We start from the raw sequence: 236,048 nt of genomic DNA on the forward strand, positions 1-236,048 counted from the left end.
ATAAAAATTGCACCAGCTAGATAGCACCGCCAGAAGGGGCACACCCTTTGTTCACTGCTTGTGTTGAATATTTTCAACATGTACTCAACTCTTGGCTAGAATCATATTGAAATACCAGCTGAATCCTGGGTGTGCTTTTACAGCAGACTTGAGGATTCTAGTGAGAATTTGTTGAAAATCAACGTGTTCTCACTAGAAGCTTCAGACTTGTGCTGTTTCCATTTCACAAGGTAGGACGTTGAAGAAGAGAGAAGAGTTGGTTTTTTATATGCCGACTTTCTCTACCACTTAAGGCAGAATCAAACTGGCTTACGATCACCTTCCCCTGCCCTCCCCTCCCACAGCAGACACCCTGTAAGATAGGTGGGGCTGAGAGAGATCTTAATAGAACTGTGACTAGCCCAAGGTCACCCAGCTGGCTTTCTGTGGAGGAGGGGGGAAACCAACCTGGTTCACCAGATCAGCACCCACCACTCATGTGGAGGAGTGGGGAATTGAACCCGGTTCTCCAGATCAGAGTCCACCGCTCCAAACCACCACTCTTATCCACTACACCATGTAAGAGTTGTGTGTGTTTCTGGATATCTGTGGCTATGCTTTTTTTAAAATGTTTTTTTCCCGATCTATGGTACATCTTCATATCTGTTGTTTCCCCACCTCTCAGCACCATGTAATCCAACGGCATCCGCAACATTTCTGATACCTCTTTTCAAGATTCTGCAAACTGCAGGCTAGGGCGGTGGTTTTCAACCCACTGATTGGAGCCAAAGTTGCAAGCCCTCATATAGTCTCCACTTTTTTGGCAGCTTTGTATATTTAGAGGCTCACAATATCATTCTCCCTTCCTCCATTTTATCCTCACAGTCACTCTGTGAGGTTATGTACGTTAGGCTGAGTGCATGTGACTGGTCCGTGGCCAGCCAGGGGGAGCTTCCGTGGCAGAGTGGGGATTTGAACCTCGGACTCTGGGAGGCTTCAGGTCCTTGGTCGGCACATCTTACACAAAGCAGCAAGGTAAGGTCATTAAGCAATTGATTCCCCCAAGGTAATGGCCCTTGAGTTTGTTCCTCACCCGGTTCTCCAGATCAGACTTCACAGCTCCAAACCACCACTCTTATCCACTACACCACATTGGCTCTCTAGAGCAAAGATCATCAAGTTGGCAGTTGTAGGTGACAACCAGTGGGGACAAAAAGCTTCACAATATTCCCCCCAAAGGCTTGGGATTTCTTATTAATTACAGGTAGGCTTGCCAGCTCTGGGTTGGGAAATATCTGGAGATTTGGGGTGGCGCATGAGAATGGAAGGGTTTGGGGAGGCACTTCAATGGGATATAATGCCATAGAGTCCACCTTTCAAAGAAGCCATTTTCTTCAAGAAGAAGGGTTGGTTTTTATATGCTGATTTTCTCTACCACTTAAGGCAGAATCAAACCGGCTTACAATCCCCTTCCCCTCCAAACAACAGAAACCCTGTGAGGTAGGTGGGGCTGAAAGAGCTCTAAGAGAGCTGTGACTAGCCCAAGGTTACTCAGCTGGCTTCATGTGTCAGAGTGGGGAAACCAACTCAGTTCACCAGATTAGTGTCCACCACTCGTGGAGGAGTGGGGAATCAAACCCGGTTCTCCAGATTAGTCTATTGCTCTTAACCACTACACCATGCTTCAAGTGAACTGATCTGTCACCTAGAGATCAGGTGTAATTCATTAGATCTCCAGCCACCACCAGGATGTTGGTAACCCTAGAAGTGTTACTTTAGTAAAAACTGGGAATCTCCTCACCGTTTACAATGTTAATACAATTTCTTAATTAGATTTGAATTTTACACAATTGCATTTTACCCTGCGTTTGCTGCATTTCAGTTTCCCAACCAGTCTGCGTTTTTTTTATACTCCTACATGAAATGTATGTAAAAATCCACTCACTGCAACTGAGGGGGGAAGGCCCCAAGTTTAGTCAAGAAGGTCCACAAAAGCTTACACTGGAGAACAGTAGAAAAGAGCAAGAGTCCAGTAGCACCTTAAGGACTAACAAAATTTCTGGTAGGATAGGAGCTTTCGTGAGCCACAGCTCACTTCTTCAGATACGCTGGAGAACAATTTCGTTAATCTTTAAAGTGCCATAAGCGGTTTCTGTTCATTGCCCAAAAACGCATCCCTGCTCCTTCGGCTGCAGCAGGTGAGCTGCGCCTGGCACGAGCACCCCCGTTGTGCTGTTTACACCAGAGAGGTGGAGCCCAGCTTGGGCACAGGGGTAGGGAGATCATCTGCTTGACATGCAGAAGGTCCCAGGCTCAATCCTGGCATCTCCAGTTAACTAGGCGAGTAGGTGATGTGAAGGACCTCTACCTGAGACCCTGGAGTGCTGCTGCCAGTCTGAGTAGACAATACCGACTTGGATGGACCAAGGGTCTGATCTACGGTTGCCAGCTCCTGGTTGGGAAATACCTGGAGATTTTGGAGGGCGGAGCCTTAGGAGGGCGGGGTTTGGGGAGGGGAGAGACTTCCATGCTATAAAGTCCAATTGCCAAAGCCTTAGGAGGGTGGGGTTTGGGGAGGGGAGAGACTTCCATGCTATAAAGTCCAATTGCCAAAGCAGCCATTTTCTCCAGGGGAACTGATCTGTATCGGCTGGAGATCAGTTGTAATAGCAGGAGATCTCCAGTTACTACCTGGAGGTTAATAGATTAAACAAATGAGAGCATCACTATGCCTGTACCTAGTAGGTTTGGAAATCAGCACAGTCAAAGTACAAAATTACAAAATTATTATTAGCGATTAGGACAAATTACAACAAGTGTTATACAACAACCACAAATGCTATTGTATTATGATACACATATACAAAATTCTCTCTATGTCAACCACACAGGTGTACATATATTCTCGATACTAGATGCAAATCTGTATCGAGAATATATGTACACCTGTGTGGTTGACATAGAGATACTATAGATGCAAATCTATATCGAGAATATATGTACACCTGTGTGGTTGACATAGAGATACTATAGATGCAAATCTATATCGAGAATATATGTACACCTGTGTGGTTGACATAGAGATACTATAGATGCAAATCTATATCGAGAATATGTGTACACCTGTGTGGTTGACATAGAGATACTATAGATGCAAATCTATATCGAGAATATGTGTACACCTGTGTGGTTGACATAGAGATACTATAGATGCAAATCTATATCGAGAATATGTGTACACCCGTGTGGTTGACGTATACTATAGATGCAAATCTATATCGAGAATATGTGTACACCTGTGTGGTTGACACAGAGAATTTTGCATATATGTATCATAGTAGGATAGCATTTGTGGTGGTTGTATAACACTTGTTGTAATTTGTCCTAATCACTAATAATAATTTTTTACTTTGTGCTGATTTCCAAACCTACCTGGAGGCTGGCAACCTTCGTCTGGTCCACCGTAAGGCGGCTTCATGGGTTCAACTTCCGGGAATGTCAACATCGAAGGGATTATCTGATGGTCACAAACCTCTGCTCATCATGGCATACCTACGGCTAAAGCCTGGGACGTGGAAAACCCATTCCATTGCAGACCAGAAGTGTTGGTCCAGAGGGGCGCCTTATTTACCTATCTCTACGTCGTTCTAGCGGCTGTCGCGCTTCTTAAGACGTCATAGCGAAGCGACAGCCTCTGCCGCTGAGGGAGGAAGGAAGGAAGGCAGGCAGGCAGGCACTGTGGAGATGCCGCCAAAAGGGAAAAGCGGCGGCAAAGGGGGGAAAGGTGAGGGATGGAGGACCCGGGATGTCGGTACTGGAGTGACGGGTTGCAGCCGGGGGACCCAGGAGTCCTTCTCTTCCTCTCCCGTGCTTCGCTGAGAGCAGGGAACGCATCACTCTCTGGCCGCTGCATCTCTTCCCCCACTCCTTTCATAGAATCATAGACTTGGAAGGGACCACTCAGGGTCATCTAGTCCAACCCCCTGCACAATGCAGGGAATTCACAACTACCTCCCCCCCCCCACTCACACCCACACCCACCCCAGTGACCTCCATGCCCAGGAGATGGCCAAGATGCCCTCCTTCTCATCATCTGCTTAAGGTCATAGACTCAGCATTGCTGACAGATGGCCATCTAACCTCTGCTTAAAAACATCCAGGGAAGGAGAGCTCACCGCCTCTCGAGGTGGTTGCCAAGCGATCATAACAATCTACATTTTGACGGCTGTGGTTTCTGCCCAAAAATCCTGGAAGTGATCGTTCTGGGACGATGCCCCTATGTGGCTTGGCGGATGTCTCATGGCTTTACAGATCATGATGGGTAGCCATGTTAGTCTGTCACTAGCAGCAGAAAAGAGCAAGAGGCCAGGAGGACCTTAAAGACAAACAACATTTCTGGCAGGGTATGAGCTTTCTGAAGAAGTGAGCTATGGCTCACGAAAGCTCATACCTTGCCAGAAATTTTGTTTGTCTTTAAGGTGCTCCTGGCCTCTTGCTCTTTTCTGCTGCTTTACAGAACTATAGTTGAGCAGGATTTGTTAGACTGGAGCTGTAGAAATTCAATAGGCTTGAAACTGGCACTGATTCATTTCAGCGGCTGAGATGCATGCATGAAGCCGCGTGCAGAATCAGACCATAGGTCCATCTATTTATTCATTTATTATTCAATACTTTTGTTTCCCACTTGCCCTCTAAGTGGCTCATTTTCCTCTCCCCCGTTTTCTCACAACAGCCCTGGGATGTGGGTTAGGCTGAGAGAGAATGAATGACCCTAGGTCATCTGATGTGTTTTATGGCTTACTGGGGATTTGAACCTGGGCCTTGAAGACTGCAGACTGACATATTAACTGCTGCACCACAGCCGGCTTTTAACACTGCCTACTCTGATGGACAGCAGCTCTCTAAACTCTCAGTCAGAGGTAATCTCCAGCCCTGATCCTTTAACTGGAGATGCTGATTGAAGTGGGAATTGTCTTCATGCGAAGCCTGATTATGCTTTAATTTGTTGGGGCCTCAGCAAGTTTGCAGTTGTTCTTGCCTGTTCAGGGCATCTCACTGTTGCCTGTTTTTGTGTTTCCCAAGGAGGAGCAACATCTGGAGGTGATGCTGCTGATAAGAAAGCCCAAGGCCCCAAGGGGGGTGGCAGTAGTGTGAAGGTGGGTGCTAGCAATTTTCTTGGATGTTGTCTATAAGTGCCCAACTATAGTCAAGAAAAAAAAGGGGAGGGAAATAGTATGACATATTCTTTCCCCCACATTGCCAGAACTGCTCAGGGAGTAGAGAAGAAACAACAAAGCCCAGCAGAAGGCTGTCTTTGCACTCTTCAGCTCCACTGGGCCTGGCCCCGAAGTCTGATACACTCTGCAACGTTGGCAGAGAAGAAGCTATTCTGCAAATCAGGAGTATTCTGCAATGTAACTCATTTGAATTGGGAACAGGGTTTGCTTCATAATCTCTCACTGCTAACTTGCATAAGTAGGGTGGTAGGGAAGGTCACGAAAAGTGATAGGAAAAAGTCAGAACCACTCAAGGATTTGTTTCAGAGAATTTGAAAGATTGTATGAATCACAAAACTAATTTGTGAGATCTAAAAATCTGTTTACTAATGCAACCAATCAGTTCACACATAAATAGACTCTGAGTTTGTTATAGTCTGGAACGATAAATTCCAAGATAGAGTTCAGCCTTACATATCTTTTGACTGGCTATAATCTTTAGAGAGGTATGTTATCTCTTATTTTTTGTTGTTTATATACGAATGAAAGGTTTTGTAGGGAAAACCAGAAATGATTCTAGACTGCAAGTGTACTTCAAGAGCCCAGATGCAAGGAGATTAAATATATAGATAGATACATAAGGAACTTCTTTCATGTGCAGCAGTGTGGGTTCTAAACTTTATCTGCAAATCAAACCAAAGTAGCCTTGTGATGGACAAAATGAATATAGCTCATTAAAAAAATTGTGATGTTCATGCTAGGGCGCTGGAAGCTACATCAAGGAACAGGCAAAGGGTTGCTTGCAATGGGCGAGTAGGTTTAGACATGCAGTGTGTTTCCTACTGAGGGATGTGGCCGTAGTGTGTGTTTTTGAGCCATTGATGCGAGGGGTCTGTTGTCTTAATACGTCTTGTTTTTTCTAGGTGAGACACATTTTGTGTGAGAAACACAGCAGAGCCTTGGAGGCCCTGGAGAAGCTGAAGGCTGGTGTGCGCTTCAGTGAAGTAGCATCCCAGTACAGCGAAGACAAAGCCAGGCAGGGGGTATGTCCTATTTCTGTTTTCTGGATCCCTCACAGCGACTCGCTCTGCTGATCTAGAGTTTTATCACACTTTTCCCTGAGACACTGCTTGAGAAAATGGGCAGTACGGATACCATAGTCTTGTTTTGCCTTAGCAATAGAACTCTTTCCACATACTGCTTACAGACTGGGAGGCACTGAGCTGCTTGCGATTTGGAGTGGGCAGCAGAAGGACTAAACAAATGAAATTTATGGGAGTGGTGACGGAGTCTCCTTGTTGACGGCATTTGCTTTATACAGCTCCGTCAAAATACAGTGAATTGGACCCTGCCACTATTTCGGGTGGTTATAACCCCACCCTCCTTTTGGCCACTGAAAATATTATGCTGAAGATCATGGATGGGGCTGGAGTGAGGAAGGGCGAAGTTGAACAGAAAACCAGGTAGGATCCAACTCAGTGTGCTTTGCGGAATAACATGACGGAAAAAAGACCTGTCTCTGTACCCAAAGAGCAGACATTTTAAATTTCAATAATGGTAGATAGGTCAGTGGGGGAGGGAGAGTGAAAAGGGGAAATGGGGAAAGAAATGGTCTGATAGACTATCTCTCTTCCCATCGGCCAACTGTGGTCCTCTGTTTGCCACTTTCTGGTTTTCACCCCATTTAAAGTGGGCCAACTGGCATCTACTAGAGCCCCTTCCTTTCCTATACTGGCTCCCACCTTGTGGAATGGGCTCCCTGAAGAGGTGAGAGAGCACCATCTTTAGAATGTTTTAGGAGGCGGTGTAAGGCCATTTTATTTGTGTGGGCTTTTAATGGGGTTTAAGCTGCAGGTGTCTTCTTGGGGGGGTTTAATGGGGTGCAACTATGTTTTTAATTTTTGGCATTGTAAGCTGCCTTGAATCATAAGAGAAAGATATAGACATCTTAATAAATAACAAGGTAACAAGGGATGAATGTGAGCTGAACATTAGACTTGTCCTCTTGACCTAGGGTCCTGCAGAAAGCAAGACAGTGCTGTCAGGAGTGGGTGGGGGAAGCCAGTCAATTGCAGTGCCTCAGAATGGAGGCAGAGACAGAGGCCTGCAATCTGTGGATAGAAGGGCCTTGAGACCCATTCCCTTTCCCTTGCTTTTCCAGGGCGACTTGGGCTGGATGAGCAGAGGCTCCATGGTTGGCCCCTTCCAAGAGGCAGCTTTCGCCTTGCCCGTCAGCAGCATGGACAAACCTGTGTACACAGACCCTCCCGTCAAAACGAAGTTTGGCTACCACATCATCATGGTCGAAGGGCGAAAATAAAAATGTCCTGCTTGATCTTGGGAGTTTCTGGCCCTTTGCTTTCATTCTATGATGGATGTTGTGGGAACAGGATGCAGCCTCTTCCGAGGCTGGTGAGCCCATGCAACAGTCTCTGTGATAGGGGAAGAAGAGTTAGTTTTTATATGCCGACTTTCTCTACCACTTAAGGATCAAACCGGTTTACAATCCCCTTCCTCTCCCCACAACAGACACCCTGTGAGGTAGGTGAGGCTGAGAGAGTTCTAAGAGAGCTGTGACTAACCCAAAGTCACCCAGCTGGCTTCATGTGTAGGAGCGGGGAAACCAATCCAGTTCTCCAGATTAGCCTCCGCCACTTGTGGAGGAGTGGGGAATCAAACCCAATTCTTCAGATCAGAGTCCACTGCTCTTAACCACCACACCACTCTGGCTCTCCTGGAAAAGTGGATTTGGGCTTTTGGGAGCACCACAGTAGTCATTTAGAGACTTCTCTTATTGGTAGACTATCATCTGTAACTTCCAACCATGTGGAGGTATGATGCTGAGCTTAGATGTATGCGTGGAGACCACTGACAGCTCATGAGGTATGGACACTATCGAGGAAGGAAGTTATAGCAGAGGCTGGATATCTGTAAATAATCATTCTGAATGGCAATAACCACTGTACGTATGGGCATTGAGGTACAGGTAGTCCCTCTCTCCAGCCCCTGAAGAAGGAGCGGGGAAACAAATCCAGTTCACCAGATTAGACTCTTCATGTGGAGGAGTGGGGAATCAAACCCGGTTCTCCAGATTAGACTCCACTGCTCCAAACCACCGCTCTTAACCACTACACCATGCTGGCTCTCTTGATGGATGATAGGAGGGGAGGGTTGTGTGAGAAACTGGTGTGCTTCAGACACCCTCATTCTGGGCCAAGTGACGGCAGCAGAAGCAAGGCTATGAACTGGCCCTTGAGTCTGGAAAGGAAGAGTCGTGTTGTTGGAGGTTCAGTCGCAGGGGTGCAACTCCTGATATCTCTATCTGTGCCCCTTGGGCTCCAGAGGCGGCATCCTTTCCTTGAATCATATTCTGGTCTTCCAAAATGAACAGAAGGGTGTGCCTGAGCTGTGACTCCCCGTGTCTTGTTCTAGAAAGTCAGGGCCTTCTGGACCGAGATGATTGCACTGGAGAGAGAAGGCGGATGTTTGAGTCCCCTCCTGTGACATGTACAAAGCTGCCTTAAGTCAGACCACTGGTTCTTCTACTTCAGTGCTGTCTACTCTGGCTGGCAGCTGCTGTCTGGGATTGCAGTAGAAATATTTCCCAGTGCCTGCCCTGTCATCTGAGATTCTTTAACTGGAGATGCCAAGGAGCCTGGGACTCTTTGCAGTGCTTACAGTGTCTTACTGCTGAACCAGAGTCCCCTCCTGTATCGCCTTCCCATCCCCTAATGTAATATTCTTCCGTAATTGATGGAATTCATTTCCCAGGAAGCAGTGCTTTGACTCAAGCGAAAAACATTTTTAGGGGTTAAGCCTAAAGGGACAGGCTTTCTGTGTGACTGCCTGGCAGAGATTATTGGAAGTTGAAGTTCTCTTGGTGGCCTTTCAAAAGAAGCTCCTACACTCTCATTTTAGTATCTTAAATCCTGATGCTTCCCCTTCCTCCTGCACCTCCCCACCTTCATGTTTTTGAAGACATTAGGAAGTCTGCCAGAAATCTTTTTACCTGGAGATGCTGGGGATTGAGATTCAGTACCCCTGAGCTACAGCTCTCTCCTCTACCTGAAGAAGTGAGCTGTGACTCACCAAAGCTCATACCTTGTCAGAAATTTTGTTAGTCTTTAAGGTGCTACTGGACTTTTGCTCTTTTCTGCTGCTACAGACAGACTAACCCATTGTGATCTATCTTCTGCCGATAATTTACACGTGCTCCATACTTTTTATTGGAAAAGCTCCGTTTTGCTGCCTTCATTACAGTCATGATAAATGTGCTATTCAGAGGAATAGGGTTGCCAGGTCCCTCTTTGCCACCAGTGGGAGATTTTTGGGGTGGAGCCTGTGGAGGGCGTGGTTTGGGGAGGGATTTCGGTGCCATAGAGTCCAATTGCCAAAACGGCCATTTTCTCCAGGGCAACTGATCTCTATCGGCTGGAGATCAGTTGTAATAGCAGATCTCCAGGTAGTACCTGGGGGTTGGCAGCCCTACAGAAGAATGACAAGCTATAGGGGGAAACGTTTCCAGCATGCAAACAGAAGCTTACTTGCAAAAGCTCAAGAGAAAAGGTGCAGAGATGGATTGGCTGGAGATCAGTTGTAATAGCAGGTCTCCAGGTAGTACCTGGGCGTTGGCAGCACTACAGAAGAATGACAAGCTATAGGGGGAAACGTTTCCAGCATGCAAACAGAAGCTTACTTGCAAAAGCTCAAGAGAAAAGGTGCAGAGATGGATTGGCTGGAGATCAGTTGTAATAGCAGGTCTCCAGGTAGTACCTGGGGGTTGGCAGCACTACAGAAGAATGACAAGCTATAGGGGGAAACGTTTCCAGCATGCAAACAGAAGCTTACTTGCAAAAGCTCAAGAGAAAAGGTGCAGAGATGGATTGGCTGGAGATCAGTTGTAATAGCAGGTCTCCAGGTAGTACCTGGGCGTTGGCAGCCCTACAGAAGAATGACAAGCTATAGGGGGAAACGTTTCCAGCATGCAAACAGAAGCTTACTTGCAAAAGCTCAAGAGAAAAGGTGCAGAGATGGATTGGCTGGAGATCAGTTGTAATAGCAGGTCTCCAGGTAGTACCTGGGCGTTGGCAGCACTACAGAAGAATGACAAGCTATAGGGGGAAACGTTTCCAGCATGCAAACAGAAGCTTACTTGCAAAAGCTCAAGAGAAAAGGTGCAGAGATGGATTGGCTGGAGATCAGTTGTAATAGCAGGTCTCCAGGTAGTACCTGGGGGTTGGCAGCACTACAGAAGAATGACAAGCTATAGGGGGAAACGTTTCCAGCATGCAAACAGAAGCTTACTTGCAAAAGCTCAAGAGAAAAGGTGCAGAGATGGATTGGCTGGAGATCAGTTGTAATAGCAGGTCTCCAGGTAGTACCTGGGCGTTGGCAGCCCTACAGAAGAATGACAAGCTATAGGGGGAAACGTTTCCAGCATGCAAACAGAAGCTTACTTGCAAAAGCTCAAGAGAAAAGGTGCAGAGATGGATTGGCTGGAGATCAGTTGTAATAGCAGGCCTCCAGGTAGTACCTGGGGGTTGGCAGCCCTACAGAAGAATGACAAGCTATAGGGGGAAACGTTTCCAGCATGCAAACAGAAGCTTACTTGCAAAAGCTCAAGAGAAAAGGTGCAGAGATGGATTGGCTGGAGATCAGTTGTAATAGCAGGCCTCCAGGTAGTACCTGGGGGTTGGCAGCCCTACAGAAGAATGACAAGCTATAGGGGGAAACGTTTCCAGCATGCAAACAGAAGCTTACTTGCAAAAGCTCAAGAGAAAAGGTGCAGAGATGGATTGGCTGGAGATCAGTTGTAATAGCAGGCCTCCAGGTAGTACCTGGGGGTTGGCAGCCCTACAGAAGAATGACAAGCTATAGGGGGAAACGTTTCCAGCATGCAAACAGAAGCTTACTTGCAAAAGCTCAAGAGAAAAGGTGCAGAGATGGATTGGCTGGAGATCAGTTGTAATAGCAGGCCTCCAGGTAGTACCTGGGGGTTGGCAGCCCTACAGAAGAATGACAAGCTATAGGGGGAAACGTTTCCAGCATGCAAACAGAAGCTTACTTGCAAAAGCTCAAGAGAAAAGGTGCAGAGATGGATTGGCTGGAGATCAGTTGTAATAGCAGGCCTCCAGGTAGTACCTGGGGGTTGGCAGCCCTACAGAAGAATGACAAGCTATAGGGGGAAACGTTTCCAGCATGCAAACAGAAGCTTACTTGCAAAAGCTCAAGAGAAAAGGTGCAGAGATGGATTGGCTGGAGATCAGTTGTAATAGCAGGCCTCCAGGTAGTACCTGGGGGTTGGCAGCACTACAGAAGAATGACAAGCTATAGGGGGAAACGTTTCCAGCATGCAAACAGAAGCTTACTTGCAAAAGCTCAAGAGAGAAGGTGCGGCGATGGATTGCAAAAGCATTTGCTCGGCTGCCTGCCTCTTGTTAATCAATTCAGGGCAGTTCTTTGCTAGGAACGGAGCGCAACCACGAAAGAGTCCATACCGTTCTCTTCCCTATTGCCACACCGGTCCAGTCACGTGACAAAACTCCCCCCTTGGACCACAATTTCAGGTCTGTAGGAGGATCCCGTGCCCGCCGGAGAGGTTTGTGATTGGCTGATCCGGGAGAAGGCCGGGCCGCAGTGGGCGGCTGGTTGCACGGCGCTGTTTGCAGCCTGAGTCGTGGGGCGCGGCTGCCAGGAAGCCGCGCGGAGGATGGCTGTCGGGGACAGCCGGCGAGGGGCCCTGGGCCGAGGGGGGCTTCTGGCGCTGGTGGCGGCGGTGCTGGCGTGGGCGTGCCCGGCTGGCGCGCTGGAGAACGGGCTGGCGCGGACGCCGCCCATGGGGTGGCTGCATTGGGAGCGCTTCCTCTGCCAGACGGACTGCTCCCAAGACCCCCGCCGGTGCATCAGGTGGGCAGGCAGGCGGCGCGGCCGGGACAGGGAAGGCATGGGGGGCTTTGCAAACGTTTTGCGCTGCTGGGATGTCTGTGGCGCTCCGCACATGCTCCGGGGCGCCCTTGTATTTGTAACCTTGGGGGGGGGTATAGGAATAGCGGTCAGGGTGTCGGACTAAGACCTGGGATGCCTATGCTGAAAATCTCCCTCCGCCATAAAAATCACGGGGTGACCTCGGGCTGTTCGTGCGTGGTGCGTTTAATCGACCTCGCGGGGATGCGGTGAAATGAGGAAAGGGGAACCAGGTACTGAGCCCCTTGGAGAAAGGGTGGGATAAAAATGCAATCGATAAAGGCTCGCGGATGGGGAAGCCCTCCTGTCTGATTCTTGGAGAGTTGCGACAGTAGAGTAGACAGTACAAGGCTAGCTTAACCAACAGGTTGACTGCCCTTCCCAGGGAGGTATCCTATAACGTTAACTTGTAACAAGTATCATTTGAAAGACTCGGATGAGGCCAGTTTTTCTCTTTGCTCCTATTAAGGGGCCTAAGTGAGCGGAGTAAAGACGGGAAGATGGTGTTTTTGCCAATTACTGCTGTCGTGAATGGCCACTGAGCTTATTTTATTAATTTGTTTCTTTCTCCCCACTCGGAACCCAAAGTCTCTCCTCCGTTTTATCCGCACAACAACCCTGTGAGGCTGGTTCGGATGGGAGTGTGTGACTGGCCCAAGGTCGCCCAGCGAGTTTCCATGGCAGAGTGGAGATTCGAACTTGGGTCTCCCAGATCGTAGTCCAACACTGTAACCACTATGCCACGCTGAGTCTGCACATTGCACCGCACGTTTTGTACGTTGACATGTTACAGACTCTTGCATTTCATAATACTTTAGCTGTAGAGCATACTGTTTTTCTACCTCTGTACTGATGTGTATATATTTAACAAAACCTGTCAACAGTGATTACTTATGCATCTGTTGAAGTGGACTTGAGGTCATGAAAACTTTTGCTACAATAAATCTAAAATGCTACAAGGTCTTTTAAAGTCAAGAGCCAGCATGGCATAGTGGTTAAAAGCAGTGGACTCTAATCTGGAGAACCGGGTTCGATTCCCCACTTTTCCACGTAGTCTGCTGGGTGACCTTGGGCCAGTTACAGTCTTCACAGAACTCTCTCAGTCCCACCTACCTCACAAGGTGCCTATTGTGTGTGTGGGGTGGGTTGGTGGGAGGGAAGATTATTATGCTTTGAGACTTCTTACGGTAAAGCAGAGTATCAAACCAACTCTTCTTCTAAAAAGGACTTCTGATGGTTGCCATATTGGTGACATGCTGAGTCACTGGGCCACAAACAACAGTGTGGTATTTTTTCCACTTCTGCATTCTTATGCATTGTATCCAGTTCTCCCAAGGAACTTGAATCCCTTTGCATGATGATTCAGTGATGAGCAGAAGGTTATCCAGTGTAGGTTTTCCTATCATTCCCACTTTTATGCTGTGAAATACTGAAATCGCATATTGTGCTGCAGTTACGGCCTGTGGTGTGTTTGTCCATTTAAAAGAAAGGCAGGCACTCTCCTGTTGGAGGTGTGACATACAGATCTGTTCACCACTGTCTTATTGGTTACAGTTGGTTTTAGCAGCTGGGCAGTGGACAAAATTAAAGACCTGAAACTTTTCTTGGGTTGAAGAAGTAGTGTTAGGAAAGTTTCACCCGTTGATTATGCCCATTTTGTAGGCGTGAAGGCCTTTGTACTTTTTAAGGTTACTGGTATCCCTGGTATCTTTGTGACTCATCCTCTGAACCTCCAAAATAGGAGGTTGTCATCATGGACTGGCAAATGTCAACACGCAGTCTCTGATTTATTGGTGTCAGTTACTGTGAACATTTGTAGGATGCTATGGGTGTCTTTGACACTTGCTGGGTTCGGGCTTACGGGACTATCCTGGTGTGCTGATGTGGAAGTAGTTAGCTGAGGAACAGGTTCAGATTCCAACATGTCAGAAACAGAGTTTAGGAACAAGTACTGAAGTTTGAGTTAACATATCAGTTTACAGAAAGGAGGAGAAATACACCTCCGTTCCTAAGTACCTGAATGAAATTCCTGGGGATTTGGCCAATGGAGGATGAAGAATCTCTGCCTTTCTGGGTTTAGTGGCATGTCTGATCTAGAATCGTCTGATATGAATTACATACCTTGATTAGACTGTCTGAGTCAGACACTAATTTATCTTCCAGTTTTCTTTTTGTTTCGGGGTGGGGTGGCTTAGATACAAAGAACCATGTGCCTTGTGGGGCCTGACCTGGTTGGGGAATGCGGGTTTTGCCCTTATCGGTCTGTGTCACCTAAAATGAAACAGTTATTCCTCAGTCTGGCAGATGTGTATGGTTCAAGCAATTGGCTAAACCTTCCACGTCCCGGGATGGAACTTAATCATTTAGATAATGATGTCAGGAATGCAGAGAAGAGAGAGATGGGTATACTTAAGCTTATCTTCAACTTGGGAGGAGAACTAACGTGGATATGGCTAAGTCTGATGGTTTTTTTTGGAGGGATTCAAAACCTTCTCGCTGTGGAGTCTGGAATTTATTTATATCCTGCCTTTCTCCCCAGTGGGGACCCAAAGCAGCCTATGTTGTTCTCCTTGTCTCCATTTTATCCTCACAGCAACCCTGTGAAGTTGGCTGGTGTGTGTGTGTGTGTGTGTGTGTGACTGGCCCAAGGTCACCTGGCAGAGTGGGGATTTGAACCTAGTCTCTCCCAGATTCTAGTCTGACACCCAAGCCACTATATCACATTGGCTATTGTGAGTATTTTGTCAGGGGAGAAACATCTGGGTAGGACTCTCAGCACCCTTCAACTTGTGGGGAGTGGTTAAGAGCAGTGGTTTGGAGCGGTGGACTCTAATCTGGAGAACCAGGTTTGATTCCCCACTCCTCCACATGAGCAGCGGAGTGAACTGGGCTGGTTTCCCCACTTGTACACATGAAGCCAGCTGGGTGACCTTGGGCTAGTCACAGCTCTCTTAGAGCTCTCTCAGCCCCACCTACCTCACAAGGTGTCTGTTGTGGAGAGGGGAAGGGGATTGTAGGCCGGTTTGATTCTTCCTTAAGTGGTAGAGAAAGTCAGCATATAAAAACCAACTCTTCTTCCTCTTGTGTTAATTGAGTGGTGATCACTGTAAACAAGGCAAATCTAGTGCTGATGGAATGTAGTTATTCGTACAAGCTTTACCTTGGTAAGATCAAGGTCCAAGTGGTCTCCTTAGATAACCCCCCCCCCAAAAAAAATATTAGCCATAAATATTTAGATCCCACACAGTGCTTCAGTGCCAAAGTACAAATCTCCATGTTCTCCTTTTCCCCTTTCCAGTTCCCTTTAGTTTCTTGTGACTCTTCTCTTCTTCCAACCTCAGTGAAAAGTTGTTCATGCAGATGGCTGACCTGATGGTGTCTGAAGGCTGGAGAGATGTGGGGTACCAGTACCTGTGCATCGATGATTGCTGGATGGCTCCGAGCCGTGACGAGAAGGGCCGGCTGCAGCCAGACCCAAAACGTTTCCCCAGCGGGATCGCCAAATTAGCAGACTATGTGAGTGAATTCGTGCTAATTTGTCCCCTCTGTTTCTTCCAGTTCAAGCAATTAAGGAGTGCAGGAGGAGCTGCTGTTGACATCTTATTCCCTTTTGGGGAAGATGGGAGAGCTTTTGTGGCTTGTTCAGGTTTCTTACTCTGTCTTCTCTCTAAATGCGGACCCCTAGAACTGTAGGAGTGAAAGTGAACAAGGAGACCAGCCTCCTTGTGGAGATGCAACCATTTATAAGAATGGCTAAGAATTGCCGCCTTGGATCATTAGACCAAAGATCTGTCTGTTCCAGTGTTCCGTTACCAACAGAGAATAGCCAGAAACCTCTGGGAACTTGAAAGCAGATCATGAAGGAATCTGTACTTCTTTGTTATCTGTCCCCTAAGCATGAAGAAAACAGTAATTCTCTGTTATCTGTCCCCTAGTATCTAGTATTCGGAATTATAATGCCACTTAATATAGGTATTCCATTTCATTACAATAGCTGATAACCGTAGCTCAATCCCTGTTTGGTTTCATGTACTCTTAACTTCCTTAGTTAACCCCTGTCTTTAAAAAAAAATCTAGGATCAACCCTCAGTCTTCCCCCCCCCTCAACTAAACCAGCCACGTGCTTCTGATCTCTGTTCGTAAAGAAACCCCAACCTCTCCATTCCTTTGATCCTGCTGTGTTTGCCGTCTCTGATCCAGATCCACTCCAAAGGGCTGAAGCTGGGCATTTACGCAGATGTCGGGAACAAAACCTGTGCTGGCTTTCCTGGCAGTTATGGTTACTATGAGCTGGACGCACAAACCTTTGCCAGCTGGGGGGTGGACCTTCTCAAGTTCGACGGCTGCTATTGTGACACGGTAGACCTGCTGGCAGAAGGTGTGTACCAGACAGGGGCCAGGGCCGTGAGGTCACAAGGTAGCTTGGGCTGGGGCCTTAAGTGGAACATCTTAGGGGAGGGGCTGTGGCTCAGTGAGAGAGCATCTGCTTTGCAGGCAGAAGGTCCCAGGTTCAATCCCCGGCATCTCCAGTTAAAGGGACTGGGCAAGTAGGTGATGCGAAAGACCTCTGCCTGAGACCCTGGAGAGCCGCTGCCGGTCTCAGTAGACAGTACTGACTTTGATGGACCAAGGGTCTGATTCAGTATAAGGCAGCTTCATGCGTTTATGTGTTCATTTGTTTCATTCCTGGAGGTTTTCACCTGGCTGATTTGTCTAGAAATAGTTTAGGTTTATGTTGACACCCCCCCCCCCCAGTCTCTAGTAAATGCATTACAGGGAAAATGGAACAGGCCGTTTCACTCTTGGCCTTGCTCCAAAGGCCTTTTTTCCCCACAGGGCACTTTTTTGGCCTATAATTCCAGGGGGGTAGAGTTAGGCTGTTGCAGCAAAATTAACCAGAAGGCCCGTGGCGCCTTAAAGACTAACAAAAACATATTCCAGCATGAACTTTTGAGAGTCTGAGATCACTTCACTTCATCAGATGTATGAACTGTACATTCTCAGTAGGTATATTTAATGTTACAATCAACAGAAATGGGGGGACTGGGAGATGTTACAAAGACAGGCCAGGTTGAAACCATAAACATAATTCATTCAGAGTTGGGGGAGACCACTCCTACCTGCTTATAGATGAGCAGTCGAGACTTAATATAAATCCAGGTTTAATCAAGGAAGGTGCATTGTGAAAGATGATTAAGCAGAACTCATTAACATCTGTAAAATGTGGATCATGCTGAGCTGTCTGCTCTTATAATGAGTGATGAAATCCCTTATGGGGTTGGGAGAGCACATTGCATCCCTTGATGAATGCTAATTCATTACTTATGCTTGATCTTTTTTGGTAGGAGAAGAGTAACCTGTAACTGTAAATATCTAGGATCAACCCTTTTGGTAGGAGAAGAGTAACCTGTAACCTCGGCCTTTGATCTTGTTTGGTAGGAGAAGAGCAACCTATAGCTCTTCTGGCCTGTAAAAACATTCCCCCGGTGATTTCTGAACATTGCATTTTTCAACCACAGATCTACTGGGACTGCCCTGTTTGTCCAGTGTACAGAGTGAAAGGGTATTGTTGACACATGATGGCATGTGTTACATGGGAGGATGAGCACAGCATGGTACAGCTGATGTTGTTAGGTCTTGTAACAGCATTGCCTGAACATATATGGGGTTGGATCCTATGACTCCTTTCTGCTGAGCTGGATATGACGATGCTCTTCTGCTAAGACTTCCTTCAATAGACAGAGACATCCTCCAGTGAAGCCTTTCCCTGTTGAAGAGTTGGTGGAAGAGAGTCATAGTATCTAGCTCATGGGGACAAAATTGGCAACTTTCTTTGCTGCAGAATCTAGCCCCTGGTTTTGTGTCTCTGTTAGGTGGCCCAATGTTGCCGGTAAGAGGCTTCTTTCGGATAGTGGATTGTCTGTGAGGAAAGGCCTATGACCAGCTGAAAAGGGCTCTTCAGCCACGCGATCAGCCACAGAGACAAGTGCACTCATTTCCCCACCCCCGGCCTTCTCTTCTTTATCACTTCTGTTTGCCTGTGTTTAGGGCCCCCACAGGGAAATATATGGCTGTGGCGCATCAGGAAAGGAGGGCTCTGCAACCGCTTCTGTTGCAGTTCACACTGGGGTTGACAGATGTCAGGAGCCCTTTCTTGCACACGCGGAGGTGTGAACAATGAATTGGGCAGAGGCGACATTGCCAGGTCTCATTCAGTTAAAAATATGGCCTCCCTTTGGAGGTTACTTTGGCTGTTGCGGAATTTTTTTCTATACGTTATAGAAAACAATTTTAAGATGATTTTTTTGGCCTGGTTTATGCAGGTTCTTATGTGGCACTACTCAAAACCTATAGGTTAAATGTGTGTGTGTGTAAAGTGCCGTCAAGTCGCAGCCGACTTATGGCAACTCCTTTTTGGGGTGTTCATGGCAAGAGACTAACAGGTGGTTTGCCAGTGCCTTCCTCTGCACAGCAACCCTGGTGGTCTCCCATCCAAATACTAACCAGGACTGACCCTGTTTAGCTTCCTAGATCTGACAAGATCGGGTTGTACCATGCTGCCTTCCCTCCTATAGATTAAATGCATGGTATCATTTAAAGAAAAATATGGCCCCCTATTTAAAAAAAGATTTGCTGATGGTACGGGAAGGGTGTCTCTAAACTCCTCACAGTAATTGCAGAAAAGGCAACCTTTTGAGCCAGAATTAATGCAAAATAGAAATATCCCCTCATTTCCTATTGGTGGCACAGAAAGATTGAATGTTCTCTTCTTGCAGCCTTTTAATGTTTAATTCTAAGGATTCCGAGAGAGCTGAATTTTTCCCATTTACTGCCAGGTTATAAGACGATGTCCCGGGCGTTGAATAAAACCGGCAGAAGCATTGTGTACTCCTGCGAGTGGCCGCTCTACCAGAAGCTCATGCAGAAGGTAAGGAGGGCCACCTGGTGACTTTAGAAGAAGAAGAGTTGGTTTTTATATGCCGACTTTCTCTACCTTTTAAGGAGAATCAAACTGGCTTACAATCTCCTTCCCTTCCTCTCCCCACAACAGACACCTTGTAAGGAAGGTGGGGCTGAGAGAACTCTTAAGAGAACAGTGACTAGACCCAGGTCACCCAGCAGGCTTCATGTGTAGGAGTGGGGAAACCAACCCAGTTCACCAGATTAGAGTCCGCTGCTCTTAACCACTATACCACCCTGGCTCTTTAGTGCTTTTCCTCCCTGCTCTGGGAAATGCCTTGCCATGGAGGAAACCTGTTGTAAGTAGGCCTAATCAGGGAAGGCATCTGGAATTGAAAACCATGCTGCAGGGATGAGGATACATTGGGACAGATTGATGGGAAGGGTGGTGGTCACACTGACCCACTCTTCTCTGTCTTTCCTGCAAGGCAGTGACCAGAATTGAACCCTATTAATTAGCCATTTTTCATCAGAAAAACCCTTGAACGTTTTGTGATGGAATGGCTGTTAAAAGGCCAGGAAAGATTTTTGGGGAGGGATAGCCAAGTGGAGTCTTCTCATCCTTCCATTCTTTCAGACTGATGGGAGGAGTGGGCAACAGAAGAACGGGGACCCGCGTTGTCACATCAGACTTGCTTTTGCACCCTCAGGGAGTCTGTTTAGCTTTGGCTTTCTGGGGCTTAGACCCATTGATCAGAATGTCGGGCCCTGCCTTAAGACTGGGGCCTCCTCTTGCGCAATGGGACCATCCGCTGCTGCACCTCCCACGTCTGGAATGGATGAATTGGGTGGGGGGAATTGGGTGGGCAGGAGCCCCGTGGCGCAGAGTGGTAAAGCTGCAGTACTGCAGTCGAAGCTTTGCTCACGACCTGAGTTCGATCCCAGCGGAAATTGGTTTCAGGTAGCCGGCTCAAGGTTGACTCAGCCTTCCATCCTTCCGAGGTCGGTAAAATGAGTACCCAGCTTGCTGGGGGTAAAGGGAAGATGACTGGGGAAGGCACTGGCAAACCACCCCGCAAAACAAAGTCTGCCTAGAAAACGTCGGGATGTGACGTCGCCCCATGGGTCAGGAATGACCCGGTGCTTGCACAGGGGACCTTTACCTTTACCTTTAATTGGGTGGGGGGTATGGAGATTAACAAGGAGGGATAAATGGATGGAGATAGTGAGCCTTTGTTTATTTTATGTATTTACTTCATTTATTTTCCTAATTGGACGCTAAGTGGCTTACATTGTTCTCTCCTCCATTTTATCCTCACAACAACCCTGTGAGGCAGGTTAAAGCTGAGTGTGACAGGCCCAAGGTCACCCAGCAAGCTTCTACAACAGGGTAGGGATTCAAATGAGCGTCTCCCAGATCCTACAGCCTCTTGAGTTCTCTTATTTGGCCTGTGAGCCAGCCGAGGCGGCCCCCACCCCATTCTCAATCTGGGCCAGAGAGGCATGACCCAGCCTGAACAAGTGACATTTATGTCATATCCTGCCCTCGTAACACCCTCGACACCCCTGCTCTAACTGCTACACTACACCACACTGGTTCTCTGACTTAAGATGAACTTGTAAACAGTGAACGAGGCAAAGTCCAAGGTCAAAGGCAAGACTTCCAGGGTCTTTAGGGCTAAATACTAGAAAACCGACTTTTGGAATCTGCCCAGCAGAGGCTTCAGTGTAAAGTCCAGCTTTCCTGGCAGATTTCCCTTTTGCTCTTATTTGTGATAATGTAAGGGTAAGAGCACAAGCTATGGGCTAGCAAGCTCCTGCTTCTACTCTTATCTCACCACATTAATGTGCGCGGGGACTTTAGATAAATTGTTATGTCTGTTTCAGTCTTCTACCTGATAAGGTGGAGCCTGACATCCCAAACACTGAAGTTAGCAGTATTAAATCTGCTCAAAAGCCAGAATGTTGAGCTAGGAAGACCCGCTCAGCCATGTAATTCACTTGTAACCCTGCACAAGTCACTGTCTCTCAGGCTAACATACCTCATGGGGTTGTTGCAAGAATAAAATGAGAAAGAAAATAGTGCATACTACTTTAAACTCCTTGGAGGAAAGGTAGGGAAGAGTTGGATGGGTAGTAACCTTGGTGAGTCATTATAAGGGATTTCTGAACATGTCTGATGAAGCACTGAGGAAAATCATTTTGATAAGTTAGCGTCTATAATAGTCCTGGTTCCTGGAGTTCTTCGTAGTTGCACCCCAAAACCCAACCAGCCTATTCCATTCAAATAGTATCCTCTTCAGGTTCGATCATTTCTGCTTTTCCTTCCACCCTCTCCCCTTTGGCAGCCCAACTACACCGAGATAAAACAGTTCTGTAATTACTGGAGGAACTTTGCTGACATCTACGATGCCTGGAATAGCATCAGGAATGTTCTGGACTGGACCACTCTACATCAGGACAACCTCACCGACGTTGCTGGGCCCGGGGGCTGGAACGACCCAGACATGGTGAGAAGAGTCTGCTCTCTGCTCTGTTCTAGAGTCTGTTCCTGTGCGAAAGACACGGGGCTCTATTCAAGTATGATGATGAAAGAGAAACCTTTTCACCAGTGGCGGATCTACTGTGAAACTAATAAAGTTTAAGCTTCCGGGCCCCTAATCCAGAAGGGTCCCCAAAGCAACTTTTTTTTTAATAAGTGAATTTTGCAACAAAATTGATGGAGTTTTTAAAAGTGTTTGTTATTAAAATAAGTATTTTAGTGATTGAATCATAAGCCAGTGGGTTGAAGAACTTAATATTGACCTTAGAAAATACCCATTTCATATGGCTTGCCCTATTGTTGCTGGTTGTGAAAGGCCCCCCATAACCGTTCAAGCTTCAGGGTCCCAAAAATGTAGGTCTGCCACTGCTTTTCACCAATAAGTAGGTGTTAAAAAATGAGTGAAGCAATACAGGCTACAATCCTGCATAGACTTAGGCATTCTGGAGCCCACTGAGATGAGTATGCTAAGTGCACCAAGCCTTGACCTGGACGGCCCAGGCTAGCCTGATCTCAGAAGCTAAGCAGGATCGGCCCTGGTTAGGACTTGGATGGGAGACCACCAAGGAAGTTCAGAGTTGCTGCCCAGACAATGGCAAACCACCTCCGTGCATCTCTTACCTTGGAAACCCCTACAGGGTCGACTTGACAGCAATTTCCACCACCAAGTGTACCTAACTGTGTTAGATTGTGGCCATAAAAATATTTTACAGCCCAGACCCTTAGTCAGCTGGTTTAATGGCAGCATTATACGAACATAAGAAACGACATGCTGGATCAGACCAGGGCCCATCAAGTCCAGCAGTCTGTTCACACAGTGTCCAACCAGGTTCTTCTCTGGACAGAATATATATACATCATGACTAGTATCCATTTTGACTAGTAGCCACGGATAGCCCTCTCCTCCATGGACATGTCCACTCCCCTCTTAAAGCCTTCCAAGGTGGCAGCCATCACCACATCCTGGGGCAGGGAGTTCCACAATTAATGGCAGCATCACACCAAGATCGGACCATGGGCAGCTTACTGCCATGGCTGTCTTCATCCCACATGTTAATTTCTCATGGGCCATTGGACTGGCAGCTGTTGCTGCTCAAGGGTTGGGGGATTTGTTCATGGGGGTTTCCAGTGACTGAGCTTGAGCTTAAGCGTCGTTCTGTTTTGTAAACTGGACCTTGGTCTTTTCCACCTCCTAGCTGGTGATTGGAAACTTTGGACTGAGTTGGGATCAGCAGGTAACACAGATGGCACTCTGGGCCATGATGGCAGCTCCACTCCTCATGTCCAACGACTTGCGCCACATTAGTTCAGCATCCAAGGCCCTGCTCCAAAACAAGGAAGTGATCGCCATCAACCAGGATCCACTGGGCAAGCAGGGATACCAAATCACCAAGGTAAGACTATATGGGGGGGGGGGAGATAATTGGATGTACCCTAGACGTTTTACATATCCAAAAAGGGGGGGAATGTAGGAGCTCCTCCTTGTATGTACACGGTCCCCTCAGCACAGGTATCTGTCCTGGGCCCTGTGTTGTTCAACATCTTTATAAATGATTTGGATTGAAGGAATAAAGGGGATACTCATTAAATTTGCAGATGATACTAAATTGGGAGAGGGAGCAAATACGGCTAGATGGCCACCTGCAGCAGTGCTTATTCTGTGCTGCAACATACAAGATCCGTTAGACAAAGTGGGGGGCTTGGCAATCTAACCTAAAATGGAAAATGCTATATTAATCTGAGGTTTTTAGCTAATAGTAATTGGTTTAATTTATTTAAGAATTATATATCCCATAGTTTTAGATATTGTATCTTTTAATTATGTCTTGTAATTGATATGAATATTTTAATAGCTTTGCTGTATTAATAATAAACCTTAATCAGATCATGAGAGGGTGGGCAGGAAGGGCTGCATCCTGGTGGCCCTTTCTTACATGCCCAGGGTAATGCCGATCGCCAGTTCGGGGCCAGGAAGCAATTTTCCTCCAGGCCATGTTGGCCAGGGACCCTGGAGGGTTTTTTTACCATCTTCTGGGCATAGAGTATGGGTCACTGGGGCTGTGGAGGGGTAGCGTGAAGTTCCTGCTTTGTGCAGGGGGTTGAACTAGATGACCCTGGTGGTCCCTTCCAACTCTATGATTCTATCTTCCTAGCCTTTGTACTTGATCCAAAATGAAAATAGTAATACATCTATCTGATTAGATCCCAAGATTAATTCCAATATGCTATACTTTAAGGACGAGCGGAACTCTTCAGATCTCAGAAGCTAAGCATGGTTGGCCCTGATTAGTTCTTGGATGGGAGACCACCAAGGAATATCAGGGTCGCTCTGCAGAGGAGGGCAATGGCAAACCACCTCTATAAGTCTCGTCATGAAAACCCTATGGGTCACCCTACTGAGACGTAAAGATCCTGAGTTCTAATTTCACTCAAGGCTGAATTTATTAGGTAGCTGCTTCAGGCAAGCCATTGTTCTTTCTGTCTTGGTGCTCTTCTCAGTTCTTATCTGCAACTTTTAAGTTATTACAGAATTATTATAAATACTGGTATGTAAACCCTCCTAAAACTAGATAAACGCCAAGTTCTGATGTACAAATTCTGTGAAGTATCTGCAAGACATGGTAATAAAGCTCCAAGAGCCCAGATTTGGATTTTGATAGCTCCCATACCATCTGACTAGTCCTGTTTCCTATTGATGGTTAACCAAATTTAAGAGAAGTGTGCATACTTGTGGTATATGAAGGTTGCATACAGCGTGTTATTGCTGCTACTCATGGATCTGTCATGTCTTCTCTGCAGGACAACAACTTTGAATTGTGGGAGCGGCCTCTTTCAGGTGGGGCCTACGCCATAGCCATAGTGAACCGTCAGGAGATTGGTGGGCCTCAAACTTACAAGTTCTCTCTCACCTTTCTTGGGAACGGTTTGGCTTGCAACCCCGCTTGTTCTATTCAGCAGATCCTTCCCACCAGCAGAAATCTGGGGCTACACAACTGGGTATCATTCTTGAAAGTACTGGTGAACCCAACAGGGACTGTCTTGCTGAAGAGTGTGGTGATTGAGGAAAAACGGGTTGTCGGTGGCACCCACGCTCTGGGTATCTCATAATGTGGCTCTTTGAAAGAACCTTTCCTAAGATAACCTTCCAGCAGAACTGCAGGTGACCTTCTAAAGTCTCAGAAGATTGAACCACCTTTCCCTAAGCCTTGTGACTGCTCAACCTCAAGAGATTGTAAAGGAATGGTAGATCTTTGCATCATAAAATGTTTTCTTCCTGTGTTCTCCCAAAAAACAACACCCGGTGAAGAATGCAAGAGTGTTTTATGTTAAGAGGCCAGAGACACTTCTCAAAATCTGTGGTGTATGATGCTGAGAGGAAGAACAGGTATTGGAGAAGAGCGCTGACTTTTGCTGACTTAACCACTTGCAACGTGCCATCCTGCCAGCTGTGGCTTGCCTAAACTACACCCGTACCCTTGAGCACAGGGAGCTTTTTGTGAAATGTTTTAAGTAAACTGCCCAGTGGGCATGGCATTTCATATTCTTGGTTCCTCCCGAAGTTTAAAAAAAAGGGTATAGGCTTCATGTGCACAATCTGGATTCTTGTAAGCAGAGTATCTCCACCTGACTTATTATTCAATTAAGGGTTCGACCCATATTACCTATGTGGTAAAACAAGTCCTGTAGGTAGATACCTGTTTCAACCACAGGGATGTGGCACTTACTCAGCTGGCCCAGATCTCAAGCTGCTAGACCTTAATGAGGAATTCCATCTCAGCAAATGTAGGATTCCTTTTCACTGCCTCCATTAGGTTGTAAGTTAAAGGTGCATTTGCTTGGTAACCTGTCACCAGACCCTCTATTTCTCTCTTAAGAGTTCTCTCCAAATTATGAATCACTTGGTATATGGTTATTCACTCAGGTAAGTCTTTCCCTACTATCTTTTTGTAAACCTGAGCTCCACAAGGCTTTATATGTGAAGGCCTGAACCAAAAAGACGTATTTCAGGGGGGAAATTGATTTTATTTGAATAATGAACTGTACAAATGAAATAAATGAGCACTAACCATAATCTCTATATACATGATGTTGAAATCCTGACCTGAATAGCCTGATCTCATCAAATCTTGGAAGCGAAGCAGGGTCAGCCCTGGTTACTATTTGGATGGGTGACCACCAAGGAACACCAGGGTCACTATGCAAAGGCAGGCAATGGCAAACCACCTCTTGTCTTCAAAACTCTATGGGGTCTCTATAAGTCAGTTGTGACTTGATGGCAAAAAAATGCAGAGGTAGGCAGAATAATCTTTTAAAGTTTCCTTCCTTCCTTAGAAGCTCCTTGATCCATTGATCTTGAACAGCGCAATTTAAAATCTAATGTTTGAGTGATAGGACTGATAAATCTTGCCACTGACAATGTAGCCTTGGGATCCCTGTCACTTAATAAAAAAGGCATTGTCAGACACAGAGGCATTAGATTTATATATTAAAAGGGGAGAGAGAGAACGTGATCTAAGTTTTTTAAGTTTCCAGTTTTTTTCCAGGTTCTGTTCATTTTACCTTTCTCTGCCATCTTGTTGGCTGCTTTTTTTCCTCCTTGAGGTTGCACCCCCCATATCAGAGATCCCCACCATTTGCTGTGATTTCATCAGCAGTCTCTTTGTTTTGAACAAAGGACAGCAGTGCTCCAAAAGAAATCTACAGGCCAAACTCATTGCCTTAAATGCTTTTCTCCATGTTATCTTGCTTCCTGTAACTGCTGGCAGTGGAAGTGATGAGTTCCCCTTGCTAAGTAGGGTTTCTTAAACTGTTGCACTGCAATTGCTGCTGTCGTGAAGGAATGAAGTGCCTGAGCCTCTTGCGAGAGCAGGAAACCAAAGTTTAATTCGTTTCTTAAAAATAGGATTGTGGTTCTGGATCATGTTAACTAAATGTATATGTATATATATGCAGTCATTTTGTATATGATGAATGCAGGTCTCACGGATGCAGATGGGTTCAAAGAAAAACGCTGTGGAAACCATATGCAGCAGCTGTACTTTTTTGGGGGGTTTTCAAGTGAGTAGACTAGGGGGAGGGAGGCAGGCAATGGCAAACTACCTCTGAACATCTATTGCCTTGAAAACCCTACAGGGTCACCGTAAGTCAGCTGTAACTTGATGGCACTTTCTACCACCAGACTGGGGGGTGGAGTGGACAATGCAATGCTGTTTCTGCAACAAATCAGAATCTTTGAAGAGCTTTACTACTGCTGGTGTGGCTTCCTCAGGCAAGAGAAGAGTTGGTTTTTATATGCCAACTTTCTCTACCACTTAAGGAAGAATCAAACCAGCTTACAATCACCTTCCCTTCCTCACAATAGACACCCTGTGAGGTGGGTGGGGCCGTGAGAGTGTGACTTGCCCAAGGTCACCCAGCTGGCTTCATGTATAGGAGTGGGGAAAGAAATCCAGTTCATCAGATTAGCCTCTGCCACTCATGTGGTCAAGTGGGGAATCAAACCCGGTTCTCCAGATCAGAGTCCACAGCTCTTAACGACTACACCATGCTGGCTCTCAAGAGGGGTGTGGAATATACTGAATGAAAACCTGCTAGTTAAGAGTGCCCTTTACGGCCTAATCCACTTGCTCATTTGAGTTGTTCCAGTGTAATCTGTGCTTCCCCCAATAGTTTCCAGTTCTATTCATTAGCAAACACTATCAACTGACTTAACTGCTACAGACAATTCTCCAGGCGAGTGAGTGTAACTCAGCAGGGTTGTATTAAGTCTCTGCTCCAATCCCTACTATCTCCATTTAAACAGAGTGGATTGGTATGAAGCAGCGTTGTATGTTCACACATACCAGGGACCCTTCTGCCACCCTCCTTCATATATGGGTTGATTTAACTATATAGCCAGTCACATGTGAGCAAGGCAAAAACCAATCTTTGTAGTATGGAAGGAAGTCTTGGCTACTGCTTTGGGAGCCCTGCTTCTATGAGCGGGGCAATGGACTGCAATTACTCTCCTTTGGTTAACAGCAATTGACCCATTACTGTGTTTTAATGCAAAAGGTTAACACAAGAGAATGATTGGGGATGAAACTATGAGAAATAGGAAAAGACAAATAGATGGCTTGCGTCTAAAACTTGCCTTGGCAAGGTTACAAAGAAAGATAATGGAACTGGATGAGCGTGGCTTCTGTACTGATAAGCTCTCCTCAACAGCTAAAACAAAATCAATTAGCAACAGACAGGTGTGTTTCCATAGGATTTTAATGAATTCCATAGCGAAGTACAAGTTGAATGTCTAGAACTGGATGACTTGGCCCTGGGGAAAAATAAAACAAAAACACAGACTGTGAGCATGTGTCATTGTCACCAAAAAGTAAATTTTTTATCCCAATGTGTGTGAGTACAGGGAAAGGTCTTGGTCACAGAGCTGGAGACTTTAAACTAGGACCAGTGGCCTAAATCACCAAGTTTGGTGGCTCTCCCTCCCTTCCCTCTATGTGGCTCAGGATAGGGGCCCTTACCTTTCTCTTCTTGTCTCCTCCCAGTTCAAAGTGCTTGCACCTCTTAATGGCCAGCATCCTCTTTGACCTGCAGTTGGGCTCGACGCACTCCAGCCTCAGCACAATCTTCTTTGTGGTCTTGGCCTGGAACAGGAGGAAAAGGATGTCATCCATATGCAGGCAAACCTGCAATATTCTGGTCCTCTGCTCACGCCGTTAGGCTCTGCAGGAACCAGAGCGAGCTTGCAGGGAGTTAAAACACCTGCACTGTGATCCTTGATGCAAACAGCCAGCCGGTGAAAGGGAGGGAGATGGGGAGATGCTCAACAGAAGCTTTTTGAAAGGTGTTTAGCAACTTGAGCACATGGCCTACAATTACACTGCCTAGGCCTTTATCACCACGGTCTATTAATATTCTGCAAATGTATAATTAATTATGGAATTCACTGCCACAAAACGTAGCTTAAGATAGTTTTAAAACAAGCCAGGCAATTGATTACAGAAGTCACTATGATTAATGTCCAGAAACAACATGCCATTGAATCCCAGAAGGGCAACAGCAAGGGATATATCTCTTGGTTGGTTGGCCGCTGTTATCAGATGGCTTTGCCTAATCCAGCAAGGCTCTTAGGAGCCCCCGCAAAGAATGAGGATGAAGGTCCGCAGATTCTCATCCCTCAGCCAGATGCTCCACTTCGACACTGCCCGCCCACACACAGAGCTCAAACTGTACTGACTTTCTACAGCCCTTCAGCCAGGCTCACCTTCTTGCGGAAGATAGGCTTCGTCTGACCACCATAGCCACTCTGTTTGCGATCATATCGCCTCTTTCCTAAAGGGAAGAAGTTACATCAGTGAGACGAGGCAGAGATCAAACAAAGGGTTGAAAGGAATACTTTATATAGTCACTGCATTGCTATACAAAGAGGAAAAGTGCTGGCACCAAAGTGAGGCCACTCACAGACAAGATGGGATGACATACTTGGGACTCTCCAAGTATGCATAAAAATATGACTTTGTAAATTGCTCAAAGATACACTCTGGCTTCAATATGCTCCGGGATGGAATCATGAGAATTTGCTGAAGGTGTAGGAGAGGATAAAAATCAGCCTACCAAACTCCTTGAGTGCTTACAGAATCCTCGAGGTGGAGAGATTTAATGTGGGTGAGATCACCAAATTGTTCACCCCTCCTGTAATTCCTGGCTTATTTCATGTAATCAATGAAACTTGTGTTCAGGAAACCTTGTGCAGATAGCCATGCAAGTCTTCCAAGAATTATCCCAACCACTTGTTTCTCTGTTGTATTGCCGGGGGGTGGGGGGAGGATGTCTTAGTGATCTGCAGGGACTGAGAGACTTGGCCAGCACTTGCATAGCTCAGCAACTTACCCTGAGCATACAGAGATTCTTTGCCTTTCTTGTACTGAGTCACTTTGTGGGGCTGGTGCTTGCCGCACTTCTTGCAGTAAGTCCTACGGGTTTTCGGGACGTTCACCTAGCAAGAAAGCGTGTCATCTTTAGAACAGCAATCATGTTTTCCTGGCCCAGCAGGCAAAAATGGACAAAGACAACTTACATTGTATTTCATTGGTGAACAGATCCCTCCCTTCACAAACTCCATCAAAAGGAACAGGTCTGGTACCAAAACCATTCTGTTAAGAGCATCATATAGTTGCCCCCTTTCACTCTACAAATGCTGAAGCAATGAATACTCCTACTTAGTAGAATAAAATGTCAGTTTTCTGCAGAGTTAGAATGGTGAATTAAAGATGGAACTGCAATCTACACATCCCCAATTCAAATCTAACCTGTGCCATGGACTGATTAGACAAGCCATTTTTGGTCACTATCACACATGGCAGTGGTATAACCACATTGACATACTTCACAGTTCTGCCGTAAGCTTTACTGACAGTGTACATAAAGCACACTGAACATTCTGAAGTGCTGTATAATTTTTTCCAGACCATAGTATTTTGGGAAGAAATTAAGTGTCTATCTACATGCACAAATTCTCTAGGTGGGTAAACAAGAGAGCCCACCCAGGGCTTTCAGTGTTATTCTGGAGAAGAGGGCAAGGTTCAGCATCACAGGCACTGGGGCTAGAAGGCACCTTGATAAATTCATCACAACCAAGAAGCAAAGAACAGGTGCCTAATCCAGCTGCACTGAATTCAATAGAAACTAAGTCTAAGTGGCAAACATGTCTGAGAGTACAATCTGCAGCTGAGGTCTCACATTGTAGGCTAGTCCTCCATTTAAAAAAATCTAGAAAACTAACATGTCAAGGAAAAGATGTCCAGTTTTCTCCCCCACACCTAAGGTTTTTATGCACAATGAGCTGTTATGGAGAGAAGTCATTACAGAAAACAGCCAAAGAGATGCTGTCAAGAAGATCACCAGCAGGGTGTGAAAGCACAACCTCCCACCAAATATATTTTCTCTAACCATTATGGCGAATAACAAATTATTAATCTATGCTCCATGAATTTCTCTTGCCCCCTTTTCAAACTGTCAAAACTACTGGCAACTGCTTCCTATGGCAATAAATCCCACACACCTGTTATACGTATGGTGTGAAGAAATACTTTCCTTTGTCTGGCTTAAATCTACCATTACTTGGTGACATTAAGTTCTAGTATAACGGGAGAGGGAGGGGAAAAATGATGTCCCCTTTCTCCATACAATGCACAATTCTACAAATTCTATGTCCACTCCCCATCCATCCTTTTTTCCATCAAGCAACATGTGGTCTACCCGGTAGGTTCACACCCCAATAATAATAACGAGCATTTTGTGCACCACTTTTAACATGCAGCTGTGGCCGATTTATGTTAACCTTGTAGGGTAAGGAAGAGTTCAGAGGTGGCTTGCCATTGCCTGCCTCTGCATTATGACCCTGGACTTCCTTGGTGGTCTCCATCAAAATACTGACCAGGGCTGACCCTGCTTAGCTTCCAAGATCGGGCTAGCCTGGGCCATCCATGTCTGGACACGGTAGGACACTATTTCAATACTGCTAGCTGAGAGAGCACAGCAGGCACCTGGGTGTAGGGGAGGGGCTGTGGCTGCGTGGTAGAGCATCTGCTTGGCATGCAGAAGGTCCCAGGTTCAATCCCTGGCACCTCCACTTAAAAGGCAAGTAGGTGATGTGAAAGACCTCTGCCTGAGACCCTGGAGAACCGCTGCCGGTCTGAGTAGACAATACTGCCTTCGAAGGACCAAGGGTCTGATTCAGTATAAGGCAGCTGCATATGTTCACCTACTGAACATGTTGCTGGGATGAAATTCGAACTAGTGACTTCTCAGATCTCAGCACTGTGTTACAGCAGCACTATTCTACATCAAAGCGTTTATAGTGTGGGATGTTTAATCAATAGGAATGTGAGTCCCCACCTATGGTCCAAAGTGGTACGGCCCAGACGCCAGCTTGCCACGTTAGCGAAAACGAAGCCTAAACAGCCATAGGATTTGCATTTAGATGCCCTCTCCCTGGACGCAAGCAGGCAAGGGCCCGCCCGCACTTCCTCTAGTCTCGGGCCTAGGCATCATCAGAGCCCCTTGGTCACCAACCCCCGGTACTGACTCAACCCGACCCGCCAGGTCTGCGTCGGCTACCCCGGGCCGCATCCTTAGGCGGCATCCTCACTCCGCACCCACCGACCCCCGAGGCGGATGGCACCGGATTACACCCACTCACCATCTTCCCAACGTCAGCGGCACCCACCGAAAGGGCCTGACTTTCAAAGCGGAAGTGGCTAATACACAGGGACCAACGAAAGAGGGAAGTAGCAGGCTAGAGCGTCCCTCGCCAAAGAATTTCTGAGGAAACGTGAGCGCCACCTACCGGAAACGGGCGGTAGAGGTTTTACAGTTTCCAGAGACTTTGGAAGTCGTCTGTTTTTGAAGGCGACAGTCCTACGCGTACTTTTTCGTAGAGGTTGTCCCCTTAGACCCCCCCCTTAGAGTCCGCGAGGTTACTTCCGGGGGGGGGGAATTGTCAGCTACAGCTTTCCCCATCACAGCGTTGCATTGACGCCAGAAACGGCCACGCTTGAAATTTTCCCTTTACCTGACTCTTAAAGTAGTCGAAAAGGGCAAGAGTGCAGTAGCACCTTCAAGACTAACAAAAATGTTTTCTGGCAGGGTAGGAGCTTTTGTGAGCCACAGTTCACTTCTTCAGATACAGCTAGAATGTGAATCCACCTGTCTTTAAAGACAGATATGTATACTTTTTCTTTTCTTTTCCTTTGATGTAATTGTTGTGGCATGGCTTCTACTTTTCTCTTGTTTTTTTCTGTTCTGTTTATATTCATTTTTTTAAAATCTGAAAAAGAGGAACAAAGGGGGTCCAGTTCTCCTGAGGACATTAGTTGGAAAGAGGAAGCCGCTGTTGCTGTGCAAATCTGGGGACTTTTTTCAGAGATTGTATGCTGTAATGGCCCCCACACTTTCAAGGCCCCTGGGCTCCGATCTCCCCCCCCTTCCCCTCTACTTGAGCTTCATACTGAGAAAAGCATTATCAGCCTAAGCTGGTGGGCAGGAGGCCCTGCTTGGAAATCAATATGCCCGGCGACCACCCTCAGTTGTGAGGGGCAGGCTGTGGTCATTCCACAGACACACAGTTATTAAGTTTACAGGTTTACACGGCTAACACCTGGTCCTGCAGCCAGCTCCCTGTCAAATCACACCCTGCCTAAGTCAGCATGGTGTAGTGGTTAAGAGTGGTGGTTTGGAGCAGTGGACTGTGATCTGGAGAACTGGGTTTAATTCCCCACTCCTCCACATGAGCAGCGGACGCTAATCTGATGAACTGGATTTGTTTCCCCACTCCTCTACACGAAGCCAGCTGGGTGACATTGGGCTAGTCACACTCTCTCAGCCTCACCTACCTCAAAGGGTGTCTGTTGTGGGGAGGGGAAGGGAAGGGGATTGTAAGCCAGTTTGATTCTTCCTTAAGTGGTAGAGAAAGTCGGCATATAAAAACCAACTTCTTCTAAGCCTTCGACAAAACGTCTTCTAAGTTTGTCCCACGTTGGGGGGGATTATCTTGAATATACTCCTCTTTAGCCTATGTTTTTCCTGTGCATTGCTGTGTCCTTCCCCCACCCCCTTTTACTGAGTGAAATGAGGCTGGGGCAGAAGTAGTAAGCTTTTATCTTTCACAGGTCGTTTGGGCTGTCTGAACTGGCAACATGATGAAGAATCCTGTGAAATCCTTACACCGACTACAATGGTCAGCAAAAAGGGTTGTTTACTTACTTGGCATCTATTTCTGTCATCTGTCTGTCCTGCTGTGTCTCTGTCTGCCCCTAAAGTCAGTTCTGGTTCCCCCCCCTGCCCCTTCCCCTTCTCTGCAGACCCACACCATCTCTTACATCCCTGTACTAAACTGAGGAGCCCCTTTCTTGTACCAGAAGCGCAGGTGGCTTCATGGCAGAAAGGAAACCAAAGACGTTTGGCCAGAAACTAAGAAAAGGGGAACTGAAAGGGTGGGGTTAGCTCCGGATGACCGTCTTCCCTGCAGTTCAGCACAGCTCTTGCACCGAGCCTCTGGCTGCCGTCCTCGGCCGTTGGAACCAGCAATCCATGTGCTGATTGTTCCAAAGTCTGCATGCGCCTGGAGGTCGCTGCCAGTGAGGGAAGCCAACCGCAGGGCCTGTGTGCGGAAAAGGAGTGACAGCCACCTATCCAGTGAGTCTTTTGCTTTTGGGCAGCCAAAGATGAACAGGGGCATAATGAAAAAAAATATCTGTTGGGTGTGGAAGGGAAGGTGATGGTAATGGAAGTGGAGAGTGCACTGCTCCATTCTGGGCATGAACCTTGTGAATTCTTGGATGTGAGAGCGCTAATAGGGGCTAGATCAGAGACATTCTGTTTAATTGTATTCCTGGCTGGCCTGCCATCTGAACTTCTGCCCTCAGAAAGCCATTGACCCTGCCTACGCACCTGCTTGCATCCACATCATGTTTCCTTACAATTTTATATATGTGCACACTGTAGGGTTGCCAACTTGGGAGGGAAAGACCTGGAGGATTTGGGGGCGGAAGTACGGGGAGGGCGCAGTACGGGGGAGGGACTTCAGCAGGGTATATTGCCACCCTCCGAGTCCATCCTCTGAAGCAGCCATTTTCTCCAGGGGAATTGATCTTGGTTGTCTGGAGATCGGTTGTAATTCCAGGAGATCTCCAGGCCCCACCTGGAAGTTGGCAACCCTAGTGCACAGATTCACGTGTGTAGTATCCAAAGGAAAATGACTGAAGTGCAGTAACACTCTCCAACAGCTGTTTTGTGGAGGCCAGAATTCATTCATTCTTTCTTTCTCTCTTTCTCTCTCTCTCCTTCCCTCCCTCCCCAACTCCCCGGAGCATGTCCTTGGCCAATTGCTAACTACCCCTTCACTCATCCATCATGTAAAAATCTGGGCCAGGACTGGATTAAGACATGCTGAGGGCCAAAACAATGTCAAATTTAACAAGCCTTGTAGCATTATCCCCCCCTCCAAGGTAAATCAGTAATTTTTAGTTTTGGTTGTTTTTTTTAAAGAGGCCCCTCATAATCTGTGGCTCCAGACTGCAGTTTACTTAGCTTGTGCATAAATCTAGCTCTGATCTAGGAAGTACTTGTGTGGTATGCCATATGAAGTTGTCCAGTGGGTGGTAGAGTGCGCGGTGGGTGTGTAATCCATCAGCTCTTTAGAGGGTAGCAAAGCCCTCGATGTATCATCCCATGCAGTTGGGTACATTCTTTGAAAATGAACTGTACACAAAAGATGCAGTGCTGTCTAATAGCTAGCATTTATATTTTAAAAAGCGGATCTGTTGCTGCTTCCTACCTTCCCAGAATGCCAGTGAAGAAGTTGAGGCTTACCGCATGGCATAGCTTAGATATAATTAAATCAGCCCGAACTTCCTCCCTGGCATCCAAGACTGAATTTGAAAACAAAGTTAAACGAGGCTTAAAATCCTGCAACTTGCTTAAAAACATCCAATATTTTTAAAATGATTTTTTTATATAAGACACACACAATCCATACACATCACACACTCCTTAAACTCCATATCTATGACAAGATCCTCCTCAAACAACAAAAAAGAACGGGGCTAAAAACATGCATTCTTTCAAAAAGGGTTTCTTGGGCGCTCAGCCTGAGGAAGCGTTCTGTGCAACTCTAAAGCTTGCATATTGTATTGGCAACACTGGTGAGCCTGAGCGAAGGTATCCTTTTTCTCACCCCGTGAATTTTGCTCTAGTGTGCTGCCTGATTTTAATCAGTATCATGACTGTGCAATTTTTGGGGTTGAAGTGTCCCTTTTTATCTCACATTACGTGGTGATTAAGAGCAGTATCAAAAGCTAAAGAGATAAAGTGCTGTAATCTCCCAGCGTTTGAGATCCTCTTGAGCACGTCTTTCTCAAAACTGTAGCCAGCCCAAATGCTCAAGCAATACAAGCGGTGGCTTGAGGCACCAGTGTTTTTAGGGGTGCTGGTAAACCATGCATATTCTGAGATGATAACTCCCTAACCTTTTGCACCAAGCAAAGGATGCTGGGAGTCAAAATTGGTCCCCATCACAATCTTTTAAAAGTGCAAGGAAGCCTGGGCCATGCTGCTGTGATCATTCAGATATATAGGCTCCAACTGTCCCCATTTATCAAAGACAGTCCTGTTTTTTCAGACCTTCCCCTGCTAAATAGGGTTGCCTATCTCCAGGTGGTGGCAGGAGATCTCCTGCTATTGCAACTGATCTCCAGCTGATAGAGATCAGTTCACCTGGAGAACATGGCCACTTCGGCAATTGGACACTATGGCACTGAAGTCCCTCCCCTCCCCAAATCCCGCCCTCCTCAGGCTCCACCCCAAAAATCTCCCGTTGGTTGTGAAGAGGGACTTGGCAACCCTACTGCTAAATGTCTGGCCCTGTTTTGGAGTGGCAAACACTTTTTGAAAATGTCGGTGAGAATTTCTGTCCCTTGGGGCCCAGTCCAACTCCTTCCCTAGGGTCTCTAGAAGTTAAGCCTCTGAATTAGGGTTGCCAGCCTCCAGGTAGACGTAGAAAAAAACAGCAAGGAGCTCAAAGTATGAGTGCAAGAATTGTATTAAGTTAATAAAAATGACAAAACATTAATCACAGTGTGTAAGTGAAAAACACCACCAAAGTGCACAAACACAATACATACAACGATAAAGACTCATACAATCTAACACAATAATTATATACAAAGTTTCTGTGTAAATCATTCTTCTTCCATGCACTTGGCATTGCTAAAGTTCATGTGCCATACAAATGACACGGATAGTTGTTGCCTGATAGGCTAATGTTAGAAGCAATGGCTTGTGAGGAAATCTTCAACGCCAGAAAGGGAATTGGAACGCCTTCCGGATTGTTTTAGCACGTTTTTGCCCGTAGGGGGCTTCTTCAGCATCTAAAAGCACAGTCTGCCCCAAAGGGCTTTTGTGTCTTAACCTCGCCTCTCAGGACTGGTTATGATTGTAGTTCAAAGCTCGTAGTCTGTTGTTTCACTGGCTGGTGGGGCTCACTTTTGAGCTGCTGATAATTGTAGTAGAACAATGATACTTCCTTAGCGTATCTTTGCCTTTTTGGCATTCAAGGATGCTGTGGGGAGGGGGACGGAAGTAGACGTACGTCATTCTGGGGTCCCAGTTGCCCTGGGTTCCCAGGCAAAGCGTCACTGGTGTGCAGCTATAAACTCAGTGCCCCTTTATTGAAGTTCCGCTTCTCCCTGCAATTTTTCTTTCTTGACAGTTTAATTAGACACTTCCCGAGGATTCAGTATTTATAAAACAGTTGTTACATAGAGTACCTGCCCTATGAGGAGTGATTAAAACGCTTAGGGCTGTTTAGCTTGGAAAGAAGGCAGTTAAGAGGAGACATGATGGAGGTCTATAAAATTATGCATGGTATGGAGAGAATGGACAGGGAGAAGCTTTTCTCCCTCTCAATACTAGAACGTGGGGTCATCTGCTGAAGCGGGAGGGTATGAGATTCAAAACAGATAAAAGGAAGTATTTCTTCACACAACACATAGTTAAATTGTAGAACTCGCTGCCCCAGGATGTGGTGATGGCTGCTGCCAACTTGGAAGGCTTTAAGAGGGGAGTTGAAATGTTCATGGAGGAGAGGGCTATTCATGGCTACTAATCAAAATGGATACTAGTCATGATGCATACCTCTCCAAGATCAGAGGAGCATGCCTATCATATTAGGTGCTGTGGAACACAGGCAGGATAATGCTGCTGCAGTTGTCTTGTTTGTGGGCTTCCTAGAGAAACCTGGTTGGCCACTGTGTGAACAGACTGCTGGACTTGATGGATAGGGTTGCCAACCTCCAGGTAATAGCAGAAGATCTTCTGCTATTACATCTGATCTCCAGCCAATAGAGATCAGTTCACCTGTAGAAAATGGCTGCTTTGGCAATTGAACTCTGTGGCATTGAAGTCCCTCCCCTCCCCAATCTTTGCCCTCCTCAGGCTCTGCCCTAAAAACCTCCTGCCGATAATGAAGGGGGACCTGGCAACCCTATTGATGGATCTTGGTCCGATCCAGCATGGCCTTTCTTATATTCTTGTGTTCTTATGTACTTATAAGTACTTCTTTGGGTGGGTGGGGTGGGTGTGCCTTAAGTATCTTTTTTTCCTTTGAAGCAACTGCCATTTTTAAGGGTTTTCTATTATTGTAAAAGTGCAATTACAAAATTATGATAGCAAAACATAAAATTAAACACATAATGGTTGCACAGTGTAAAGCAGTACTCCCATCTCCAAACAATGACTTTAAATTAACGAACTAAGCTAAAAACAAAAGAAGAGGACATTTGAAAAGTCAACAGGTCTGAGAAACTGCAATAACACATTGGTACCGTAATTTTGTTTTAAGGTTTTGCTTTATGTTTTTACATCACCACAAGCCAGGTTGTAAAAAAAGATGGGAGGACAACATAGAAAAACTTGAATGCATTGGTTTGTGAGCAGTATCATCTGGATTCTCCATTAAAATCGAATGAATGGATGCATGCATGCATGCTCACAAACCATGTTTTCATGCATGCATGAAAACAATTCTAAATAGGTAGTGTTAAAAGCACTCTTCATGATTCCATAATTTTTTTTGAGCTGGGCACAAAATTTAGCAACCTGAAATTCTTAGCTGATTTTGGGTTGGGTTTTGGGGGAAGGTTAGAAAAAACAAACAGACAAATTTTTAGTCCTTAAATCTCATTTTGTTGGCAGCAGCAGTCCAACGAATACACTGCAGAAGAGAAGGTGGCAGAGGAAACTATGTCGAACGTTATCCTGGAGGGCATCTTTCTGAAACGCTCTCAGCAGAAGAAAAAGACTTCCCCTCTCAATTTCAAGAAGCGCCTCTTTCTGCTGACGGAGACCAAACTCTCCTACTATGAGTATGACTTTGAGCGTGGGGTGAGTCCCGGAGGAAAGAGAATCAAATGAAGGGACTGGCAGTAGCTAGGGGGTAACAAATTCATGAGGCAGTAGAAAAGAGCAAGACTCCAGTAGCCCCTTAAAGACTAGCAAAATTTCTGGCAGGGTATGAGCTTTTACCACCATGGTGCCTCTGTGTTGGGAAAAACACTTGGAAGGAGAAAAAAATGGGTGGCCACCTTGGGCAGATGCCCAAGTCCCAGATCTTTAAGTTCTTTTCTATTTCCTTGTGAATTCATACCTACAATTACAACCGTGTAAACCATGCAATGGGAGACTCGTGGCACAGAGGGGTCAGCTGCAGTCCTGCAGTCCAAGCTCTGCTCACGGCCTGAGTTCGATCCCGACAGAAGTCGGTTTCAGGTAGCCGGCTCAAGATTGACTCAGCCTTCCATCCTTCCGAGGTCGGTAAAACGAGTACCCAGCTTGCTGGGGGTAAAGTGTAGATGACTGGGGAAGGCGATGGCAAACCACCCCTAAACATAGTCTGCCTAGTAAACATGATGTGGCATCACCCCATGGGTCAGTAATGACTCGGTGCTTGCACAGGGGACTATACCTTTACCTAAACCATGCAAAGCCTGGAAGTGGCAAATGCTGGCTTGTGGCCTGCCTTTCAGTAGCAGCAGTCAAGGTAGTCAGATGTCCTGATCTTCCTAGAGGAGATGCATGCACAGAAGGCGGCGGCTGTGCACACAGCGCATGCGAATGTAGATGTGCATCACGACAGATCCCTTAAGCCCTGTCAAACTTGCCCAGGGTGACTATTGATGCAGGAGGGGATGTGATTTTCATCCTGGGATGCTCAAGACTAGTATTGGATCGAGGCCAGGGGATCTAAAGTGTTCCTGCTTCTCCCTCTTTTAGCGACGAGGAAGTAAGAAGGGGTCGGTGGACATTGAGAAAATCACCTGCGTGGAGACTGTGGTTCCAGAGAACAATCCTCCCCCAGAGCGGCAGGTCCCAGTGAGACATTTTGTGCATCTTTATGACAGCCACTCCGGACATCCCTGCTTAAGTCGATGCATTCTGTTCTTCAGGCCATTCTGTACTGCAGAGTTACCCAATTACATTTGGGGAAGAATAGCAGTCTTGAGGCATGCAGCAGCTGTTTCCACAGGAGTGCTTTGCTCTGTCCTGACTCTCCATCTGGAGCAGATTTTTGCAGAGTAGCCACACCACGTTGTCCTCCGATCGTTCTCCTGTCATCTTCAGTGGATTCTCCTGGTTTGCCCTGATGTTTCCCAGACTTGCTTGGCTCTGACCTCTCCCAAAAGTTTGTAGTTAAATCAGATTTTCCCACCATGTGGATGGGAAAGTGTGGATTTCCATACCTCCCCGTCCATTAGGAGCCATTTCCCTTCAATATGGCCATTTATGCATGGCTGTTACCTTGAGGTCACCCTGCTGAATACTTCCAGGCTTTGCCTTGATTGTGCATGCATTTTCCAACTGTCAAAGGTCACCTTGCTCTCCCCGTGCTTTTCTGCACATATTGTGCGGGTTTTCTGGATGCTGGCTAAACACGAATCCAGAAAACACGGGCAAAATGCACAAAAACTCGAGGGGAGAGCAAGGCAACCTCTGACTGACAGAAAATGTATGCATAATCAAGGCAAAGGTAGTTGGCAGGGTGACCTCGAGGAAAAAGCCATGCATAAATGGCCTATGTTTCACTCCAGTCCCACTGGGCAAACTTACAAGTTGTCATCAAGGTTGCCCTGCCTAGTTCTGAGTGAATTGTTCCCCTGTCTCAAACCCAAGATCTGGAAGAAGACTCTTCTTTAAAAATGTAGCAAAGATTACCCTGGGTTGGGACCAGTTAACTCACAGCATCAGACACCATAAAGTGAAATAAGCTTTATTATAAAGAACATGAAGAAAAAACCAGTATTTGAAAACCAGTATTGTTACAGTGAGGATTCAAAGTACATAAAGACAACAAAGCTAACTTCCTAGATTCACTTACGAAAAGGTTCTCACAGCATGGAAGTTAAATTCTTGAATTCGGCACCACAAAGGCTGAGCAGGAACAATATAAAAATGAATTTTAAAAAATCAATCAATTTACTATACAGTGCACTTAAAAGACTTAATTCATTTTTATATTGTTTCTGCTCAACCTTCGTGGGACCTAATTCGATTTTTGGGTTGGGTTTCCCCCCATTTTGTTTTGGTGTGTTAGGTTCTTGAAGCATTGGCAAATGAAGGCCTTTTATGCAGGGATGTTTCCTGCGGTCGCCCCCGCCAACTGCTTCAGGGCTTCCTTTTGATTATGCATGCCTTTTCCACCAGTCAGAGGTCACCTTGCTCTCCCCACACGTTTTGCCTACATTTTTCAGGTTCTGGCTAAAACAGCATCTGGAAAACTCGGACAACTCGGACAAAACATGAGGGGAGAGCAAGGTGACTTCTGAGGGGCAGAAAAGGCATGCATAATCAAAAGGAAGCCCCGAAGCCTTCAGCGGGGTTAACGCGGGGAAACGTCTCTGCATAAAAGGCCATAATTCAAAGTCAAAATAGATTCAAATGCAAGATAACACTGCAAAGTCAAAATATAGGTGCTGAAGGGAAAGGAAAGGTAAGGGGTGGTAAGGCCTATCAGGATAGTCTACATTTATAGGAAACTTAGGCTGCTGATCTGCTGACTTCCGACAACCTGTCCCCTCCAAACCTTTGCAGTAAGTTAATTAACAGGACTGTTTGGTGCCTGTAAGATGGCCTTGAGCTCCTAATGGTGAGTACTGGGAAGACTTGCTCACCAGTGGCTGACACTGGGAATTCACTGAGCTGAGAACGGGGGGGGGGGACTTTGCAGATGGGATTTTACTCAAAGAAAGCTCATTCACTTGACACATGTACACACAAGTTTCCCCAGAATTTCCCCAATGGGGTGTTCTAGGTTGGGAGGATAGCACTGGGGGATGAGGTTTAAGCCCCCTCTCCTCACAATCCTGATCCAGATTGGGCCCATGGAGTCTTGGGAATCCAGTTTCTACATGGCTTTCCCAGTGTGCATCCATTTTGACAGGCAGACTCACAAATAACGTAATGTAGAACTAGCCCCACAAAATCAACCCCACCATTAACCCCACTCAGAGATGATACGGAAACCATGGGTTTTGAACAATCGCCATCTCTAACTTCTGCCAGTAGGATTCTATGTATGTTCATTCTAGGTATGTTCATTCTGGGAAAAGGAGTGACCAGAATCTCCACATTCTTCTACAACTGTAGGGTTGCCAACCTCCAGGTACTAGCAGGAGATCTCCTGCTATTACAACTGATCTTTAGCCAATAGAGATCAGTCCACCTGGAGAAAATGGCCACTTTGACAATTGGACTCTATGGCACTGAAGCTCCTCCCCTCCCCAAACCCCACCCTCTTCAGGCTCCACCCCCAAAATCTCCTGCCGGTGGCGAAGTGGGACCGGGCAACCCTATATAACTGTGATGGGAATGAAAGTCCAGTGCACTAATTTTCCATCTCTCTTGCACACAGCGAAAAGGAGAAGATTTAAATGAGACGGAACAGATCTCCATCATAGAGCGGTTCCCTTACCCATTTCAGGTGAGCCATGCTTGCCATCAATGCTCCTGTCACTGACATCTGGGCCTTTGGGGCAAGGAGAGAGTGTGATTCCTTGGTTGTGGCCCTAAATGGCACCCCAAAGCCACTCCCTGAAGCACCCACCTCACCCTACTCTACTGTAAAACCAATTGTGTTTACATGTAAAACTTTCTGCTACATGGAACTGATTGAGTGGCCATTTATGCTTGGTAATTAGCAGGCTGAAGTGCCCTGCATATTTTTTTGAGTTTTTCACGCTGAACTGTCATTCAGGAAGTGACTGTGAAGCCGGCGCATACCTGCTTCGCATTTCTTAAGAGCCCCTTTAACGTGACCTTTTGTATTTGCTCCACCCCTGCACCGAAACATTTTCTGAAGGACCATGAAAAATTGCAAATGCGGCTTAGCTATGTAAAGGACCATTGCCAAATGCTATGCAAACGAAGAAGGGAAGGAGCAGGCAAGTGGGTGTGTGTGGAATTTCTCCTTTTGCATCCGGACTGTGACTGGCATTTTAAAGGTCGCATTTTTAAAAAGAGCTTTGATTGAACATCAAAATTGACCCTGCATAAATGGCCAGTGTCTTGAGACAGTAGGGGAAAGGTCTGATTCAGTATACAGTTTCATGTGTTGAGACAGTAGGGGAAAAGTCATGGTAAATGATAAGGGAACCTGGTGAAGTGCTGTGCTCCTGACACTGAGAAACTACCAGATAAGCTATATAGGCACCGAATGTTGAAGTGCCACTTCTTAACATGGAGCAAGGATAAAAGTTGATGCCCCAGTACAATCGGGGCTCAGTCTTTGTGCTTGTTAATGCGGGCTGAGCCGCAGCTGCAATAAAACTGTTTTCTCGACTAACGGTCTCGGGTCTCTCTCCTCCTCAAACCCCCGTTTTCCCGCAACAGTCTCCTGAGAAGGGCTGATCCAGTCCCCAATTACCTTTTCTGCTTAGCAAGGCACAGCTAGAACCCTGTCTGGAACTTCCTTGTACTTCAGACCTGAAATGGGGATCTGGATTGTTTTGTAGGTGATTTGCTTGTGTGACAGAGAGTAATAGTTGATGTAAGTTTTATGTTTTAATGCTAATGCCCTTTAAGACTGTACCATGTGGCATTCGGGGGGGGGATGGCAGTTAGAGATGGCAGGTAGCAGACTAAAAGGGGGAGGAGGGGTTCCTGTCCCCCTCCCACACTGACATCCCAACCCAAACTGGACCCAGTGGACTTGCAAAAATGCTTTCCCTGCAGCCCATGTTTCCCAGACCCAACATGCTAAAATTCATAATGTGTAATTTGGCCCTTATCTGAGGTGGTTTCAAGATAAACATTTCCTGCTGTTGCATCAAAGAACTGTGCCTGTTGTTTTAAGGCATCTGACCTTTTTTTTATAATTCTCAATTTATTAATGTTTTAGTCACAGACCTTAACAATGTTCAGATTAAAACCATACAAAATGTATAACCCACAACACCCAGGGTTACATGAATAAAAAATTTTAAATGTTGCAGACAGCCACATATATACATATTGATTGAATGTTATAGTTCTCCTAAATTATTCTTTCTTTGTCAACTTCGGAGTCTGATTTTCAACAAATTTCTTCCTTAGAAGCTAACATGATATAAAAGGCCACACTAAGCGTGATCTTTGCATTAACGTCTGCCATTAAAAATCTAACTCAGCCCTCAACTGTATCTAAAACAGCTGGGATATATTGGGTTAATTTAAAACGAATGGAGTTGTAAAATGGGCAACTAAACAATATGTGGGAGATCCTCTATTGTACCTGAGGAGCAGGGACATAGCCTTAGGTTATGAGGAATTTTTTTATATCTACCATGGGTGAGGCATCTGACCTTCCTGAACCATTATTGCCCTCTTTTCTGAAACACACACATTAAAAAAAAATTAGTTCCACCCATTTCCACTATTCACACTTTGGAAATCCAAGCATGATCAAAGAACGGTGCCGGTTGTTTGGATGGGAAGAATGAAAAGAACAAACAAACTTGACATAGCATGGGCAATATTCTATGTACAATGCATGTGAGGCATCTTTTTCTTTGTCTATCTGCCTCTTAGGTGTTGTATGATGAAGGACCCCTGTACATCTTCTCGCCAACCGAGGATTTACGGACCCGCTGGGTTCACCAGCTGAAGAAAGGTGAGTTCTAATTACACATTTTGTCTCTCCCTCCCACCCACCCCCCTGGCGCTGCTATTTGGATCCATCCAATCAAATGTGTATTGTGAGTTCTGTGCTGAGAACTTAATCCCAGACTTGTGTGGGAGATGATTCAAATCAGCACCACGGTACACAGGGAGAGGGGGTTTCAGTTTTTCCCCTGTGCCGTTTTTCCAACCTGAAATAGCTAGATTGCTTTGCATCATAAATTTTTACAGGCTAGAACGTTTTCCATAGGCTCTTGCTTCTAGTGAACTTGGATGCGGGTACATCCAGGGTCTCTATGTAGAGGAAGGCAATGGCAAACCACCTCTGTTAGTCTCTTGCCTTGAAAACCCTTCGGGGTCGCCATATGTCGTCTGGGACTTGAAGACACTTTACAGGCAGGGATGTATATGCTCCGTGCATCTGATGAAATGAGCTCTGACTCACAAAACCTCCATAGAGGCAGCAAACCTCTGAAACCCAGTGCTAGGAGGCCACAGGAGAGGGCCTTGATGACCCTCCAGGGTACTTGGTTGGCCACTGAATGAAACAGGATGCTAGGCTAGATGGACCATGGGTCTGAACAACCAGCAAAGCTCTTCTTATGTTCTTAAAGCTCATGTGTGTGTGTTTAAAATGCTGTCAAGTCACACAGCCTACTTTTAGCAACCCCTGGTGGGGTTTTCAAGGCAAGTGATTAAGCAGAGGTGGTTTGCCTGGGGCCGTTTATTCATGGCTGTTTCCTTGTTGTCACCCTGCCGACTACTTTGGGGCTTTGCCTTGATTATGCTTGCCTTTCCCGACCATCAGAGGTTGCTTTGCTCTCTGCACATTTTGCCTGGGATTTCTGGATGCTGGCTAAACACAAATCCAGAATACATGGGCAAAATGCGTGGAAACGTGAGGGGAGAGCCAAGCGACCTCTTGACAGTTGAAAAATGCATGCATAATCAAGGCAAAGCCCCAAAGGTAATTGGCAGGGTTACTTTGAGGAAATAGCCATGCATAAATGGATGCTGCCTTCCTCTGCAGAGTTTTCCTTGAAGGTCTCCCTTCCAAGTACTGACCCAGCTTAGCTTCCAAGATCTGACAAGATTGGCCTATACTATACCATTCCACTTCCCCTTAAAGCTCATACTGGAATGAATTTTATTAGTCTTTCAAGGTACTGTCGGGCTCCAGTGTTGCTGTAAGAGACTAAAGCAGCTGCCCCCTCTGGATTTATTCTGAAGGGTGAAAGCAACATGGGAGAAAGTTCTCAGAGGAGGGTTCTGCAAGAAGGAATTTAGGCCAGTTCCCCCCTGTTGCCTTTCAGTTGGCACAGGATTCTTAGCCATCAGGGCCAAGACTGAGCAAACTGGAGGTTGTAACATTGTTTCTGTCTGTTTAATCTGATTTTATTGAATGTTGTTGAATTATAATCAAATATTTGTTGTTTTTTTTAAGTATGTTGCTATCCTAGCTGAGGATACGTGGTGAATGATTCAGAATACTTGGGGTGAAGTAGGAAGAGAGAGAGAGAGGATTATTGATTCTTATTGTATCCAGTGATGTACAAAACACAACCCTTTGCTCCACTCTTTGCAGCAATCTGCTACAACAGCAACCTGGTGCAGAAATACCACCCTTGCTTCTGGACTGATGGCCTGTACCTCTGCTGCTCCCAGACGGCCAAGCTCGCCATGGGCTGCAAACTTGTGGAGAGCCGGACTGGAAGTAAGAGACCGATGTGATTTCTCTTCATTCTTCCCCCCTAATGCTGGCGATTGGAAGGATTACAACAGCAGCATCCAAAAACAACAGCCACGTTATGCTGTTTAGTGAGATTAATTAATGAATATTGAGAGTGAATAAGAATTATCATTATTGTTATTATTATTATTATGTGTGCTTCATTCATACCCTGCTTTTTCTCCCAATAAGAGCCCCATGGCGCAGAGTGGTAAAGCTGCAGTACTGCAGTCAAAGCTCTGCTCACGACCTGAGTTCGATCCCAACAGAAGTCAGTTTCAGGTAGCCGGCTCAAGGGTGACTCAGCCTTCCATCCTTCCGAGGTCGGTAAAACAAGTACCCAGCTTGCTGGGGGTAAAGTGTCGAGGACTGGGAAAGGCAATGGCAAACCACCCCATAAACATAGTCTGCCTAATCAAATGAGTACCCAGCTTGCTGGGGGTAAAGTGTCGAGGACTGGGGAAGGCAATGGCAAACCATCCCGTAAACATAGTCTGCCTAGTAAATGTCGTGACGTGACGTCACCCCATAGGTCAGTAATGACCAGGGACTTGCACAAGGGACTGCCTTTACCTTTTTCTTCCCAATGGGGACCCAAAATGGCACATCATTCTCCTCCATTTTATCCTCACAACAATCCTGTGAGGTAGGTTAGGTTGAGAGTGGGTGACTGGCCCAAGCTCACCCGGCAAGTTTCCATGGCAGAATGGGCGTTCTAACCTGGGGCTCACAGATCCTAGTCCAACACTCCAAACTGCTACACCATGCTGGCTTTCAATTGTTATATTACCTCTGTTGTGTTTTGTGTTGTGTGACAGAAATGCACAAATGTGCACAAAAGAAGCTGTAAGCTTTCTTAACAACTCTTATGAATGCACCTTGACCAAAAGGCTCTGTTCTCCTGTTACTGAAGGTTTCAGGAATGCCCGTTCTCACCACAAAGCAGAGAAGCCTCTACCACCGACTCCAGAGGAGGACCAGGTCTGGCAAATCTCTTGCAGTGGGTCTGACTGGGTGGGGAAAGCCACAGAGAAAGGGAACTCCCAATATTTGCTGTTTGTATCTTCCCAAAGATGATGAACAAGCCGTTGCCCCCCGAGCCAACCGCCAGCCCCCCATCCAAGATGAAGAAGGTTGTGGCACTCTATGACTACACTCCGATGAACGAACAGGACTTGCAGCTGCAGAAGGGCGAAGAGTACATTGTACTGGAGGAGAGCAATGACTTGTGGTGGAGAGCCCAAAGCCAGAACGGGTAAGAGCCCAGAGCAGAGGATCCCTTGTGCGTTGCTCAGTCATTCTTTTTCCGCATTCAGCTCTGGTTCCAAGCAGTACTAAATGTCGCGCTATATTCCCTGTACAAACCCAGTAGTATCTGTCCTCACAACTTTAAGGTCCTACTGTACACTCAGAAGTGAGGGTCAAAACAGACCGGATGGTGAGAGATCCGTGGCGAGAAGCTTCCCGGCATCTTTTAAAGCACAGCTACAGCTGAACTGGGGCCAGTGTGGATTGGGCCCTGCAGGAAGGGGAGAAGGGATTTAACCTTTCACACGCCATATGGTTTCACAAAACAAAATGGGGCTCCCCGTGTCTTTCAAAGAAAAAAAGATGAGCAAAAGATTTTGTTTATTTAAATGACTTTTAAAGAGGGTCTCTGGTTTCAATTAGTGAAATGGTGCGAGAGAAGAAGGTCAAACCCTCTCTCCACCATGTGGCAGTAATCCAGATTAGCCCTGCATGGCTGTAATTTCCCCCTAAAAGCTTGCTAGAAGTCATGTCTAATAATAATAATTGTCTGTCGTCAAGTCTCAACTCACTCATGGTGACCCCAGACCCATGGGGATTGCAAGGCAAGAGTTGACTGAGGTAGTTTCCATTGCCTTCTTCCCTGTAGCAGTCCTAGTCTCCCTGATGGTCTCCCATCCAAGTATTAACCTTGGCCAACCCTGGTTAGCTTCCAAGCTTTTACAAGATCAGGCTAGGGTGGGCTGTTAGGCTGCTAAGTCATGTCTACTAGTTGGAATAAATGTCTTGCTCTGCTAAGGTTATGTATCTCTCTACAATTTTGTTTTTGCTGTTTGATTTTACAGCTTGTTCTCTGGCCATGTCATTCCTAAACCAATTGTTAATTGTCAGTACTTAGGAATTTGGCAGGGGAAGGGGGAATTAAGTGGTAAGCTGCAGTACTGCAGTCCAAGCTCTGCTCACGACCTGAGTTCGATCCCGATGGAAGTTGGTTTCAGGTAGCCGGCTCAAGGTTGACTCAGCCTTCCATCCTTCCGAGGTCGGTGAAATGAGTACCCAGCTTGCTGGGGGTAAAGGGAAGATGACTGGGGAAGGCAATGGCAAACCACCCAGTAAAGAAAGTCTGCCTAGTAAACGTCGGGATATGACGTCACCCCATGGGTCAGGAATGACCCGGTGCTTGCACAGGGGACCTTTACCTTTTTTTTCACTTTGTAGGGAAAGTCACTCTCGTTTTTTTTAAATTTAATTTTTGTTTATTATTATTGCTGTATTACTACTACCACTAATCCTACTACTACTACATATTATGAAAATACAATGATTTTTTAAAAATGAGAGTGTCTTTGACTGCACAGCAAAAGCAGTTTTGATTCCCTCTCCAAAAATAAAAACGGATCATTCAGCAACTAAGCAGGGAATAATCAATTAAGCTAAAAGAAGCAGAGAATGGGGGAAAGATTAAAGGAACAGCTAAAAGAAAGGAAACCACAACAGAACTTTGTTGATCCACCTGTGGATGCTTACACTATAGCTGCATTATTGACAAAATGTTCATGTATCAGATCTGCAAAAAGACAGAAACATAGAAATCACTATAATGCAACAGGTTGCCAATACCATTGTCTGGATTCTCTGTTCGAACTGAGTGAATGTATCATGTCAGTTTCAGACTCAGCGGCTATCCTGGAAGTAGCCAGTGCCAGGAAGTCCCATTTCTCTCCCCACACTTCCTTTGTGCTTACAAGCACGTTATTTGCTCACACTTGCATGACAGTCACAGATGCCACTGTGATTTCCCTTCCTTGTAATCCCCCCACATACTTGTGCGAACCTCATCTTGAACCACTTCAGTGCTTTGGTATCCTGAGTCAGTTGACTTTCCGGTAAGCTGCATTTCCTTCTTCCCGTGGAGTTGGAACCACATTCAAGAGCTTCTTCAGATTTCTTGCCGTTGCTCCACTTCTCTTTCTCCTACCTAGCATCATCTCTGAACAGAGAGTGCTATGCATCCTAAACAGACTACAGTTCCCAGGATTCTTTGGGGGAAGCCATGCTAGTTTAACTGCTGTAATGTTGATATGTAGTGTAGATGTGCCAAGAGTTCTACAGTTGGTCAACTCTGCTTTACCTTCATCCTTCTTCTTGGGTTTCCGTCTGTTTCTCAGAGAGTGGCTTATAGTCTTTTCCTTCCTCTTCACAGGGAAGAAGGTTATATTCCTAGCAATTATGTCACCGAAGCAAGAGATTCCCTGGAGATGTTTGAGTGAGTGTTCTCAAAACTTCATTTCTAAGAACAGAACTATTGGCAACCATGTGTTTGTTTTTCTAGGAAGGGGGAATCACAGTCATATTATCAGTGGTGCATAATGCTTTCCCCATCTGCCAAATCTCACTTTCAAATGTGCCCCCAATCAGGTCATTTTAAATTGCCTTTTCCCTCTCAACCAGGATGTTTAACCAGAAGCTCAATGGGGGGAGGCATGATTTGGAGAGGAATTTGCAGGGGAGAATTGGTGGGGTTTGGAAGGATTAAGCATCCATCCCTTCCTCCCTTTCATTCTCTCCTACAGACGCCACTCCGTCCCCACATTTTCATTTCTTTGACAAATGTGCATTTGAGAACAAGGCTCCCAAGCATAATTTCTTCGGACCAAACCTGTAATGTGGATCCCCTCCCCACATATCCCTTAATAGTTTTGCCAACCTCCAAGTGGGTCCTGGAGTTCTCCTGGAATGACAACTGATCTCCAGACTATAGAGATCATCTCCCCCTGGAACAAATGGCAGCTTTGAAGAGCAGATATACCTTAGATTCTAGGTGAAAATCCCCACCTCCACAGGCACCAACCCCAAATTTCCAGGAGTTTCCCAGGCCAGAATTGGCAACTCTACATCCCATACAAGCCTCATCATGATAACTGGCTTGCACCATAGGTAGGGTTGGAAAATACCTGGGGATTTGGGGGCGGAGCCTGAGGAGGGCGGGGTTTGGAGAGGGGAGAGACTTCAATGCCACAGAGTCCAATTGCCAAAGTGGCCATTTTCTCCAAGGCAGCTGATCTCTCTCGCCTGGAGATCAGTTGTAATAGCGGGAGATCTCCAGCCACCACCTGGAGGTTGGCAACCCTAACCATAGGCCTGGCCTTTGGACACTGGTAAAGCGGGCCCATTTTCTTTCCCCTGCTTGTGTCCAGTTGGGAACACGTTTGCAGAAACTTATGTGTAATTGTGCCCTAGCTGACTGGGGGAAACATTTAGCTTCATTTAAACCCTCCATCCCAGTCTTTTAACTTCCAGTGTCTTAGCCCCCTCTTCCATAGCCTCTTTCATAGGGATTTTTCCTTGACATGCATGATGTCGTGTTCTAGGTGGTATTTGAAAAATATAACCCGAAGGCAGGCAGAGCAGCTGCTGAAGAAAGAGGTGAGTATATGATTCCTCATATTCATTCATTCCTTCATTCTTTTTTTCCTGAATGGTGATTTTTTTCCCTCCAAAATAGCGAGATGCATGTCTAGTTTCTACAGACCAACACGGCTACCCGCTCTGAAACTTTTTCCAAATCGATCTCTATTCAAAAGCCACTCATGCATGCTGATGGTTAAGTGCCACGATGGAACTTAACTACCATCACTGTTTGGGGAGGGGCAAATACTGACTTTGATGGACCTAGGGTCTGGTTCAGTATAAGGCAACTTCATGTGTTCATGTGGCTTAGTGGTAGAGCAGCTGCTTTGCAAGCAGAAAGTCCCAAGTTCAACCCCCGGCGTCTCCAGTTAAGAGGAAAAGATGGGGTGTGTGTAAGACCTCAACCTGAGACCCTGGAGAGCTGCTGCCAGTTGGGATAGACAGAACTGACCTTGATAAACCATTGGTCTGACTCAATAGAAGGAAACTATATGGAACAGGGCCTTTATAGCGGTACTCCCACTTGCCAGGGCCATTCCTTTCTGAGAGATCCACTTGACCGCTCCTCTCTTTCCTTGTGAAACTGGTGGGCACGATCCTGTGAGAAGTTCTATGACGTAAGCCCCTTTCACATCTGTTATCATGCATGACATGAATTCATTGTTGTGTGATGCTTGCCTAGAAGAACTTTAAGAGGAAGAGATGGAACCTCCTGTTGTTGATGACTTTAGTGAGCTTCAGAGTGTGAAATATCAAAGGGGATGTTTAATGGTTGGTGTGTGTGTGTGTGTGTTGCGGTCAACTCGCTTCCAACTCATGGTAACTCTATGAATTGGTGTCCTCCAAAACATCCTATCATTATCAGCCTTTCTCAGGTCTTGCAAACTGAATGCCACCGCTTCCTTTATAGAGTCAATCCATCTCATGTTGGGCCTTTCTCTTTTCCTGCTGACTTTTCCTGGCATTATTGTCTTGGTGTAGTGGTTAAGAGTAGTGGTTTGGAGCGGTGGACTCTGATCTGGAGGTTTGATTCCCCACTCCTCCACATGAGTGGCGGACTCTAATCTGGTGAACCGGGTTGGTTTCCCCACTCCTCCACATGAAGCCAGCTGGGTGATCTAGGGCTACTCACAGCTCTCTCTCACAATCTCTGGTGATTGTAAACCAGTTTGATTCTTCCTTAAGTGATAGAGAAAGTTGGCATATAAAAACCAACTCTTCTTCTTCTCCAGGGACTCTTGTCTCATAATGTGACCAAAAGTATGATAGCCTCAGTTTAGTCATTTTAGCTTCTAGGGACATTTCAGGCTTGCTTTGTTCTAGAACCTACTTCTTTGTGTTGGTGTGTACACTGGCATTCTTTGGATGTTTGATAGGTATTTTATTTATTGTGATGTTTGGATATGGTTTTATATGGAATCTTTTTGGAGCTGTAGGAGTGAATATTGAGGGTTTATATTTCATGTTGCCAGCTGGAAAAATATTTTCATGTCCCTTTAACAGACACTTAAGGGATGTTATTTACCAGGTGGTGCTATTTACCTCCACGCCATGAAAAGCTTCCTCTGCCCATTTCCACACACTAAGGGACAGGACATTTTTCTCTGGGCCAGCTGGGCAACCCTATCTATATGCAGTAATGAAATAAATTAATTCAGACCAAATGGCTTAGGGAAGGAACTGAGTTTGTTTTTTGAAATGTGATGCTTTGAATTTTTTTATTGCAATAAAATTTTGTCAGAAATTATACGAACACAACACCCCTCAGGACCTTTGGCACAGTCATAGGAAGGACTTGTATGCATGCATCACTGAAGGTTGGAAACACATTGCTTTTGCAGATCCTGGGCGCATAGGGCAATGTGATCTAGCTGGAGTTGGCACCAGCCACTCTGCAGTTTTCCCCAGCCTCCCGTGAACCTGCCTCGCCATTATTCTAGCTAGTTCAATACTGTCTGCTCCCGCAGACGCTCTCCTGGCAGAGAAAGCTCTTTTGCTATTCCCAATACTTGAGATTCCCTTAATTAGGAATGCCAAGAATTGAACCTGGGACCGTCTTCACGCAGAGCACAACACTGAGCTGTAACCCCTCCACACTTCATTGTATCTTCCAACGGGAATTTTTGAAGGCTAGTATATGGTATCGCATTCCCACCCTGGGTCTGTGTGTTCCCACACGTGTGCTGCATGTTCACCTGGATGTAAAAGCGTGTTTCCTCTTCGTGCCCCAAGATATGAAACCCAGCCTCTCAGTAACCAGCACCTTGGGGTACGCTGGTAAGGCTGCCTTTAAGCCAGTACAAAGGGCAGAGCTTCTAACTACCTTAGTCCCTCCCACCTTGGGTGCATTCCCTTAGCACGTATGAGTGGTCTTGGCATGTGGGTGGGATTTCAGACACAGTCCACTTTCTTAAACAGGAAAGAAGCTTTATTACTAAAGATTAATCTAGAGCACTTACATGGAAATAGCCATGACAGATAAGAGATATAGATCTAAGGAAATAAAAGGAAAACGTATATCTAACTTAAGTTAAATTATGTGAGTTATCTTCAGATGGAGCAAACACATTCCCCCAGTCACAGCATCTGGGCGTGTTTGAACCCAGAACAAAGGAAAGATTCACCTTTTAACACTTCTGTTGGTTTAGCTGAAAACCTCCCTCCCCCAATCCAGAGTTAGGAATCCTGCCCCACATGGGGGCTGCTCTGCTCTCTGCCAATGGGCCTCTTCGCATGTAGCTCTCTTCCTGGTTGCATTTTATCATGCACATCCATCAGATTCCCTTGGCAGGTAGGCCAAATGGCTGGGTTTCCTGCTGACCCAGGGCTCCTGTTTTTCCTCTGCCTCCTCCCCCATGGGAAAATAAACAGTTTGCCATGGGTTCAGGACCCCCCCCCCCCTAACATATGGGAATCTCACTCCTCATTTTTTTACAAAGCCACTCCCTGTGAAATGTTAGTGGTGTCCTCTGCTTTTACATTTCAGGGCAAAGATGGAGGTTTCATTGTCCGAGATTCCACTAGCAAGACCGGAAAATACACCGTCTCTGTTTTTGCGAAGTCAGCGGGGTAAGTGTGGCCTGTTGTGGGGGAAATGGATGAAACCCTACAGCATACTAGTCCTCAGTAAAAGTCCACCCCGAAGAGCAGCTCAGGGTCCCAGAATGGTTTTGAAAGTGAATCGTGTAGTTGTTGTAGCTTCAGTTGCTATCTTTTTCAGTTTACTGCTCCCCCCCCTTTTTTTTTGTAGGCTGGAAATATTGACAAGGTTTGCTTCAGTTATCAGTTTCTCTGCCTAAATTCCAGTTGTCCCAATCACTGGGCAGGTGGTGGTATTTGACTCTCCACTCAGTCCTTCTCCTGAGTGGGACCAGTGGTCCAATCCTGAGTGGGACCATTTAGTCCAATTTCCTGCCCCAAATGCCCCAGAAAGCCCATAGTACGTAGACAGAGTCCAAAGTACCCACCTGGCATTCAGACCTCTGAATGTAGAGGCCACAGTGACCTGTCATTGGCTAATAACTACTGATGGCCCTGCCATCTAGGCTAGCAGCCATTGCTACACCCTGTGGCAGTAAGTTCCACAAGCTAATTATGTATTGTGGCCATACAGCTCTGGCAGCCACCTTGAGACATCCCCAGTTTTCTGAGGTGTGACAGCTGCCCAAGGTGGTTGGTCTGATGCCATCTCCTCACACTGCTCCTGCACATGGCACACTATATCTTTATGCTTAGTGTTGCCAACCTCCAGGTGGTGGCTGGAGATCTCCTGCTGTTAAAATTGATCTCTGGGCGACAGAGATCAGTTCCCCTGGAGAAAATGGCCACTTTGGAATGTGAACTCTATGGTATTACACCCCATTGATGTCTCTCCCCTCCCCAAACCCTGCCCTCCTCAGGCTCCACCCCCAAAATCTCCAAGTATTTCCCAACCCAGAGCTGGCAACCCTACTTTGTGCAGAATCCTTAACCCTTAATCCTGTTAGGCACCCTTGCCTTCCCCTGCCCTCTCTTCTGTGTCACCAATCTTTGATTCCCTGGACAGGGAACCCCAGGGGACGATCCGCCATTACGTCGTGTGCTCCACGCCCCAGAACCAGTATTTCCTGGCAGAGAAGCACCTCTTCAACACCATCCCGGAGCTCATTAACTATCATCAACACAACTCGGCGGGTGAGGAAAAATAGGTTAATGGACAAAGATAATTGCAGAGTGCCGTAATGAAAAGGGGCGGGAAGCATATACAAACAGCTGCCAAAGACCCAAGGAGGTGCTCTACCCCAGAGGTGTAAAACATATAGCCCGCAGGCCGGATCCAGCCCTTAAGCCAGCTGAGCCCACCCACCCCTCCAGTCCTGATCTGGGCTGGCGAGGCATGGCCCGGCCAGACCAAGTGACACTTATGTCATATCCAGCCTTCGTAACAAATGAGTTTGACACCCCTGTTCTAACCAGCTGTGTCTTATTTTTAGCACCAGGTGGGACAGGAATTCCTGAAATCAGTATGACGGGATACATTCCGGTTGCAGTCAAAGGGCCTAGTTCATGCTGTTCAACTACAAATAGAAAACTGGTTTGGCAAAGTTAAAAGTGTGGCCGAATGAATGGTTGTTGTCCAGAACGAGACCAAGGGTGGCTTGAATCCAAAACCTTCAACGAGGCAGGGAGTTATGATCCACAGGCTCAAATGATAAAGCTTCTCCTGGGCTCACCACCTCAAGCTGCAAGAGAAAGTCGGCAACTGTGGATGCTCCCTCTGCCAAAAAGCACTGGCCCTTGCCTGTAGAAATCTAGCATGCCAGGGAGAAAAAAAATCAGCCTAGCTTTCTCTCTGGCATGCCATTTTTCTATATGCGTGGAGTATTTTAATGGAGCAATACTGAAATCTACAAAGTCCCCCCTGCAGCCTGGAGTTATATAGTCCAGGTAAAGTATTGCCCTTAGTTGGGCCATAGTCATACATCAGAACTGTCCGAATGCTGCAGTTTTGTGGGCACACAGAAACAAAGGACAGGATCACCAGGTATTGGGTGCTGTTTGCTGAGAACCTCAGCTGACCTTTTTAAAACTAAGTTTCTAGCCCTTATGGCTATGAAAATATACTTCGGTGTGTATGAGCAATGCCCACAGAAACTTCCAGACAGCTGATAGGTTTTTTTGGTGGGGGGGAGCTTAAGCGCCCTATGTAGCTCTTCCCTTGAACAGAAAAACCTGCATAATTATGCAAAGTTGTAAAAATTGCAGCATGCACTAGGTAAAAAACTGGGGGTTAATTATGCACGTTTTTCTCAATGTACTTTGTTTCAACTAGTCACAGGTTTGGCTATCTTGGCCCTGAATTCTGACATTGATGTTTTTAGTGTGGGGTATATGATAAGACCAGTAGATGTCTGCTTTGCATCAATATAAATGCATAGTATCAAAAAACCCCAATAAATATACTTTTGTTTTTGGTGCAAAACAGGGCTTATTTCCAGACTGAAGTACGCGGTTTCGTCCAAACAAAAAATGGCTCCTTCCACAGCAGGACTTGGATACGGTAATAGCACAGCTTCCTTCATTTTGGATAGATCCCCCAGTCTTCCTTCCCTGCAGTGGAAGCTGGGTATAGGACTGACGAGCTGCTCCCATGAGCAAAACTTGCCCCAGGACAGAAAAAGCTGTGAAGACCCTCCAGATTGCTGCCCCTTTCCCTGGATATGGTCTCCCCACCCCAAAACAGTGTGTCTGTGTTGGTCCTAGGTGCGTGGGAGATTGATCCGAAAGACCTGACATTCCTGAAGGAGCTGGGGGTGGGGCAGTTCGGAGTGGTGAAGCACGGAAAGTGGAAAGGCCGGTACGACGTGGCGATCAAGATGATCAAGGAAGGCTGCATGTCGGAGGATGCGTTCATCGATGAGGCCAAAGTCATGATGTGAGCGGTGCCTGATTCTCTTCCCCCTTTGGAATCTGCCCCTTATGGCAAGAGTAGGCTCCCAGCATGCATTGCTGCCAGCAGCACACCGGACCCTTTTGTGTGGCACCCAGGGCCGAATCTCCATCCAAGCAGGCCTTGGCACTAGCAGCGCTGCTGGGGCCAGAGTTGCAGCAGAAGGCCATTGGCATGTAGGGTTGCCAGCTCCGGGTTGGGAAATACCTGGAGATTTTGGGGGGGGGCGGAGCCTGAGGAGGGTGGGGTTTGGGGAGGGACTTCAATGCCATAGAATCCAGTTGCCAAAGCGGCCATTTTCTCCAGGAGAACTGATTTCTGTCGCCTGGAGATCAGTTGTAATAGCGGGAGATCTCCAGCCACCACCTGGAGGTTGACAACCCTATTGGCATGGCTTATGCCCATCAGCGCAACCCAAACCTGCGCAGCTGCCAGCTGAGTCCAATGTGAATCCTTTGAGATGCTGGCAGTGCCACTAGGGCTTGGCTCACTCCAACATGTGACGACAATCCTTGTAATCTCCCCCACATTTCCTTTGCTGGCACACCAGCATCTTCATAGAGAGATGCTGCATGTTTTTTTCAGCACTTGGACCAAAAAAGTTGTCTATCCTTGCCTTTGAGGGTTTTTTTCTGCTAGAGCAGTGGTTCCCAACCTTTTTTTGACCAGGAACCACTAGGACTTTTTTGTTCGGTGCAGGGACCCAAAGGTTCAAAATAAAAATTCCGAAAATTTGAAAATAAACTTTAATCATAACTGTTAGTTAAACATTAAACTTAGAATATTTGAATATATATTTTTATAATAGAGAACTTTTAATTGAAAATATTAATTTATTATGGGTTTATAACTTTGTTTCGTGGACCTTAATTTAGTTCTCGCGGACCCCTGGGGGTCCACGGACCCCTGGTTGGGAACCAGTGTGCTAGAGAGAAGCAAAAGGCCACCCTCTCTCCACTGCCCAGAGGCAGGATCAACCGCCCTTCAGAACCTCCTCAAACCCAATTATTAAATCCAGAGCAATCGCTACAGGTACTACCACTAGAACTACCACAGAGAGCCAGCGTGATGTAATGGTTAAGAGCAGTGGTTTGGAGCGGTGGACTCTGATCTGGAGAACCGGGTTTGATTCCCCACTCCTCCACATGAGCGGCGGAGGCTAATCTGGCGAACTGGATTTGTTCCCCCGCTCTTACACATGAAGCCAGCTGGGTGACCTTGGGCTAGTTACAGCTCTCTCAGCCTCACCTACCTCACAAGGTGTCTGTTGTGGGTAGGGGAAGGGAAGGTGATTGTAAGCCGGTTTGATTCTTCCTTAAGTGGTACATAGAAAAACCAACTCTTCTTCTTCTTCATGCAAAGAGGAAGGCGCTTGGGTCCCACTGTCAGAGGCCTCCATTTTGGAGCGCCAGTATTTGATGCTTACAGCTCCTCTGCTCTTTATAGTATAAAATTCTCATTTATGCTCTTCAGGAACCTTTCTCACGAGAAGCTAGTGCAGCTGTTTGGGGTGTGCACCAAGGAACGACCCATCATGATCGTCACAGAGTACTTGGCCTTAGGCTGCCTCTTGACCTACCTGCGGGACCCTCGTCGATCTTTCCAGAGCTCTGAGCTTCTAGAGATGTGCAAGGACGTCTGTGAAGCCATGGAGTACCTGGAATCCAAGCAGTTCCTGCACAGAGACCTGGTAAGCCCTTTGAGACAGATGCTTTCCCAACATGGCCTTGTTCTCAATGAAATAACAACGCTCTGGCTCATTCAACAAGTTAATTCTATTCACCAGTGTACACTTTCAAAACAAGCACCAGCACAATGACTGTCTGTAAGGCACAGCTCATACAATCTTAAAGCTGAACTCTCCCAATTATAATTTTTCTGCCTTATTTAGTAGGAGTTAGAAACTGTTGACGCAAGATTGTTGTATTTTGCAGATGAATGTGCAGACTTCTGCTTGTAGAAAAGTCACTATTAAATACTTTTATTTCTTTGAATAATGACACTGGGAGAAAACAGCCAAATTGGATCAGCGAGCTGTTTCCCAAGAAACCCACGGAGGGTTCATGCTTCATCAGTTCTCCACCAGCCACAATAGTTTAACAAAATATACCGGAGCGCATAGTAGCATACTCTCAGAGTTCCGTGCAGTGACGATTAATTAAAATCGACTCTGCCCTGTGGGGCTGTAATGTGGCTCCCCGGAAAGCCTCTTCTCGTTTTTTTTCTTCCCGTCAACAGGCTGCTCGCAACTGTTTGGTGCATCAACAAGGGTCTATCAAAGTATCTGATTTTGGCCTCTCCAGGTCAGTTTGCATTCATGCATCTCTCTCTCTCTCTCTCTCTCTCTCTCTCTCTCTCTCTCTCTCTGTGTGTGTGTGTGTGTGTGTGTGTGTGTCTGTGGGGGGGAATTGGGTTGTTTACAGATGCAGTCCTAAGCAGACGTTTAACCTAAGCCTGTTGATGGAGGCAGGCAATGGCAAAACCACCTCTGAAGGTCCCATGCCTTGAAAACCCTACGGGGCCTCCGGAAGTCAGCTGTGACTTGACAGCAAAAAACAAAAACAAAAAAAACCCCGTTGACATCAATGGACTTAGAAGGGAGTTTAGGGTTGTACTTGTCACTCTCTGCCCCCCCCCGCCTTTTCTTTCTCTCCCTGTTTTTGCTTTGTTCTTTTCCATCATTTCACTCGTCCTGCTTCCCTCTCGCTCCACCTCTGTTACTGCCATTTGTTTTCATACATTTGCAGCCTGTTATGTCTGAATGGCAGAGGATTACGGTAATCTCATCCTCAGATTTGGCTTCTTGAGTTTGAGAAGGATTCATTCGGTAATCAGGGATGCAGTTGAAAACCAGAGAGAGAGAAATCAGAAAGACCCATCTATCCATTTGGGATTGTTCTTGCAATTTTTAACAACTGGGGTTCATTTTGTGGCTGCGCCCACCACACTGTGACAGAATTCCAAAGGTGCTTGCAGACTCAAAAAGGATGAAGATCCCTACCTTAGCCACTCAGTTGAAACATATCTAATCTGAAAAAAAAATTGGGGTATGACTGCCCCTCCCTTTTTGATAATTGTTCTTCTTTCAGTTCCTTCCAGATTACCCCATCTGTCCTTCAATGGTTATGCAGTATTTTTTGGGGAAAGGGAGGCATGTTGCATCTGCTTTCTCGGTGACCCAAATGGTATTAAGTGAAACTTACATTGGAATATCCAGAGCTTTGCCTTGATAATATCTACCTCCCCTCCCCAATATTCCTAACAGCTGGACAGAGATTCACCAGGTGAAGCTGTCTCCATTACTGCCCTTGAGAGTTTCTGCCCATTTTACATTTGATACAGGCTCAGGAGCCCTGCTAGGCAAAAAGAGGCAACCCTACAGAAAGTGACCCCATTCTTACAGAGGAGGTGAACTGGTATCAGAACGGTAGCACTTATCTCCCTTCACAGAGAAAACCAGATGTGAGAAAGATTCCACACTAGCTTTTTCTATGGGAACTTTTTCATATGGAGCTGAATTTCATGATGAGAGTCCCTACTTCTAGACTGGTAGGTCCCACTCACAGGTTGTACCACCTCACTGAGAACTAGTCCAAAGTGACCAAGCATGACTCACATCTGTCCACAGATACGTCTTGGATGATGACTACATCAGCTCCATGGGCTCCAAATTTCCAGTCCGCTGGTCCCCTCCAGAGGTTCTTCTGTACAGCAAGTTCAGCAGCAAATCGGATGTCTGGGCTTTTGGTGAGTCACCTGTCTATAAAGGGGAAACTTTACCCCCCTTTGGAGGTCTTTGAACAGCTTGGGTAGACCCCAACCAGGCTTTGACCGCCCAATGGTTATCTCAGAGTGGCCCTCAGACTAAAACGTTTGGATGCTCTTGATCAAAATGTTACAGTTTACTCATTTTAAAAATCTGGGTTGGTTGTTGTTACCTTATTTTCCCTTGGAAATGTAATGATGATCCTGGTGATTGGTTCTGTCTCTAGTGTTACAGATTAATATGCTCTGTTTTGGCTTCACAATAAAATATTCATCTGAAATATGGCTGTGATCACTTTATGCCTGTCTGTGGTTCACTCACAGAATTTGCCTGCCTCACAGGGTTGTTGCGAGGATAAAATGGAGGAGAGGAGAATGATGTAAGCCACTTTAGGTTCCTCATTGGGGAGAAAGGGGGGTATAAATGAAGTAAATAAATAGAAGAAGAGTTGGTTTTTATATGCCAATTTTCTCTACCTTTTAAGGAAGAATCCAACCTGCTTACAATCTTCTTCCCTTCCTCTCCCCACAACAGACACCTTGTGAAGTAGGTGGGGCTGAGAGAGTTCGGAAAGAACTGTGACTAGCCCAAGGTCACCCAGCTGGCTTTATGTGTAGGAGTGGGGAAAACAACCCGGTTCACCAGATTAGAGCCCGCCATCAATGTGGAGGAGTGGGGAACAAACCCGGCTCTCCAGATTAGAGTCCACTACTCTTAACCACTACGCCATGCCGGCTCTCTTATAAATAAGAATGGGCACAATCCAGGACTGGGAAGAACCTGCTCCAGTAAGATATATATATTTTTTTTTACCAAGTCCTGTTACGCTGCTTCTCTCTGATTTCACAGGTGTTCTAATGTGGGAAGTTTATACTTTGGGGAAGATGCCCTACGAGAGGTTTACCAACAGTGAAACAACGGAACATGTGACCAAAGGGCTGCGTCTCTATCGCCCCCAGATGGCTTCTGACAGAGTCTACAGCATCATGTACAGCTGCTGGCATGAGGTAAGGCTTCCTGTCACCGCCACCATCCCAGCCTTCAGACTGACTAAACTGACTGTTCTGAATCTCTAGATTAAGCCAAATGGTGGTCCTGAATTAGAATTTCAGAAGTATGGTACGCTGTTAGAGCTTGTGTGCATGTACTGATAATATCACAGCTGACTTATGGTGACCCTGTAGGGTTTTCAAGGCAAGAGACATTCATACGTGGTTTGCTCACTTATGCCTGCCTCGCGCCATGACCCTGGTATTCCTTGGAGGTCTCCATCCAAATACTAATCGGGGCCAACCCTGCTTAGCTTCTAAGACCTGACAAGATCAGGCTAGCCTGGGCTATCCGTGTCAGGGCTAGAGCGATTAGGCCCAACATATTCTGGAAGTACCCAGTATTTTAGCGCTGCTGAACGAAAGGGGGATGATGACCATATCTGTGCCTGGATGGGAGGCTGTTGAGAGCCCCCTCTGGGCTTTCTAAAGGAAAAGTGGAACAGAAGTATCATCTCAGCCAGTCACAAAGAGCAAATTAATTCTGAATATTAAAAAAATATATATAAAACTCTTCCAAACACATCTCTCTGCCTCTCCTTCTGTGTCAGGATGCTGTCTCCATTTACATCAAGTTCAAGATTCTAGTCCTCACTTTTAAAGCTTTCGACTTTTCTGACTATATCTATATCCTCATCTCCTTTAACCTTCAATGGTAACAGTTGCAGTCTTCAGAGTTCTCTGGGCATTGCACTATAAGCCAGTGCCATCTGCCTTTGACCAATGGATATTCATTGAACAACTATAACTGCTCGGTACCAATGAGATGTCAATTGAAAACTCATGGCATGCAGGCAACCCTTTAACATTTAACAAATGTATCCCAATGACCCTAGAGTTCCTATTCTGATGTCTACACAGTTTCTTCTAAGCAACCAACCAACTACTTAGCCTAAGGCCATCGTGTGTGACAATAGAGCAGCTGAACCAATGACAGCTTGAGGGGCTGTAACATCTCAGAGCCCTGCTGTGACATCATAGTGGATTAACCAATGGAAGCAAGAGAGGCATGACAGCCAGAGAGGCCAGAGGGTATAGGGCAATTAGAAGAGAGGCAGTGCCTTATACAGAGGCAGACCATTGGTCTGCCTAGCCCAAGCTTGTCTGACCTACTTGGCAACAGTTCTTCAGAGCAATAAGCAGAAGGGTTTCCCAGCCCTGCTGCTATCTCTGATCCTTTAAGTGGAGCCCTTGGGGATGGAATCTGAGCCCTTATTACATGCAAAGCATGTGATCTGTTACTGAGTTATGAACTTCCCCACAAAAAATCATTGGCACTTGTAATACACTGGCAGAGTGCCAACATGACACAGGGCACAAGGTGTTGGTCTCATGCCAGGAAGCCCTAGTCAGCTATAAAGCTCGTTGAATGACCTTGGGCCAGTCACTTAAGTATCAACCTAGCCTACTTCCCAAGGTTATTGTTGGTGGGGAAAACCCTATATGCAGTTCTTCAGAGAGAAAAATGCAGAGATGGGGTGCCAGGTTAAAATCCGGAACATCTGGGCACCTCCCCCAATATGCCCTTCTATTCATCTGGTCCAGTCTGCAGTAACCCATTCCAATAAGTTCTGCTTATGGAGCCCTTATCTTTAAACAAGAGCTAGTGTAGTGGGGTGGTTATGGGATTGCCCTGATTCAACTCTTGTCTCTGCCATAAACTTGCTAGGTGGCCAGGCAAGCCCCTCTTTCAGTGTCCGCACCCCATCTGCAATATGGGGATAAAAATACTTGGCCTACCTTACAAGAGTCAAAAAGGGCAAGAGTCCAGTAGCACCTTAAAGACTAACAAAAATATTTTCTGGTAGGGTATGAGCTTTCGTGAGCCACAGCTCACTTCTTCAGATACAGCTAGAATGTGAATCCATCTGTCTTTAAGTAGAGGATATCACACCTAATCCCATCAAGCCTGCTATTCACATTTACATACTGTTCCTCTACTTAAAGACCGATGGATTCACATTCTAGCTGTATCTGAAGAAGTGAGCTGTGGCTCACGAAAGCTCATACCCTACCAGAAAATATTTTTGTTAGTCTTTAAGGTGCTACTGGACTCTTGCCCTTTTTGACTACTTCAAACAGACTAACACGGCTGCCCACTGTGAATTACCTTACAAGAAGGTTGGTTTTTATATGCCGACTTTCTCTACCACTTAAGGCAGAATCAAACCGGCTTACAATCACCTTCCCTTCCCCTCCCCACAACAGACACCCTGTGAGGTAGGTGAGGCTGAGAGAGCTGTGACTTGCCCAAGGCCGCCCAGGTGGCTTCGTGTGTAGGAGTGGGGAAACAAATCTAGTTCACCAGATTAGCGTCCACCACTCATGTGGAGGAGTGGGGTATCAAACCCGGTTCTCTGGATCAGACTCCACCGCTCCAAACCTCTGCTGTTAACCACTACACCATGCTGGCTCTCAAGGTAGGGATAACAGGGACAGCAGCAAGATAATGTATACGAAACACTTTGGTCAACTGAAAGTTGTATGAACATACTGTCATTATTATTAATGTCCTTGTTCCTCTTTTGAATGCTTGTTTTACACTCATCTATGCAAGCTTTTCTTGCATTCTTTTTCTCCAGAAAGCTGAGGAACGCCCCACCTTCCAAGTCATCCTGGGAAACATTTTGGATTTAGCAAACGAAGACCCCTGAACAGCCTCCAGCATCACAAGGGAGTGCATTATTGTTTGTTTGGGCCTGTCTGTTTGCTGACGAATTCCTGTACAGACACCGGATGGATGCATCTGTGGGAATGCATCATGCCCCCACTTGACCCCAAAGACAGAACCTAACTGGATCCACCAAACAATACAGATTCAATTTTTCTGCCTCTGTGTAATAATTGGATTGTTCCTGAAGCCACCAAATGCTAGAGGACAGATGAGTTATGGCAGCAAATGTTGGTCAGGAACCCCCCTTGGCGGAGGCAAATTCCTTTCAATCCAGTGTCAAAAAGAACGGATCTCTCCCTATAATCTCGAATGACATGGTGGATGGAAATATCTACTCAAGGACACAAATTTTCTGAAAACTGCTGTGCCATGCTGGAATAACAATAACAAGGAAGGATAGAGAAATGAAAGATGTTTCATGAAAAGGAATGATACCTGACTCTTAATTATCTTTTCTGGGTCACCTCTGCAAGAAGCCAAGGCAGTGTCTTGACCGACAGCATGGCAGCATTTCATCTGACATGTCCCTGTTCTAATTTTTCACATAGTTCCATTTACATGTACTATAGTCACTGTAATACTCATATACCTCCCGATCTCTGAATAAATTAGATATAGTAGCCTGAAAAAAGTGTCAGAAAAGGGAATCTAGTGGCAGGACTATGAATCCAGTTAATAAAATGGATGTGTTTTAATTTGTGCTCTTCAATCTCTGTGTAAAGCCCTTCGGTCAAATCATTTGTAGTTTTGGGGTTGGCTGTGATCGATATGCAGATGTTACCCAGTTCTATATATTGGGTTGCCAGGTTGGGAAATACCTGGATATTTTGGGGGTGGAGCCTGAGGGGGTGGAGCCTGGAGGGACTTCAATGCCATCGAGTCCAATTGCCAAAGCAGCCATTCTCTCCAGGGGAACTGATCTCTGTTGCCTGGAGTTAATATTATTATGTAGTAAAGCACAGTAATTATTCACTATTACTTGGATAAATTATTAGAGACTGTGCTCTATACTACTGTGTATAGTTTGCTGTACATTGGATTAGGGTTGCCAACCTACAGGGACTAGCAGGAGATCTCCTGCTATTACTACTGATCTCCAGATGGTAGAGATCAGTTCACCTGGAGAAAATGGCCGCTTTGGCCATTGGACTCTATGGCATTGAAGTCCCTCCACTCCCCAAACCCCGCCCTCCTCAGGCTCCACCCCAAAAACCTCCCACTGGTGGCGAAGAGGGACCTGGCAACCCTACGTTGGTTCCTGCTATGTAATTTTGCATCACTCAATGTGTCATGTCAACAATTTCCTTTGCTTCAGGTCTGTTTTTTTTGTTTGTTTTTTTATTCTGGTTGGTTCTACAACCCAGTTTCCATTTCATTGTTTATTGAATGTCACATCCCGTGAAATGTATTGACTGACTCCCTATAATCCGCCTTGAGTCCCAGTGAGAGAGGCAGATCATAAATAACGTAAATCAAATCAATAAAGCACAGGAGGTAAGACAAGAAAAGGGAAGGGCACCCAGTTCTGGTCAGACCAGACACAGCAAAGTTTGCATCACTTTAAAATGGGACAGGGTTTTCTGTGAAAGAATGCAGAAGTGAAGCAATAAACAGGAAGGAAGAGTGGCTTGTCACTGAGGAAGTGTTGTGAACTCTGCATTCAGTAGCAGGCGGTACGAACTAAGAGACATGCACACCTTATGGGTACACATGCTTGTTGGAAAGCATTGGTTAATGTGGGGTTCTGGGTGAATAGTGCAGGGTCTGTAGGCTGTGCTCTGTTTAGAGGCTGCCAATTTTAACCCTTTCCCCTCCCCCTCCCCATTTTTCTTTTGCATTTATCCTGGTTCCCCCCCCCCTATTTTTCTGTTTCCTTGTTGAGCTTCTTTTTATCTCTTTTATGTAGCTTCTATCATCCCTATGTAGCGTTCATCTTAATTTTTCTCCCTCTCTGTTATGTACTCAAGGGACAGTGTGGATGAGGGTGTGGCAGAAAACTCTTGAGGCTTCTTAGAGCTCCTGAAGCTTTTGTGTTGTTGTTTTTAAGTTTTAAGGTATCTGAAGGTTTATTTATTTATTTTTGGGGGTGAGGTTATTTTCTATAAACTGTTATTATTATAGTTTTCTTTCTTTCATTCTTTTTGTTGGTTTGCTCATATAAAGGTGATAAGCCTTAATTATTTAATTGCCTAAACAAGTAATTCAGGAGAGGTTATCAAGGATAAAGGAGTCTTTTATGAGGCCAATAAAAGAGCAGCGCGCGTGGATCTGTTCTCAAGAAAGTGTTAGAACAGTCCACCCAGAACAAAGAAAAGACTTCATGTTTTATAGCCATGAAGGTTGGCAGCACTAATTACAATTGCGTAGAATATTAGAGCCAATACAAACTAGATTTGTATACAGAACAATTAACATATCCTATGAAGGCGTTGACTTAGCTTGGCCATGAAGAAACGAAACCTAACATTCTTGGCTGACACTTCTGATCTCTTAAATCAAAGGTTTAGGTCTTGTTAGGGAGCATGGTCATACCAGCAGAGAGAGAGAGAATGATCTCACTAGCACTTGACTAGAAATGGTTCTGGGTCATGCTGACCCAAGTCTCACACTAGTGAATCTCTGAACCAAAGATTCATACTTTACCCATCATGCATAGTGCCTTTACATATGTGTGTAGAATATATGTGTCTGATGCTAAGTTCTTATATATGAGCATGGCATCTTATTAACTTGTGAATATGCATACATGTGAAAGAATATATGTTTTCCCCATAAATGAAGTTTTATAGTCACTTCAAAGGGAACCTGAGTTTTTAGTAAACTAAGGGAGTTTGAAGGCAGTTTGAAGTAGCATATTCTGCTGCAATTTATAACTTACATTCTATCAGTGCCTCTGTCGGTAGTAAATCTTTAAGTCTTGATTCGAGTTTCCTCTTTGCTTGTTGGTCTGCCAGATCTGCCAGCGACTGGTTGTTTTAAAATTCGCTGCTTTTTTCGCTGTTTTAGCGATGTTCTTCTTTTCTTTTTTTTTTGGTTAAAATTTTATTATTATTTTTAAACCACATAAAACAACCCATTCAACAAACACACCTTATGCATACATATCTGCAACAAGACTTTCAACAATTACTATTTGGAGTGGATCTGAATAATTCTATACATTTTTGCATTATTCTAAAAACTTCTCTTTGAATCTTTAAGGAAAATACGACTTTAACAAAGCAAGAAATATCTAAACGTATACGCCAACCTTCACACAAGCTAAATGGATTGCCATACTTCATTGTTATTATATAATACTAGTAATATACTATGCATCTCAGTTGGTATATTTAAACTATTGGCAGCACTGCAAATTTATTATAGTTAAAACTAATAATATATGTGTTTATGTTTTAGCAATGTTCTTGTAGTTTATCCTGAAGCCTAAATTTTATAATTCACCTATTTTATAATATCTACCCATTTTATTATTTTAAATTTTAAAAGTTTAAATAATTGTTCTTTTACATTTATTTTACTGATTACATCCATAGGTGTTTAGCATAGGTAGGAAGAGGGGTTGTCCTTTCAGTTCTATGGATAATTCTCCTACTCTGAAACAAGTAAGTTAGATACATTTTTTTAAACCTTTGGAGTTGATATCTCAGATAGATTTCATACTTTACAGGATGAATAGCCAGAAAACGATGTTATTGAGGGACAAGGTGGACCATGTATGCAGGAGAAGTCTATTTCAGATTCTATTTCTAGTGTTGACCTGATTTTATCAAAGAAATACTATTCTTTGGAAACAGAGGAGCAGAAATGATCAGTCAGATATTTTAGACCTTCTGCCCTCACTAGGGTTGCCAGCTCCAGGTTGGAAAATACCTGGATATTTTGGGGGTGGAGCCTGAGGAAGGCGGGGTTTGGAGAGAGGAGGGACTCCAATGCCACAGAACCTACTTGCCAAAGCAGCTATTTTCACCAGGTGAACCAATCTCTGTTGGCAGATCAGTTGTAACAGCAGATCTCCTGCCACCACTTGGCATTTGGCAACCCTAGGCCTCACAGATATTCCTAAAGCCTGAAAATCTTCAGAAAATTTATAAGGTTAATTCCCTCAGTGACCAATTAGCCTCCTTTCTTATGCTGGAAACTGGTGTAAAAAACAATTTGATGAAGGTCAAAATAACAACAACAACAACAAAGTCTCTTTACTAAGATCTTCTATTAAAAATGCACCCTTTTCTACTATGGAAAGCCAGCGTGGGGTAGTAGTTCAGAGTGGCAGACTCTAATCTGGAGAACCAGGTTGGATTCCCCTCTCCTCCACATGAAGCCTGCTGGGTAACCCTGGGCCAGTCACAGTTCTCTCCGAACACTCAGCCCCACCTACCTCACAAGGTGTCTGTTGTGGGGGCGGGGGGAAGGTGATTATAAGCCGCTTTGAGACTTCTTAAGGTAGAGGAAAGCGGGGTATAAACACCAACTCTTCTTCCCTGACATCTGTAAAAACTTGGTCTATTTTTCCCTTTGGGGAAGAGTGATATCTTGGCATAATAAATGGCATATTAAATAACATTCGGCGTATCTGTTGAACTATCACCCAAAGAAAGTTAATTCACAGTGGGTAGCCGTGTTATTCCGTCTGCAGTAGTAGAAAAGGGCAAGAGTCCAGGAGCACCTTCAAGACTAACAAAAATATTTTCTGGTAGGGTAGGAGCTTTCGTGAGCCACAGGCTCACTTCTTCAGATACAGCTAAAATGTGAATCCATCTGTCTTTAAGTAGAGGAGTGTTAAAGACAGATGGATTCACATTCTAGCTGTATCTGAAGAAGTGAGCTGTGGCTCACGAAAGCTCATACCCTGCCAGAAAATATTTTTGTTAATCTTTAAGGTGCTACCAAAGAAAGTTGACTGAAAACGTTTTGAAAATATGCCAGGTTTTGAAAATATGCCAGGTACACTCTAGCCTTCCCCGTCCATTTATTCATGGACGGTTTTGCATTGGATTTGTCTCTCTATAGATGCACATTTCCCCCATCTGAATTCTCAAAACTCTGCATGGCAACTTATTGTTGAGTTTTGGGAATATGAATGGGGGAAAAGTGCATCTAAAGGGTGGCAAATCCAATGCAAAACCTTCCATGAATAAATGGCCTATGAGTCTGGAGTCTTTCATTCCCCAGGTACACTCTAGCCTTCCCCGCCTCTATGAGTATATGAGTCTGGAGTCTTTCATTCCCCAGGTACACTCTAACCTCCCCCGCCTCTATGGTGCGCGCGCTAGGCTCGGAGGAAAAAGAAGAACGTTGAGTTCCGCACATGCGCAGTATCCCCGGAAGCGAGGGCTTGGCGAGCATGCGCGGTGTGCCGGCCTGGGGAGGCACGTGAAGGTCGCCTCGCCGCCCGCCTCGGTGCTTCTCGCCTTCATTCGCGCGTCTCTTCCGTAGGCGGGCTCGGTATGGACTCTTCGTCCGCCGCGGGGGACTTGGGAGCGGCCGTCAGTGACCCGCAGCTGCAGCACTTCATCGAGGTGGAGACGCAGAAGCAGCGCTTCCAGCAGCTCGTGCACCAGATGACAGAGCTCTGCTGGGTAAGGGCGGGAAGGGCCGCTTCTCCGGGCCGCGCGCCTCTTGGGCCTTGAAATAGCTGGCGGGCCGGCAGTGGGCCGGCGCGTGCAGCTTTTCCCTTTCAGAAGAACCGGGCGTGTTCCGTGCAGGGGTCGAAGGTCCTGGTTTGCGCGCAGAGCGTGCCAGGTTCAGGCCCCTAGCCGTTCAAGGATCTTCGGTGGCGGGGGGGGGGGGAAAGACCGTTAGAAAACTTTCTCTGACGGACTGTAGGCAGCTTTAGATATTCAGTGAGATCCCAGAGGAGGGTATGGGTTTATATTTTCAGGTAGCAAAGTATTTATTCCCACAAATGCATCATTCATTGTCTCGTAGGACTCACTGCCACAGGATGTAGCGATGGTCCCTAGTAGAGCTGGCTTTAAAAGGGAATTAGGTAAAGTCATAGAGGGATATTGTCGAAGGCTTTCACGGTTAGAGTTCATTGGTTTTCGTAGGTTATCCGGGCTGTGTAATACCAAGACCACAGTTACACAGCCCGGATAACCTACAAGAATCATAGAGGGATATTAGCTATGATGTGCTAAATGAATCCTCCATGTACAGAAGTAGTATATCTCTGAATGGCAGTTGTGGGGTGAGGCCGCAACAGAGGTCCCTATGCCCCTGTTTGTGGGCCTTCCAGGGCAGCCACAAACAAGCCACTATAGGAATCAGAATTCTGGATTACCTGGTTGGTCTGATCCATCAAGGTGCTTGTTACCTTTGTGCTGTGGCAGTGGGAAAGTGATGACGTACCTGTTGAATTTTATTTGAAGTCTTGCTATTGTAGTTGTTTGTTTGGTTTTATACTCCCAATTGAAAGAAGTTAACATTTTACCATTGCACAAAACAGTTAACACCAGTCAATTACAAATTGATTGTTTGTACCCTGGTCCTTATATGTATGTGTAAGAGTCCTGCTGGATCAGACCAAAGGTGCGTGTAGCCTACTATCCTGTTTCCTATTGTGGTCAGACAGATGCTTCTGATTAACCTGCAAACAACATAAGGGTAACAGAGGCCTCTGAACCTGGCAGTTCCATTTATCTGTTATGGCTAATAGTTATTAATAGATCTCCTCCTCGAATTGGTCTAACTCCCCTTTAAGATCAACAAAGCCACTGACCATCATCAGATCTGGTGGCTGCAAACTCTACAAGATGATGGAAACTCAAGACTATGCTATTCAACCGTTGCTTTGGCCACTATCAGTTAAAGGTCTTTCAGTGGCAGTGGTAGAAAAGATGACATGAAGAGGCCTGCTTCAGCTAGTCTTTTTTGTAGTGAGTTCATTTTTTAAGAAACACATATCCCCAATATGGAATCCAATTTGTGAAGTGCTAGCCATGTGTTTCTTTCCTGAAAGGTTTGGGTTGGAGCGCAGATACACTCCAGATATGACGAGAAATTGTCTTCATCTGAGTGTGTGTGGGGTCTTTCTAGCTCACACTCAGAGTGGCCAGGGTGATTGGGCTGGAGTCTTTCATTACTCTTCTCTCTGAGATCCTTTTACCTAGAAATGCCAGAGAGTAAACCTTGGACCTTCTGCATGCTAAGCAATCTGGGGACAGGCCGGAGACAAGTTGTGAACCTGGAGTCACAGAAGATGTTGCTTTGTGTTTTATGTAGCTCACGTTAATTCTCCTGCAGTAGTGGCACTGGGGAAGGGGCTAGTGATGGAGAACCTAAGGAGTAGGATGCATGTTTGGCTGCTGCCTTGTTTTGAGATGCAGGAAAGCTGTGTATGTCCCTGCTGAGTATTGCAAAAGAGGACTGTGTACTTTGTGTAGGTTCTGCTGATCAGAATGAGCTGCTGCTTTCTGTACCTAGGCTGACTCTTTCCCTTCTGTGACTCGCACAGGAGAAATGCATGGACAAACCTGGGCCCAAGCTGGACAGCCGAGCAGAGACCTGCTTTGTGAACTGTGTGGAACGCTTCATAGATACCAGCCAGTTTATCCTCAACCGGTTGGAGCAGACACAGAAATCAAAGTCGGCCTTCTCAGAGAACCTATCTGACTGAGCCAAGGGCATTTGCATCTCTGTTTCCTTAACTAAAGGAGAACAACCAACCACGTTGGGAGAAGAGGAAAGAGAAGGGAGAGCAGAGGAAAAGGACCGATAGCAAAAAGAGGCTGGGTGGGAGGTTGGCCTCCTCATTGGTGACAAATTGCGGGGCTTCCTACTACCTTAATCAGTTCTGATTTTCAGTACCCACCATGTGAACAAAAACAGACAGGCCAACGAGGCCGTGCAACATCACACATTTGCTGCTCATCGTGGGTTTGTGCCGCCCTGTGCTCTTTTAATAACGAGAGCATCACACCACAGTTGTGTGGCTTTGACTGTTTTACTTTCCCCAAAGGTTTGGTCGGGGAAGCACAATCTGTTCATACTTGAGAAAACGTCTTTCTTGAAAAAGGGAAGCTTGGACTGCTTCAGACACGAATGTGAATCTTGGAAAAGGCAGGGATAGAAATGTGCCTTTTACAAACGGTACTGCGCTTTAGCACTACTCTTTTTAAGCCAGGCAAGAAACTCACGTGTGACTCCATGGACTTCTGTGCACCAAATCTGGGCGCTGCGGTTAAACAAGGGGAGGTGGGCTTAGCTTGCAGAAGAACGCCAGTAGAACCCTGTTGTCCTTAATGAAGAGCTTATTCACACCCTCTTTAGAATGGCTAAGAATACCTCTCCCCCCACCCCAAATATGGCTCTTGGGGGTGATTGTCACTTGTTTGGTCATGTAAGCGTGTCACTTGAGAAATACAAGAGTTAATACTGACTTTTCCCATTTATCGCTTTCTCCCGATCAGTGGAATAAACATCAATTGGGTCCATTGAAAACTGTCTGTAGAGTTGGTGGCATTCATTACTTCAACTAGATTTGCTGGGAGTCAAGTACAGGGGGAATGCTGGGTAGTAGATCATGATGATCTGAGATACAGTGCATCCTGTATGAAGCTGCTGGCAAATAGTATCAGGCAACCCAGCTCACCATTTTCCTAAGAAATAGTCCACAAATTAGTTCAGCACATAGAAGAAGAGTTGGTTTTTATATGCTGACTTTCTCCACCACTTAAGGAAGACTCAAACCGGCTTACAATCGCCTTCCCTTCTCCACAACAGACACCCTGTGAGGTAGGTGGGGCTGAGATAAGCCCAAGGTCACCTATCTGGCTTCATGTGTAGGAGTGGGGAAACAAATCCAGTTTACCAGATTAGCCTCCAGCCGCTCATGTGGAGGAGTGGGGAATCAAACCCAGTTCTCCAGATCAGTCCACCGCTCCAAACCACTGCACTACACCACACTGCACCTTTGCCCTGCGAAACGTCCTCCAGAGTTATTTGCCAAACAATGTTTTTACTAGCTTGCCTGCACACACATGTATAGTAACCATTTGTGGCCCCCGAAGAGACAACTTGGCAAAGTTTCCTTGCCTGATCAGCTGAAAGGGGATCTTCAGCACAAGAGACCAAGTGAACTGTTACTTAGAGCCTGGACAGCCTTAAAATGACCATTCCTTAGAAAAAAAAATAGCTGGTATATAGGAATAAGTACTGCCTATGCCCTGACCTGGACAGCCCAGACTAGCCTGATCTCGTCAGATCTCAGGAGCTAAGCAGGGTCGACCCTGGCAAGTATTTGGATGGGACACCTCCAAATACCAGGGTCATGGCACAGAGGCAGGCACTGGCTCTTGCCTTGAAAATCCCACCTGAGGTTGCCATAAGTCAGATGTGACTTGACGGCAAAACAAATAAGTTAATTAATACATTCTTCAGTGTTCATTATTCTTCCAACTGCAGTCACTGAAATAATTATAGTAGTTGTGTTAACCTGTTGGGAGTATAAAGAAGTCTTTATGGCAAATTAAATACTGACAAATGTGTAATGGAATAAACGTTTGCAGTCTGAAGCCCACCATCAAGTACCTAAAGTGGTCACCTAAACAAGTAGACAGATTCTCAAGTACTGTGGTGGTGGGTGAGAAGTTTTAGTCATATTAATTGATCTTTAAGGTTCTCTGGTTTTATTTCCATATAGTATCTTGGTGGTTCTGCTGTACGGAAGCAGGCATAAGTGTACTGATGCTATGATAATCTTGTTGCCTGTTTCACTGAAAATCTGTGGCTAGAAAGGGAGGGGACTACTTGTGTGGGTTGCTTTTTCTCATCTGACTTGTTGCTTAAACTGGTGGAGTATACCAGTAGGTGAAAAAGAATTTGATTTGTACAGGCAACTACCCTTTTATTCTTTAGGTCAGGGCCCATGTTTTATGAACCTCCGACATGTTCCTAAACGTGTGCACCTGTTGCAGAACCTGTAACTTAAAAAAACACCCACTTATCTGTCTTGCTATGTGGGCGTAGCCGCCAGGAAACCAAACCTATAGTTTCTGCATTAGATTCAAGAGTTTAATTCTTGCTTCAGGGACTTGGGCACTGAGAAACATAAGAGGGCAGCCTTTCTCCTGCTTTATGTATTCAGTGGACTAGAGAATATTCAACAACGGGAAATGTAGCATAACTGGAGTAATCTTGGCTGCAGAGGGGACAACTGAATTTAAGACAATGTTCCGTGCATGTTGCTCTTTCTGTATTTTTTTATATATTAACCTTTGGATTAGCACTTGGGCAGTTTCCTTTACCACAATAACCCTGCGATGGGAGTTGCTTTTTATTATTTGATGAGTGGGACAGTCAAAGCTGACAGCAAGCCCCACAGCTGGATCCATGACCCAATACGGCTAGCCAGGAAATGACCAGTGTTCTTCTCTTTCCTGAAGTCCAAAGCAGCAGTAAATAAAAGCAAGATAAAATCATTTGATAGTAACACCCTGATCTTACGCATGTTTACTTGAAAATTACTCCCACTGCGCTGAATGGGCTTTACTCCCAAACAGGGCTCTCATCCCATGTGTCCATAATCTTTTACAAAGTGCCATACAATATTCTTGCAAACAACAGGACTCCTTCAGATCAATTCCTGGATCTGCACTGTCATGCATGGTGACTTGCAGTGAGAGTAAAAGCTGCTTGTTTGGATGTAATGGCAAATGTCAGCTTGCCCCCACAGTGGACGTACGTAAGCATTTTGCCTGGAGTGGAATAACAGGGAGGCAGGAGAAGGGAGCCACAGGGATTACACAGCTACCGAGGATGGAAAAGGAGCTTTACAGTTTTTATGGAAAATAAAGGCAGTAATACTTAAAATGCTGCTGCGATCAATCGTTATGGGCTACGGCAGTAATATGATTTGCTGAGAGCCTCCCTCCACCGTGAATGCATCATTGTTTTTATTGCACATTCATAGGCAATAAGTGTCCATCTAGGCTAGTTTTTTACCGAGGAAGGCCCATGCATTCCCCCCCCCCAGCCCTTAACCCACCCCAGGGTATGGTGTGCCACTAAAAGAGGATTGTCATAGTGGGAAGGCAAGCAGCTGCAAGTGACTGGCCACATTTTGTGTTGTTTTACAGGCAAGGATTTTTTTTGTGTGTATGGAAGGGAACTTGCAGATGTACTGATCCTATTTTTCCACTAGGAGAAATGCTAGATGGAAAATCCACAGTATGTGGACACTGGCAATACCTCAAGAGGGCTGAAACAACAAATGACTCCTAAACAGTGAGCCACAATAGTATCTTACAGGCAGCAAAAATACACAAATTAGTTTGAACTAAGATGCTGCATACACTGGTATTTTTTAAAAAAGCCATATATATTATGTATCTGCAACAACTGTTACCTTTGTAGGTGCTGCTATGTTGTACAAAAAAACATAACACATTCATTTTAAATACTTTGTAAACTGTTAACCCTTCAAATTTCAAAAGTTAATTAAGGCCACCCACGATGCATTGCCCTTATATTCAGAAAGTGGTAGGCCACTGTTATTGCCAAGGTTAGACACGCGTAGCCAGAGCAGCAGCTACATTCCCATAAGGGAATCTCGCTCTTCGGGCTTAAACACACTTGTGTAAATGCAAGTCACACAGATTTTGATTAAGCAGCCATGAACTGTGATTTTCAAAAGCACATGTATGCAACGGAGTTGAGACCATTCCTCGAAAGTTAAGCCCCCAGCTTAGCACCTAATTTTATCAGTGGTCCACTTTATGTGGTAGGGCCAAGCTGCCCGCTGTTCCTCCTTTCCCCGAGTCTTCACCTCTTTTCCCTAAATTGACCCAGAGGAGAAATGCAAGGAGAATCCCTTCTGCCCACATGCAAGTTGCCTCGGTCGCATGAGCCTCAATCCATCGCTCCAAGATCCTGAAAGGGCCTGGGAATCAGAGCCAAGAGAGAGGGAAAGCTAAACCCTCTTCCTTGTTCCCTCCTGCCTCTGGCTGGAAAGACTCTCAGGAATACTTTAGGTATGCCAAAAGGCTTAGTGTTGGCCTTCCTTCCCCACCTTTTGGGCAGTATCCACTCCCATCATCAAATGCTACAGGCAGTTTCAAAAGCTGTTTTCACTGTGCAGGAGGTTCATCCGCAAGAATTCTGCAAGAACCCATCCGGGTACGGAGGAAAAGCTGCACAGTTCTTTGGTGCCCCATCTGCCTGACTCCTTCCAATTCCCTCCAAGCTATCTGTGGAAGCACAGAGAAAAGGGAGAGGAGTGACAATGTTGCCGGAGGCCGGTTGAGATGACAGCCGGTAGCTCCAGCTTGAACCAACTGTATCTCTTATTTGGTTCAAGCAGGTTACCAAGTAAAGAGTTTGTGGGTGAGGAATCCACAAACTCTTCTCAAGTATTTCAGGGTTACCCATTAATGATTCAAGTGGAAAGCAGCAGTGGGCGAGTTCTTTGGAAGAGCACCAAGGCTGGTTTGTTGCCTGAGCCGACAGGCTGTGTCAGTTACTTTTCAGAAACTCTTGTCTCCCTCCACCTCTGCTTTTTCTCTCCCCTCTCTGAGCATGTCCTCTGATTCCAAAAGGGGCTGGTGAAGGCAGGATGGGTGCTTGTCCCTCTTTCTCCAAGAAGCTCCCTGCACATCCATTCGGCCATGCCTCAGGAACAGAGGCAGCAGGTTTTCAGGGAAGGGAACGTCTCTAAAACAGTGCAGGAGGAAGATGCCAAAGACGATGGTGAGGAAGCCGCTGATGGTGCCAATGATGTTCATGAGAACCATGTGCTGCCACTCCTTGAAGAGGATGGCCGAACAGGTCATCACGGCGGTGGTGAAGAGAACATAGTAGATCGGGGTGACCACAGAGGTGTTGAAGATGTCCAAGGCCTTGTTCAGGTAGTTGATTTGGATGCTGATGCAGATGACGAGACACACCAGGAGGATCCAACCCAAAGGCTCTTTCCAAACAGGCTGCCCAGCACACAGCTCTTTAATGGCGATGCCCAAACCTTTGACGGAAGACACGGAGAGCGAACCGATGGCGGAGCAGACCAGAACGTACACCAAGACGTTGCTCTGCCCACAGCGAGGCCCGGCCACAAAGATGAGAAGAATGGAGCTCACCAACACACACACGGCAAACACGATGAATCCTGGGAAGGCAGCGGGGCGGGGGGATCATTAAGGACATTTGGCATTGTAAGCACAGTTTACTGGTTTGGTTTTACTTGGTGTGGTAACACCAACTTCCCTGGGCTAGGGATTTACTCTGGTCCAAGTCCCCACACCACCAGACCTCAAGGAGATTTCCCCAGCCCTGGCTTATTCTTTCACCCAAAGTCAATCAAAACCTTTTTTCTGCTGGCCTCAATAAATAGGAGGGCCTGCCAAAGCAGCTAAACTTTAGACAACCGCTTAATATCTTGTAAAACCTCAGTCATTATGCACAACTAACGTGATCCTAATAATAAGACTCATCTCAAGTGGTATCCGTTATACAGCAATAGCCATAAATATAAAATCTGGAAATTCCCCAGCACCTGCACATTACGGTAATTTCACAGCTTTCCTGGGTTTGATGGAGAGAAGGCAGTAAGTGAATCTGGCCATGTTATATATGCGTGTGTGTACACAAGTATTCACTATTTTTTTCCTTTACAGCTGAGCATCATAATAGTAATACATATCCAGAACTGATGGGGAGGACAGTGGTAACACTTTTGATACACAGGTAGTGTGTGTGTGGGGGGTTGTCGTCAGGTCACAGCTGACTTATGGCAACCCCATAGGTTTTTCAAGGCAAGATACATTTGGAGGTGGTTCACCTTTGCCTGCCTCTGCCTCACGACCCTGGTATTCCTTGGAGGTCTCCCATTCAAATACTAGCCAGGGTCAGAGATATTACAAAAGGAAATAGTGCACATGCCTCATCCATGAAAAAGGATCCATACTCCCCAATACGCCAAAACATTATAGTTGTATAGGAGTTCATACAAAGATAATTTTGTAAGTGCGGTTCTAAAAAAATGTTTCATATAGGCCATCAACATTTCAGTCAAAAAATTGTCAATTTTGTCTTTGCATTAACTAAAAATTAACTTTAAAGTCATTTTAAAAGTCTGTATATATTTAAAAAGTTATGGATAAATCTCAGGATTGCTTTACCCCACGTTAAATGTAGGGCCAGCTCCCAGAAGCCAAAACCATACTGTTAATTGCACATCCTGGAAGATGATCTGTTTTCCCCCCAGTAATTCTCTTGTTAGCATGAACCAAATTAAGCCTGTGTAGATGTGCAGGCAGAATTTTAAAAAAATCACACATGGTAGGGGGAATGTTGCAGTTTTTACTTTGCGGACATATAATCATTCCCCCCCCCCCAAAAAAAAACCCTGCGGAAGCAAAATCTATTTATGGCATTTGTGATCAAAGGATGTGAAATGTATTCCTGTAAACCCTAAATCTAAATGTACACAAAGATGGAATTCAGGTAAAGAAAGTTACCAAATGAATTCAAGGTTACTTCATGGCTAAAATCTAGATATTTTCAATCTTTCATTTTCCATTTACCAGCCGCCCTATGACGTTCCCAATTCTTTTTCTTCCCCCACTCTCTAGCAGAGGGATTTCAGCTTTTATTTCTAGTGAGATCCACCTACTAGCCTCCTGATGGAATCTTTTCTGCCATCTTGTGGGTCCCATTGTTTTAGTCTCCCTAGCCCTGGCTAGCCTGATCTCATCAGAACCGGGAAGCTCAGCAGTGTTGGTCATGGTTAGTACTTGGACGGAAGACAACCGAGGAAGAATAGGGTTGATGTGTTGAGGCAGGCAATTGGCAAACCACATCTGTTCTTCTCTTGCCTTGAAAACTCTATGGTCCTGGGGTCCCCATGAGTGTGCTGCCACTTGACATCATACAATTACTAGTTCCGTTAGCCCACCAAGGGATAAATGGCCATCAGCATATCAAGGTGTTCTCTGCCTAAACAGGCTGACTCCCAGTTGAAAGCTAACTTGAGAAACCTGCTTTACAAGCTCTGTAGTACCCAGAAAGGCAAGTTTAGGCCAACCTCTGAACATCAGCAGAGTACGGATTAAACATTTGTTCCCCTTCCCCACAAAAGCTGCAAATTTTAGTCTGGTTACTTGTGGGGCAAGATCATACCTGGACAGTTGTGCAACCTAGAATACTCTGGGCAAAACCACAGTGCATTCCAAACCAGAGCTATACCCTTTTAAGTCAATTGAATTGGATTTAGACAGCTATAACTCTGTTTAGGATTGCACTGCCAGTGTCTCTAATGGCCTAAGAATAACTGTGTTGATGCAGCAGTTTATGGAAATATCCAGACAGGTCCCAACAATCAAGAAACAAATTCTTTTCCAGTTTGGCTTTGGTTCCACAGTTAAACTCTGTTGACAGAAGGGATTTCCACTGTGATTCCAAACAATCTCTGCAATACTTCTTTGGAGGGATGAGAGACCACAAAAAGCATGAGAGAGGAGTTGCGGGTCTACAGTGGGAAAATTAGTGAAAATACCGGGGGGGGGGGGGATTAAACAATACTTTCTATGGAACAACCCTCTGACCGAAATTAGTACTTTCCTCCAACTATCACTACCAATAATTTTTCACCAGCTAGAGGGCAGGATTTTCTCTTACTTCTTTGCTGTGCTACAAGAACTCAAATAAATGTCATCAATGGGGGACGGGAGGTAGGGAGAAAAATAACATGCACCAAAGAATTCTCCACTTGCAGGTTACCAATTTTGGATGAACAAGAAACATTCGCTTGAGTGGAATCAAGCAATGCCACTTGACTGCTGTACAGTTCTCCTGCCCAAACAAAACTATTTTCCTGCTGGATGAAGTCAAATAAGCCCTGACAGGATGGTCCAGGCTAGCCTGATCTCATCAGAACTCAGACGCTAAGCAGGGTTGGTCCTGCCTAGTACTTGGATGGGAGACCACCAAGGAATACCAGGGTCGCTATGCAGAGGAAGGCAATGGTAAACCACCTCTGTTAGTCTGTTACCTAGAAAACCCTCCTGGATTGCCATAAGTTCAGCTGTGACATGACAGCACTTCACACACACATTTTAAAGTCACATAAAGAGTGTGTATATGTGTTGTAGTACCTGGATCTTTCAGTTTCTCTGCCATTGACTCCAGACTGGAGACCTCTTCCTCCTGTGGGGCATGGATCACCATGACCGTAGAGCCCAGAATACTCAGAACACAGCCAATCTTCCCATGGACATTTAGTTGCTCATTCAGAAAGTAGGAGGCTAACACTGCACTGTAAGAAAATATGCAGAGGTTTAAGGAAGGCCAGAGGCTGGCTCACTTTGGGAGCCAGAAAGCACAAAGAAGTTCCCCTCTCAGTTAGAGGGCAGGAAGCGTCTGATCATGCTATGCTTACCTGACTAAGACACTAAGTGCTCCCAGAGGCGTTACCAGAGTTGCTGGGGCAAAAGCATATGCAGCAAAATTGGCAGCTTCCCCAATTCCCACTGAAAGAGACAAGCAATGTTATCACAAGGAGGAGAAAAGTTGACACAGAGTAAATGTTGCCTTGCTTTTAAGATTGGTTTATAAACAGCCACCTGCCTGCTCCCCTATGAAGAGCTAGACTCCACTCCAGATGATTAGGCAGAGAAGTTTTGTTTTTTTAACTAGGTGACAACTGATCCTTTCTTCCCTGTGGGCTGCTAATTTATCACAAATGACTGGCAACAGGTCTCTGTAGCCAGGCAGACTACTGAGATATTTTTTTTGGTGGGCTGGTAGTTTTGCACAGGAAGTACTTACTCGACAGCAGCCCTGCCCACCACAGCCACTCTCGCAGATATGCATGACCTCCAAGACCTGGGGAGAAAGCAAAAGGAACGGATGAAGCTCGAATGAAGCCACAAAACAGGCCTGCAAAAATGTTTCAAACTCCTAGGAGTCTGCACAATGTGACATCTGGCATTTTTTTCTCCGTTGTGACCTCCAGAACCTGTCAGCTGCAGTAATAAAGTCTGCCATTACCTGCTCGGACGGAGCCCCTTGCACTCAGCCTGAGAAGCCCCTTCTTCTTTAGGATGAAGCTCCCTCCAATGAACAGGCTGGAGCCGAGGGCCAGGCCCAGGCCGATGTAGAAGTCGTAACGTCCAGATGTGTCCTCCATCCCAGATACCTCAAGTTTCAAGAAAGAGATCAAATTTTAGAGGCTTGTTCTAGATTAGAGAAGCAAGAAGGTGTGTGAGATAACATTTGCAGGCTGGCCCTAAACCTCTCCTAGCATTCACACACTTTTATCGGGAAATCAGTCCCACTCATAGGTCACACTGGTGGGATTTCCAAGGCAGAAGGGACTTCTCTATGAAGTGGTCCCATGTCAGATGGCAAGCGTTCCTCGTCTATTCCTCTACAGAGGGATGGGATAAATTTGTCCCATCTTCCGTGTCCTTTAGTGCAACATTTTTAGCATTGTTATCGCATGGACTGGTAACTTCTTCTGTACTGTCAACACCACATTCACTTTAAAAATAACACTGGGGGCCAGGTGCTGGATAAATGTGGGGGTTTAAATCACGCATTCAGCCCTACAAGTGTAGAATGTAACACAGGAAATACTCAACAGGCATACAAAGAAAAATAACATGTACATGGATTATATGCGCAGTTACTGTAATTTCTATACTGTAATTCCTATACCTTGACATAGGGTTTACTATGGTGGTTTAATTAATCTGGACTGAAAGGATAGGCATGGCTTTGTTGCAATGCCTGGAAGACATTTTTCTGGGGAAACAAATGGGTTTTAGTGCCACAGACATAGTGTTAGGACCAGGCTATGAGTCACATTTAAATCATTGGGACTTATTTTAGGTAAATGTAGCTAGAAGGAAATCCGTGAGGCTTCCCTGGCTATAGAACAAACAAAGCTGCTTTAGTAATCAGGAGTAATTACTAGGTAGGGTTGCCAACCTCCAGTTGGGACATGAAGATCTCCCGGAATTACAACTGATTTCCAGATGACAGAGATCAGTTCCCTTGGATAAAACGGCTGCTTCATATGGCCATTTAGGCACGGGAGGTTTTGCCACTCTCTAGATGCACATTTTCCCCATCCTAATTCTCCAAACTCAATAATAAGCCCCCATGCAGAGTTTTGAGAATTCGGATGGGGAAAATGTGCATCCAGAGAGTGGCAAACCCAAGCCAAACCTCCCATGCATAAATGGCCTATGTGTGAAAGCGCCTGTAGAGTCCACCCTGCTGAATAATGCACTTTCAACCCACTTTGCTGCTGGATTTCACCATGTGAAATGGCAAAATCCACTTGTAAAAAGTTTGCCAAAAATAGACTGAAAAGTGTGCTATTCCGCATGTGTGAACGTGCTCTGCAGCCCGTTATCACATCCGTGTCCACCACCCCAGACTCTTCCCGCAAAACTGGAGTTGGCAGAACCCTACACAGAAATTTATTGATCTGGCTTTACTTTTATTGTTATGACGGTCATTGACCAGACAATACATATTTCTGCACGGGAGGTTTTGCCTTGGATCTGCCGCTCTCTAGAGGCACATTTTCCCCATCAGGGTTCTCAAAACTCTGCATGGCGGGCTTATTGTTGAGTTTTGAGAATTTGGATGGGAAAATGTGCATCTGGAGAGCGGCAGATCAAAGGCAAAACCTCCCGTGCAGAAATGGTTCACAAGTTCACACAAGGTTGGAAGAGACCACAAGGGCCATCCAGTCCAACTCCACCCCCGCCATGCAGGATCCCACAATCAAAGCGCTCCCCACAGATGGCCATCCAGCCTCTGCTTAAAGACCTCCAAAGACGGGGACTCCACCGCCGAACAGCCCTCACCGTCAGAAAGGGGTGATATTCTCATCTATAAATCCGGGGTTTCTCAGACTCTGGCAGGGCCGGATTTAGGTTTGATGAGGCTCTAAGCTACTGAAGGTAATGGGGCCCTTTATATGTCCAGCTGTCCTTTGTCAACAACAAATTGTTGCTGTTTTTTGTGTTCAATATATGCTATATGGTAATTTATAGACCTAATAGGTATCTCGCCCTGACCTGGATGGCCCAGGCTAGCCTGGTCTTGTCAGATCTCAGAAGCTAAGCAGGGTCAGCCCTGGTTAGTACTTGGATGGGAGACCACCAAGGAAGTCTAGGGTTGCTGTGCAGAGGAAGGCACTGGCAAACCACCTCTCTGTTAGCCTCTTGCCATGAAAACCCCCAAAGGGGTCACCATAAGTCGGCTGCGACTTGAAGGCACTTTACACACACACACACACACACACATATGCTATATGGTAATTTATGGACCTAATAAGTATCTTGCCCTGACCTGGATGGCCCAGGCTAGCCTGATCTGGTTAGATCTCAGAAGCTAAGCAGGGTCAGCCCTGGTTAGTATTTGGATGGGAGACCACCAAGGAAGTCTAGGGTTGCTGTGCAGAGGAAGGCACTGGCAAACCACCTCTCTGTTAGCCTCTTGCCATGAAAACCCCAAAAGGGGTCGCCATAAGTCGGCTGCGACTTGAAGGCACTTTACACACACACACACACACACACACACACACACTAGGTATCTAAAGCCATTTGCACATAACAAAATATGTCTTTTATCAAAGTGGGTAGCCGAGTTAGTCCGTCTGCAGTAGTAGAAAAGGGCAAGAGTCCAGTAGCACCTGCTGTATCTGAAGAAGGGAGCTGTGGCTCCCGAAAGCTCCTACCCTACCAGAAAATATTTTTGTTAGTCTTTAAGGTGCTACTGGACTCTTGCCCTTTTCTTTTATCAAAGTAATCGTTGAACTGAAATACAATTAAGAAGAAGCATATTAATAGTGAAATAATTATTTCCTTAAAAAAATTTTTTTGAGTGGGGCCCTAAGCTACAGCTTGTTGAGCCTATACGTGAATCCCCGGGTGTGTCTTTTTCTCTTCCCAGGCCCAGGCATGTGGGGGGGCGGGGGAAAGTCGTGGTCGCTGCCCCCTGGGCGCGGAGGGAGGGCGGGGGGCTCGGGTACCTGCTCCTGGCGTCCCGCGCGCGGCGGCCGTCGGCCTCTTCCTTCCCGCGCCGCCGCCCGTTCCGCTTCCGCCGCGTCACATCCGGCCGGCGCTTGGTTTCTGCCGGGCGGGCGGTGAGTCACGGGGCAGGAGGGTGGAGGTGAGTCGGACCCCGGATTAGGCCGCGCCTGGTCGAGGAGGAGGAGGAGGAGGAGGAGGAAGAGGAGGAGGAGGAGGAAGAGGAGGAGGAAGAGGAGGAGGAAGAGGAGGAGGAGGGGGGGGTCGCCGTAATCCTTCCTGCTCCCCTTAGGGCCCTCAAAACTAGGCCGCCCCCCCCGTACAAAATGGGGGTCCCGAGATGAGGCCCAAACCCAAACACGCCCCGAAGCTCCTCCCCCCTCTCCCCCAAACCCAGGAAGCACCCAAGGGCCTTTTCCCCAGTGATGCAGGGACCCTTTTTTTTTGCAACGCCCCCCTCCCCGGCTCAGGTCACCCCTTCTCCCGCCCCTGCATTTCTTTCTTTCTTTTTTAATATAATTTTTATTATATTGTCGAAGGCTTTCACGGTCAGAGTTCATTGGTTCTTGTAGGTTATCCGGGCGGTGTGACCGTGGTCTTGGTATTTTCTTTCCTGACGTTTCACCAGCAGCTGTGGCAGGCATCTTCAGAGGAGTCACACTGAAGGACAGGGTCTCTCAGTGTCAAGTGTGTAGGAAGAGTAATATATTCAGCTCAACCCAACCCCTTTCTGACTATATATTACTATATTCTATATATATATATATATATATATATATATATATATATATATATATATATATATATAATATTCAGCTCAACCCAACCCTTTCTGACTATATATTACTCTTCCTACACACTTGACACTGAGAGACACTGTCCTGCAGTGTGACTCCTCTGAAGATGCCTGCCACAGCTGCTGGCGAAACGTCAGGAAAGAAAATACCAAGACCATGGTTACACAGCCCGGATAACTTACAAGAACCCATATTTTTTTTATTTTTCTTCATTTAATATATCCATAAAAACAATATAATAATAATAACAAAGAGAAAAACAAATACCGTAGTATTCTAATTTAACAATCAAATGACTTCCCCCTCTCCCTCTTCAGTCTAAAATTAAATTGTATAATCTTTTGCTAACGGGACTAATCCCAATATTATTTTAATTAATCTGTTCTTGTTGTATCCAACATTATGAAGTCAATACCTAATATAAAAATTAATACAAAGTATGAATAAGGGATTAGATCAATGATTCCCTCCCCTGCATTTCATTGCCGCATCTCCCAAGAAATGTGGGGGGGTGGGGGGACCTCCCATTTCCGCGTCCCAGGAGGTGCCTTGTAGGATCAGACCAGTGGTCCAGCCAGTCCAGCACCCTGTTTCACACTCTGGCTCACAGCTTGTCCCTCAGGATCAGCAAATAGGGCACAGACAGGGTTGCCAGGTCGTGCAGGAATTGCTGGAATTACTGAGATATGACGGACAATACACTTGTGTGTTGTCCATTACATCTCAGTAATTCCAGCAATTCCTGCACTTTTCTTCCTTACCTGTGGTATCAGTGCAGTGGTTTTTTTTTTTGGTTGCTTAACCTCCAGGTAGTAGCTGGAGATCTCCAGCTATTACAGCTGACCTCCGGCCGATAGAGATCAGTTCACCTGGAGAAAATGGCCACTATGGCAATTGTTCTTGCCATCGTATTCCCTATTATGGGTGTGAAAGCTGGACAGTGAAGAAAGCTGATAGGAAGAAAATAGACTCCTTTGAAATGTGTTGGAGGAGAGTGTTACGGATTCCGTGGACTGCCAAAAAAACAAATCAGTGGGTTATAGATCAAATCAAGCCTGAACTGACCCTAGAAGCTAAAATGACTAAACTGAGGCTGTCGTACTTTGGTCACGTCATGAGATGACAAGAGTCACTGGAAAAGACAGTCATGCTAGGAAAAGTTGAGGGCAGCAGGAAAAGAGGAAGACCCAACAAGAGATGGACTGACTCAATAAAGGAAGCCACAGCCTTCAATTTGCAAGATCTGAGCAAGGTTGTCAAAGATAGGACATTTTTGAGGACTTTCATTCATAGGGACGCCATGAGTCGGAAGCGACTTGACGGCACTTAACACGCACACACACATGGCAATTGGACTCTGCGGTATTGAAGCCCCTCCCCAAACCCAGCCCTCCTCAGGCTCTGCCCCAGAAATCTCCAGGTATTTCCCGACCTGGTGCTGGCAACCCTAGACATAGAGGCCTTCTCCTGTTGCTCGCCTGATATCGGAAGCTAAGTAGGGTCGGCCCTGGTTAGTAGTTGGATGGGAGACCCTCAGGGAAGTCCAGGGTGTGGTGCCACACAGAGGCAGGCAATGGCAAACCACCTCTGTTAGTCTCTTGCCTAACATGGGGTTGCCATGAGTCAGCTGCGACTTGATGGGACTTTCCTCCACCACCACCACCAGTCCGATGTTGCCTCCTAGCCCTGGGTTTCAGAGGTGTATGGTCTCTGGGTGTGTGGAGATGGCCACTGAATCGGTTCTCAAGCCTTTGTGCTAGTGGCCATCATTATACCTGCTAATGAGGATTCTGATCAGTTTTAGGCATGGCGCTGGGAGGAGTTCAGCAGTACTCCACATTTTTTTTTCCTTACAGAAGGCCCTCTGTTCAAATCCTGCCTTGTCCTTAAAAGAATAGATGATAGTAGGGTTGGGAAAGTCCTTGCAACCTTGGAGAGCCACTGCCAGTCAGAGTGGACAATATGGGATTAGATAGGCTGGTTTTGTATAACGCAGCATCTATGGCAGTGCTAATTAAGGTGCTGTGAATGGGCGTGACAGGTGCTCGGTATCAGTTGCATTCCAGAAGGATTAGAAAGGGTTTGCTGGTTTCCTCTCAGATTCCTGCTTTGACTTAATTGGTATCTCGTGTAAGAATCAGCAGGCTAGTTATTTTCTTGTAGAAAATTCTTTACAAGAAAATAACTGGTGTACTGTAGTGGCTCAGAGACTGAGCAAAGAATTCCAAAAGTCCTCGGTTCGGATCGCTGCCACGAACGATTGCTGCTTTAGGCAAGACACTCTCTCAGCTTTCGCTTCATCCCTTAAAAGATGGAGGCAGTAATGAGTCACCTTGCAAGATTGATTGTATGAATGAAGGAGATACTATATGTGAAATCCTTGGAATAATATTTTGCATTGAAATTAGTGCTTTGAATACTTGAAAGTACTCCAATCAGGCGTGGTGGTTGTTTTGGAAAATTTTCGAAGACTGACCCTGAAGATGAGCGACATTAATTAGCTGAGGATTCTTCATTTTTTTTTAATAAAGAGCAAAGTTGGGAGGGGGTGATACAGAGGGGAAAGTACCATTACATTGTGTAATATAAAACTGGTCTCTTGTTCATATAGACAGAGAAACAGTTATTGGTGTATTTAATCTCCTTCGAGTAACAGAATGTTTAAAGTTACTTTTCTTTTTTTAACTGAATCTTTTTCTGCATTTATGTTTAGTTTTTTTGAATGGTACAAGGTTTTATAAACGTTTGCGTGAAGCAAAGAAGAGGAAAGATGGCGTCTACAAGTAATTCATTTGTTTCTTTTACGTTTCTCTGGTGCTGGGTCTGTGGCTGTCTCTAGAAGAAGGAATAGACTGGTCTGCAAAGATTACTCCTGCTTTTCTGAAATAACTGAAAGGAGAACTGCAAGCTTTTGGGTCAGGAGTGGGGTGGAGAAACCATAAAAAAATTGCTGAGGCTCTGTGATCTGAGACAATGGTGTTGCTGCATGTCACAAACATGGTATCCATGTAACAAAAGCCATTGAATCAGTGGGCTTAGAAGGCTGTAACTGCTTAGATCAAAAACTTACAAAAAACCCTGCTGGATCAGATCAGTGGTCCATCTACTCCCGCATCCTCGTTCGCACGTTGGCCATCCAGTTTCCCTGCAGGACCAACAAACAGGGCATAGAGGCTGAGACTCTTCCCTTGGTGGTGCCTTCCAGCACTGGGTTTCAGAGGTTTACTGCCTCTGGAAGTGGAGGTTCCCTTTACTTCCATGGCTAGCAGCCACTGATTGGCCTCTCCTCCATGCTCGTGGCCATCACTGCATCCACTGGCACCCTTTTATTTATTAAGACCAACCCAAGACCACCCAACCAGTTGGGCAAGCTTTCAGGTTCCCTTGTAGCCTTCCCTAAGGCCCATCAGGAGATGGACTGTTTATTGAAGGGTGCTTGTCTGCTAGGAGTTTGGCAGCACATCCAGGCTGCAATCCCAAGGGAGTAAGCCCCATGGAACAACATGAGACTTACCTTTGAGAAGACCTGCTTAGGATTGCTCCCTCGGTCTCCTGGCTTTTCTTGCTTAGCATACCTACACCGTGTGCTCCAATTACACCAGGCTCCCTGCCCCAAATGGCTGCATTCTCCTTATGCTTCCAACTGTGACGTTACACTGTACGGTTGGTATACCTTTTGTGATGCTCAAGCCTGTGATCGCACCTGAACCTTTAAGCTGCTGATCATACCTTATTTGAAAGAGCTAGGGATAACTTTTACAAAAGCAGGGAAGTCTTGAAGGGCTGAGTCTTGAAGCCATGAATGTTATATGCTTAAAATCATGAGAAATTATGGAGGCTGCATATGCAGGGTATGCTTTCCCTGTTGCTCTTTTATTTCTGATGCCTTCAAGTGTCTCTTAGTAAGCTTTGGGTCTAGAATGTGTAGTTGTGAGTGACTCACAGAAAGTTCTCTAGTTCTCTCAAATAAGGTGTTTGTTGGTGTGCGCGCCACTCTTCTGCAACTTCTGGCAAGGAGAATACCAGAGCCTGTATTGTTAGGCCAGTTCATAACTATGCCATTTTGCTTTTTTGTTTTCTGGACACAAGAACAAAAAATGAGCAAAAACAAGGATGACGCGCCCTATGAATTGGAGAGCCAGTTTGTACTCCGACTGCCACCGGTAAGAGGCCCTTTATAACAATTACCTTTTAAAGCCCTGCCTTATTCTGCAGCCAAAGATGGTCAGCTGGGCAGTGTGATGTAAGGGGAGGGGCAGAAGGTCCCAAGTTCAATCTCCAGTTGAAGGGACTAGGCAAGTTGGTGATGTGAAAGACCTCCGCCTGAGACCCTGGAGAGCCGCTGCTGGTCTGAGTAGACAATACTGACTCTGATGGACCAAGGGTCTGATTCAGTGTAAGGCAGCTTCATGTGTGTTCATACCTCTCCCACACCCCTGGTCCCTTTCTTCTAAGGAATATGCTTCTACTGTACGGAGGGCAGTCCAGTCCGGAAGCGTCAACCTGAAGGACAGGCTCACCATTGAGTTGCATGGTAAGTGAACAAGAGTTTTGATCTGTTGTCTGTTTGTCCTTGCATCTGCACTCAAGTGCTCAGGCTTAGGAAGACATTTCTGGGCCTCTTTGCCCCAAGTTCCAGGGAGCCCAGAAGGACTGTTCTACAGGTTGCTTCGCCACCTCTCTAAACTGGGGACAGGATAGAAGATGACATTGTAAAGATAAAATGATAATAACGTGTGTCAAGTCGCAGCAAACGTAGGCAATTGTATTGCCAAGAGGCAAAGAGGTTCTTTTCCATAAGGGCAATAAGCAAACCAGCAGTGGTAAAGGAAAACAGTTTTATTGAAATCTCTGTAATAATGGGATATCAACAAGTCACAATCATAAATAGAGAATATACTCATGTCCAGCTGCAGGAACCCTGAAAAATGACAGCGGGCAGGGTCCAGGTGTCATTCTTCCGGGTTCCTTCAGCTGAAGGAATGTGGGTATACTCTCTGTTCATGATTGTGACTTGTTGATATCTCATTATTGTAGAGATTTCAATAAAACTGTTTTCCTTCACCACTCTTGGTGTGATTATTGACCTCGAATCCCTTAGCGGAAAATAACCTCTTTGCCTCTTGGCATTACAGTGACTCCATAGGGCAGGGGTGTCAAACTCAATTGTTACGAGGGCCAGATTTTACATAAATGTAACCTGGTCGGGCCAGGCCATACCTCGCCAGCACAGTTTGAGAGTGGAGGTGGGTGGGTGGGTGGCTGCCTTGGTTGGCTCCCAGGCTGGATAAGAGCTCCCAAGGGGCTGGATCTGGCCTTCGGCCTTATGTTTGACACCCCTAGCCATAGGCTTTTCAAGGCAACAAACAAATAGAGGTGGTTTGCCATTGCTTGCCTCTGTGTAGCAACCCTGGACTTCCTTGGTGGTCTCCCACCCAAGTACTAAACAGGGCTGACCTTTCTTAGCATCCAAGACCTAACAAGATCGGGCTGGACCATCAATAATAATAACAATGATAAAAATTCCAGAGGGGTAGCTGTGTTCTGCAGTGGTAGCACAATTAAACAGGAGTCTGATAGCATTTAAAACACTAACAAAGCTAATTCCACTATAAACTTTCATGTCCTTGCTCACTTTATCAGATGTCCATCTGAGGCAGTGAAATTTACACTTAAAAGTTCAAGAAATAGAAAGGAGGGGGGAGTGTGGAGAAGTTACAAGGAGAGGCCAGTATTAAACAAAAATGAAAGTGGAATCAGCCCGTTCAGAGTGAGTGAGAATCACTCCCAGTTGCTGATTGGTAGGCAGGGTGGGATGAGAGCTAAACCTAATCATGGAAAAATACAAAAGTGAGTTACTTTAAACAGATTCAGCAGGGGAGTACCGAGGCCATATACAGGTACCACTGAATTAATTAGAATCTGACAAACAGAAAAAGAGTGGGTCATGCTGAGATATCAGCATCTGCAGTGAGTGAGGTAACCCAGGTCCTTGTTCAAGTTTGGTAGCAGTGCATCAGGAAGACCGTATTTCTTCCCGTACTTAGCTGGAGATGGAAGGAACATGGAGTTCTGACCTGGTGGCCCTCGTGTAAGTTTCCCACGGCTGTGCTGTAAAATTGTATAAATACCCAACAGGTCCAGATGGCATTGTAAGTGCCTTAAAAGATCCAACCGCTTTTCCTGTCTTTCCGTAGGGGACGGGCGCCATGGGATTGTGCGCGTCGACCGTGTCCCGTTAGCTGCCAAGCTGGTGGACTTGCCCTGCACCACAGAGAGCTTAAAAACCATCGATAAGAAAACTTTCTATAAGACTGCAGATATTTGTCAGGTGGGTGCTATCAGGGAGTCCGATTCCTGACTCACCCCACCTCCTGCTGCATTTGTAGGTGGACATTCTTTAGATGCTCTTCTCTAATGGCATTCTTTCCCCCATCTTATTCAATGGCCCTGGAAATCTTGTTGGAGAGCCAGCTTGGTGGTGCTTAAGAGTGGTGGTTTGGAGCGGTGGACTCAAATCTGGTTTGATTCCCCACTTCTTCACATGACTGGCGGATGCTAATCTGGTGAACCGGGTTGGTTTCCCCACTCCACATAAAGCCTGCTGGGTGACCTTGGGCTAGACACAGCTCTCTTAGAGCTCTCTCAGCCCCACTTACCTCACAGGATGCTTGTGGGGAGGGGAAGGGAAGGTGATTGTAAGCCAGTTTGATTCTTCCTTAAGTGGTAGAGAAAGTCAGCATATAAAAACCAACTCTTCTTCTTCAAGTCCATAATGTAACTTCTTACAGTTTAGCTGTCCTTTTATCCTATCCTTGAGCACTGAAAATTCCTTCTTGAAACTTGAACTTCTTGATCTTAGGAGGGACTGTGGCTGAATGGGAGAGCACCTGCTTTGCATGCTGAAGGTCCCAGGTTCTATTTCCTGGTCTCTCCAGTTAAAATAATTAGTTTGTAGGTGATGTGGAAGACCCTAGAGAGTCATTGCCATCCAGAGTCAACAAGGCTAACATTGTTAGATGAAGGTTCTGGCTCAGTATAAATCAGCTTCATACATCCTTTAGATGCTTGTCTGCTGATACCATTATTAATGAAGCATTGAGTCTGCCTGGAGGCTTTCCTATATCTGCAGTTATCTCTTTCATATTTGGGGGACTTCAGATGCTTGTGTGCACTGTGGATGGTGAGCTGTACCCCCCTTTGGAAGAGCCAGCAACAAGTACAGACCCCAGAGCCAACAAGAAGAAGGACAAGGATCGAGAGAAGAAGTTCATCTGGAACCATGGCAGTGAGTAGAGGAATTCTCACCCTGTTCCTCTTTCCCATTCAGTCTTTGTAGTGGTTAAGAGCGGTGGTTTGGAGCAGTGGACTGTGATCTGGAGAACCAGGTTTGATTTCCCGCACCTCCACATGAGTGGCAGAGGCTAACCTGATGAACTGGATTTGTTTCCCCACTCCTACACATGAAGCCAGCTTGGGCTAGTCACACTCTCTCAGCGCCATGTACCTCACAGGGTGTCTGTTGTGGGGAAGGGAAGGTGATTGTAAGCCAGTTTGATTCTCCCTTAAGTGGCAGAGAAAGGTGGCATATAAAAACCAACTCTTCTTCTGCTTCTTTTTCTTTCCACTGATCCTGAAAGAAGTGAGAGAATGCTTAGCAATGCTGCCCAAGGGACCACCCACTCACCTTCATTCATTTCTGCAGCAAAGAATACCGGCCTTTGTTCCACCTCTTCAGAGGGAGCCTGTGGCTGTTCTCTTCTGCCTCACTTGGCGACAAGGGCAGGAGAGGGAGGACAGTTTCTTTAGTCGTTCGCGTGCCCTTCGCGTCTCCTACTCTCCTTTCTGCTAACGGATTTGCTGCTTTCTTCCAGTCACTCTCCCATTGAAGAACGTTAGGAAGAGGCGGTTCAGAAAGACAGCCAAGAAGAAGGTGAGTTGCATCACCACCACCACCCCCCGTGTAGCAGGAGCTTTGTTGTACAAATCAAAGGATCAACACACACTCCTTCCACCATGGGAAAGAACAGGACAGTTCTCACAGAATCCCTTTGTGCATGACGAGCCTCAAAAACTCAGTTATTTATTAAATGATGTAATATTTGTTGCTTGGACATGCCAGGGCTAAAACTGCCATTTGTTCAGAGATCAGGGCGAAGGAGGAAAGGCATTTTCAAAACCAACTCAGAGCCATAAATTCTGCCCCGAGCATTGTTCAGCTTTAAAGGAACTTCTTGACAGTGCAGTCCTACACAGAGTTCAGCTTTAAAGGAGTTTCTTACAGCACAGTCCTATGCAGGATTTACTCCAATCTAGGTGCGTGGACTGGGGTAACTTTGCTTAGGATAGTTTCAGGAGTGTAGTTATGTTGATCTGCATTAGAACAGCAAGATTCTAGTCCATTAATACCTTCCAAGACCAAGATTATTTCCAGGGTATAATCTTTCGAGAGTCAAAACTCCTTTCCTCAGATCAAGGGAGCGTTGACTCTTAAATGCTTACACCCTGGAAATCTTGTTTTTTAAGGTGCTACTGGGCTCAAATCTTGCTGTACATGGGATTGCACTGTTAGTGAGAGACTGGGGGGATATTAGAATGTTACACAAGTTGGTGGCTGCCTGGTCAGTCCCCACATAAAATCCAAGAAACCCAGAACACAGTCCACTTAATGCCGTGTATTAGGATCAACCAAGTAACACGTAAGTGTGTGAGTTTTTGCATTCTCCAGAACTCTTCTTCAGCCTGGATGTTACCAAAACAAGGGGAATGGACAGTGTTTCAGGACATGGTGTGAAGTCCTAGTCCAGTGTGCATTAGATGTTAAATGCAGAGCTACAATCCTTAGAAAACACAAATTGCTACACCCTTTACGTCCGGACTTTCTCATGTCAAGGAGCTGGAGAAGAAGGGGGCAATAAGATGGACAGGAGGGGAGAGAAACAGTTATGAAAGTGAACAAATAAATCTTTTCTGCCTCTGCTAGTTTTTCCACTTGAGGCTCTGATCCCTCTCTGTGCAGCCTCCATTTCTACACAGCACTTGCATTCAAGAGGTCGTGCACCTGATGAAAGCTTTTGCCCTACAAAAACTGCCTCAGTCAATGTGTTAGCCTTTAAGGTTACCCAGGACATCATGTTCAGAGCCAGCATGGTGTAGAGGTGGTTAGGAGCGGTGCCCTCTAATCTGGAGAACTGGGTTTGATTCCCCACTCCTCCACATGAGCGGCGGATGCTAATCTGGTGAACCGGGTTGGTTTCCCCACTCCTCCACATGAAGCCAGCTGGGTGACCTTGGGCTAGTCACACTCTCTCAGCCCCACCTACCTCACAGGGTGTCTGTTGGGGGGGGAGGGAAGGTGATTGTAAGCCGGTTTGATTCTTCCTTAAGTAGTAGAAAAAGTCGGCATATAAAAACCAACTTCATTCAGAATTTCAGATAAGATATAGGCAGTATTCTTTGGCAACGTGCTGCTGAGCTCCATGTAATTACTCTGACCTGCAGAGAACTGAGGAGGGGGAAGTCTGCTCATTGTATTGAAAAATATAACATGAACAGGGAGCAGTGTTTCAAGAGACACCTCTTGCTTCAAGCATTTGTAGGAACAGTACCAGGCTGTCTTTATTTTTTTTTAAAAACAACAACACCCTTCCCATTTATGTGTGCTGTTTAATTTTTTACAGTTGTTTTAATGTTTTTGACTGGTTGCCGCCTTGGGGATCATAAGGTTGTTGGAAAGGTGGCATAAAATGTTTTAAACAAAATACTAGAGGACATTCTCAGGCTTCTTCAGATTGGGGGGAAACCTGTGCTGAGAAAATGAATGAATCCAGCCAACTGTTGCTTTCTAAGGCAGGAGTAGCCTTCTGCACAATAGAAAAGAGCAAAAGTCCAGTAGCACCTTAAAGACTAACAAAATTTCTGGCAGGATATATGAGCTTTCAGCTCACTTCTTCAGATAAGGCTAGAATGTGAGTTCATCTATCCTTAAGGAGAGAAGAGTGAATTAGACACACAATGGCAATAGTGTGTAAATGTCAAAAGCAAGTAAATGACATTAGCAGGTGTGATTGGATTAGGTGTGATATGCAGAGGGGGAATAGGCGTGGAGAAATCAGCATTAGTAATGAGACAGGAATCCCAGATCTCTACTCTCATCCCGATGTTTACTAAGCAGACTGTGTTTGGGGGGTGGTTTTGCCATTGCCTTCCCCAGTCTTCTTCCCTTTACCCCCAGAAAGCTGGGTACTCATTTTACCGACCTCGGAAGGATGGGAGGATGAGTCAACCTTGAGCCAGCTACCTGAAACCAACTTCCGTTGGGATCAAACTCAGGTCGTGAGCAGAGCTTGGACTGCAGTAATGTAGCTTACCACTCTGTGCCACGGGGCTCCTTTTTCTGATAGACATCCCCAAAAATGCCTTGTTGGCTGAGCTGGCCCAGCATTGGAAGAAACTCGGCACCCAGCAGGCATTAGACAGGCTGCCAGAAATTGCCCTGCAGTCCACTAGAGGGTTGCTTCCTACCCATTCCTGTCCTAAGGTTTTTAGTAGGGTTTTGGGGAGGGAGGTGAGGTTTGTTTGGCATACTCAAGAGACCATCAGGGCTAAGAAAAGGGGGCAGTGAGGGGTTTGGGAGTGCAATAAGAATGTCCTGGAAAGCAAAGAGGCAAAAAGGTTGCCAGTATTTTATAAAAAAATTTTTTTTTTGCATAAAACATTTCTATACTGCTTTTCCAGCCAACTCAGGGTCCCCAAGGCAGCAAAATATGTTTGAGGCATGGGCGGCAGCTGACAGGGCTGATTTTTTTGGCTGAGACAGCACCTGACTTGGGAGTGTTGAATATCTACCTTTTTTTTCTCTTTTCCCCCCTCTCTGGCCCAGTACATTGAGTCCCCAGACGTGGAGAAGGAGGTGAAACGCCTGCTGAGCACAGATGCTGAAGCTGTCAGCGTCCGTATCCTTTCTTAAAAACCCCAAATGGGATTTGCCTTGCGTGGACCCTCCTTGCATCTCCTGAATGGTAACCCACAAACACAACTCTCTGCAGGCACACGCTGCAAATACAAACACCCAGGTCTGCTGTAGGATCTAGTAATACAAGACCATCAAATGCACATAAAATACTCTTATTAATTTATCATAAAATAGTTGCCCACCTACCTTTCCACTGTTGAGGCAATTTCCTAAATTCATTGCAAGTGCAAAAATGTTGACAAGATCTAATACATTACATCTAATACATTATTTTGGTAATTATAACTTGAGTTTTGGCTGTGATTGGGAGTCGGAGGAGAAAGAACAAGAGGATATTGTGACAGCAGGTAGACTTCCCCTGACTATGGAAGATCCACTGATTTAGCAATTTGTAATAATCTCTTTTCCTTTCTGTAAAATGTATTAGGGCAGCCAGGGAATAGCTTGTTGCTGGGCAGAATATCTCTGTATGTCTGTGTGCTAAGGAAGTGGGTTAAGAGTCATGGAGAGTCAGAGTGAACTATAAACATTGATAGGAGAAACTGGATAGAACTGAACTGTACTGCGCCGCCTCTATGTCTGGAGTGCTATCAGCCTACCCTGAATGTTGATGAGTTGTCATATCTTGAATTTGGATAAATATCCCTTCCTCAGTATGATCGGGGCTCAGAGATTTTTACTCGATAGAGTGCTCTGGGTCGCAGCTGCCAGAATAAACTGTTTTCTTGAATAATGATCTGCAGGTCTCTCTCTCCCCCCACGAACCCCCGTTTGCCGTATCAATATTGAGACCAAGATATACGGACCTGGAGGAGTGGGGAATTCCAGAGGGAGCAAAAGATGTTATAGTGGCTCTGTGGGAGGGGCCGTGGCTCAGTGGAAGAGCCTCATGCAGAAGGTCCCAGGTTTAATCCCCGGCATCTGCAGTTAAAGGGACCAGGCAAGTAGGTGATGTGAAAGACCTCTACCTGAGACCCTGGAGAGCCGCTGCTAGTCTGAGTAGCCAATACTGACTTCAATGAACCAAGGGTCTGATTCAGTATGAGACAGCTTCATGGGTTCACCCCAAAACTCTGACTTCTGGGCTTTTGCCTCGCAGTTCCGGCATGCTTTTCATGGCAGCAAGAAGCCTGAAAAGACTAAAACAAAAACCTTCCTGATAGTCCAGATTCAACTGAAAAATAATCTTTTTTCATTCAGTGTCACAATCAAGGCCATGTTGATTTATTTTTTTGAGCATTCTGGCAGTAGGCTTATGCTAGAAAGAGTTGATGATGGGTTTGCTTAGCCTTAGCGTGAGGGGAGGCTGAGAGAGGGTTTGATCTGGCACCAGAAATACATTAGAAGATTAGCACGGTGGTAAGATTAGTAAGGTGATAGCAAGTAAGTATAGTTTCAGGTCATAGGTACAGGAGCACGTAAGACTTTATTTGTGTCAAATATGGTCAGTAAAGCAAAAGGCGTTAATTAGGCTGGAGAGAAAAATATGGGTGGAAGATCAGAACAGGTACAGACACTGATTTATATGGATGATGAGAATGGGAATTCTCACTTGCCAAAGGACGTTGCTCTAGAAACATGAGGCCTCTTCTCACTGAACTGGTTTTCCTTTGACTCTTCTGTGCCTGCTGTCAGGCTGGGAAATCATTGCAGAAGACGAAACGAAAGAAGCTGACCACCACGGGTCACTCACAGGCTTGGATATTTCTTCCCCTGGGATGTCTGGACACAAGCAGGGCCATGGCTCCTCAGGTAGGGCGGCTTTCTTCCCTCTGGTTGTCAGCCGGCAGCCCCCTGAAAGTCCATGTGATTGTTCTAGACGCTTCTATCGAGATGGCGGAACTCAAACCACAGGCCCTGGGTGAAAATGCTGGCTTGGCGGTCCCTCTCTGCCATAGCTTGCTCTTAAGCCCATCCCATTTTTTATCCCAGCCTTTTCCCAAGGAGCTCTGGGTGACATACATAAGGTTTCCTCCTCCCTTTTTATCCTATGGGATGGGGTGAGAAAGCGCAGCTGTCCAATGATCATCTGGCAAGCTTCATGAGTGAGTGGGGATTTGAACTCTGGTCTCCCCAGTCCTGCTCCAACTCTCTAGCCATATACCCCACCGACTTCTCTTAAATACATCTGTGGTTCATTTTGCCAGACTGACTTCGGAGTATAGAATAGTTTACTCTTGGAGCCCTGAAGCAGGGCTGGAATTTCTGGCAGCCTCTTTAAGGAAGAAGGATGCGTCTAAAACATGCCGGTAGAGGAGATGGATGGATGAAACTGCAATGTTGGCAGCATCTTTCAGGCTGAAATTTATCGTGACGTTAAGAATTTGTCAACTGTCTTCACCCATCCTCCCTTTTTCCCCTTTGCTGCTTTACCCAAGTCGAACATGATGAACTCAGGGAGATATTTAATGACATCAGTAGCAGCAGCGAAGATGAAGATGAGAGGGATCACCATGACGATGAAGACCTAAACATCATGGATACAGAAGAAGATCTGGAGAGAAGGTTGCAAGGCAAGCTGAACGAGTCGGACGGACCACAGCCAGAGAACGAAGGGACCAACCAGATAGGTGAGCACCCGGAGGGGGTGGGGCCCATGCTGATGGGTGACTTGAATTGGTGGTTTCTGCAAGGACATGCGGTGAAATACATATGGTTTATTTCACTGAGGATGCCAACTTCTGTGTTCTGTCTTCCAGCCCTGGGGATCCTGAAGCAGATTGACAACCTGAAAGACAGGCTGCAGGAGACCCAGGAGCGCCGGAAGCGCCAAGAAGATCTCATCATGAGAGTAGAGAACCTGGCCCTCAAGGTGAGTCCAGTCTCAGGGTCCCTGTTCCTCACTCTATTCAGCTGAGATTAAAAAAAGCTAAAGGTAGTCCCCTGTGCAAGCACCAGGTAATTCCTGACCCATGGGGTGATGTCACTTCCCGACGTTTACTAGGCAGACTATGCTTACGGGGTGGCTTGCCATTACCTTCCCCAGTTGTCTACACTTTACCCCCAGCAAGCTGGGTACTCATGTTACTGACCTCGGAAGGATGGAAGGCGGAGTCAACCTTGAGCTGGCTACCTGAAACTGACTTCTGTCGGGATCGAACTCAGGTCGTGAGCAGAGTTTTTGACGGTAGTACTCCAGTTTACCACTCTGCGCCACGAGACTCCTGGGATTAGGGAAGGTTTATAACCAGGAGCAGCCTAGTTAGGCAGATCGATGTCCCAGATAGCCAGGAAACCCTCCTTGAACAGTGGCTTTATAACCAGGAGGCATCTGATTCAGTAGAAAAAGATGTCCCAGATAGCCAGATGACTTGGACTCACTTCCTTGCTAGTCATCAGGGAAGTTCCAAAAATGAATAAGCAATTGTTTTGTAAGGGGAACAAGGCAACACTTTCTTGTTTCACCTTACTCTGTGGCCTGTTAGGCTTGTGGAAATCTTACATCAGTGTTACAAATCAGATTATGCAAACGCCACGGCTTGTACTTCCCTCTCTTTTTTTACTGCTGATTGTTGGCTTCACAGTTTGATTTTATTATGTTGCTTTTGATGCTTTGGCTTTTTAAATTTGGTTGGCATTTCATTGCTCCTTGGTGTTTTGGATTTTAGGCTGTTTCTACTACTGCTCAGGATTTCTAGTTTATGATGTGGTCTCCCCCCCCTTTTGGGTTTCTAGCTTCATGAGCTGCGCTGAGCGCTGTTTTTGTGGAAGGGTGGGATAGAAATGTTCTCAGTAAATGAACTGCCCTCCTTTGTAGGGTTGCCAACCTCCAGGTGGTGGCTGGAGATCTTTCGCTATTACAAATGATCTCCAGCCGATAAGAGATCAGCTCACCTGGAGGAAATGGCCACTTTGGCAATGGGACTCTATGGCATTGAAGTCCCTCCCCTCTCCAAACCCTGCTCTCCTTAGGCCCCAAATCTCCAAGTATTTCCCAACCTGGAGCTGGCAACCCTACTCCTTTGTGATATACCTAAGTGGGGGTCAGTGCAAGCAGGAGACCCTGGTGTACACCCTGTCCTCTCAAAAAAAAATATGAAGTTGTGTCTTCACATAGAGAATCTCAGCAACAATGGTCGTGTTTTCTTCTTTTTTCCAGACCCGTCTCCAAGCTGTGCTGGATGAGTTCAAGCAGCAGGAAGAGCGGGAGAAGCAGGAGGTAAGTCGTTTACATCTGCAGCGCCGCTGAGTGGAACAGGGGCCCGACCTGCTTGCAAACCACCAAGCGGCAGAAACCTGCAAACTTGTCAACAGTGTGTCAAACCGCCCCAGTGTGCTTTGAGTAGGAAAAGCTTTTCATCGGGAACGGATTTACCGTGCTCGGTAATCTTGAGCGTGAAGCTGAGCCACCAGCAAATGCTACGTACTGTAGCTGAGCATCTCTTAAGTGGAGATGTTCTTGGATCACCTGGCAGACACAGCCTTTCTTTCCTTTTGCATCACTGATGTCTCCTTTTTCAGTCTAGCGGTATTCAGTTATGGGAACTAGTCTTGGCATTTCTTGGACTCAGACGTTCCCTCCCTGCCTCCTCCTACGTTCCATCGCAGTTGTACTTTCTGTCTTGCAGCAAAACTATGGTTTTTAGAGACCAGGGGGTTAGCTACATTTCCCCTGTCAATAGTGTACACAAACCACATGACTATCCCTCAAGGGAAATCTTATTTCACTGGTCTCCGTAGTTCCACAGTTGTGTACACTATTGAAAGGGGAAATGTTGTAGCAGGCATCTTTGTCTCTAAAAACCATAGTTTTGCTGCACGTCAGAAAGTACTTTCTGACGTGCAGCAAACCATAGTTTGCCAATGTCAGAATCACAAACTTCAGCTTTTTTCCCTAGCCTCGAGCAGGATCACAGTTTGTTTCAAACCAGGAAGACTTCAGTAACAAGGAGCATTCAAACCCGAGGACTTTCTGAAGTCCTTATAATGACTAACCTCAGGTTGTCATGATGTCTGAATGTGGCTTGTGTACTAACCTTAAACTTCATTGTGGCCGCTCTAAAGGAGCCTTTTGCTGTCCCTTTCATTCATTCAAGGTGACTTCCCAAGGCTAGGACAGATTACACCCTAAATGGGGAGTTTACCCAGGCTCCCCTCCCATTGCCCAACAGTGTTTCATGGAGGCTCCATCTTCTGCTCTGGCTCCTTAAAGTGCAACCCCAACAGTATTATACCTCTCTAAGTCTGTTGACTCAGGATGTAACTTTGGAAGGGGCTGTGGCTCAGCGGTAGAGCTTCTGCTTGGCACGTAGAAGGTCCCAGGTTCAATCTCCGGCATCTCCAGTTAAAGGAACTAGGCTGGTAGGTGATGTGAAAGACCTCTGCCTGAGACCCTGGAGAGCTGCTACTGGTCTGAGTATTCAACACTGACTTGGCTGGACCAAGGGTCTGATTCAGTATAAGGCACCTTCATGTGTTCATGTGCTCCAGGCCGCCCTGCTAAATATTACCTACAGTTCTGAAGGCTCGTGGCTTACAGCCGTTGAGGGTTGGGTTGTTTGACCTGTTAGAGGGCGGCAGGGATTGAAAGTCTACTTTTTGTCTCTTGAAAGACAAGACTGTGCTGGTGGTGAGAGGACAATTGTGGGGAGAAAGGTAGAGAAAAGAATGGCGCTGTTGGGGGGAAAGCCACGGCTTCTCAGCGAATGAGAGAGTGGAGCATGAGAAGGGGAGAAAGGGCTGGCATTGCTTGGTGTGCGTGGGATGTATGTGTGGGTATATCCCTCGGGTTCAGCAGTGATGGTGGCCGGGAGGGAAAGGTCTCAGAGAAAGGTTTTAGATGTAGCCGGAACAGCTTCTGGATCTTGAATAATAAGGGCTAACAACGCCATCCCTTTTCTCTGCAGTTGGCCTCTCTTCAGGAGCAGCTGGAAGCCCTTATGGAGAAGTGAGGCTGAGCCTGAATCCCCTCGGAAGTACCGGAGGCTGTGCCATCCAGAGAGTTCCAGAACCTTCCTTTGGAACTTGAAAACGGAAAATTGCCAGTGGGAACTCATTATGTTCCAGGACTGACCAACAGGCTCCTGTTATGGTCTGGTTTCTTCCGGGAGCTGGTTGTTGTCTTCATAGACATAAACCAAAAAATGCGGACACCAGTGAAAATGAGATGACCCTTGAGACAGTCATATGGTTTGTGTACACTGTTGAAAGGGGAAGTGCCGTTGCAAGCATCCCAGTCTCTAAAAACACCGACTTTTTTAAACTTACAAATTAGCTAAAGTGCAACATTTATTGTTTATTGTTTTCAACTAGTTGCCCTTTGGGAGCAATGTGGAGCAACGTGGATTGAGTTGTTATCTGGAGGAGTGGCTCAAGGGGGTGCCTGGGCGGGGCACCTTCTTCCCCTTATCAATAAATACGCTTTTGCAAAAAAGGCGTGGGGTTTCATGCTAACCTTCCGCTGATATCATTCCATATTTATCCATACAAAATGAAAGTGAATAAAGTTGCATGTGTGTTCATGTTCCAGAGTGTTTTTTAAACACCTTTCCATTATCAACAGTACTGCAGAGCAATAGGAGAAACGCAGCTCTTTAACAGAGATCATATTCGAAAGGTCATACCCCCCCAAATCTTCTTGGGCTCTAAGTTGCTATTGGACTCACATCTAACTGTTCTGCAGACCACCATGGTCACCCTCCTGAAACTATCTTCAGCTCTTAAGAAAAGCTTTCTTGACCTCGTATGATTTCAAATGCTGACAGCAGTATGTTCTTAAGGCCCCAAAACTGAGGGGTGGAATGGCTTCTTAATTTTTATAATCTCTTCTTCGTTTCCCCTTTATGCTGTACTGTATTCTTTAACCATTAAGCAAAGGACCTTACAAAATGAATGCTGAATGGTGTTTGCGGCCACAATCTCAATTATCAGGTAAAATCATGCATGTATAAGTTGTTTGAATGTCTATTCTGCTTGTTCTTAGAACTGTTAGGTGGTGTGCTTTATAAAAACCTTTAAAAAAAGATGCATTCAGACCTCTAAATATACCTTATATACCTAGAGCCAGCGTGGTAAGAGCGGTGATTTGGAGTGGTGGACTCTAATCTGGAGAACCGGGTTTGATTCCCTACTCCTTCACACAAGCAGCGAACTCTAATCTGGTGAACTGAGGTGGCTTCCCCACTCCTACACATGAAGGCAGCTGGGTGACATTGGGCTAGTCACAGCTCTCTTAGAGCTCTCTCAGCTCCACCTACCTTACAGGGTGTCTGTGGTGGGGAGGGGAAGGGGATTTTAAACTGGTTTGATTCTTCCTTAAGTGGCAGAGAAAGTTGGCATATAAAAACCTCCTCCTCTTCTTTCCATTTTATTATTTATGAAAGCATCAAACATACAGGAATAAACTGTTGCAGCCGTGTAGTCTTTGGAGAGGGGGGCTTTCATGGTGAAAGAAGATATAATATTTTAACTCTCTCAATTTGTATGATATATGTGATGCCTGTTTTGGAAAAGCGGCCATTTCCTCCAGGAAAACTGATGTGTGGTGTCTAGAGATAATTTGTAATTCCAGGAGATGTCCAGGCCTCACCTGGAGGTTGGCAGCCCTAGCTACAACCCTCCTCCCTTGCCGTTTGTGCAGGGAATTTGTACATAGGAGCATATAGCAGAATTCCCTTCTGATCCCCAACTCTGGTCTTCAGTTGATACAGCCTGGCTAGGTTTACCATTTCCTCTAACAAGATCTAGGATGGGGATGTTCTCTGGCAACACCCAGAATGATGTCAGGATGGCACTCATTTATTAAGTAGCTTAATCTGCTTTCAAACATTAAACTGGCAAATCCTGGATTAACCTGGTAGGGCAGGGAGAGCATCAGAAAGGCAGAGTAGAATCCACCAGAGAAGGCGTTGGGGGACGGAGAGAGGTCACCCGCTGCTTCAGAAAGAGTTTCCCTTAGAGCAGGGATTGCTTCTGTCCCAGTGAGTTGTGACTGGCTTTAGGGCTTGGAGCCCCCCAACCGGAATCAAGGCCCGTCAAAACAGAGTTGGGGGGGGGGTTGCCGAGAAGGCATTTCAAAGAGTAGGGAACCAACCCCACATCACCTGGAGAACGAGAAGGACCTGCCGGCAATTCAGCCATGGAGGAAACGTACCTGCTTAATGTGGAAGGAGTAAAGAAAAAGATTTTACACGGAGGCCACGGGGAGCTGCCGGATTTCAAAGAGGGGAGCAAGGTAAACTTGCTAGCACTAAAGTGGTACACAGAGGTGTAGTGTAGATCTACTTTGAAGCAGCTGTGTTAAGGAACTGTGGTCCCGGATAATTCTTCCCTAGCACCCCAGGATCCTGGCTCTGTTTCCTTCCATCCTGTCTGTAATCCCTAGTGTCTGACAGTTTTTTTGGGTTCCAAAGCTCACTTTGAAAAAGGTAAACGTTTATAGCCTTCCTTTCTGTCAAGATTGGCCTTGAAGGCAATTTATAATATTTTTAAAAGATACAGAACTATACATTAACACCAACACAATACTTTAAATCCAGAACAGAATAGCAGTTAAAATAATGTTGGTTGGCTTCATTTGCTAGTGAAAGCTCAAGAGAATGGGATGGTACTTATCCTAGTGCCAGATGGTAACATGGGCGCCAGATGGATGTGCTTGGGAAGGTAGTTCCACAGTTAAGGTGCCACCACAGGGAAGGTCCTGCCTCAGGTAGCCATTTACTTAACATCTAATAATACTCAGACAGACAAGCAGATGGGAGGAGAAGGCTTGTTAGATAACATGGTCTAGATGTTAGAGCAGTAAAGGTTTATTCTTTGAGCTACTGTCTCATCTATCAGTGATCCAGTGCTTCTAGACCTTACCATCAGAAGAAAAGAGAATAATTTCAAATAATCTTCCAACTATGAACTGGAAGCTGACTCTCTCCTGCGTACTAGACATGAAAGTTGGGTGTTAAGCACAGTGGAAGGCCAGGACTTCCAGTTGTCTAGATTTGGACTACCTGGAGTCTAACACTTGTTAATTTTCATCCATCTTGGATGCAGATCGTTTTCCACTTCCAGACACTGAAGGATGACTTTGAGCGAATGGTCATAGATGACAGTCGTGAGTCTGGAATCCCCATGGAGATCATTGTAGGAAAGATGTTCAAAATCGAGGTATGGGAGATCTTGTTGACTTCCATGAGGATCGGCGAGGTGGCAGAGTTCTGGTGTGATCCTATTGTGAGTATGCAGCTGTGCCAGTCCTATAAAGGTAAAAGTATTCCTGACCCATGGGTGACGTCACATCCCAACGTTTACTAGGCAGACTATGTTTACGGGGTGGTTTGCCATTGCCTTCCCCAGTCATCTACACTTTACCCCCAGCAAGCCGGGTACTCATTTTACTGACCTCGGAAGGATGGAAGGCTGAGTCAGCCTGGAGCAGGCTACCTCAAACCGACTTCTGTTGGGATCGAACTCAGGTTGTGAACAGAGCCTTTGACTGTAGTACTGCAGCTTACCACTCTGCACCACGGGGCCTGACCTATAATGCACCCTTTAGGTAGAGAATACAATTTCTGGAATCTCAGCACTATAGCAGAGGTGCAGCAAAAGAGGATACTGGAAAAGAAACTTGGACTAGAAGGGTCTGGGTTCAAATATCTGCTCACCATAAACTCACTCTATGGCCTTGAAAGAATGGCCCACTCTTGGCCTGAGCTTTTCCATCCGTGAAATGGGCATGATAGTGAAAATCTCCGTTGGTTATTGGGACAGCATGGAAGAGAAAGAAAGGTTGTAATTTACTTGGAAAAAGAACCTAACAGTTGAACTGAAAATTATAACAAAATACTGACATTATTTATATATAAAAATAGTTGCTTATTTTCCAACATAGTTGATGATAAAAAATCAATGTAAATGACCAATAAGTAACCCAAACGCATTTCAGCATATGTGGCTTTCTTCAGTGGTCATATATATATTTAGTATGCAAAACACAAGCGCCCATCTGTTGAATAAAGCTATAAGGAGGTTCTGGCAGCAAGTTAATTCTATTAGCCAATAAACACTTTCAAAACAAGCCCCAGCAATTAGCAATTCAATGACCTTCTGTAAGGCACAGCCTATGCAGTCTTAAAGCTGAACACACACAATTATAATCTTTCTTCTGTATTTCGTAGGAGTTAGAAACTGTTGGCGCAAGATTGTTATAGTTTACAGATTTCTACTTGTTAGAAAAGTCTCTGTTAAATGCTTTGCAGTTCCTTTTCTTCCTTTAAATGATGACGCTAGGAGAAGAAAGCCAAAACTGGGTTAGTGAGCTGTTTCCCAAGAAACCCACTCAGGGCTCATGCTTCCATCAGTTCTCTATCAGCCAGGGTAATTTAACAAAATATACAGGAGCACATCAAAGCGTGCTCTCAGAATTCCATGCGGTGATGGTTAGTTATATACATATACACGTATTTTAGAAACATCCAGAAATACATACAAGGTATGCTGTAAAGTAATAACCTTCTATATTGTGTGGCCTGTTGTCACGTGTCGTTGTAAAACATGGAATTTTCACCATTTAAATTGGCTCACACAGAGGTCTTGTAATGTATTTCCAATGTCGTACAGCTGGGTATATCATCAATCAATGAAAAATCGTATTGGCCAATACATTCCATAGTCATTTACCTGGAGCTTGAGGGATGGGATAGGGCAGGCCATACAAATTTGGCACCTAGGTGATTCCAAAGTTAACAGTTTTCTGTAAGCACCACAGAATAAAATGGGATTTACTTCTGAATAGACCTGCTTAGGCTTGCTCCCTAAAACACTGTGTAAGCCAGGGGTGGGGAACCTTTTTTCTGCCAAGGGCCATTTGGATATTTATCACATCATTCGCGGGCCATTCAAAATTATCAACTTAAAAATTAGGCTGCTATATTCTTGGGCGGTCCTAGCAGCTCCATAGCTAACGACTCTTCTTCAAGGGGAAAAAAAAGGTTCCTCTTCTCAGCAAAACAAACTCACATCCACCTTGAATAGAGGCTATTCCTGTCCACGGGAGGGGGTGGATCACCAGTCTTAGATCCTTCTGAGCTAGAGATCTGCCAGGACCCATGAAGGGCCAGACCAAATGATTTCACGGGCCTTAAATGGCCCCTGGGCCTGACGTTCCCCACTCCTGGTGTAAGCTATATCAACAGAACCAGGCAAATTAAGTAAATTTATTTATATTTGCATCATGCCATCTCTGCCAATCATGGAATAGGGGGACAAAAAGCTTTTTAGGGCACCGAAGCCCCTGCTTTTGACTGATGAAAATCCTCCTTCTTCCTGGCTTCTGAAATTTTACCATTCCCCCCCCCCCCCACACACACACCATTTTTAGCCTTAAGGGCTAGATGTTTGGTTTCTTAAACAAAACAAATCACAGGTAAAGCTGAGATTCTCTGCATGCCAGGTTCTGCACCTGGAACTGTGCTGCTTATCAGAAATATTTCTATCCAGTGCTCTCAGTTTATTGCTCCTGAGGCAGCTTCCAATCTCAATTATTAAAATGGATGTGATTATAGACTACAATAGCCCCGCTTGCAGAAAGAAATTGTGCCACTTTCTAAAGCTGGCTTCGATGTCTACAGTGCTATGTGGTTGCCACGTTAAGTGGTGGTATAACAACTGCTCAATGCAACATACCATTTGCTCAGACCCCTACCCAACTACCTATCTGCTACTTCTCTGCTTTATTCTCTTTGTATGTGTATGGCTTGAGAGCCAGTGTGGTGTAGTGGTTAAGGTGTCAGACCTGGGAAATCCTGGTTCGAATCCCCACTCTGCCATGGAAACTTGCTGGGTGACCTTGGGCCAGTCACACACTCTCAGCCTCAACCCTGGCTAATATTTGGATGGGAGACCTCCAAGGAATACCAGGGCTGTGATGCGGAGGCAGGTAATGGCAAACCATCTCTGGATGTCTCTTGGATTGAAAACCCTATGGGGTCACCATAAGCGAGCTATGACTTGATGCCACAAAAATGTGTATGACTTGGGTTAAACTGGATAAAGCATTCTCTGTCTCCAAGGCCTTCCAATGGACATCAGAGACAGGCAGGAAAGGATTAAAATAAAATCCAGTTGAGGGGGGAAAGGGAGGAGGAGGGTTAAGCGCTTCCAACATATCAGAGATTTACTAGGTTGTGGGCAAAATGGACAGGATCTATTTATTTGGATCATAGTTTGTAATAAATGATATACATAGGGCTGCCAGGTCCCCGCCCCCCTCCGGCGGGAGGCTATGGGGCTGAGGTCGGGATTGCGGGATTTACAGCCGGAAGTGCTGCCTCGCGAGGGGACTTTTCCTCTTAGTTTGACTGATAAAGCGGCCCTTTACCACTAAGAGGAAAAGGCCCCTTGCGAGGCAGCACTTCCGGTTTACAACCGGATATGGAACATCAAGATCTACATGATCATCGATCCTTAAAATATGGTGTCACAGGCTCACACAAAAATTCTTTTATGTGCAACTGGCAAACAGGATATCAGACAACCGGGCAGATGTTCAAGTATGCCTACTATTAAATAGTACTCAGTAGACCAGGGGTTCTCTACATGATGCCCATGGGCACCATGACATCCGCTGACACCTTTTCTGGTGCCCACCAAGCATTTTTAGAAAGTGGGCAGAGCCAGATGGGCCTTTTGCCCAGCAAGGCTTCTGATTGGCCACTGGAGATTTCACTGGCTGTGCAGTTGTTGTTTTTTAGTTGCTTTGGCAGCAGCTGCCACCACTGCACAAAGATCTTTACTGTGTGACTGAAGGTAAGCCATTTTATGTTTGGCTCCGCCTTCTGGGGCAGCCATTTTGTGTCTGGGCCCACCATGCTTTGTTAGAATTCTAAAGGTGCTTGCAGGCTCAAAAAGGCTGAGGACTGCTGCAGCTGGCATTATTAAATTTAATCATGCAATGCAAAGGAGTTGATAATGATGAGTCTGTATCAGGCCATCTTCTGGTCTGGTTTTGAGTATCTCTTGGCCATTGCTGGTTGACTATCAAAATAGTAGACTTCAACTGTTTTAAAGAGTCTCCTCTTTAAAAAGCCAGGAGACTCTCCTTAATAGATCAGGAATCAGGGAGCTGTCGTGTCTGAATCTTACAGTTCTCTCTCTTTCCTTCCAGCACACCGGTATGTATGCCTTGGTTTCCAAAAGCATGAGGAAAATTGCTAAAGGCATGGACCCTCTGGAGGGGCAAAAGCATCGCTGTGGGATGGGAAACATGTTTGATTATCACAGCACAGGCTACGCCGACCTGGACGAACTGCAGAGGACGCCCCAGGCCCTTATCTTCATCATGGAGCTTTTCAAAGTGAGTGATAGAATCAGAGAGAAGTAGGGTTGCCAACCTCCAGGTGGTATGAAACAATAGTACTCGGCTCACACAATTATGCAAAAGTGCGACTATATTATTTACAAATACAAGAAGCCAACAGTGATGAAAATATATACAGTGTTATGTACATAGAAAGACTGTAGCTAAAGAGCTAACATGAAATAGGTAAATCTTGACAATTATTTTCGAAAGGTAAGTACAATGTCTTTTTCTTATATATCTTTTTTCAGGAATCAACAAATGAAGCATGGACTGAGCAGGAACGAGTTGGAAGCGTCCTCCGGATGATTTTTACGCTTTCACTGTCAAAAGACAGCTTCTTCAGTCATCAGCTTCAAAGACGTTGTTGTTCTAAGGTTAATATAATATACTTAAAACCATCTGGCTAATTCTAATTATTTTCTTATAAATTTCTTATATAACCTTAGAACAACAACGTCTTTGAAGCTGATTGCTGAAGAAGCTGTCTTTTGACAGTGAAAGCGTAAAAATCATCTGGAGGACGCTTCCAACTCGTTCCTGCTCGGTCCATGCTTCATTTGTTGATTCCTGAAAAAAGATATATAAGAAAAAGACATTGTACTTACCTTTGGAAAATAATTGTCAAGATTTACCTATTTCATGTTAGCTCTTTAGCTACAGTCTTTCTATGTACATAACACTGTATATATCTTTGCATTTTCATCACTGTTGGCTTCTTGTATTTGTAAATAATATAGTTGCACTTTTGCATAATTGTGTGAGCCGAGTACTATTGTTTCATACAGCCTGTCTATTTAGTATTTGTGCTTTGTTTTTGCCAAACCTCCAGTGGTGGGAGGAGATCTCCTGTCATTACAACTGACCTCCAGCTGATAGAGATCAGTCCACCAGGAGAAAATGGCCACTTTGGCCATTGAACTCTATGGCATTGAAGTCCCTCCCCAAACTCCGCTCTCCTCAGGCTCCGCCCCAAAAACCTCCCACTGGTAGCGAAGAGGGACCTGGCAACCCTAGAGGGAAGCCACAAGGCGCTAAAGTCAGCCATCTTGCCATTGGATTTTACACAGTCTAGTTTTAATGTGTCAGCCAGTGTGGTGTAGTGGTTAAGGTGTCAGACGAGGACCTGGGAAACTCAGGTTCAAATCCCCACTTGTGCCATGGAAGCATGCTGGGTGACCTTGGGGCAGTCAGTCACACACTCTCAGCCCTGACCCTGGCTAGTATTTGGATGGGAGACCTCCAAGGAATACCAGGGTTGTGACCCGGAGGCAGGCAATGGCAAACCATCTCCTAACATCTCTTGCCTTGAAACCCCTATGGGGTTGCCATAAGTCAGCTGTGACTCAACAGCAAAAAAAAAAAAGTTCCAATGTGGGCCAACTTATACTTTCAGCAGAATAAAGGGTTAAAACTTTCCTGGTCTGCATTATGTTAGACTGTGGGTAGGAGGAAGGGTTGGCTGGTCCCCCTTCTCTTCCGGTGGGATATTTTTTTGGGTGGGGATTGCACATGCGTGGCCACGATCTCATCATTTCCAGTTTGCTTCTGGAAGTGCCGCAACAAAAGGAGACGATCTACCGCTCAAGCCCCCATTTGAGTGGTAAATCATCCCGTCGCGCTGCGGTGCTTCCAGAAGTAAACTGGGATTGGTGTGCTTGCAGTCACGTGCATGATCCTTGCTGTCAGCTGTCAGCTGGATTGGCGGACAATTGCCCTCTATTCCAAGCCACCTGGCAACCCTAGTAGGAAGGGACGTATTTATGGCTCAATACTAATGGCTCAATACTAACAACAGCATGTCCTTCAGTGCCCCCCCCCCCCAGCAAGCTGATCTCCTGGTGCTCATGAACAAATAAACCTATCTTGGAGGGAACACAATTCTTTCATACTTCTACAAACCCTGTTTGTAACAACAAAAGTAAAAGAAGTGCAGGGTGGTGCCAACGTGGTGTAGTGGTTAAGAGCGGTGGTTTGGAGTGGTGGACTCTAATCTGGAGAACCGTGTTGGTTTCCTCACTCTTACACATAAAGCCAGCTGGGCAACCTTGGGCTAGTCACAGCTCTCTTAGAGCTCTCAGCCTACCTCACAGGGTGTCTGTTGTGGGGAGGGGAAGGGAAGGTGATTGTAAGCCGGTTTGATTCTTCCTTACGTGGTAGAGAAAGTCAGCAAATAAAAACCAACTCCTCCTCCTTCATTTCTACACACAGGAGAGTGGGGTGACCTCACAGATGATGATTTGCCATTTCTGTCCTTTCCAGGTGGAAGACCCTTCTGAGTACAAACGGGACACCTGGGCCATGAACAAAGAAGAGAAGCTGATGGCCATACCAAGGTTACACACAGAGGGAAACCGGCTGGTCCTTTCCCGGAATTTTGAGGAGGCAGCAGAGAAGTACCAGGAAGCTGTCATTTGCTTGCGCAACGTCCAGGCCAAGGTGAGAATTAACTGGGGAGTTTGTGAACAGAGGCACGGGATCTTCTAGATGGGAACCACATTGAAGAAGAGAAGAGCCATAGTTTCAGACACCTCCTTTGAATCCAGGTCAACAATGAATCCAAGTGTGTTCCCCCCACAGGATAATCTTAATGTATACATACAGTTTCATCTCCCAGGCTGATATGGATCTGCCCTGTGAATGGACAGGATGCCATCTAGGAACCTTAGTGAAACTGTTTAGAGTTGTTGGGCTGAAAGGGTAAATATAAAAAAATCATGGGTGGACCAACAGTAGACTGTGATCCACCAGTAGATCACTGGTCAGTTTTTGGTGGAACACCTGGTTGCTAGGATTCTAGCAAAGAATACTGGTTTAGGTGGGCTTTGGCCCTGATCCAGCAAGACTTGATGTTTTTAACTAGGAGTGCATACTTGGGATCACAACCTAGATTAGTTATGCCTTAGCTATTCAGAGATTCTGAGTATACCCTCTTGGCTTACAATCATATGACTCTTTAGCTAGGAGTAAGCCCCAATGATCACAGTGCACACCAGCGTGGTGTAGTGGTTAAGAGTGGTAGACTCTAATCGGGAGAACCGGGTTTGATTCCCCACTCCTCCACATGAGCGGCGGACGCTAATCTGGTGAACCGGGTTGGTTTCCCCACTCCTACACATGAAGCCAGCTGGGTGACCTTGGGCTAGTCACGGTTCTCTAAACTCTCTCAGCCCCACCTAACTCACAAGGTGTCTGTTGTGGGGAGAGGAGGGGAAGGAGATTGTAAACCAGTTTAATTCTCTTTAAAAAGGTAGAGAAAGTTGGCATGTAAAAACCAACTCTTCTTCTTCAGTGTGAACCTCAGATGAGTGTGAGTTTGTAAATTCAAAACCCTTCAGTGATTGATGTGGAGTCAACTTAAAACAAAAATAGACCATGATGTAAGACTGACACCTGTCAACCTAATTAGTCAGGTTTTCTTATCTGCCATCCACTATCTTTCCAACCCCAAGTCTCCAGCCCCAGGCCATTCTATCATGCTCTAAAATCTTCTTCAGAGCAGGGAATCTGTGGTTCTTCACATTGCTCAACTGGACAATTTTCCCCTTCATCCCAGACATAAGGAACTGTCCTACTGTCTTGGGCTAAGGCAGTGATGGCGAATCTTTTAGAGACCGAGTGCCCGCACTGCAACCCAAAACCCACTTATTTATTGCCAAGTGCCAATACGGCAATTTAACCTGAATACTGAGGTTTTAGTTTAGAAAAAACAACTCATACATTCACATATTTTGCGTTAAAAGAAAAACACAATAACAGAGCTTTCAATGATACAAACAACTTTTTATTGAAAGGTAAAAGTTTGCATTTGGCATGCATCTCTCCAGGACTCGTCCTCTGCTCAGCCACCGGACATTATTGTACATAAGTAAACAAACCTCCTCAAGAAGTGCTTGAAACTGTCGACAATTCAGAGCACGAGCCATGATGTAATTCACCATTTTTGTGACATCTTTGAGGACATCGTCAAATTTTTTGAGCAATTAATGTGATTTTTGCTGTTGTGTGCATGCTGATAATTTGTCTACCCTTGGCTCATACTTTGTAAGTCTGAGAGCAGCACATGCAGCACTTAGGTCATCTGTTAGCCTGGTTCTGGTGTCAGATTTGATATAATTCAAAGCTGAAAACAACTGCTCACGAGCATAAGATGATCCAAACAAAGTAAGGAAAACAATCCCAAGTGCTTTTATTGACTTAAAATTATTTGGCAGAGAATTCCACACTTTAAGGATTTCATTTTCAGAACTAACTGTGCTGTCCTTTGACATCCCTTCTATCTTCTCAAGAGTTTCACGCAGGTCATAGAGTTTATTTTTCCAGATAGAGCTTTCTTGAAATTCTATTAGCTCCATTTCCAGATTTTCTAAATCTAACCAGTGTAGGCAGGAAAGATCAAGTTCTTCAAATTTGGCTTTATCTGGAGAAGTAAGAAAACACAGGGTTGTCTCCATCTTATGGAACTGTAAAAATCTGTTACTAAAATTCACTTTTGCAGCTGCTACAATGCTAGAAAATTCCTTGTAGATTTCCTGATGTCTTGTAGGATTGTCTGCAAATGTTGTAGAATTTTCTAAATGCTTTTTTCGACGGGTGGGGCCCCGACAAACAGCTGAGCTGCCCCACAGCTCAGCTGAGGGGGGGCGTGGCAAGGTGCTCGGCCACAGCCTCCCGGTCCAAACTGAAGACGGGCGGGGGGCCCAGACAAACAGCTGAGCTGCGGCCACAGCTCAGCTGAGAGAGAGGGAGGGGCTTGCCCCGGGTGCAAGGAGAGGGAGGGCGCCAGCGCAGGCTTGGGGAGCATGGGCTTGGGGAGAAGGAGCACCGCCCTCAGCGCCCGCAACACGGCACAGCCCTAGGCAGACGCGACGGGTCCGCGCGTGCCCACAGAGAGGGCTCGATGTGCCGGCTGCGGCACGCATGCCATTGGTTCGCCAACACGGGGCTAAGGAAAACGTTTTTGTTTTTTTCTGAGCCTTTCAAAAGGAAGAGAGTATAAACGTAGTGAATATAATGGAAGTAAGGGCACAAAGAGTGGGTTTGTTCTCCACTGCTGGTCTTCCCACGGCCATTTTGCTTTTTTGGGTGACCCTGCCTCACATTAACCGCTAATCCAGGCCATATTGGTCTCTTGACAGGAGAAGCCACAGGAAGAGGAGTGGCTGCATCTGGAGAAACTCATTAACCCTCTTGTGCTGAACTATTGCCAATGCCAGCTGGAGCTGGGGGAGTATTATGAGGTGTTGGAACATACTACTGATCTCCTCCAGAAGGACAATGGTAAGCGACTTCTCCTGACAGCCACTTAAGGGTCACCCCGAAACTAGATCCAGACTTCTTGCTTCTCCACCAAATATCCGTAGTTTTTTAAACGAGTCCTCAATTGGCTGGCAAGTCACCCCAAAGGATTATTGTTGAGAGTTGGTACTTCTGATTACAGTTATTGGGTCTACCTCTATGGTTTTACCGAAAGTGATTGGAAGGCAGTCAGGAGTTTGATGTAAAAGAACCAGTATATGTCTCATGGCAGCAGATGCTTCATGAATGGGACACAGGGTTGTCAGCGTTGCTGCTGCAAATGCCAGGAGATTTGGAAGGCAGTGCCTGGGGAGAATGGAGCTGGAGGTTGTGATGTCTCTTCTGGGTGATGCTCTAGGTATTTCTCTTAAGCTCCATGGTAAAGATCATAGAGACATGGGGAAAATCTAGAATGTCACTGTGAAGAAATGACCTTCATTTGGAGCTTACACCCCTATATTTCAAGGGTTGAGGCTTGCAACCCCCTACATAGAGTTTTAAAAGATTTTTCCTGTCTGTAGGAGCCAAGCAGGAAGGGGAAAGTTAGCTTCTGTCAGAGCATCACCCCTGCCTAGACTCTCCCTGCTGAACACCCAGCCATCAACGCTTTACAAATGCAAAGGGATTTCCCAGAGAAAGACAATAAAATGACCAGTTCACACCTTGGCTGGAATTTGACATGTAGAAGGTGACAGAGACTTGGGATGGGGAAGGCTAGAGTATAACTTCCTGGGGACAGTCACTTTTGGAAGAGGAGATTTGACACTCATTAGAAGTGACAGACAGAATGGAGAAATTATCCTGGCACAAGGAAGAAAGCTGACAGTGCTTGCCAAATGACGTGTAATGATTCCATATCCTTGGACCAAAGATTTGGCTTAGAGTTCAGGGTTCAAATCCTGACTAAGTTATGACTGCTGTCAACTTTGTTGAGGTCAGTTAAGAGTTTGAGTTCTCACATACCCAAATCTGAAAAAGTAATAATGACCTATGAAATCAGAGCAGTGTGTGAGAAAGAGTGATGGTCTTCGTTCTTTTCTAGAAAATGTCAAGGCATATTTCAAACGGGCAAAGGCTCACGCTGCTGTCTGGAATGAAAAGGAAGCACGGAAAGACTTTATGAGGGTGACCCAGCTGGATCCCTCACTGGCAGCTGCTGTGAGGAAAGAGTTAAAGCTCTTGGGGGAGAAGATGAGGCGGAAACATGTGGAAGAGCTCAAGAGGTACCAGGGAATCTTTGACCAGCCTGTACCTAAAGGAGGAACTGAAGTGGGAGCTGGTGAGGAGACAAAATGGCTTTCTAAGGGGCATGAGGTGGTCCTGGACAATAGGGCAGTTGTGGAAGAAAGTAGGCCAGAAGCCCTGAATCCTAAGAGAGAGGCGGTCTGGCCAGGGGTAGGGGAAAAGGATGGAGAAACAGAGCAAGGAAATCGAGATGAGAAAGAGACAGGAGGACTCATAAGAAAGGAGGGGGAAATGGACAAGGCGGACTCTGCACCTCAGGCCGAGCAGGAAGAGATGGTGACTGAAACTGGAGATGAAGAGCAAGAAAGCCAAGCTCAACAAAAGGACCTTAGCTTTTCTGGGGAAGAAAAGGCAAGCTGTGAAACCTCTAGGCCCAACCAGCAGATGGGCTTTGGGGGATGGGAACCAGAGCACCATAGTTCACCTGGGGAAGAGAAGGCAAGCTGTGAAACCTCTAGGCCCAACCAGCAGTTGATGTTTTGGGAATGGGAACCAAAGGACCATAGATCTTCTGGGGAAGAGAAGGCAAGCTGTGAAACCTCTAGGCCCAACCAGCTGCTGGGCTTTGGGGAATGGGAACCAAAGGACCATAGTTCATCTGGGGAAGAGAAGGCAAGCTGTGAAACCTCTAGGCCCAACCAGCAGTTGATGTTTGGGGAATGGGAACCAAAGGACCATAGCTCTTCTGGGGAAGAGAAGGCAAGCTGTGAAACCTCTAGGCCCAACCAGCAGTTGATGTTTTGGGAATGGGAACCAAAGGACCATAGATCTTCTGGGGAAGAGAAGGCAAGCTGTGAAACCTCTAGGCCCAACCAGCTGCTGGGCTTTGGGGAATGGGAACCAAAGGACCATAGTTCATCTGGGGAAGAGAGGGCAAGCTGTGAAACCTCTAGGCCCAACCAGCAGTTGAAGTTTGGGGAATGGGGACCAAAGGACCATAGCTTTTCTGGGGAAGAGAAGGCAAGCTGTGAAACCTCTAGGCCCAACCAGCTGCTGGGCTTTGGGGAATGGGAACCAAAGGACCATAGTTCATCTGGGGAAGAGAAGGCAAGCTGTGAAACCTCTAGGCCCAACCAGCTGCTGGGCTTTGGGGAATGGGAACCAAAGGACCATAGTTCATCTGGGGAAGAGAAGGCAAGCTGTGAAACCTCTAGGCCCAACCAGCAGTTGAAGTTTGGGGAATGGGGACCAAAGGACCATAGCTCTTCTAGGGAAGCGAAGGCAAGCTGTGAAACCTCTAGGCCCAACCAGCAGTTGAAGTTTGGGGAATGGGAACCAAAGGACCATAGCTTTTCTGGGGAAGAGAAGGCAAGCTGTGAAACCTCTAGGCCCAACCAGCAGTTGAAGTTTGGGGAATGGGAACCAAAGGACCATAGCTCTTCTGGGGAAGAGAAGGCAAGCTGTGAAACCTCTAGGCCCAACCAGCAGTTGAAGTTTGGGGAATGGGAACCAAAGGACCATAGTTCATCTGGGGAAGAGAAGGCAAGCTGTGAAACCTCTAGGCTCAACCAGCTGCTGGGCTTTGGGGAATGTGAACCAAAGGTCCATAGCTTTTCTGGGGAAGAGATGGCAAGCTGTGAAACTTGTAGGCCCAACCAGCTGCTGGGCTTTGGGGAATGGGAACCAAACGACCATAGCTCTCCCGGGGAAGAGAAGGCAAGCTGTGAATCCTGTAGTCCCAACCAGCAGTTGTGGTTCAGGGATTGGGAACCAAAGGAAGAGCAAGAAAAGGCAGAAGAGACAATGACTTTGGGGGCACAGGAACTAAATGGAGTGCTCGGTTTCACAACACTGAAGGAAAAGCAAGGAAAACGAATTCACAGACATTCTGGGAAGGAAGTGGAGGGAGCTTCAGGGCACTTCTTGGCCAGCACAGAGGACATGCTTAACCAAGGATGCTCTGAGGCAAAGGGGAGCTTCCTGGGAGCAGAAAGGGAAGAAGATGCAAGGTGTGGGAATGGAGAAACCCAAGCTGGAGATTATTCTAGGCCCCCGGAAGAGACCGGCTGTGCAGCAGAGAATTTCAAAGAGTGGGGAAGAGTGGAGAGTTCTGAGGAAATCTTTGAAGAGGATTTCTTCGAAGCCTTGCAAGAAGGGTCAGAGAGAGAAGTAAGGGTGACAACAGACCTGAGTCTGAGAGAAGAGTCTTTCCCTGACTGGTGGGATTGTGGAGGGCAAAGAGAAGAGTCTTCCACTGCAGAGAAAGGAGAACACAGAATAAAAATGGCATGGGAAGGACAAGAAAGAGAAACCGATGATCGTTCCAGTCCAGTGCAGGGGATACATGGATATGAGAATGGCTGCTGCCCAGGGCTCCGTGGAGCAGGGACAGACCCAAAAGAGAGATTTACAGGAGCAGAAAACTGTAGGGAAGGAATACAAGATGAGAGCCCCAAGACAGAGCTAAACCTTGGAGCAGAGTTTTCATGGGAACAGAGGGATGAACGCAATGAAGAAGCAGCTAGATGGGTGAAAGAAAAAACAAAAGTTGAGGGCAGCTCTTGGGCACAGAAAGAGAGGCGGGAGGATGGAGCAGGCCTGGAATGTCTGGAGGATGAGATGTGCTTTAGGATTGAGAAATTCAAGGTAGGAATGGGAGAGGAGAGTTCTGACAGGAATCAAGACAAGGAAGATTTCCACTGGGAATGGCCAGAGAACACAGGAGGGATAACACACCTGGGCTTGAAGGAAGAATCTCTCTCTCCCTGGAGCAGCAGAGAGGCGACAAAAGGTGAAGGCGGAGACCCCCACAGTACACGAGGTAAAGACACAGGCCAAGCACGCTGTTCGGTGCAGATGGCTGAGCCTGGAGTGAAAAGTGTGCCGAATGTTTGGGCTGCAAAACAGCCCAGCCCAGCAGTGGAGGAAGCCCAGGGAAACAGGGAGTGAAGGATGACACATGTTGGGATGTATATTGGTTGCTGTGGCCAGCTGTGACTCTTGAGGGTGGACTCCAGTTGTTTTAGCTAGCCATCTTAGCTGAAGCCGGCTCAGCTTCAGGCATCCAAGTTCTAAGATCTGCACTTACTGATCACAGCTGGATTTAGTACAGTGATTTCATCTAGGAAATAATGGCCACCAATTACTAATAAAATATAACCATGTCGTCCTTTCTTTGACTGATTGTGTCCCTTTCCTCCCCTGTCTCCTGCTAAGTTTCCAGCAGCAAAATCCCCTATATGGCATCATCTGGCATCTTTACCAGATGTGCTCTGAAAAGTAAGCCTATAGGCTGAGTGCATTTGCTTATGTCATGAATATGAAAAGGAGGCTGCTGGAGATGGTCAATAACTTGTTTAGAGTTTTAGGTGATTTGAAAGAGGAATAGCTGCTCATGATGTATACTCACATCCCACTGCTGCTTTTGGGTAAACTGGTGGATTCTAATCTGGAGAACCATGTTTGATTCCCCACTCCTCCACATGAGGCCAGCTGGGTGACCTTGGGCTAGTCACAGTTCTCTCAGAGCTCTCTCAGCCCTACCTACCTCACAGGGTGTCTGATGTGGGGAGGGGAAGGGAAGGAAATGGTAAGCTGGTTTGAGTCTCCCTTAAGTGGTAGAGAAAGTCAGCATATAAAAACCAACTCTTCTTCTTCCTGTTCTTCCTCCTCTTCTTCCTCTCCTCCTCCTCCTTCTTCTTCCTCCTCCTCCTCCTCCTTCCAGAAGTGGCAAAAAAAAGCAGTTCTGAATGATGTCTTTTCTATACCCTCTATGCCCTTGTCAATTGGGCTGCTGTATAAAATGTTAGCTGGGGAGAAAAAAAGATTTGTGCTTAGAATTTGAAAAATTTAACTGCTTTGCCCCTAGAGTTGCCAGCCTCCAGGTGATGACTGGAGATCTCCAGCTATTAAACTGATCTCCAGGTGATAGAGATCAGCTCCCCTGGATAAAATGGCCACGTTGGCAATTGGACTCTATGGCATCAAAGACCTTCCCTTCTCCAAACCCCGCCCTCCTCAGGCTCCGTCCCCAAAATCTCCAGGCTGGAGCTGGCACCCCTAGTTGCCCGTCATGTTGTACTTCCAGTTTAGTGTTCAAAAGATGCACGATGCCCATTAAAATAGTTACTTAGATGCATCTTGGGCGTGACAGCACCTTTCTTTGAGAATCCTGATAATTTAAGGCACGGGTGGAAGAAAATAAACTGACTCCACAATTGTAAGCATGCAGAGGGAGAACAGACATGCAGAAGAACCCTGCCCAAGAGGATTCCTATGCTGGTGGATCGACTGCGAAGAAAATCAGGAGTCAGCTGAATGTGGGGAAAACCCTTAGTTTGAGGAGCCCGTGTTATGTTTTCTGACCTGGGACATATTCTGGAGAATTTATTCTGCAAGTTTGCTGCAAGTTCACTGCACTTTGAAAGGAAGGGGGGAATCCAGCTCAGGCAGCTGTTGAGTGACCAGCACGTGTGACATCACCAACATATCTCCTTCCAGACAAACATCAGAGAGTTCTGGGACCATTTTTAAAACTGATTGCTTCTTTTTTTAAAAAATAAATAAAGATAATACCAACAGACTAAGGCATGTGAGTCCCTGGGCAACCAGCTTCAAAAAGGAGAGAAAGGGCAGGACTGAAAGATGAGCCAGCATCTGATTTGGTGTTCTGTGTGGCTGTTGTACAGAGGGTTGCCAACAGGCCAGGAGAAAAATCCCCTGCCTCTTGGATAGAGTTTTAATGTATGGAAATGGGCAGTTGAAGTTTTTTCATGGCATAGAAACACAGAGCTGGAAGGTACCTCAAGGGTCATCTAGTCCAGCCCCTTGCACAATGCAGGAAATTCACAGCTACTCCTCCCCACTCCCCCAATTACCCCTGCTCTATGCCCAGAGGAGGTGGATAACTTCACCTGGAGGTGAAGAAGGTGAATAACGTCTAGTAAATAACATTCCTCTGTTAAAGGGACAGGGCATTTCCCTCCAGGACTGTTGGCAACCCTGGCTGTACACATTGTGAAGTCAGGAGTGCTTTGCCGCTAAAGAACCCATTAGGATTGTTGTTTGCTTCCAGCCAGGGACTTGTAGTCCTGTGAAAAGGCAATAATAATACAAAGCATCTGTGAGGGTGCCAAATATGTCAGGAAGGGAAAAAAACCCACATTTCTTCTTTCATATGGTGGCCTTTGAGCCAAGGGCTGAAAAAACCTCTTCATCAGCCATGGCCCTCTCCTAGATCCTAGATCCGCCAAGGAATCTTTGGCTTCTGGGTAGGTAGGGCTGAGAGAGCTGTTACTAGCTCTCCCCTCCCCTTCCTGTCGTTCCCTTTTCTACCCTTCCTTCCCCTTGTTTTCTTCCCTCCCTGTCTCCACCCTTTGGAGGTTTTTGTTGCTCTGAGTGGTGGTTGGCCATTATTGACCATCCCAATTCATCACTGAGATTATTGTTATATAGCAGGTACAAAAATTGCTGTTGGAAGCCGCCCTGAGCCCGGCATAGCTGGGAGAGGGCAGGGTATAAATTGAATAAAATAAATACAATAAATAAAGGCCATGTTTGATTGAACCTGGGACTGTCTGCATGCAAAGTCTACCATTGGGCCTTCCCCTTCTCACTGGTGAACTTGGATAAGCTTTTTAAAAATAATATTTATTTATTTAAGATATGGGATACAGAAGGAAAAGAGAGGGATAGCGGATCCGTCTGCAAATAAAATATATTGTAAGCTCTCGTCCTGCGGCAAACCCATAAACAGATTTCAGCAGACAGCAAATCCATGAAAGCAGTTTTATTGGGAAGAATCGACTGGTTTCAGAAGCCATATTCAAAAGGATACTACTAGTAAGGGTCAAAGGCAAGGCACATATATGGGAGAGCAAAAGGAGATAATTGGTTACCCAGGCAACCCCCCCCCCCCAACAGGCAGGAAGGAGCACTTGGCGATTCCCACACTATGGGAATCTATGAAGACTAAACTCGGGGCATAGACTGGCCTTGGACAGAATAGCACAACAGCACCTGGAAGCAGCACACCAGCACTACCGCATACCAACCTCGTGACCTGCTCCTGACATATATGTAAAAAAGAAATTACAGCATCTATATTTCTAATTAGTCAAGCAGAACTCCGATAAGCTTTAGAAGCACCCCAGAACATGGTTTGAACCAGACCCTTCAAAGAAATCACCTGTACACATCATCGGTGGTTTTGCCCCAGATGTGTTTTTCAAAGCATCATCCCTAAATAAGGCTAACTGCAATATCCCCTTGAAGGGCAGGATAATAATCTGTAATACGCTCATGAGAAATCCAGGGCATGGAGGGATTATGAGATCTTTCCAAGGTGACAAGAGAAGTCAGGAGGCCAACATGGGAGCAAAGATGTCTTAGCAGATGCATCGAGCTGGCAGCCTTTCGGGGCTCCAGCCGGACAGGAATCCTGCAGAGGCTGCTGTAAATGGCCATGTGGTGGTAGCTGGGGGAAAGAGAAGGGAGGGCAGGATGGCAAACCTTTATTGTTGGGATTGGATTCCTCCGCTTCTTCAAATGGGTGCTGAGTGAGGAAGGCCTGAGCCGATTCCAGGACAGAGTAAATGTACGGGCCGCGAGACTTCACTTCTTCCATGAATGCCTGTGGGGGAGAGAGAGGCGGAGAAGTGGCGGTGCCGACCTGAATTGCAGAAACCATCACACCAGCACATGATGTGTCAGATTTATGCATGCTACCTGCATGCATACAGTAAGATACCAGCACACAGTAGGGGAGATGATGCAGGACCCAACCCTTGGAAGAAAAGGGAGGTAGGTTGCAATGAGCACACATTTCACTGGAATAAACTCCATTACACTGAATGGGATTTAGGGTTGCCAACTCTGAGTTGGGAAATACCTGGAGATTTTGAAGGTGGAGCCAGGGGAGGGAGTGGTTTCAGGAGGGCATGACTCAGGGGGAGATACAATGCCATAGAGTCCACCCTTCAACGCAGCCATTTTCTCCAGGGGAACTAATCTCTGTCGCCTGGAAAGCAATTCTAATTCTATGGGATCTCCAGGCTCCACCTGGAGTTTGGCAACCCTAGTCTAACTATAAGATTGTGTTTTAAAATGCTAATAAAAGCTGCAAGCAGGGCTGCAAAGAGCCACCACGGGCCGCAAGACAAAGATTCCACCTACCCCCCCATGTGACCCTGATCCCAACCAAATATCATAACAAATCCCTTTGCTTGCTGTTACCGTGACTCTATAGTAGTAAAAGAATCAGCCTGTCTGTCGATCTGTCCATTTATGGCACTCATAACTCCTCAGATAATAAAGCCAGGAGACGCAAAATTGGCCAACAGCTTCAGGGAGCTGTTGGGAGTTTTAGGGGCAAAATCAAAAGGCATGGGAATATTCTGGCCCAGGTGAGACATTCCCCTCCCCCCCATGTTATTTGCCATGGAAGCTAAGGGTCTCTGTTTGTGGCAGGCATTAAAAAGATTACGCCCTTTGTCAAATAGCAAAGTAGCCTTTAGAAAGAGCTATTAGATATTCCACCCACACAATAATGGTAACAACCCAGTGCCTGGACTGGGAGATCTAACTTCTGTTTAGGCTTGCCAACTTCCAGGTGGGGCCTGGAGATCTCCCAGAATTACAACTGATCTCCAGACAACAGAGATCAGCTCCCATGGAGGAAATGGCTGCTTTGCAGGGTGCACTCCATAGCAGTAGACCCCACTGAGACTCCGCCCCTCCCTCGGCTCCTCCCCCAAATCTCCAGCAATGCCACAACCCTCACCTGGCACTCTGCTCCACACGAATAACCACTAAAACGGATTAATGATCCATTACCATGCATGTAAAGGGTGGGGAGGGGTGGGGGGAGAATCCTTTTGCTACTTTGTTAGACCAAGAAGAAATATTACCTCCCGCCCCCTTTTGTTCATAGTATGTCAAGGTTTGCTACCATACTACTAAGTATATTCTATTGCCAAACAGGAAAGGAGTTGAGACCTTGAAAATAAATGGGGAGGGGGGAATATAAACATTAGTTGGAGAGAGAAATGAATGAGAAAAGAGTGGGAAGGACGGAGAGAAACTAAGGAAAACAGAGAGAAAGGGAGTTTTATCTGGCTGCAACAGGCTGCGCTCCACTTCGCTTCAATCTTGCAGAAGGGCATGAATCTAGCCCATAGCCAGAGCGCCTTTTCCTGTGCTCAGACTTCCCTGCGCCTCTAGCGGCTGCAACCAGGCCCGTGAACGCACTAGCAACCTACCTCGCAATTTAAAGGTGTCCGGTACACAAGCATCCAACACGACTTAAAATTTCTGTTCCCACCACGATGCCTTCCTCCGCTGTATTAGATAAAATTTGTATGTTTGCCCATTGAACTCCCCGATTTAGAGCGTATTTTTTGGAAGAGAAAGGGGGGCAGCGCTTCCGCCATCACAGTAATGTCCGCCGTCAAATTCCCACGCATGCACGGCAGCATTCACGCGCCAGCTCGAAGGAGCATTGTGATTGGCTGAGGTGGTAGCCTGCTGCACTTTCCCACTCGGTGCTCGAAACAAGGATGGCGATTGGTCCAGCGTCAGCGCCTTGGGAAATTAAGGAAAATTCACGGGGCACTTCATAACGGTTGCGGGAAAACCAGTTTAAAAAATGGCAGCAAAAAGGGGACAAACAAAACCTGTGGTTGTAATGCAGGGAAGGAGTTTTACTTTGCCAAAGCGAAACTTGCCGCCATCCCACCCCTCACATCTGCCTTTGCCTAAGCGGTCAAAAATAAAGAGATGTATTAATTTTTAATTAGGTATTGGTTTAATAATATTGGATACGACGAGAACAGGTTAATTAAAATAATATTGGGATTAGTTCCGTTAGGAAAAGTCTATACAACTTAATTTTAGATGAAAGAGGGAGAGGGGGAAGTCATTTGATTGTTAAACTAGAGATATTGCTTGTTTTTCTTTTTATTATTACTATTATATTGTTTCTGTTGATATATTAAATGAAGAAAAATAAAAAAAAATTATTAAAAAAAATAAAGAGATGTTGCACATCGCCTCCAACAAACCCTCCCGATCAAACGACATGACGTGGGCATAAGCGCAAGCCGCAGACGTTCCATTTATTTTGAGCAGAGGAAAGATGACACAACCTCATGGCGTTTTGTGCAAGCAATGAAAAAAATACCCTTTGCAATTGATGAGGCGGTAGCAAACTTGCAGCTGCTCGCGCAAACGGTTGCGCTTTTCTGCAAAGCGGGGGGAAAGGGTGGGAAACGAGTGTGGGCAGTTAGGGAGGTGGGGGAGGAGTGTGGGTGGACTGGCAGCAGGAAGTGGAGTGAAGACAGATTTTCTGTTCGCACTTTAAGGCTCCGGACGAGGAAAATTTTCATTTCTATTAATTCGCCGTATAAGCGAATGCTCTTAACGTGGAGAAATTGTGCTCTGGAGACGTCTCCGGAATCCTTCGGTTGAGATGAAGTGCGAACATGCAAGGAAAGCCCACAGAAATCGGAGCTGCAAACACGAAGTGCGGAAAGGGTCCAGAACTGCACTAAAAGGAAAACCATTAGGAAAGGCATGGGGCTGGATGCAGCATGGGGACCCTTAGGGACCCGCTGATTTTGGACCCCCAAATTTTGTCTCCCCAGCCCCCCGCCCCTGCAGCTCTGGAAAGTGTTGCTCTGTTAACCAGTCAGTGACAGAAAGGCAGGCTCCTGTTGTAGCAGGCCTTCCCAGTGGTTAGAGTCAGACTAGGGCCTTCTGACAATGAACAAACCGAGTTGGGAAACCTTGGGAGTACAGCAATTCGCACTTGAGTTTTCCCAGCAGGGAAAATGTCGGCTCTCTGGGGCCATCTTAGCTTGGGAAGATGATGCAGGGGAAAGCCTTCAGCCCTTCTCCTCACCTGCCACAGTCCGAACAGGGCCTGCGCATGACTGGGAGTTGAGAGCACGGAGCTCCCTACGCGTGTCTGTTGGCCAAGAGCTGGGGCAGACCCATAAGCAACACAGGGTCTGTTTGGCCTGAAAGTGCGTTTCTGATATCCGAGTGCAGCCTCAGAAGGTGCTTTAGGGTTCAGCCCTGAGCGGCACTGAAACCTTCAGGTGGTAAGATGACCCGCTGCATCTTCTTCTCTCAAAGCCACCACTGGCTTGCAGCAGCTCTCCAGGGTCTCAGGCTTCCAGGTCTGCCTCCCAAGCCCTGCTGTCTGTGCCCCCCCCATCCCAGGCCAGGTGGAGGCACCTGGCTGCTAAGCGATGGGGACCGGCCCTCCTTTGTGACATCGCCCCCTGCTGGAGCTCTGGGCCCTTGGTCCGTTGGTGAGCTGGTAATACTTTGAAAGGCGATGGAGGTGATGGAGGATTGGTGGAGAGGAGTTTTTTATTGTTTATTGTTGAGGTTTGTTGTTTTTGCTGTTTGGTTGTTCGGATTTGTTTATTAGATAGTTGTAGGTTTTGTTTTCTTTGCTCTTGTTTGTTTATTCTACATATAGCTGTTTCGAATTTTATAATTTAGGAAAATAGGTGTTTGCTTATCTTTTTATCTTGTTTTAAGCTTTCATTCTGTATATAGTTTTCATTTTAAAGTTTCATATTAGATATAGGATTTTATTGGTTGTTCTGATAGGTTGTTTGTTGTTGTTATTTTTTAGAGTTAGTGTTTTAGATAGTGTAGGTTGATAGGGAAGATGCTCGCGAAACACCGGAAAGCGTAAGTACAGTTTCTGCATTTTGTAAGACAGTATCATGGGAATGCTGGCCCTTCTCTCTCCCCTCCATTCCCCCCCCTTTCTCCTTCTCCCTCCTCCTTTTTCTGCCCCCACCAGTTTTACTTTGGTCTCTCCACCTCCCCCCCACTTGAGATTTGGAATATGAACATGATATTACGGAAATCCAGACTCACCGTAATAACATCTGTCCCTTCAGGGATAATTGGGCGCCAAAGTTAGAGGATTTGCTGTGTGTCAGAATGGTTTTCAATGGTCTTTTATGCATGGGAGTTTTACCTTGGGTTTGACGCTCCCTTGACCCACACTTTTCTAAGTGCATGGTGGCGGATTTAGATGAAGAGAGGCCTGAGGCTATTCCGCTTGTGAAGCCTCTACCAACCTCCCACCCTCACGGCTAGAGGAACATGGAAGACGGTTTTAAACAAAATTAAGTGACACTGAGGATGATGACGGGTGTTTAAAATCCCACAATTCACAATTCCTCCTCTAAAGGAAATAAGATGTTATCGTTAAACGCTGTAGTGATTGGGGTGCGGGGGAGCCTAAATGTTAAAATTAACACTGTGAAAAACTTTTGCAGTATCTGAACTTTGTAAACATTTTGTGGAATAAGCAGGAATTTTTAGGGAAATGAAATTGCAAGTTTACTGTTACAGTCTTCAAAAGACATGTACTCTTTTAAAATACACATTAAGAAATAAAGAAAACCTCTCTCCCCAGCAGTGAGTGACCATTAAGCTAAGCAATAGCCGCAAGATTGCTTCCACATTATGAAAGTCCATCTGAATTTTTTCCTTGTATATAATTTGATCAAGGTCTGTATGAGACAGTGGCTGGCTGCTCTTTTGTAGGCCGATGGCTTCGTCTCATATAAGTTAAGTTTCAGGTCAGCATCTTCTGGGTATGCTTCCATGGACCCCCGAATTTTGTCTCCCCAGCCCCCCGCCCTGCAGCTCTGGAAAGTGTTGCTCTGTTAACCAGTCAGTGACAGAAAGGCAGGCTCCTGTTGTAGCAGGCCTTCCCAGTGGTTAGAGTCAGACTAGGGCCTTCTGACAATGAACAAACCGAGTTGGGAAACCTTGGGAGTACAGCAATTCGCACTTGAGTTTTCCCAGCAGGGAAAATGACGGCTCTCTGGGGCCATCTTAGTTCGGGAAGATGATGCAGGGGAAAGCCTTCAGCCCTTCTCCTCACCTGCCACAGTCCCAGTCCGAACAGGGCCTGTGCATGACTGGGAGTTAAGTTGAGAGCATGCAGTTCCCTACGCGTGTCTGTTGGCCAAGAGCTGGGGCAGACCCATAAGCAACACAGGGTGTAGTTTGGCCCGAAAATGTGTTTCTGATATCCGAGTGCAGCCTCAGAAGGTGCTTTAGGGTTCAGCCGTGAGCGGCACTGAAACCTCTCTCTTCAGGGGGTCAGATGATCCGCTGCATGTTCTTCTCTCAAAGCCACTACTGGCTGGCAGCAGCTCTCCAGGGTCTCAGGCTTCCAGGTCTGCCTCTCAAGCCCTGCTGTCTGTTCCCCCCCCCCCAGGCCAGGTGGAGGCACCTAGTTGCTAAGCGACGGGGACCGGCCCTCCTTTGTGACATCGCCCCCTGCTGGAGCTCTGGGCCCTTGGTCCGTTGGTGACCGTTGGTAACACTTTGAAAGGCGACGGAGAGACGGTGGTGGAGGGTTGGCGGATTGGTGGCGTTGGTGGATTGGTGGCGGTGGTGGCGTAGAGAGTTTTTTTTGAGTGTTTATTGTTCTGGTTTGTTGTTTTTGCTGTTTGGTTGTTTGGATTTTTTATTAGATAGTTGTAGTTGTAGGTTTTGTTTTCTTCGTTCTTGTTCATTTATTCTACATATAGTTGTTTTGAATTTTATAATTTAGGGAAATCGGTGTTCGCTTATCTTTTTATCTTGTTTTAAGCTTTCATTCTGTATATAGTTTTCATTTTAAAGTTTCATATTAGATATAGGATTTTATTGGTTGTTCTGATTGGTTGTTTGTTTGGTTGTTGTTGTTATTTTTTAGAGTTAGTGTTTTAGATAGTGTAGGTTGATAGGGAAGATGCTCGCGAAACAGCAGAAAGCATAAGTACAGTTTCTGCATTTTGTAAGACGGTATCATGGGAATGCTGGCCCTTTTCTCTCCCCTCCATTCCCCCCCTTTCCCCTTTCTCCTTCTCCCTCCTCCCTTTTCTGCCCCTACAAGATTTTATCCTTAAGGGGAGCAGCGTGGCTCAGGGACCAGGCACTAGGTTTGGGGATGACTACCCCTCCCTTTTGTCACAGAGTCTAACCCTTGCCTTTCCACCCTGACAGCCAGTTCCAGCCTCCCCTGGCCGTGGAAACCAGGGACTCCATCGTGGCCTGGGCTCTCCGGCTGGTGGTGATGGGGAGCCCAGGCCAAGACGACGGGCAGCACCAGGTACATGAAATCTCGATGGCCTTGGTGAGAGTGTGGCACAGAGGCCTGCCGGTCCTGCCTTGCCCAAGGCCGTGACTTTTCTCGATTGCTTTTGGGAGAGCGGTGTTCCTCAGGCAAGGCAGGAAAGGGCCACAGAGATGGAGGCTCCTCTTAGGGTCCTGATTCCACGGGCCTGCTTGCAGCAGGAGAGTAACAGGCTGGCCTTCAAGGCTTCCTGTGGGGTGGGGGATTCCGCGCGCCTCACACCGGCTCCATCTTCCTTTCAGGCTCTGCAAACAAAGGCGGAGGAAGGCCTGAAAGGCATGCTGAGGGCGATGGTGCAGGAGGACCAGTCTGCTGTGCATCTGGTGGGCCTCCTGGAAGTAAGTGTGGCGGAGACAAGATGGAGGTGGATGGAGGTCCCCTTGGAGGCTGGGGGTGGAAACCGGAGCCTGGCGGGTTTGGGGGGGGAGTAGCACCTTGGGGTCAGCAGAAACCTGTGCGCAGAGCCGTTCCCTTTCCTCCCAGGGAGACCTTCTCCCGGAAAGGACCAGACTGGCTGAAAGGCCACTCCCCTAGCCTCTCTGCCTGAGGGGAGAAGATCAGGATGGATGCAGGCAGCAATCCCACAGGAGCAGAGCCCCTGTTGAAAAACGTGCCGCTTGCTTCCACAGCACCTGGCCTACTGGATGCAGAGCAGCTGTGCCGCCGCCAGGTCCCGCGTCATCGCCCTCAGCAGCTCCCTCTTCCATTCAGCCATCTGCCCTCCTTCAAGATAAGCCCCCCCCCCGCCTGCCTTTCCCATTTGCAGGGCTCGGCTTTGGCTTCAGCTAGGAAATTTCACGGGCCGCCGAAGACTCTCTTTGCCTCCGTCTCTCCTCTCTTGACCTGCTGCACCTTGCAGACGGAAGGGCGCAGGGCTGGATTCCCCTGGCTTCTCCCTGTGTCTGGCTCTCGGTTGTGCAAGGAGGTGTCTCTGTCCTGGGCTTCTCACCCAAGTTGCAGGCGAGCCAGCAGGCCTTTGCGGCACGGAGTTGGATTGTGCTAAGCCTCCCCTACATCTTCCTTTGGCTTCTCGCCTCCCATGATGCTGCAAATAGGCTGAGGAGGAATATGCTAGACCCTGAGTTCTGGCAGAAAGGTTCCTGGCCGCGGTGTGGAGGGGCAGAGTGTGGGGCCAAGGAAACGGAGGCTGAAAGGTCGGAGAGTCCCTAGCAAAGGGAGCCTGCGGGGTGGATCTTCTGGGTGAGACCGGACCTAGGACCGAGAAGGAGGTCCAGAGCTCCTGGGCTACCTGTGGATCGACAAGCCATGGCTCTTCTTCCTCCTTTAGATTGGGAACAATGCTGCCCTGGATCACCTGGTGGTGCAGCTGGCCGTCTCCCTGGCCGACCTGCAAGCCGGCATCCGGGCACAGGCCAGGGAGACCATGGGCCAGCTTTATCAGCTGCTGCTGTCCCAGCAGGGTAAGTTCTCTGGGCAGGATGAGACCCGCAGCCTTTGGCAGTAGCCAGTCACCTCCTTTCTGACTTGGGTGCCCTTGGGTGACAAGCTCCTCCTCCCTGGACATCTTCCCAGTTCTCTCGATGCTCTTTCCACTTGTCCCCATGGCCCCACCACATCTGGTAAACACCAAGTGGGCTGAATTCTCCTCTGAGAAGCTGGATTTCTTCCATCTGGGTGCAGAACACTGCCACGCTGCGGCAGGAGGGGGGGTCTCAGAGACCCTTGCCTCAAGGGCAGTTCCCGTCCCGAGGCAAGAGAGAGACCCCAAGCCAAACGGCCAGAGAGAAGCAACGCCGTTCTGGGTGTGGCAACCTAATGTCAGCCCCTACTTTCTTTTTCTCAGGGCTCAGCAGGAAGGAGCTCTGCTGGGAGCAGGACCCAGGGCAGCCATGGAAGGAGGGCTACCTCCACCTGGTGTATGTGGGTGAGGTAAGGGGAGTCTTCTGTGGTGCTTTTGTGGCACATCCTCATGAAAGGCAAGGGCTGGGCGGTTCCATGTCTGGGGCTTCACTTCGGGCAGGGTGGGAGAGGACTAAAAGGGTGCTTTTTTATTTCAGGTGTTGTGGCATCACCTCACCCACATACAGAGGGAACAATTTGCGGAGGCGTGTTGGGAGAATGTCTCCCACCTGGCCCAGGAGTGGGTAAGGGAGGGAAGCCTGATCCTCCTTTATTCCTTCCTGGGCCGGGCCCAAGAACTCTTGGAGGAGGAGGAGGTGAGCAGCTGGGTAAAGTAAGCATGGTTGAGGCATGCGGGGTGGGGGTGGTGGGGAGGCGATGGAGGCAAATGTTCCAGCCGTTTGCTGAAAAGGAGGACTTGCATCATTGGGGGCTTTTTCCTCTCTTCTCTAGGAAGATGACTTTATCAGTTGCGGAAGAGCAGAGAGGTTCCCAGGGACATCGGGACGCTCTTGCCAGGGACAGGTAAGGCCAGTTTCCTCGGCAATGCGGGTGGGGAAGGAGGCGGGACCTCAGAGGAGCCAGAGCTGCTCCTGCTGCACACCGAGGCCCATCCTCGTCGCCTCCGCTGGGGCCTGAGTAGCCCGAGAGCCCCTCTTTGGCTGAAATACGGCTGGAAGAGACCACGCAAGGCACTGGTGGGTCTCGAAATGTCAGCCTTTCCCTAGACCAAGGAGGGCTCCTTTTAAGAAAGCCCCTTTGTGCAAATGGTAGGTTTACCTGCCCGGTTTGGGGGCCCATGTTGGAACCCATAGTCCAGAAGCAATTCTTCCATGTATTTCAGATGGGTAGTAAAATTCTGGACAGCCGACACAAAGAGATTCTGTCTGTCTGTCTTCTCTCCCATCCAAATGACGAGGAATAGATGCAGGAGTGCCCCCTCCTCCTCCCCCTCTGCCAGGAGATACCAGGAAACACCAAAGACTCCTGTGGCCCGCAATGAAGGCGTAAATGGGATCCAGTGATAGGAGCGTATGGAGCTCCGGGCCTCAGGGACGTTATGCCCATGAACCTCGCCTGTCTGCTCCCTCTGGAGAAAGCACCGGAAAGACGCCGTGGGATACTGGGGGACTCCTGTCTGTCAGCTCCTGACATACGATGTGGCACCGTCTCTGCCGTTACCCAGATCCGTCCCCGTGTCAGGCCGGTCACGTGGAGAGCGTCCTCTACTGTGCAAACTGTGAAACACAAGCCCATTGGCAGGAAGGAGTCCCTTCACTCAGTCGTATACACCAGTCCCCTTCTGGCGCAATACACTGTCAAGAAGAAAGCACGGAAGGGAGACGAGCACAAGCTGCCAGGAGCTCGATTACCTTCTCCGAAGGACAGAAGAGGGAAGGGTGAAGAAGACCACGTCCTCAGGATATTGTCCCAATGAATGGAGATTGAAAGGTGGGTTGGGCATCCTTTTGTCAACTACTTTAAATGTGAAATGTGTAGAGAAACCCCCCCTCTATGGCAAACCTTTTTTCTGGGAGCAAACGTGCCTAATTATTGTTAATGCATATCTCCCTCCTTCGAATAGAAAAGCTGCTATTGAAGGACAATGGGCAGCCTTAGAGAGTTATGTCTTATCCCTATCCAGAAGCCAAGATTTTATTACTGGGAGATTTAAACGCTCACATGGGGCCTGATGATCCTACCCTTGAAGCCAAATACAAAACCCCAATTAGAGACCCAGAGGAAGTAGCAGTGAGTCTTCCTCTTACACGGATTTTTAAAGATCAGCGTTCAAACTTTGCTGGCTTGTGTCTGGCAAAGTTGGCATTTAGACTGGGACTGCATATATTAAATGGATCCTTTGAGGGGGATCACCCAGGGGAATTCACTTTCATGGCGGGTGCTAGATCCAGCACATTAGACTATGTGCTGGTATGTTACTCCCTACTTCCTTTGGTGATGACATTCTGTATACTTCCATACTTTGAGGGTGATCACTTCCCCTTGATTCTCCAGATGGCACCTGTCTCTGATTTGATCCACCTTAAAACAGGCTACCCTTCTCAGGTCTGTCCTGTAGGAAAAGCAGAATGTCGAGTAAAATGGTCAACAGTCTCCTCCTACAACTGAAAGATCTCCTAGCCCTCGAGGACCTACAGTTTTACTGTTCGGCCTTTTTAAAACCTAGCCCTAATCAGGATCCGTTATCAATATATGAAAACTTCATCCTGAAACTGAGACCCACACTATATTCCACAAATGCCACTAGGCTGACTCCACCCCATAGATCAAAACCTTGGTTTGATAAAGCTTGTCTAGACACAAAAAGGTCCCTCACCCTCTCCTATCATGAATATATTGGAGAGCATTCAGACCAAAGACAGGAAGCACATATCTCCCTACTACTGGCGGGGGGGGGGGGAAGGGAGTATACTAGAAAGCTATGGAGCACTCTGATCAAGGCAGCTAAAGACAAAAATTCGACCCTCTTTTGGCGATTGACATCAGGCCAAGTTTTGAAAGACTCCACACCACTAGACTCCCTTATACCCCTGATAGATGGGTCTCCTTCTTCCAAAACATGTATATAGATGTTAATCCACTGTCTCTCCAACAGAAATAATAAACTATCCACCATGGCCCCCAGTCTCGCAGAAAGAGATAAAAACGTTGATTGGCCAGCTAAAGAGTGGAAAAGCACCAGGCTCAGATAGTATTCCCCCAGAATTTTTTTAATAAAACATCGAATGGTGGGCCACCTTTTTATCATCACTCTTCACCTACATTGACGAAACAGGCCATATCCCAAAGGATTGGGGGTTGGCAGTAGTGGTCCCATTCTTTAAGGAAGGGAGGAGAGATGATCCCTCAAATTACAGGCCCATCAGCCTTCTGAACATCATTAGCAAAATATATGCAAGACATCTGTTAGAAACATTTGTCAGCTGGCTTGACCAAGAAGACATAATAGAACAGGAACAGGCTGGTTTCAGGGAAGGCAGATCCACAACAGATCACTGTCTCATCCTTCAACATCTTATAGAAAAGAACTCTTCAAAGGGGAAATCCTCACTGTATGCTGCCTTTAGAGATCTCAAGGCGGCTTTCGATTCTATTTCCAGACCCCTGCTATGGGCCAAACTGGAATCTTCCTCCATCGATAGGAGTCTCCTCTTCCTTATACGTGCCCTGCATAAGCAGACCACTCTAAGTAAGATGCAGTAGAGAAGGACACCTCACAGACCCAGTGAACACCTACAAGGGAGTCAGACAGGGTTGCCTTTTAGCCCCTGCATTATTTACCTATTACATTAACGGCATCCCAAATTGCCTAAAAGAAGCTGATCTGCATCCCCCAAAACTGGCACATCGGCATATTTTGGATCTGTTGTATGCAGATGACACCGTTCTATTATCCAGAACCCCTATAGGACTTAAAAAAGCCCTTGCTAGATTTGCCATATATTGGATAATGAAAAACTAACCATCAATTTTCAGAAAACAAAGATAATGGCTTTTGGCAAACACCCAAAACTCAGTGTCTGGAACTTAAAAGGGCATAGAATGGAGCAGGTGAACAGCTTCAAGTACTTGGTGTAGTCCTACAGGCCTCAGGCTCTAAGCTGGCCCATAGCAAATTTGTGGCCAGCCTGGGGGATAGATCAGTTTATAACATAACCAAATTCCTTCGCACAAAGGGGGCGCACGTCATCCCAGCAGCCCTAGAATTATATCAGGCTAAAACACTGGCACAAATGCTTTACGGAACACATCTTGGACCCCCCTCTTCTTGCTTGGCACCACTAGAATGAGTCTAGTCTAAGTTTCTTAGACTGGTCCTCCAGGTCCCTAGATGTGTATCGAACTCCCTGGCACGTCTAGAAACAGGTATGTTAAGAGCAGAAGCAAGAGTGAGCATAGCATCTTTCCTTCTGTGGCTAAAAATAAAATTCAATCCCCATGGTCTTCTTCCCCTGACTTTAATTGACAACTTTGAATCCAAATGGCAGAAGGCTGTGAGAAGTAAGTTGGAGAGTTTGGGTCTCTCCCCCCAGGCTTTGCTGAAGGTGAGTAGAGATCAAGCAAAGAAAATTATAATCCAGAGAGTTTACGATATTGAACAGCAGTCTGACTTGCTGAGGGCACCTGCAACCAGATACATCCCAGCCCCAGCTGCCTACCTTTCCACCTTGGAAATCCACACTCATAGAAGGGCATTCACTTTAGCTAGGTGTTCAGCCCTACCCTCTGCGGTTTTACAAGGGAGGTATAACAAGATCCCAAGATCAGAGAGATTTTGTCCATACAATTCTGGGGAAATAGAAACAATGGAACACGTGTTTTTCAGATGCTCATTCTATAAGGATGCCAGCTCTAAGCTGTCCCGGTCCATGCTTGAGAAAATCTCAGGTTATATTCTGAAAAACTTCAGGTTAGGAAGCTCCTCTCAGATGAAATTCCCTTACAAATTAGAGAGGTCGCCAAATTCTGCGCAGCAATCTACAAACTTCGTCAAAGTTTAGTAAAATAAAAGTCAAAGAAATAGTTAAAAATCTTCTTAAATTTGTGTCAAAATGTTTATTTCTTATCCAAATCATGAAACATTTTAATTTATATACTTTTAAATTAGCATGACACAACTTTTAAACAATATCAATGTATCCGCTGTAATATTGCTGTTAAGTTCTTAATTTTTCTTGGCGCAATGCCGCAATAAATGTTTCTGATTCTGATTTCTACCTCACAGGATTGTTGTGAGGATAATAAAAGAACAATGTAAGCCGCTTTGCGACCCATTGCGAACAAAAGTGGGGAGAGGGCAGGTTAAAAACTGACATTTCCTGTAGGGGAACAGAGGGCAAAAGTCAAGAGCTCTGCTGTAACTCTGGGAGAATTCCAGGCCTCACAAAGGTGGTAACCCTAAATATAGAAAACTGAAGGAAGGCTATATCTGTTGAGTTGTGCACATAATGTCCCACGCAACCAATGGAGAGGGACTTCCCTGTTGTACGGAACGAGACATCTTTCCTTTGCTTTGCCCTTCTTTTGTGTGGTGACATTTTTCCAAAGCTGTACATATGCTGTACTTTAGGATACGGGAGAAACTGTGTGTGATGCTAGAAAATTCATCTTACTGTAGCGCTTGCCACATGAAAAATAGTTTTGTCAGCATGAAAACCAGCTATAGGTGGTGAACAATAGCAAAAAGAAATTAAGTCAGGAGTGTTAACTTAATTTGTTTAATCCTCACAACCACTGCACTGTGAGGGAGGGAGGCTGACAGAAAGTGACTGGCCCAGCGTCACCCAGCAAGCTTCCATGGTAGAGTGGGGATTTGAACGTGGATCTTCCTGATCCTAATCCGATTTGCTCGCCACAACACCAGGCTGGTTCTCCACATCTCCACCCCACTTATGAAGTAGGGGCTGGCAATCAGCGGGAGAGGAAAACTCTGGTTTTCCTGGCCATTCTGCCAGCCCCTACCCCACCAAGTGGCGTCAGCCAGAGGCCAGGAGTGGGCAGAAGTCTCCCTACTTCTAGACTCGGCCTCTCACACGAGTTTATTATCACCACAAACCTCTTATGTGCCACCTCAAGCTCCTTAGAGGAATGGCAGTACAACAATACAGTTAAGTTCCTTTCATGTAATTTTATAAACAAGTGTGAGAACAATAGACAGTGGGAAAGAGGCAAGAAGCTTCGTCCCGATGTTCCTATGGAATCAAGGATGAAAGCAAACAGTGCAATATAAAAACAAATTTATTATTTTTTTCCAGAGCAGAGACAGAAAGACTTGAGCGAGGACACCACATTGTAGCCAGTTATAATTAATTTTATTCCCAGTCTTTGAACAAACAAACTCATCACTCATTCATGCCTCAGACAATCTCTTCAAGTGTAGAAGCAGTTACAGATTTTTATGCAACCAAGTTCAGCCCTAGTTCTTGGCTGCTGAAGTCTTGGAGGAGTTGCAAAGGAAGGAAGATCATTTGGCATCTGAAGTGGGAAGGTGTTGCCCAAGAGAATTTGGAGGATCCCAAAGCCTCATAATGGGTTGGATCCCATGCTAATCTTTGCTGATCACAGGGATTTCTGGTAATGGACTGGGATTTTCTTACCTACCCCCTTCCCACTACAGCATGAAATCTTGCTCCTGAGACAGAAGACCCTACACAAAGGAATAACGGGTCCTCTGGGGGTCTACAGTGGAAAGGAAGACTCGGCAAAACTACTCCCCCTTCCATTAGTGGAAATGTACTACTGGATCCCACCCCATGTGGCTGTGAGGCTGGGAAAAACAGCAGACTCTACAACACTCTTTCTAAAAACAGTTGCCTTTTACCACAATAGTTTCTGCCATTGATCATCGACATGAAAATAGACTTGTACATATTTTAAAAAGCAACACTCAGCTCAACAACAGATTGTCGTTTCTCTATTTTTTGGAATGGTTGGGAAGCAAGAGACTTGTGCTTTCACGCATTGGCTTTATCACAACATTGGTGTAGTTGCTGATTGCTAACCCTTGGAAGCTGTTCAGTAGAAATGCTCATTTTAAGTTGTCATATGACAATTACAATGAATAAAAGACAACTCCGCTCTCTGTACCATGAAAGGAAGAGATCACAATAAAACCACGTTGCTTCCTAACGTGTTCTGTCACCAATACTGCCCTCACGCAACCTTTTCAGCAGATGAAGGAAGCCCCAATGCTCCCCTATGCAGAAATTTGAGAGGGGTTCTTGTCATCCAGGGTAAAGCACGTCTCTGTGGCATTTGGAAGAGCTACCATAGCAAAAAGGGAAGGTTGATGCCCATCCTCTTAACAAGCTATGTATGTCTACACTACAAAATTAAACCATTTTGAAATCTATTTAACTGTTGTGGCTTGGAGTGTGGGAATGGTAGTAATGCAACGGAGTCTAGGAGCAGCAAGAAGGAATTATTATTGCTCTCATATTACCGTATTTCCCAGGATTCTTTGGGGGAAAGCCATTAATTATAAAAATAGGGATTGCCAGGCGCATTACAGGGTTCTTGCATCTTCAGCAGAGAGAATTTCGTTAGGTGCTGCTTTTCTTTGGCCTGCATGACATGCCTTTGCCACAAAAGGGGAAGGACTTTGCCCTCCAATGCATCTGGACACCCTGAGGATGGATTTGTGGTTGATCTGCATTCTAGTCTTGTGGGGCTCACATGTCTTGATCCCTCTTATACCCCCATTTCATGTCCCATGATGTGTTTGTGTTCCTCCTGATCTGGGCATGGCCCACACCTCTTGCCTTGGAGAATGTGCTCAAGGCCTCTTTCTGCACAAGACTTCAGAAGCGAAAAAGAGGAAGCACATTTCCTCCTCTTAGCAATCCTTCTTGGGCAGCCGTGCAGTGCACAGCCAACCGTGCTACTTGCCAGGAATTTAATCAGGATCCAAAGCTAGGAGACCTCAAGGCTGGAATGAATAAATAAAAACAGCTACTACGAGTATTTCCGCAGGGTCTTTTCAAGGCTCCACCTTCAAGCTCAATAAAGCATGCGCCTGGCAGGAAGAACTTGATGTGTGCCCACGCAGAACATTCTTGGCCCAGGCTAAAGATCCACCATTGCTATCTATTTTAACAGAATGTTCTTTATCAGCCTCGGGCAGGGTAGCTTGTGGGGCCAGCAATCCAGATGGTCTTTAAAAATAATGATTCATATCTTCACAAATAATCTCACTCCACTATTTTCCCCTATTTGAGACCCCCAAAATGCTCCACAGACAACATGCGGCCACAATCTAGCAATGCCACCCACGCACAATTTGCAACACAACATGCTACAACAACCTTTGCAACCTACAGTGCTTTCAACATACGGAACATTCCTGACAATCCACAATGCTACGAGGAGAACTGGCACGCTGCTCTCACGACCCACCACCATATTCACTCTGAACGGAGAGCTTGCATTTTGATGGGACCATCTTTATTCTTGCAGTGCTGGAACGCTCCCGCAGAGGCAGGCCTCAAGTTCACAAGAACCTTTTTAATATTTTGAAATTTTTTAGAACTAGCATCCCTTCACCACACTCAGTGTCCACAGAGCTCATGACAAACATGATTACAAATCAGCCATATGAAGAGCCTTCAACACACGTGAGATCAAGCCAGGTTCTATAGCCCGACTATCCAGTTTGCTTCATGGCATATATTTCTGTCTACCGTACCTTATTCAGTCTTACCAATGAGAAGTACCTTTAGTCCACAACAAGAAATATCATGCTACAACTCATCCACCAAGAATGATTCAACAGCCATAACCCCCTTCTGTTAGAAGTCAATCACACATGTCCTCAAAAGAGGACTTCTCTAGCATGCCAGCTTCGAAAGACCCAGAATGGTGGATCTAGTCGATCTCCAGCATCAAGCTTCAGGTGAAACCCTCTGTTCATTAGACCACATCTGCCTGGTAAATATGTTTCTTTCTTGACAAGAAAGAAAGGAAGTGTAACACATGGTTTCCATTGAGACAGGAGATGTGTGGCACAAGATACAAGCCAATGCCGCCTAGTCTTACAATCGGTCCAAATGTGTTAACTTGGTGCCTGAACACTTATTGTTGTATGGGCAGATATGGGCATCGATGTCGATGTCCATTTTCCTTCCAGTTGTGGCTCTAGACTGTGGGTATCATGGGACCCATTAGATACACCGCATGAACAGCTGGGAGCCTTCCAGTTCTTCCAATCTAGAACTGCAACCGCTGCATGAGAGAAAACTGTACTCTGGTCCTAGAATATCTTTTTAAATTAACCCCATTATTCCATACCATTGGAAGTCTAGCACATTTCCATGTGCTGGGTTTAACTGCTAGTTACAGGCTGAATCGGACTCACCGATGATCAACAGTGGATCCAGCTGTCAATGACATACTTCTGATTATTGAAAGAAGCACTAATCTCTGGCGAATGTCTCCTCATAGTTTGGGCGGGGAAACCATTAGCAAAAGAGAGGGTGGCCTGCGTACAGTTTTCTGACAGGCCCCACCTAGGATAATCAGCCCACGACTTCCCAATTCAGCCTTTGCTTCTGTTCTGAGAAGCACAGGAGTAGGACGGAAAGGGAGAAAGGGGATAAGGCCTTGGCCTCTCACCACTGGCCAATGCAGTGGCCATACGGCGTCTCACATGCACAGCCGTTTTGATCAAACAAACAAGGACTTACTTCCTATGTAGAGTGGAGGTGACGGAGCGTCCTAATTGCATCACAACTTCCCACTGATCCAGTACAATGTTGTCGTGCCCAAGTTCAGTGCCACAGCCATAAAGACATGGCAACTCTGTAGGCCTTGCTCTAAGCCAGAGTCCCCTAGGTCCCACCGCCCTTCCTTTCTCAGCTGGAGAAATGGGGGAGACAATAATGTTTCCACCCAATTGCCCTCTTAATTCATGGCTGCATTGACCCCGAGGCAGAGCTGCTTCAGCCACAATAGGTAAGTTGCATCAGGTGAAGCTGATCTAATCCACGCTCAAGCCGTGTTCAATTGTTCCAGTGCGACCAAGCTGGCTGAAAGGGAAGGAGCTCAGCCTAACTGAAGGCCCAGTGAGAGAGACTGGTTCCCACTCAGCCCTACTGTGGGCAGGTGGTGGATGGGTAGGGTTGCCAGCTCTGGGCTGGGAAATACCTGGGGATTTTGGAGGCAGAGCATGAGGAGGGCTGTGTTTGGAGAGGGGAGGGACTTCAAAGTCACAGAGTCCAATTGCCAAAGTGGCCATTTTCTCGAGGTGAACTGATCTCTATCGGCTGGAGATCAATTGTAATAGTGGGAGATATCCAGCCACCACCTGGAGGTCGGCAACCCTACTGAAGGCCCAGTGAGACACACAGGTTCCCGTTCAGCCCTGCTGTGCAGCTGTGGCTTGCCTGATGCCTTGAAAACTCTATGGGGTCGCCAAAAGTAGGCTGCAGCTTCGTGGCGATTTATACACACACCAGATGAAGTGGCCTCATAACAAGGATTGCTTGCTTGGCTCTGTATGAGGTCTTCAGCTACAGAAAGATCTTCCCAACACCTGCCACCTGCGATCCTTTTAACTGGACATGCTGTTGGGGCCTCAGGAGGCAAAAGATGTGCTCTCCTATTGAGTGGTCGCCCCAGGCCCATCAGTTAGCAATGCTGCACCAGAAGTACATGGCCACTGCTCATGCGCTTCTCATTTACCTCGCACAGGAACCGAACCAATGGTGGGGGACTACAACCTCACAAAATATAAACAAACCCTAGTGGGATACAGTGGCCAAGCTCCAAATTATCCTCGTTCTTCCTACGTCCCTTGGACAGAGAGCGTTCCAACTCCATAAGGAAGCACCAAAAAATCCATCCTCTTTGAACAATCTGCCAGGGCAGGTGAGGGAGAAGGGAAGTCACCTCCCATTAACAAAAACAAGAGTTTGGAACAGACCATAACCGTGAGGCAGAGAGAAACACGTAACAAGGAATTAGAATTTAATGCAAGGGGGAGTCCAAGACAGCACTTAAGTACAGTATGTATAATACGTATTTATATATATATATTATATATATTTATAAATATGCAAATTAATACAATAAGGCTCTCTTGTTATAAAAGCTTCTGTCCTGCGAGGCTGCCGCCACCATTGGAACTGTGTGTTTTAAAACCTGCCCTCTCCCTCACTTTCTGCACTGATGCGATTTGCTCCGGGTGGCTTCTGCCCTTCCCAACGAATGTGGTAGATAACCGTGGCACCCGATCCCTCTTCAGTTCCTTTCACCACATACCCAACCCCACGCAGAATTTCCTGTCTTTTAAATTTAAAAAACCTTGTCGATGTTCTTAAAGATTCACAGCTGTTAGTCACCTTGAGAGCCTTCCCCCTTCTATCAAAATGGCCCCCTGGCGAAGCCTACAGGCCATTCGCCTGGACAACATCCCCAAAGAGCCACTTTCTGATTCAACCCGAATTGGCCACATGAAAGTTCCCAGACCGGAGGGAGAGAAATGCTATTCCTGTCAGTTTGTGGTTGTGCAGAAAGGCCCCTTGGTGCGCTCTTTGCTTTCTCCTTTCACAGTTCCTGGCTCTAAGGCCTCCGTCCTCTTGAGGGAACTTGGAGCATTTCTGGTCTTCCCTTCAAAGAAGCCCTCTGGAGTGACCAAGGAGTTCTCTCCTGAGAGCCATAGCCTGTGAGGATTCCAGTGATCTCCTGTCAAAGGTGTGCCCTTAAGGATCCGAGTGAAGCCTACCACAGGGGAAAGGACGGAGGTCAGAGGAGAGAAGTGGTTGTTAAGGAACCAGTTAAACAAAGCCTCTCGTTGCTTGTAGAAGGTGTTAGATTAGCGAGGTAGGACCTGAAAGGGAGAACAGAAGAGGATCACATACAGTGAAATTAGCCGTGGTGTCTTAAATTAAAATCTTCCCCAGATTCAATTCAGAGCAGGAATGGACTTTCTGGTGAAGATGTAGATGGTTTTTGAGGTAATATAAGCAATGGGTGTTATCCACTCTGTGCAATCATTATGCTAGTAACTTGCACAATTACTGCCCAGCTGTGCACTCATCTGAATTTTTTAGCATTAACATTAGTAGCTCACACAAAAGCTCAGACACTGTGCCATAGCAAATGTTATACATACACGTGTTAATCAGCTTGTGTACATGTTGACTTATTTGCTGATGTTCACAAGACAGACTTTGTCAGAATCTTTGGTTATGTTTCCCCCCCGAATTTGTTCACGCCTACCTATTTTACAATCCCATGCAAAGATGACAATAAAAAGAGTTTTCCCAACATTGTTTGTTTGAAGGTTTGGTATATCCCGGAAACAACGCAAATTGTGTATTTTAACACGAATGCTCACAACACAGAAACTAAGCCTACCCTCAAATGAATAAAAAGCACAGAAATTAATCAGTAATCAAGAGAGGATTCACAAAACATCTCTAGTGATGATGCAGTGTGGGATTCATGACACTACAAGCACCGGCCGATCAGCGCTGTGCGCAGCTAACTTAGGCAGCAAAGTCACAGAATTCTTTTTTCCTGAACTCAACCCTGGAGAGAAAATGTTACATAGGAACACAGTCAGTCATGTATTAATAGGGCACACAGCCAGTCATATACACACATTTGAACACATGAAGATGTGCTCCCACTGTGGTTCTTTTGCTCAAATAATGTTACATCTGTATGCACCCATGATGTCCTCTACCACAGGGAAACTGTAGCTCGACTCAGGAGGCAATATCCTGGTGTTAAACCTAATGTATCCCAGAGTAAGTGTTTCTGAAACATAATGTGCTCAAACACAAAAAACAATTCTCATCTTCTGTCCTTAGCATTTTTCCTGATAGTAATTTCTGTTCCCTGACAATACACAGGAAAAATTGGGCCTATCGTGCCTTTGAGGCCTAACAGAAGGCTTGCATTTACACCTGGTGGATTAATACCGCTACACTGACAAAGCAGTTAACATCAGGTTAGAGGTTTGGACTGCCAGACACCGATTTTGTAAACAGCCAGGCAAGGAGCAAGTTTTAACACAATGGCTAATACCAGCTGCTGCCAGTTTTCTGAGCTTAAAAAGCCTCTAGGAGAACTTGAAAGACTTCTTCAAGAAGGCCAGAGGGTGTGGTCTTTGCCCTGTCAGAAGAAAAAGGGGCTGTCACACTTGGCCATGTCGAATGAAGGCATTTTAGCCATCTTGTAGCTTTCGGCCAAGGAATCCGAGGGGTCTAGGCAGCAGAGGGGCCACAACAAAGTCAGTATTTCATTACCCAGAGTTCCTTGGGTGAACCTATGACTATCATACTTGGACAGGTTGGGACAGCGGAAGAAGATGTATGATTTCACTTCATTTCCCCTAATTCATGTCAAGAGGAACAAAGTTTGATATGCTCCCAACATTCCCAGTTTGCTCTAATTGCAGGCCATTTCCACACAGGTTATTTGATAGAAAGGGAAAGGCCCAATAAAAGGGGCTAGAGACCATTCAATTGCTGATTTTTTTTTTAAAAAAATGAAAAAGCGCTGGTGGTGCTGAGGGAGTGGGAATTGCCTTTGTCAGGGGACCAGGGAAGGGAAACTATGAAGAGACTTGCCATAAGGAACCGCCACCCCTCCCTTTGATGCTGCACTGTATTGGTATCTACAACGGGGAAATTACACGTGGCCTAACCTCATGTGGAAAACACCGTGGCGAGTGAGCGTGAGTGTGTGTTTGTGTGCGCATGAGAGAGAGAAGCAAGACGGGAAACACGCTAAGTGCATGACTTGCTTCTCCCTTCTCCCTGCAAAGCCTTACCCCTCCTCTCAGAGAGGACTGGCAGTCCAACCAAGGGCATAAGCTTAGAGGGTTTCATGCACGGTACCTCCAGAGCTGGGGAAAGCGTTCCGCAGCTTCTCCATGATATCCTCCAAACACAGGCTGACGTCCTGAGTACTCACTTCTACCTCATCTGAGAGAAAGAAAAACGAGGAGAAAACAACGTTCATATGACCTGGTTGCGCTAACGCCACGTGACAGGGTTGAAACCTGGCAGCCTCGAAGGGCAAAACCCTCTGTTGGTTGAAGGCTATTCCATTAAGAGGGGCTGAGAAGTCCTCAGATTTTCTCTGCTCAACCTCCGATTTTCTCTGCTAAAGTTCTGTTCTCAAATAGGTGGTACAATAAAAAACAATTTAGTATCTCCGAAGATATGCAAAAGGCTTCCCCCCTTTTCCAGAGAATAACCACAACCAGTTTCCTGAAGTCTGGCTGTAAAGACTAGAGGCCTTGTCGGAGAATGAGAGTTTTTCAGGGAAGGCAGAGCCTTAGAGCCTCAATGTACAGAAATGAAGCCACGGCTTAAGGTATCTGATTTTTCCTTAGGCAGGAAAGACAAGGGTTATCTGCATCTCCACCAACCAGCTTCCCCAGTGGAATGAGCTCCCCAGCACTGTTTCAGGCACAGGGAAAAGGCTTAAAATGTCCCCTCCTGACTGTCCCGGTCAGAACCGGGTTGCTATGTACCTGACAACTGCATTTATAAAAACAGATTGGGAACTCATCTCCCACCATCTCATCTGGCTTGACCTCAAGCTGCAGGGATGGGCTTTCAAAATTCACACCCTCCAGACTAGCCTCAACTGGGGAGTGGAAAGGTAGATGCAATTGGGAGGTGGAAGAAGATAGGTGCTGTGAACCAGTGGAACCCCGTGCCAAGAGCCCATCAAATCCATCTGTTCAGTACAGTGAAAATCCCTTCAGCAGCTCAGCAAAAAAAGAAAGAAGTTCAAGAAGGACCCCAGCAGCTCCCAGGATGGTAACCAGGGGACGTTTCTGTTGAGTTTAAATGCGAAAAGATCGTGATCTTGTGGATTATGGTTCACACACACACAAAAAGAACTCTGAACATGTAGCTTTCTTTTAACTGAACATATGTTTACTTATTATAGGGAGGGTAAACACGGGATGCAAAATGACAACTGTCATGTCGCTCATAACTTGAGGAAGATGGGCTTATACATAGCCAGTCTCTCTCAAGTACTTAAACGGCAGTTTAACGGCTGCTTCTTGGAATGCAGCAGAATGTCCCGTGACCAACTGACCAAATAACACTGGCTAAGTGGCCAGCACTGTTCCCTGTGACTATGGGTGAAAACGCATGGTCGCTTTTTCCTCCTGTAATCCCTGTTTCAGCCAGGATTCAGACTGGCTCGAACGCATGCGTTTCGCCTAATGTGTGTTCGATCCTGGCTAAAACAGGGATTAAAGGAGGATAAAGCGACCATGGGTTTTCGCCCTATGTAAACACATAAATACATTTAACTAGTTGTGTTGTCCTGACAAAACTCGCCGTCAAATTCCCAACAGTTTCCCAGCCCTACAGAGCCTCACCTGCCGTTTCTGTGTTTGGAGTGCCGGGGTCTTTTTCAGTGGGCTGAGTCTCCTCTGATGGGTAGGGAGAAGACGCCAAGGATGAGGCGGCAGAACCATCTCCTTTGGAATCTGCTGGTGTCTGAGGACAGAAACACGAAGGATGCTCCTCCTCAGCTTCTCAGTTTGCGTTCCTCTGGATTTCCCTCCAGTGACACAACTACCCCAGCCCATCTTCCACACCTGCCACCTACAGTGTCAGGGTTGGTATGGTTAAATGGTTAGATAATCCTTTGTGATGCCTGACTTTCCCCGTTAGAACAGAAGAACAGAAGAAAGGCCATGCTGGATCAGACCAAGGTCCATCAAGTCCAGCAGTCTGTTCACACAGTGGCCCACCCCTCCAAGCAGCCATTTTCTCCAGGGGAACTGATCTCAAGAGTCTGAAGCCAAGTTGTAATGCTGGGAGATCTCCAGGCCCTACCTGGAAGATGGGCCACCCCATCTGTTTGCCTGTCATGCATGTAGAAAGTGCTTCCACCTATGCAGTGTGATGCTTTCATGGCCTGAAATGGCCCCGGGGAACTGCTGTTTGTCCAATTGGAAAAATTACATGTAGCCACGTGATTTATGTAAGCTTCCAACAGAAAGCCGTGGCTTCCCAGGGCGGTTTCAGAACATGAAAATGGAGCAGGAAGGAAGGCCTGCTCTCACTGTCTGCCACAATGAGAACTGGGCCTGCATGCATCTGTGAAGCACCAAACTTCCATCACAAATCTGATACAAAGTCCTCGTAACAGCCATGAGGATTTTGTACTGTGAGAATTCGTAAAGCATGCACATACACTAACATTCCTCAAGCTGCAACATCCCGAACTCTGTCGGCTTCCTCTGCTTCGCTAGTTGTTATCTCGTTAAAGGGTCCTTCGCGTCCCAGCAAAAGAACTTGCTTATTGCAGAACTGCTTGTTAAGAATAACACCATGGGAAAAATAGAAATGTATCCTTATTGAAGACAATTGTTGAAGTGTATAAAGGTTGATGAATGCTGAACTACAGTGTGATTCTTTCTGCAGTGTGATTCTCTTGGTCTCGGCTGGAGAAACCTGAACCCAGCTTGTACTGTTAAACTGGTACCATTAAATAGCATAAGCTGTAAAAATAATTCCTGATCTCCAGTGCGTTATCCTTGATCAGATCTACCTGGGGTAACGTTTTAGGCACAACAATAATGCCTTAGAGTCCACCTTCCAAAGCAGCCGTTTTCTCCAGGTGAACTGGTCTCTGTCGCCTGGAGATAAGCTGTAATAGTGGGAGATCTCCAGCCACCCTTTGAAGGATGGCAACCCTAATGACATTATATCCTGCTAAAGTCCCTCCCCTCCTCAAACTCCACCCTCCCCAGGCTCCACTCCCAAAATCTCCAGGAATTTCTCAACCTGGAGCCGGCAACCCTAATAAAGGGATGAAGGAGGGAGTGCAGAAATCTGGGGAAAAAACCAACACTTTCTCAGCATGAACCAACATTGGTTTGCAGTGTTTGTCTACAGCTCAGATCTTTGCGTGAGTAAGCAGCAAGTCGAGATCTGGAGATAATTGGAGAGAATCACCATGGCAACTGGTTGAGGTAGTGAAGGCAGGCTGAGCTTTCCGCCATGGCCCAAGAGGGCAGGTGACACAGCCCACAGGAGATACCTGCAGAAGCAGCTCCCTCAGGCGCTGCAACTGAGACTCCAGCTGCTTGTTGTGGTCTTCCAGGATCTGCATGCGGGTTTCCAGGCGGCTTTTGTGCTGCCGCAGGATCCGGGCCTCTGCCAGCAGCTCTTCATTGTGGGGGTCCTGGGCCGATTCCGGTGCTCCTTCTGCTGACTCTGCCGCCTCCTCGTGCTGCCATTTCAGACGCTTCAGTTCTCCCTGGAGAACCCTGCAGAAGAAAGGCAGCTGAAGGCAAAGCTGACAATGTGGCCAGCGTCCGGTAGTTCACAAACACCCCGCCACTCAAAGGTCTGTGCTCGAAGAGGAGACGCCCATTCACGGGGCTCTGCAGCAGATATCCCAAAATGCAAGCTTCCTGTGGCCTCCCCAGCTGCTCCCCATCTAGGCTAAGTTCTCAAGCTCTTCGGTTCTTGTAGGCTATCCGGGCTCTGTGATATCCGGGTCTTGGTATTTTCTTTCCTGACGTTTCGCCAGCAGCTGTGGCAGGCATCTTCAGAGGAGTAACACTGAAGGACACACTGTCTTTCAGTGTTACTCCTCTGAAGATGCCTGCCACAGCTGCTGGTGAAATGTTAGGAACGAAAATACCAAGACCACGGTCACACAGCCCGGATAGCCTACAAGAACCGATGAACTCTGACCGTGAAAGCCTTCGACAATATTCTCAAGCTCTGTTGGGAACTTCTGCTCATCCCACCCTTGAAGATGACAAAAAGAGACTCTTGTGTTTCTTAACCGCTCCTTCCTTGCGTCGGCTATTCCCCCTCACCTGTTTTCATCCTCCAGATGGGCCAGGATTCTCTCCAGCTCGCCTTTATCGTCTGTGTCGGAGCTGTCTTGGGGCTGCTGGCTGCAGACGGGTTCTCTGTCCGTGATGGGGCTGGAATGGCGTAGAAGGTACTGGTCTTCATCCCTGTTGCAGGCAGAGCAGTGGTGAGGCTGAGGCAGCAGCGGGAGGTGCTGTGGGAGGGAGGCCTGTTTCTCCTGCTCTAAGGGGGACAGCTGGAGGCCCTCATCGGAGAAGGAGGCGGCAGCAGCAGGGGAAACTAGAGCATCTCAGAAGCAGGGCTCCATGTTAAGCACAGAAAGTTGCTTTAGGGTTAAGACCACTGGCCCGTGTTGGCCACTACTGTTTGCTCGGCCTGCTCTGTGTGGCTACAGGCCAAGACCTTTCTGAAGCTGCTGCCCAATGGGAGGGGCTATGGCTCAGTGGTACAGCGTCTGCTAGGCATGCAGGTTCAATCTCCGGCATCTCCAGTTAAAGGGCCAGCCAGTAAATGATGTGAAAGACCTCTATCTGAGACCCTGGACAGCCGCTGCCAGTCGGAGTAGACAATACTGGCCTTGATGGAGCAATGGTTTGAGTCAGTATAAGGCAGCTTCATTTCATGTGTTCACGTGACCTTTCAGATAAGATGTCATAAACTGAGCATAAGATCTTCTGCATATATATAAACCATGTATTTTACCACTGTTTATTGTCCCCTGCAGTGAGAAAATAGGAAGTTGCCTTGCCCAGTACTCTCTACATCGACTGGCAGCGGCCCAGCAATGTTATAAGCCAGGAGTCTTCCCCACTCATGCTAAATGGGATCCTTTTAATTGGTTATACCAGGGATTGACTTTCTGTACACAAATCATGAGCTCTGAAACTGAACTATGGCTGTGCCCCATCGGCCCTGCCAGTCACCTTCAAGCAACTGGTCTGCTAAGATTCTGCCATGTTCTGCTGCTGCATGTGATGCCAAATTCCAGCCCTTCGATCCATGTTTCCTTAAGATACTGTGCATGCATACCTATGGCAGACTTTGCAAGGTATGTATGTGCACAGTGTAGGTGCTAGTTTCCTGGACAGCAGCAGCCTAGCAGTTGGCTGTCCTACCTCTCATTCCATGAGACAGCAAGAAAAGGCCTTTCTTCCCCACCTTCCCACACTTTCTTCCCCACCTGAGAGACCACTCAAGTGTACATATTAAAAATGTGGGTGACGCGAATCTATGTACATCTTTGTCTCCACACTGCTCACTCCTTCCTCCAATGCACGCACCCAACAAGCCCTGTAAAAATCCTCCAGTTTTTATTACTGGAAGAAATGAGCCTTATGGTGGAGTGTGTTTATGCCCTGTTTGTACTTATTTCCTCCATCTAAAGGAAAATAGTGAAAGCAGGCAATGTGCGCATGGGACTCCTCTCAACCCACAGGAAGGAGAGGGGGACAGAGGAGATGGGGGTGCCCTGGGATCCTCTAAATGGCCACGAGGTCAGCACTTACATCTCTCAACTTAGCTGAGCCTCTGTTTACTTGCAATGGCCTTCCTATCCCCCTTCCCTCAATTCAACTAGGTATCTAGATTTCTACAGAAATGGTGAAAAGGGAAGCAGGAACTTACAAGCTGTCATCTGGAGAAAGGCTGTCATTGTAAAAAGAGGAATTCTGGCTTTCCATTTCGGCAAGCCTGCAGGAAACAGAACAAGACCAATTAACAGGGGGAGACCAACGAGGAGAGCAGAAGAACTTCTTAATGATGGGCACAAGCAAAGGAGTCTCAGAGCGGATTACAATCACCTTCCCTTCCCCTCCTCACAACAGACACCGTGTTAGGTGAGTGGGGCTGAAAGAGTTCAGAGAGGACTGTGACTAGCCCAAGGTCACTCAGCAGACTTCATGTGGAGGAGTGGGGAATCCAAGCTGGTTCTGTAGATTAGAGTCTCCTGCTCACATGAAGGAGTGGGGAACCAAACCCAGTTCTCCAGATTAGAGTCCGCCACTCATTAGCAGCACATAATGTAATGTGCATGTGCATCTCCCTGTTCCCAGATTTCCACGACCCTTCTACCCAACCTCTTTTCCCAGCCCCTTTCTTAGGGCTGCTGGATGGTACCTGCTAGCAAAGTGCTCAATCCGAGAGTGGGTGTCAGCATGAGGCAGCATTGGAGAGGAAGCGGGCCTGGAAACGAGAGGTAGAGGAAGCATTGAGGTTTTAAATTCTCCACAGCTGTGCAGCAGGGGTTTTGAGAGGCATCACCTCTATTGTGGGGTGACCGGCTGCTCTGAGGGGAGAAGGGGAGAGGGCTGTTGGCTGCCCCAATGAACTGTGTGTGGCACACGGTTCTGGCAGATGGCAGCCCAATCCATGCAAGGGGTATGCACGTGCAAAAGGAAACACAAGAAGTAGCGCAAGCAATTACTGTCAGCAGAAAAAGAAAAAAATGGGAAGGGGTGGAAATGGGAGAAGAAGACTTGGGTTTTATATGCTGATTTTCTCTGTCTTTTCAGGAGAATCAAACCAGCTTGCAATATCCTTCCCTTCCTCTCCCCACAACGGACACCTGGTGAGGTAGGTGAGGCTAAGAGAGCTCTAAGAGAACTGTGACTAGCCCAAGGTCATCCAGCTGGCTTCATGTGTAGGAATGGGGAATCAAACCTGGTTCTCCAGATTAGAGTCCGACGCTGTTAACCACTACACCATGCTGGAGGGGACAGGCTTGGAGAGTCAGGGGGAAAGACCAAGGTCTCCATCAGATGTGCATTTCCATCAACTACACAACACAAACTGCTGGCTCCTGCAGCCTCTATTTGCCTTGGGATCATATGGGGAAGCAAAGGAATTTAACCATTCAACCTCCGCTCAGTTTTGCTATACAGAACTGGGCTGTCTTCTGCGGTATTCCCGTTTTAAAGGTGGGGGGGAATGCATGCTTTTAAAATACATGTCTTTTCCTGGCTTCCCATGGCCCGATTAACCCTCCCCATCAGCCACGGCAGGCACAGCAGATTTGGCCACTTCAAGGTGGTCAGGGGCAGGTATTGCCAAGATCCTGACTATTGTGTGGGAAGCATGGCCCTCACTAGATCCACACTCACGTTTCAATGAAGTCTGCCTCCAACACAGATTGGACTGGCAGGTAGCCTCTCTGGGGATGTTTGCTGAAATATTGCTTTGTCCGGAACTTGTTCTTCAGAGTGGTGGCAAAGTCCCTCATGTTCTCACTAGATGTGGTCTGCAGAGAAACAGAGAAGGGTTTCGCAGGAAGAGACCTGCTGAGTAGTGGCCCCAGACCCCTCAATCCCAGCATCCTGTTCTCCACTGGGGCCAGCCAGATGGGAAGTCCACAAGCAAGGAATGAAGGCAACAGAACTCTTTGATATTCCCTCCCAGTTATTTATCCTCAGCATCTGGTTTTTCAGAAATACGCTACTCCTGAATATGGAGGCTCTCTTCCTTTTTTGTGATTAGCAGCCTTTAAGAGAGCTATCTTCTATTAACATCTAATACTTAAAAAAACAGGAAAGGCTTAGTGGTGCTACTAATCTGCTGTACACCTAGGAGGGCCCAGGCTAGCCAGATCTCATCAGATTTCAGAAGGTAAGCAAGGTCAGTCCTGGTTAGTAATTGGATGGGAGACCACCAAGGAATGTTGTAAAGAGGAAGGCAATGGCAAACCATCTCTGTTAGTCTCTTGCCTTGAGAACTCTTGTGACTTGATGGCACTTTACACACAAACCCAGGCCTATGCAACAGACTTACAGCCTTCCCCTTGAAACATCTCAAGATGCTGCTGGACAAAATATCTGTTGATGAGCAGTTCTTCCCAGGCCCCCCTCTACATACCCAGCTCTCCTTACCGGCGTGTAGTACTCCATAATGGGATAATGCAGCTTGTTGCCTTTACTGGCTCGTCCCGTCAAGAAGCAGGTCTGACAGATGTCCACATTGAATTGTTTGAGGCTTCGGTATCTGGAACAGCCAAGAATAATCAGGGCCAGTTGACACCATCAGCAAGATAGAGTGATTTTGCGGGGCAGGACCACTTCAGGATGTAGGAGAGGGAAGGCATATTTGAATGGTCCCCTCCGCTAGCAAACATTCCTCACAGCGGAAATTATCATGCCATGGAGAAAGATCCTAGACTAGCCTTTTCCCTGATATGATAGTTTTCTCTGTGCAAGGTTCATTTTTCTTTTAAGGGGAAGCATTCGATACATGCAACACTATCACCACCTGCAACTTGATTCTGCTGACTGTATAAAGTGACATTCAGAAAACATCCACACCTCATTGATTTTGGACATGGTACTCTATTTCTGGTTTGTATACTGTGTATGAATCTCTCCCTGGCCCTACATCCCTGTTACCAGCTCCCTTCACATTTTCCTGTCTACCATCAGGACAGGCTTAAGGCTTTCTGGAGCAAAAGTGCTGGTATTGCACTTTATGAAGCAGAAAACCTAGGTTTGCCATTGAGCAGGCACGCAATAGGCAGCTGTAACTGTAACATGTGTGTGCGTAAAGTGCCATCAAGTCGAAGCCGACTTATAGCGACCCCTTTTTGGGGTTTTCATGGCAAGAGACTAACAGGTGGTTTTGCCAGTGCCTTCCTCTGCACAGCAACCCTGGTATTCCTTGGTGGTCTCCCCTCCAAATACTAACCAAGACTGACCCTGCTTAGCTTCTGAGATCTGACGAGATCAGGCTAGCCTGGGCCATCCAGGTCAGGGCAACTGTAACATAGGGGTCCTCAAACTTTTTTCAGCTTGGGGGCACATTTGGAATTTTGAGAGGGGGTGGTGAGACCATCCCAAAAATGGCTTCCAAAAGAGGTGGTGCCAAACCCCAAATGGCTTCCACAGGAGGCGGAGCCAAATGGAATACCTCCCCCGTCACACCTCCTGGGAAGAAGGAAAGCCTGAAGGGGGAGTAGTACCACGTGCACTAAGAAAACCAGTTCTCTGAATCTTCCAGTGCAAAACCCTTTCATTTGAATGAAGTCAGCCAATAACAAGCCCTGCCTTACAATGGCCCCACCCACTTTCTGAAAAGCTTGGTGGGTGCCAAAGGAAGTACTGGTGGGCGCCATTCCCCGTTGGGGAACCCTACTGCTACACATACACATTTTCAAACATCTTTGTTTCTTTGACACTTTACCTTTCTAGAAGTACTCCAGTTGTAAGCCTAAACAATGTTTAATCAGGCTTGCATGTTAATACATAACAGTTGATAATTTAAGGTTGGCCGTCAATGTTGATTTCATTTGTTGGGTTATATTTTACACGGTAGTGCTATTTAGTTGGTATTATACCCTGAGCTATTATGCCAGCAATCACACTCAGAGTCAGCCATGCAAAAACCCCAGCATTACACTCCTGCACAGCTTCCATCCAAAGGTCTGAATGGTGCAGTTCCAGGCAGAGGCAGCTCTATTCCCCGTAGCACCTTCCCTACCTGAAGCCTTTGATGGGGCATTGCCGGCAAACGGAGCACTTGGTCTGGTGTTTCACCTGCTCGGCGATGGTCACTCGGTGCAGAACAGCCAGCCACACCATGGACTGCGGCTCAAGGTTAGCCCACTCCAGGAACTGGGCCACCTCGATTGCTGGTTTTCCATTACTCTGGAGAAAAAAGGGAGGGGCTAACCACTGTCTCAAATAATGGGATGTGGCGCTGTTCATCTTGTACCCCTCTTCCCTCCTTGACTACGGACTTTCCCCTGTTTGAAGATTATTTCATTTTATTAAAATGACTTCAACATTCAAGTGTAATTCTCTGCGTAAGGAACTCTGTCAAGTACCTCAAAAGAGGCTGGAACTTCCGACCTCTCTCATCATCCATGACATTTAATGATTCTAATTCCATTTCAGTTCCTTAGACAGAGAGTTACACTTCAAAGATTGACGACGGGATTCACACCAAACCTCTTTATACCTCAACTCCTCCTCCCCTCCCCTTTCCCCTAACGGCAATCCCAAAATAACTTCCTTTTCCACATATCTGAAGAAGTGAGCCCTGGCTCACAAAAACTCAGACTGAAATAAACATTGTTAGTCATTAAGGTAAGAGGGAAGGCAGCATGGTATAGCCCAATCTCATCAGCTCTTGGAAGCTAAGCAGGGTCGGCCCTGGTTAGTACACATGAACACATGATGCTGCCTTATACTGAATCAGACCCTTGGTCCATCAAAGTCAGTATTGTCTACTCAGACTGGCAGCGGCTCTCCAAGGTCTTAGGCTGAGGTCTTTCACATCACATACTTGCCTAGTCCCTTTAACTGGAGATGCCGAGGATTGATCCTGGGACCTTCTGCATGGCAAGCAGATGCTCTACCACTGAGCCACGTCCCTTCCCCAAAGTATTTGGATGGGAGATCACCAACAAAGTCCAGGGTTGCTGTGCAGAGCAAGGCACTGGCAAACCACCTGTTAGTCTCTTGCCTTGAAAACCCCATAAGGGGTTGCCATGAGTCGCTGGCGACTTGACGGAACTTTATACACACACAGGGCGAAAACGCATGGTTGCTTTATCCTCCTTTAATCCCTGTTTTAGCCAGGATCGAATGCACATTAGGCTAAACGCATGCGCCCGATCCTGGCTGAATCCTGGCTGAAACAGGGATTAAAGGAGGATAAAGCGACCATGCGTTTTCGCCCACAGTCTTTAAGGTGCCACTGAACTTTGGCTTTCTTTTAACATTTCAAAGCCTGGCACCATGTGAGTGGAGGGGCCGTGGATCAGTGGTAGAGCATCTGCTTGGCATGCAGAAGTGCCCAGGCTCAATCCCCGACATCTTCAGTTAAAGGGACTAGGCAGGCAGGTGATGTGAAAGACCTCTGGTTGAAACCCTGGAGAGCCGCTGCCGGTCTGAGTACACAATACATACTTTGATGGATCAGGGGTCTGATTCAGTATAAGGCAGCTTTGTGTGACCATGTGACCATATGAGTGAAATGGGTCGCATGGGTCCTTCCCTTTGGAGTGCTGCCCTTGATCTTGGCCAGGTGACACCACTGCCCTTCTGCAGACAGGCCTTCCAAAGAAAGACGCATGGGATGAAACCATGGAGAAGCAGCTCCCATGCCATTGGGGAAACAGATGAAGGGCACCTATGGAACAGTGCAGCTGGCCTCACGTTTCCAACATGGCAGCACCCACAGTGCTTTTCACCGAGGGATTCTTTCAGGAGCATGGAGGTGGGTGAAGCATCCATCCAACGGCACTTACGAAGCGGAAACAGCTGCGGACGCTGGGCTCCACGTTGCTTCCTCCAAAGGCCGCCACCTCTCCCAGCTGCCGTGGAACCTGGATGGCTTCGTGGAGCAAGAGGCCGAGATGCCGCTGATCACACAGTCCGCTGGTGTTTGCCATTTGGCCGAAAAGGTCTGAAGGGCAGGAGGAAACCACGAAAAAAGGAAATGGAGAGGGGTGGAGAGAGACAGAGGAGAGATGCTCAGACAGCAGTCTTCAATTGGGATGAGAAACACAAACATTGATAGGAATACACAAGTTGTGTAAGAAGGCGGTGAAGCATCATTCTTAACTGTTGTTATAGAACTCCATGATGTTGTGGACAGATGTATAAACTTCCGGACTGAATGGAACTCAGGAACAGGTTGGTTGTGTAGAGTGCTGATTGGTTGGGCCTTGAAACAATCAAAGCCAACTCCCTCCCCCTCTCTCCCCAGCCATGTTGCAATGAAAAGACAAACCAAAAACAGATTGGCTTTTTTTTTCCAGGGAGTCTGATAAATAGCTAATTGCATAAACACGTCAGGAGCCTGGAAAAATATTATTTAAAAGCCATCCCAAAAATGGGGGACAAAGTCTGGATTCTTTCTCTCTCACACACTCACACAGACATGCATACATACAAACAGGGCTTTTCTTTACGGTGGGACTGATTGGACCTCTCCCAAGTACTGAAGGGGGAACTGGTGGGATTCAGTGCAATATTATATATAAGCATTGGCACTTTTATAAACACACAGAAAAAAACACTTTGTAGATGTATGTCAGTAGAGGAGCAAAGATGTGGGAGAAAGCAGAGCTAGCGTCACAGTAGGAAAACTTACAACTGCTCTCTGTAAACACACAGCAAAAAAATTTTAAAAGCCCTTTTAATCCAGAAAAAGCCTATGTGACTTTGACACATATACAGGCAGAATCACCCTGCAGCGAAGGAGAGAAATGCATTTATTATCATTCAAAGTAGGGAAGCAAAAGAGACCTGGGAAGGGAACCCAGATTGGTGGTGCACTGGATTCTGCCATTCACTTTAAATGCTGTGCTATCTCACACGTGAAAAAAAGAGCAGAGGCATCATCAGTAGAGAAGGGTGCTCCTATTTCCACCTGAGAAATACTGGAAGGGGTGTGCAACATAGGTCTATGAGTCGTACCACAGCTGCAGTCCCCTCCTTGCTAAATCTAGAAGCCTCCCACTCCCGCTTTGTTAGTCAAGCAATTCCTATCTTCCCTCTTGGGTGACTCACACTGGAATTTTTCCTTCACCTCCGTGCCACACAGACATGCTATGCCCGTCTTGAAGGAGAGCGCCCGCATCTTCCCGCTGCGTCCGCTGGAAAGGAAAAGGTGGAAAATAGTTGGCGGTTTGGTTGGCAAATGCTCCATCTGTGCCCAGCTAGGGAGGCTCTGTAGGGGTTTCTTTCACAAACTGCATTTAGAATCTAATCACATCCTAGACCAGGCTAAACAACTTGTGATCCAAGCTCAGTATCCATGAAGGCAACCTACAAGGAGCTTCACACACTCGGTTTTCCTACTTGCAAAACGGGTTGTCAAACCCCAAGCTGGCCACAATACAGGGCCAGAGGCTCAACAAATTTAGCTTCAGGTATCACAGATTTGGTCCGCTTGCCTGTAATTAACTGGTTTCTTCAATGCATTATCAAATCAATGCAACTAGAACTTCATCCCAGCTCCATCACTGGGAACTTCTACAGAGATGCAAGAAGAAATTTTGTGGCCTGGGGCAAAAGGCTTAATAGAACCTTCATGTCCAGGGACAGTCTATCTCCAACAACCAGATGCTTGGGACAAAAATTAGAATACCATCACTATCATGCCCCACTTGTGAACATCTCAGAAACATCTGGCTGATTGTGAACTCATATGAAGCTGCCTTATACTTGAGTCAGTCCATTGGTCTGTCAAGATCAGCAATGGCTATTTTGACTGGTAGCAGCTCTCCAAGGTCTCAGGCAGAGGTCTTTCCTACCTCCTTTTAAGTGGAGATGCTGGGGATTGAACCTGGGACCTTCTGCATGCAATGCAGGTACTCTACCTCTGAGTCACGGCCCCTCCCCTTACTTGGGAAACACTCGTCTGAAAAGGAGGATGTAAACATAACTGAACCAACCAACCAACCAACCATTTTTGGGAACAGAGGGCTGTAATAGATGGTCCTTTGTTCTGGTGTAGCATGACTCTACTTATTTATTTATTGACTTCATTTATACTCTGTCTTTCCCCCCATTAGATCCCAAGGGGCTTCGATTGTTCTCCTTTCCGCCATTTTACCCTCACAACGACACTGTGAGATGGGTTATGCTAGAGTCTGCGACTGGCCCGAAGTCATCAAGCTTCCATGGCAGAGATCCTAGTCTCCCAGATCCTAGTCTGACACGCAAACCACTACACCACCCAGGCTTAGGGACTCTACCTGTCAAAAACATTGAGCAGCCAGTTGAGGGTCATGTCCACACAGAGGGGGACATTCACGAGGATGCCCCTCTCCTCCTCCAGCCGCTCGTAGAGGGCGGTCAGGCAGTGAATCACCTCGACCACGTCCATCACATGGTCGCTGGACTGCAGCTCATGTTCCGTGAAGACCTCCAAGGCGGTGGGAAGGGTCACCATGTCCACTGGGGTGTGGGCCAGAGACAAAGACAGCCCAAACCATTGGGAGAGATGAACGAAAGAAAACCAACCATTACAGAGCAGTTGCAAGAACAGAGGAGGGTTTTCAAGCTCCTGTGACAAACAGGAACAAAAGTATTTAATCCTGAAGAACAGGTATGAGTACAATGTAGGACAAAGCAAAACCATATCTTCGGTACTATCCAATTACCATCTTGCATTTGGAAATCAGTTCTACAGGTTGTGCTGTAAACCTCCAGTTGGCTCTTATGCTAGTCCTGGGGAGAAGGAAGATACTGTGGTTGCCTAGCAAGTCCAGGAGATGTTCCCAATTGCTTCTGGGTTGACCTTCAAGTCACTAGGGGAGTGGATTCTGTTGGTGCCAGGACACTGCAGAGTACCTCCCCCTCATTACCTTGTAGGACCACCCATCCAGTAATCAGAGGAATTTAGGGCTGATTCATGCCATTTCTGAACCAGAAATATTGTATGCATGGTGGGGCAGTCCCAGATCTGAGCATTAGGTCATGTATGAGGTAGGTGTACAAATGTATATCCCTATGCAAAGTTTCTCACATTTCTGAGATCCTACCACCCTCCTTTAAAGCCAAAGAATGGCCGAAATCAAGGGCATGAGCACATGCATTTTCTCTCTGTGTCTAGAAGGAAGGAAAAGGAAGAGAACTTACTTTTTATGGAAGCTGTGGTAAGAATACTCTTTAAAAAGAGTAACGTATCAGGTGAATTTGGAAGATAACCTGATTTTCCACAGCACTTCTGGATACACACTTTTTGTTCCCCTCCCCCCCCCCGGGGATGGGTATGGCTGTCTTGCTTTTGTACAGGTTGTTCTGCTCCTCCATGTACACAGTATTTCCAGTTCAGCGATGGTGCAGACTGGCCCCAATTCCAGCCCAGGAACAGAACAGAGCTGCTCAAAAGGAGTAGAAGAGAGGAACGTGGGACTTACATCTCAGAGCTTTCTGCACACGGCGCAACTTCATGGCTGTACGATAAGCAGAGAACTTGATGTTGTTCAGATCCGCTGGGAGGGAAAGCATGGGAGAGAGAAAAGGAACCACCGAGTTTGCATCCTCCATAGAAATTTACCCAAGGTGATCAGCCAAGCCAAATGCAGACCATCGGCCATGAGTAGGAAGCCTACATCATACCTGCCGTGTGTGCGCATGAATGCTTGCACTTGCAATAAGCTTGAATTTGCTAACTGCCTAGGACTAAAAACCTGTGCGCATGTGCACTCACATGCATGAATTCATGTGTGTTTGCGCATACAGTATTTTCTTCCTAGATAGGCTAGCCCACGCTAACCCGATCTCAACAGATCTCGGAAGCTAAGCAGGGTTGGTCCTGGCTAGTATTTGGATAGGAGACCTCCAAGGAATACCAGGGTCATGATGGTGAGGAAGGCAATGGCAAACCACCACTGAACATCTCTTGCCTTGAAAACCCCACAGGGTCGCCATAAGTCAGCTGTGACTTAATGGCACTTTCCACCACCCGTAAGTAAAATCAGGGTTATTGTGCTGGCCGCCACTCGAATGATGGACTACATTCACCTGGGTGGGTCCCAGGTTATTAAGGTGGTCTCTAGTCAGGAATGGAAGGAGAGTATGGTACAATGCTCTCTCAAAATAGTAAAGGTAAAGGTAGTCCCCTGTGCAAACACCAGGCCATTCCTGACCCATGGAATGATGTCATATCACGACGTTTACTAGGCAGACCGTGTTACGGGGTGGTTTGCCATTGCCTTCCCCAGTCGTCTACACTTTACCCTCAGCAAGCCGGGTGCTCATTTTCCTGATCTCGGAAGGATGGATAGCAGAGTCAACCTTGAGCCAGCTACCTGAAACCAACTTCTGTCAGGATCGAACTCAGGCCGTGAGCAGAGCTTCGACTGCAGTACTGCAGCTTACCACTCTTCGCCACGGGGCTCCTCAAAAGAATACATAGCTGAAAATAACAGAGGAAACTATAGCAGGGAGTGTGAGTACGGCCAATGGGGATATTCCTCCATATGCATGAGGATGTGTGTGTCTCTCTCTCCCTCTCTTTCTCCAAAGCAAAGGAGAACAGCAAACTCCAAAGGCTCCACCATATCCAGCACAGCAGCTTCGGTCTCTCTGTACCAGCCGTGCCCTAAGAGGATCCCTAAAAGGTCAGGTTCTTCTTACCCAGTGTTTGGTACAGCTCTGTCATCTTGGGGTGGTCCCAGCATGTTGTCTGTGCTTGGTGGCTGAAAAAAGAACCCAGGTGGACAGAGGAGGGTTAAGCAATTGATGGCCATGTATATGGCGCTTGCAGTCAGAGAAATATTTTACAGCTTGCATAGATCTATGTATTTGCATAGATGTATCCTCTGAGATATGGAGGGACAGAAATGTCCTGGGAAATCCATGTGCAGATGGAAGTGGTGGGGGGAGCAAGGATGAACATTCAGACCTGATGGTAGATACCACGGCATCTGGAAGACGCTTCAACCATAAAGGTAATATTGACAGGGGTTCAAGACCACCTATGAAATAAAGCAGTGGTCCCCACCCGTTCTCGGTGCCTTTTTAGAAAAAGGGGGGCTGGGGCTTTTGCCTGATTGGCCACTAGAGATCTGGTTGGTTGTGCGGATCTTTAAAAAAATTACTTTGGTAGCAGGTGCCACCACAGCACAAGGATCTTCACTCTGTGACTGAAGGCAAACTGTGTGTAAGTAAGAAAATATTTTTAAACAGTATGTTCCTTTTAAAAGGCATCTTAAGCACAGCTTCTGCCTGAAATTTTGAAGAATGACTACTAGAGTTATGCATAACCTCACTCCCTGACATTCGGTGGTTAGCCCCACCCCTTCTGACAGCCATTTTCTATTTGCCTGCAGGCTCAAGAAAGTCGGGCACCCTTGAAATAAAGCCCTACAGGGGCTCAAGAAATACCAAGGGCTTGCCGTGCCTCTGGGCGTTCCCAACTTATAGAACACACTACTGAGGACTTAAAATCTTACTGAGTGCAACAGGAAAAAGAAACTTTGGATTCTGCAAAAGGGCAAGGAAACTCAACAACAAGAATGGGTGTGACAGACTGGAAGCTATTTCTGCCACAGCTGGACACTCACTTGATGTAGTATGGGACTTTATTGGGAGAAATTGCTCTTTCCCAGGGGACCTGGACTGAGGCTGTAAAGGGAAAAAGAGAGAGAAAGATGATCAATAAGATGACCTGCGTGTTTCTTCTGCTCCTGATCTGGATGCTAGCTCTATACGTTTGTTTGTTTGTTTGTTTATTAAAATATGCATACCCTGCCTTTCACTTGTGGCTCAAGGTGGCTTTCAATTCTAAATCAGGACCATGCATAATATAATAAAACCCAGCTAACCCCTCCTTCTAAAATGGCTGCATCTACAACAGCCTTTCCTCACTTCTTCAGCGAGCCCATTCTGCCCAGTGAGAGCCATTAATGGGGGGAAATGGACTCTGTAGATGATAAGTTGGGGGACAATTAGAAGGTGGTAGCCAGAGGACCATAACTGATGCCTGGGGAGATGTGGGGAGAGATGGTCCATGAAGTATGTTTGCCCCAACCCAGCACCAAACTGGCAGTTCAAAACAGGAAAGATGTGTTCCCGCAGATGTAGAGAATGATGTGGTGGAATGGACAGTATCATGTCAGATAGCGTTGGGGGGCACAAGTTTTTGAATGTTCTTCTACATTCAAAATGTTTGTTGACAGTACAACACTGGCACAGCAGGGAGTCAACTGGGTTAGAACGTCTCTCCTTATTTTTATTTTTTTAATACAGTGAGGGATTTTTCATACTTTGGGGAGTATTAAAATGGCATCCCTTTCCTTTTCTGGACTAAGTGGAACAGGGGAAAATATAACTTTGTTAACCCCTCTAAAACTGTTCCATATGGAACAGTTCCATATGTATTTATCAGGTGCTTTGGCTTCAATACAGTCAAACGTTTTGCTTCAATACAGTCAAATGTTTACTGTTTATGAGACATTCTTCGTTCTCTCAGTACTACTCTTCTCCCCAAAATCTTAAAATCCATACTCGTCAATCCAATCCCGTCATAATATAAACAAACTAGTTATTTCACTCTGCTGAACTGACATGCTCTAATTTATGTGTCACTGTATTGGGGAGAGTGTTGTTAAAAATTCTAAAATAAAAAGTTGGGGGGAAAAATTCTCCCTGCAGCCTGAAGTGGTATTTCCCCCCTGTACTACCTCAGAATTCTACCACCTCAATCCATTGTCTACCTAGGCCTGAAAATATCCACAGAACACCTCTCCCCTCCCAAATGACAATCCATTAGGTTGGCAACCTGGGTCACCTACTTGACAGGAAGTGCTGCGATCCTGGCCCAAAGTCCCGGTGGGCATCCTGGAGGTGCTTCAGCCGGTCATTGACGGAGACCTAAGTGGGGATTGGAAACATCAAACAAAGTGGGGAAAGCAGGTAGCATTTCAGCCTAGGCAGGATTGCACTGTTGCAATGCAAATGGAGACGGTACGACAAAGGATATGTTGGTGACCCCAGTCGACTAACGTCGCTGACAGTTCCTGCCCACTTTGGAACTGCTGTTAAAACATTTCCGTTCTCTTTTTAACACCCTGGAGGAACAGATAAATGGAGGTTCTTTTTTGAAGGTAGGCAAGTTGCCTGAAGTTTGGGAGAGGAGGAGAGCAAGACACATGCCTCACCTGTGTTCAGCTTGATCAATCTACCTCTACAAACCTTAAGGTACTTCCAGAAAATGGTTTTCTCTACTGAGTATAGTCATTCTGTGGGCTCCTTGCTCATAGACATGATGGCGTGATGCTGACTGGTGCTACTCTAAACGTACGCTGCAGCAACAGCATGCAGCTTGCAGCAGCCCTCCCGCAAAACCAGCAATGGTATCTTCAACTCCAGTGACAACAGGACCAGGGTTAAGGAAACCAGGATATGTGTCAAGCTCAGGTCTCTCGATCTATGCAAAGGACTCACTCAGACAAGTGTGGTCTGAAGCAAAACACTTTATTCAAAGACAAGCAGGCTAAGACCGCTCACAGGCGTAGCAAAGCAGGCAATACTTTCCCAGGAAAGTTTACTAAACTATAAGCACTTCTTCTGAGGTCCCGGGCCGGCGTTGCCCAGCAACGACGGAGATAAGGATTCCCACGATTGAAGACACAACATGGCCCAGGTGCTTGGCCAGGCTAAACCGAAAGCACAAACACCAGAGAGGCCCTGGGAAGCGAGACCAGGCCAAAGCCCTGACATTATGGCTATTCAGAACAGCCACCCCATTCTGCTTCCCTTCATGCGTTAATGGACATAACTGGTGGTTGCTTTTCACAAGACAGCCAGCCCAACCCAGCCTTTTCTGAGCCTCTGGAACTAGACTGATCCCCCTTCCCCTGTTCTCAAGCTGCCCCACTGCCCTTCCTCACCTGCAGCTGTTTCCAGCGGGTGTTGATCTGTTCCAGGGCGCGAGAGTTCTCCATGGACAAGTGCACATCTGAGATAGCCAGCTGATGAGCCAGGTCGTTCACAAGCTTCACTCCATCTTTCATCGGGGAGAGCTCCTCTTGAAACAGCTGGGTCCCGCCCCAAAGGACAAGACACAGGATGTGGGCAGCCAGGGAGAGGAATACAATCAATGACTTATGCTGCTTCAGTATGGAAATACAAGGAAGTGTGCAATGTATCTCCATGTGGAGCGAACCATGTGTGCAGGAACTGAAGAACTAATAGGATAAAACTTCATGATCCAGTTTTTTTAACCACCTAGAGATGGGACTTTGTTAAAGGCAGGGGGAGCAACACCCCTGTTTAACCACTAGAAAACATCACCCAGTTAATCCTCCTTCATTTCTACCACTACTATGTTCTCTAAAATTAAACTCTCATCTCTGCTAACATAGGTCTGTTTCACTTTCATTTTTTGCAAACCAAGACAATATAAAACATAGTTCTTATCTAACGAAGGGTGCAATTCTAAGAACACTTTCCTGGGAGTAAAGCCCATAATGGAGATTTCTTCTAAGTAGACCTGTTTAGGATTGCAGCCAGAGTCTCCATTACTATCTTAAGGTTCCCAGTTTGGTCCCTGACATTTAAGGATCTCACATAGAAGGTCTAGGAACGACCCTGGAGAGCCAGGTAGAGTGGACCAATAGTTAAAATCAGCACAAGGCAGCTTCAAATATTCATGTATTTGGCACAGTGACATATGGAGGCATCTCCCATCTGCCTCCCTCCTGCTAATCCTTGCGCTTGAGTCCAGGCCCCTGAATCAAGGTTACCTTGGTGGCCTGGATGTGTTCTGGCAACGAGTCAATGAAGAGGTCGCCGATGGGTTCCCACGTCTCTCGCACGCTCTCCGCTTGGTCGAGGGTGGCGCTGAGCTCTTCCATGGTGCCCTTGATCTCCAGCAGCTGCTCCAGGGTCCGCTCGATGTGGCGGTGCTGGTCGACGCAGCGGGCGGTGAGCTTCTCCCACAGTTCACTGGCGACGGTCGCCTGCTTCCACACAAAACGGCTGACGTTCTGGATGCGGTGTCTTGGGGAGGCATCTGCAAAGGGAGCAGCAACGAGGGTGAGGACCCTGGACCCTGGGAGGTGCGACTTCACTGGGAGGAGGAGGAGGAGGAGCTTTGGGGAGGGTAGAGAGAAGCGTGAGGGTGTGTGTGAAGGCAAGTTGATGGAGGAAGAGGAAGGATGAGGAGATGGAAGGGAAATGAAGAATTAACGCCTCATGTGTACCATGGCTCATTTCAGCTCCATTCTGGTTGCAGCCAAAGTACCGCAGGCATAAGTTTCTTTCCCACAGACAGTGGATTCTGGTTGCCAGCACATGAGTGCTCCATGTAGAAGGGCTTCTTCTGTAGACCCCATTTACACAACAAGCCCAAATTGGTTGCAAGTCTGTTTCATGGTAAAGACACACTGGGTTGGATCCAGGCTAAATTTTACATCAGCAGAATTCAATTTTCCTGCCTCCCCATTCCCAGTGCAGCCTGCTGATCTCCACAAAATGCTGATATTGGGGAAGAGGAAACCCTGAGGAACAACATGAGAAGGGACCACAGTGGAAAGGAGATACCAGTGGGAGTGGCCAGTGGGTCTAACCCACTTCGGGCTTTTCTACACAGGTGTTTTCATCGGTTCTGGTCCCATACTGCTTTGGTTTATCCCCTGATTGCCACACACATTTTTGTGCCTTTAATTTTCTCTTCAGGTTTTTTGTTTTATTCCTGTTTTTCCCCCCAGGTTCTTTTGAGACCACTTTTACCCCTAACTTTTTCTCGGAGCCAATTTTGAGCCACCCTTTTCCTCATGCAAAACGTTTCTGTTGGTTTTCTTTGTTCTGCCCACTTCTGGCCCAGTTTTCCCGGACTGGCGTCATTGTCAAACCACCCCCCCTCTTCTCCCCCGCACTGTAAAAACAAGTTTTTTTTAAAGAGGACACTAAAATATTGATAAGGAAAAAGGCATAACTCTATGAGGGAAGAGGATGGAGACTTACCTTTTTAAAAAAATGAAAGCTGGGAATGCAGAGAACCTGCAGCCATTATATTTTTATATCAATATAAACATGCATAAAAAATGAAAAGGAGGATGCTGTGACACCACCAGGGATGACAGCACCCTTCTGTGAAAATCCTGATAATTTAAGGCATGGGTGGAAGGAAATAAACTGACTCCATAAATGTAAAAATGCAGAGGGAGGGCAGTCATGCAGAAGAACCCTGCCCAAGAGGATTCCTACACTGGTGGATCAACTGCCAAGAAAATCAGGAGTCAGCTGAATGTGCAGAAAAGCCCTTAGTTTGAGGAGCCCGTGTTATGTTTTCTGTCCTGGGACATATTCTGGAGAATTTATTCTGCAAGTTTGCTGCAAGTTCACTGCACTTTGAAAGGAAGGGGGGAATCCAGCTCAGGCAGATGTTGAGGGACCAGCATGTGTGACATCACCAACATATCTCCTTCCAGACAAACATCAGAGTTCTGGGACCATTTTAAAAAATGATTGCTTCTTAAAAAAAAAAAGACAATATCAACGGACTAAGGCATGTGTCCCTTTTTAACAAAGAAGGTGGACAACCAGCTTCAAAGAGAAGGGACAAGACTGAAAGATGAGCCGGCATCTGATTTGCTGGTCTGCATGGCTGTTGTACAGAGGGTTGCCAACAGTCCTGGAGAAAAATCCCCTGCCACTTGAATAGAGTCTTAATGTATGGCAATGGGCAGTTGAAGTTTTTTCATGGCATAGAAACACAGAGCTGGAAGGGACCTCAAGGGTCATCTAGTCCAGCCCCTTGCACAAGACAGGAAATTCACACCTACTCCCCGTCCCACTCACCCTGTGACCCCTGTTCTATGCCCAGAGGAGGTGGATAACTTCACCTGGAGGTGAAGGAGGTGAATAACCTCTCCTGGTAAATAACATTCCTCTGCTAAAGGGACAGGGCATTTCCCTCCAGGACTGTTGGCAACCCAGGCTGTACACATTGTGAACCAAGGGCTGAAAAAACCTCTTCATCAGCCAGGGCCCTCTCCTAGCTCCGCCAAGGAATCTTTGGCTTCTGGGGTGTGTTCTAAGTGCACACACTAAGAAGGAGGAGGAGGGTTGGTTTTTATATGCTGACTTTCTCTACCACTTAAGGAAGAATCAAACCAGCTTACAATCAGCTTCCCTTCCCCTCCCCACAACAGACACCCTGTGAGGCAGGTGAAGCTGAGAGAGTGTGACTAGCCCAAGGTCACCCAGGGGTGTGACCTATCTGCACGCAGAGTCTACCATTGGGCTTTGCCCTTCCCCTTCTCACTGGTGAACAATAAGCTTTTGAAGCACCCAGAACATGGTTTGAACCAGACCCTTCAAAGAAATCACCTGTACACATCATCAGTAGTTTTGCCCCAGATGCATTTTTCAAAGCATCATCCCTAAATAAGGCTAACAGTGCAATATCCCCTTGAAGGGCAGGATAATAATCTGTAATACGCTCATGGGAAATCCAGGGCATGGAGGGATTATGAGATCTTTCCAAGGTGACAAGGGAAGTCAGGAGGCCAACATGGGAGCAAAGATATCTTAGCAGATGCATCGAGCTGGCAGCCTTTCGGGGCTCCAGCCAGGCAGGAATCCTGCAGAGGCTGCTGTAAATGGCCACGTGGTGGTAGCTGGGGGACAGAGAAGGGAGGGCAGGATGGCAAACCTTTATTGTTGGGACTGGATTCCTCTGCTTCTTCAAATGGGTGCTGAGTGAGGAAGGCCTGAGCCGATTCCAGGACAGAGTAAATGTACGGGCCGCGAGACTTCACTTCTTCCATGAATGCCTGTGGGGGAGAGAGAGAGAGAGAGAGGCGGAGAAGTGGCGGTGCCGACCTGAGTTGCCATGCACATGATGTGTCAGATTTATGCGTGCTACCTGCATGCACACAGTGAGATACCAGCACACAGTAGGGGAGATGATGCAGGACCCAAACCCTTGGAAGAAAGGGGAGGTAGGTTGCAATGAGCACACATTTCACTGGAATAAACTCCATTACACTGAATGGGATTTAGGGTTGCCAACTCTGAGTTGGGAAATACCTGGAGATTTTGGGGGTGGAGCCAGGGGAGGGAGTGGTTTCAGGAGGGCATGACCTCAGGGGGAGATACAATGTCATAGAGTCCACCCTTCAACGCAGCCATTTTCTCCAGCGGAACTAATCTCTGTTGTCTGGAAAACAATTCTAATTCTATGGGATCTCCAGGCCCCACCTGGAGTCTGGCAACCCTAGCCTAACTAGAAGATTGTGTTTTAGAATGCTAATAAAAGCCACAAGCAGGGCTGCAAAGAGACACCACGGGCCGCAAGACAAAGATTCCACCTGCCCCCCCCCCATATGACCCTGATCCCAACCAAATATCATAACAAAACAAATCCCTTTGCTTGCTGTTACCGTGACTCTATAGTAGTAAAAGAATCAGCCTGTCGATCTGTCCATTTATGGCACTCATAACTCCTCAGATAATAAAGCCAGGAGACGCAAAATTGGCCAACAGCTTCAGGGAGCTGGTGGGAGTTTAGGGGCAAAATCAAAAGGCATGGGAATATTCTGGCCTGGGTGAGACATTCCCCTCCCCCCCATGTTATTTGCAATGGAAACTAAGGGTCTCTGTTTGTGGCAGGCATAACTCATCAGAAAATAACATGACACCTTTGAAAACGGGCCACCAGAACTGTTAAGTCCGCGTGGGGAGGACACATGAGGTCGAGACGGAGTTCCAACACAACACATTTATTGTAGTACAGAACAGAACTAAAGAACACAGTGCAAACGGCCCTGCTTATATGCCCCCTGGCCGCCCGCAGCCACTCCCTCCGATCCGTGATGGGGGGGAACACCCCCGGGTCACCAATGGCGCGTGCCGGCTTAGGGCCAATGGCGCGTGCAGGACTTAGGATCCTTCGTTCAGGACTCAGGCGATATGCAGGGAGATCTTAGGAACTTAACTATATATATACATAACACCTTTCCCCCCTAAGTCTGAACACTACAAGAGCACACAAAGTCTTTGAGGTGGCTTGGTCGTGTTCATACCTGTTGCGACCAGCGTGGCGCTGGAACAGGCGTCGCTGGCACGGGAGCTGCTGCTTGAGTGGTGGTTGGTTCGGTTGCGCTTGTGGTGGGAAAGGAGTAGTCTGGCTGTTCCTCGGAGGCGCAGGCTGGCGGTCGCTCCTCGGCCCGTTCGGTCTCCACTGCTTCTACTGGCTCTGGAGCTCTGGAGGACGCAGGGGCTTCTGAGGCGGTGGCGAGGTCGGGTGCGTCATCCGGGCGGCGGTGCAGCTAGTTCATCTGCTGCCTTAAGACGTGACCCTCGGGGGTGGCAACCTGGTATGTTACTGGGCCTGTGGCTTCTTGGACCGTGGCCGGAATCCAGGCTGGTCCCGCCCTGTAATTGCAGGCATAGACCGGGTTGTCCTGCTCGACGACCCTCGGGGTGGCAGTCGCGTCCCTGTGGATCGGGCACTCTGGTGCCAGGTCTGGGTGCAGCTGGTTGAGTGCGGTCTTTGGCCGGCGGCCCATGAGGAGCTTGGCGGGGCTCTTGCCGGTTGCGGAGTTGGGAGTGACATGCTGGTTCAGGAGGAAGTTCACCAGCTTCGCGTCCCAGTCTCCCTCAATGATGCGGCCCAATGTGTCCTTGGTTGTGCGGACCATGCGCTCGGCCTGGCCGTTGGTGGCAGGGTGGAATGAAGCGGAGGTCATGTGACGAATCAAGTTGTTCGCCATGAACTCTTGAAATTCCGCCGACGTGAATTGTGCCCCATTGCCCGAGACCACCGTGTCTGGCAACCCATGCGTTGCGAAGAGCTGCCGCAGCACCCAAACGACTACCTGGGCAGTCATGGAGGAGACGGCTACTACCTCCAGCCATTTCGAGAAGGAGTCCACTACGACTAGGAATGTCCTGCCCTGAAATGGTCCCGTGAAGTCGATGTGGATGTGGGACCAGGGCATGTGCGTTGACTCCCAGCACTGGGTAGGTGCGCGCGGCATCTCAGGTTGGGACTCCTGGCAGGAGTCAATGCCCGGCCACCACACATAGCTCCTCGCCAGCGTCTTCATGCGCACAATGCCTGGGTGGCAGGTGTGTAGAGCCTCCAGGACCCTTGTGCAGAGCTTGGCTGGGACTATGACCCGGTTCCCCCAGAGCAGGCAGCCCTTGTACAGGGACAGCTCGTGTTGGCAGGTGGCGAACGGCATGAACTCCCTGTCCGGCCAGGTCGCCGGCCACCCCTTCCCCACCTAGTTCAGAACCCGGGCAAGGGTCCGGTCCTTAGCCGTGTAGGGGGCGATGTCCATGGCATCCAGGGGCGGTTCCGGCAGGGTCTCAATCAGGAGCACATTGTGGGCTGGGGAGGGATCGGGGCCGGGACCCTTGAGCCGCAGGTGGCTGAGGGCGTCCGCATTCGCGATGCTCTTCCCGGGTCGATGCAGGAGCCTGAAGTCGTAGGCTTTCAGGAAGATCGACCAGCAGAGCATGGGACAGGATCTGCGGAGTCTGCCAGTCCGGAACGAAGAGGCCCAGGAGCGGCTTGTGGTCGGTGACGATCTCGAACGGCCGGCCGTAAACGTAATTGTGAAATTTCTTCACACCGGCCAAGACGGCGAGGGCCTCCCGGTCTATCTGGGCGTAGTTGCGCTCTGCCGTGGAGAGAGCCCAGGAGTAGAAAGCAATCGGGACCTCCCGACCATCTGGCATCCGGTGGTTGAGGACAGCTCCGATGCCGGAGGGAGAAGCATTGCAAGTCAACACCACCGGCAGGCGCTCGTCGAAGTGGACGAGCAGGCTCGACGAGAAGACCCTTGGCCGCTTCGAATGCCTGCTGCTGCGTCGTGCCCCAGGACCACGGGGAGGCCTTGTCGAGCAGGCGGTGAAGTGGCTCTGCTACCGACACCTTGTTGGGCAAAAAGGCATGGTAGAAATTGAGGAGACCCAGGAACGATTGGAGTTCCTGCTTGCACTGGGGCGGAGGGGCGCTGCAGATGGCCATGATCTTGTTGGGCATGGGGTGGATGCCGTCTGTGTTGATCAAGTAGCCCAGGAACTCCACTTGCAGCAGGCCCAGCTGGCATTTCTCCCGCTTTATTGTGAGGCCGGCATCCTGGAATCGGCTGAGCACCCGGCAGACGCGCTCCAGAAGCTCCCCCTTGAAGCCGGCGGCGACCAGGACGTCGTCAAAGTATGGAACGATGCCAGGCAAGCTCTTGAGGAGGTCTTCCATCAGGTTCTGGAAGATGCCCGGGGCAGTGCTGACTCCAAACTGCAGACGAGTCACCCGGAAGGCACCCTGGTGGGTGACGATTGTCTGCGCCTCGGCCAACTCAGAGTCAACAGGGAGCTGTTGGTAAGCCTGGGCGAGGTCCAGCTTTGCGAACACCTGGCCCCCGGCGAGGGAAGCCAGGAGGTGGCTGACGACCGGCACAGGGTACACAGTACACTTGTAGCCCGTGCAGATGCGGACATCCCCGTTGGCCTTCAGTGGTGTCACTATCGGGGTCTCCCACTGTGCATTGGGCACAGGCACCAGGACGCCCTGAGTGATGAGGGGGTCAAGCTCGGCGTCGATCTGGTCCTTGAGTGCGAAGGTGAACCAGCGTGGTTTGAGGCGGATGGGGATGGCGGCGGGGTCGACGTGCAGTCGGACAAGTGGCCCCTTGTAGCAGCCAAACGGGCCCTTCCAGATGTCCTCAAAATCTGACCAGACAGCATCGAGGGCAGGTTGGCTGATGCGGTGGATGCCCGCGAGGTGGATCCCAAGGGCCGGGAACCACTCGAGGCCCAGGAGGCTGGCGCGGGGCCCTTCGACCACGATGAGGCGGAGGTGGCTGGAACGCTGCTGGAAATGGATGTTCATGTGGGCGACTCCCCGGACTGGCACCCGACGTCGCTGGTAGTCTTAAATGGTGATGCCGGTCGGCTGCAACTTGGGGAGGGTGGCACGGCGCCCAAGGTCGCGGAAGGTGTCCAGTGAGATAATGGAGAGGGCCGAGCCCGAGTCAACCTTCATCTCGCAGGGGGCGCCCTCGATCTCGACGGAGACGGAGACCTTCTCCACACCGTGGACCTTGTGGAGGTGGATGCTCTGGGCATTGTGGCAGCAGTGACAAGGCGAAGGACGGTCACCGTCGGCCATGTCGTGGACAGGTTGGGCGATGCCATCTTTCTTGCCGGAGCCGGGTGGACATCCCTTCTTTGCGGAGTGGCAGGCCTTGGCAATGTGGCCCGCCTTGCCGCAGCCCCGGCACTCCGTGTCGCGGAAATGGCAATTTCGGTGGTAGTGGGCTTCACCGCAGCTGGCGCACAGGCGAGCCATTGGGCCCCGCGACCGGTGCCCCCGAGCGGCCATCTTGTGGGCCTTGTCCTCAACGTCATCGTCTCTGATGCTCTCGTGGTGGACGGGAGCCAGAGTAGATGGAGGAGGCCCGGAGGCCTGGTCACCCAGATGGTCAGCCCGCGTGGAGGACTCAGCCGCCATGGCCTCCTCAACGGCCACCATTAGGGAGATGTCCTTTCGTGCAATGAGTCTGTGGCGCACCTTCTCGCTCCTCAGGCCGAAGACAAAGCGGTCAAGCAGCGTGCCATCAAGGTCCGGGAAGTCGCAGAAATGGGCAGTCCAGTGGAGGGCTGCAAGGTACGCGGCGACAGACCCTCTGGGTTCCTAGTCCCGGAGATGGAACGGCAGGCGGAGAGTGAGCCGCATGGGCTGGGGTGTGAAGTGGTTCCCCAGCACGGCCATAATGTCCTTCAATGGCGTATCGCAGAGCTTTGCGGGAGCCAGCAGGGACTGGGCGAGTTGGAAGGTCCGCAGACCGCACATGCTGAGGAAGAGCGAGCGCTGCTTGCTGGGATCCGTGATGTCGTTGGCGTCCATGAAGAATGTCACCCGGTCAGCGTAGCTCTCCCACTCGCTGGGGCTGGCGGAGTCGAACGCTTCCATCGAGCCTCTGGTGGCCATTGTAGCGAGGTGTTGCGTCTCTGGTGTGTCGTGAGGATTTCAGAAAGGTGAGACGGACTGCCTACCGGGTACTGAGAGGTCGCGGAACGTCGAAGGTGAGTTCAGCGAGTGTGATCTCAGCAAGAGAACCGGACTGCCTACCAGCCTTCGTAGCCACTGTTAAGTCCGCGTGGGGAGGACACATGAGGTCGAGACGGAGTTCCAACACAACGCGTTTATTGTAGTACAGAACAGAAGAACACAGTACAAACGGCCCTGCTTATATGCCCCCATGGCCGCCAGCGGCCACTCCCCCCCGATACGTGATGGGGGGGAAACAACCCCGGGTCACCAATGGCGTGTGCCGGCTTAGGGCCAATGGCGCATGCCGGTTTGGGCCAATGGCACGTGCAGGACTTAGGATCCTTCATTCAGGACTCAAGCTCCTAAGTTCCCCCTTCATATCGCCTAACTATATACATATATAACAAGAACGATGATGGAAGTTGCAGTGCCAAAAATGAAGGAAACTGGAACATCCTAGACCAGGTTATCTCCACGATAGGCAACATGTAACAAGAAAGCTTTGACGGAACCAGACACATGTCTCTCAGTCAGGTCCCCAATCCACCTTAGAAGGTTGCTGGGTGGCACGTTCCCAGCCAGACCCACCTCCCAGGGTTGTCTTAAGGATACAATGGGGGACAGAACAATGCAGCTTTGGGTACCCACTGGGAAAAGAGACTGGTTATGACATTTGTAATAAACTGAATTTTAAGTGACATTAAAAAAGATTATGCCCTTTGTCAAATAGCGAAGCAGCCTTTAAAAAGAGCTATTAGATATTCCACCCACACAATAATGATAACAACCCAGTGCCTGGACTGGGAGTTCTAACTTCTGTTTAGGGTTGCCAACCTCCAGGTGGGGCCTGGAGATCTCCCAGAATTACAACTGATCTCCAGACAACAGAGATCAGCTCCCATGGAGGAAATGGCTGTTTTGAAGGGTGCACTCTATAGCACTAGACATAGGGTTGCCAACCTCCAGGTACTTCAAAAGTAATACAGCACACTTGCTCAACTCTTATTCCAAGAAAAAAACAAACAAACAAATCTTTTCAGACCACAATCTTTGTCTGTTATTTGTCAATAAGTCCAAAGCACAACAGTGTTCACATTACACTTCCAATCATATAGATGAAACAAAGCAAAACAAAACACAAGGAAAAACCTTTTTGGTTATTATGTTATTTTTCAATGAAACCACAACACAGCAGTGTTAATGTTACACTTCCAATATCATATACATGTAAATCAAATCAACAAAATATAACCCAAATATTCCAATCTGTCCTTTATCAGTCTGTCCGTTATAATTCTAAAGGTTCCCGTCTGGAGATTCCACAACAGTAACAGGTTGTCAGTTTCATTCATTCATGAATTGCAAGTTGTACATGTCAATTTCCTTTGTGGATTGCAGACAATGTATACTAGTGCTAAATGAACTTTGTGTCCCTGAGCACGGGGTTGCAACAAGGTTGCTAACTCTTATCTAATTCATCCAAAATGTTGAAAAAAATGAACTTTATCCTGAAGGATACCAGGTGTAATAAGGACGTGTCCTCCGGATATAAAACAGGCTGGAATATTTGGGTTATATTTTGTTGATTTGATTTACATGTATATGATATAGGAAGTGTGTTGTGGTTTCATTGAAAAATAACATAATAACCAAAAAGGTTTTTCCTTGTGTTTTGTTTTGCTTTTTTTCATCTATAAGTATATATGATTGGAGATGTAATGTGAACACTGTTGTGCTTCAAACTTATTGACAAATAACAGACAAAGATTGTGGACTGAAAAGATTGGTTTATTTATTATTATTATTTTTGGAATAAGAGTTGAGCAAGTGTGCTGTATTACTTTTGAAATAACTATACCAGCACCACTAGTGGAATTTTGTGATAATTAAACCTCCAGTTACTAGCTGGCGATCTCCTGCTATTACGACTGACCTCCAGCCAATAGAGATCAGTTCACCTGGAGAAAATGGCCGTTTGGGCAATTGGACTCTATGGCATTGGTCCCTCCCCTCCCCAAACCCCACCCTCCTCAGGTTCCGCCCCAAAACCTCCCGCCGGTTGCGGAGAGGGACCTGGCAACCCTAACTAGACCCCACTGAGACTCTGCCCCTCCCTTGGCTCCTCCCCTCAATCTCCAGCAAAGCCACAACCCACACTTGGCATCAGTCTGTGCTGCTCCACACAAATACCCACTAAAATGGATTAATGTGCCATTACCATCCAGGTAAAGTGGGGAGGGGGGGAGAATCCTTTTACTACTTTGTTAGATCATGAGGAAATATTACCTCCCCCGCCTCTGTTCATAAAATGTACTGTTAAGTACATTCTATTGCCAAACAGGATAGGACTGCGAAGGAGTTGAGACTTTGAAAGTAAATTTGGAGGAGGGTGGGGAGAGACAAAAAAATTATTTGGAGGCAGAGAGAAATGAATGAGAAAATAGTGGGAAGGAGGGAGAGAAACTAAGGAAAACAGAGAGAAAGGAAGTTTGATGTGGCTGCAACAGGCTAAGCACCACTTCGCTTCAGTCTTGCAGAAGGGCGAGTCTAGCCCAGTGGTTCTCAACCTGGGGCCATATGCCCCCCCCAGTACTTTCCAAGGGGGCCACAGGTGAAAACTGCGTAAATGGGGGGCCATGGCACGAGACTAGGGGGCCACAGAGGGAAGTGAGAAGTGAAGAAAACAGAAACACATGAAAACCTAACACCTGACTTTCTTCATTGCACTTCTGTGCATCGTTTGCAACTGTGGATTTTTGTATCGCTGTAATCTCGTGCTACGGTGGTAGAGGCTTTGTTCTCCCTTGTATGTGAACATTGTTGTTTATTTTTTGCGGGCTATTTTTGTAAATTTCAGTTTCTGCATGTGTGCATTTCGTGTGGCTGTTTATGCTTCTTTGTTACTTGGCTGTTTACAAACAAAACATTTAAATAGTTCCCTTCTTACTGGTAGGCAGGGGGGCCACAGGAAGGAAACAAGGTCAGAAGGGGGCCACGGTGGGAAAAAGGTTGAGAACCACTGGTCTCCACCCCATAGCCAGAGTGCCTTTTCCTGTGCTCAGACTTCCCTGCGCCTCTAGTGGCTGCAGCCAGAACTGCACCAAAAGGGAAAGGCGTGGGGCTGGATGCTGCTCGGGGCCTTCCTGCTGATTCTGGACCCCGGATTTTGTCTTCCCAGCCCCCCACCCCACCCCAGCAGCTCTGGCAAGTGTTGTTCTGTTAACCAGCTAGTGGCAGAAGGGCAGGCTCCTGTTGTAGCTGGCATGGCCTAGTGGCTAGAGTCAGACTAAAACCTGCGAGATCCAGGTTCAAATCCCTGCTCCGCCATGAAGCTGATTGGGTGACCTCAGGCCACTTCCTCTCTGCCTGTGAGGGTAACCTCACAGGGTGGTTGTGAGGCTAAAACCGAGGCCAGGAGTATGATGCCTGCTGCCCTCAGCTCCTTGGAGGAAGGGTGGGGTTAAGAGATGCCGAAGAAACACACAGAGCCAGCGTAGTGTTGTGATTGAGAGTATTGGAGCAGGATCTGCAAGACCTGGGTTCCAGTCCCTGCTCCACCGTAGAAGCTTGCGGGGTGACATCGAGCCAGTCACACGCCCTCAGCCCAACCTCCCTCACAGGCCACAGGCAGAAACCCCAGGAGCATGTGGGTGGTGGGGCTAAAGGGCTGATGTCATGCTGGCACGCTGAAGGCACTTCTGGTGAAAACTGGAGGTGGTGTCAAAACTGGATTTGCCAAAACTGGAGGTAGCGAGGGATCCGGCAACCATCCTCACAGGGTTGTTGGGAGGATAACAAGGAGGGAAATGAGGTCAGCCGGTTTGCGTCCCCATTGGGGAGAAAGGCAGGGTATAAACGAAGCAAATCAACCAGTGATCCCTGGGTACCAGGCCTGGCCCATCCAGAGGCGTCGTACTGCAAAGGCCAGGGGGGCATGTGATCCTTCTGTGCTTTCAACACCCTCTGAAGCACACAGGGTTGGGGGCAGAAAGCGTGCATGGGTTGGCTAGGCACAATGCTATCCCGCCCTTCCTGCAGAAGGATCAGAGCAGCATCTGGGGATGTGTGCTTTCCACTGCTCCGTTTCACCCTCACAACAACCCTGCGAGGTGGGTGAGACTGAGAGAGAGTGACGAGCCCACTTGTGTTTCATGGCAAGGGGGGATCTTAACCTAAGCTGCCCAGGGCCTAGTCCAGCACTCTAAACTCTATGCCACGCTGGCCAAGTCCTAGCCTCAGAGAGTCTCTGCCACTGACTTTCAGTCACACTCATCTAACAAGCGGAGGCAGCACTGGGAACATGCCATGCACTATAGCTATGCGCTAAGCAACGTTCTGCATCGAGAGGAGACCAGTTTTGCAAGATGAGTTACTCTTGCCATTGGCTTACCTCCTACTTATTTTGCTACTCAGGTGGCATTTAGACATCACAAACAAAAGGGATCTTGTTTTGTGATGGTAACAAGCCAAGAAAAATCTCAGGCCCGGATGCTCCGTTTCACCCCCTTCAAATGCAGCGTGGAGAAGGAAGTTGGTCATGAAAACCAAACCAGGTAAAATGATGTACTGTTCTCTTGCCTACAAACTGAGATGCTTAACTGCAGTTTAATCGTGGGTTGTAGGGAAGAGAACGACCCACAGTGGTTGTCACAAGAATGTGGATGTCACAAGAAAGAGCTCTTGGTTCCATGCCAGGAAGTGTTGTGTCTCTGTGGTGTGTGTAATGGGTCACCGATGGACAGGGACTTCCTGGCTTGTTCTGACAATAAACAAACCGAGTTGGGAAACCTTGGGAGTACAGCAATTCGCACTTGAGTTTTCCCAGCAGGGAAAATGATGGCTCTCTGGGGCCATCTTAGCTTGGGAAGATGATGCAGGGGAAAGCCTTCAGCCCTTCTCCTCACCTGCCACAGTCCCAGTCCGAACAGGGCCTGCACATGACTGGGAGTTAAGTTGAGAGCACGGAGCTCCCTACGCGTGTCTGTTGGACAAGAGCTGGGGCAGACCCATAAGCAACACAGGGTGTAGTTTGGCCCGAAAGTGTGTTTCTGATATCTGAGAGCAGCCTCAGAAGGTGCTTTAGGGTTCAGCCCTGAGCGGCACTGAAACCTCTCTGCTTTTCTTCAGGGGGTCAGATGACCCGCTGCATGTTCTTCTGCCACCACTGCCTCGCAGCAGCTCTCCAGGGTCTCAGGCTTCCAGGTCTGCCTCTCAAGCCCTGCAGTCTGTTCCCCCCCCCCCGCCAGGTGGAGGCACCTGGTTGCTAAGCGACAGGGACCGGCCCTCCTTTGTGACATCGCCCCCTGCTGGAGCTCTGGGCCCTTGGTCCGTTGGTGACCGTTGGTAACACTTTTTTGAAAGGCGACGGAGAGACGGTGGTGGAGGGTTGGCGGATTGGTGGCGTTGGTGGATTGGTGGCGGTGGTGGTGTAGAGAGTTTTTTTTTGAGTGTTTATTGTTCTGGTTTGTTGTGTTTGGCGTGTGGTTGTTTGGATTTTTTATTAGATAGTTGTAGCTGTAGGTTTTGTTTGTTTATACATTTTCTTAATTCTTGTTTGTTTATTCTATAGTTGTTTGAATTTTAAAATTTAGGAGAATAGGTGTTTGTTGTTTATCTTTTTATCTTGTTTTAAGCTTTTATTCTGTATATAGTTTTCATTTTAAAGTTTCATATTAGATATAGGATTTGGGTGTTTGTTTGTTTGTTTGTTGTTATTTTTTAGAGTTAGCGTTTTAGATAGTGTAGGTTATTAGGGAAGATGCTGGCAAAACACCGAAAAGCGTAAGTACAGTTTCTGCATTTTGTAAGACAGTATCATGGGAATGCTGGCCCTTCCCTCTCCCCTCCATTCCCCCCCTTTCCCCCTTCTCCTTCTCCCTCGCTCCCTTTTCGGGCCCTACCAGATTTTATCCTGAACCTTTCCTCATATGTCCGAATTTTTACTTTGGTCCATCCCCCCCCTCGCCCAAGATAGGGAGTATGAACGTGGTATTACAGCAAACCAGACTCACAGTAATAACATCTGTCCCTACAGGGATAATTGGGTGCCAAAGTTAGAGGATGTCATGTCAGAATGGTTTTTAATGGTCTTTTATGTATGGGAATTTTACCTTGGGTTCGACACTCCCTTGACCCACACTTTTCTAATCTGAATTCTCAAAATCCTATGCATGGTGGCGGATTTAGATGAAGAGAGCCCCCCCCCCCAGGCTATTCCGCTTGTGAGGCCCCTCCCAACCCCCCACCCTCATGGCAAGAGGAAAATGGAAGAGGGTTTTAAACAAAATTCAGTGACACCAAGGATGATGACGGGCATTTAAAATCCCACAATTCATAATTTCTCCTCTAAAGGAAATAAGATGTTAACATTAAATACCGTAGTGATTGGGGGAAAAGCCTAAATGTTAAAATTAACACTGTGAAAAGCTTGTTCCGGGGTGTTCCGGAAGCATTTTGGCCTGGAAAGGGTTAATAAATAGATGCTCTCTACATGTTTTGATTTCTAAAATATTGTTCTAGAGTGTCTTTAAGTCATGCCACTGTTTTTTGCGGAACTATTATTTGTTTAATCCCTGTTCCGGTGTGTTCCTGGGTGTTCCGGAAGCATTTTGGCCTGGAAATGGTTAATAAATGCGCGCTCTCTCTCTCTCCGCGTTTTGGTTTCTAAAATATTGTTCTGGAGTGTCTGCCACGCATGCCACTGTTTTTTGTGGAACTATTATTTGTTTAATGCCCGTTACGGGCCGTTTTGGCTTTTACCCGGGCCGATAATCAGAGATTACTGCATGTTATGACAGCATGTATAAGAAAGGCCTGTAACAGTGTCAAAAATAGTATACACCTCGGCCGGAGGCTAGGGTTGCCAGGGCCCTCTTTGCAACCGGCAGGAGGTTTCTGGGGTGGAGCCTGAGGAGGGTGGGGTTTGGGGAGGGGAGGAACTTCAATGTCATAGAGTCCAATTGCCAAAGTGGCCATTTTCTCCAGGTGAACCAATTTTGATCGGATGGAAATCAGTTGTAATAGCAGGAGATCTCCAGCTACTACCTGGAGGTTGGCAACCCTACTGGAGGCCCCCTAGATTTGGAGGCCCTAGGCTTCAGCCTGCCAAGCCTAGAGGTAAATCTGGCCCTGCATGGTGGTTGTTTGCCCTGAAGAAAGTCCTGGAGTATCAGGAGTATGTTTTGTGCTTCACGATCACCACCACTAATCCGGTGCCTCCGAGTCTCTTGCCCCTTGAAAACACTGCTTTGTAATTGGCTCTTGACTGCAAAGGGATGTACTAAAAGGAATGAGACAATTGTCCATTGGAAACAATAGGAGAGGCTGGAAGGCCCATGGAAAATCATGGGAGCCAGGATTGCCAATTGACTTGCATGGGCTCCACTGAAATACATTACAGCAGAAAAACAGTTGCAAAGAAAATGTAGAATGGATTTTCCATTAAGATCACTTGGCCCAGATGCCTACTCTGGCATTGGATTGACAGTCCCCAGAGTGCACCTTCATTCCACTCTGGGGCTGTCATTCCAGTCCCAGAACACAGATGCTGTACCCTGAGACTCTGGAGGCTGTCAATCCAAGCAATGGATGCCGCTTTGAGCTGGGAAGCTTTTTCCCTGTTACCCCCAGGCACCCTCAAGTAACCTTCCCATCCAGACAGGTTCCAGTTGGTTGTGCAGCCTTTCGGGCAAAATGCTGCTTTGGCAGGAGGCCCTTGGCCGTCTGAAACCTGTCCTATTTTGCATCGGTTTTGGTTACCAGGAAGAATGTGATGCGCCTGGATGGTTTGCCGTAACGGCTGAGTGATGTGGGAGCCTGAGGGTTTGACTCTCACCACAGACACTAACTCCTCTGAGGGAAGCTACCCTCAACCATTCTCCTTCAGGGGGAGACTGGAGAATCCTGGCCTGCCTGGCAGGGCTGTTGTTAGGATGACTCTGATCGTGAAGCGCTTTGCACACTGAAAGTGCTGTCTCAGTCTTCTTCTTGACTAAACGGTAATGGAGAGTCTCAAAAAGGCCCGACTTCCACTACTACCGAGGAAGCCGCCCCCAAGGCGAGTGCGACCCATGAGGGGATGTGGTCTGCCGGAAACTAGCATGCTGCTGCGGAAGGGGAGAGGCTTCCCGCTGCTGCCCCTGACCTAGGGGGTGAGGAAAACGTGCCCCTCTGTGCAGACAGAGAGCCCAGCACGGTTAGAGGGACCCCAAAGCCCCCAACCAAGAGGTTCCAGCCGATCCCATTAGGTGCCTGCAGGAATTCATCCAGAGGACAGCAAATCTGTGCCAAGAGCGCAGGGCAAGCGGACGGGAGCCAGAGGAGGCTGCAAGGCCCACTCCTCACCTTCTCTCTGCTCTCTTCTAGGCTCCAACGCCTGAGGGCCCTATTTTCGAGGGGGAAAATTGCCCCTGTGGCCCAGGAAGGCCGCCAGCAGGAGGCTGCAGGTGAGGAGAGGCTCCAGGCTGAGGTGGCATTGCTGGCAGCGGGGGACCCGCTGGGAAGGGAGGCGCACCCGGTGCTCAGGCGTGCTGAGCCTCTGAATGAGGAGCGTTTTGGGGACCGGGCTGATCCGCCTCCTTCAGGGCTGGGAGAAGGTTTTCTCCTGCCAGTCTCCGGGTGGAGATCATCCCTCAGGGCCACCAAAGCAGTCTCTGGGAACTAGTTGCCAGTCTGGAAGCCAGACCAAAAGGGCTCAGGGGGAAGAAACCTTGGACGGTGGAAGGGAATACAAATCCCAAACTGTATTGTCCATGTCCTCTCTCCGCAGCTTCTGTAACATCAAAAAGGGCCCCTGCCGACTTGGAAAGGGTCCAAGCATACTTGAACGGGAATAAGGTAAACCTCCCACAGCAAAGGTCCTCCTCTAGAGACCAGGGCCATTTCCATTGCCTCGGCAGGCCTCTGGCATAGCAGAGGGCCCCTTTGATTCTGGTCTTCCTCAGAGCCTCCTTGCAAATGGGGAGCGGTTCCTTTCCAGGGAGGACGACTCCGTCGCAGTAGTGGCAAAAACGTAGCTCCTGCCCTCTCTGCCCTCTGCCACGCAGCAGGGACCCGGGGCTCTCCTCGCCCTGCTCACAGCCGAACTCTTGCTTCTTTCAGGCCCCGAAGCAGGAGCTGCAGCTCCTCAGGGCTGTCGGCAGGGTGTGCGAGGCCTGCCGAAAGAAAGGCCTCGCCACCCTGCCGTTCAGCAAGAACGCTGCCGGGGAGGAGATAAAGGTGAGTGAGACTGAGGGCCCCATGGGGAAGACTGCATTGGGGGGGAATTCCGCCTTGTCTTCTGCCTCCTGTTTGGAGGCGTCTTACTGGGTGGGGTTCAGGGCAGGCAGATTTTTGGTTTGCATTTTCTGTTGCTGTGGAAAGTTTTGGTGAAAGGCTGGGTCAAATCACCTGCATCCTCTAGAGTCATTTCTGCACCTTGGGTGCAGGTCTCAGAGATGCAAAGTGCCCAACTCGGTGGGGCAAGAAAAGCCCCACTAGAGTCCAGGAAGCGCTGACCCCTCTGTTTTGCCCCCTGGTCTTTCCCAGGAAATCATGGAGGACTCATTTTTTCAAATATCAGAGAGTTTCCTCCGGGCGATGGACACCATCTCCAAGCTCAGGTACATCTTTCTTTGAGGGACCCTTTGCCCACAGCAGTCAGACGGACAGGAGCTCTGGGAGGAGCGGATGAAGCAGGAGACTTTGGGGTTGCGGGACAGCGGGCAGAGCCGGGAAAGGGAAGAGCTCTACTGAGCCACAAAAGGAACAGGCTGCTTAAGGATCCAACCCCATTTCCTTTCCATAGTTACTGGAGACTCCTTTTCTATTGGAGATCCTACACTCCTGTTCCTCCCCGCCCCCCCCCCCAGCTGCTGCTCTGAGTTTGCATGTTTGTGGCCTGGGGGGGAGCGGGGTGGCTCAGGGAACAGGCACTAGATTTCTTGATGACTACCCCTCCCTTTTGCCACGGAGTAGCACTTGCCTTTCCACCCTGTCAGCCAGTTCCAGCCTCCCCTGGCCGAGGAAACCAGGGACTCCATCGTGGCCTGGGCTCTCCGGCTGGTGGTGATGGGGAGCCCAGGCCAAGACGACGGGCAGTACCAGGTACGTGAAATCTCGATGGCCTTGGCGAGAGTGTGGCACAGAGGCCTGCCGGTCCTGCCTTGCCCGAGGCCGTGACTTTTCTCGATTGCTTTTGGGAGAGCGGTGTTCCTCAGGCAAGGCAGGAAAGGGCCACAGAGATGGAGGCTCCTCTTAGGGTCCTGAATCCACGGGCCTGCTTGCAGCAGGAGAGTAACAGGCTGCCCTTCAAGGCTTCCTGTGGGGTGGGGGATTCCGCGCGCCTCACACCGGCTCCATCTTCCTTTCAGGCTCTGCAAACAAAGGCGGAGGAAGGCCTGAAAGGCATGCTGAGGGCGATGGTGCGGGAGGACCAGTCTGCTGTGCATCTGGTGGGCCTCCTGGAAGTAAGTGTGGCGGAGACAAGATGGAGGTGGACGGAGGTCCCCTTGGAGGCTGGGGCTGCAAATGGGAGCCTGGCGGGGTTGGGGGGAAGTAGCACCTTGAGGTCAGCAGAAACCCCACTGCACCCCCACTGGCTGGCAGAGAGAGCGCAGAACCGTTCCCTTTCCTCCCAGGGAGACCTTCTCCCGGAAAGGACCAGACTGGCTGAAAGGCCACTCCCCTAGCCTCTCTGCCTGAGGGGACAAGATCAGGATGGATGCAGGCAGAAATCCCACAGGAGCAGAGCCCCTGTTGAAAAACGTGCTCCTTGCTTCCACAGCACCTGGCCTACTGGATGCACAGCAGCTGTGCTGCCGCCAGGTCCCGCGCCATCGCCCTCAGCAGCTCCCTCCTCCATTTTGCCAGCCATCTGCCCTCCTTAAAGGTAAGCCCCCCCCCCCCCCGCCTGACTCTCCCATTTGCAGGGCTCGGCTTTGGCTACAGCTAGGAGATTTCACGGGCCGCTCAAACCTCTCTTTGCCTCCGTCTCCCCTCTCTCGACCTGCTGCTCCTTGCAGATGGAAGGGCACAGGGCTGGATTCCCCTGGCTTCTCCCTGTGTTCATGGAGGTCTCTGTCCTGGGCTTCGTTCTCACCCAAGTCGCAGGCGAGCCAACAGGCCTTTGCGGCTCGGAGTTGGATCGTGCTGAGCCTCCCCTACATCTTCCTTTGGCTTCTCCCCTCCCATGTTGCTACAAATAGGTTGAGGAGGAACGTGCTGGACCCTGAGTTCTAGCAGAAGGGTTCCTGGCCGCAGGGTGGAGGGGCAGAGCGTGGGGCCAAGGAAACGGAGGCTGAAGGGTTGGGGACAAGCCCTCGGAGAGGGCAAAGGGAGCCTGCGGGGTGGATCTTCTGGGTGAGACTGGACCTAGGACCGAGAAGGCAGTCCAGAGCTCCTGGGCTACCTGTGGATCAACAAGCCATGCCCCTTCTTCTCCTTCCTCCTTTAGATTGGGAACAACGCTGCCCTGGGTCACCTGGTTGTGCAGCTGGCCGTCTCCCTGGCTGACCCGCAAGCCGGCATTCGGGCACAGGCCAGGGAGACCATGGGCCAGCTTCATCAGCTGCTGCTGTCCCAGCAGGGTAAGTTCTCTGGGCAGGATGGGACCCCCAGCCTTTGCCAGTAGCCAGTCACCTCCTTTCTGACTTGGGTGCCCTTGGGTGACAAGCTCCTCCTCCCTGGACATCTTCCCAGTTCTCTCGATGCTCTTTCCACTTGTCCCCATGGCCCCACCACATCTGGTAAACACCAAGAGGGCTGGATTCTCCTCTGAGAAGCTGGATTTCTTCCATCTGGGTGCAGAACACTGCCACGCTGCGGCAGGAGGGGGGGTCTCAGAGACCCTTGCCTCAAGGGCAGTTCCCATCCCGAGGCAAGAGAGAGACCCCAAGCCAAACAGCCAGAGAGAAGCAACGCCGTTCTGGGTGTGGCAACCCAATATCAGCCCCTCCTTTCTTTTTCTCAGGGCTCACCAGGAAGGAGCTCCGCTGGGAGCAGGACCCAGGGCAGCCATGGAAGGAGGGCTACCGCCACCTGGTGTATGTGGGTGAGGTAAGGGGAGTCTTCTGTGGTGCTTCTGTGGCACATCCTCATGAAAGGCAAGGGGCTGGGTGGGGTGTGTGTGTGTGTCTTTATTCCCCTCCCTGTCCAGAAGGCTGGGGCCCACTCGTGGGAATTCCCTGGGCAATGGTGCGGAGAGAGAGATTGCCCTCTCCCTCTGCCTTAGGAAGGCCACACTCCAGGGTCATTCTTTCATTGCTTTACAATTCCCTGTACCTCAAAGGGCCTGGCCCTGACTAGGACAGCAAGAAGGACAGAGTCCCTGCCTCGGGGAGTTTCAGGCCTCCACTTTGAACGGGGATCAGGCAGGGGCCAGAGGGGAGGCAGGAGCCAGGCTCTCCAGAGAGAGAGAGAGAGAGAGAGACGCCAGAGCGGTTCCAGGTCTGGGGCTTCACTTTGGGCAGGGTGGGAGAGGACTAAAAGGGTGCTTTTTATTTCAGGTGTTGTGGCATCACCTCACCCACATACAAAGGAAAAGATATGCGGAGGCGTGTTGGGAGAACGTCTCCCACCTGGCCCAGGAGTGGGTAAGGGAGGGAAGCCTGGTCCTCCTTTATTCCCTCCTGGGCCGGGCCCAAGAACTCTTGGAGGAGGAGGAGGTGAGCAGCTGGGTAAAGTAAGCATGGATGAGGAACGCGGGGTGGTGGTGGGGCGGGAGGCGATGGAGGCAAACGTTCCAGGCGTTTGCTGAGAGGAAAAGGAGGACTTGCATCATTGGGGGCTTTTTCCTCTCTTCTCCAGGAAGATGACTTCCAGATGAACCTCTCTGCCCTCCTCTACAAGTTGTGGAAGGGCAGAGAGGTTCCCAGGGACATCGGGGCACTCCTGCCAGGGACAGGTAAGGCCCGTTTCCATGGCAATGCGGGTGGGAAGGAGGCGGGCCCTCAGAGGAGCCAGAGCTGCTCCTGCTCCACACCGAGGCCCATCCTCCGTCGCCTCCGCTGGGGCCTGAGTAGCCCCTCTTTGGCTGAAATACGGCTGGAAGAGACCACGCAAGGCGCTGGAGGGCTCCTTCTAAGAAAGCCCCTTTGTGCAAATGGTAGGCTTACCAGCCCGGTTTGGGGGCCCACGTTGGAACCCATAGTCCAGAAGCAATTCTTCCATGTATTTCATATGGGTAGTAAAATTCTGGACAGCCACCACAAAGAGATTCTGTCTGTCTGTCTGTCTTCTCTCCCATCCAGATGACCAGGAATAAATGCAGGCGTGCCCCCTCCTCCTCCTCCTCCTCCTCCTCCTCCCCCTCTGCCATCAGGAGATGCCAGGAAACAACACCAAAGACTCCTGTGGCCCGCAATGAGGGCGCAAATGGGATCCAGTGATGGGAGCTTATGGAGCTCTGGGCCCATGAACCTCGCCTGTCTGCTCCCTCTGGAGAAAGCACCAGAAAGACGCTGTGGGATGCTGGGGGACTCCTGTCTGTCGGCTCCTGACATACGATGTGGCAGCGTCTCTGCCGTTACCCAGATCCGTCCCCGTGTCAGGCCAGTCACGTGGAGAGCGTCCTCTACTGAGCAAACTGTGAAACATGAGCCCGTTGGCCGGAAGGAGTCACTTCACTCAGTCGTATACACCAGTCCCCTTCTGGTGCAATACACTGTCGAGAAGAAAGCACGGAAGGGAGACGAGCACAAGCTGCCAGGAGCTCGATTACCTTCTCCGAAGGACAGAAGAGGGAAGGGTTAAGAAGACCACGTCCTCAGGATATTGTCCCAGGATATTGTCCCAATGAAATGTCCATAAACCTTTGGGCTCGTTGGTTTCTCTTGAGCCCCTGGTGATAGCAACGGACGAGGACGCTCAGCTTGGCTGGGAGGGCAGAAGCCAGCATTGGTTCCGCATTCCAAAGAAAAGTGGATTTGAACTTGGAGATCTCTAACCATAATGTTGTTTAGGCAGGAGACAAAGGGGGAATTCTGCAGAGCTGGACGGCAACCCTATGGGGATTTGCTACTTCTTCTCGATGCCCCACTTTGCAAAAGGGACTGAGAAGTGAGGACTGGAAGTCCAACTGTATGACCTTGCAGTTGTGCCTGCGAAAGCCGCTGGACGGCATCTCTTTCTATCAAGGGTACTGTGAGGGTCTCTGTCTTTATGTCTCTGCTTTCCATCACCTGCGGTGTTATCAGTGAACTCGTAAAAGCAGTTCACACCTTCTGGTCTCAGGCGCCAGGCCTGATGGCCCATGTATCTTCCCCCCCGCTGTTCTTCCTGCCAGTACTCCCTCAGGCCGGTGCGGCCTTGGAAGTGTGATAGCCGCACCAGACTTCCTGGGATCCGTCTGATGTTTTGTATTATGCCAAGCTTGTAACTTCCCATAACAATAAGTGTGAACCCCAGTGCCCCAGTGCCCTGGAGTCAATATATTCTGTAAACCCGTATAGCCCCTCACTTGCAACTTTCTACCTGTGCCTGTCTCATCTCCTGAAGGCTTCAATAAATCTATTGTTTCTGTATCAACGTCTGAGCAACTGATTTGGAGAAGCAAACTCAGAGAGGGGGATCTCTCACATTAAGTTGCAAGTCCTTGCCTCTCGGACTGCAGCTGTACCGCTTTGGACAGAATGTCAGCCGACGAGGACACCACCCCTAACCCCGATGCCCCCAAGGAACCGGACGAGCCGGAGAAGCCGGACCCGAAGGAGGAGGGAGCCAAGCCAAAGAAACCGAAGGGTCGCGCCCCCGACCAAGATCGGGACGGACGTCCCCGGGGGCTTACTTATTGGCTGGACTCTCCCAAGGGCTGGTCGCTCTCGCGGACTGCGGCGAAGGATCGCCGGTTGGCCTTCCCCAGCACGGGACTCGAAGGGGACCCGGCCCGCAAAGAGGCCCTCATGGAGGAAGAACGAAAGCAGTGGCAGGAAGACCGCCGGGCTATGCAGGAGCAGATGGAGATCATGCAACGCGTAATGGGTGAGATGGCCACGACCCTAGATGCGCTGAAGTTGCAACCCCCAGCCGGTGCTCCCCCAGACGGGGCGCCGGTAGTTCCGCCCGCAACCCCTGCCCCCCCGGCCCGTCGGGACCTGAAAGTCACGTATGACGGGTCGGGAGACCAGTTGACCTTTTTTATGGTCCAAGTAGATATTTTTATGCGGGAACAAGGCCGAACCTTCGTTTCTGAGGAGTCCCGGGTGCAGTACGTGGCTTCCTTACTGCAAGGGGAGGCGGCTGCCTGGATGGTGTTGCAGTATGAACTCCGCTCGCCGGTGCTGCGAACCCTGGACGAGTTCATGGTAGCACTCCGAAACCGTTTTGAGGACCCGACTCTGGGTGAGCGGGCTAAAGCCTCCCTGATGCAACTGCGCCAAGGGACTAAGTCGGTGGCGCAGTATGCAAGTGAGTTCCAGTCACTGGCTAGCCGAATTCTGGACTGGAGTGAAGCTACCTTGGTACAATGTTTCAGGGAGGGTCTCAACCCAGACCTCCAACATTGGGCCTTCATGCAAGGGAACCCCCCGGATGTGGAAGGTTGGGTTCGCCATGCTGCTGACATCGAGAATCGCAAACAACTCCTGAACTTGTCCAAGCAACGGCTTGGGCGAGACCCCAGGCCCCGAGGTGACCGTGGCCGGGAACTCCGGCAAGGGGGTGGCGGGGGTCTCTCGGCCGCGGAACGCCGCAAGCGGTTCGAGGCCGGCGTCTGCCTGATCTGCGGGGGAAAGGGTCACTTTGCATCGCAATGCCCCTCTCGCTCAGGCCGTCCGACCCCCCCCCGCCAAACCCAGGCCGAGCCGACGAAACCGGCCGCCGACAGCCAGCCTCGCCGCAGAAGTGGACCACTGAGCCGGCGCTCCGGCGCACCCTCCGCTCTCCACGCGCGCCCCCAGGATGGGGCATCCGACTCTACGGTCCCATCGGGGTCCCGGATTACAAATACCGTCTTTGATTCGGACGGCTCCCCGGAAGCCACCACCCCGTCCCCCTCTTCCAGCGAGGAGGAAGAGTGGGAACAGCCGGCAAAAAACGCCGTCGGTCTGCTGTAGAGGGGGCTCCGCAGCAGACCGTCCCTATCGTTGTGCAAGGAGCTCCACCGATGGTAAGCGCCCAAGAGGACAATGTATTTGTGCGTGTTCATCTGTCCCTACCCAAAGGGGGTCCCCCGTTAGAGGTCCCCGCGTTGGTCGACTCGGGGTGTGCCCGCACCATGATAAATGAGGAAACTGCCAAGAAGTTGGGTGTCCGGCGCAAGCGGCTTCCGGGACCCCTCCGTTTTTCCCAAATGGACGGGAGTGACTTTAAACGGGGCCCTGTGACCCACAGAACTGCAGCCGTGATTATGTCCGTGGGGGAACATTGGGAACGGTTGTATTTCACCATCGCCCCTATTGTAACCCCTGTGGTGTTAGGGATGAACTGGTTAAGGGGACACAATCCCTCCATTGATTGGGTTAAACGGGTGCTTTCCTTCCCCGAAAACCCCTGTGGGTTGCATGACAAGGAACGGGTACTCAGAACTCCAGCCGCCGCACTGGTAGGGTCCCCCGCCCCAGTCTCTCCTCAATTACCCTCTGAGTACTCGCAGTTTACTGATGTTTTCGATGTTAGAGAGTGCGACGAACTGCCTCCCCACAGAGAAACGGACTGTGCCATCGAGATTGTAGGGGAAGGCAAACTGTCTAAGGGAAAGGTTTACCCCATGAGCCCTAGTGAAAAGACTGTATTGCGAGACTATCTGGATGTCAATCTGGCGAGGGGTTTCATACGCCCCTCCAAGGCTCCTTATTCAGCCCCAGCTTTCTTTGTAAAGAAAAAGACGGGAGATTTAAGACTGTGTATTGACTTTCGCAGACTGAACGCAGTCACCCAGTCTAATGCTTACCCCCTCCCTCTTATTCCTGACCTTCTAGCACAATTAAAGGAGGGCCGAATCTTCACCAAACTGGACTTGGTAGAAGCCTACCACCGCATTCGCATCAAAGAAGGAGACGAACCCAAAACGGCCTTTTCCAGTTGTTTTGGGATGTTTGAGTACCTGGTCATGCCGTTCGGACTTTCGGGGGCTCCGAGTGTCTTTATGCAATTAATTAATGAAGTTTTGCATGATTTACTGTTTCGGGGGGTGGTGGTATTTCTCGATGACATTCTTATTTACTCTGAGACCATGGAAGAACATGTGCGCCTAGTGCGAGAAGTGCTCCAGCGGCTGCGGGAGCACAAACTGTATGCTAAGGTGTCCAAGTGTGAATTCCACCAACCTTCTATTACATTTCTGGGGTATGTGATTTCCCACCAAGGGTTGGAAATGGACCCCGCCAAGGTCCAGGCGGTGCGGGACTGGGAAACCCCCACTACCCGCCGCCAACTTCAACAGTTTTTGGGGTTTGCCAACTTTTACCGGAATTTCATTCCCAACTTTGCCCAAGTTGCGCTTCCCCTCACTGCCCTGTTGCGTACCAAGGACAGGGGGGCTAGCGCCGCACTCCCCTCAGCCCGTCTGCAATGGTCTCCCCAGTGCCAGCAAGCTTTTGAACGTTTAAAGCTACTTTTTTCATCCGAACCCGTTTTGGCTCACCCGGATTGCACCAAGCCCTTCGTGGTGCAGGTGGATGCCTCGGATGTAGCCATGGGCGGGGCCCTATTGCAGAGGGATGAGGGGGGACGGTTGAGGCCATGCGCCTACTTCTCCAAGAAGTTTTCCCAGTCCGAAATCAACTGGGCCATTTGGGAGAAGGAGGCAGCAGCGGTCAAACATGCCCTTACCATATGGAGACACTTCTTAGAGGGGGCCGAGCTGCCGTTCGAAGTGTGCACAGATCACAAGAATCTTGAGGCTCTCAAGGGAGCTAGAAAACTCAATGCCAAACAAATTCGGTGGGCCCAATTTTTTGCAAAATTCCGGTTCACCCTCAAACATGTCCCTGGCAAAGAAAATGCCCTAGCTGATGCTTTGTCACGACTTCCCCAGTATCGCAACGATTTCGATCGCCCCGTCGACTCCCTGTTCACTCCCGAACAGCGAGGGGAAGTCCCTGGCTTGGCCGTCACCACCCGATCCCAAGCCCGCCAACCGGAGACCCCCCCTACGCTCAAAGGTATCCCGGAAGCATTCCAACAGCGACTCCGGGACGCCTCCTTACAGGAGGAGGAGCACCATCTCCTCCCCACTGGCTTGGAACGAACCAACACTTGGTGGGTGCAAGGGGGGAAACTATATGTCCCATCTTCCCTTCGCAAAGAAGTATTGGGACTTGTACATGGGGCCAGGCTAGCGGGTCATTTTGGTTTCATAAAAACGCTTCACCTGGTTCGAAGGCAATTCTGGTGGCCCGGTATGAGATCTGATGTAGAGTTGTATGTGCGCAGCTGCCCCACCTGCGCCACAGCCAAGAAACGGATGGGAAAACCCCCGGGGCTTCTCAAACCGCTTGAGAACCCCTCCCGTCCCTGGGAAGTCATCGCCATGGATTTTATCACCGACCTACCTCCAAGTCGGGGGAAAACGGTTCTCTGGGTTATCACAGACCTCTTTTCCAAACAGGTTCATTTCGTTCCATGTGCAGGTCTTCCTTCAGCCCAGGGCTTAGCTAAACTGTTCATCACGCACGTCCTCAGGCTACACTCGATCCCGAGGAAGGTCCTCTCCGACCGGGGGGTCCAGTTTGTTGCCAAATTCTGGCGGGCTTTCCTAAAGTTAATGGGAGTGGAGGAACAGGGCCTTTCTTCCGCCTATCACCCCCAAACGGATGGTCAAACGGAACGAGTAAATGCGGTAGTAGAATGTTATTTGCGTTGCTATGTAAATTTCCACCAGGACGACTGGGTCGACCTGCTGCCATTTGCCGAATATGCGTACAACAATGCGCCTCATTCCTCTACCGGCTTTAGTCCCTTCCAAGTTATATACGGGACGGATTTTGGCCCTTTCGGTTCTGCCCCCGTCTCGCCAGAGCTCCAGTCTACCCCTGATCTTCAGGAGTGGATTCAGGTGGTTAAATCCACCTGGCCATGGTTGCTCAAAAATCTGGAAAGGGCAAAAAGCAAGTACAAGGAACAAGCAGACAAACACCGGTCTCCGGGATGGGAACTCAAGGTGGGGGAGCAAGTCTATCTGTCCACCAAAAACCTCCGCTCTCTTCGCCCCTGCAAAAAACTGAGCGACCGTTATGTAGGACCTTTCCCCATTACCAGAGTAATCAACGAGGTTACCGTGGAACTGAGTCTCCCTAAGACTCTCAAGGGAGTTCATCCAGTCTTCCATATAAGCCTCCTCAAACCTTATGTAGCAGCTCCCCAGTTCCACCCCCCTCCCGCTCATGAGATTCCTACCGTAGTAGGAGGGGATACCCATTTGGAAATATCCAAGGTTTTAGATTCCAAATGGAAGAAAGGGAAACTGTTTTACTTTGTTCGCTGGAAAAACCTTGGCTCCGCTCATGACGAATGGGTGGCCGCACCCCACATGGCAGCTCCTCGCTTGGTCCGAGAATTCCACCTCGCTTATCCCGATAAGCCTCGTCCTCTCGGAGGGGGGCCTTAAGGGGGGCAGAATGTGAGGGTCTCTGTCTTTATGTCTCTGCTTTCCATCACCTGCGGTGTTATCAGTGAACTCGTAAAAGCAGTTCACACCTTCTGGTCTCAGGCGCCAGGCCTGATGGCCCATGTATCTTCCCCCCCGCTGTTCTTCCTGCCAGTACTCCCTCAGGCCGGTGCGGCCTTGGAAGTGTGATAGCCGCACCAGACTTCCTGGGATCCGTCTGATGTTTTGTATTATGCCAAGCTTGTAACTTCCCATAACAATAAGTGTGAACCCCAGTGCCCCAGTGCCCTGGAGTCAATATATTCTGTAAACCCGTATAGCCCCTCACTTGCAACTTTCTACCTGTGCCTGTCTCATCTCCTGAAGGCTTCAATAAATCTATTGTTTCTGTATCAACGTCTGAGCAACTGATTTGGAGAAGCAAACTCAGAGAGGGGGATCTCTCACAGGTACTCTGCAGAGTAACAGAAGCCAAATGAGTCACTGCCCCAAGGAGATGATCTGGGGATCTTGCTTGGCTTTGCAACAAGGGACTTCAGAGCTGGACATGGACAACTGGCGTTCTTCCTCCTTTTTAAATTTTTGTAGCATCTGCCTGGTGGAGAATTCTGCAGAACTTGACAGCTTGGACAATGCTTTGTGTGATTTGGGTTGGTCCCATCAAAAGATATGGCCTGATTGTATTCCACTAATCAGTCAGTCAATAAATTCAGTTTATACCATCGTAAGATGGGCTCAGGGGGCTTCCAACAATATATGAAACAATATGTTAAAATATAAATTGCTTCTTTCAACCCTAGGAGCTGACATCTTTCATGGAGACAGAGGTGGAAGGGTGCTGGCAGCAATGTAGGTCAAGCTTCCACAAATGGTGACATATCCAAAGCTTGAAAGAAAACGGCCAACTCAAAAGACATTTCTCTACAGTCTCAGAGGAGCATGCCTATTACACGAGGTGCCTTGGAACACAGGCAGCAGACTGCTGCTGCAGTCGTCTTGTTTGTGGTCTTCATAGAGGCCGGGAATTCAGAGAACCTGCTACACCTATTGTTACAATGGTATATCAATATAATGATGTAAACGTTTTTTGCCATCAAGTTATGCTGACCCCCAGAGGACTTTCAAGGCAAGAGATGTTCAGAGGTCGTTTGCCATTGTATCCTATACAGGCATATTATGACAAATATGCAAGAGACAAACACGATTATATGACATATGGAAAAATTATACATTCGCAAAGATAAATTAAATTGTTTCAAAAGATAAAGGAAGAAGAAAAAAATATATATTAGTTACTGTACTTCCAACTTGTTTCATGATTTAAAAAAAGATTTCCGAGCAGCGGGAGGAGCAAAAAGGGAATTTACTGAATTTGTAAAGACAGTAACGAAACCAAAGGATCATATAATACGATGAATCTATAAACTGTTACATTAATATGACACAGAAACTGAACAAGTAAAGACATGTATGATCAGACGGATGGAGAATTTTGAGGAAGAAATACCCTTCCAATGGGAATCCTTATGGACTAAAGAAATAAAATTTACTGCCAGCCAATCACTAAGAGAGAACGAGTATAAGATGTTCTGTCGGTGGTAAATGTTTCCACAGGACATTGAGAAATACATGCTGAAATGCAGAAAATCTTAAAGATTAAATTTCCTATGGAAGCCAAATGTATGTTGTTGGCCATTTTATCAAAGAATATTCCAAAAGCTGGAAGAACCGTTTAGACGTATGAAAACGGCAGCCAGAGTTACATTAACAGCAAAATGGAAAACAGAAAAGAGTCCTGTTAGAGAAGGCTGGGTGGGAGAGTGAACTGGCTAGCGAAATTGACAAATTATGTTTTAAGGAAAACATCTAAAGAATTTCAAGAAAAATGGAATGGATAGTTTGTGTACTATTCTTAAAAAATCACCTTGATTGTGGGTTAGAAAAAAAAACATAACTTTAAAATTGGGGAAAGAAAAAAAGTATAGAAATATATAACAGTTCATAATATTGCATGTGGTTCTATCTATTATATGCTGTACCTGACTTTATAATAATGTTTAATTTAAAATTGTGTTTCATAAGCATCATATAGAATACTTGTTTGTTTTAAGATTAATGGAATGATCATTGTTAAACTATTATTGTTATTACTAATACATTGTGTTGTGTTTGTTGTGTGTTGCATAGAACATTGTCTGCTACACTTTAGCCTTTAGTTCAGATGTAAAGATTGTAATGGTAACTTCAGTTTGACATTTGACTTTTTCAAATCTATTTTTCTTTTTCTGTAAACTGATTCTTCTACATCTCTTCTATAACTGTTTATGCATACATTTATATTTCTAATAATAAAAAATTACAAAGAAAGAGATGGTTTGCTATTGCCTGTCTCCGCTTCACGACCCTGGTATTCCTTGGGGCTCTCCCATCCAAATACTTGCCAGGGTCGAGGCTGAGAGTGTGTGACTGGCCCAAGGTCACCCAGAGAGATTCTGTGGCAGAGTGGGGATTTGAACTGGGGTTTCCCAGATCCTAGTCTGACACCTTAACCACTACACCATGCTGGCTCTCTAATGATATTATAGTGCTCCTGTTTTTTTTTTTTAAATGCAAACACCCTGGTGGTTCCCGGGAGGCTGGCGGCTGCTGCTGGGGAATTGGGGCATGGAAATTGTGGGGTTACCTGCCATGTGGAACCCCACTGCTGTTGTGCTTTATCTGCATCCCCGCCTGCAACAGGTAAACCACAGGATCCTGTTCCCGTGTGGAAGACACCTAACTCTCCTCTTCTAAAAGGGCATTTACAATTCAACATGTGAATGCATCAGAAGCCAGCATGGTGTGGCAGACCCAGTGTTGGATTAGAATCTGGGAGACCCAGGTTCAAAACCTCCCGCTGCCACAGAAGCCTGCTGGATGGCCTTGGGCCAATCAGACACTCTCTGCCTAACCTACCTGACAGGATTGTTGGGAGGATAATAAAAGAACAATGTAAGCCGCTTTGGGTCCCCAGTGCAAAGAAAAATGGGGTAAAAATGAAGAAAATATATTTTTTTTAAATCCAAAATTTGAAGTTTAAAGCTGCCCCCTTCTGTCCCCCCCCCCCAGCACTGCTTTCTAGTGATTTTGCCTCATAGGTGTACAAGCAGGGACCGTAGGTTTCATTATTCTGGAGGTCCTCAGCTAAGAGTGGGGCTCTGATCCCCTAGCAAAAAATCCATAGAGGATAGGGTTGCCAGGTCCCTCATCACTACCAGAGGGAGGGTTTTGGGGTGGAGCCTGAAGAGGGTTGGGTTTAGGGAGGGGAGGGACTTCAATGCCATAGACTCCAGTTGCCAAAGGGGGCATTTTTCTCCAGGTGAACTGATCTCTATTGGCTGGAGATCAGTTGTAATAGCAGGAGATCTCCAGCTAGTACATAGAGGTTGGCAAACCTAATAGATGAACAACTCCCCAAAGGGAGTTGCCGGACAGAGTTGTAGGGGCAGCACATACCGCATGCCTCTCCTTTTCCTGCTGCACCAGGACGACGTCCCCCTGGAGCGGAAGCTGAGCTGACAGCTCCTCGTCTTTCTGGCTGAGCCAGTCGATGATCTCCTGCAAGGGAATCTGCAGCTTGCCACTGTGGTCCGAGAAGGCCTCCAGACGAGCCCTGGAAAAGGAAAGGCAACACAAAGGAAGTTAGCAAAGGTGACGAGACCCCCTCGTTGCAACGCTCAGATGCATCCATGAAGGACAGGTGTGTCTAGAGCAATTAGCCATGACAGCTCAGTTGGAATGTCTGCTTTCAGAAGCAGGGGGCCTCTGAATACCAGTTGCTGGGCACAAGCATCAGAAGCAGCTTCATGCCTGGCTGGTGGACTTCCCCAAAATGGCTGGGGATTAGAGTTGCCAGCTTCCAGGTGGGACCTGGAGAGCTCCCAGAATTAAAAGTGAGCTCCAGATGATAGAGATCAGATCTCCTGTAGGAAAATGGCTGTTTTAGAGGGTGGGCTCTATAGCATTATACCCCTCCCTATAGCATTATACCCTCCCCTCCCTAAATCGTGGCCTCCCCAGGCTCTGCCCCTCAAATCGCCACACATTTCCTAACCCAGAGTTGACACCCCTACTTGGGAGTCCCTGCAGGAAACAGGATGCTGGATGAGATGGACCCTTGGTCTAATCCAGGGGTCCCCAATGTGTTTTGTGCCTGCGGGCACATCTGGAAGTGTGACACGGCATGGTGGGCACAGCAACAAAATAGCTGCCACAAAAGGAGCTGGAGCCAGCCACAAAATGATTGCCACACCTTAACTTCAGTAACACAGTGCAGATCCTCATGCTGTGGTGGCAGCTACTATCAAAATAACATTTTAGAAAATCTGCACAGTCAATCAGAAGCCTTTTTGGGCAGAAGCTCTACCTGACCCCACCCACTTCCCCAAAACTCTTGGTGGGCACCAGAAAAGGTGTTGGTGGGTGCCATGATGCCCATGGACACCACGTTGGGGACCTCTAGTCTAATCCTTCATATGTTCTTAGGAAATGTTGACAAAAAAGTTGGTTTTCTTGTAAAGGGAGTAGACAATATCTGTTGATCCTGTCAATTTTGAAGAACATTGGTGGCGACAGGGAAGTTAATCAGAACTAAGTATTTCCTTATGATGGGAACCAAGGCTAAGATCACATTTTTTCTGGCAGGGCTTCTGTGTATTTAACAATTCCATTAACCACTAGATTTACACTCTTAACAACTGCTTTTTAATAGCAGGTATAACTTTTCTCAGCATGGGGAAGGTGTGATGTGGAAAGATGCATCCCTTTCACTTCGAACTGTGATGCGCTTTGCACCCAGAAGGTCCCAAGGTCAATCACTGGTGCCCTGCTGTTGAAGGGATCTCAGATTAGCTATGAAAATCCCTGCAAAGCTACTACCTGTCAGAACTAACAGTACTGAGCAAAATAGACCAGTCGTCTGACAGTCTAATACAACTTCCCATGTCCTGCATTTAGGTGTGACTCCGTAGGTGCTGCAGATGCAGGTGTCAAGTGGCTCAGAGAATTGCACTATAGAGAAAATCACTGCCACACCCCACTTCTCCTATCTTTCGGTACAACTCTCAACTGCCTGCTCAAAGCTGCAGTGTCTATGTGGGTATGATTTGCATATCCACAGGCTGGTTTGCAAGAAATGTGGAGCCCCTGTGAGGACAGGATTGGGCCAGTAGATACAGTTTGGTACTTATCACATTTGGTACTTATCACAGTTTGGTTCTCATCACATTTCCCCTAAACCTTCCTTCAAGGAGTTCAGGGTGACATTTATGGATCACCACCAGGGTGGTTAGGGTGAGAGAGAGAGAGAGACGGTCCCAAGATTTCTGGTCCTAGCCTGCCACTCAAACCACTATATCACCCCGGTTATCCTGCCCCTCCCCCCAGGAGTGTCAGTTGTATGCCCACATAATGTACGTACAGTCCCCCAAACTGTGTGGAATGTCAACCTCTGCTTTAGCATCCGTCAGACAGGCCTCTGCACACAAAGGAAACAGGCTGCTTTGCCACGCCGTCTTACCGAAGGCTGTGCGACTTCTTTTTAATTTCATTCCAGCACAGATTCATCTCCAGAGGCATCTGCGGCCCAACGGCGCCGTTTGGAGGCTGCTGGCTCACACAGGCCGGCACGGAGCCATCCTGGGCTGTTTTAACCTAGGAGAAACACAAGAAAGCAACACACAACAGTGTTATTCAAGGGACGGGAGAAGTGCCCGGCAGCTAGGATAAAAGGAAGATGCAAGGAAGTTTGTTCTGGAGCTCCGCTCTTCTCTTAAACCCCTCTGTGTTAATGTATGTGTGTGCCCTGGAAGGGAGAGATGGATATGTTGTGGAATTTGTCAGAATGTTTTCAAATAATTTATTAACGATTCCCTTGATTAAAGAAGTTTTACTCAATCATTTAAAATTTCAGACTTGATTCAATTTGCACATGTCCAAGATTCCTGATTTTCTTTATTTTAGTTAGACTTCCTTTTTAGATAATTCATCAGTGCTTGGAAACACTTTAATACAGGGCTGCAAGATTTACCTGCTATTCTGGAATCAGGATTTGCAATACACATCTGGTATTTAGAGGTACACTGCCCTGATACATGCAAAATAAAACAGGAGTCTGGTATCATCTGAAAGGCTAACCACATTTATTCCACCATAAACTTTCAAGAGTCAGAGTTCACTTCATCCGATACGTAAGAGCATAAATCCATCAAGCTCGGTTTTAAATACAAAACAGGAAGGTGGGTGTTTGAACCAGAGAAGGGGGTTCCAAACAATATACATTCCAAAGTTTAAGCAGTTCACTCAGCATGGGTGTGAGATGCATCCAACTATTGCCAGTCAAAATGTAAAATGTAGGGCAGAATGAAGTGATAAGCAGATACAATAGAATGTTACAGAGGTATAGTTGAGAAAAACGACCATCTGTACAGAGTGGGAAATGCAAGATATTAACACCTGTAGTGAGTCAGAAATGGAAGCCCCCATTAAGACATGACTAAGTCACAAAAGTTTATGGTAGTATACATTTGTCAGTCTTTATGGTACCACTGGACTGCTGTTTTATTTTGCTGCTACAGTCTAGCAGAGCTACTGATCTGAACTTTGCCTCTGAACACGAAGGTTCCATTTCAGGTCAGGGTTAATTTTTATTATTTCTTTTGCCGTCAAGGAACAGGTGACTTACAGCGAACCCCTCATGGGGTTTTCAAGAGAGATGTTCAGAGGTGGTTTGCCATCGCCTGCCTCTGCACAGCGACGCTGGGTTCCCTTGGTGGCCTCCCATCCAAATACTGACCAGGGCCAGCCCTGCTTAGCTTTCGAGATCTGACAAGACTGGGCTAGCCTGGAATATCCAGGTCAGGGATAGGGTTTAATAGGCTTTCAAAGCAGGGGACTGATTGAATAGTACTTATAAAGCACAGTTTGATCCAGTGGACAGAGCTGGGCTTAAAGGAGCAGACTCCTTTTAAGTGAATCAGAAGTGAGACCAGCGCTTCATTGGGCTTTATTATAAGAAAACACTAGAGGGAAGCCCAGGGTAGCATTTTGCCAGGCAGGTCACTTAGTTCTAGAATAGCTAATGTTGTTCTGTTCAGGCTTTTGTAGCACAAGAGTGGGCTGGCTTCAGTTTGGGTAGGGGTTTTGTTTGCTTCTACTAGAATCTCCATGGTTCACCAATTGTGTTTTAAATTTACAAAAGCAAGATTGCATGCTCAGGATCTTTTTGCAATTAAGGCATAACTAATCTGTATTCTCATCCTGGGAACTCCCTTTTGCTTAAGAATCGCCCTCCTGTTTACTAGTCTGGTGTAGTGGTTAAGAGCAGTGGACTCTAATCTGGAGAACCGGGTTCAATCCCTCACTCCTCCGTTTGAAGGTCTTCTATGCATGGGAACTTTACCTGGGGTTTGATGCTCTCTTGACTCACACTTTTCTGTTGCAAATCCTACAAATGATATGCACCAGCAAAAAGCAGGAAGCCTCTGAGTCCCCACCCCTTGAAAACACTGCTTTGTAATCGACTGTAGAGCTTACAGTGAGAAAAATGTCCAGTTCCCCTTTTCCCCCGGCAGAAACCCAAGTGCCACTTTAAAAACCATTTCACAAAACGGAGCTATTTAAAAGGAACAGGGTGAGGGGGGGAAGAAACCCAACCGTCATTTTGAAACCCATTTTTATGTGAGACAAATGTCTGCTCAAAATAGGGTTGCCAACCTCCAGGTTAGACTTGCCAAGCCCCATAGCTCCACCAGCGGCATGCGCACACACCCCATGCAACACATCTATGTCACTTCCGAGTTTACCCTGAAGTGACGCAGACGCTCTAGTGATCTCGGCCCAAACTCTGTTTCCACAGAGTTTTAGCCGAGGTTGCCAGAGCGTCCGCATCGCTTCCGAGTAAACCCGAAAGTGATGCATGTGCTGCATGAACATGTACACGCAGTGTAAGCCGGCCCTCAGCTGGTTGGCAGGCTGCCCGGTGGATTGGCGGGATGTTACCCGCCACCACCGGGCGCTTGGCAACCCTACTCCAGGTACTAGTTGGAGATCTCCTGCTTTTACAACTGATCTCCAGCTGACAGAGATCAGTTCACCTGGAGAAAATGGCCACTTTGGCAATTGGACTCTATGGTATTGAAGGCCCTCCCCTCCCCAAACCCTGCCCTCCTCAGGCTCCACCCCAAAAACCTCCCACTGGTGGCGAGGAGGGACCTGGCAACCCTAGCTCAGAAAGAACTAACCAGCAAAAATCAGGAAGCATCTGAGTCCCTGCCCCTTGAAATGCTTCTTTGTAATTGGCTGTAGTGCTTACTGTGAGAAAAAGTCATCCCCCCAGCTCCCCTGTCCTATACTTTGGCTTATGCACGGAGAAGAGGATGATTTGACCTGGGGGCTGATCTGAGGGGAGACTGAAGAATCGGGTTTTAACAGGATCGGGAAGACCCAGGCATTGTGAGGGCTGGGAGCGAGGTCATCTCCAAGGGACAGAAAACTCATGCATAACCCCAACAAAAAATGAGTCAAACCAGCGGAGAATGTAGGTCACAGTGCCCATGCATAAAAGACAGAAGCCTACTGGGTGACTTTGGGCCAGTCACAATTCTCTCAGGAACTCTGGACATCTCTTGCCTTGAAAACCCTATGGGGTCGCCATAACCCAGTGGTGACTTGATGGTACTTTGCACACCCAGCTCTTTTTGTAATAATCCCAGATTATTACAGGCATTTGGGACCTGGAAACTAAACAGTGCTCCAATGAAATCCTTCCAGCAATCCATTTCTGTTTTAGTAGTTGCATGGCTGACTAAGATCCAACAGGTTCATTCCCCACCCCCCCACATGCCGCTCATGGCAGGAAAAGCATCTCCTGTATCGTTTATGACTGTCACTGTCGATATTAAAGGCAAAGGAGAACTGCCGGAGGGGTGGGGGGAGAATTTGACGCAACTCTAATAATCTGATGCTGAAGAACACCAGTTGGCAAAGGGAAGAATGGGATACATCCCTTGACATTTCAAAGAGAACAGGTAGATTTGTTCTATTTTAAGAGAGCAAAGAAACTGGGCACCGAGTGCATATAAACCAAATGAGTCAATCCCCATGAGGTCTGGTGGCATGAAACCATCTGCGCCCAAGGGAGTTTTAAAAATACTAAACTCTGAAATATATTTGCTTAAAATCCAAAATAAATGTTTTCTAAAGTAGCTGTTTTTTTAAATAAAGACGAATGTATGATTTTGCCCACCCATCATTACGTTGCAAACAGAGATACTTTATTTTATATTACATAGGGTTGCCAGCCTCCAGGTACTAGCTGGAGATCTCCTGCTATTAAAACTGATCTCCTGCCGATAGAGATCAGTTCACCTGGAGAAAATGGCTGCTTTGGCATTTGGCATTGAAGTCCCTCCCCTCCCCAAACCCCACCCTCCTCAGGCTCTGCCCCAAAAACCTCCCGCCGGTGGCGGAGAGGGACCTGGCAACCCTCTGCATAACATATAAAACTCTGCAGACATACAAGTTCCACATTTAAATACAAGCAGTGTACTCAACCAAAAATATAATCAATTAAACTTCAGCAGGAAATTAACGTCTGTCGCAGCCATCCAATTTACAGCACGAGCCTCCAAAATATTTCGAAGTTAAAGTAACATAAAATGTTGTATGGAGGCCGGTCAAAAGGTCACAAGCTTGCAAATGCCACCAGGGCAGCTGTATTTAGTCCGCTGGAGCAAAACCAGAAAGGAATCTCGAGGCATCTTGATGACTCACAGAATTATTGTGGCAGAAGCTTTGGTGGATTAGAGTCTGCTTCATCGGATGCATGCAGTGGACAAGTGAGTGGAGAGTGAAAGAGAGATTGAGATAGCATGCAAAATTTAAAAGCAGACGATCTGAAAGAACATAAGAAAAGCCATGCTGGATCAGACCAAGGTCCATCGAGTCCGGCAGGCTGTTCACACAGTGGCCAACCAGGTGCCTCTAGGAAGCCCACAAACAAGACAACTGCAGCAGCATTATTCCGCCTGTGTCCCACAGCACCTAATATAATAGGCATGCTCCTCTGATCCTGGAGATAATATGGGTGTTATTGCGCCGATCAACACCCCCCCCCATCCCCACCACAACAAAGCTGCTGGTGGCGAGGGGGGACCTGGCAACCCTAAAAATGCCTCTGGAACACCACGAAACGGGCCAGAATGGGCATTAAAGAAACAACAGGACCGTAAAAAACAGTTGGGTGCATTAAAGGAACTCCAGAACAATATTTTGGAAACCAGAATGCAGAAATAGCTTGCATTTATTAACCCATTCCAGGCCAAAATGGCTCCAGAACACCATGGTACAGGCCAGAATGGGCATTAAACGAGTAACAGGACTGTGAAAAACCGTTCCTGTTCCGGCCCGTCCTGTGGCGTTCCAGAGTCTTTTTGGCCTGGAAAAGGGAACGGTTAGAATCGTCTGTGCAACTATGTATGTGAATTGATGTATCCCATGTGGAACTGAAGTCTATCAATATACTTAAGTTGCTTTTCTCATCCCGATGGGAGAATTGAAAATACCTTTAATCCTGCATAAGGAAACATGCATGTGAAGTGATTCTTATTGAAACGGGGCTGAAGAAGAAATGAAACGATCGTCCCCCTGCAACAACATTTATACCCCTGCAACAACAATTATATATGAAGACATTGTCCCAGACTTTACTTGCTATGAACTTTGATACTTGTACCTTTTGGACTGTTTAGTTTAATTGTATTTATGTAATTATTTATTTATGGTCACGTTATGCACTTTAATACACTTTGTTCTATATAGCAGTTGTAAGTTCCAGCCGTGCTCTGTGCTCATTTCCTAACCTTTGGTAACAGTACACGGTGTTTATTTTGGTTGCTCAATTGCCAGGTAGTAGCAGGAGATCTCCTGCTAATTCAACTGATCTCCAGCCGATAGAGATTAGTTCACCTGGAGAAAAATGGCCGCTTTGGCAATTGGACTCTATGGCATTGAAGACCCTCCCCTCCCCAAACTCCGCCCTCCTCAGGCTCCACCCGAAAAAATCCCGCAGGTGGCGAAGAGGGACCTGGCAACCCTACTTCAATGCCATAGAGTCTAATTGCCAGAGAGGCCATTTTCTCCAGGTGAACTGATCTCCATCGGCTGGGGATCAGTCGTAATAGCAGGAGATCTCCAGCTAGTATCTGGAGGTTGGCAACCCTACTAAAAATAGAATTTTTGGAGGAATCACTTCCTGGTGGTGGGTATGTTCTAGCACATTCCTCCAAAAACGCTATAGTTTCATAGAGTTTTTAGGGATGTGCTAGAGTATTCCCATCTCTTCTGGGTTTACCTCGGAAGGGACATTATTGCATGTGCATCCTACGCACTCGCAAATCAAGCCCCCCCATCAAATCATCCACCGATGGCAAGGGGGGACCTGGCAATCCTATTATCCCACTGTTTTGAGGGGTGCTGGTATTTGTTTAATGCCTGTTCTGGCCCATTCTGGCTTTTACCCTGTCCCTCCATTTTCTCCAGGGGAACTGATCTCTGGTCCCATCTGGAGGTTGGCAACTAAATAGACATGCCTCCTATGGGCGGGGGGGGGGGACCAGCCTGTCCCTTTGCTTCTGGCATCTTATTTTATTTCTCTGCTGGAAGGCTCTGAGGAGGAGGCAATAACTTCGTATCATCCTGTGAGGCCTGGCTACCGTCCGTCTCATTTAGGAAATACACTTCCTAACACACCTGCACAAATGCTTAAAAACCAGCTTCCCCCTGCTTTACGAGGCTTCCACTGTGGCCGCTATCCATCTGTACTATTTGCCTTCGTCACCCAACAGTTCCATAAATGCTGCATAGCACGGCTACACAATTCTTTTTACCACTTTCTTTTGTGCTGCTTGGGGAGAAGGCGATGCAAAAACCATCCGACAGGAAAGATGCAAAGCCAGTAAAGTTCAATTACGATTTAATAAATCCTTCCCGAAGCGTTTCGGCTGTCTCCATCAGGGGGATTTATTCAGCACTTAGCTAGACACAAAATTACATCTCCTTCCAATACGCTGTGTGGGAAGACTCGGCTCCTCTGCGCATGTGGTATGTGGCAAGCAGGGGAAGTCCTATGTCTGTCTAACAGCTGAATAAATTCTCTTGATGAAGACAGTTGAAACACGTTGGGAATGACTGAGCAAATTATAATTGTATTTATCATCCTGGCCTGTTCCCTGATGTTGGTTTTGCAGCCCTGCCCCCATTTATATGCACAAATACACACATTAGGATTGCCAACCTCCAGGCACTAGCTGGAGATCTCCTGCTATTACAACTGATCTCCAGCTGATAGAGATCAGTTCTCTATCACAATGCCACTTTGGCAATTGGACTCTATGGCATTGAAGTCCCTCCCCTCCCCAAACCCCGCCTTCCTCAGGCTCCATCCCCAAAAACCTCCTGCCGGTGGCAAAGAGGGACCTGGCAACCCACATGCATGTTCTTTCACCATCATCCAAAATTCATTCCTACTTCCGCACATCCAAAATGCAATCCATGGATTTTATGCAGCACTGGGGGGTTTCTGAACTGATTTCATGCTGTGTGAATTTACTAAAAATCAGGTGACATGATGAGCGGGTCATTTGTTCTGAAAAGAAAATGACTTTAATCACCTCTTGTCCTGCATTTATCCAACTTGCAAAGCGCAAAATCAGCATGTGCATGTGTGTCGGGGGCTTATACTGGAGTGATACAGGGCTGGTGTTGTTACATGGAAGAAAATGGCCCTGTTGCAATCTCCCGTGACTTTTTTTATTGCAGCAGTATGCATGCACTAAAGCCACATTAGATTTTCAAAACTTCTGGCATCTCAGGATGGAAGCCTCTGAGTATATGCAGAGTGCATTTCGTTGATAAAAAAAAAACACCCTGAAAGGCAAAGCGCCACTGAACATAGCACCTTGCCTTCTGCATAGGAAGTAGTTTTTTAGAAATCCATTTAATTATCTGGTCGTTTAATTCTGGCCTTTACCGTAAATAAATCCATTTAAAGGCAGAGCTCTTTCAAACACATTTAAAAAGCATGCATACCACAGACACCCTTTAAAAAGTCCCTTGGGAAAATTAAGCCAGTTTGTATGAATAATAAAACCAATATCTACACTGTGGTTTTTTTCTGGCTTTATATTCTCCTGTTCCGGAAACTGCCCAGAAGGAAATGCTGACTAGTAACTAGGGTTGCCAACTCCAGGTTGGAAAATTCGTGGAGATTTTTTTTTGGCGGGGGGGGGGGAGGTAGAGCCTGGGAAGTGTGGGATTTGGTGAAGGGAGGGCCCCCAGCAGAGTATAATGCAATAGACACCACCCTCCAAAGCAGCCATTTTTTCTGGGGGGACTAGGGTTGCCAACCTCCAGGTATTAGCTGGAGATCTCCTGCTATTACAATTGATCTCCAGCTGATAGAGATCAGTTCCCCTGGAGAAAATGGCCTCTTTGGCAATTGGACTCTACGGCACTGAAGTCCCTCCCCTCCCTAAACCCCGCCCTCCTCAGGCTCCACCCCAAAAACCTCCCGCTGGTGGCAAAAAGGGACCTGGCAACCCTAGGGGGAACAGGTCTGTGTCATCTGGAGATCAGCTGTAATTCCGGGACTTTTATCTGATCCAGCAAGACTGTCTTCCTTTACATGACAAATAAATGGGACCTCCATGTACAGAGGCAGTATATCTCTGAAAGCCAGGTGTAGGGGACATAGAACAAAAATAGTGATTTCTGTCATGTCTTGCCTGAGAGCTTCCAAGAGAGATCTGGCTGGTGAATGCTGGACACAGAATGCTGGACCACGTGACCTTGATTTGAACCAGCAAGGCACATATGTTCTCCCATGTGCACGCAAACGCATACAAATTGCAGCTCCCACTTGTTGCGAAACGGTGCCGACACTTTTGCGAAAGAACAACCCCACTGCGATACTCTTTGTTCCGAGCACAGTTTTCCACTCTAAGTAATTAGCCATTAGTTTTCCAAACGGAAATCGCGTTTACTGCTTCCATTAGCAACTATCAACCCCAAGGGTCTGAGGAACCGCACAGACAAGCTTCGTAAGGCTCTTAATGGAAGGAGCAGCCCGAGGGAGGGTGAGGAAGGCCAAAGACGACTCAGCAACAACAGTCTGTAGTGTGAGCAAAGAACCGGGACAAAATTTCAGCAGCAGCCACACAATTGGGGGGGATCTCTCCCATCACAGATCTGTTTGTAAAATGTGTGTTCTCCTAATTCAGAATTTGCTACAAAATTGTTAGGTGTGCCGACAGATGGACAAGTTTTAGGGGGAAATAAGAGCAAGGTTCAAATCCAGTAGCACTTGAGAGAACAGCAAAACTTCCAGGGTATGTATAAAATTTCGAGATTCAAAGCTCTCTTTATCAGATACAAGTAGGAACGACCCCTGAGTTCTTATATTCTAGTCAGAAGGTGGGAGTCCGAAGGGGGAAAGAAGACACAAAGCAACTGCATTTGCCCAGAGAGCTTAAAATCAGAGTTTCTTTAAAAAATAGAAATTGTATTCCAAAGAGAATCTCAACAATCTACTACATTTTTATCTAGGGTTGCCAACCTCCAGGTAGTAGCTGGAGATTTCCTGCTATTACAACTGATTTCCAGCCGATAGAGATCAGTTCACCTGGAGAAAATGGCTGCTTTGGCAATTGGACTGTATGGCAGTGAAGTCCCTCCCCTCCCCAAACCCCGCCTTCCTCAGGCTCCACCCTGAAAATCTCCAGGCATTTCGCAACCTGGAGCTAGCAACCCGATTTTTATCCCATCCTCCCTCCCTCCAAGGAGCTCAAAGGTGGCATGCAGAGTTCTCTCCTCTGTTTAATCCTCTCAACAGCCCTATGAGGTAGGAGATCATCCAAGATCATCCAGTGAGCTGCATGGATGAGCAGGGAAATGAACCCAAGTCTCTCCAGTCTTAGACTAACACAACACCAAAGTATTGCTGAAATCTGCAATCTCATATTCAAATATGGGAATTTTTCACCAGATTCTGAATGGGCGCCAAGTTGCGTTCCACACATTACAAGTGGGGCAGAAACGCTGTCTGCATCTATCTACCCAGCGGGAAAGAGGTGAGACGAGAAGCGCTGCGTGCCGGTGCCTCGGAAGACAGACTTCCGCTTGGCAGCCCCCCTGATCTGCCCGACATCAAAATCAAGAAAGATAAACCCAAGTGGTGCAAAGGAAACTTAGAAGGAAAGCATCATAAATGATTCATGCCACAGCTGCTGCATCTCACCAACCGCTCCCTCCTCCGATGGAAGAGCTGGTACGCTTTCATGTGTCAGTTCACACAACCCGCCCAGTCGGTTAGCCCTACTCCGCCAGTTGAGAACGATGTTCGAAAGGTGGCCCCGCCAAGCCTAGGAGGGTAATGCTAAGGGAATCAGGTCCGAGGGTTTGTTGGGGAGCGATCCAAAAAGCACTTCTGGCAGAACGCAAAAACAATTTCCACGTGCGGCTGAGAGGACACATCGAACGTGCAGCCTCACAGGAGACATCTATAACTCACCAAGCACCACAAATGCGCTGCTGCTGTTTGCTGGCCAGCTGCAAAACACACCTTCCTCCTTCCCACCACCAGATCTTCCTGGGGAGAACCAATCTTGCCACTCCAGCGTAAGAACTCCAACTGCAGGCTGCCACAGGGACGCGAGGCTGGTTTGATTCAGCCCCCCTCCCCAACTCCCACTCCACCCAGAGATCAGACCCATGTGAACTGCTTTTATTTTTAGATCCATGCGTGTGCACCGCCGCCCCTTTCGCCTTACCTGTGCAGAGACAGGGATCGCCAGCAGGGCATGTCAGCTGCTCGGCGGGAGAGCGTGCGGCCCGCCACCCTGCTCCAAGCCGTCAGCACAGCAGCAAACGCAGGCAGGAGGTCAGGGGAAAACGGGTGGGAAAGGAGCGGCTTACTGCTCTCTGCGCTGACCCCCCAGGAATCTGCAGGGGGTGGCAGCCGTGGCAGCGGCAGCCCTCAAGGCCCTGAATTGTAGCTTTGTTCATCTGGAATTCCACCCCCCCAAGTTGCTTGATTCTTTGTTGGGCAGGGGAGCTGCCTGCGTGAGAGGGAGGCTAAAGGTCATGGGCCCGGCACCTCCAGTAGTGGCCTTGTTGTGAGAATCACACTCGGTTCTGTGATACTCCCTGGATGGGGGTGGGAAAGTAAGTCTCCAATCTGCCATTGGACGTGTGAGTAGGACGGTCAAGCCCAAAGAGGACCCATCGAATGTAAATAAAAAACATAGGAATGCCTTCCTGGATCAGACCCAGCGTTCAGCTTCCAGCAGTGGGTCAGCCGCATGTCCTTGGGCACTCAGAAACGACAGCGTCACTCATCGCATGAGGTGCACAACAGAGGAGGCGGGACACCCACGCCTCCATCACGAGAACTGGAGGGATGCCCACAAGACGCCCAACCAGGACTCAGGCCCAGAGTACTCTGAGAAAGGGAGAGGAGATTCATTATGGGATCTCCCCACTTTTTCTGTTTAACTTAAAAGTAATACTGGTGAGATCTGATTTTCCACAGAGCATCAGGCCAGGGTGGGGGGTGCTTAACCCATTTCCTTTGCATCGTCCCCTAAGCAAACCCCCTCTCGCAGCGGCTATTAGTAGGGTTGCCAACCTCTAGGTACTAGCTGGATATCTCCTGCTATTACAACTGATCTCCAGCCGACAGAGGTCAGTTCACCTGGATAAAATGGCCGCTGTGGTAATTGGACTGTATGGCACTGAAGTCCCTCCCTTCCCCAAACCCCACCCTCCTCAGGCTCCACCCCAAAAGCCTCCTGCCAGTGGCAAAGAGGGACCTGGCAACTCTAGCCAATAGAGATTGGTTCACCTGGAGAAAATGGCTGCTATGGCAATTGGACTCTATGGCACTGAAGTCCCTTCCCAAACCACGTCCTCCTCAGGCTCCGCCCCCAAAACCTCCCACTGGTGGTGAAGAAGGACCTGGCAACCCTAGCTATTAGGTCTGTGGGGGATAAAATGCAGGTGACTGCATTTTTTCTGTTGCGGCGTTAACAGCACCAGGTTGGTGATTTATATCAGAGAAACGGCATGCGGGTAGAGGGCTAAAAACTCAGCGCCAGAGTTCCTGTCCTGATCAAAATTGGAGCCTTCCATCCAAATGCTTTTAAGTCATCTTCGGCAACTGTGTGGAGGGGAGAGAGGGAAGGGATAGCTGTCGCCGCATAGCAGATAGAGAGTTAGACTAAGACCTGGGACAATGGTTCCAATCCTCACTCTGCCTTGGGGGCTCGCTGGGTGAAATCCTGGGCCGGGCACAATCGCTCAGCCTAAGCTACTTCAGCCCTGAACTCCATGGCCCTGCCCAAGCTAAGCAGGGTCCAACCTGGCAAGTATTCGGATGGGAGACCTCCAAGGAATACCAGGGACGTGATGCGGAGGCAGGCAAGGACAGGCCACCTCCAAACTTCTCTTGCCTTGGAGACCCCCCCAGGGGTCACCGGAAGTCAGATGTGACTAGCAAAAAAGAAAAGTTGTGACTGGCAAAAAAGAAAAGATGTGACTAGCAAAAAAGAAAAGATGTGCCTGGCAAAAAAGAAAAGATGTGACTGGCAAAAAAGAAAAGATGTGACTGGCAAAAAAGAAAAGATGTGACTGGCAAAAAAGAAAAGATGTGACTGGCAAAAAAAGAAAAGATGTGACTGGCAAAAAAGAAAAGATGTGACTGGCAAAAAAGAAAAGATGTGACTAGCAAAAAAGAAAAGATGTGACTGGCAAAAAAGAAAAGATGTGACTGGCAAAAAAAAGAAAAGATGTGACTGGCAAAAAAGAAAAGATGTGACTGGCAAAAAAGAAAAGATGTGACTGGCAAAAAAGAAAAGATGTGACTAGCAAAAAAGAAAAGATGTGACTAGCAAAAAAGAAAAGATGTGACTGGCAAAAAAAAGAAAAGATGTGACTGGCAAAAAAGAAAAGATGTGACTGGCAAAAAAGAAAAGATGTGACTGGCAAAAAAGAAAAGATGTGACTGGCAAAAAAGAAAAGATGTGACTGGCAAAAAAGTAAAGATGTGACTAGCAAAAAAGAAAAGATGTGACTGGCAAAAAAGAAAAAATGTGACTGGCAAAAAAGAAAAGCTACTTCACAAGAAGGGTTGCCAGGCCTCTTGCTTTGGTGGGTAACCTCCTCCATCCACGCTCTCCCCTCCGCCACTCAGCAGAGGCAGCGTGGTGTAGTGGTTAAGAGCGGTGGTTTGGAGCGGTGGACTCTAATCTGGAGAACCGGGTTCGATTCCCCAGTCCTCCACATGAGCAGTGGAGGCTAATCTGGTGAACCGGGTTTGCAGCCCCACCCCTCCACATGAAGCCAGCTAGGTGACCTTGGGCTACTCACAGCTCTCTTAGAGCTCTCTCAGCTTCACCTACCTCACAGGGTGTCTGTTGTGGGGAGAGGAAGGGAAGGAGATCTGGTATGAGAGTAGGGTTGCCAACCTCCAGGTACTAGCTGGAGATCTCCCGCTATTACAACTGATCTCCAGCCGATAGAGATCAGTTCACCTGGAGAAAAGGGCCACTTTCGCCATTGGACTCCATGGCATTGAAGTCCCTCCCCTCCCCAAACCCCGCCCTCCTCAGGCTCCACCCCCAAAAATCTCCCGCTGGTGGTGAAGAGGGGCCTGGCAACCCTATATGAGAGTCAACTGTGGAGGGATGCTTTAACCAACAGAGCACGGTGAGGTTAAGAAAGGTTTTGCTTCCCTCACCTGAGTTCTTTGTTTTCTGCTAAAAAGAGACACCCCCGTGCATAAATAGATGGATAGACATGGATCCCCCCCACCAAATCACATTTATTTGAGCCCCAATGCTTTGCAATGGACCGCCATCACTGGTGCAAACATGCTGGAGGCTGATGGTTTTAATGCTTGTTGATTAGTCTGGGGGAAAGTGGCATCTTTTTTATTAAGTCCAGGTTTCTCCCCATTAACAGCAACATTGTATAATGAGGAAATGTCAGAACCTAGTTCATTGGGCCACGTACATCAGTGGGAAGAAGCTAACTTAATTACCATCGAGAGCTTGTTCAATACAGACAGTTTGTTGTCTTGTGAACAGATTACTAATGACCAAATCTAGGGGGCGGGGAGAGGCTGAAATTCCAATTTATTCAGGTCAGGTATGTGGGGATAACTCTATATAGAAAGTACAAGTGTTGCCGTAATAAAACACAGTTGGAAAAAACTGTGCAAACTTTTACCTGGGAATGTCTCTGGTATGCATGGGTTAATCTTGAACTGGAAACTATAAATTCTATAACAAAACAATTATATGTATTATATGGTGTACACAATATAATAAATGTAAATAATTAATATAATTAAATATAATTATTTTGTTATAGATTTTATAGTTTCTAACCTTTGAGGCTCCCTGTACTTTTCTGGTTGAGTACCCCCCCCCTTTTTTTGTTTAATTGTGTTAATCTTGAGTCAAGTTCCTACATATAGGAAATATTTGATAAAGTGGGGGAGGGAGTATTGGGAGTGGAAAAATCCCTAAGAGTATGATCATAGATAGGGGAATCAGTACCCACAAAATTGATTGCAACAGAAAGCAAAGAAAATTTCTCCAAGATTGTATTGAGATGGTAGGTAACCCTGTAGAAATCATCATGCGCTTATCAGATTCTCATTGACATCTGCTGGCAGAGTTAAGCTCCAAAAAGCAGACATTTCACATCTTTGGGGAGTGCATTGAGATATAGAAATTCTGGACCACAGGACTGAAATTAATAACGTGTATGAGATCCCCCAAATCCAAAAGTAACTTTGTTACCTTAAAGATGTGGTATTAGAAATCAATTCAGAATTGGAGTTAAACTTGTTAATTAGTGTACAAATGTGTGTTGCATTTCACCGGAAACTGACAGACATACCTACAATTTTTTAGAGCCTTTATAGAGTACGGGAGGCAGCTTGCTTGACAAAACTAACCTACTATCGATGATCTTTATATAATAATGTTTTGTTTGTAGACAAGTTTTTCAAACAATGAACTTTATTTATAACGTTCTGGAACAACAAGCACAAGGATGAAAGCCAACCTTATTTTTATTATGATAATTATTGTTATATGTATTTTTCTGTGATTTGTAAGACTTACAATATTTGAATGTGGTATCTATAAAAATATTGTTATCTAGTTGTGTGTTAATACAGGTCTTATATTACCAGCTGATAACAACAGATACGGGTGTAATTGACTGATTACGGTAGATACTACTTCAGTGACAGATAAATCCTCAGAAATTGTTTTTACAAGATGGATTAATCACATTAACTTGTCCCAATGTAACATTGCAATCTTTTATACTGCAAATAATGCTGCAAATGCTTTATGGGCATTTTGTATTGTTCTTGGTTTATTTTTTTTAAAAACTTCTGATAACTCCGATTTTTCTACTGTCTTGGTTTTGATTAGATCATATACTGAGGAAAGAAGGTTGTAACTCTGTTTAGAAGTGCACAGTTATTTATTTGTTGAATTCATATATCACTTTATAAACTCTGAGGTGGTTTTCACCATCAAAACGTCAAACACCAATAAAGTCAAACTCTATACAACCAGCAATATATGGTGTTTTTTTTTGCCAAGCAGATGAGTTAAAAACCCATACAGTTAATTAATCAACAGCTGCAAGGAACAGATAAAACTCATAAGCAAATTAAGTTGCGGCAGCAAAAAACAAATGCAATGCACCAAGCTGCACAAAATAAAGTGCATGCAGCTAATCATCCATGAAAGCCCAAACATCAAGAAAGACCCCTGATTTGGCACTGGGTAGAAGTCTATGAAAAGCCCTTCTTTTTAGTAGGCTAGCCTATCTATCTCCCCTCTGAATGTAGGGGCACACAGATAGGGTTACCAATAGGGTTGTCAGCTCCAGGTTGGGAAATACCTGGAGATTTTGGGGGTGGAGCCTGAGGAGGGCGGGGTTTGGAGTGGGGAGGGACTTCAATGCCATAGAGTCCAATTGCCAAAGCAGCCATTTTCTCCAGGGGAACTATCAGCTGGAGATCAGTTGTAATAGCAGGAAATCTCTAGCCACCACCTGGAGGTAGGCTACCCTAGTTACCAACCTCCAGGTGGGGCCTGGAGTTCTCCCAGAATTACAACTGATCTCAGACTACAGTAGGCTTGGCAATTGCCTGCCAATTAACCGGGCTGCCCGCTGCCCCTCAGCTGGTCAGCGTGTGGAAACAGTCCAACTGAAGGGGTGAAGTGATCCGCACATGCAGCACGATGACATCACTTCTGGTTTTATCCCAGAAGCATTGGCATCGCGACAGGGATGCTCTAGCATTCTCCCCCAAAAAACTCTTTTGTTTTTGGAGGACAGTGCTAGAGCATCCCGCGTGATGCCGGTGCTTCTGGGGTAAAGCCGCAAATGGTGTCATCATGCCACACACATAGATCGCCACCCCCAGCACGACCTCCACATAGCTCCTGCCGCTGGTGAGGGGGGACCTGGCAACCCTAGACTACAGAGATCAGTTCACCCAGAGGAAATGGCAACTTCAGAGGGCAGAATTTATGGCATAACACTCCCACAGAGCTCCCTTTCCTCCTAAAATTTTGCTCCTCAACAGGCACTGCCTCCAAATCTCCAGGAATCACCTAACCTAGAGCTGGCAGCCCTGCCATAGAGCAGTGTTGTTGACGCAGACTGCAATCGTTGGGCAGACGTGAATGGGGGAAGATGGTCCTTTAGATACCCTGGTCCCTCCCGGGCCATTTTGGGCTTTCAAGGTAAAAAGCAGCCCTTGGTATTGAATCTGGGAACATACTGGCAGCCCGCAGTGTTTTATGAACACTAGTGAGATATGTATAGTGAACAAATTTAAAGTTCCTGTCCAACTACAAATGCCCCATGTGGAACAAGCTGCACTAATCGAACCTGGAGGTAATCAAGACATGGCTAGCCATTGTCTACTTTCACCAGCTTCTGTTCACCAAGGGTTCAGCCATATAGCGTTGCCAGCTCCAGGTTGGAGCATTTTGGGGGTTTGAGTGGAAAAGCAACCCGTCACGATGCAGCCTTCCAGGTGTAAACCGGAAGTGATATAATTGTGGGACGTGCGTGCAATCCCTGCCACAGCTCCATCCCCAAAACCTCCCTCTGGAGGAGAGGGGGGACCTGGCAACCCTACCTTAGGCCCATGTGCTTGAAGAACTGCCTGTCCCTTCGTGTTCCTGCGTGACAACATAACTCTTCTCAGCAAAGTCTACTGTCTGTGCCTCCTTTGTGTCAGGAGCATTCAGCAACAGCTAGGTTGACTTGGGTTTTTCCCGAGGCTGCCTAATACTTGTGGAATGGGAGAAGTCAAAGGGGCTTCTTCCCTCCAGGCTTTCTGGTGAGGCTGTAAAATGGAATTATCCTGAAGAGAGTTGGGGGCATGATTTGATATTGTTTATTTTTATGTCGTTAAATGCTATTTTATATTTATTGGTTTGGGCGTATTTCATATTTTAATGAACTAATGTGCAGCAGGAAAAGAGGAAGACCCAACAAGAGATGGATTGACTCAATAAAGGAAGCCACAGCCCTCAGTTTGCAAGACCTGAGCAAGGCTGTCAAGGATAGGACATTTTGGAGGACATTGATTCATAGGGTCGCCATGAGTCGGAATCGACTTGACAGCGTTTAACACACTTACAATGTGCTGTATTCATTGTTCATGGAGAGAAGGCATCGTGGAATAGCCCAATCTTGTCAAATCTCGGAAGCTAAGCAGGGTCTGTACTTGGAAGGGAGACCCCCAAGGAAGACTTGGCAGGGGAAGGCACGGGCAAACCACCTCTGCTTCTCACTTGCCTTGAAAGCCCCTTGCTGGGGCCGCCATAACTCAGCTGCAACTTGATGGAACTTTACACACACATTCACTGTTCGTATCCACTTTAGGTCTGCAGGCATCAGGAAAAGGACGGGTTTGTAAGTGTTATAAATAAAGTTATTGTGTCTCCTGCATGTCTATCCTGCTTCTGTCAACCAGACATGTAGTGGAAGTACTCTGCTGTGAACTTCATTCTCAGGCATGTCGGGGCCCAGTTTGTATTAGGTAACCACAGTGTGTGGTAAGGAGAAGGGGCTTCAGACTCCTCCCTGCACCATTTCCCCATACTGAAACAGTTCCAGAGAGCTGTTATTTGCCCTGCTGAGGAAAAATGTGTAGTGTATTCATGCACTACACATGTACTGGATGGCTAAACATCCACTTCCCCCTTTGGGGCAAATAGTAAGGTTGCCCGGTCCCTCTTCGCCATCAGAGGGAGATTTTTGGAGCAGAGCCTGAGGAGGGCAGAGTTTGGGGAGGGGAGAGACTTCGATGCCGTAGAGTCCAATTGCCGAAGCGGCCATTTTCTCCAGGTGAACTGATCTCTTCCGGCTGGAGATCAGTTGCAATAGCAGGAGATCTTCAGCTGGTGCCTGGAGGTTGGCAACCCCATCTATTGCATTGAAGTCCCTCCCCTCCTCAAACCCTGCCCTCCTCAGGATCCACCCTAAAAACCTCCCGCCAGTGGCGAAGAGGGACCTGGCAACCCTAGGGATACACAGTGCAGTGTGAAGCAGTGAAGAAATGTGGCGGCCATGATCGACTGAGAAAGAACCTGTGTTTTTCAAGCCTCTGCTGAGCATGTTTTGAAAGGCCAGCTCTCTCTGCACGGCGCAGTTTTAAAAGCTCTCTCTGGAGACGAAGAGCCCCTGGCAGGAGCGAGCGTTCCTACTAAGAGACAGCCCACAGTGAGCAGAAAGGGCAGCAGAGTGCCTGTTGTGGAAGAAGGGGAACTGGAAATGTTTTGCAAGCATGGATGTTTAATGCAACCAGGGTCGTAGCCAGGGTGGAGCTGGTGCTGTGCCCCACTTGGAATGCCGATCGGCCTCTCCTAAAAACTCATTTTTAAAAAAAAATGCGACACGGCAGCTTGCATTTAAAGAACAAGGTTTTCGTTTCAGAATAAAATCATTTTCTCGTTTTAAAAAAGTCAACGGTAGCCGGTTGTCTCTCCCCAAAGCTCCAGATTTCATCCAGTTCTGCTCACTCGGACACTCTCCTTGGGTCTGGGTGGATTGGAGAGACCCACCAGCAGTCATGATGGTTAAATGGAACCTCCATGTTCAGGAACAGTATTAACTCAGAGAGGCTTTGTTCTTTGTAGACCTTCCTGGAGCATGTGGTTGGGGCATGTGGTCGGGAAAGGGCGGGATAAAAATCTATTAAAATAAATGCATAAATAAAATAATACGGGGAAACAGAATGCTCGACTACATGGAATTCTGGTTGGATCCAGCAGGACTTTTCTTTGTCAACCTTATGACGCTGGAGTGATCTTGGAGGGGGGGAAATACTCTTAGGAACTGTGGCTGTGTACCATGGCAGGATAAAAATGGATATTAGTCATGATGCATGCCTGTTCTCTCCAGGATCAGAGGAGCATGCCTATTATATTGGGTGCGGTGGAACACAGGCAGAATGGTGCTGCTGCACTTGTCTTGTTTGTGGGCTTCCTAGAGGCACCTGGTTGGCCACTGTGTGAAAGGACTGCTGGACTTGATGAACCTTGGTCTGATCCAGCATGGCCTTTCTTATGTTCTTATGATCAGGATGTTTAAATGGGTAATTTAAGGAGCTTATTATTGATTGAAGGAAAGTGCTCATTATAAGCATGGGAAAGGTTGTACACACTAAGTCATGGGCATTACATTATGCATAATTGAGACTTTGTGATTACAGAAAATTTTCAGAGGGTTGGCCATGTTGTTCTGCTACAACCCAAACGACATGTCTTGTAACACCTTAAAGGCGAATGAATTTATTATGACAGCAGCTTCTGTGAGCCAGAAACCATTTTGTCACCTGCATGTGGGATTATGAATGATTCTGGCAATTATGAAAAAACCTTGATTTCCCATTAATTTCTTGGATGCCACACCTGAAAATGTAGAAAATTCACCTGGCAAGAAAGGCTGGTGATGACCATCTAAGCAACATTGCAAATATGTTCACAATTTTTGGCTGATTGCTAGGGTTTCCAACTCCAGGTCCTGGCTGGAGATCTCCTGCTATCACAACTGAACGCCAGACGACAAAGATCTGTTCACCTGGAGAAAATTGACACTTTGGAAGGTGGACATTATGGCATTATACCCCAAACCCTGCCCTCCTCAGGCTCTATCCCCAAAATCTCCAGGTATTTCCCAACCCAGAGCTGGCAACTCTATCAGTTGCTTACAAATGTTAATTATTTGTGATGCCAATGTGGTGCAGTGGCTAGAATGTCAGACTAGGGCTTGGCAGACACTCAAATCCCCCCTCGGTTATCTAATACACTGGAAAAGCCATCCACACTGCAGTCTTAAACAGAGTCAGGGGGCTTAGAAGACTGTACTCTAGATAGATTTGGGTCAGTCACTCTCTCTCAGTTTAGCCTACCTCACAGGGTTGATGTGAGGACAAAATGAGAGGAGACAGAGATAATACAATCTGCTCTAAATTCCTAGAAGGAGGCGTGTAATAAAACAACTGCAAAATATCTCAACTCGTGCTTTTCCCCATATGAACTCCATTGCAAAAGCAGACCTTGCTCATATTTCCATCCTTTGCGGATGCAAGATTGGCACCCACAGGGAGCAGAGCCTTTTCAGCTCTTGTCCAAATATTATGCAATTCCCTTCTCCAAACAGAATCATCTGGCTCCACTGAAATCCTGCTTTCAAGAATGGCAAGCTCCTTTCTGCTTTGCCAGCACTTAACAATGGCTTTGGATAGGTTTTCATCATTTTAAAATAATTATTCTGCCCTGTGGATTTAATAGGTTGGTTTCAGCTGCCGCTTCAGCTGATCTGCTGATTTGTCGACAGGCTGTTGTGTGGTATACTAATGTAGTTAGATGACTTTTTAAGTTATTGATTTGAGTGATGCGGTATTCCTCTTTGCAATTAAAAAAAACGAGCCGCAGTATTTTAACAATGTGTTAAAATAAATTGTCCGAAAAGAAAATAATATCTTTTCCAGTTTACAAAAGCTTCCTCGCCTGCTCTCCTAGGAGTGATTCTTATTCACCCTAGGTGACTAGGTTATGATAGAAGACTATTTAAATGACCCATGTCAAAACTTCATGTTCACTCAAACAAAGTCAAGCACAATAATGTGGGAACACCAGGGCTCTTACCTGAGACTGTGTGTGGGAGGTGCTGTTGCGACGTGGTTGGCCTGTAGCATGCCACTCATGACATCTCGGGAGGGTGAAAGAGCATCCCTGCATGACCATTGGCTGCATTAGAACAGATGCTCATGAGGACAGATGCTCTTTTGAACACTGGAAACTGGAAAAAGAAAGGGCAGAAGACGCGACTTGATCAGTTTTCAGGTTCAACTTTGTCGAATCCTTTCTTGAGCTTGGTTATGGGACTTATCCTAGCTATCCTGGACTGCTGAAAGTTGCTTTTGGGTAAGAACAGGAGGAAATCTGAGAACGTATCCTTCTGTTCATTCCCCCCCCCCCACTGCCCCCAATGCTTTACATGGAAAAAGAGATCATAACAATTGAGTGTTCTACCTTTGGGAGCTGTCAGAAGATCATAAGAACTTAAGAAAAGTCATGCTGGATTAGAACAAGTGTTGAAAACCCATTCAGGAAACGTCCAGTAAATAAATATTTTTATACATTCTCCAGTTCCCAACGTGTTGCAAAGTTCCAGGGACAGCACTTTGGAGGGGAGAGTATTGGAAAGGAAGAGTGTCTTAGCAATAGCTACTTTACTTATAAATATTGTCATGGAAGCTCACTCCCCAAGCCCCATTCCATTTCAACCCTACAAGATGCTGAAAAAGAAAAGTCCACACACATACTCTGCACAGCAATGGGTCGAGCAAGGAACGCAAAGAAAAAGATCCCAGGATCCAAAATACAATATTTAATAGCTGGAAAATGTGGCATTTCACCACTGCTAGCTGTATTGATTTAATTTATTAAAACCATTTCCAAACAGCCCTCTCAGAGGATCTTAAGGAAGGTTACAAGGAATAATTAAAAGACAGAACTGTAACTACAATAGATGGCACAGTAATAAGAGCTACGGTCAGTACGATTGAGTCTTTTAGCCTTCAACTGGACAGTGGCTGCAACATCACAAACTACTCAGATCTGCCATCAACCCACTCCTGTGGTCTTGTAAAGCTTAAAAGGTTGAAAACCTAGGCTGTTCTGCCCACTCTCACAAGAAACAAGTAGGAACCCCCAAAACTTTGCCTCCTCTCCCCTGCCCAGTGACACCCTTGGCATTTCACAGACTCTTCCTGGGTTTTGCTCTTTATATTTTTGGGAAAGGCTGTGCACTCCTCTGCTCCAATCATTCACCACAACTTCCTGTATATATATATGTTCATGTAGGGGTGTAAAGAAATCTTGCCAGTTTCATAGTGAAGCCAGTGAAATTCCAGTGAAATTGACCTATGTGAAAAAGAGGTATTTTCCAGGCTGTATTTTCCAGGCTTTCACACTTGGAAAGTATGAACAAATGGGAGGGGGGAAAATGAAGTCGGCAAGCATTTTCCAACAAAGGCGATTGTATTGAGAGGCAGATTTTGGGCACCATTCAGGGCACGAAAGAATTCTGATCCAGAAGGCACAATCCCACTGGAAAAGTCTTCCTGCAGAAGCCCCACAGAGATGAATGGGAGCTGCCCATCATCAACACTATAGTTTTTGCACAGCCTCCATCTGTTTCAGGGAGACAAGCTTGGGAGCAGACCCCCCCAAGTGATTTTACAATACAGCACATCTGCTGATGATAGAGTTGCCAACCCCCAGGAACTAGCTGGAGATCTCCTGCTATTACAACTGATCTCCAGCCGATAGAGATCAGTTCACCTGGAGAAAATAGCCGCTTCGGCAATTAGACTCTATGGCATTGAAGTCCCTCCCCTCCCCAAACCCCGGCGTCCTCAGGCTCCGCCCCAAAAGCCTCCTGCCGGTTGCAAAGAGGGACCTGACAACCCTAGCTGATGAGAAAACTTGGGGGTTACAATGGTGCTTTTGCCGAGACGTTCAGCACGGGGCAAGAACCATGTTATTACATTTTTAAGCACCTGGAATGGCCTTTCTGCTCAGGTTTTTGTCCTTGGCTATTCAAGCTGTGCCTATTACTAAAGGGAGCAACCAGCCTATTATAGAGACAGAAAAGCCGTCTGACAAAAACTAAGCGTTAATGGGTCTCGCTAAACAAGGTTCTGCTCTGAGCTCTGGACTTTTATGACGGATTCCCTTGGGGAATCTCGCTGCAACAATAACTGGTTATGTTATTTTAACAAAAGAAGAAGCAACAGCAAAATCTCCAGCCTCCTGCACTCACACGTGCCGATTTCTTCAGGTGGCCTAGTTTTTGGAGGCTTGGGCTTTCTGTATACCTTGTTTTTAAGACACCTGATAAAGAATGCTATGATTTTAATTTATTTTTTACTGTAGGACGGTTGAATGGGGCACTTTGGGGCCTTCTTGGACACCAGAGTGCAAGGTTTTCTCTATGTTCACTAGCTAAGGACTCAACAGAGTGCCCCCCCCACCCCCACAATAATCCCAAATGCTAGAGTCACAAAGCTTCGGAGATCTCAATGTCTTTCACCAAGTTTCTTTTCTTCTCAGTCCCAACAGCCATCGCCTCTGTACCACCTGCTACTCAGGTAGGGTCGCCAGGTCCCTCTTCATCACCAGCAAGAGGGGTTTTTTGGGGGCGGGGCCTGAGGAGGGTGGGGTTTGGGGAGGGGAGGGACTTCAATGCCATAGAGTTCAATTGCCAAAGCGGCCATTTTCTCCAGAGAAACTGATCTCTATCGGCTGGAGATCAGTTGTAATAGCGGGAGATCTCCAGCTACTACCTGGAGGTTACTACCAAAGAATCTATGCTGTATAAACCACAGTTGTACTAAAGAATCAGCACACAGGCTCACTCATGCAACGCTATGTGTATCAAAACAAATATATCAAAATAAATTGCAATGAACAAGAAAACTTTTTCACAACACAATGTTTACATTTACGTTTGAGTCACTGACTTTGATATTAAACAGTGTGAATTAACACTTTGCATTGTGTTGTGAAAAGGTTTTCTTGTTCATTGCAATTTATTTTGATATATTTATTTTGATACACATAGCATTGCATGAGTTTAAAATACAATTTGATGTTTAAGAGTAGAGCCTGCATGCTGATTCTTTAGTACAACTACCTGGAGGTTGGCAACCCTATACTCAGGGCAGCCACTGCTAGGGTTGCCAGCTCCAGACTGGGAAATTCTTGGCGAGGTGGAGTCTGGGGAGGGGTGGGGAGGGGTGGGACCTCAGTGGGATATAATGTTGGCAGAGTTTGCTAAGTACACAGAGAAGGGTCAGACTCTCCGATTAAAGATAAAGTTGCCTTTATTGAGGGGAGTACATTTTTGGATTAAAAAAGCTGAGACAGAGCCTCTAGCTGTCTCTCTAGCTAAGGTGGAAGAGAGAGGGTAGAGTGACTTCTGAGGAGGAGGAAAATTGTCCCCTAGGAATATCAGTCTAAAGACAAACAAGAGGTATGAAAAAAGGGTGGAAAGGTCTCTAACCTTACAGCCCTAACTAGCTGACCACTTGCCCGGCCCCTGTTGGGTCTTCTCAGTTCCTTTGCATGCTAGACATTGCAAGTCTTCCAACATATAATACCATAGCGTCTGCCCTCCAGAGCAGCCATTATCTCCAAGGAAACTGATTTCTGTAGTCTGGAGATCAGTTGTAATTCTTTTTTATTTTCTTTTTTGATAAATTTTTATTGTTTTCTAATACATGATTAATCATTTTGATTTCATAGATTAATAATATAAACAATATATTTCCAATCTTAATACATAATACTAACATTTTAAACTTCCTCTCACCCCCCTCAGTTGTAATTCTAGGAGATCTCCAGGTCCCCACCTGGAGGTTGGCAAGCCTAATTTGCAGCTGTCATGTTTCCTGGTGAAGCACCCCCGTATGCAGGAAGAGGGCGGGCAGGTAGACAGACAGGGGCATCTGCCATCAATGTGACCAGGTGTGCAAGGCTGGTAGAAGTCCCTAGGTAACAGGTAAGGGGTTTACACCTATAACTTAGGCCCTGGATGGAACATAGTCACAAAGTAGATGGGCAGGGGGAAGGGATATTCCAGGCTTCTTCCCTGCACGTTCAGCTTTTGTTTTAAAAAGCAAAAAGTCTTGGAAATGAAAACTGTGCAGGCAGCATCTACTCAACACTAGGGTAACAGGCAAGTAGGACCCCCGGCGCAGAGTGATAAGCTGCAGTACTGCAGTCCAAGCTCTGCTCACGACCTGAGTCCCAATGGAAGTTGGTTTCAGGTAGCCGGCTCAAGGTCGACTCAGCCTTCCATCCTTCCGAGGTCGGTAAAATGAGTACCCAGCTTGCTGGGGGTAAAGGGAAGACGGCTGGGGAAGGCGAGTGTCAAACCACCCCGTAAAACAAAGTCTGCCTAGTAAACGTCAGGATGTGACATCACCCCGTGGGTCAGGAATGACCCAGTGCTTCGCACAGGGGACCTTTACCTTTTTAACCGGCAAGTACTATGTCATTATTTTGAAAACATATGCAGCTTAATTTTATTAATATTTAATACCATTAAAACTAAAAATACATTAGAATCTTTATATTTATTGTTGGTGTCAATTCACATATGTACCCCACTTTGCTGTTAAGTCCCTTAACCAGCAAATTCCTGGCAATGGACTAGCAAACTGTGATGTCCCAACCATATTTATTTAGTACATTCTTTTCTTACCCTTCCTCCAAGTAGTTCAGGATGGTGTTCATAGGGTTGCCAACTGGCCAGGAGAAAAATGCCTTGCCCCTTCAATTGAGGCTTAATGTGTAAAAATCAGCAGTGGAAGGTTTTGTGCAAACAACATCGTCTGCTATTTGCTGCAGATCAAACTGATATTAAATGAGCAGCGAGACAGACTGGTTAAAATTAGCAACCATATGTTCGAATTGTTCTGTGCTTCTCCATTTTGTCTTCACAACAATCCTGTGAGGTAGATTAGGCTGAGAGAATAGGACTGGCTCAAGGTGACCCTGCAACCTTTATACACCCAGGCTTCAGTAAATTCTGTGATCCTTCACTCACATGAAACGAGTGCAGAGATTGACACTAAGTGCAATAATCCCAAAAATCTCAGTTTGCCACCTTTTTTTTTTTTTTATAAAGCTAAGTCCTCAACGCTTGAAGAGATGTGGCGAATGCTTAGTGAAGGGCGCTGGACAACATTTTCAACAGTGAGAGGAACGGTAGTGTAATAATCTTCATTGGAACCAATTCAAATGTCACAAAGTAGTAAGCAAGTTTTCAAGTTCCACAGAACTGCCCTTTAGGGTAGCCATTCAGTATTTATAAAAAGGTATGGGAAAGAGGTGATCAAAGGACTGCTCAAAGTATGGTGGAAAAGACCTGCAATCTGTTTGTTTGGACCAGTCTTAAAATAGAATTCAGGAGGTGTTGTGGAGACTGAATTAGGTTACAGCATGTTTGATAAAAAATAGATTTCAGGTTGCGAGATGGGTAGAGCTGCGAGTGCTGGAAGCCAGCTACCCAAGTCCCAGTTGGGGTGAACTCAAACGGCAGCAGGAGCCTACTCTTCTTCTTCTTCCCCCCTTTGTGCGGGAGGGAGCAGAGTTGTGGCAGGTCAGGCCCCTCCCAGTGTGGGGCCTGGGGCAGCTGCCCCTGTTGCCGATTGACTAAAGACCAGTCCTGGACCTGAGATCCCAGAGGGCTGCTGCCAATCTGAGTAGACAATACTAACCTTGATTGACCAAGAGCCTGAAGGCAATTTTATACATACAAGAAAATCCTACTCTGTTCATAGATCTTTCAGCTGCTCTTTAGGGACTAAATGAAACCTCCATTTTCAGAGGTTATGTATTTCTGGACGGGGAGAACGGAAAAAAAAAAGAGGTCTGTTGCCTTTGCTCCCAACTCATGGGCCTTCTGGGGCATGTGGTTGACCATCAGTATGGTATAGTGATTAAGAGCTAGGGTTGCCAACCTCCAGATAGTATAACAAATAGATAAATAGTGATAGGTTTTGTATGCATTTTAGTGTGTTAAATAAGCTTCACAATATATAGGTTTAGCATTCAGCACCTTGTGCGATTCCCATTTTATGTATTATTGGGTCATAGTGCTGTTTCTTTTTGTTATACTTGCTCTTACAGCACTAGCACATATTTTGCAGGCTTTGTTAGCCTCCAGGTAGTAGCTGGAGATCTCCTGCTATTACAACTGATCTCCAACCAATAGAGATCAGTTCACCTGGAGAAAATAGCCGCTTTGGCAATTGGACTCTATGGCATTGAAGTCCCTCCCCTCCCAAACCCCGCCTTCCTCAGGCTCCACCCAAAAACCTCCAGCTGGTGGTGAAGAGGGACCTGACAACCCTATTAAGAGCAGTGGACTCTAATCTGGAGAACCAGGTTGGATTCCCCACTCCTCCACATGCAGCCTGCTGCGTGACCTTGGGCTAGTCACAGTTGTCACAGTTATCTCAGCTCTCTCTCAGCCCCACCTACCTCACAAGGTGTCTGTTGGGGGGTGGGAAAGGGAAGGTGATTGTAAGCCACTTTGAGAAAAGCGGGATATAAAAACCAACTCTTCTTCCTCTTCTTTAGGTAAGAAGAGTTGTTTTTTATATGCTGACTTCATCACTTAAGGAAGAATCAAACCAGCTTCCAATCATCTTCCCTTCCCCAACCCACAACAGGTGGGGCTGAGAGAGCTCTAAGAGAGCTGTGACTAGCCCAAGGTCACCAAGCTGGCTTCATGTGTTCACCAGATTAGAGCCCACCACTCATGTGGAGGAGCAGGGAATCAAACCCAGTTCTCCAGATTAGAGTCCACTGCTCTTAACCACTACACCACGCTGAACAGGACGTTGATCTTGCTGGAGCTTTGGTGTGATCCACCAAGACTCCTCTTCTAATCTATTCTTATTAGTTTTGAAAATGACAGCATTGGTTTTTTAAAAAATGTACGCTGCACACAGCCTCACCCACTGTTGCAGAATACACCCACCTAAACCCATTGACTTCAACAGACTGAAAAGAGCGTAACTCTGCTTAGGCCTGCACCGAAAGGACAGTAAACACAGTGGTTAGGTTAAAGACTTAAGTTAGTGTTGCCAACTACCAGGTACTAGCTGGAGATCTCCTGCTATTACAACTGATCTCCAGCCAATAGAGATCACCTGGGGAAAATGGCTGCTTTGGCAATTGGAGTCTATGGCATTGAAGTCCCTCTTCAAACTCCGCCCTCCTCAGACTCCACCCCAAAAACCTCCCACCAGTTACGAAGAGGGACCTGGCAACCCTAACTTACAACAAAATGGCAAGGAGTTATCCATCCTCCTTTTGTTACCTTAACACCCTTTTTTTCTGTACCAAATAGCGTTGCCAGCTCTGGATTGGGAAATACCTGGGAAATTTGGGGGTGGAGCCTGAGGAGGGGAGGACTTCAGTGGGGTCTAATGTCATAGAGTCTACCTTCCAAAGCAGCCATTTTCTCCAGATGAACTGATCTGTTAACAGTGGGAGATCGCCAGCCACCTCCTGGAGGTTGGCAACCCTAGTGCCAACTGTGATGATTGACCCCACAAACATCCAGCCTTTTAAGAAATATCCTAAGTTCACACTTTCTTTCCGCTGACTGTGTGGGACCAAGAATTTGGCAGCCGGGCTATGTATGCGGTTGGCATCCCTCTTTACCTTGCCTTTCCCCCAAATATTTAACTGGCACCCTAAGTCTTCCACAGCAGAGCCCAGCGACGAAAGGGGAGCAGAGCCGATTTTCACGCTGGGCCGACACTCCTGCTTCAATCCTTCTTACACCTTTGAAAACCGTCGAGTTTGAAGACGGGATTCTTCTGGCCCGCTCTGCCTCGTTAGCCGGGATTTACAATGCCGCTTTGTAGCTCTACCTTTGGCAACGAGCCCAAAAATGCATTCTTCTCAAGTCTCGCTACCCGGGAAAATCCATTGTGTTTTAAAGGAAACTTCGGCTTTGCGGTTGCAGCCTGTTCGTTTAAACTTGTTGGCTCTGTCGCATCAAGGGCAAAACACAAGTCCCCAAGGAAAAGGTGGCTTGCTGCCGCTAGAAATCCTTGGCATCATCATGAATCGCAGAAACCTCCAATATCTGCCAAGGGAAAACTAAGAAAGCTGGTGTAAAAAAGAGGTTAGGATGCCGGGCTAAGAGGACATCCAGGTTAAAATCCCATTGAGCCATAAAGCTCACTTGGACGAGTCGACTCCCCTGCAGTCTGATCTACCTCGCAGGATTGTTCTTCGCTAAAAACATCAAGGAAAGAAGCTTAGCTTCCACTTTACACTCCTTGGAGGACAAGAAAGGTAAAAGAATACACATTGATTTGAACTCCCAAACAATTAGGATTGCCAACCTCCAGGTGGTGGTTGGAGATCTAGGATTATAACTTATCTCTGGGCTACAGAGATCAGTTCACCTGGAGAAAATGGCCGCTTTGGCAATTGGACTCTATGGCATTGAAGTCCCTCCCCTCCCCAAACATCACCTCCTCAGGCTCTGCCACAACCTGGCAACCCTATTCCCCTCCCCAAACCCCTCCCTCTCCAGGCATCACTAGGGTTGCCAGTCCCTCTTCGCCACCAGTGGGAGGTTTCTGGGATGGGGTTTGAGGAGGGCAAGGTTTGGGGACGGGAGGGACTTAAATGCCATAGAGTCCAATGGCCAAAGTGGCCATTTTCTCCAGGTGAACTGATCTCTATTGGCTGTAATAGCAGACCTCCAGCTAGCACCTGGAGGTTGGCAACCCTAGGCACCACCCCCAATCTCCAGTGGTTTTTCCCCAACCACTTCAGAACTGGCAAAGGTGCCAGATCCAGTTTCCAAGTAAGACCTTTGAGACACGTGTCCGGATTGATTATAAATAGGCAGGAGATGTCAGTATTTAATCCTTAGCAAGTATTGAGTCTTAAGGGAGGTAGAACTGGGGCTGCTGTACTGACACCAACAAAGAAGTCAGCCCTCCAAGCATTAAGCATGCTGAACAATCACAGCTTTCATTTAAAAACGCATATTTCTAGGCTTTAGATTGCAATTGCAAGTATGTGGGAAATTCCTGGCCAAGGCTCTTAGGGACATATGACGCTAGCTTAACGCAAGGCAGACCATTGGTCCGTTTAAGGTCCAGATTGTCTCCCCCTTGCTAGCTCTACAAGGTCTCAAGCAGAGAAAATTTTCCTCCATTCCTGCTGCACAAGATTCAGCTCAAAGAGGGCAGGGACTGATCATGGGACCTTTGGCATGCAACTCTCTTGTTTTCTGCCACTGAGCCACCACCCCTCCAATTGTGGAAAATGGGGCAAGAAACGCAGGATTTGCAGGAGTTCGGGGTTAGAAAATGACTGATCCTATGTAAGGGTTGTGTGTGCTTCATTTGCAAGAAATGTGAAGTTAGATTTCCAAGGCATCAGTTTAATGGAGAAGCAAGAAGGAAAGAAGTTATTGGTCGTTTATGCAAGGGAGTTTTACCTGAGGTTCATTGCTCGCTGGACCCACACTTTCCTGTTGGGAATCGATGCACCAGCAGTCTTCAAGTTCAAATCAAGAAGCATTGGAGTCCCCGCCCTTTGAAATGCTGCTTTGTAATTGGCTGTAGTGCTTAAGTCCCCCCCACCGCCGGGAAACCCAATTGCCACATTAAAAAGCATTTTAAAAACGGAGCTCTCTGAAAGGAACAGGAGGAGGAGGAAAACCAAGCCTGGTTTCTAAAATCCTTTCTTCTGCTCAGAAAGAACTCAGAGGAAGTAGGAAGCATTTGAATGTCTGCCCCTTGACACACTGCTCTGTAATTGGCTGTAGTGCTGTCTGTGAGAGAAACATCACTCCCCCAAGCTCCCGTGTCCTGCGCTTTGCCTTATGCATGGGGATTTCACCCAGGGTGATCTCAGGAGAGATCAAAGCATTGGGTTAACAGAGGAACGGGAAGACCCGGGATTTGTGAGTGCTGGGCGCAAGGTCATCTCTAATGGATGGAAAACTCATGCATAACTCCAAGGAACAACCAAGACAGACTGGGGGCGAACGTGAGTGAAAGTACCCATGCATAAACGATCGTTGTCTTCCCCGTGTGTTTTTCCTTCAGCACACAGAAAGCGTTCTTTAGATATGACGCGGTGCTCTGTCCAATGTCTGTCCTAAACCCCTACCATTAGCATGATGTAATGGTCAGAATGTCAAACTAGGATCTGGAGATCCAGACTCAAATCTGCTAGGGGAGGGGCTGTGGCTCAGTGGTAGAGCATCTGCTTGGTATGTAGAAGGTCCCAGGTTCAATCCCCGGCATCTCCAGTTAAAGGGAGTAGGCAAGTAGGTGATGTGAAAGACCTCAGCCTGCGACCCTGGAGAGCTGCTGCTGGTCTGAGAAGACAATATTGACTTTGATGGATCAAGGGTCTGATTCAGTGTAAGGCAGCTTCATGTGTTCAAGATCACTGTATGTCACTGTCTACATAACTTCCCTCACCGGATTGTTGGGAGGATAAAGTGGCGGAGGGAAGAACGATGCCTGCCATCCTGAGATCCTCTGAGGAAAGGTGGGATTAAGGTGTACCGAAATAAGCAGGAGGTCTCCTGTGGGATTCTATGCAATCTGGATGGGCCCCACTTCAGCCACAGCAATGCAACCAAAGGACTGAACTCATGAGCCGATGGGAAATGCTACTGTGAGGCTCACGGAGAAGAGCTCTCCAGTGCCCAAATCCTCCCAGCACTCACTTTAACCTACCTCCCCAGATGATGATGAAGAAGGAGAGTTGGTTTTTATACCCTGCTTTCCTCTACCGAAAGGCATCTCAAAGTGGCTTACAGTCGCCTTCCCCTCCCCACAACAGACACCTTGTGAGGTACGTAGGACTGAGAGAGAACTGTGATTGGCCCAAGATCACCCAGTAGGCCACAAGTGGAGGAGCGGGGAATCAAACCCAGTTCTCCAGATTGGAGTCCGCTGCTCTTAACCACTACACCACAATGGTGGTAAAGACTAATTAAAATGGTAAGTCAACACCTCCACCACACTGGCTTATCACTCGAAACCATCAATCTGCCATTATTGATAAGATTTTTTGCAATCTAATTTTTAAAATATTTTCAGTCTGAAGCTTCCCACTCTCCCTTTTACACAGGTTGATACCCTCTGATTCCATACATGCAGGCAACACAGGCACTGTGTCCTTGGTGGGGGGAGACATTCAAAAGAGAGAGTGTGCTGGATACCCAACTATGCTATTTGCTTGTAACATTTTCTGCCCAAAAGACTTTTCCGCAGCTCAAAACCTTGCTTTCAGCATTTTTGAGTATTAGTGGATCCAATCGGCTGTCACTTCACTTGGCTCCCTGTTTGTTTGGCCTAGACAGCTACTTCCAAGAAGACCAATGTTGTAATTGAGGAGTTCGACGCTTATCCCTTTCAGATTATAGGCAGGGCAGGGGGAAGGCCACACCTCTCACTTGCACATGGGATCGCATGCATTTGAATCCTGTATCTCTGGCCCGCTCGACTGTTCCACACCCCAAGTAGCTATTGTCATAAACAATTTAATAGGGCCACATACAAAGAACACAAAACAAAAATCCATGCAACACCTTTTAATAAAAGGTAAAGGCGGGGCCAACCAAAATGACACAAAACAGCACGGCAGCTTTGAAGCTGTTCAGAAACCTTCATCAGCCTGGATATTAGGAAAACCCATACAAAGGACGCATGCCAGAAGGACCATTTTTCCTGGAAACGGGCAGGTGACCATTTGAGTTGCGCTGACGTCACCGCAACCATTATAAGGGACATATTTGAAATGACCACAACAAAATATTCTTAATATATGCTGCTTAACGTCCTGCCAATACTGAGCAGAGCCAGCATCTCTGGGTCAAGGGTCTGGGGTAGCCAGGCATTAAAGTAGGATCTCTCTCCGCCCTGGGAGACCGGCCGGAGAAGGCACCCTTGACCAAGAAGGACCAAGGATCTGACAAGGTACAAGGCTGTGTCACACCAAGAGCAGAGGCCCAACCCCTCTCCAGTTTGGTTCCTCCCGATTGAAATGTCATCCCTTTGTCCAAAGACCACCACCCCTTCCTTCTTCTGTTCTCTTTTTCACAGTCTGATTGGTCATTGCCTCCCCCCAAAGGGGGCAAACACATGCTGGGGGTACTCCACCAGCCTGGGGGTACTCCACCAGCCTGGGGGTACTCCACCAGCCTGGGGGCGGCCACACGACCCTCTGCCCTCTCCAGCCCCCTCTTCCTTTCACCGCCCTCCCAGGACACTGGCCTTTTCCCCTAGCAGCAGTCGCCTTGTGTCAATTTCCCAGGGAGTCGCCTGCAAAGGCTGCCCCAGATGTCTTTGTCCTGCCAGGAGATGTTCAGGAAAGTTAGGGCCTCCCCCTCCCGAGCTGATCACTTTGCAAGGAGATTTCTCTCCCCCCCACACCCCTCTGGAGGGACCCGGGGGGGGCAGGTCACGGCTCAACAGGATCTCCGGGCCAAAAAACAACAATACACAAAATCCATGCAAAACTGTCACTCATCGGAAAGGACAAATGCCGCCCCCACCCCCAAAAAGAGGAGGTTGGAAAGGGAAAGGACAAACGCGGGGCACGTCTTCCCGGGAGGGGGGCAGGGATGCCAAGGTGAAGCGCCCCTCCCCTGCTCGGATGCCCAGGAGACCCACACGCGGCGAGAGCGGGGGGGGGGGATGCCTTTGCACGGCTGGCTCAACCTTGCTCCCCCAAGCATCGGTGGGCCTACCTTGCTGCTCCTTCCGCCGGGGGGGGGGACGCTGCCCACGGGCCCCCCCGCCGCGCCCCAGGAGCACGCCGAGAGGCTGGGGAGGGGGAGGCGATCACATCTCCCGTGGATCCGGCCGGTCGCGGGGGGCGAGCCGAGGACGGCAGCGGGAGACGCGCAGACCCTTCTGGACCAGGAGGAGGAAGGATGGAGGGATGGAGGGATGGAGAGAGGCGCCGCAGCCAGGCGGAGAGACGCGCCCGGAGAAGGAGAGGGGGAGAAGGAGAGGGGGAGAAGGAGAGGGGGAGAAGGAGAGGGGGAGGAGGGAGCGACCCCCGGCAGGGCGGATCGCCTGCGTGATCCCCCCCTGCGTGATCCCCCGAGGCTCCCTTCCCTCGGCTTGGTTACACGTGAATATGCTATTGGCTTAGCTGCTTGGGATCTCCCACCTCACCCACTGCGGAGGCGCCAACTTTGATTTCTGGCAGGGCTCCTGTGTTGGTCATGGCCAGGGGCGACCCCACAGGTCATCCCGTCCCCTGGGCAATGAAACAGTTCGCTCTCCGAATTTTTTTTAAAATATATATATATTTTTTATTTTCTTCCTTTAACATGTGAACATAAAATCAATATTCAATACTAAAAATAGTAGTCATAAAAAAACGAATAACATCACCAATTTAACAATTAAATGATTTCCCCCCTCTCCCTCTTCCATCTACAAATAAATTGTATAAACTTTTGCTAACGGACGCTCTCCAAATTTGTGCTCTGCACACACAAGCTCAAAAAAAGAGCACAGGAGCCCCGCCTGACAGCCAGCAGGCTCCTACCCAGAAGTATTTTGGTGAGGGACTTAGGAGCAGGCCAAGCGGTATCACTGCACTGGGAAGGGTATGTGGCTCAGTGGGAGAGCATCTGCTTGGCATGCAGAAGGTGCCAGGTTCAATCCCCGGCATCTCCATTAAAGGAACGAGGCAAGTAGGTGATGTGAAAGACCTCTGCCTGAGACCCCGGTCTGACTTCGATGGACCAAAGGTCTGATACAGTAGAAGGCAGCTTCATGTGTTCAACAGCTGGTAGCCTAAGATGCTGTGTGTGTGTGTTAAGTGCCGTCAAGTCGCTTCCAACTCATGGCGACCCTATGAATGAAAGTCCTCCAAAATGTCCTATCTTTGACAGCCTTGCTCAGATCTTGCAAATTGAAGGCTGTGGCTTCCTTTATTGAGTCAATCCATCTCTTGTTGGGTCTTCCTCTTTTCCTGCTGCCCTCTACTTTTCCTAACATGACGGTCTTTTCCAGTGACTCTTGTCGTCTCATGACGTGACCAAAATACGACAGCCTCAGTTTAGTCATTTTAGCTTCTAGGGTCAGTTCAGGCTTGATTTGATCTATAACCCACTGATTTGTTTTTTTGGCAGTCCACGGAATCCGTAACACTCTCCTCCAACACCACATTTCAAAGGAATCTATTTTCTTCCTATCAGCTTTCTTCACTGTCCAGCTTTCACACCCATACATAGTAATAGGGAATATGATGGCATGAATTAATCTAGTCTTGGTGGCCAGAGTCACATCCTTACACTTCAAAATATTTTCTAGCTCCTTCATGGCTGCCCTTCCCAGTCTCAATCTCCTTCTAATTTCTTGGCTTCTTTGGTTGATGGTGGAGCCAAGGAATAGAAAGTCTTGAACAATTTCAATTTCCTCATTGTCAACCTTAAAGTTGTGTAATTCTCCTGTAGTCATTACTTTTGTTTTCTTGATGTTCAGCTGTAGTCCTGCTTTGGCACTTTCTCTTTTAACTTTCAGCAATAGTTGTTTCAAATCTTCACTATTTTCTGCCAATAATGTAGTGTCATCAGCATATCTCAAATTATTAATGTTCCTCCCTCCAATTTTCACTCCACCTTCATCTAAATCTAATCCAGCTTTCCTAATTATATGTTCTGCATATAGATTGAAGAGATAGGGAGATAAAATACATCCTTGTCTGACACCTTTGCCAATTGGAAACCATTCCGTTTCTCCATATTCTGTTCTAACTGAGGCCTCTTGTCCAGAGTACAGGTTGCGCATCAAAACGATCAGATGTAGTGGCACACCCATTTCCTTTAAAACCAGCCATAGCTTTTCATGATCCACACAGTCAAAAGCTTTGCTGTAATCTATGAAACACAAGCTGATTTTCTTCTGAAATTCTCTCGTACGCTCCAGTAACCAGCGTATATTTGCAATATGATCTCTAGTGCCTCTTCCTTTTCTGAAACCAGCTTGAACATCAGGCATTTCTCGTTCCATATATGGTAACAGCCTTTGTTGTAAGATTTTGAGCATCACTTTACTTGCATGAGAAATTAATGCAATGGTCCGATAGTTGTTGCAATCTTTGATGTCTCCTTTCTTGGGAATTGGAATGTAAATGGATTGTTTCCAGTCTGTGGGCCATTGTTTTGTTTTCCATATCTGTTGGCATATTCTTGTCAAGATTTTGATGGACTCCGTTTCTGTGGCTTGGAATAGCTCTATTGATATCCCATCTGCTCCTGGTGATTTGTTTCTCCCGATTGCTCTCAATGCAGCTTTCACTTCACTTTCTAAAACTGTAGGTTCTTCTTCAAAAGATTCTTCTTGGAAAGAATCTTTTATCCTTTCATCTCTTCTGTATAGTTCTTCAGTGTATTGTTCCCACCTTTTCTTTATTTTGTCCTGTTCAGTTAATGTTCAGCTGGAAGCTGTTTAAGTATGCCTATAATTTAATCTTATAAAATTTACAAATCAGTGCCTAGGAAGTGTTCTGTTATCCCTGTCTTTTCACATTAATTGATCAGAACATTTTGGAAGCTAGGAGTACATTTGCATCTCAGTGAGCAATCGGACAGAACAGCATCTGCTAAGGTTTCTTTCCCCCCCCCCCACAAGAGGGACTAGTTACTTGCGTATCATTTGCTGTTTTGTAACGAAAGGTGAACATTCAAGAAATATAGGAGCTGCCATCGTCTCTTGGGGCCACAACCTCTGGCCCTTCCGTGTCAAAAAGAGAAGGCAGTTTCTAGAGAAAAAATACAGGGTGGCTCCCCCCCCCCAAAAATCCCAGGCATGCAAATACCATAGAATGCAATGTAACCACTTTCTGTAATATAGGGGCTGCAGACATCTGCAATTGGATCCCTAATTAGGATTTGCCAACTGCCTGGAGAAAAAAAACACCCTGCCCTTTAACTAAAGGTTTAATGGAATATTATTTACCAGGGAATGTTATTTACCCCCAGCCAGCTACTCACTGCTACACACTCAACCTGTAGTGAGATCCAGTGTGGTATAGTGGTTAACAGCGGTGGACTCTAATCTAGAGAACCAGGTTTGACTTCCCAACTCCTCCACACGAAGCCAGCTGAGTGACCTTGGGCTAGTCACAGTTCTCTCTGAACTCTCTCAGCCCCACCTACCTCACAAGGTGTCTGTTGTGGGGAGAGGAACGGAAGAAGATTGTAAGCCTGTTTGATTGTCCTTAAATGGTAGCGAAAGTTGGCGTATAAAAACCAACTCTTCCTTCTTCTATTTCTTCCTTGATTGAGTCAATCCATCTCAGGCTGGCTCTTCCTCTTTTCCCGCTGCCTTCCACTTTTCCTAGCATTACCGTCTTTTCCAGTGAGTCTTGTCTTCTCATAATGTGACCAAAGTATGATAGCCTTAGTTTAGTGATTTTAGCTTCTAGGGACGAGTTCAAGGTTGATTTGATGTAGAGCCCGCTTATTTGTCTTTTTGGCGGCCCATGGTATTTGTAAAACTCTCCTCCAGCACCTAATTTCAAAGGAATCAACTTTCTTCCTGTCAGTTTTTTTCATTGTCCAACTTTTTTCATTGTCCAATGGGGAATGCCATGGTATATGTAAATTGTCTCGACCTTGGTCGCCAGTGACACATCCTTACACTTAAGGGTCCTTTCTAGCTCGTTCATGGCAGCGCTTCCCAGTCTCAATTTCCTTCTGATTTCTTGGTTGCAGTCTCCCTTACAGTTGATGAAACCAAGGAATAGAAAACCTTCAAGGGTGACAATGAGGAAGCTGAAATGGTTAAAGCTGTGTAATTCCTCCAACATCATTATTTTTGTCTTCTTGATGTCCAGCTGTAATCCTGCTTTGGCACTTTCTGCTTTGACCTTTATCAGGAATCATTTCAAGTCTTCACTGTTTTTGGCTAGTATTGTGGTGTCATGTGCGTATCTCAAATTGTTCATGTTCTTTTCCACTAATTTTCACTTCACCTTCTTCTAAACCTAATCTAGCTTTCTTTATGACATGTTTCTGCATACAGATGGGAAAGGGAAATAAAATACAACCTTGTCTGACACTGTTGCCAGTTGGAAACCATTCTATTTCTCCATAAAGTCCTAACAGTAGCCTCTTGTTCAGAGTATAGGTTGCACATCAAAAGCATCAGATGTTGCGGCACACCCATTTCTTTAAAACCAACTGTAGCTTTTCATGATCCACACAGAGTAGACAATACTGAGCTAAATGGACCAAATCCCCCATTAGGCAGTTCCATACTTTCCACTTCTTGCATAAACTCAACACTGCATAATAGTCTTCAAATGCTTCAATACTAATTATACTTTTGGTAATGGTTGGTATGAAGCAAAGGAGCTGATCCTCACCCATCCAGTTTCTTAAAACAACTTCCCAAAATCAGGGGAAGGCAAATGTAATCAGCTCCAGAAATTCAGTACTGAAAGGTTGAATAATCTCTCTTTTCCTTTTCCCTGGCCCAAACACACACACACTGCCAAATGCAAAGCCACAACTGCATAACAGGGATGCAACTCTAACTGCATAGTTAAATTGTGGAACTCCCTGCCCCAGGAAGTGGTGATGGCTGCCAACTTGGAAGGCTTTAAGAGGAGAGGGGATATGTTCATGGAGGAGAGGGCTATTCATGGCTACTAATAAAAATGGATACTAGTCATGATGCATACTTATTATCTCCAGGATCAGATGAGCATGATTATATTAGGTGCTGTGGAACACAGGCAGGACAATGCTGCTGCTGTTTGTGGGTTTCCTAGAAGCACCTGGTTGGCCACTGTGTGAACAGACTGCTGGGCCATTTATGCAGGGTCGA

General features: G+C 47.2%; 8 protein-coding genes across 10 annotated transcripts; 5 read left to right on the forward strand and 3 right to left on the reverse strand.

Annotated features, from left to right (window-relative positions):
* The first annotated feature begins 3,708 nt into the window (after positions 1 to 3,708).
* PIN4 (peptidylprolyl cis/trans isomerase, NIMA-interacting 4) lies at positions 3,709 to 7,538 on the forward strand. The gene is made up of 4 exons (XM_056859624.1): positions 3,709 to 3,763; positions 5,062 to 5,135; positions 6,119 to 6,238; positions 7,357 to 7,538. The coding sequence occupies exons 1-4, from the start codon at positions 3,724 to 3,726 to the stop codon at positions 7,513 to 7,515; spliced, it is 393 nt and encodes a 130-aa protein (XP_056715602.1). The 5' UTR covers positions 3,709 to 3,723; the 3' UTR covers positions 7,516 to 7,538.
* Positions 7,539 to 11,904: 4,366 nt separating this feature from the next.
* Positions 11,905 to 24,708, forward strand: GLA (galactosidase alpha). The gene is made up of 7 exons (XM_056858983.1): positions 11,905 to 12,101; positions 15,500 to 15,674; positions 16,359 to 16,536; positions 18,995 to 19,086; positions 21,407 to 21,568; positions 22,797 to 22,994; positions 24,400 to 24,708. The coding sequence occupies exons 1-7, from the start codon at positions 11,905 to 11,907 to the stop codon at positions 24,706 to 24,708; spliced, it is 1,311 nt and encodes a 436-aa protein (XP_056714961.1).
* Positions 24,709 to 27,839: 3,131 nt separating this feature from the next.
* RPL36A (ribosomal protein L36a) lies at positions 27,840 to 130,321 on the reverse strand. 2 transcript variants are annotated; one of them, XM_056859749.1, is made up of 5 exons: positions 130,317 to 130,321; positions 29,485 to 29,590; positions 28,859 to 28,926; positions 28,116 to 28,238; positions 27,840 to 27,910 (listed from the first exon to the last, which is right to left on the reverse strand). In XM_056859749.1, the coding sequence occupies exons 1-5, from the start codon at positions 130,317 to 130,319 to the stop codon at positions 27,890 to 27,892; spliced, it is 321 nt and encodes a 106-aa protein (XP_056715727.1). In that variant the 5' UTR covers positions 130,320 to 130,321; the 3' UTR covers positions 27,840 to 27,889. The 2 variants fall into 2 exon arrangements, with proteins under 2 accessions (XP_056715727.1, XP_056715726.1); XM_056859748.1 differs by lacking the exon at positions 130,317 to 130,321 and adding an exon at positions 31,796 to 31,864.
* On the forward strand, positions 38,365 to 64,106 carry BTK (Bruton tyrosine kinase). Of its 2 annotated transcripts, XM_056859747.1 has the most exons (18): positions 38,365 to 38,535; positions 39,424 to 39,522; positions 42,059 to 42,127; positions 44,212 to 44,293; positions 45,887 to 46,015; positions 46,944 to 47,011; positions 47,104 to 47,285; positions 49,482 to 49,544; positions 50,650 to 50,704; positions 53,676 to 53,758; positions 54,735 to 54,862; positions 56,154 to 56,228; positions 56,432 to 56,603; positions 58,092 to 58,308; positions 58,857 to 58,921; positions 60,247 to 60,365; positions 61,234 to 61,391; positions 64,016 to 64,106. In XM_056859747.1, exons 1-18 carry the CDS (start codon positions 38,395 to 38,397, stop codon positions 64,085 to 64,087), a joined length of 1,977 nt encoding a protein of 658 aa, XP_056715725.1. In that variant the 5' UTR covers positions 38,365 to 38,394; the 3' UTR covers positions 64,088 to 64,106. The 2 variants fall into 2 exon arrangements, with proteins under 2 accessions (XP_056715725.1, XP_056715724.1); XM_056859746.1 differs by lacking the exons at positions 56,154 to 56,228; positions 56,432 to 56,603; positions 58,092 to 58,308 and having other exon boundaries at positions 54,735 to 54,798.
* TIMM8A (translocase of inner mitochondrial membrane 8A) lies at positions 69,546 to 71,851 on the forward strand. Its single transcript, XM_056859751.1, has 2 exons — positions 69,546 to 69,689; positions 71,567 to 71,851. The coding sequence occupies exons 1-2, from the start codon at positions 69,558 to 69,560 to the stop codon at positions 71,726 to 71,728; spliced, it is 294 nt and encodes a 97-aa protein (XP_056715729.1). The 5' UTR covers positions 69,546 to 69,557; the 3' UTR covers positions 71,729 to 71,851.
* LOC130486475 (magnesium transporter NIPA2-like) lies at positions 76,569 to 81,232 on the reverse strand. The gene is made up of 5 exons (XM_056859745.1): positions 81,094 to 81,232; positions 80,872 to 80,928; positions 80,483 to 80,573; positions 80,199 to 80,359; positions 76,569 to 77,212 (listed from the first exon to the last, which is right to left on the reverse strand). Exons 1-5 carry the CDS (start codon positions 81,230 to 81,232, stop codon positions 76,575 to 76,577), a joined length of 1,086 nt encoding a protein of 361 aa, XP_056715723.1. The 3' UTR covers positions 76,569 to 76,574.
* On the forward strand, positions 87,570 to 182,532 carry TAF7L (TATA-box binding protein associated factor 7 like). Its single transcript, XM_056859744.1, has 13 exons — positions 87,570 to 87,672; positions 88,979 to 89,052; positions 89,345 to 89,423; positions 91,087 to 91,220; positions 92,051 to 92,177; positions 92,764 to 92,822; positions 95,772 to 95,844; positions 97,500 to 97,616; positions 98,243 to 98,434; positions 98,564 to 98,676; positions 99,964 to 100,023; positions 101,711 to 101,772; positions 182,518 to 182,532. The coding sequence occupies exons 1-12, from the start codon at positions 87,612 to 87,614 to the stop codon at positions 101,753 to 101,755; spliced, it is 1,134 nt and encodes a 377-aa protein (XP_056715722.1). The 5' UTR covers positions 87,570 to 87,611; the 3' UTR covers positions 101,756 to 101,772; positions 182,518 to 182,532.
* On the reverse strand, positions 143,076 to 218,414 carry DRP2 (dystrophin related protein 2). Its single transcript, XM_056859743.1, has 23 exons — positions 218,266 to 218,414; positions 197,529 to 197,662; positions 195,467 to 195,623; positions 167,095 to 167,215; positions 164,180 to 164,448; positions 163,325 to 163,471; positions 162,227 to 162,305; positions 160,997 to 161,057; positions 160,068 to 160,129; positions 158,846 to 158,920; positions 157,679 to 157,880; positions 156,489 to 156,574; positions 155,222 to 155,379; positions 153,448 to 153,614; positions 151,851 to 151,962; positions 151,089 to 151,225; positions 150,106 to 150,171; positions 149,614 to 149,679; positions 147,993 to 148,136; positions 147,203 to 147,431; positions 145,530 to 145,650; positions 144,022 to 144,108; positions 143,076 to 143,293 (listed from the first exon to the last, which is right to left on the reverse strand). Exons 1-23 carry the CDS (start codon positions 218,371 to 218,373, stop codon positions 143,241 to 143,243), a joined length of 2,841 nt encoding a protein of 946 aa, XP_056715721.1. The 5' UTR covers positions 218,374 to 218,414; the 3' UTR covers positions 143,076 to 143,240.
* Between the last annotated feature and the right edge of the window lie 17,634 nt (positions 218,415 to 236,048).

Source organism: Euleptes europaea, chromosome 13 (genome assembly GCF_029931775.1).
Source record: "Euleptes europaea isolate rEulEur1 chromosome 13, rEulEur1.hap1, whole genome shotgun sequence".
NCBI lineage: Eukaryota > Metazoa > Chordata > Lepidosauria > Squamata > Sphaerodactylidae > Euleptes > Euleptes europaea.

Excerpts from the sequence above, each read along its gene's own strand:
- PIN4 (XM_056859624.1), top strand. The coding sequence starts at position 3,724 with ATGCCGCCAAAAGGGAAAAGCGGCGGCAAAGGGGGGAAAG. Across the intron at positions 3,764-5,061 it reads CGGCGGCAAAGGGGGGAAAG|GAGGAGCAACATCTGGAGGT; the intron begins GTGAGGGATGGA and ends GTGTTTCCCAAG. Across the intron at positions 5,136-6,118 it reads GGGGTGGCAGTAGTGTGAAG|GTGAGACACATTTTGTGTGA; the intron begins GTGGGTGCTAGC and ends TGTTTTTTCTAG.
- GLA (XM_056858983.1), top strand. The coding sequence starts at position 11,905 with ATGGCTGTCGGGGACAGCCGGCGAGGGGCCCTGGGCCGAGGGGGGCTT. Across the intron at positions 15,675-16,358 it reads TCGCCAAATTAGCAGACTAT|ATCCACTCCAAAGGGCTGAA; the intron begins GTGAGTGAATTC and ends TCTCTGATCCAG. Across the intron at positions 22,995-24,399 it reads AGGGATACCAAATCACCAAG|GACAACAACTTTGAATTGTG; the intron begins GTAAGACTATAT and ends TCTTCTCTGCAG.
- TAF7L (XM_056859744.1), top strand. The coding sequence starts at position 87,612 with ATGGTACAAGGTTTTATAAACGTTTGCGTGAAGCAAAGAAGAGGAAAG. Across the intron at positions 87,673-88,978 it reads AGGAAAGATGGCGTCTACAA|AACAAAAAATGAGCAAAAAC; the intron begins GTAATTCATTTG and ends TCTGGACACAAG. Across the intron at positions 100,024-101,710 it reads AAGAGCGGGAGAAGCAGGAG|TTGGCCTCTCTTCAGGAGCA; the intron begins GTAAGTCGTTTA and ends TTTTCTCTGCAG.
- LOC130486475 (XM_056859745.1), bottom strand. The coding sequence starts at position 81,232 with ATGGAGGACACATCTGGACGTTACGACTTCTACATCGGCCTGGGCCTG. Across the intron at positions 80,929-81,093 it reads AAGGGGCTCCGTCCGAGCAG|GTCTTGGAGGTCATGCATAT; the intron begins GTAATGGCAGAC and ends CTTTCTCCCCAG. Across the intron at positions 80,360-80,482 it reads GCACTTAGTGTCTTAGTCAG|TGCAGTGTTAGCCTCCTACT; the intron begins GTAAGCATAGCA and ends ATTTTCTTACAG.
- TIMM8A (XM_056859751.1), top strand. The coding sequence starts at position 69,558 with ATGGACTCTTCGTCCGCCGCGGGGGACTTGGGAGCGGCCGTCAGTGAC. Across the intron at positions 69,690-71,566 it reads AGATGACAGAGCTCTGCTGG|GAGAAATGCATGGACAAACC; the intron begins GTAAGGGCGGGA and ends TGACTCGCACAG.
- RPL36A (XM_056859749.1), bottom strand. Across the intron at positions 28,927-29,484 it reads AGAATCTCTGTATGCTCAGG|GAAAGAGGCGATATGATCGC; the intron begins GTAAGTTGCTGA and ends TCTTCCCTTTAG. Across the intron at positions 28,239-28,858 it reads AGCCTATCTTCCGCAAGAAG|GCCAAGACCACAAAGAAGAT; the intron begins GTGAGCCTGGCT and ends CTCCTGTTCCAG.
- BTK (XM_056859747.1), top strand. The coding sequence starts at position 38,395 with ATGTCGAACGTTATCCTGGAGGGCATCTTTCTGAAACGCTCTCAGCAG. Across the intron at positions 53,759-54,734 it reads GTTTTTGCGAAGTCAGCGGG|GGAACCCCAGGGGACGATCC; the intron begins GTAAGTGTGGCC and ends TTCCCTGGACAG. Across the intron at positions 61,392-64,015 it reads TGTACAGCTGCTGGCATGAG|AAAGCTGAGGAACGCCCCAC; the intron begins GTAAGGCTTCCT and ends CTTTTTCTCCAG.
- DRP2 (XM_056859743.1), bottom strand. The coding sequence starts at position 218,373 with ATGCAGCCAATGGTCATGCAGGGATGCTCTTTCACCCTCCCGAGATGT. Across the intron at positions 150,172-151,088 it reads GAGGCAGACTTCATTGAAAC|GCCCGCTTCCTCTCCAATGC; the intron begins GTGAGTGTGGAT and ends TCTCGTTTCCAG. Across the intron at positions 148,137-149,613 it reads CTTTCTCCAGATGACAGCTT|GGATGAAGACCAGTACCTTC; the intron begins GTAAGTTCCTGC and ends TGCCTGCAACAG.